This window comes from Accipiter gentilis, chromosome 17 (genome assembly GCF_929443795.1).
Source record: "Accipiter gentilis chromosome 17, bAccGen1.1, whole genome shotgun sequence".
Lineage (NCBI taxonomy): Eukaryota > Metazoa > Chordata > Aves > Accipitriformes > Accipitridae > Astur > Astur gentilis.
The window spans coordinates 9,699,430-9,949,633 of record NC_064896.1 but is presented as its reverse complement, the minus strand read 5'-3'; the positions used below and the strand labels follow the sequence as shown (position 1 = coordinate 9,949,633).

The window sequence follows — 250,204 nt, the reverse complement described above, 5'->3', positions numbered from 1 at the left end:
AACATTTGTTGGGGACTTATGCAAACACCCACAGGAACAAATGGGACACTTTCTGTAGAGGGCAGTGTGCTTCAGATCAGACTGAAACTAGCATCCGTTGTAGAAAGTGACACTGCTTCTAAATACAGCCTCAGAGATCTAATTTATATCTCATCTCTCCCCCACGACAGCAAAATCTGAAGTCCAAACATCCCACCATCTACTCAGGTGAGGGCTTCACGTTACTAAATATGGCATATCATGTATAGGGAGATACGATTGTTGTTCATTCCTACAGTGTCTCTACAAGGAGCCTGACTCAGTGGACATGACCAGTCTTTGAATTATGTCTTTTTTGTGTGTGTGTTTGGGTTGTTGGTATTTTTTTAATAGAAAAAAGGAATCAGCAGTTGTCTGTATTTTTAAACTGTGGAACACAGACCTCCTTCCACTTCCAAGTTCTGATTACAAAGCCTTTCCCTTCTGCGATTTCAGAGCATCTTTCTTGTCTCTGCAAGTTTCTATTTTCAGTTCATAATTGATCAAATCCAACTGGTAGCAGAATTTGTTTCAGTCAACAAGAATCTTTCCTCTCTCTAGCTTTGGTGGAGCTTGGGCCAGGCACCTGGCAAGGTGTTGCCTAGTTTCCTTGCTTATTTCAAAAAAGAAATACATGATGAGCAAGATCCTTTCCTGGATCAGATAACCCTCCAGGACTGATGATTTTGCTCTGCCCACCCAGAATCTTCTGCAATGTTTCAAATGGCTTGGTTCAAAGAGGCCTGAGTACTCTGTTTAGTAGAATTTAATCCAATCTTAATGCCATTATTTTAGGGATTAAAACCAAAGCAGTCCCACTCACTGGTTGGGTCCACTCACTGTTTGGGCCATCTGAAGCAATGTGATGTTTTTGGAGATGATATAGAGGAAGGTTTTGTTGATTGACTGAGCATTGATTAATTAATTCAGGATTTTGGTTTTTTAATTTATTACTGCAGGAGATCTCACCAGTTCAGTGTCCGTCTTAAAAAAACTTTGAAACCAGGACTGGAAAGTCCTCCTTTTTCCTCTGTGTGGTCTCTCAGTTGGACTTCTGCTTCCAGGTCTTAGGTATCTCTGCAAGTCCCAGGCCATTAGGATGATGGTACATGCTTGCAGATTTTCACAGTTGTGATGTCTCTTGTAGCTATGTCTCTCTTGGTGCAATCTGCAGTAAGGATTAGCCCACAGACTTTTCCCACTCTCTAGGAGACTGTGTTAAATTATAGTGTTGAATAGTTTTAGCATCCTTTCTTTGACATGACTTTCATTTATCTCATGGTTTCTTTGTGCTGCAGAAGATTCAGATTTTCCCCATAGTCTTTTTATAGCCAATCACTCATGGTATAACAATTCATTGTTGGGTGTAAACTCTAGCCTTGCATCTCCACATAGATTTATCTGATACATTAAGAGCTTCTCTCAAAGGCTGCTTTCCAAGTCATGCTATTGTTGGGGCTTGTGATCTAGCACTATTTTCTCTACAGCCTCACCAGGAAGCTAGAAGATGATTGTCCATGAGTCACAATAATTTTACCTGTAAATTCTGCTAAACCCCCAGGCAGCTCAGAAGGCTGGCCACTGTTTCTCAAGCCTGATACTACTATATCAACAGCCTAAACTTTAACTGGGAGAGAGTGTTTTTAAAATAGAAAGGGGGACCATACACTTCATTCCATCACACAGTTGGAGCTGTGTTAGTTGTAGCTCATATCAATAGTCTAAGGAATAAGAAATTTACAGTTTTTCTTCACTTTTCAAGACTATCCTGCAGAAGGCATCCTTTCCAGCTTGGGAGTAAAGCAAACATTTTGTGTGTAGCCTACACCCGCTCCAGATTTACAAATGAGCCTAACTTAAGCACAGGGTAGTCCCACTGGCTTCTGTGGCTACTTGCACATATAACAGTTTTCAAAATTGTCCTCTGAGCTAACAAAGCTCAGTTCTGATTCCCCCCCACAGCGATAATTATGGGGAATTCCCCTCTCTGCCCTTAGCCAATTCGCTTTGCTGTTTCTAAATTCTTTCACTAACACAAGTAAGCTGCATGGCAATGAGTCTGCCCTTCCCAGAAACATCCCTGTAAAGAGAATGGGTTTAAAGACAGACTCTGAAAGCCTTTTCCATTCTCTGTCCCAGGTAATTCCAAAATACTCCCAGATCTACAGAGATTTATTCCACTTCAAAAAAAAAAAAAAAAAAAAAAAGAAAAGAAAAGAAAAAAAAGAAAGGAGAGGGGGGAAGAATGGAAACTCTCAGAGAATGGAAGCCAAATTAATTTCAGAAGAAATTGGTTCATCCTTTACTGGCATCTGCAGAGTTGCGCCAGCTTGCTGCGGAAATGGATTTGGCCTTGTATTTCTGAGAATCCAGCCTTGTTTCAATTCTTCTGAACACTTCCTTCTTTCCTTCTGACTGCACTTCAGTTTTCATCCAAGTATCAGATAGGCCCACAAGGCAGCTGACTTGCACCGAATCTAACATAAACTTCTGCTGACAGGTTCTGCTACCTACATGATGCATGGCCCACCAGTGAACAGAAAGGATAAGGTCTCAGCTTCTCTTCTTGCTATAGCAACAAAGCACCTTGTGATGATAATTTTTTTCCCATTTCATAAGTTGGTTGCCATGGCAAGTTACTTGTGTTGCATTGTCAGATACTAAAAGGAAACAATTTGCGTTCTCTAGAAATCTCAAAATTTAAAAAGTCGATTGCAAATTGGTTTGCTTTCTGCCATAACACTATTCATCTTCTAAGCTCAGGGAGAGATGAACAAGAAAAACATCCCAGTATGGGAAAAGTACTTGCAGTGTCTCGAGTCTGGTGTATCTGCAGGGGGAATAAATTCAAAAATCATGAAGAATATGGTGCTGTGGGGAAGCAAAACTCATGGGGATCTCTGCTTGTCTTAGTACACTCTCAGAGACAATGTTAAAGAGAGCACAGTGATATAATCTTCCTTCCAAACACTTCAAGAAAGTTTCAGTTACACAGAAAAAGTATGCATCTGGAAAAATGGACTAGCTGAGTGCAGGGAGAGCTCAAAAGCCATGGAAAGAACCAGGAAGCAATCTGCATAATTAAAAGTAAGTCAGGTGAAATTGTAGATATGGCAAAGCAACAGGAGGCTCAGAACAACAAAAGTAACTGACATCACTAATCTACCTTCTGTGTCTGCTGAGAATTGATATACCCTTCAGTATATAAAAAATATGTGATTTATGTCTGGATGTATTCAAGTATGTATCCTTGTGAAACTAAAAAATTAGTTACTTACTTTGCTGATGATTTTGATGATCACAAGAACTTTTCATGTTCTTTTGTTTTTTTTTAGGGGGAAAGAAAGAACAGTTCAACTTGGCCATTGCCTGGGTTTTTCTACTAGAAATAACTCTAAAAAAGATTAACATTTCAAAAATGTCAGGGATAGCCTTGATCTATAGCTGATGAGCAAGTTCAGTTGCTAACTAAGCTCTTGGCAGAAGTTTGTATGTCACACAGTGGAGAGCTAAGCTCATGCCTTGTCTAGGACTCCCCTCTTGCAGAGGTTAAAGAGGGAATGACAATATCAAGGAGTTATTTTTTGGGTCACAGCACGCGCAAAAATCAGTGTTGTACGTTCCCAGACTGAATTTAGAGTGCTGTTACAAAAAGTCATGACAGTACAAGCATGTCCATGAGTTATGGCCTCCCACCTGCAAGCTACATACAGTTTGGTGAAGACAATCAGGAAAAACTGAAGGCATGGGAGTGATGGAACAGCCTTTCAACCCCACTGCAGGTTTTGTTTTGGCAGTATTAGTGTGGCAGTAAGGATCTTCGGAGATTCTCTCCATTTCCTTTTTATTGCTCCGCATGCCCGTGGGCCCAGTATTTGACTAGCTTTCTTCTCCCATCATGCAAGGCTTGCAAGAGCTAGTAGCAGTGCAGGATTTCTAGAGAGCTGTGCATTTCTCTTTGCCTGCCTTGAGGTTTGCCATAGAGCACAGGAGCTGCACTGATGCCTGGTGTGTAGCTGGAGGAGTTTGTTGCCAGTCCAGCTGGAGACACCATGGGATGAGTTAGCAGAGTAGTTAGTTAGCAGACTACCTTCTTGAGGTGGCATTTGCACTGTACTTGCTGTGGCACTGCACGTCCCATGTTTAAAAGAGAGGGTTCTGTCTTGCAGTGGTGCCAGACAGGCCAGACATTTTCATAGAATTAAATTCAAAATTAGAGAAAGGAAGGAAGAATCTGTCCAGGCAGAATGACTTTTTACAAACAGAACGGGCTATAACCTCAGCAAGTGTAAATCTGCCCAGCTTTGCCAAAAGCAATGGAGCTATGCTGCTTTGAAACAACTGAGGATCTTGTCCCAATATTTTGCTTTTTTTCCCCAAAAATAGAAAGGGGGAGAAGACATCTTTAAGCTATATCACTCTCTGTGTCCTTGCAAGTTTGTGTCATCACCCCTATGTGATAGTGTGGTTATGAGTCACCAATAGGTGATTATGCCTCTGTCTTCCGGCAGTCTGCAAACAAGTAGTCCTCAGGTATCTTATATCCTGATGTGATCTGGCACTGAAGAATGAGCAAGAAAGAGGCAGTTTCGGTCCCATCTTCTGGGGTTTCTTGGTTCCTGCAGGTCACTGAGAAGCCCGAGAAGCATGAAACTGAGGTTCACCCATAGCTGTGTCTATTACACTACCTATTTGGTTCTTGCTCCCTGGTAAGTTCTTCTGGGCCACCTACATACTGAAAAATATGAGCCTGCTTTCAAGGTGCTTCAAAAAGCAAGATTTCTGCATGCTCCAGTACCCTGCCTGCTCACCAGAAACAGCTAAAACAAGACAAGACAGGTAGCACAGAGAAGCAGTGTGCCATGTGTACGTGTGTCTGCCTGTGAAGAAACCCATCACCTTTGTGTGTGCTGCTGCTCCTGCTGTTGGCTTGGTCAGGAGAGATGCCGTGTTTCTGCGAGCTGTGGTCCTCGCTTCTGTGGAAAACTGAGAGGTTGTTCAGAACCAGGAGGGCTTGTTAGAAGCAAGCAAAGAGTTTCAAGGTAGGTTAAAGCTTCAGCCTTTTTGTTTGGACCTGTCTGTTTGCGTGCCAGCTTTTAGAAAGTGCTCTGGCGGGTTTGTTTGTGCTGGTGCAACACGCCTGAGACCTGAAAAAACCTGCACGACTCTCTCAATGGGTATCCTTAGAATTCGTTTAATCTACTCTGGCTACAAGCTCTGCAGGGCACGAGCTTTCTTTTTATTATGTGTCAAGCGTAGTATCTAGAACAATGGTTTCTAGATCCATTTTCAGATTACTTTTCTAATGGAAATAATAAATTGTGGCAGTGTGCTTGAAACATACGTCATAGCGAACAGTGCTTTTCCAGTACCAGGAATGCATACTTTATTCAGCATCATATTCTGCATCAAAGCTTGATCGCTTCTGCATGCTCCTGCGTAACAAGGTGATTATGCAATCCACTATCCACTTTCCAAAGTAATAGGGGAATCACGGTACCCAATAGTAGAAAACGTCTGGTAACACAGGCATATGAGAAGTGCTGCGTTGACAGACCTGAATTCATGGAACGAAGCTTGAGCCCATCAAGGTTTACTAGCTCCGATTTAGCGGTGCTCCTTGTGGGACCCAAATAGGATCAGACAGAGCCTCTCGCCACACTTGGACCTTTGCCTGTAATTGGAGCGATTCTGTTCATGCAGTGTGTATCTCTGCTGCTAAGCCTAACTGGACTGCAGCTTTCTTACACGGAGTCAGTTCAGGTGTCCTGTCTTTTGTGGCCTAAATCGCTCCTGAATAATCTGGAGTCGTCTACTCTTCTAGGCAGTTCCAGGGGCTAGATAAAAGCACCCTGTGAGCGGGGTTTAGCTGACGGGTTATCAGCCAGGGGCCCTGACTGCTAACAACCGCTACGTTTCAGCGAGCAGCCTCTGGTCTTCGTCCCCCAAAGTGCGCTGTTCGCCGGGCCTCCGCGGGGAGCCGGGAGAGGCGGCTCAGCCCAGAGGCCTTGCCTGTAGGGCGACGGCAGGGCGAGGGCTCTCCCTGCCGCGCTACCTGCAGGGCCGTGCCCTTCCGACGGCAGCAGCCCTGTTCCCGCCGAGCGGCGGCTCGCAGGCCCCGGGACGACCGGGGGGGTCGAGGTGGTCTCCCACCCCGCCCGCGGGCTAGCGGGAAAGCCGCGGCGCCTCTCGGTCCGCCCCGCGGGTAGAGCACCCCTGCAGCCGCGGGGAAGGGCGGGCTGAGGGGAGCGGGTGGGCGGCGGTTGGCGCCTGCAGCGCCGCGGCCGCCAGGCCTTCCCCTCACCGCGGGTGCGGGGATCTCCTGAGGAGGGGCCGTCGCGGGGCGGGAAGCAGGGAGACGGCCCCGAGGGGGAACGACGAGACCACCGCGGCTCCCGGGGGAAGGGGCGCGGAGGCGGCGGCAGAGGGCGGGGGAGGGGGGGGGAGGTCGCACGCCGGGGCGAGGCGGCCGCCCGCCGCCCTCCCCCCTCGCAGCCGCCCGCCGCCGCCGCTCCAGGGACCGCCCCGCGGCCAGGCCGCGGCGGGCGGGCGGTGTCGCCTGATTGACAGACGCGGCGGCCCACCCGGAGGGCGGTAGCGGCGGGGGCCGCCTATCAGGGGCGGCGGGCGGCCGTTGAGCGGCGGGTGGGCGGGGCGCGGGGCCTGGGCGTGTGCCGCGGCCGCCGGCGGGGCGCGCTCCCGCTCCGCTCCGCTCCGCTCCCCCCGCACGCACATTGTCCGGGCGGCGGCGGCAGAGCGCCCTGGCGCCCGGTGCCAATGCGGGGCGGGCGCGGCACACCGGGGGCGCCTCCACCACCGCGGTGGAAACTTCACCTCGCCGCCGGGCCGAGGCGCGGCTGAAGCCCCCGGCGGGGCCGGGCCGGGCGGGGAGGAGCGGAGCGGAGCGGCGGCGGCGGCGGGGAGAAGGAGGAGGAGGAGGCGGAGGAGGAGGAGGGGGGTGCTCGCCCGCCTGGGGGGCGCCTCGTGTTGTTTGATTTTCCTCCGCTGGAAGAAAAAAACCCCAACAAAACAAAACAGATAATATTATTATCCCGCTTTAAACTTCCGCGCCCCGCTCTCCAGGACGCGCATCCCGCCCGGCGGGGTGGACGAGCCGGTGAGTGACCGCCGGGGACGGGGCTGGGGCTGCGGGGAGTGGGACGCGCCGTCGGGGGTGGGGGCGGGGGCTCGGGGCAGCACCCACCGGCTTGGAGGTGACGGGCCGGCAGCGCCGCCGCCACCTGTTAGCGGGGCGGCTGCACCCCCCTGGGAAGTTTGCACCCCTACTGCGCTGGGGGGGCGGTGGGGAGGACGGCACCCCCGGCCCGGTGGGCGGCGGCGGCGGCGGGGCCCGGGGGTGTTTGGGGGCGGTGGCGCAGACCCACCTGCTCGCCTAGCCGCGCCATGACTCTGCTGCCTGGGCGCTGCCTGCCGACCCCAGCCCCGGGCAGGCCGCCGAGGAGGGGAGGGGTGGTGGGGTACCACTGAGAGCCACAGCCCCTGCACCCCCTTTGCCCTCCGTCCCCTCTGCACCCCCTTTGCCCTCCGTCCCCTGTCCTCTCCTCCTCCTGCACCCCCTTTGCGCTCCTCCTGCCCCTTCCCCCCCCCAAGGCTGCAGCCCCCTTTCCTTCACCCCCCCGCCCTCCCACTCCTCCCCAAGTCCCCAAGCTGCAACCCTCTCCACCGCCTTTCCCTCCTCTTCCTTGCACCCCCACTTTGCAGCCCCCTGCACCCACCTTCCCTCATCCCCTTGCATCCCCCACGCCACCGCCGTGATGCTCCCAAGGGGGAGCACCGGACCCCCTACCCTTTGCCAAAGCAGGTGCCCACTGGGCTCCGGCCGCCCCTCATCAGAGCAGCACCCCCCCAGAGGAGACCAGCTCCCCGGCAGTGCCAGGCGTCGGTAGGCCAGGGGCGAGGCGTGGAGGGGGCACGCAGGTGGCAGAGGCGCAGGTACGTGCATCAGCGAGCAAGTGAGCGCGGTCCCCCTGTTCCTGCCTGCGCGCGGCTCTGCGGAGCTGGCGGCACCTCCCTTCCTCCCAGGGACGCTCGCCGCCGGGGCTCTGCGGCGTGCGGAGGCTGCTTGCGCCCTGCCCGCTCCGCAAGGGCGTCACGGGGTCCGGGGCTGCAACCCCTGCGCCTCGAGTGGGAGCAGGTGCATCTGGTGGCTTGCTCGGCCCATATGGGTCCTGGCTGGGGATGCGTTTTAATTGCCTCGAGCAGTGGAGCGTGCCTGGAGACAAAAGAGCCGATGAGAAATCGGAGAGGACTGGCAAACTCTGGAGCAGCTGGAGAAATGCTTAGGACAGCTGGAAGCAGGAGGATGGTGCAAGAGGAATGGCTTGACCCAAGTCAAGCCATTGACTGTTTCGGTGACCTAAGTCATGTCTCTTTAGCCTGCGCTGTGCGGAGTTGCTGCTGGCTAGGTCTTGGAGATGCAGAAGGGGTACAAACTCCTGGTGAGGTTCTGTCGTGACATACCCCAGTCTGGTTGGCACGGGTAGGTTGTGCAGGTTGGAGCAGGAACTGGTTTCGAATGGATAAAAGCACATGAGGTTTTGTGCGGGTTCAGCTAAAGAGTTGCTGCAGGGTTGTATGGCGGATGTTGGTTTCTCCTGGTCAGAATTGCTAATGTGTTTATCCTTGCAGAGCTCCAAAGTATTTTGATTTTGCAGCTGGTGATTTGCGTGATTTTTCCCAAGTGTTTGTAACACAGTCGTGACTTTGAATCCATGTGTGTCCCCCCTCTGTGTATCTGGTCCTTCCCTTCTCCTCGTCAAACGTTTTCCCAATGTGATTAATAACGTGCCAACTGCTTCATTTCGGCACCAGGGAGGCCGATGCTGATTGATTTCCCTGATCAGTCTCCTCGGTGGGTCTGGAGGCTGATGGATGTTATCACTGCATAAAAGTCTGCTTTGGGGTGGGAGCTGTCAGCATGTCTTTTTTTTTGTCTTGGTGAGCCTCTTATTTCTTTAATTAAAAAGGGATGAAGTATGTATGGTAATACCCTCCATGTTTACATAAAAATGATCCTGTAATTAGCAATAATTATTTCAGTTTGGGATATCGCTGTTACATTTAAACAGGACTTATGACCTGAGGGACATTTTTATGGCCCCAAGGAGTTACCCTTGGTGTGGTTCTCTCTTGTGGTGAGTTTGGTTCTTGGCTGCTGTCAGTGGTGAAGGTAGAGCAGCGGTGGGAGTAACCTCAGGTTTCTCTGATGTGGGCCTAGAGAGCGATGGCCGCAGTTTCCTCATCGAGTCCAGCACTGCTTCAGGGGGCTCCCCGGCAGACCTGCTGCCACATGCACGGAGTGGCTTTCACCCTGTTGTCTGAGGACTCTCAGGGGGACTCCTTTGTTATTGTGTTGGGCCAGAGAGGGAAAAAACAGGCTGAAAAATTGACCCTTTTTTTTTTTTTATTTCCCTAGCTCTCCTAGGGAGGTTTGGAAAAGGCTGCTGGTACTTGGGAAGCTTTTCCCTGCGAGAGTAGAGGTCTTGAGGCATCCTTGTCCACATGGCCATCTTTCACCTAACTTCCCTTCCCTTTGAGAAGAGCAAAGCTCAGCTCCCAAATGTGAACATTTGCTTCCAGGCTGGAGATGACACCCACTGCCGCCCTTCTGCTGCTGGTGCACCCCAAATTTACCTTCTTGCTAAGGTGCCCTTGGAGCTCCCCAGGTTTTCTTGGGGTAAAAAAATTGAATATGGGGGAAATAGTCAACAAAATAAAACCTAAGACAAAAAGTATCGCCTGTAGAGAGGGATTCCTTGTGGGAGGGTGATGAAGGGAAGAGGTAGAAATGTCTCTCGTCTCCTGTCTTTCAGGTTGTGTTATGCTGTTATACTTTTTGTTGGTCTAGGAAAAGCAAAATGATTGTGCTCCGAGCACTCTATCTATTGTAATTTATTATCAGCTTTCTATTTTAACATTTTTGAAGTGTAAACTTACAACCAGAGCTTATTAAGCGGCAGATAAAAATGTTGAACGTATTTGAATTTTACCTGTATTAATCTAATAATATATTTATGGAATTATATTTGATCAGCTCTATAGCTGGTTGAAGACCACAGAAGAGTATTAATCAAATAAATTATTTTACAAATACGCATGAGATTAAACAAATGATCTATTTGCCAGCTGCTGTTCAACTGCTCAGCCATGGCACGTTCCTCTTTATCTTTCCCTTCCAGTTTTCATTCCACTTTTTCATGGTTTGTCTTTTCCTGAACCGTCCTCAGTATCTGTTTCATTTCACTTTTCCTTTCCCTGTATTATTCTTTATCTCTGTTGTGTCATGGTTTTCCTTTCATTCTTTCTTCTGCCTCTTTCTTCAACCTCTCTTCCCATGCTTTTTGAGTCTAAATCAGCCAATTTCCCTCTTTTTCTCCACCTTCCTGCTGGAGATTTTTATTGAACACTTCGTAGCCAGCTCAACTAAACCTGGTATGCATTTAAACCCATAAAAACATAAAACTAAACCCAAACTGGGTGTGAGCATGAAGATGTTTGCTTGGTGGTAATGCTTCTCTGCCTCTCCCTGGCTTTTCTGGCTGTTGCAGGGAGTGTGTTCCTGCAATTCTAGAGGTTTTTCCCAGCTCTTGTTTTTGCTTGTGCTCTTTTTATGCCTTTTTTAAAAGTGAATTTGACTTTGTATCCTGAGAAAACAACTAGGATCAAATGGCAGACCTTGTGTTGTTCATTGGTTGTGTATCTGTACGCAACCTGCTTCCATCTGCTGCCTGACCAAGCCCAGCCTCCCCACCGGGCAGTCCTGCTTTCCTCTTGGCATCATCCTTTCTCCCCTCTGGGGTTACATCCAGGAGGTGTCTTTCAGTAGGGCAGAAGGAATGAGTGCTCTGAAGGTTTTCTGGCTTACCTGTTACTTTCAGAGTCTATATGAGTGTCAGGTTGATGAGGGTAAGTAGCAAGATGCAAACAGGTTATTGTGCATGACAGAGCAGTCACAGTATTCAACCTAGATCTAGCATTCAAAGATTGAAGTCTCTTAAAAATGAAAGTCTTGTTGTGGAGAAGACTTGGGGTTTTTTCCTCTGGATGAAATCTATGGGGGGGATATTCTCAAAAACAATTAAAGGAATAGAAAATTTTGTATTTTAGGGGAGGAAATTTGCTATGCCTTGGCAGTAAAGCTCAGTCCAGAGGAGCGTGATGGGAGTGCTCGGAGTGCGTGATTCGCCTCCTCTGATGGTTGCAGTGGTGTTGCTGCAGTGAATGAGCTAAGCCGTGTATGTCATAGCTGTCTGCTTTAAGTACTGGGAGTTACGTGATAATGCGCTCTCGTACCCATAAGGAAAGGTCTCTGCTGTACTGAAGTTAACAGTTACACTGCTCCTCTATGTCTTGTGAAATGTTTTGGATAACACTCGGGTGCACTGACACAGCGAGCAATCTAGGCAGCATGTCGTTGTGAAGCAAAATTGATTGGGGAGGATGGGGCCAAGAGGAATATTCTTTTGCAGTTAATTATTTACTGCAGGGAGAGAGGGAAGCTGATGATGTTTGGCTTATAATTATAGATATCCAGAGGAAAATGCTTCAAGGTGATCCGTTTTATTCTGTGGATTGCCACCTATTTCTTGGTCTCTATAACGTGAGACCAGCACTGTTTAATGACTGGTTCAGTAAAAGCAAAACTTCATTATCAACTTCTTACTGCTGGAATATGGTTTTACAGCTTGCTGTGTGTGACGCAAAATGGCCTGAATGCCTACAGAGGGAATAGCCTTTCTGTGCTTGCTGTCTTAATGCGTGACCTGCCCATGGTGCCCATCTGATGGCAGCGTGGGCTCTTGGAACAGCTCACCTCTGCTGAAAGGTGACTTTGTGGTTAAAGAGCAGGACCATGGACCCAGGAGTCCTGACCCCCTCTCTGGTCTTGGCTGAGCTTGTTGCCTTCTCTCACTGGGCTGCTCTTCTTCAGGCGTGATACCAACCCAGCAGATATCCAGCCTATCTACTAAAAGGGTAGGATTGTCCTGGGTGAGGGGCACACTGATAACACAGAGGCAGCGGCAGCCCAGATTCTTGCATAATACAGTGCTGTGGGCCAAGCTATAAGTGGATTTTTTCCTTTTGCATAGCTAAACCCATTACAGTTCAGACTGCTCATATGTAAGTTAAATTCAAGAGCTGGTGGAGCCGAGTTTAGATGCGCGTGTGTGGGAGCACTAACTTGACGAATACAAAAAAAAGAGACATTGCTGCAGTGTCTTTGGGAAGATGCCTGTACATCTACTGCTTGTTTAGCATACTTGAGAGAACAGCAGACGTGAGGGAGAAGCTGTGGCCTGTGAAATGAAGAGGATGTTATCCTCTTACTGGGAGAAGGAGAGGAGCAAGATTCAAAAAGCCAGGGAGTAGGAGCAAAATGAGGGATGCAGGTGTGCGCAGTGGGGTCTGCTCTGGGCTGCCCTGTTCTCACTGGATAAGGCTCTGCTTTTTTCTACTTTTTCAGTAGAAAAAGGCATTGTGGAGGCTGCTGTTGTGCGAGGTGGAGCATCGGCTATCCTGCCAGTCCAGGCTAAATTGGAGCATGGCTGGCTGGCAGCAGGAGCACACGGGATTGTCTCCCCTGAGAAAAGCAGACAGGTGAAAATCTCCAAAGGAGAGTCTGGCTAGCAAGTGCTTGTGCCCCAGGCAAGTTGGGATCTTGTTTAGAGGCTTGCTGAGAAGTGAGCTCCGTTCATCAGCGGTTTGTTGGGGTAACAGGCTGCTGTCATGTAGGCTTGTTCCAGTATCAGTGTTGAGTCTGGTCTGATGCTCCGTGCTGTCTTCAGCAGTTCTGTGGCTTGCATCCAGCTCTGCTCAGCCTGCTCCAAACTATATGTATAGAATAAGCTTGAATGTATGAAACTGGAGTCTGCAAAAGATGCATTTCATCCCTTCTCCTACCCCAGCTAGCCACTGCAGCAGCCAGAGCGGTTCTCCTGGTGTGGCACTAGCTCTTGTATTTCTGTAGTGACCGTAGCATCCCTGCTTCTTCCCTGCAGCTAGATTTGCTGGAGCAAGAATGAGATGTCAGGGAGCGTAGTGTTACACGAGGGACTGGAATTCATCCTCCAGAAGGAGAAGGCTAGGCTTGAGAAACCAGGCTTTGGTTGGTGTGATAAAATAGATAAAATGGTAGTTGAGTACGATAAGTAAATAAAACATGACTGTTTCTTGGAGGTAAATAAGGGACAGACCCCAGCCTGTATGTGTGCTAATCCTGTAACTGGCTTTTCCATTGTCTTCCCTTGGATCTGTGTCTGTTGATGCTCGTTTTGGGTCCTGCCGTGTTAGGCTTCTGCTGTGAACAGCATGACTTTCTCCTTTGTAGCATGCAGACCCAGCAAACGCTGGTGAAAGCAGGAGGTACCTCCTGCCTGTGTGCATGTATGTGCATGCATACCCCTTGCCTCCCCAGCTTGTGTGTGTAGGCTGAATATATATAACCTTATAATACAACCTTGGCCATGCAAGGTTTCTCCCATTCGTGTTTGCCCTGGCCTTTTCCTGATTTGCATGATATTGTACGAGGCCAGCCAGCTTTTTCTGGAGGGCTCGTCCCACTTTCCATGCAGGCAGCCTTGGGCTGGGCAAGTGGTCTGCTCCCTGACCTGCTGTGACAGGCGTGTGCTGGCTTCTTGCTCTGGTAATGTGGGAGGGAGCATGAGGGTAAGTGCTGGGGGGCTAGGCAGTGGGAGGACATTGCTGTGCCTCCAGGTTGGTGGTGTGACCTCCCATCTGGCAGTCAGCGTAGCTGCTGATGGTTGAGGAACTATATGCAAATCCCTGCTCCGCTTTCTGCCTCGTTGTTCTGCTGGGGGATGCGGTGGTTGTCACTTGTACTTGAGTCTGTGAGGGTCAGATCTGCTCTCTCCGCTCCTAGGAGTATGTATATACCTCCCCCATCCTGGTGTACTCAGTCACAGCTGACAACTCTGTGCCTGTTCTTGTGGCCCCCATGAATTTCCAAACATCAAGGTATTCATTCTCAAAACACACACACGCTGGAAAGAAATGACCACCACAACCATGGTCAAGGTGGGAGACAGAGTCATGAGAGAGTCAGACCTAGATCTGGAAAAGTGCTTCTGCTCCTGCTCTTCCACAGAAGCAAGGAGGCTGCGTGCTGGTGTGGCTCATAGTCATAGGGGCATGTGCAGGGTCTCTGCTGTGTCTGTGGCAGAGCAGGGAGCTGAATGGATGAGGGTGGAAATCTCTTGGCTGATCCCTGTGCAAGATCCATCTGGTACAGTTGGTACAATCGTGCCACGCTTCCTTGTGCAGAAGGGATGAAAGCCACAGTATTCATCCCAGAAAGCCACCGCAGAGGCAGCATCAGGACATATTTCTGAGAGTGGCTGGCAAAGTCGACACAGACATGTTGTCCAGTGCTAGATCATTTCTGTGTTCCCATCCCTGCAATACACCCAGTGTCAAAGGATCAGTGGCTAAAGATGTCAGGCACCTAATGGGAGATGTTTTCAAGTGTGAAAAGCATTGTCTTCTGAAAATACCGTCCCTTTACATATCTCAGTTGGTCATTCAGAGACCAAAGTCATTCCACAAACTCTGGTAACATTGACCAAGACTCAAGGAAAGTAAGAAGATGGGGCTGTAGACTTTGCAGAGAGGTAGGCCTGCGTAGAGCGCAGCTTGGATCCGATGTGCAGACAATGATCTGCGTGGGGCTGTCAAGCAGATGCAGTGATAGAGGCAATCAGTTGGCGTTGGAGTGGATGGTCCACCAGCTGGCTGCCTTGTAAATGTTGCTGTTTCCCTGCTGAGCATGCTGACTTGTGATAGGTGGCTGAGGGTGGAGGGTGCTTTGGAGCACACAAGTTTTTTAAACCACTGACAGTCGTTATTTAGAGCTGCAGCAAAGCGTTTTATGTGGGCATACCACTGCAGCTTAACTTTGGCCTCTAAGAGATTGGTTTGCTACCACTCCCACCACAAACCACAGGATCTTGGACACTCCACCTAGGATCAGTCCTGTCATAAGCCCACCTCAGTCCTCCTGCCATGGGGCTATAGACCATGTCAGCAGCCCTTCAGTGTGGGTCTAACAAGGCAATGCCTCAGTGGGGTGAGAGCAGTTCTCTCCCTATTTTGTGGCAGGCACAAGGAGGATACAAATAGGAGGAAAATGGCCTTTCTTGACTGATTGCAGCAGCTACTGTCATGGTTTTCTTGAGATTGTTTCCTATCTGCCATCCCAGGCAAGAATTTGGGCAGTTGTCCTGCAAGGAGGAAAGCTAGGACTTTCGGACCCTAAATAACACTTGCTTAATAATTAGTCATCTGATCCCCACAACTACTGCACCTGATTATCAGGGGCCAGACCAGATGTCCTCTGCTCCACATTTCTTCCATGATGAGCCCATTAATCTGTATGAGTAAGAGAGAATACTTCCTCTACATCAGTTTATACCTTTGTTGTTCCTCTTCTTCTGCAGGATATCTCCCAAGCAGCCACCCTATTCCAACCTATGAAGTGTCCAGGCCTGGCTGGTTCCTCATACCTGCTAGAAAGTCAAAAACTGCACTCTAAGTGCCAAGTTCTGGCTGTGGGAAGTGAGTTAATGCATGAGTTTCTCTTTCATCTTCCTCCTTCCCAGAATTTTGCTGGTTAGATATGATCACTCTTACTGCTTCTGGGTAATATGTCCCTACCCCAAGTGTCTACCAGTGCCCATAGTCAGGGCAGACACTGACTGGGCAGGGAAAGGAGAGGCTTTATTACGACCTTCTGTTTTACAGCTGGGGAACTGAGGAATGGAAATCCACGTTAAAAGGAAGAACCTGGAGAAGGGTTGAGAACAGAAATTGTTGTCCTAGTCTCACGCTTTGACTGCAGGATCAACTTCCCCCTTCCTTTGGTAACTGATGAGCATCAAAAGATTCAGCACCCAACTGTTGATGTGTTGCTAATCTGATTTTCTGATGAGTGAAATGCTTCCTCATTACAGTGAACCCCGAGAAGGTGGGATTTTGTTTCCTTTTATAATTTCAAACAAGGTTGTCTTGTCTGTTGTTTTAATATTTTAGGTATCCAGTCTTAAAAGTGATGTGAGTGGAGGGCTGGAATAGCAGTCCTTTCTATGCAAGTCTTCCAGGCTGTAAGTGGGGCTTGTGTCTGCAGAAATGGATAGATATCCTATGGTAAAACTGACTGTCTTGGCTTGCTGTGGGTTGGAAAAACAGTAAGAAAATTTGGGCAACTGAAAAGAGATGTTGCAGCCCCCTGGATGGAGATTGATTTAAAAACCAGAGGGCTTTAGGATCTTGATTTGTGTTGGTGGCAGATGATTGCAAAACAAGCCATTCCCTTTTGGTCACCTGCACCAAGGTGCTTTTGGTGGAAAGATCTAAAACACAAGATACAGTTAATTGGCCATGTCTTTGAGGATAAAAAAACTTCGGGGGGGGGGGGGGGGGGGCTGCAGGGGAAGGTAGAGGTAGATTTCTTCAAGAAGTAAAAAAAACCCTTTACTTTTTCTCAAGGCAGTTTCCCAGGCACCTAATCTAATTTTTCCAAAACAATTCTCTGGCAGCCAGGGCTCACATATTTTTAAAAAACAATGTAGGAAGGAATGCATTGTGACAGTTTAATTTGTTGCTGAAATACGGTCACCTCTGGGGTAATTCAGAGCAACTGTGGAATGGATGATAAACCCTTTCAGGATGGGAGGTGAGCGAAGGGAGGCTGCTCAGAAGAAACCACTGATGGAAGATGCCCATGCAGAAGTATAATTCCTGGAATTTAGGTTCATAATTTTCCTCCTTTGACTGTCATGGAACTGTCACATCTACTGGACAGGGCAGTTGTTGCCAAGTCTTTGCACTGGCCTTGATGTGGCAGCAAGGGAGGTTTTGGTGGTGATTCTCCCGTGCAGGTGGTAGGGAAGACCCTCTGGTACTGGCCAGCTTTAGAGATGAAGTGGATGCAGAAGAAAAGGTGGAGGATTGCAGCACATAGGGTATAGGTCCCTGTACCTTCTAGTCCCTGGCTGGGGACTTCTAAAGGCCCAGGGCAGCTAGATGGATATTGTAATCACCAATCCATGGGTGCAAATTGAGCTGCGTGAAGCTGGCCTGCAATCTCTACCATTTTAAAGAGAAAACAAGGCAATTGCAGAATGCTCTTGAGAAGACACAGGAAAGCCTGCCTGAGTTTGAGGAAGCCGTACAATTTGAAAAGAACGAGGTATGGAGTTGCTTCTGTAGCCCTGTTTAGGGTCCTCAAGAAGAGTGTTGTCTGAAGTGTGCTCCTTGTGAAGAGGTGAGAAGCTGAGTGCCTAGCAAAGGGCTGGGCTTTTTCAGAGCATGCTACTAAGTATATGGTTTTTGGCAAGCCTTGCAAATGCATTGCAACAGTGTTACCAGGTCTTGTTCAAATTCTGCTGAAGTTGGTTGAACTATGTTGACTGCAGTGACCATGGGCTGGCAGGCAGTACAGCATCTCTCAGGTCAGTTCAGGTTTTCATCTCCTTTGTTTCAAAGTCTGCATCTAGAATGAGTTTATTTAATTCACAGCTTAGAGCAACTTCAGAATACATCTCGGGGAAGGAGAAAAAGGAAAAAAAAAAACCAACAAACCCACCACCAACAAAACAGATCAAAATAATTAAACAGCTCATGCTGTGCAACTGGGATGTGACTGGCAGCTGATGCATGGAGTTGGACAACCATCAGTCACGCTGTCTCAGCATGGCTTGCCCTGCGTGGGCAATGGGAGCAAGTACCTGTTGGGACTAGGACACAAAGAGATAACATTTAAAATCTGAGGCAGGAGCCTGCAAATGCAGTGACAATTGTCTGCTGGGGTGGAAGAAAAAGCTCTGCCACCAGTAAGTCACCCTTTCAGGGAGCTAATTTGAACGTCTTGCTTTCTTCTGAACCCTTCAGTTCAGTCCCACTGTGGGTAAATGTTGTGCGGTTGCTTCCATGCTTTCTTTTTTCCCCTATTCGATTTGTAACAACTTACTCCTCATTCATCCTGTTGTCAGAGAAGTTATTCTGCCTGCAATCCTGTCTGAGTTTAATTTTCTTATTTTCTGTAGCACAGGGGCTGATGGCTTCACAAATCTCAGAATAACTCCTCAATCTCTCCCCTGGCCAGCCTAGCAGCATGACAGCTCCATTTAATGTGTGTTGTCTGCTTTGGCTTCCTGCCCCTAGACTCATTATTTTGCATTTGTCTGCCTCAAGCTCCAGTGTTGCCTGCCCCAAAGGATTGTATATCAGAAGTCATGAAAAAGAGAAGAATCCTCAAGGTTGGTCTGTAAATCCCAAGTCTCTCTGCTAGAAGAAATGTGCAGTCTGGGTGCTCTATCCTTCCCTCTCCCATGTCCTTGCCACAGCCCTACCACATGCGTGTATCCCTCCCTGCCTGTCCTAGTACATCTTGATGGGTATGAAGTGAGCCTTGCAGGCTCTCCAGGCAATGCCGTTCTCATGGCACAAAGCATTTGGTGCCTGGGACGTTTCCTGTTCTTCTCCTGCTGACACAGAAGCAGGTTGAGACCTGCAGCTCTGCTTTCTCTTCAGCCAGCCCCCAAAATGACTTGGATCCACTTGGACTATTGTTACAGGGAAAATACTGTGAAGTTTTCCCCATGGCAGATCCTTCAGGGCATGGGCCTCGCATCTACCACTTGAAGTGTAGCATTACGTTTGGGCTTGGGGACTGGAAGTGCTTTCATGTTAGGTGCAGTGTGAGATAGTCCCTCTCTGAAAAGCTTACGAGCTAAATGCAAGATGAGGAACGTCAGGGTGCAGTTCACCTGTCCAGATGTTGACATTAACTTTCCAGCTGCTTAGTCTCAGCCCCCTTATATAGGCAGTGGAAGAAACAAGCACTTTCATCCCAATGCAGATAGATATCTGAAGCAGGTCTAACAGATTGTGCCTGTCTCTTCTCATTGACGATAAAGATGAATCCCACCTTAACTGGCTACATTGAGCAGGCTGGGGTAACACAAAAAGAGAGCAAGACAGTGTTGAATGTAGTCTGTCCTTGTCTTAGCTGTGTGCTGTCTCATCTGGTAAACCTATGCCTCTTCCTTTGCCCGAGAAGCTACCCTTCATTTTGGTTCCTTGCTGGCCAAGAGCTGGAGGGAAGTCATCCGACAGTGACTGGAAGACAGATTTAAACACCTCTCAGAGGTGCTCCTAGCAAAGGTGCTAGGGCAGAGCTCCAAGCCTGTCTGAGCTCTGGACCAAGGGGAATTTTAACCAAGAGAAGGCAGAAGGCATAGGTAGGAATGGAGCAGTTTGGTCCCTGTTTCAGCCTTCCATACTGAGGCCAAGCAGCTGCTAGCATAGGTCAGAGTTACTTGAATACTTCTTGGGAGCTCGTGACCTCGTGTGTGTGCCTGAACAGCAGTCCTGTTATGTTGCAGTGGGGAAAGACATGAGACCTCTAAATTTGGAGCTGAGACAAGGGCATGGGAACTTCAGATTGTGGATTAACAGATGATAGCAGCAGGAGCCCTGCAGTGCCTCTACAAGGGCTGCACATCTGGGTGTTTGAGGCTTGGTGGGTAAAACCCTTTCCGTTAGGGGGAAAAGAGCTTTTTCCTAACACTGAAGCACTATTAAATGAGGCTTTGGGGGCAATGGAGCCAGTTTCTGTAGTTTTGTATCCCACTTGAGCTAAACCTTCACAGTTGCTCTGAAGACCCTGGTGTGGTCCGCAGGGAGCAGGTTGGAGGAGACCCAGAGCTGTTCTTGAAAGAAGTGGAAAAACAAAGCTGAGCTGACTGGAAGGAATAAAGCCTGGTAGCTGAGGGAGGATTTTCTTGACTGGCTGACTTTTCCCTTTGATTGGGAGCACTTGTTCCATCATGCCTTTTGCTGGGGAAGAATTAGCCCGGTGGCAGAAATGTGATGTACCGGGCGTTTCAGGAGTGAAAAACCTGTCCGCAGCAAGAGCCTGCAGAGCTTGAACTCAGCCTTTTAGTCCCTGTGCCGGCAGCTGATTGCAAGCCTGCTCGGCAGGGGAGGGTGCTGTGCCAGGCTCTTTACCCTCTGTCTCATGCCTGTGTAGTCAGCATTAAATCCTAGGACCCCAAAGAAAACCAGAGTCAGTTTTGTACCCTACTTGTTTGTTACTGAAACTCATGCTATAATTCCCATCAGTTCAGACATCCCTAAATTGGTAGTTAGCTCTGGCGAGCCTCTGGAAGTCTACTCTGTGCACTACAGTCACTTCAAACTTTGCAATAGCAGGGAATTTATTAGGGGAAAAATTTCTGGCTGACCCTAGGTGGGAAGCACACATACCATGCTACAGAAAAAGGCAAAAAAACCCCTCATATTCCATTACATAGTGTATTTGCCTCACTTCACAATACATCTGATCTCTCCCTGCTCTCTTTCCCGGCTACATGTGTCTACCACAAGCTTTTCTGTTTTCCAACTCTTGCTTCTCGGGGACAGAGAGGGCAAGGCAGAGCATATGAAAACCTTCAGGAGGCTTTTAATTCAGGAAGGAAAGTGTATCAGGGCCTTGTAGTTAAGACCCGCAGCATACATTTTGTTGTCCGACCCCTCTGAACTTTGGTACAATAAATAGCATCCATGTTTGAAGAGCGAACCAGCAGAGAGGCAACTGGCACAGCATCAGGTCCTTGCAGCTTCTCAGTGTTTCTGCTGCATGTAGCCTCTTGCCTGGTCAACAAGTGCATCATCAGTAGCATGAAACAGCGAGTGTGCGCCTGCCCCTTTTGCCTGCTCACCTGAAGTAATTCCTTCTGTTACTCCTTCCATGTGGCAAAAACAAGTCAGAAAGGGAGAGACGTTAATGCAGGGTTTTGGTTTGCAAAATGATACCTGCAGTGCCTTGCTGTGCTCTGTTATTCATGTGCGAAACCCTGAGCCCATCTGTAGGAGCGGTAACATGCTAGTACTAGCTTTTTTGTTGCAGTCAACCTGCTGGTTGGACGTACTCCGGCAAAACAGTGCTTTTTACTTGTTAATTTTTGCCACCGACAGTACAGTCATTGCCTTGTTGACAGGAGATTGTTCATAGGTTTCTGGGACGTGTAGCGGCATTGCTTGGCTATCTGCTCTCCTGGTTGAACAGGCATGTGTATGGGTCTTTGAAAGCTGGTGGGAGAAACCAGGATCCATCAGTCTTTCATGAAGGTTTTGTAACTATATGACCTTCCTAACTAATTTCTCTAATTCCCTAATGACATACGTGCAACTAAATGTAGGCAGACAAGGCTATATCAAGCCTTAGGCATGGGAAGTCATGTAATATGATAAAGTTGCACATTGTGTCCAGGGCAGAGCTAACCTTGTTGCACCAAGAACTTCCTTAAGGTTTTACCTTTAGCGGGGGAAGACAACTCCCATTGCAGGGAACCCTGGTTCTCTCCCATGCTCCACCAAAGGCTGCTTTGGTTTCTGATTCAGCTCTGCAAATACCATCTAGTGGCTTCAAACTGGATATGAATTTGGCTGGTATTATTTCCCCTGTGAAGACTAGAGCGAAGGAGAAAAAAAATTAAAGTAACGTGTCTTAGCCTGAGTCAGCATCGCAGAGTTGCGAGCTTGTCTCTGTAGAGCCTAGTGAAAGGTCCTTGCCTTATCTGGCTTGGTATTTTGCTGGTTGCACAACTCGCACATCCCATAGATGCAAATATTTTTCCTGGGGTTGGCCCCGGTTGCCCAAGGAGGCTGTTTGTTCAGATTCTCATGCTTTGCAATTAATATAAGCTTGCAATTAATATAAGCTTCTTGACTCTGAGAGAAAGAAGGGGAAGTAGTGCTAGGTGGTTTTTTTCCCTCTCCCTGTTGTTCCTCACCAGCCGGCTACTTTGAAAGGAGCATGTTGTGGTTTTTCCTTAAGAAACAACATGTCGCTGCAAATTCAGCTTCAGAGGTGTTGTGGGAGCTTTTGTCCACTGGTGTTGTGGCTGCTGCAGGCAAGGCTCAGACAATACGTAGCGCTGCGGGTACCCAACCTGCGAGCTGGGTCTGGTGTCGAAGTGGAATTCAGCCCAGCTGAGTGGCATGGTCCTTCTTCCCTGGTGCATTCCCACACTCGCTTGGCGGCAGCTGGGAGATGCTAGACCTGCCTCGCTCCTTTGTATCATCACCTAGATCATGCAAGACCAGCAAAGTTCACACCATGGGATGTTGTCAAAGGAATCCGAACCTGGTGCATTGCAAATAAATATCTCCACCTTGTTTAGCTAAGGCAATGTTATCTCAAGAGGTATGTAGTGCATGAAGCGTGCTCGTCACAACCGTTGCAGGCACCAACACAGCTAACAGGGATATTCATGCACATTCTCTCCTGAGCTACTGGATGAAATTGGATCCTTTAGAGGGTAAATCCCCTCCATTTTAGTACACATTCAAAAAAAGGTATCTAGTTTAGACCCGGAGAGCACACTTCATCTTTAGGTACAGCAGCAAAACTTTGAGTGAACCTCATGAAGTCTGTGGTTCACTATTTCCCAGAGTACTCTCTGAACTTGCTTTTTTGTGTATGTGCTTCAAGAGCAGCAGTTCCTTTGGTGCTGTAGAATAAAAGAAGCGTTTGCTTAAAGTGGCTTGGAGGAGTTCTCACCCTATAAAACTCAGCCTGGGCCATCAGCTGTGCATTTCACAGTGATCTCGGCCGATCACATCCATGTCTTCTTCAGACCTTGCAGCCATGTGGAACTCTTTTTAGCGGGGGGGAAAAAGGCCAACTACGTGGATTTTTGTATCTGATTAGGGTTTTGACTGTTAGCTTAAGTCCGATTTCCTGTTTGAGTGGACATAGTATGCCCTGAGTTTTTGATAAAAATACATGGAAGTAATGGCAAATGAAGCCTGTGGAATGGCAGCCACTGCTTGGAACAGCTTCTTTATGGTAGAACTCCATTTGGGTAAGAAATACTAACTGCAAATACGCTTTTCTTCAGTGCAGGTTTTACACCCTCTCTGACCTATCTTAGGTGTGCAGGTGAAAGGCAAAAATTGATATGAGATGATAAAATATTTGTGATTAGTAGGGATATGAATCTACATCCTAGACCCTAATCAGCCTCTGATGGAGGGAATTATTTTAGAATGAGACAACCTTTACCCCAGTTTTTTTAAGGATGGACTGTGAGGATAAGTTGACAAACTCCAGTGTTCAGAGCTCAATGCTTTCCTTGCTGTTGGAGTATGAATTTTCTTCTTGTGTTAATATACTCACTCTCTACAAACACCGCAGCATCTCTTTTTGCCTAAGCAGTGTTTCAGGTTAAAGTTGGCTGGTTTGACATGTGAGCTGGTGGTTTTCCATGGGCTTTTTCTGTTTTTAAGAAAGCTTTTTGCAAATATTTGATTCCTTTTTTAAAATTTCATTTTCTTTTTTCAGTTGAAGTTTCTGTGTGGGAACAATGAGAGCTGTGTGTAGGAACTGTACCCACTACACCATGCCATGGCGTTGAAGATTCATTGTAGGGACATACATGGTCCTCAGGGAGCTGCTTTCTGAAAATAAGAGGATTTTAACAGGGAAATCAAGCAGCAGATTATTTCCAGTTAGGTGTGAATGACATCCAAGAGTGAGAAACTGCTGTACGTGCCCTAGGAGCCCTGAGAAACAGCACTGGTGAGCTCTGCTGCTGTCAGGTGAAGCAGGGAGGCTTTATCATCAGCAGCACATCACCCCTTTCCAAAATCTCACCAGCTTGTCTCTCTGCCAGGCTCCTGTGAAAGCACGTGATTGTGAGATCTCACAATACTGGCAAGACTAAAAATTCAGAGTTCAAGCTTGGTCTCTGAATTTATTGTTCTAAGGAAGGAGAATTTTGTCCTACTGAGGATTTGAGGACAAATGGGCCCATAAAGTAGAGCCCCTGACTGGGGATACTTGGTGGTTCTCTGCTCCATTTAAGGAAAAAAACCTCAAACCACCAAAACTCTGAAAGAGCTGTTTGTTCAAAAGTGAAGACTTTCTGTAGTTGTTCCTAGTGACTGTTTCCTCAGGGGGATCATTTCCATATCTTATGAGTAATTTCTGAGTCCAACTTGAAGCTCACAAGACAGATCATGTCGTGACAAGAGCTAGGAAGTTTGCATCATCTGCTTAGACTGGATCATCTTTAACAGTGCCAGTTCACAACACCTGTCCATCTTCTTGCTTGCTTTTTCCTAACCACTGGGGGGAAGAAAAAACCTCCTAACAGCCTTGTGACATTTAGCATTACTCAGACACTCTTGAATGGTCATCAAAAGCACCATGGACAAATTTTGTGAGTGTGGGTGAGCAGAATTGGAGAGGAACCCTGGACCGCACATAGGACCAGGCTCCTACCACTTGAACAGTGACTTCATGGCTGTTAAAATTCATATTTATAGCAGCAGACTAAAAAAAGGCTGAAGGTATGAAGGGATGCAGCCACTAGTCTGAGCAAGCATGTAGACTGAGGTCTTGGTGCACATCCCATCTTTATGTCCCACCAGCCCTGCCTGGAGCCCCTGTAGTGGTATTTGCCATAGCCCAAGAGATAGTTGAGGTTTTTGGTGCCCTGAGGTCCAGTGTTCAACCTCCTTTCGAGAAACCACAGCTTAAGTATCAAAGGTTCAGTTCTTGTATCTTTGCTGGTGTTTGCAAGGGCAGATGCTGAACATAGTGGTAACCAATAGAATAAAAGGTAAGGACTGATTTGCTGAGGGCTGATGGCAAAGGGTGATAGCATGAAATGCTCCCAGCAGTCGGTGATTTGCAGAGTAATGTATGTCATGTAACAGATCTTCCCAACCCTCCCAATCTAATAGCATATAGAAAATACAATAAATTTTACTTATAATAATGAAGTTGTATTATTATACGCTGAGGGATTGAAGGCAGTTGCTTGGATTTTCCCCAGTGGGCTGATGGGAGGTTCAGGTTTTGTTTTGTTTTATTTATTATATTTTAAACCAAAGCCAAAGAACCATGAGTCAGCTTGGTCTTTGCTGCAGCAGTTCCTCCGCTGTGGTCCCCAGGCATTGTCTAACAGATGCCTCCGCCTCTGCTAGGATGGATGAACCCAGAGACTGCTGTATAACACGTGCAGGCCTATTTTGTCACCTCCCCTTGCAGAAACTCCTTAGGGAGGCTCTGCGTGTCCTTAGGAGCCAGTGGTAAGGGAAAGGAGGGGATGCTTTGTGCCTCTTAGCAGAGGGTCCTGGGAAGACACTTGGCTGCTGATCCCAGGAGCAAGTTCTCTGTGCCAGTGCCCACCAGCACCATGTGCAATTCCTCACAGCAGCCAGATCTCCCGGGAGGAGGAAACAACTCTGTTACCTCCTTCCTCCTTCTGCTTTATGATTGCTGAATTTACAGCTGCTCTGTAGGCACTCTCTGTGCCTCCCTGGCTGAATGAAGGCGTATTTTTAACCCTTCATGTGCCAGGAAATGTCAGTCTACCTTGCTACCCTCTCAAGATGTTGAGAGGGATAAGTGCTCCAAGTGGGCTACGGTTGAAAATTAAAATAGACCAGGTGATGTCCCCAATCAATGTTGACTGTCTTGGCTTTAGTGGCTTCACTGCAGGGATGCTACTTTTTACCCCTTCCTTAAGGTGATCCTTCAAGGTCACATCTTAGTTTTGGGACTCACGCATTTGGTTCTGACTCCTCATCTCATGCTGTCCTCTCCCTTCCTTTGGGAAACTAAAAAAATCTTACACCTTGTCCATACTACACACATACAGTGGCTTAGGGCTGTCAGGAGAAGCCAGCTTTGAAGTTCTAGGTTTGCCTTTTGTGGTTATGTTTTTTTCCAGGCCAAATACAGAACTATTTGCATGAGCCTTATAAAGTCCAAGAATAAATCCAATGAACGCTGCTGTGTTTCTTTTTAAAACATCTCTGCAATGTGTGCTTCCTTAGCATTGCAGAGTTGTGCTTGGTCAGCAGGCTCAGAAAGTCTGAGAGGCTAGTGGGAGATGGCTGGATGCTGGGAAAGAAAACGGGAAGCCATATATACAAGCCTGGTAAAAGAAGGGATGTTTATAGCTTGGGAACTTCATTGCTGCAAGGTGTTAGGGAGGTCAGTGACTTCAGAAAATAAAGATTTGAGTGTTGTATGCACAGCAGGGACAACCGAAGTTAAAAAGAAAGAAATTCTCCAAAGTGGAAGCTTTGGTGTAGGAGCCCCCTTTCTTGTTTGCAGATCATCTGGCAGGATGAGACCCTGCCCTGGGACCAAAGTTGGTTTGCACTGGAAAGAGTAAAAGAAGGTTTTGGGCTACGTGAAAATCCCTTACAACATCTTTGATGCCTGGCTGTCGCTTACACTATGCTAATGAAGTTACGTTACAGTAATTAGAGTACACTGCAGTTCAAAGTTCAAAAGTCCCTTTTTTTCTTTCTTCTTAACGTGCGTGACCTTTTCTTGCTGCTGCTTGGGGTTTGCCTGGGGAGTTTGCTGTGCAGGGCTTGAACTGTGATGGGGGTGCATTGCCATGCCTGACAAAGGGATTCTTCATCTAGAAGGGCACCTGCAGGCTCATGTTGCCTCCTTTTAGTTTCCCCAAGCTGTTACTCTTCCAGGTCATGCTGCAGACATTTTGGACTGTACTTTGCATGGTCTCTTTCTTTGTGTACTCTCAGGAGAAACCAGGTGCTGAAGAACAGGGTGAAATCCTGTCTGTGGGTGTTGTAAGCACCAGCTGTGTTCGGTGACCGGGTACTTGTCAGGGTAGTACCAGCTGTGGGTAGGTGCTGGTCTCTGGCTGACTTATCCTGCCAAAGACATTCTCTCTCTAAAGATTTGAAGGTTTTTTTCTTTCTGTTTGCAGTTGGGAGCTCACTTCCACAGTCCCTTGCATCTTTTTGTCCATTCACTTCATGAATACTTTGACTGTCTTTTCCACAGTAAATTGTCATCCCTGAAGCTCAGGGCATGGCGTGCTTCCTATCCATACCTCTTTCAAACAAGCAGATCTGGTTAGTGTGACTGGAGGGAGCACTTGCCAGTGCTGTCATGCTGGTTCAAGTGAGGATCAGAGCTGCAGCAGGAACACCTAAGTTGAGTCAAAGAGGTACAGCAGGGTCACCGGAGCTTGATGACCAGGTCAAGTGCAGTGCCAAGGCCAGATCTGCATCTACTCATTGCCTCTACTAAGGATGTTCTGAGGGACTGGGGATCGGTTGAGGGATTTCAAGAAGACGTAGGTACACTTAACCTTTAGGCATTATCAGAGGGACCTCAACTTCTCTGCTGCTCTTGGAGGCTTTGCTTATTTGTTAATCAGCTTGTCAGGCTTCAGTGTTGAGGTGGAGCCACATCTCACATGTGCTTGGTGTCTTGCTTTTCTGTGGTTTCTTTTCAGCCCTAGTGTGCCTGTGGATGCTGGCTGGAAGCCCACCCAAATCCTGCATGTCGTCATTGCTGTGGGCTCCCAAGGAAGCTCTGGAAGGAACCCCATCCCCCACTCCTGTTGATTGCACAGGTCTGCCAGCAGATGCTGGAGGCTGCGATGGAGGTGATGGAGTAGGCGTTGTGCTCCTGTCCCCTGCATAATTAACTGCAGCCATTGATGAGAAGCACAGTCTTGCGGCAAAAGCTCAAACGTGGGGGAGCAGAAATCCCCAGCTTTACCATAGGTTTCCTGTGTGACCGTCAGCTAGTCGCTTAATCACTGTGGGTTCCTCGTTGCAGGGTGGAGTTACTATTTCCTTGATCTGCTACGCTGTGTGTCCCCAGGGAGTGGGATATATGAACCCGTGTGGAGGCTACTCGGAGTTGAAGGAGCATGTCTTCTGTGTCCATGCTGTGATGCTTACAAGACAGGCAGGGTGAGTCCCTGTGCAGTGTCCCTTTGTCAATCCACAGCCAAAAGAGGGAGATTCCTCCCTTTTCAGTATGGAGAGCTGTAATTCGTACATCATCAGTCTTATTTGCAGCAGGTCTGTGCTGTGACAGTGAGGCATTTAAATAACCCACCCACAGCAACATTTCTTGGATATTTTTTTTTTTTTACACTCTAGACTGCTGCAGAGCAGGGGGACACAACAAGCTGAGATTGTCTACAACTGAGATTTACCACGAGCAGCAAACTGAGGTTTGGGTAATCCAGGACCCAAACTTAACAAAGTCTGCTGATCCAAATGTAAATCTTGCACCTTAATCTTTGGAGCTCTCTGTTTCTGTCAGTGTTGCATGATGGTTGCTCAGTATTGCACACACAATGCATTGGTGGCATTGGTGTGCCTGGCTTCAGACCCGGTCGTGGCAAACTCATTCACCTTGGCTGTTGAAGGGCTGGGTTTGGAGGTTTTCTCCAGACCTCTCTGCCAGCTGTGCTTGGTGTCCCCATCCCTCTAGGCTGCAGCTGGCTTGCGCTGCAGCTGCTGGGTCCGTAAATCAGTAGCATGTCCCTGAATATCTGTTGCATAATGGCTGTTGCATGTTCATCTTGCGACAGCATTGTGTCACCCTGCTAATAACATGTCCTGGTAGGAAGGAGAGCAGGGATGGGGTCCCAGCAGCAGGTACCTGCTTGCTTCCTTTTACCTCCTCTTCCTGCTGTCCCCTGGTTGTTGGCTCCCTAAGATGCCCCATCACTTGCTTTTCTAATACGTTTTCCCCAGTGCCTTCTCCCAGATTTGCTAAAGCAAGCCCTGCAGGTTTGCTTTTTGCTGTGGTGCCGCCTTCTCCTTCATCACTGCTCTGCTAATAAATAAGGGTGTGTGCTTGCAAAGGCGCTGCAAGGGCTAAATGAATGCAGAAGGATGATCGTTACATTTGATCATGTAAATTAAATGGCTTACTAATAAAGGAGACACTCTGGAAGTATCTGATTTTGGCTGTTTGGAGTTACTCAAGCTGTTCCTTTGAGCTCTGCCTTTGAATGAAGTGTATGAGCAGCTTTTTATCTGTGTCCCATTGGGAATGGAAAGGCAAGAAGGAAACTCAGTCTTCTTCCCTCATCCCGAGATAGACTGTTCCTCACCCGCAACTAGCCTGTGGAGATGACACTATTGCACCTGTGCTGCTCTGCCCTCTGCCTTGAAAAATGAGGGGAGAAAGAGATGTTGTACCACCTTTCCCTGGAAAAATTAAAACTTTGGAGGGTAGGATTAGTGGCCTGTGATATACCACATCTGAGAGGATGGATGGGGCTTGTCTCTGCTTTTCCCCTTCCAGTACAAGATTGTAGGTGCTGCCCCGGTAAGCTGGGGGAGCCAAGTTGGGTACTAACCAAAGGGTACCCCAAGATATGCCTGTCTGAGTCCAACCCAGCTGGAGCTGGCTGTCCCTGCAGAGGAGGGTCCCTTTCACTCCTCCTCTATGTTCCAAGTTCCCTTAGAAGGAGAAGAGCCATCCCCAGACTAGAGGACCCTATTTCTCTGTGGGGCTGGTTAGCCATCCAGAGGGCAAGTGCTGTGTGGGCAGGAGCATATGAGGCTCCTGCTGTCTCAAGATATGCATTTGTCTGCTTTGCTGCAGCTGGCCAACAGCTTCCACCTCTTTCCACCTGATCTTAATGCAGCTGGCTCGCTGTCTGGACCTTTCTGCTGCAGGAGCAGTAGTGTGATAGGACATGTGCTACATGCAGTTTCATTCCTGGAGTCCAGAGCTCACCGATACTCTTGTAATACTATTTTGCTCCAAAACCTGGCCTTTTAAAAAGTCTTTTATCCATTAAATGTTGAAAGAAAAAATGTAAAAAAAAAAAAAAAAAAGCATTATCAAAACAATTCTTGAAACAGCCCAGCTGCAAATACCCTGTTTCCTTATCCATTTATTTGCTGTAAAAATACATGTGTTAGGATTTAAAGCGAGCAGGAAGCTGAAAGCCAGACCTATTTCCATTGCAGATTCTTCTCAGTGAAAAGGGCTTGGATGTGTTTCCTGAAACCAGCTTCCTAATTTTTTCCTGTCAGTGGTTGTTTGGGAGGAACAGGGAAGGATGGGGAGGGAGGAGAGAACAGAAATCTCATAGGGGGAGTGCGCTGCTTGACTATGGGGTAGGTTTTTTTGGCCCGGTATGCATCAGTGGTGCTCAGGTTGGGACTGGCCCTTTTCTTAAGTGATTTACAAGGCTGCCTTATACCAGTAGCTTCCCCCTTTCTTGTAGCTGGGCTTCGAGTGGGGAGAATAACAGTGGTGCTCAGCCTGGCCCTCTGCTCTCAGCCCTACCTGCATCTCCTATTGTTTATCTGTGCATCAGGGCATCTGCCTCTCTGCCGGCCGCCTGCACCTGTGACCCAGTTGTGACTTCATTAGGATAATTGGAGAGCATGGCACCTCCTACAGCGCCCTGGGCTTTCCTGCTTGAGGTACCCTGCCTCCCCAACCACCTCTGCCCAGGGAGGCTGGGCTGGGGGGGAGCTGCCAGCTCTGACAGCCCAACACAAAGACCCAGCAGGGGACCAACGTTTGTCTTGCCTGAAGACCCCAGACGTTGCCTGAATTTAGTTCCCAGCTTTACCACCCATTGATGATTTTGGGCCAGTCCCTTGGCTTGTTTGCATCCCCTTGCCTGTCCATACAAGTAGGAGGATGGTGTTTCTGTTCATGTATGGCCACCACCCCCAGCTCTAGCACTGCGTGCTCCACCTCTTGCAGCTTGGTGGCGAGATCTGAATTTGTCCCTTCTTACGCTGTTGCAGAAGAGAGCCAGGCAGCTGTGACCTGCTGTAGTGTGATGGCAGGACCACTGGGTCCCAGGAGAGGCTGTACCTTTCCCTGGCAGCTTGCCTGCGGCTGCTCCTTTTGTCACCAAGAGCACCAGGCAGAAGACATCAGGTACCTTATGAAACCAGCCTGGAGACAGCATCTCTTGTAATCCCCCCCCATTACCGGGCAGCATTTGCCCCAAAGCCTGATGTTCTCTGTCCCTGTTAATAGCTGTTATTACAGAGATCCACTTACACTGGCGCTACATACTTGTCTGGTCCAAGCTTCTACTTCATTGCGCCTTATATCCTGTGGGAAAATCAATACAATTTGGTAGTGAGTCCAGCAAGTCAAGAGATTGCTCAGAGCCTGGGTTTGTGGTTACCTACCACCCATTTTAGCAGTTATAGTTATCATCTATGATGTGGGTCTTGTTTTAAACTTTCCTGTGTACCTGTCCATCTCGTTGTACGCTCAAGGTACATCACGCTGCCTGTCAGCCATCCTGTTTATGTTTACAGATGGGATTTTAATGCAAAGGAAGGTTAAAAGCTGCCTCTTCTCTTGAGCTCCGCCTTGGCCTCTCTGTTGCACAGAGTGGGTTCTTCAGCTGTTTTTCTGAAAAAGGCTGGGAAGCCTGGGAGAAGTCTTTTTTTCCAGGGCAGGGTGGAGAGCTGCCAGCCCAGGCGGGGAAGCATCTGCCTCTGAACCACCTGCTCAGCCCTGGGAGGCTGGAGAGGAGATGAAAGTGGAGAAGCCCTGGCAGTTTGCAGTCTTCTGCATCTCGGCAGTGAGAGCTTTTCCTCCCCCACACTGCTTTCCTACATGTGTTGGCAGAGTCAACACTAGGTCCTAAGTCCTGACTGCAGGATAAGAACTCAGGTTTTATTTAATTGTCCCCTGTTATCCCAGCCTGCTTCGTGGTGTGTTCATGCCTTCATGCATCCACCTTTACCAGGCTTTCAGACAAAACTCCAGTTTCCTCTTTCCTTATGCAGGCTACTCTTGCTCATCTAGAGTCTCAAACAGTACTTAAGTGTTAGATCACAAATCACGGGCATAATTTAAAAACTGTCTTTGATTTCTTCAAACCCTGGCCCTGCCAGATGCAGACAACTGGTGTTTTTAGCTAGTGAGTTGGGTGCTAGCCCAGGTGGCCTCTCCCATCTTCTTGTGATTTTTTTAAGGGTGTCTGTTCAGCAGTGGGGTGGGACATATCATTTGCTTGCCTGTTTCCTTCAGACCTTTCCATGAATGGGCAGCAAGTAACCTGCAGAGCAGCATGCTTTCTCTCTGTGGAAGTTAGCTTGGAAGATTGGTTCTTTTGCAGAGACTATGGTGGGACAGGTTCCTTGTGTTCAGGGAGAAGGGTGGAGCGGTGATGGTGGGAGGTCAAGATACCACCGTGGTTCGCAAGCACGTCCCAGCACTTGCCAGAGTTTCCTGATGGCGTGCTGCTCTCCATGCCATGTTCATGACACTGGAGACGTGGGCACGAGCAGCCCTGGTTTATAAGCTCCTGAGATTAGTGGCCTGCTAATCTTTCTTTGGAGTATTGTAATTTTGGTGGCCTGTACTGACTGGCAGGTCAACTCTTTTCATCCAGAGAGAAAGCTCATGGGTAGCTGGTTTGTTCTTTGGGTTTGTTGTGTTACTGACTCGTGTAGGTTGTTTGCTGTTTTGGGTGGCTTAGGCATAGCTGCCTACCAGTTGTTTTTCTTAGAGTAAGATGGCAATGAAGAACTTTATTAAGAATATTTATTATTTGAGTGGGAAAGCAAGAACAACATAGCTGGACCCGCTTACAGCTAACAGCCAGTGATTGTGCAGCTTTGTCTCTTACTCAACTATCAGACAGCTGAAGCAGGAACCAGGGAACAGAAAACAGGCAGCAGCTTTGGTGAGGACAGTACTATCTTGTTTTCCTTTGTCCCTCCATCTCTTCTGGAGAGGGAAAACGAGCAGGGACTTCACAAGCCCTTTGTGGTCAGGTAGTCTCTGGCAGAGGGGTTGTGTTGCCAGAGGTGCTTCAACTGGAAACTGCAAGGGCTGGGCCTGGTGCAAGGACCCGTCCATGCCTGTTCAAGACCTTGTGCAAATCCATGGCTTGCACCTTGCTGCTGGGACGTGTTTATGGCTGCTGTGGAGAGGCAATCCTTCTCTTCCAGACCTGCCTGTGCCTTGAACCTGCCTGCAGCTTTCTGCTATTCTTCCTCCCAGGTTTCTCCTTGAATGTATGCCTGTGTTTTGAGCCTCCTACATGATGTCATTCCTTACCCCTTTTCTTTTTTTGCTCTGGAGCAATATTTTTGTTCTCAGTCTCTTGGGACAGGCTGCCTCTTCTTTCAGATCTTGAAGAGCATACAGAGGATAGAAGAAGCCATTCTGTTCTTAGGCTTTTTTTCTTTTTTTCCTCATAGAAGGCATTTATTATCTCCAAGTAGTTTCTCCAAAGCAGGGCCACCATTTGCAACTTTTACTGTATCTTTGGCATCCCTCTCTCTTTTTTCATCTGTGGGCTGAGGTTGGAGGTACGCAGCCAGCAAGCCAACAATAAGCACATTGAGATGTGCAGCCCATTTTTTAATTTAAAAAGCAACGAGTAAATTAAAATGAAGCATTGGGTAGGCTGTGATTTGTAAAAGAGCATCAGCTTGCCAGCCTTGTTTCCCTAATCTCTTTCAGGCTGGGCAGACTGTGGAGAACATCAGCATTTTGACCCTTGAGTGAAAACAGAAGGTGGCATTTCACACCACTGGAGAGGTTCCTTCAGTCCCTCCAGAGGCTGTATTTTGTGACATTGGTGAGAGTCTTGTGTATGAGCAAACGGAGGAGCCTGGACAGTCACCGGGGTGAGCCAGCAAGGTTTGCCTTGTCAATGTTTTAAAGTCACAGAGAAGGATTCCTGACTTGCGGGTGTGGTGGACTGCCAGTAAAAGGCAGAGATGAGCGTTGTTCTCCTGGAGGACTGTAGACCACTTCTGCCTGCAGGGCACCTCTGCCAAAGGGAAATAAAATCAAACACTGTGGCGTTTTTGGTCTAAGGGCTCCTTGCTTCCTGTGGACAGGGCTTCTGGAGGCAAGGGCGCCCAATCTGAGATGTGTCCAAAGAGATTTACAGAGGTGAAGCTGACTTCTGATGCTTTTAAATGCAGAGGCTCCCAGTGGACAGCTAAAATGGTAAATGCTCAGTAATGAACAGTTGTAAAACTTCTGTCATGGCTGGCCTCAGTATGGCACTGCTGTGCAAAAATCTGTCTCTTGGGTTGTTTAGTTGGTTGTCCATCCTGGGAGAGAAACAAGGTGATGGGAGGAAAGGGAGGACACAGAGAAAGCTCCTTCAGTGATCCTGTTGGAAGGGTGTCAGAGCCTCCCGCATAGTCAATGCATTGGAAACCCACTGCAAATCCCTTTCACTTGATGCCTGAGCTTTTATTGAAACTGTGGTGGTGTGATGGGACGTACTGATGGGGCCAAGCCCCTTGAATTCCTCACCTCTGCTTCTGCTGAGTGAGTTTCTGGAGGTTTCACAGTCAGGTCCCCAAAAGCACCTCTCCCCCTGCAGATGAAGCTCTGTGCTGGAGAAGAGGGACTGTGAAGAACATCAGGTTGTTCTTAGCCCTGCGAAAGCTTGCGCCAAGCATCTTGGTCCTCGCTTCTGCAGGCAACACCTCTATGCTGCCCAGCATGTGCAGGCAGGGGAGAAGGTAAGATGTGCCTTCTGCCCTCACCTACACCTGCATCCCCTCCCTGCAAGACAAAGGTAGGATGCTGGTGCCCACCAGGGCTGGGCGCTTGCTCTCCCAGCGTCCTGCGCAAGGCTGGCAGATGTTTCTCGTTTGCTGGAACTGCATGGCTCTGGCTACCGGGCTGGAAGCAGCTGCTGCTGCCAGGCGGAAGCACTCGGCGAGGCTTTCCTAGACAGCTTTGAATGGGAGCCAGGAGCCCTCTCGCTACAGGAGAAAATCCACGAGGTCAGGAAATACAGCAGCAGCAGCTCCGGCTCCACACTGGGGCTGTTGGCTTGGCATGCGGATCCCAGCCCTCCTCTTCCCGGGCGGTGCTCCTCAACAGCTCTCCTCATCGCTGTGTTGCTCAGCTATTTGTTTGACAGCCCTGTGTGGCTTTTGCAGGGTGCAACAGTTGAGTACTGCAGAGGTGATAAATTTGGATAGGCAGGAAAAAGACCAGACGGTGACCTGGGTCAGACTTTCAGATCTTGAAGAGCTTTCAGAGAATGGAAGAAGCGCTGTTTCTGCTCAGCGTGGGACTGGGAGGCTGTGCTTTTGTGTTTCCCTCTGTTGTTTTGTGGTCAGCTCTGTCTGGGCTCTGTGTTAGCTACTGAGAAATAGAAACTCTTGTTTACCATCCTCTGGAAACCCTCACATAAAGACAAGCTTTCACAACAACCAACAGGCTGTAAACCTCTGTCCGGTGTGTCCCCAGACTGAGCGTGAAAACTTTGGATGTCTGTTACCGTGTCTCTGGCAGGAGCCCCACTCTTTCTCCCCTGCCTCTGTTTTTTAGGAGGGCCAGAAACATTGTCTTTGGGGTGGCTGTTACCAGACCATGCAGTGGTGGTGATGTTCATGTGGTATTGAGGAACAGCCACCCCTGCGCTGAAACCTGTGCATGCATCAGTGAGCAGCCTTGCTCTTCCCACATTCAGGAGCAAAGAGTGTGATGGGGAGCTATGAGATGGTGTTGGTAAGGTCAACTTAGGGATAAGACCAGCTGCCCAACTCTGTAACAAAGCTTGGCCCTATGGAAATCCCTGCTTTCCCTGCAGCCTTTGGCCAGGCTCCCTCTCCTGTGGCATTTGCACGTGCTCTGATGAGTGGTTGGGTCTGCATGCTCCCTGTGAAGAGCTTGCATTGTGGATCCTTTGGGAAAGGAAGCGAGCTTGTCTGAACATTGATTTTAGCACACGTTAATTCAGGCAGCTCTCACGCCCAGAGCTGTCCATCATTCCCCACACTCTCGCTCTACATTAGGACACGTTTTGCAGTAATGGTATGAAACAGTTGTGTGGGCTGGACTCACCATCCTCTGCAAGCTGCAGAATCTCTCCTGCCATTGCCAGGGTGAGGATGGCATGTAGAGTGGTGAAGGGTTAGCCGAGGCACCAGCACCTTCTAGATACGGTGTAAGCGAACAAACACCAACGTTGCAGAGTTCTTGTATCTACATTGTCCATGTGCTGACTGTGAGTCATGGGGAACAATAGCTTTTTCACCCCCCTTGTTTCCCCTGCCTCTTGGGTGGGTGCAGAGCAAGCAGATGTGGGTCTGTGTTTCTCTGGAGGAGCCAGAGCTCAAAGCTCTGGGCTGGGGTGCTGATGTGCAGGCCTTGCTGGTGTGTGGTTGCCCCTCCACTGTGCAGCAGGGCTCAGCTGGGGTCTGGAGCAGGTAAAGACCCTTAAGCTGCTGTGGGTGACTGCCTTGGCCCCCATCTCCTGCTGCAGTGTGAACAAGGAGGCTGGTATGGCTGTGTGGGCTGGGGGTTTTCTGAAGGGATAGGCCAAGCAGTGCCTTCCACTGGGGTGGTCTCGAGGGAGGACCCCTTCCTCGAGGACTCACCTCTTCTTCTCCCCATATTGAGTCTAGGCTTTTCTCACTGCCTTAGCAAGTCCCATAGACCTGGGCAGTTGTGCAGTTCCCCTTGAGCATCATCATGGCAGCTGCTCCATCATCAGCATCAGATGCAGAGCAAGGTCCATCGTAGCCACTGCAGGCCTTTATTTGCGGCTGCCATGTGTTTTGCTAGGGGTTGCAGATCTCCCTGTTCTGTATGGAAGATGGCAGCTGGTTGAAGAGTTTCTTCAGACCCTCAAGACCCCTCTATGTTCAGCTGTGAAGCTGTTCTGCTGCAAGAGCAATCCCTTCCTGGCCAGCAGTGTTGGTGGAGACGGTCAGTCAGTGTTTGCTTCTCAGTCCCCACTTCAGCCTGTCACTGTCCCTCATGGTAATTGTCTTTTCCCATCTGAGAGAGATCCTGGGGTGGGGATCTCTCTTGTCCCTAAGAAGTAGTGTATGTGAGAATTTCATAGACGTGAAGGCGTGCATTAGTGGAGCAAAGCAGCGTGTGCATGGTCAATTAGTGTGCTCACTTAGATTGTCTCTGGTAGCCTTGCTTTCAATCTGCATCTCTTCCTTGGCCGCCAGAACAGAGGCATATCGGACTTTTCTGGGAAGCCGTGGCACTTTTGGGTATGGACCTAGGGTATCACATTATTTGCACTGCATTTTCCCCACCATCACCACTTTTCCACTGTGTTTAACAACCTTCAGCTTTTCCAGCAGCATAGAACGGCACAGCAACCAGAGGTCCTGCTTGGCATCGTGTTTGTGCTATGGTTGCTCTTTGCACCCCCTCCCTTGCCCAGGATCCTGGATGCTGAGAAGGGCATGAGCTTTGTTTTCCTTCCTGCTACTGAGACAGTAGCTCAGAAAAGGGCTTTGGCAAGAGGTGGTTGTGTCTGACTGCTCCCAGCTCGAGTGGGTGATTGAACAGTCTGAGTGGTTTAAGGTTGCAGTCAGGTGGGGATTGAAGGCAGAAAGTTCTGGCCTCCTTTCCATTAGATCTTTGCTGTGTTAGCAAATGCACCAGATGCAGACTGGAACTAGAGTGGCCTTTGCCGGCACAGTTTGTACCAGCTTCCAGGGTTTTGGGAGCAGGGCTGGCGAGCCTGGGGAGGAGGGTGGAGTGATGTAACTGTCCGGGAAGGTGTGTGTCATCGCCATGCGATGGTGTTGCAGGCTGCATTGAATGGCGACCGGGCAGGGGAACCATGAGCTCGTCTTCCCGCTACCTGCTGCGTTTCAAGTGGCTTCCCCAGAGCTCACAGATGACGGCTGCAGACGAGTTTCTGACCCTGGGGTGACTTTCAGTGGGCAGGGTTTGCAGTCCAATGAGGGTGGATTTCTATTTAAACATTCAGGGTTTTGTAATCTTCCTGAGTTGAAGTTCCTCTTTCTTGGTGGAGTTGGAGCAGAAATTTAAAGGAGGAGGTTGGGGGGTGAGTTTTTTCCTGCTGAAGGGCCATGGCAACTACACAGTGCTGCAGAAGTGTGGTTTGCTTGTCCTGACCCTAATCATCATTCCCAGTTAGCACCTGTCATGGTAGCATCTCTTGCTCCCCTGTGGGGCATGCCAGCTTCATCTTGTGGGAGCAGGGGTGCCCTTTCTGCAGTCCTCCTCCCTCTTGTGATGGCCAGCACAGCAGGAGGCATCGTTAGCTGGAGGACTGGCAGAGGGTGTGGATGTGCCACCATCTCAAACCTGCCCTGTGGTTTGAGGTTTAACGCAGCCTTGAGGGTGAAGACATGGACTTAACAGCGTAATTGGGGGGGCTAGGACTTCTTCCCCACTCCTGTGGGCGCTGACATCCAAACCATGTTGGCCAAGGCTTTTAAATTTATCTAATGATTTTGGATTGCCAGCTTGAGATAAGACAAATTGGAGACAGTGCTGAGCACTTCTGGAAAACCAGACATCTTAACTTGGTTACTTTAGGGTTTACTTTTGATTTACAGAGCCTGTACCTCTGTTTTCTTATCGGTAACACTCCCTTATCTCTTGAGGTTTGCTCGGGGAATGTGTGAAGTTTGCATCCAGACCATCAGGCTGAAGGATTGCAGCATATCACTGGATAAACATAGTTTTGTATTCAGTTTTGTGGAATATTTTGCCCATTTTAAAGTAACCTTCATTACTAGTGGAGAGTATTAGGTTAAGTAGCTCTGGATGCTGCAGTTCTGTGCTGTACTTTTAGACCAAGTTTCATGGTTTTAGGTGAGGCTCTCTCACGTTTGACACCCCAGAGCATCAGACCATAAAAGCAAAAGGAAGACAGTGGATCCTGGAGGCACAGTACAGGGTGACAGACTGAAATAAGTATAATTTTCTCTGGTCAGATTCCCAGGGTAGTCAGTGTGCTGGGTGGGAAGAAGGTAAGAAAGCCCTTGACCCTTGGGGTACCCAGGCCATCCCACCATCTCCCCATTTCTAGGCCAGGCTTGCCAGGGTGGTACATCTGCGAGCTTGAAATGAGAGACCAGGGTGGTCCTGGAGCAGAGTAACCTGTGGTGGCAGTTTCCTAAAGCTACGTTAAAAACATGTTGCATCCCTGATGATGGCTTGCTGGTTTTCACCCCAAGGAGTGAGGGGTGGCTCTTTGCCACGCAGAATAGCAGTGAAGTGGGTTTACCTTGTCCCATCCTCAATCCCTACTGAAATCAAGCAACTTAAAAGACAGTTAAAACCTTGAGGGGTGCGTCCCTTCACCTCTGCCTTGCAGAATTAGGTGTCTCTGTGTTACAGTATGCTGGATCCCAGACTTTGGTGTCTCTACCTAGCAGCATTTGGGTGCTCCTGGGATGTGCAGGAGACATTGGGGATGCTCAGTACCCAAGGAATGAAGCTGTGCTTTGCAGATTTCTGCCTTTCCTGGCAGAAGAGTGGGGCTGACCGCTCAGCCTTGCTGCAGAGCAGGCAGTGACAGGGAGGGACCCCCTCTCCTAATGTGGTGGCTGTGTTTCTCCTTGCAGGTGGTGGTGCTCCTGGAAGTCCTGCTCTGGGGTTGGCTGGAAGATGACCGAATATAAGCTGGTGGTGGTGGGAGCTGGTGGTGTCGGGAAGAGTGCTTTGACAATACAGCTCATTCAGAACCATTTTGTTGATGAGTATGACCCCACGATAGAGGTAAGTGGCTCTGGGCTTGGGGTCCATCTGTCATTTTTCCTCTTGCTCTTCTCCACCTTGCCTCCAACCTAGAGCATGCTTGGCTTGGTCTCAGGTCTGAACTTGAGCAGGGATGTTCCTCTGCTTTGCAGAGCTATTCTGAGTTGCTACGCACGTGTTCAGAGGTTGCAGTGACCGACTTTTGCCTCCTGAAGAAGGTCGGTGGTGTCTGCTGAAGACAGATGGTGAGGGAGGCAGCAAAAGTGGGCAGAGGGGGAGGCAGCAGAAGCAGGCAGACCGGGGCCGGTGCTGAGAGGCAGCACAAAAGTCCTTTTTTTTTGATAAGACAACAGTGTAAGGAGGGGTAAAAGGTTTGGGATTGAAGAGCCATTTTGTGCCTGTGCTTTCATTTCTTCTCCTGTGAAATCAGAGTAAATATATTGACTTCTCATGCAGGATGTTTTGAGATTTACTGATGAAATGGGTTTTGTCAGAGCTTGGTTGTATTATGTATGTCCTGCAGTTTGAGCGAGATGTACCGAACAGCTGAACCATTGTGGTTCTCAGAGTGCTGTCTCTGCTCTATTGTGAGGAGTTAAAGGTTGATGCATGGGTCTCATAATCGGCGTGGATGGTAGCACTGGCCTGTCTAGCTCAGCACCCTGCCGGTGCAGATGGGGGGATCCAGTCTTCAATATCCATTACACGATTTATTTATTTTTTTTTACTTTTAAAAAAAATATTTCATTCTCCGACTGCTTTCACTGTTGCTAGCGAGATTCTAATTACCCCCTGCATGCCTTACACCTTCGTTCGGGGGAGATGTGGGCAGCAGCCGCTGCTCTGCAGAAGGAGTAAGTCCACCCTAGGAAGGCAAATTACAGCTCTGTCATGCCTCTTGGACAATAGCCTCCCTGTCTGCAGTCCTAAAGGACTCTCTACCAGATGTGTATAAATGCAGCTGTGGTTGCTGCAGTTATTATTATCATAATGGATAAAAGGCTCCAGCTGGGATCAGAAATCTATTCTGGTAGGTGTTGTATGTGTAGTCCCCACCCTGAAGAGCCTACAACTTAAATAAACAAGCAAGACAAGCCTTGGTAGAAAGGCAGAAATAGTCTTACAATCCTACAGATGGGAAGGAGAGAAAGCACTTATAAGCACGTGCTATTACGTCATTTGGCCAAGGTCATCTAGAAAGTCCATGGCAGAGACTGGAATTTAATTTAAGGGCTCCTGAGTCTTGGTGCTGCACCTTGCTTATGGATGCAGTTGCCTTCTTCCCCAGCTCCTCTCCCCTCACGTGCTTATCACCAGTAGCATTGTTTGCTTTTGTTAGAAACCCATTTCAGGTTGGTTTTAGCAAAAGAGCTGCTGATGGAGAGCAACCTCCCTGGGGAGGCATCTGCATGGATGGGTCCTCTTTTGGACCTTACAGTGGGCAGGGGCAGCTCTGACCCAGTGATGTGTTGGGTTATGGCATCCTTTTTTTTTTTTTTTGTCTTCAGCTGCCTGCCCCTTGTATGTACGCTGCAGGGAATTTTCTCCATGTAAACAGACAGTGGGGAATGTAAACCTTGCATGGCATTTGCCAGCATACCCTCCTTGCCCTGCCCACTCCTGACATGCCCTGGGAGATGCCTGCTCTTGTCCCCTGTTCCCCCAGCCCCACTCTGCTCTTCTCCTCCTCTTTTCTTCCTAAAGCAGCCACGAGCTGCTCTTCACCCCTCTCACCCATGGTGGTTTTCTACCTGCAGGTCCCACCAGCCCTGATGCCTTTGCAGCTCCCTCGGTCATACCCCACATCCCGCCCCCGGCCATCTTCTCACTCATTCCAGGGTGACTCCTTTTAATTATGCTTCGTTTTATGGGGAATTAGGACGCACAGAGAGTTACCTGCCAGCCATCTGAATGTGACCAACAAACCACCCTCCTGTGACTAAGCTGCTTTGGATCATGCCCAGGAGCTGACTCTGACTGTTCAGCCGGCTAACAAACAGCACAGCAATGCTGAAATAGCAGGATAAAAGGGGGGAAAAAAGAGTATACGTGCATAGAGCAAAGGCGTTACCCATCACTTTAATGAATCGAGTGCAGGCTGTGCTGCAAAGGGGGGTGCGAGTGGGTCGGAGTGCACTGAGAAGGTGCTCCCCAGGACAGGAGAGGTGGAGAGTGAGTTTGTCCCCTGTCTGGGGCAGAGACCCTGACTGAGTGCCTGCTCCCCTCCTGCCCTCCCAATTCACTAGTGCAAATGTCTGGCTTTGTAACTCAACTCTGGCTGACCCGCTACAGCACGTGCTCGCACGGCTGCTCTTGGGCTGCCAAGGAGTCTTAAGACCTTCAGTTTGGGAACAAGAGGGCTGAGGCACCAAGTAAATGCACACTGCTGGCAATATCCATGGTGAATGAGCGGGGATGGAGTAAAGAGTCAGACTGTGTTGAGAAATTCTTTGGTTCATCTTCCATCTTTTAGCAGTCAGCTAGTAACAGGCTTCCCAAGCCTCTGGTCGCATCCTGACCCTAGAGTTTAACAAATGGACCTCTTGGCCTGGTCCTCCAGCACACCCAGGGTGCTCCCAGCATCCATCTGGGATCCTAAGTCTGAACCCCACGCGGATGTTGTTTCTGCCACCTGGCACTTCACAGCTGGGTCCGGCCACTTTCCCTTGTGCAGGAAGGTGGGGTAGGACACAAGGGTGCTGCAGAGGAGCGTTGAGGCTGCAGGGTGCCAGTGGCTGGACATGTGGGCTGGTGGCAGCTACCCCTGCAGCAGCAGCAAGGTCACCAGACAGCATGGCAGGGATGGCTGAGCCGCCATTCCGAGCATCTCAGGGGGGTTCAGACGAAGCTGGACAGAAAGCAAGGGTGGGGAGAGCTTGTCCCCTTCCTTTGGGGAGCAGTATGCAAAGCATCCTCTGCAAGACTCTTAATACCTTTGCTTCATTAGCGAGCTGGCTGGCCTTACGGGCAGCCTGTTGATGACCTGAGCCAAGGTGCGGGATCACTTCTCCGTAAGCGTACTGTCTGCTTGTGAGACCTCCTGTAACTGGGGACTTGGCAATTAATTGTGAACATGTGTGCCAAGAGGCTGGTCCTCTGGACGCAAGCCAGGGCCCAGGGGTGGGAGAATGCTCTGCTGTGCAGAGCAGGCACTGGGGTCCTCTTTGCCGGTCCTTGCCAGGCACTGGGACCCTGGAGGTGGAACCAGTGCTCTTCTACCTTGCACCAAGGAGGCTCCAGATACATTATTGATTAGAAATGGGAGCGCATCCCTGCAGGGCAGTCTGCCAGTTACCTTCAGAGCGGTTGGCTGGAAGCCAGCCCATCACTCCACGCTTATTCCCGGTGGGTCAGCAGTCCCCTTTTTGGGAAGGCACGGCGGAGAAGGTCGTGGCAGAGCAGATCTCATCTCTGATCTCATGGCCCTCTCCACAAGGTGAGGAAAGACTTTAATTAGCCCCAGTAGATGATGTCGTTGTAGTAATGAACCAAAGGGTGGAGGCCACGTTGGCCCCATTCCCTTTCCATGCCGCTGCTGGTCCTGTTGGTGACCTTTGCTGCGTTGGCTGTTTGTCTGCAGACCTGCAAAGCTCATCTGATAACATTGTTGTGGTCGCTGGAAGAGCAGCAGACGTTTGAATTAATTCTAAACTGCAGCTGTAGCTTCTGCGAATGGCTGCAAAGCGCTGTCGTGGTCATGTTGCTGACTCGCACCTTTTTCATGCCTTTGGTTTTGGCTTCCTTCTCTCGCTGAGAGTCAAGGATGCTGTGCTGTACCCAGGGGATGGCTATCGGAGAGGGATGAGGCTGTTCCTTCATGCAGGGGCTGCCCCAGCAGCATCCCTGCTGATGAGACTGGGCATGGGGGAGAGGCATAGTGGGGAGGAGCGGTGCTTTGAGGAGCCTGCCTTGAAAAATGAAACCTTTTGAGGGATGCCCTGGGTGATTTCCAGGCCCTCCTACATCTGTGATAAGTTGCGATTGCTTCTGCTGCAGGGAAAACCCCCAACTTCAAAGGACCTGCCTAGATAGTCCTTACCTCTCCTGGAGCACTCTGGGCACAGACTGGTTGTGGGAAACACCCTCCTCACAGCATGATTATTTTATTTTTTTCTCGTGTTTGAAGAAGAGGTTTACTATCAAGTCCAGTTTGCAGCCTTACTGGTGACATTATGCTTCTGGTGCCTGATCTGAGGTGCTGCATTTCCAGGTGATCTTAAACACCTTCCAGCCCTGCAGATTGCAGATGGTGGCTGGAAACCCTGGCCGGCCGGAGCCGCTTTTCCTGGGTGTCCCCTTCCAGCACTAGGGCAGGGTGGCAGCAGGAGGGATTAGCCAGGACTAAATAAAGCTTAGGAAAATAGTTGTCGAGGACTATGTGGTGTGGTAGAGACAAAGCTGCCCCTGGTCTGCCAGAGGCAGGGCTGGGAATGGGGAGACCAAGCCAGGGGCTGTCTTCTCTGGCTCTGCCAGAGAAGAGGAAACCTGCTCAGCTGCTCCCTTTTTCCTTTTATTTTTTTTTCTCCTTCTTTTTCTCCTTTTTCCTTTCCCTCCCATTTTTGAAACAGATTGAGTCAGCTATTTAATGGGAGCTAAACCCAGGCAGAGCGTGACCTGGCATCTTCCCAGGGATGCACTCGCTGCATCCCTTCGCTTGGCAGGACCCAAGCCCTCCTTTAACGCATCCTCTTCTCTTTCTTTCCCTCTCCTGGCCTGCAGGATTCCTACAGAAAGCAAGTTGTCATTGATGGAGAGACCTGCTTGTTAGACATCTTGGATACCGCAGGGCAAGAGGAATACAGTGCCATGAGAGACCAGTATATGAGAACAGGGGAAGGATTCCTCTGCGTCTTCGCCATCAACAACACCAAGTCCTTTGAAGATATTCACCAGTACAGGTCGGTATCCTGGAAGGGCCCCTTCCCTCTTGCCCTGTGCAAAGCGGAGGCCTTGCCACTGCACCCTCCTGCCCTCTCTTTAAGATCAGGCCCCACGGTGGAAGCACTGGCTGCCAGCAAAGACAATTAGCTCAAGTGGCCGTTCCCCAGGGAAGAGACGGAGCAGACAGCTAATGTCAGTGACTCCAATAAAACCCATCCAAAGGGATTGCTTGTGGCCTTTGGGGACTTGGTAATGTAATGTTTAAGTGTTTATGGTGACTAAAGAGAGAGCTGATCCTCTATGACCCCCTCCCTTCCCTCCCTAATTAATGGAATTGCTTTGTTAGTGGAATCGATCTCAGTGACTTCTGCTGGGCCTGGGAGCTGGGAGAGGAGGCTGGGAAGGGCAGGGAGGGCTGCTTCCCCCGCTGGCAGCCATTGTGGCAAGGCTGCGGTCTGTCGGCCGCACACACATGGGGAGAGGCAGTCCTTGCCCGTTGGAGCTTGGTTTCAACCAGGGCAAAGATGGAGCGGGAGGAGAGTCAGAGCCCCGATGAGGTGACTTGCCCAAGAGGATGGACTGTGGGGGCAGTGGCAGAGCAGGGACCCCAACCCAACGTGGTCCTGCTTTGGCTGTACCCAGGTTACCCATCCCGCTTCTCCCTCCCTGCTGCCATCACCCGTGCAGAGCTGGAGAGCCAAGATGATATAAATGCAGCGGGAGTCTTCCCTGGTTACCCTGATGCTAGCGTAGGGAGGGATCTCTGCTTTATGCCTTTCTTTGAGGCTTAGCTGTGATGGGAGGCACTTGCAGAGGATGCAGGAGATGGCTCTGCCTGTCCCCGCTCTGTCCACTGCCCACCAAGGGACCGTGTTCCCCAGTCCCTCATCATAAATCTGGGTCCCAGATAATCCTGTAGCTCCGAGCACAGGCACAGCCCTTACTTGCTCCGCAGTCAGAGGCGCTGGTCTGAGCTGTCGAGATGTCTGAGTCTTTGGCTAGCAGGCGTGTTCAATGTAATAACTATATGGTTGGACTAATTTGGCTTGTTTTAGCTGAACCAGAGACAAAGGATGGGATTTTCCTAAAGCACCTGAGGGATTCGGCAGCATTCATCCTTGTGCCAGGGCTGGTGCCTGTGAATCACTCGCAGGATGGCTCGTTTTCAAGCCCCGGTTTTAATCATGATGTAAATCACCAGCTTTCATCTTGTTTTGCCTGTGCTCTTTGCGTTTGCACTTTTAAAAGAATATTCCCCAGAGAAATGCTGGTTCTCCCTGGTTAGTAACCATTAAGAGGTATCTTTTTCCAGCTAAGTGTAGCCTGTTCACTAAATTTAGTACTTAGGTTTGCTGATCAGGATGTTACTTGGAACATTTAGGGGGCTTTATGATATATCATACATATAGTGAGACTTCATTTCTATGTTCTACTACATTAAAAAATGGTGATTGATTTTTTTTTGTGTGTGTGATACATATCCAGCTTCTTTTGGATGTAAGTTTGAATTCAATTAAAGTGCAGAAATCAGCATTTTAAATAATGCTTTTACTAGTTAAATAAAACCATGTTAAATGTTCTGGATGCATGAGCAAGAAAAAAAAAAAGCTGTTTTGCATCTGAAGTTAAATGATTTATTAAGGAAAGGAAGTTATTATCTATCAGGAGGGAATTGAATGGATTGTTTGTGGTCGTAATGGCCTTTAAGATTTTTAGAAGTGGTAGATCTCATCCTCGCCCACCTAGTTTTAAATCTGAGGTTGGAATGAAGAAGTAAGCATTACAGCTTTTTTGCTTCCCAGTTGGTTTCTCAACTTTGAGTGACCTGAACTAAACTGAAAGGAAGTAACTGCCTGTGCATCTGCAGAAAAGGTTACAGCTGCCAAAAGCTGGTTTATCAGCTCAGTAAATTCTGGTTGCAGGTGATTTTTTTCTTTGTCCTCATTCAGGGGGATTACTTGATCTAAGATGTTGGAAATAACACAGGTAACTGCTTGATTATTCATTTTTATTTAGCTTAAACTATCTTAAGCTCATGTCTTAATATAGATTTTCATAATTTCAAGTTGTAGTTTGTAAACAGTTGCATTTAAAGAGCAGAAATATGTTTAGTTTTCATTTCCAAACGTGCCCTAGCTATTTTGCCATGTGCCATGATCATTGACATTCTCCTGAAAGCCCAACACAAGGCACTTGGCAGGAATGAAGTGCAGCTGTTAATTCTTGACGAAGAAGCTGGTGGGGAGTGCCCTGGAGCTGCCCCTGATGCCTTTTCTCCCTTCACATTGGCACCTCTTACTTTTGCAGGGAGCAGATCAAGAGGGTGAAAGACTCAGATGATGTTCCTATGGTGCTGGTGGGAAATAAGTGTGACCTGCCAGCCCGGACAGTGGAGACCCGGCAAGCACAGGACCTGGCCCGGAGTTACGGGATCCCCTACATAGAAACGTCTGCCAAAACCAGACAGGTAGGAGGAGGGTTTTAAACAAAATCTTCTTTTTCTTCTCTTTTCTCCAGTGTTGTCCTGGAGAGGCAGGAATGGGCAGACACCACCTTGCAGATAGATGAGTGCAAGGGCTGGGGTTAGTTGCTTCCTCAAGGCTAAATGCTCCATCAAGACATTCCCTCCTCTGTCCGGGCTTGAGTGTCCAATCTGGAGAAGTATGTAATTCATGCTCTGGCATCAGTGAAGGGCAGATGCCTTCTCAGGGCTTTCTCCAAGGCTCTGGAATAACCCCCCTAGTCACTGCAGGTCAGGTAGGCTCAGGGGACTTGGCTAATCTCATCCATGGTCTATTTTGGTAGACCTACAGACAGAATATACTGGTGCTGGAAGGACCACGTGGGGCTCCCAGAGCACAAAGGTGGAAATGGAGCAGCTGATACCTTCAGTGGTCTAGTGGTGGCTTTTCTCTCGGGTGGTAGACCTCATTCAGGCTGCTGAAAGCTGATGAATCTCAAGACCCTAAGAGCTCTTTGGCCTTGTGGTTGCTCATTCAATCTTGGTCTCTGTTTGGAGGCCGCACTAAGATCCCTGTTAGTCTTCCCAGCCTGGTTTTGTGCCTTTAACTCTGCAATCTGCACTGCTGGGAGACAAAGCTAACTAGGAATAGAGCCCTCTCTTCTCTTGACTGTTCCCTTTCGAAGTGGGCAGCTGCTTCAAGCGATGCTTTTCTTCCAGGGCGTTGAAGATGCATTCTACACCTTGGTGCGGGAGATCCGTCAGCACAAGCTGCGCAAGCTGAATCCCCCAGATGAGAGCGGCCCTGGCTGCATGAACTGTAAATGTGTGATATCGTGATTATGGTGAGTTTTGGAAGCAGGAGATGGGGTGCAGTGGGGAAGCAGGGCAGAAGGTAACTGCAGATGCACTTGTCTGCAAACAAATTCAGCAGAAACAATTTCAGCAACGGGTATTTTTTAATGAAACACGTTTTTGACTGAAATAACATTTTTCTTTCAAAATATAGGTAAGTCAAAATACCCACTTTCCTGAGGAAGTGGGTAGGAGGAAAGGGTTATTTGTTTTTCCCCCTCATTTTGTGGAACAAAATTCTACAGAACTGAATTTAAAAAAATATGTGTTTTTGTCATGCTTTCCCTGAGAAAGCTCCTTCTCATGCTGCCCTTCTGAAAGAGGAGTTAAGCTGGTATTGAAGGTGTGCGGCTTACTGTGTGTTCACCAAACTGGCCCTAGAAGAGTTCAGATGAAGAACTGGGTGAGCGCATTGCCTCCTCATGTACTCCTGTAAATTGCCTCATCCTAAACCTTCAGAGCCCACCTGTCTCACTGTGGAAGTCCTGCGTTCCTCAGAAGAGTTTTCCCCATCAGATATAGCCCCTGGGATATTTGGAACTGATGCAATGTTGAGAATTAGCCATAAGGGGGCTGTTTTGCTTTTATAAATTGTGCGTGCTGGAGCCAGAAACAGTGTTTTTCACATTGTCCGTGTTCACTTGCCTGTTTTTCTTCTTTCTTTTTCCATCCGTGTTCACTTGCCTGGTTTTCTTCTTTCTCTTTCTTTGTTGTTTTTTTTTAAATGATGAGTTTATTTAAATCATTGCAATCCTGCTGGATAGCAGGGAGGGAGAACTCCTGTCGCTGTCCCTCTGTGAGCTGGGTGGCCTTAAGCCAAACGTCTGGGAACATCTGGCTGTGTAACCAACTCCTTCCGTGGCCGAAGTGGAGAGAGGGGCAACTGGGGATGAGTGCACTGGGGACTGGGGTGCGGGAGAAAAGCCTGCACAAACATTGCCCTTAATGTTTTTTGGGGAGTCTCCCAAGCACCTGGACTGGCCCTCACCCCTTTACACAACTGCTGGAGTCCTAAAGAGAAGCGCATGGTGCTAAGAGGGTCTCACTGAAGGTGGAGGTGGGCAGCTGGTTTTCCTCTGTCACTTTTTGAGCCAAAGGCCATGAGTGCAGAAGAGCTCTTCCCCAGGAAAAAAAAACAACAAACCAACAAAACGAAACGCTGGCAGCATTTGCTTCCTATGAGCAAAAAACCACCAGAGCACCCCACCCCTCTGCTCCCAGCCGAGGCATGCGAGGTCTCCTGGGGGCCAAGCTGAATGCTGTGCCCAGCACACTTATCACTGCTAAGGGAGGTTTTCCAGATGTTCAGGTCCTCCAGATGTTCAGGAACATTTCCTCCGGATGGGGATGTGAGCTTGGGGCTCATTTCCTGCTCTAGCTCACAGCTGATGGCATGGGTTCGGCAGATGCTGCTGCTCCCCAACACCGACTGCCAGGAGCCCGGTCGCCATCGCAGCCTGGTAGCCAGCACTGGCACGGGCGGTGCCTTCAAAAAGAGGGGCAAGAAGGGGTGGGAAGGAGTCTCTTGGAAAGACTCCCCTCTGTTAAGAGAGCATGCCCTGTGAGTTGCCCACATCTTTTTCTGCTCAGGCAGAAACTGGAAACCAGACATCCCAGCTTATTCTAGCTGCAGTGGCCAAGAGCAGAGAGGGAGGAACATCAGGGCACAAAAGGAGAAGCAAGGCAAGGACACGCTGGGTTTGGGGCATAAGGGTGGGTGTCTGGTCAGGGAGGCAGGGAGATTTGGCTACATTTGCCCTGGACTCACTTTGTGGTTCCTGTCATCCCTGGAGGAGGCAGAAAGATCTCACCAAACAGTGCCCCTTCCCCAAACAGGGTTTGGGCAGAGGCAGAAGGTCTGGTGTGATGCCCGAGGCTCACCCATCACTCTACAGACCATTTGCTTGTTCCCTTTAGCAAATATGCAGATGCTTTGCTGAGCCAGGTCCAGTCCTCAAAGACCTGTGTAGCCCTTTGCCTTCCTTCTGTGGGCACTAGCAGGGTCATCCTGAAATGTGAGGGGTGGGTAATGGAAACAGTCCCTACTGGTTCTGACAGTGAATAGGTGCTAATGAGTGTCCTCTTCTGGTTTCAGCTGACTGGACCGTGTCTTGGAGAGGTTCCCACTGTGCAGAGTGCAAGGAAAGAGGTGAAGCGAAGGAAGAAGCAAGCGGATTCAGGGGAGGAGTATGGGGGGAGGGGGAGAGGAAGAGGAGGAAGAGGACAGGGGGAGCATGAGCCCCTCCAAGGACTATCTCGCACTTCACCCAAGCCTGCAGCAAACGACTTTTTTTTCTTTTTTTTTTTTTTTTTCTTTCCCCATCCCCTCCTGCTTTGGCCTCCTCCCACCCTGGCAACTGTACAAAGCCACAGATTGAATCACACTAAATTATTATTTGATGGTCTCGACAAACCGTCTTGATGGCTGTGTCCTCCTTCCAGAAAGTGCTGCTGCTGGTGCTCCGGGAGGATCGCTGGTGGGACAGCAGGGAGGGAAGGGCACTGAGATTTGCTCTCCATGGACTGAGGTCATGCTGTAGACCATGAAGGCAATTGGGGTGAGATATCCTTCAGGGAAAGAGCTGTCTTTGTCTCCAGCAAGCCGTCATCATGTCCCTGTCCCCCCCAGCCCACCTGAAACTCTTTGCTGGCCTCAAGTTTTGGTGGGGTAGAAGAGCGCAACCAGTCTAAGCCTGTCCTTAGTGCTCCCCTGGGTGCTTTGCCTTCAACCTAGTCCTTGTGGGATTTTTTATGGCCTCAGATGTGATGCCTGGAAGGGAAGAAGCACTGGGGAGGAGATCTGAGAGCTGGGTTCACCTCAGCTGGTGCCAGTTTGTTTCTTCCTCAATTTTTTTCCAGGCAGCTCTTTCTGGCACAGCACCTCCCACAGGTTTATGTGTTCCAGAGGTAGCATTAGGCCTTTCTGCTCCCCTCCAGCACCTAGCTAATGCATACCTTGGGCTGCTCTAGTCTGTCAGCAGTGTAAAATGGTATGCAAATCCCTGTCTGTCCTGTGCACAGCTTAATTGCTGGTGAGCATGTAGCAGAAGCACTGCAGACAGCTGTCTGGCTGCTCAGCAACTAAGACTAAAGGATTCAGAATTCCAGTCCTTGGGTTTAGAGTGGGTAAGAGTGTTTTGGATAAGGGCTAATCTGTTGGGAAGCCCGTCTTTGCTCAGCCCTGCTCCTGTGGGATTTTTGCCTGGTGTCTGACTGGCTTCTCCCACATGGCCTTTCACTTGTAGAGCCAAGATGAGGCATTGCACTCAGTGCAGTGGGCGGCTCAGTGCTCGCTGCCTTTCTCCCAAGCTATTGCACAGGCTAATTTAGCTGGCATCCAGAATGAAGAGCATCAAAGGGGGAAGGTGATCCAGCCAAGTGCGGCAGGAAGCTGTTCTGCACGGGCTAGCCCAGGCCTGAAGAGGTGTCGGGTTCGGCAGCCGAGGCCGGCAGGGGTTGGGAGCAGTGAGGGCAGCACATGAGTCATATGCCTCACACGGCAAAACCAGAACAGAAAGCCTGGTTACCCCCAGCACAAAACCACAGCCCACCCAGGGGCTCTCAGTATCCGTGCGGGCAGCCTCCCGTCCTCCCCTCATCCTCCGTCATGCCAGGCAGCAGCAGAATTAAAGCAGCAGAATTAAACGCCAATGCTGGTTGGAGTTGCTGCCTTTGATTTTGGCCTGGGCAAGAGAGGACTTGTGCTAACGGCTTGTATTTTGTACCTGCCTGCTCTGAACTGCTGTGGGGCACAGCCACCACCCCGGCTGCAGCTGCCTGGCACCCCATTCCTGCAGGAGTAGGGCTGATCCCAGCTTGAGTGGGAGAAGTTACCCAAGGGAAGAGCTGCCCTGCCTTTAGCTGGGCGTGCTGTTTGCAGCAGTGCCTGTCCCCATGCTTGAGGAGTGCTGAAGATGCTGAGTCGGGTGTTACATGGTGGGGCTGGACCAAAGGCTCCCAGAAAACTTCCCAGCCTAAGTTGTTTCAAGTGTGAAGCCTGGAAGTATGTGTTTTGTTCTGAAGTTGGCAGCTTCTTTGCAACTGCAGGCAGGGCAGAGGGCAGGGCTACTTTGTCCTTCTAGAAGATGACTAAAAGCCTTAACAGTTAGTGGGTGGGTTGACATGGTGTTACTGCACTAGGGACCTGGTGCTCTTTTTCTGCAATAGAGCTTATCACATCCTTCACCAGGCCCTTGGGGATGGGATAGCTCTATCTGGAAGCCTTAAGATGAGAAGTAATGCTGTGTTTGAGGCTCTCTCAAGGACTGGACTCTGGATGGCTCTAACCACTGAGAGTATCATCTCATTTCTGGTTGGGAGCCAGAAGCCACAGTCAAGGACCAGGAGCCATGGTCAAGCAAGGTGAGAAGCTCCAGGGAGTACCAGGGGTGAGATGTCTTCACAGGGCAGGCACCAGCTGCAGCTGCAAGAGGCTGGCAGGTCTTGGTGAGGGTGTGTGAGAGCAGCGCTGGCCAGAATACAAAGTCCTTCAGCAGTTTGGTCAGGAGCAGGAAGCCAAAGTATGATCATCTCCCTTTCAGAGAGGTTTCTGCACCCCTGAGGGTGAGGTTTTCCAGCTTGCACAGGAAAGCTCTGGGTCCGGTCAAGTCACAAGTGTTATTGTAGCTTGTTCGAGTGTCTTCTAGTTCCTTGGGCCACTCATGGCCGTTGCACCGAGGGGTGCTGAAGGTGAGCTGTTTCATCAGTGGTTCAGCAGTCGGCGTCTGTGTTTAGCAGCACACCATCAGGCACCAGACAGGCTTTTCTTCCCGGTGGAAGAGTCTAGTTGAAACTTCACAGCTTTGATCTGTTGTACACTTCAGGTGGTTCCAGTTACTGACAGTCTCTTTTCTGGAGTGGCTGGTTATAGTCCTATTTTATGTATGGCTAAAGCAGACATAGATGTGCTAGGAGTCACTAGGATTCTGCAAATGGACCCAAAAGTTTTTCAGGAGCCAGGGTACACCTTCATCTTGGTGTAGGTGGTAGGACAGTGCTATGACAGGACAGCGCTTCAGGAATCCAGTAGGCAGGTAGGAGCTGGAACTGGAGACTGCAAGCATCTTAGGAGGACCTGGCTGATAAGTGGTGGTCTGAGTCTGGCAGGGTGCAGACCAATCTCATTCCCTTTGTGCACTGCACCCACCAGAAGTGAGGCAGCCATGACCCTTTGTCAAACAGTGCTGGTCAGTAACATGGCCACCTCAGGAGCTGGAAGCACCGTTTTTTTGCTGTAATTAGAAGATCACAAGGAACTCCGACTAAGGTCCATGTTCAAGTCCATACTGAAAGTTGGAGGTAGGTTGGGAGCAAAAGGAGCTAAAAGCTTGACGCCACAGCTCTTCCACTGAAATTTTGCATTATTCGTGTATTTAATGTAGTACTGCATCTTTGTTGCAGGAGGTTGGCTTCAGGAGAATCATGACAGATCTTCAATGTGCAGTAAGATATGTCAGCCCTGATCCGATCTGATCTTTGGGGTAGGCAAAAACCAGATTGTATCGCTTGTCTCAGGTGGAACTGTTACTTTGGATTTGGAGTTTTCACTTGCTGACTTGGTGCTGGTGATTTGGGTACAGGATAGCAGCTTGCTGGTCATGACAGACAGGTGGTCAGTATATGAGTTCATGATGTGTTCTCTGCTTGCTAGCTGAACTTCTTGAGTCTGAAAGTAACATCAGGGTTACAGTTTCCTTAGAGCGAAAGTAGGTCTGGAGAAGGAATTGCTGGGTTTGGAGTTGATTTAGTTGATTTTCTACACAGTTCTTTAAGGCGCATTTCTTTTAGAAGTACCTGGACTGGAAGATGTGGTTTTCAGATACTGCAGTCGTTTTCCTTATGACAAGGAGTTTATTGCCCATCTCTGTTCTGCTTCTGTGGCACAAGCTTAGGTGAGCAGAATGTGCAGTTACTCTGAAGAGCTGCCCCAGTTGCATAGCTGGAAGCTGCAGAAGTCCACAGAGGTAAGCTTTTTGCTATATTTGGGCACATCAGCTCATGTTTGGCTGCTGTGATCTCTTCAGCTGGTCATGGCAAGGCTGGACTAAACCTGGTGCTCTGCAGTGGATCTCGGGCAAGCATGAACACCACCTCTGAGAAGGCTTCAGGCAGCATCGTACTGATTATCTGTTGAGGCTGCATCTCCTGTGATGCAGGAGTGCCACCTTTGAACCTGTACTTAAATGACGGAATAGCTGAGGAGGTCTAGTCTGGTTTGGTCTGGTCAGGTCCAGATGTCTCAGGACTGATGTATAAGCTTTACTCTCCCACATCTTTCAAGCACCCCACACCCTGTACCAGAGGGGTTGGGGCTCTGGAGACATCACAGCTGAGTCAACTGACAAAATTGCTTACAAGTCCTTAAAGATGCTGATTAAGTGCTGGAATACATCTCATGCCTTTTGGTTTGTGAGGGCTTCCAGAGAAGCATTTTCCTAAGCCAGCAGAGGTGGTGACTCCAAAACAGATGAGCGCATGGTGCTTGCTGTAGGCTTTGGCAAGTATCTGGGTCGAGTTTGCAGGAGCTGGCAGCAATGACTCATTGCCAGAGAGAGGCCTGAGAGGCAAGGGGGGAGGGGGCAGCTGAATGAAAGGCTGAGTTTTATGGAGCAGTCCTGGCTAAACGGTGGCCTCATTCTCCTCACTTGCAGCGTGGTTGGATAAGGAGGAGCAGACGAGGTTTCCCTTCTGGGCTACAATCTAGTCCACTGTTGCAGACCTTTCCAGCCCAAGTGGTACTTTCGTATCACTTCTCCTTGGCTCCACCAGGAGCCATAAAGGTAAGCAAAGCCCCCCAAGAACCAGCTTCCCCAAGCAACTGCCTGCCTGAGTGAGCTGCAGGCGTAGACACCCCAGGAGCGGGGCTCTAGCATGGGGCCGGGCAGAGTGGCCTCCAGGGCACCAGGGTGGCCCAGGTTCTTAATGGGGTGGTTGGAAGCAGGGGCTCATGGTAATCACACCCCCTCTATCTGCAGGTACCTCTAGGGACCTCAGGCCAGTTTTGGAGCAAGGATGGCCTTTCTTACAGTTAACCTTTCTCTGCGTCTTAGGAAGAGCCCGATTACTGTGTGGAAGGATAGGGCTAAATAAGCCAGGCTTTAGTGACTCCAATCCTCGGACTCGTGCCTTTGTGTGTGCCTTCAAAGCCATCTCCATCCCCATCTTGGGCTCTTTTGTAACTGCTGCCAGTGAGTAGGGGTGCTCGTGGGGTGGGACCAGCTGCTGTGCCTCTGAGTGCGATGTTGGCTGAGTTGTTTAAGCACTGGTTTGCTTATCTCCTGTGCTGTCATGGTGCCCACGTCTGCTAGGTGGGTGTGATTGCCTCGCTACCAGGAGGATGCTGGTATATGCCCTGCGGGCTTCCTTTGGCACTGAAGTTGTAGGATTTGTGAGATAGTTTAGGAAGGGGTCAGACCTGCCTCTTTCAGCTGCCAGGCCGTTATTTTCTCTGCATGCTGGTTTATACCAGATAATGTGCTGTAGGAAGGGGGTGGCATTGCTCAGACGATGGTGTGACAGCAAACATCCTGGCCACCAGCAACTGGTGGGAACTGGGACAGGCAGATGGGGCTGGCCCCATGCGCACCTTCGTTCCCCCTAGGGCAGGTGAGCCTTGCTCTCTCTGCGGGTTGAGTACAGGGTCTGTGGTTTAGCAGAGTCAAGGTACCGGCCCTGGCCAAGGCTGCTGGGGCTGGGGACTGCACGCCCTGCACTCTGCGTGCCCTCACTCTGTTCCCCAACTCCCAGCCACTGCTGCCACAGCCCCTTTGCAGCGCGTGAGGAGCACACGAGCAGCACGGCAGCAAGCGAGCAGCACGCGGGCAGCACAGCAGCACACAACTACCACAGCAGCACGTGAGCACCAGGCGAGCAGCACGGCAGGCCGGAGAGGAGGAAGACTCCCAGGCCCAGCCGAACTCCAGCACTGCCTCTGCCAACCAGGCCAGGGCGCAAAGCTGCCAGACGCAGCACACCCATCTGTCTCCCCCCACTGCATCCTGGGACCAGAGCCTAAAACAGCCCAAAGCCTTGCTACCTCCCTCAGCTTGGCTCTGCTCCCGGCTCCACTTAGCATCAATTATTCAGTGCTGACTCGCTGACGTATTGCGGAGGCAGGCAGCAGGGTTGCTGAGCTCTTAGCGGTCGTAGGTGGTGGGCAGGGAGGATGAGGAGCGCAGCCGTGGCTCGACAAGAGAGCTGGCGAGCGACGGGGTGAGACGTGGCCGCCTGCCTGTCCCAGGTCCTGGTGCTGCTGGTTTGGCTGTCCATGAGCCAGGAAGGACAGGAGCCAGGGCACCAGAGCTCAGCGCAGCTGGCAGGTCTGCATTGGAGTGGTTTCTGGGCAGGGACCAGCCCTGGGAGCAGGAGAGCTGGTGTTAAGAGTTGTCTGAACGCTGTGACGAGAGCAGTGGCTCCACCAGGGGAAGGGGGGATTTAATGGGAATACTGGCAAATGCCAAGTGTGGAGGGAGAGGCAGCAGGAGGACTGGTCCCTGGCTGACAAGGCCATTAGGATTTAAGCGGCAGCCTTGATACCATCTACAGAGTTGATTCACCACTGGTCTCGGCGCTGTACAGCAAATGAGTATTGGTAAGCTTGGGCTTGGGACTACACAGCTGTCCTGCTCTTGGTCCCCTGAGAGCGGCACCCAGGCCATGGAGGGCATAGGAGGGGGTAGAGGGTGCTGCTCGACTGGTGCAGGGGCTGTCTGCACTCCCGTCCCCTTGGGGACACCAGCACCTCCCGTGCTGGGACCTTCCCGCAGCTGGAGAGCGTGCTGGTGAGCTGCTGCTCCTGGCACCAACTGGAGGCCAGGCATTTAGCCTAGGCTGGAGACCAGGTATGGCTTGTGTCCACCCCAAGACCCACCGTGAGGTCTTTCGCTTCTCTGGTAAGGGATGGAGGTCCTAGGCTTACCTGGTGGGCAGGTCCCAGGGGTGGACTTCCCCTGGGGAGGACTCTCTGCAGTGGGTGCATGGCACATCCTCTGTAAGCCGAGCCCCAAAAACCTAGCTGGGACCCTGGCTCGGCACCCATTCAAGGCTTGGTACCATTATGGCTCCTGCATTAACCAGAAGGATGCTGTCAGGGGATGCGGTGGAGCCCTGCCTGTCCCTACCACAACCAGGCACATGCATGGGGTGCAGGGACCAAGGATGCCAATAAGCAATGTCTTACTCCATTACGTTCAATGACCAAGTGAACTGAGGCTGTTTCAGAGAGGAACAGGACTGCCTGCCGCATCCTGCAAACCTAGCACAACTCACTTTCCCTGGGGGAATCCCTGCCCTTCTGGACACTTCTGCTCCCTCCTCGGCAGCATGGAGCTGAAGCTGTCCCAGCAGTTGGGTAAATGCCATATCCTAAACCCTGTGGTGCCTGTCATGTAGGGAACTGTCACAGCCATTCAAACCCGGTCCCAGCTGTCTGCTTCCTCTGTGCCACCTGAAAGCCAACAGGTTCACTGGGGCTGTCGGCTGGGAGGTGACACAAAGCAGCTTGTGCAACTGGGCTGCTTGCAGGCACCTGGAAACATGGGAGGGATGAGGTTTGCTTCATTCCAGCCCATGGATGTTCCACTTGTGCTCACGGTGGAGCATCCCTGGAGGAGCATCCAGCATGAAGTGACACAGGAGATGTGCCGAGAGCTGCATCCTCACTGCACTGCTGCTCCACTGTGGTGCTTACTGGTGCTGGCTTTTTTTTTCTGCAGGGTTGCAGACAAGATTTTAACCAGTTCATATAAATGAGCTAACTTAAGGACACTGGAGAACAAGGTAGGGGCTTTTTTGTTCCTGTTTGACCTCTTTTAGGTGAGGCAGAGCACTGCTAGAAGCAGGAATACCAACCTACAGCACCCACTGGGTGATGCACAGGGATGCCACATTTCCTGCACTGCCCTTAAATCCTCAGGTGGCGTTCAGCTAATCCTGGCCCCTCCATTTTGCTGTCAGGCTTTGTGCCCTCTGTGCTGCTCTGGTAGAGACACCCTGCATTTACTGTAACCATGTTGCTTAAGCACTAAATGACAGCTTTCTCTTGGGGGAAACCAGAATCCTGCCCAAATTTAACACCCCAAAGCCAATGGTACCATGGTCATCTAAGCACAGGAAGCACTGGCTGCAAAATTTGGGGTGTGCCAGAGGTGCTGCTCACACACAGCTTCTTAAAATCCGTTTTTCAGCTGTGAGCAGCACCACCTTATGCTGGTGTTAAGCATGACTCAGTCCTGACTCACACAGCATCACAGTAAGTCGCACCCATCAGCCGTGTGAGGAGCTGTGTCCACCCGCTCCCTGTCCCATCCTGTTCAACCCTCCCAGTGCTGCCCACAGGCAAGGAAAACAAACTCCAAACCCGAAATCTTGGCCAAAAAAGAAAGCAAGCTGTAGCAGGGCTGTTGGCCACCAGCCACGTGTTGGAAGGGATGCGCGGGGGCTGGGGGCAGGATACTATCCTTGGTTCAGTGAGCCGGGAGAGGATGGCAGTGCGTAGAAAGGAGCAGTTTTGTTTCCCCTGAGGATCCCTGGATTTAACTGTGGTAGAAAAGCAGGAAGGAAGGCAGAGATGGAGAGAAAGGTGCAGCTGAAGCACACTTGGTGAACCAAGCTAAAGGCCAGCAGGAGAAGGCAAGCAGTCTTGCTGCAGCATCTGTCACTGTAAGAAACCTTGGTGGAGTCTGATTTTATGCTAAACGTCTTTAACCATTATCATTACAACTATGTAAAACACAGCATCAAATACTCTGGAGTGTCTTTGACTCAGTGTAAAAAGGAATGATTGACACCCCCCCCCCCCTTCCTTACAAAAAAAACAAAAGAAAAAATAAGCACAGACATAAAAATGTTTTTATAAAGTAATAATTATAATACATTAGAAAGAGTCACGGAGGAAGCGTTCCACGCTGTAAACAAGATATAGCAATTAAAAAAGAAAAGCAGATAGTAGCCGAGCTCTCAAAGTGCACGGCCAAGAGATCCCGACCTCAACCACCCTCCCACACTGGAGCTGGTCCCCGGCCCAGTCCCTGTGGCTCCTGCTGCCTGCTCCCACGCAGCCACTCAAAATGCTCAATTGCAACCCCCCCCCCCCCCCCCCCCCCCAAAAAAAAACACCCAAAACCCAAACCTGCAATGTTGGTCTTTAAAACTACGTGGAGGGCAGCAAGGCAAAAGGTGTCCCAGGGCTGCGAGGGCAGGGATGGGGCAGTGGGGGGGGGGCTGCTTTCCTGAGTTTGCTTGTGGTAAGAGTGGCTTTTGCTAAGGGTCTGAGGCCATTGTAGGAGGCTGGGGCAGGGGTGCAAGTGGCAGTTATTTGTCCTGCTGAGCTGCCACTCTTGCCCTTCTCCTTCCCTTCCTGTCCCCAGCAAAAGAGCTGAGGCTGGGCCATGTCCTGCCCACCCCGGGCTGCCACAGACCGCCATGGCTGCACCTTCATCTGCAGCAAGAGGCAGACAAGGTGAGAGCATCAGTCATCTCCATAGTAGATGTGTTGATGTGCTGAAGCGAGAGCAGTGCTCCAAGGAAAGCGGTGCACATTGCTGGCTCCAGGCCCTCTTCCCAAACCTGCCAGCTTTCAGGGGCTGCAGGTTGCAGAAGAGCTTCATAGGTGGCACAGGGAGCAGCTTGGAGACCTTCCCAGTGAGAAGCACGCTGGAGGGAATGGGGAGCCTGTGTCTACCTGGTCCAAAGGTCACTGAAACCACCTGGTGGCTTCCCCCAGGCTTGGAGGTGACCAAGGACTTTGCTGCTCAGTCCTGTTAGGGCTTGGAGGGGAGGAACACCCCCAAATTCTTGAACACCATGCACCATATACCATGCACCAGGTACTGTGCATTGGACAGCTCTCCCAAGATTGGAGCAAACCACCTTTTAAAATGTGAATACTGCAGAACATCCCCAACACGCTGGGTGAGGAGCCCGGCTGCACCTGCAACATGATGTGCAGAGGCTGTGTGCCCAAAATGAGGAGAAAATGTAAAAATGAGGGGAAAAAGGTCTCTGCTATTGCATGTGTGAGCCAAATGCTCAGACACATTAGCAGGAGTCCTATGTGTGCTTCAAGGAGAGGACAGACCCCCAAGCTACAGAAACCAAGCCAAGAGGTGACCACCAGCCCTCAGATGCTTCTCGGTGAGCTCCAGGGGCCAGTGGCCTGCTAGCAAAAGGCAATCAATAGCTGTCCTGAAATACTGCCCAGGTATTTTAACACACAAATAGGTTTAATTACTGTATGGTTATTGGAAAAGGTACTCTAAATTAAAACCAATTCAAGCACTGTTGTCCTAGAAAGGACCCATGGCGTCTCAAAACACAAATACTGAACATTCATACAGCAGTTCTCAAAGAGCAACTCTTGACTCCTCACAACACCCCTGCGAGGTAGCTAATAGGGTTATCCCTGCTTTGCAGAGGGAGAGAGGATGGGCAAGGTTGGAGACTCGACAGAAGATTGGGTCTCCGACAGAGGAGGGGCTGCAACAGAAGCTGAGGGTGCTGTGGTCTGGCTGGCTACATCCAAAGAAAGATGGGGTGCTCCCTTCGATGCCCTCCCTGCTGCTAACACAAACCACCAGGTGAACAGAAAACAAACAAACAAACAAACAACCTGATAAACCCCACAAAGTAATTTAGTGGAAGTTTCTACTGTGCTTCAGATCAGGTTATGTTACTGAAGCAGCCTGTGAGATAAACAGTTTTCAAAGTCTCCTTAGAAAAGCTTTTGCCCAGGGTCTCCATTGAAGGGATGGGAATCCTACCTGCAGTCCCCTCTAAAGTGGCATCTGCAGCCACCCCTTCTGAAGAGCAGAGTCAAATACAGCACATCTGGCCTAGGTTAGCTCCTGCTGCATCCATTGATCTTCCTTCCCAATGAAGTCTCTTCACCTATAGGGGTGAAGTAGATACGGGAAACAGGTGTTTGGACCAGCTCTTTCAGTGGGGCGAGCTGTCCCTGGGTCCCTGCTCACCTTCAGCCAATGGTTTGGATTGTGCAGCAGCAACACCCTGGGATGGGGAGGAGATGGACAGGCCACCAGTACATGAAGGGCATGTGGGCACCCACTGCGTTATCTCTTCAGCAGTGGGCTGTGCTGACAGTGATGCTCTCCAGCATCATCTTCCAAACCTCTGTGCCCAGGTTTCTTTCCTTGGTAGTTGATTTCTGGGTGGGCTAAACCAGAAGGGTTCTAGGCACTGTGCTCCCCTTCCTCAACTCCTGTGCTAGTTCAACCCTGACAGATAACTTGCTCAAAGTAAAAGTGGGCTTCAGCTTGGGCACCATGATTAGACACCATCGCACCTCCAGCAACTTGCTAGCGAAGGCAGGAGTTTTCCCAAGGCAGCAGCCCCTTTTCCTGTTCAATGGAAAGGCAGCGAGCCCGCTCGCTGCCCTCAGCCTGTGAGGGAAAGGCCACTCAGCCCAAGAGACGGGGCTCAACCTTCATCACTGTCCTTATCACCTTGAGCACCTGGGAAAGAACCACCCTGCTGGCTGTCCTTTACCAGGGTCACACCAAGGAGAACCCCTCCACCCTGGCCAGGGACTCACCAGCTGTTAAACCTCCCCCCAGGACCCCATCCACCACCATGGCAGGAGCCAGGCACCACGCTGTGGAATTGCATAGAGTAGGCAGGAGGCTGTCTGTGCCCTGCCGGGATGCCATGGCCCTACCTGAAAATGCTGCTGCCTACAACCGCGAGCCTGGGAAAAGAAATAAAGATCTACTGCTACAAAGGCCTTTGAAAGCAACGCTGTTGGCTGCGCTGATTGGGCATTCTAAAGAAAGCATTTCAGACTCCTGTGCCTCACACCCGCTTCCACAGCCATGGGTACTATGGCAGGCAGGCGCAGAAGAAAACACACAACACATTCACCAGCCCTGCCTCTGCCCCCCACCCCGACAAGCGACGAGGCTCAGGGAGCTTCGAGGAACAAAAAAGTGAAAGCGTTTTCCAATTTGTCCATAGGAAAGATGCAAACCCAATTTGCTGGTGTCTCCTGGCGCCGGCGGCCACCACTCCATCACCTCACCACGCACTCGTACCAAAGCACAGCTCCAGGTGATGGCTTCTGTGCTGTCACCCCCACACAGCCCTGCTGAAGGGGGGGGGGGTGGGTGTGTGTGTCCCAAAAACGGGGCAAGGGTGCTGCTCCAGCACCTGCTTCCTCTCCCTCACCTCCCCCTGTCCCCACTAAAACGTCACCGATTTGGGCAGTTTTGCCAGGGCAGGAGAGCCTGAAAGGAAACTGTTCTCCGAGTGGGATTTGGCAACCTGCGGCAGTAATTTTGGTTTGGGGCTCAGGGGAGGTCGTGGGGCTTTCAGTGTGTTTAATGGTTTCTGGAGGCTTTTTTGGGCATCTACCTCCTCCGGGTCCAGCGCAAGAGGCGGTGGCATGGAGGTGGCAGGCAGGGGTCGTCCAGTCTCCGGCAGAGGCAATGCCACCTGCTTTCTGTTCGAGAAGTCCTGCTCTGTTGCATGGGCCAGGTGGAGGGGAGTGGTGGTTTTTATAACAGTGTAGGGACTGTTCCGCTCCACCGTGGGGGATGGCACCTGCTGGAAGGGGCAGCCCTTGCCCAGCCCTGCTGCCTCTGACTCACTGCCGGATAAGACGGGCACGCTGCCACCTGCCAGCCCGTGTGCGGGCAAGACGCCCAAGCCCTCTGGCCAGTGCACAGTGCCGGTGGCGTTCCCTGGGCCGTTCTGCTGCAGGCTGGTGAGCTCCCCTGTGGATGCAGCTTTGGATGCCAAACGCTTCAAGTCCGTTTGGTCCGGCAGCGCTGCTCTGCAGCGCTTCTCGGCCGTCTCCTCCCTGCGCTTGCTCTCTGGGGAGCCATCGTGCTGCGATGTGCTGGAGAGCTGCTGCCAGCCACCCAGCTGAGGATAAGGGGGTGCTTCGAGCGCTTTCTCTTTGCAGAGGCAAGATGTTTGTTCTCCTGCCGACAGAGCAGCAGAATTTGACTGCCATACTGAGTGGTCCGTAGCAGAAAGCTCCGTGGTGCTTGAGTTGGGAGGACTCAGCCTGTTTTGGAGAGAGGAGTCCAAGGATTCATGGTTGGCCAGGGTGGGGAGGGAGACCGACTCGTGGTCCACCGTGGTACAGCTGGGGGCGAGAAGAGGCTGCTCCGGATGCAGGGCTGTGGGCTGGAGGTGATGACGGGCCTGAGTCTCACTTGCCTTCAGAAGAGACGGCGGCTGCCCGTTCCCAGTGGGCTCCACCTGACTCTCTTCTCCCGGTGGCCGCCCACCAGGAGGATGCAGGTGGACATCTGTCGCTTCAGCTGCTTCACTGCGCTGGAGGGTGGGAGTCCTCGCCTCTGCCACCATCGTTCCTCCTGGCACCCCAGGACCTCTGTGGGGATGGGGCTCCCTGTCCAGGGGGTGCTCGCCCACCTGGCCATTCTGGCCATTGGCTGCCACATTGCCCTTCACGGCTACCAGGTTGAGGGAGACCTCCAGGCCCAGGGGCTTCCGTGGGAATTCCTCAGGCTTTGCTGCATTGGAAGCAGAGAAAACAAACCCCAAAATGTGCATCAGTTAATTTTTGCATCTGGCATGCCCCAGCTGTGGGGCAGGCAGATGCTGCACCCAGTGGGTGCCAGACTTTCTGGGCTGCCCTAGCTCCCAGCCATGCCAGAGGGATGCTCTGGTCCCCAGTGCACACAGGCACCACTGGCCGTTCCCACTGGGCTGCCTGCCTTCCCCTTTACCCACCTGGCGGGGGGAGGTCAAATTTCATCTTGCGCAGTTCGGTCATTGACACCTGCAGTTGCTCAATGACGGCATCGTCCTCATACTGCAGGGAAGTGGCAATTTTCTCCTGCAGAAATTCCCGTAAATCTTCCAGCGCCATCTTCAGCAAGCGCTCTGGGGGATGGTAGAAAGGAGTAATGGCAGTGGAACGGCCAAACTGCAGGGTAGCATGAGTGTGGATTGCATTGCTTTGGTTTTATCTGGGATTCTGCTGCTGTTCCCATGCTGCAGTGGGACAGCTTGAACGTTTTTTGCCTTTCTCCCACCTTCCCGCTGTTGCTCAGGGTTGTCCATACATTTACATATCCGTGCCACCTCTGGGCAGTAGCTCAGCAATGGCAGGACAACGGTGGGGCTGGGACCTATGCTGACCAGGATGCACATTTTGGGCCATTTCTGGAAGTTCTCACCAATACCTCTAGGAGGAGGAAAAGCTCCATGAGACTGACCCCAAGCATCAGACTGAACAGCCACTGCCAGCAGCTGCTGTCGCTACCGCCAGCCAGGGATGCCAACCAGGGATGCACCAGGCAGCAGGCAGGAATGCAGGCAGAGATGCTGACCCACACCAGGGATGCAGGCAGGAATAGGATGCAGGCAAGGATGGGAGGTAGGCAGGAACAGGATGAAGGCAGGGCTGCTGATCTGCATCACACATTTCTCAGGGAGGAGAGATGATTTCACAGCCAGGCTGAAACTTGGGCCTGCTTGCCAATTTCCCAGTCTTTGCAAACAAACAGGATACTTGATATATTTGAATAGCCTGTTCTTCATTCAGCTGAAGGAAGAGCAGGGTGGCTGTTTGCAGAAGGTGACACACGCAGTCCCATAAATCCCACCGGCCCAAAGGTTCCCAGCTTGCACTATCAGCATCACTCTTGTCTCACATTAAAGACCTAACAGGGTGACAACACAAGGCTGCTAGCTTATGGGGGTGGAGGGGTTCAAAGTCCCAAAAATATCAAGGTAGAAACATCACTGCCTTAACGTTACGTAAGAAAACCAGGTTTTGGTCATTTTAGAACTATATTAATTGATTTACTTCTCCCTCTACAGCCTTTTCAGCTGACTGCCACATACAGCTTTGCAGACAGATTGATTGCTGCCTGTATTGCCCCTAAAAGTGTGGTGATAAAAGATATCGGGCGCAGCACATGGAAAGAGGCAGCTGGGATCATTTCAGGTGGGGTTTGTTGTGTGCTGAGCACAGCATTTCAACCCTTGCGGCATCTCATTTCCTCCCTGGAGCATCAGCACAGGACTGTGCCTTTTGGGGCCAGTGCAGGGCACCGAGCAGGCTGGTAGCAGCCAGCAAGGCTTTCCGGGGCAGCAGCACAGGGGTGGCCCAGCATGGTGCCACTTCTGCCATAGGAGACACGCTTTGCCGGGACCTTACTTTTGTGCAGTTTGAGGATGGTGTAAGCCATGGCTGTCAGCACCCGCTCTCCTTCCAGGATGTAGATATCCCACAGCCGCAAGGTGAGGGTGAAGGGGGTCTGTTTCAAACACAAAAACAAAACCCCAGCTCGTTAGCACCACGCTCATTAGCACTGATTGATGGGATGATGATACAGAGGTTGGTGGCATCACTACATCCCCTCGCACCAAAACACATAACAGGGCAAGGTATTGGATGTCCAGGATTCATCTGTAACACAAAAACCTATTTTATTGTCTATGGTTTTGCCTTAAAGCTAACACCCTTGGGTGGCCAGGAAAGCACTTAAAACCCAGCGTGAATGCAGAAAAAGGAGAAACTTTCCACACAGGCATGCTAACACATGGATTCCCCCATCCTGGAGGGAGCATCATCATCTTTCAGCCTTGCAGGCACACAAAACCACTCCTGCATCCATCCAATTTGCCCAGACAGATGAAGGGCTATTTATGGAACAGGTCCGAAGGCCCAATGGTGCTTCACTAAGCATTGGAAAATCACTCCTTTGGTGTCTATAGAAGTGCTCTTCCTTATATACAGGCTTATTTCTGCTCGCTAGAAAAACCTCTACAAGAGGTTTTCATTTGCACCCGGACCCAATCTGACAACTAGGAGTGAACTGATATCCAAAATGATGGAGCAGCCCATCACTCTTAGTCCATCATCTCAGCGCAGTCTGCAGCAGACACACAGCCCACGGCCAAATAGCCAAAAACTCCCCCACCAGCACACACAGAAGGGAGAGGCATCAATAACACAGAAGAATGGAAGCTTGCAACAGCGAGGACCTGCAGGAGGAAAAGACTTCCTCTGAAGCCTGAGGTGCCCTTGCAGAACCACTTCACTGCTCTGCAGACAGGAGAGGAAAGACCCGTCACATCAGGAGATGCTGGGGCTGAGTAAGGCAGATGGATCTGCTCCCCATATAACACCCAGCGCAACTATGAAAAAGCAACGATAGTAGTGATAGTAGTAGTAGTAGGTGACTCTTCTGAGAGGTACGGAGGCACCCATCTGCCGACCTGACGCACTCTCTAGAGGTGTGTTGTGTACCAGGGGCTCGTGTCAGGAATGTCACTGAGAGACTACCAAGTCTTGTATGATCCACCGACTATTATCTGCTGCTGCTGTTCCACGTGGGCACCAGTGATACAGCCAGCAGTGGTCTGAGGAGTATCGAGAAGGATTACAGAGCCCTGGGAGTGGTGGTAAGGGACTCTGGAACACAGGTAGTTTTTTCATCAATCCTCCCAGTCAAAGGGAAGGGGTTTGAAAGGGCCAGTCAAATCTGGTGAACCAACAAATGGTTACAGGACTGGTGCCACAGCCAGAAATTCGGCTACTTGGACCACGGGACTCACTTTGAGAAACCTGGTCTACCAGGGGCTGATGGGGTCCATCTGTCAGAGAAGGGGAAGAGCATCTTTCTTCGGTCATAGGCTTGCAATGCTGGTGAAGAGGGCTTTAAACTACAGTTGCCAGGGGAGGAGAACCTCAACCCATCCCAATTCCACCAGATTGATGCCAGTGCCAGCAACAGATGCCCAGAGCCTGGAGAGGGATCACAGGTCAGCAGGAGAGCACCTGAAGAGCAGCACAAAGAAATTCCAGCCAGTAAGTCAGCTTCATTGGGGGCCCAACGTAACTGCCTCTATGCAAACACATGTAGCATGGGGAATAAACAAGAGGAGTTAGAGGTGTGCACATGCCTGCAGGGCTATGATCTTACTGGCATCATGGAGACGTGGTGGGATGGCTCCTATGACTGGAGTGTTGGAATGGAAGGATACAGGGTCATTAGGAAGGACAGGCAGGGGAGATGAGGAGGGGGTGTCACCCTCTATGTCAATGACCAGCAGGAGTGCATGGAGCTCTGCCTGGGGATGGATGAGGAGCCAACGGAGAGCTTATGGGTCACGATTAAAGGGAGGCCAGGGACAGGTGACATGGTGGGGGTCTGCTACAGGCCACCCCACAAGAAAGACTGAGCAGATGAGGCCCACTATAGGAGGACAGGAGCAGCCTCACGTTCACAAGCCCTCGTCCTCATGGGGGTCTTCAACCACCCTGATACCTGTTGGAGGGACAAGACAGCACGGCACAAGCAATCCAGGAGGTTCCCAGAATGCGTTGATGACAACTTCCTTCTCCAAGTAATGGAGGAGCCAATGAGGAGAGGTGCTGTGCTGGACCTTGTTCTCACCAGCAAGGAGGGGCTGGTGGGAAATGTGAAGCTCAAGGGCAGCCTTGGCTGCAGCAACCATGAAATGGTGGAATTCAAGATCCTTAGGGCAGCCAGAAGGGTGCACACCAAGCTCTCTACCCTGGACTTCAGGAGAGCAGACTTTGGCCTCTTCTGGGATCTGCTTGATAGAGTACCATGGGATACAGCCCTGGAGGGAAGAGGGGCCCAAGAAAGCTGGATAATATTCAAGGATCAGCTTCTCCAAGCTCAGGAACAATGCATCCCAACAAAGAAGTCAGGCAAAAACACCAGGAGGCCTGCGTGGATGAACAAGGATCTCTTGGACAAACTCAAACACAGTAAGGAAGCCTACAGAGGGTGGAAGCAAGGAGAGGTAGCCTGGGAGGAATACAGAGAAATTGTCTGAGCAGCCAGGGATCAGGTTAGGAAAGCTAAAGCCCTGATAGAATTAAATCTGGCCAGGGACATCAAGGGCAACAAGAAAAGCTTCTATAGGTATGTTGGTGATAAAAGGAAAACTAGGGAAAATGTGGGCCCTGTCCAGAAAGGAACGAGAGACCTGGTTACCTGGGACATGGAGAAGGCTGAGGTACTTAACTTTTTTGCCTCAGTTTTCACTGGCAAGTGCTCCAGCCACACTGCCCAAGTTGCAGAAGGCAAACAGGGACTGGGAGAATGAAGAACCACCCACTGTAGGAGAAGATCAGGTTCAAGAGCATCTAAGGAGTCTGAAGGTGCACAAGTCCATGAGACCTGATGAGATGCATCTGCAGGCCCTGAGGGAACTGGCAGATGAAGTGACTAAGCCACTATCCATCATATTTGAGAAGTTGTGGCAGCCCAGGGAAGTTCCCACTGACTGGAAAATGGGAAACAACCCCCATTTTTAAAAAGGGAAAAAAGGAAGACCTGGGGAACTACAGGCCAGTCAGTCCAGTCAGGCTCACGTCTGTGTCCGGCAAGATCACAGAGCAGATCCTCCTGGAAAATATGCTAAGGCACAGGGAAAATAAGGAGGTGATTGGTGACAGCCAGCAAGGCTCCACTAAGGGCAAATCATGCCTGACAAATTTAGTGGCCTTCTACCATAGGGTAAGAGCGTTGGTGGATAAGGGAAGAACAATGGATGTCATCTACCTGGACTTGTGCAAAGCATTTGACACTGTCCTGCATGACATCCTTGTCTCTAAATTGGAGACATGAATTTGACAGATGGACTGCTCGGTGGATAAGCAATTGGCTGGATGGTTGCACTCAAAGAGTTGCAGTCAGCACTCAAAGAGTTGCAGTCAAGGGCTTGATGTCCAAGTGGAGGGCAGTGATAAGTGGTGTTCCTCAGGGGTCAGTATTGGGAGCGGCACTGTTTAATATCTTTGTCAGTGACACGGACAGTGGAATTGAGTGCACCCTCAGCAAGTTTGCCGACAACACCAAGCTGTGTGATGTGGTCGACACACTGGAGGGAAGGGATGCCATCCAGAGGGAACCTTGACAGGCTTGAGTGGTGGGCCCATGCAAACCTCATGAGGTTCAACAAGGCCAAGTGCAAGGTCCTGTACATGGGTTGGGGCAATCCCAAACACGGATACAGGCTGGGTGACAAGTAGGTTGAGAGCAGCCCTGAGGAGAAGGACTTGGGGGTGTTGGTTGATGAGAAGCTCAACATGACCCGGCAATATGTGCTTGCAGCCCAGAAAGCCAACTGTATCCTGGGTTGCATCAAAAGCAGCACGGCCAGCAGGTCGAGGGAGGTGATCCTCCCCCTCTACTCTGCTCTGGTGAGACCCCACCTGCAGAACTGCATCCAGCTCTGGGGCCCCCAGCACAGGAAATACATGGACCTGCTGCAGCGGGTCCAGAGGAGGGCCACGAAGATGATTAGGGGGCTGGAGCACCTCTCCTGTGAAGACAGGCTGAGAGAGTTGGGGTTGTTTAGCCCAGAGAAGAGAAGGCTCCAGGGAGACCTTACAGCAGCCTTCCAGTACCTAAAGGGGGCCTACAGGAAAGACGGCAAGGGACTCTATCAGGGAGTGTAGTGATAGGACAAGGGGTAATGGTTTTAAACTGAAAGAGGGTAGATTTAAATTAGATATTAGGAAAAAAATCTTCACCGTGAGGGTGGTGAAGCACTGGAACAGGTTGCCCAGAGAGGTTGTGGATGCCCCATCCCTGGAAGTGTTCAAGGCCAGGCTGGATGGGGCTTTGAGCAACCTGGTCTGGTGGAAGGTGTCCCTGCCCATGGCAGGGGGGTTGGAACTAGATGATCTTTAAGGTCCCTTCCAACCCAAACCATTCTATGATTCTATGATCTCCCAGCAAAGATTTGAGGCATCTCACCAACACAGAAATTAATACTAGTCCTACAGTGACATTTAAGTTCAAATTTAGGATACTGCGCTTACTCTCCTGAGTTTAGCATGACTGGCCATTGCAGCTCTTTTACCATGTTACTGCAGTTAACGGGATTTTGCATTTTATACAGCTTTTAGTGACAGACTGCAAAGCAGTGAGCTCCCTCTCAAGGGGAAGACACTGTTTTGTAGGAGACAGGACAGCAGCAAATTGAGACTGGGGACACAGAGGTGTCCTAAACATCAGCAAGTCTGGATCTTGCATTCAAGTGTGCAAGCACAATGCTGCCCCTAAAAATAAAGCAGTCTTGGCTCGGGACAGGCAAATTAGCGCTGGACAAATCAGAGTAATTTTCTCATGCTTTCATGTGTCTCCAGTGCCCAGCCTGTTCCTTTGCTTGCAGCTGCTGCAGTGCTATTTGTTGAGGTTTGTGCCTCCAGCTCTTCTCCCTATGTTGTTCCCAGAGCCAAAGTGAGGTTAATTGCCTTTGCAGCAGTGCCAGTGGGCAAGAGGAAGATCTCTCCTGACTTTGAAGCTTATACTGCTGCTGCCAAGCCATCTCCCAGTGACTGTTCGTGATGAGGCAGTGGGAACTGGCTTGTCATCAGTGACACAGTTATTTTTAGCTTCTCCCTTATTAATTTTTTTGCCTTATGAGAGTGTGCATAATATCCCACCTTATAAAATATTATCACCTTCTTCAAATTATGATACATTTTCAAAAAAAACAGGTGGATTAACCGTGCATGCAAGTGGCAGAGCAGCAAACAGCCTGCAGAGCATCCTCACCCGGTCAATGAAACATTGCAGGAACCACTTGGTCGTGTAAATCCCTGTAGTCATCTGCTCTTTGTCCTAGGAGGAGACAGCAAAGAAAGGTGTTTCACCAGGATGGCTGCTGGAGGTTCAAGCAACTCGTAGGGCTTTTGGGGAGGGTGGTTGGTTGGTTCGTTTATTAATGTGGGGTCTGGGTGCAGGATCTGGCTGTGGTTTGTCTCTGAACAAAGCCACTGCTTTAAATACCAACATTGAAGCCTTGCTTTGGCCCTTTGCCCAACACATTCATTGAACCTGATCCTTGACGTGGCCAGACTTCAGCCACAACTTTGGAGAGGGATTTCTAGGACAAGCTTTTCTGGACGGGTATCTACTCCAGGGATTTACAAAAACCTTCCAGGAAACCAATCCATGCACTCCTTGCAGACTACCACTTTTGTTTCCATAGCAATTCTCATGCGAGTCTCTCAGAGCACCACAAAAATGATTAACCCCAAGTATCCCCACAGGTAAATCCAGAGCTGGACAGTCAAGCCAGCTTTGCTAGCACTACCTCACTTGCATGGCATGGCTGCTACAGAAGCAGAACGGCCTGACAGGCTAAGGAAAACTCTTAAAAACCTCACAAACGTCACCCCGGTCTATCACTCTTCTATCCCTGTCTGGCACCTGGCGCAACACTCACACACAGCTTTGCTTTTTCTGGCATGGCGGATAGCCTGGCATAGCTGGTACTGGGATGCACAGTGCCTTAAGTCGACATGACCGCTGCTGCAAAGCCAGCAAAGCAGCAGAAATGGGAAGAGAAAGAAGCCCGTGGAATTAATGGCCGGCTCTGGTCTTTGCTTTTGGCTGGTGCTGAGCACCTACAAGCCTGGGGAGCCTTTGGGAGCCAGGAAGCACAATCAGCTTTCAGAGTTATTCCCATCCTTCCCACCCAGGTTTTCCCCCCTCCCCATGGCTATAATTAAGTGAAAACCTGTCCTGGCTGTTTCACTTTTATGGCCAGGGCTGGCTCATTTGCAGCATGAAGCAAGAGCTGTTGCAGATGATGGCAATATAAGCAGCTTTTCCTGGAGCTGGGCCACTGAGCCCCTTAGGAGCATAAGAAACATTCAGGAGTCTGGCCACTGAATACCAACTGTCTACAACAAATGCAAGGGGGAAAAAGGGGGAAAAAAAAAGAACCAGGTGTTGCAAAATAGTCGCCTAGACATTAGACTGCAGTTGATGTGTCCTGCAGATGCTCCTCCAGCCACAAAATGTCCTTGTACCATCTGCTAGAGAGAAAAACAACTGGATGTGCCCAAGTAACCAAACACACAGCAAATCTTACACGCCTCCTGTCTTTAAACAACAGCAAAGCCATTAAATGCAAGCAGTTGGGGCTAAGAATTATTGAATTAAGACTCCAGATAGTCCAGCATCACCCTTTGGGCTTTGCAGCTGGTGTAAGAACACAGCCCAGCCTCACTGCTGTATGCAACAGCTCCTTCTGCTGCAGGCTCCCTGAGCCTTCCTGCCTGGCTTTAGATTTTAGCAGTCCCTACACTAATGATGACCAGCAAGCAAATGTTAACCATACACCTCAGCAAGATTGCAAGATTCAGGCACCCCATTTAATAAACGCTTGCCTCTTTGCGGCTAAGGCAGCCCTACACGGTTAGAAATATGTTCAGTTGTGCATCTATTTGGCAGAATATTACATTAATTGTTTTAGCATTAAAACATGATACTAGTATGGAGAGACTGATAGCAAAGAGATACCATGTGCTTCTTCAGTTTGGGAAACAGTTTGCTTAAAATCTGCTCGTGGTGAGCTTGAAATCTCTGCAGCTTCGGGAACCCAGGAATGAAAAAACCTTCATGAGAAAAGATGAGAGAAATAAAAAGTAATCAGAAAAGCTCTGCAGCAGTAACAGAGGCAGCCTCATTTTCTAGAAACTCATCCCCTGCATTGCCTGTTGAAGTCAGCTGGACCACAGCATGCCCAGCTACCTCCCTCGGCATCCCTCCCAGAGCCCATCCTTCACCCTGTCTGCATGGGTGGCAGCACCCTCAGCACCAATCCCAGCTGGTCCTTCTCAGCCCAGCCCCGCAGAGCAGACCCACTCACCTCCCCACCGCCTGCCTGCCTGAGACTTGGCTTGGCCAAGACCTCTCTGAACACACCTCGGTGCTTACCAAGGTTCAGAGAAAAGCTGAAGATGTTTGAACACCACAACCTTGTGCAGCGCCCCGTAATCTAACAGGACGCATGTATAAGACTGACTGGAGTTATCATGCCATGATGCTTAGCCCTCTGCTCGTGAAATAACCCTCTGTGCATAGATTACTGTTAACCACAAGTAAGACGGAAGGATCTTTAATGTGTTTGAAGTAAAATAATCCAGCACATTTGGTGGAATTACATCTCCACAAAAAACACAAGGCCATGTAGCTCATGGCATGCTAAAAACAGACCATTACATGATGCTCTTGGATGTACTTCTGTGAGATTGTTTAAAAACTCGTAACCTTGAGTTAATTGATTGCCGAGGGCAAGGCACTCCAGAGGGAAGATAGCACCTCCGTGGAAGTGTTAATTACTAAGCACTAAAGCTCAGCGCCGATAAACCACATTTTTCTCTGATGAGCTTGTCTTCCTCCAAGAGTGAAGTTCAGCTCTGTAGTCAGGTTGCATCGGCACATAATTAAGCCTTACCCACTTTAAACAAGTACCTGAGGAGAAACGGGGCTCTACTGACCAACCTAAACAGCCTTCCCTCCCATCACAAGAGCCCCCATCTGCATCCCATCCCAGCCTTACCATGCATGGCGTGCCGCTGGTTGGTCAGCAGCTGTGCCAGTGCCCAAAATGCATCCTCTTCGTTTAAGTACATCAGGAGGATGGCTGCGATCTGGCTCATCCCTTGGCAGTAGCTCACCTCCTGCAAGACCCAAGAAGGGCACACATGCTGCCATGCCGTCAGACCCCACCATGATGCTAAAGCTGCAGAAGCAGGTCAGGCTGCCTGTGCCTCCCTCTCCTCTTTCAAGGTTTGCCCCATTTTAAGGTCTTTATCCTTTATGCCCAAATTCATAGCACCCATATGTCTACAGCATCTACCATGTCAATGACTCACAGAGTGGTCTGGGTTGGAAGGGACCTTAAAGATCATCTAGTTCCAACCACCCTGCCATGGGCAGGGACACCTTCCACTAGACCAGGTTGCTCAAAGCCCCATCCAACCTGGCCTTGAACACTGCCAGGGATGGGGCATCCACAACCTCTCTGGGCAACCTGTTCCCATGCATCACCACCCTCACTGTAAAAAAAGTCTTCCTCATGTCCAATCTAAACCTACCCTCTTTCAATTTAAAACTGTTGTCCCTTGTCCTGTCACTACAGGCCCTGGCAAAAAGTCTTTCCACCTTTCTTATAAGCCGCCTTTATATATGGAGAGGCCACAATAAGATCTCCTCGGAGCCTTCCTTCTCTTCTCCAAGCTGAACAACCCCAACTCTCAGCCTTTCTTCATGGGAGAGGTGTTCCGGCCCTCTGAACATTTTCATGGCCTCCTCTGGACCCGCTTGAGCAGGTCCTCCAGCGGGAGGTGAGGGACTTGCAGGCAATGCCCACCACGAGCCCTGCTCAAGCCTGGAGGGTGAGGGACAGAAACCCCAATATAAGAGGTGCCTGCAGCTACTTCAAGGAACGGGATGACAAACAGCATGTGGCTATGATGCTGTTTTCGATTCCTTCACCCACATGAGCACTGAAGTAATTAAAGAACAAATAAATCTGGTAAAGCATTTATCTGTTATGAGGGAAGACAGGGTCTTTGTTTCCTTGACTCCCCCCCGGGCATCTTCTGTGCCTTCTGGGGTAATTGTCCCCTCCTGGAGATGGAGGCAGTAGGTTCAGTTGTTAATTTAGGCTTACTCTGCCTGTGGCCTTCAGCTAAAAATGACTGGTTCGCTGTAATAAATCAGTGTTTTCAACAAGGATGCCATTCAGTGTATGACAAAGTCAGAAACATGATGGGCCTTCAGCCAGGAGGCTAGTCTTGTTGGAAAGCCAAAGGGCAATCCCTTGTTCTTTGCTGACACTTGCCCAAACTGCATCTGCCAGATGTCATTTACCAGGTGACAAAATGAACAAGGGCATGAAACAACTGTGCAAAGACTTGTGCTGCCTGCGAGTCTTGCAGCTGTCTGTACAAACAAGTATTAGGACTTAAAATTGGAATTACCACTGGCTAAATGTGGGGCTGTGTGTGTATATATATATACACACACACACATCCCAATCTACATGTATACACATATATAGATACATATAAAGCTTTTTTAAAATCTTGCACAACACTATTCATTTTAACTGGACTAACTTACTACTTACGGTGTTATAAACCGAGTATGCTGATAGGACATGGAAGAGTGCCTGTTGCCTGGGGAGAAAGAAGGATATTAAAACACCTGAGCACGAGATCTCCAGCTTCGTATGCACACCAACGCATATACACAGAGAGCAAAGGCTCTGAAAACACCCAGCCAACTGGTATTTAAGCATTTTGCAAGAGCAGGGCTCACAGAACCAGAAAGCACCTTGATGGACATGTGTGATGGGACCTCCTCCTTCAGGGTGGAGTCACTAGTGGCCCCACGGAGCAGGGCTGAACCAGCCTGCTCCTTCAGCATGTCTCCTGGAGGGACAAGCACGTGCCTACACATGCTCTGTTCAACACACCTGCTCTTTGGGTTTGGAGTCGTGTTGAGTTTTTAATAGACTTGCAACCACCCAGGCATCCAGTGTTATACACCCCGGGGAAAGCACTGCCAGCATTTTATGAGTAGGTTCCTTTCTCCCTTCCCTCCTTGCTAAAGGAGTCATCACCATACAGATACACAGTGCAGGCTTCCTTGCAGACTTTACGTCTGTGTAGGGCAGCCAGGTGTGACTCATCCAAGTGACACAGCCACTTTGTCAAACCTCTCCGACACCATCTGTTGTGGAGGCCATGTCCACACCATCCCAGCCAGCTCCCAACAGACACACTCCATCATCCCACCCATCCCAAACCAAGCCCTCTACAACTGCAACCCTAGCACTTTGGGGGACAAGGCACCACAACAGGCTGATGGTTGGCTCAAGAACTGGGGCTGAACGTGGTCCAGTGTGGACCTCTCCAAAGAGAGAATCAGCAGCTCAACATCTGTGGGTTGTACCATGCGCTGTTGGTTTGTGGAGCAGGCAGAGGTGGCTTTGCTCTCCTGTAAGCTGCTCTGAGCCAGGGGCGTGGTGGCCAGTCCAAGCCAGTGGGCTGCTGGCCACCCCATACAGCTCATCCCACGCACACCCACCGGTGCCGATGACTGTACAGCTGCGCAAAGCCTCCCGTACTCACTTCACTCCGTAGCGATCCCGAAACATGATGTGGTTTCGGAAGGTGCGGTTAACGTCCAAATCTATCTGCTTGATTTCTGATGAAAAGCTCTTTGCTTGTTCTTTCATTTGCTGGAAGGGAGAGGGGCAGAGAAGGGGAAGGAGTCAGACACCATCTCAGCCCACACTTCCCTCCACACAGCGAGATGGCATGCTTCCTACCACAGGAGTGGCAGGTCATGAGCTGCACAGAGCTATCGCAGAATCACTCAGGGACACTGCCATCTTGCAGTGAGCAACCATCTGCAGCCCGCAAGTGAATCCCAGGCCCCTCGGTTGTGCTGCTGGCCCAGGGAGAAGGGAATGAGCCCATGCTCATACACTACAGCAGAGGCAGCTGCCAACCCAGCCTTTGCCCACCTTCCAATGCAGATACCCAGTTTTCAGAATCTAGAAGTTTTACAATTAAATTCCACTCTGATTTCTTTGTGGTACCCAGTCTGGCTGTCATACAGCATCGAGACCTCTGTTGGCGTTTAAGGAATGACACACTCCTATAACCAACACACAGATGTACACATCAAGTCCCTGAGTGCTTCAGAGGCTCAGTCATAATCAAGTTCAAACTGTAACAAGATGGACTCTATGAAGTGATCTCCAACTACTACTTCCCCTCTAGAAGAGAATAATCTTAGGTTTAAGGAGTTTCCTCTAGAAAAGCAATTCTGGGGTATTCCCTTGGATTGGTGCAAATTTTAAGGAGCTGGCAGAGTCCAGAACAGAAGCTAAATTCAAAGCAGAGAATCCCCATGTTCCCCCCATGCTGGCTAATCATTTAAAGCAGCATCACACAGATAAAGGACTGAGGTCCACTGCAAAAAAAGGAAATTCAAACCAAAGCTAAGCCCACCTCAACCAACTGTGCCCTCAGAGTCCCAAGCTGAAGATGCTCCATGGACGAATCCCACAGCAGTCCCATTCAGAACCCACTACTCAGCCCTGTGCATGCAGACAAGGACCATTATGCTATAGCCAAGCATCTCATCTCACAGCCTTTAGATATTGCCCGTGATCATGCCCTCCTTCTTTAATATCTCCAGGGTTAATTGCATTAATAAAATATATTTTGTGGCTGTCTTCAGGCAGCCTGAGATCCACCAGCAGGTTAGGGGCAGCAGACATGGGCAGCAAGCCCAGCTTGCCTGGAGCCCAGGGTCAGGACCCCTCCTTGCTCACATAAGAGACAGAAAATAGCACATCTGCACAGATACTTAATCATCTGCTCCAGCAGCTGCCTTCCTACGAATGCTTGTCAGCCTGATACAAGGTGCCTCCAGGCTGCTGTTGACCTCTCAAGGTGGCCACATCAGCTCTGGGGAACACCAAAAGGTCATTAACAGCATCCAGATGTGTCCAGCACAGCCAGCACTGACGGCAGTCACAGCATCTCGGGAATATTAACTCCAACCTTGAAAGCAGCTGTATGGAGGAGCAACAGCGCAGGGGCTACTTTGAATTATTGCCTGCACAAGACAAAGGAGGGTAAAAGTGATGATGGAATGAAGATCTGATGAACAACATCATTTCCCTGCTGTAAATACTGTGCTTTCTGCATCCTACAGCTCCTTGCCCTCTATAAAGCAGACAGACTACCTGAAACAAGATGACTATTCATATGCACCAGGTCACTTCAGTTCAAATTTCCCTGCTAAAGGCCCTCTTCGTTTTCCTGGCAAAACAGAAATCTCCCCAAAACTGTAAAAACTCCTGCTTTGGGTTTTTTTTAAATCACTGCACGTGAATAGCAGGTAGGCTGCACAGCACTTTGTCACCTCCACACACACAAGGAGGCTTTATTAATTCTGCAGACAGTAAACAAGAAGCCCAGGATGGGTTGTTCTCCTTGTTTAAGTCACCTGGGGGGGTCCACAGATGCTCTCCTGAGGTCATGAGCGCCATGAGCCCTGCAAGCCAGCAGCAGAGCAGAGGCTGGGAAGCTGGAAGTCCCATCCCAGAGACCTTTTACAACAAAGCAGCAGGTAAAAGCCAGGATGCCTCTCTTCCACCCCACAGCCAGCACATTTCTCCTGCCACCTTCTCAGCTCTCCTCAAGCCCCCTTGGTTGTGGCTATAAAACCTCAGGGACGCACAGGATCACAACCACATTGAAACCAAGTGCGGCCTCTGGTCTCCTGCAGCATCGGCCTTGAGCTGCCACGGCCTTGAGGAAGACTTGGAGACTTGCACGGAGAGGACTTGGACAACAGTTGGGATAAGATAAAGAAAGCACTGTGGAAGCAACTAGACCAGGCTTTTTAATTGCATCGCTCCGGAGGTAACACAGACATGGGGAGCAAGGTATCCCATGTGGCTGGAAAAGTAGCTCGTCCGCCAGCCCAAGCGCAGGGGGCAACACCTCTACAGAGGGAGCAGTGGGTATAAAAGATAAAATCACCTGGCATGTGCCAGGTGGCACGCTCAAAACTCAAGGCACATGCAAAAGCCAGGCTTTTGTGCCACGGTTCATGCCCCAAGGAGAAATGGGGTGGCCTTGGGACCAGCCCCTCCAGGACGCAGGGCTGGGGCTGAGGCTTAGTCCCGTCTTGAAAGCAAAACCCCTCATCCAGGGCCTGCACTGAGCCTCTTCTGGAGGAAATTAGGGGAGAGCTAATTACTGGCGGCAGGTGGCACCAAAAAAGAGGTAGATTAAGATGAGCTTGTAGGGGGGTTGCATCCAGCAAAGCCTATTAGCCCTGAAGCTCCTGTTTATTGCAGACCCCTCTGGAGTACAGATAAACTCCTTGTGACTTTCATTTGTTTGGATTGCTTCCCTGCCTGTGCAACACAGCTTCAAGGGAGGGGGGACGATAAGAATTTGCGTGCTGGGAGAGCTTTGTTATCTCTGCTTATTGCCGTGAACCCAGCCCGCCTTCCCCAAGCCCCTGCACATGGCTCCATCCCAAGCGGCATCTCGCTATTAACATCTACGCTTTACTAACTATAATGAGCGTTAGCATCATCCTGCTTAATAGGCAGGGATTTTTAGAAACACCTGCTGGAAGCAACACTCGACCTCCTGCCTCTGAAACATAGCTGTCTCCACAATGCCCTGATCCTCGCTTGGGTATGTGATGCAAGCTAGATCATAACACAAGTTTGGAAAAGAAGTTAATTATCAACCAAGGGCTTCCACATGCTACATATGGAAAGAGGCAGTGTAAAGGAGCCAAGATACCTGAAATAAAAAATAACAAAATACAGCAAGCCCAGTCACTTGGGCTCTTGTGAAACATGAAACAGAAATTGCTTATTTTATTATACCAAGGAATCTAAGCCTGCAGCATGCAGTGCTCTCGTAGGAAGCAATGCAAGGCAGACATTTCTCCTATCTGCAGAGAAGATGAGTGTTTTTAATAGAAAAATGATTTTTATTTGATTTTTAATAGAAACTTTCAAGACAGTTATAAAAAGATTGAAGATGGAAGATAAAACAAGCCACTTTAATCCAAGCTCTTCCAACACTGCCAGTCAACTTCCAGCTGCACATCTAAGTGTAAGCCAGGACCCTGTGCTCAGAAATCCACACACCCCCCCCCACCCCAAGCTTGCAAGACCTGTCCTCACCTCACCCCTAATTGGGTTTCTCAACTAATGACCCACTGTCAGCTGGTTTAAGGCTTCTGTCCTTGCTGTGCATTTCAAAACGCCCCCAGTGAAATTTTCAAGCACACGGAGACGTTTGGGGTACTCCCATCCAGCACCTACCCGCTTCAGGGTATTCGTGGCTGCTCCACATCACTCCAGGGAGTTCAGGGAACTGCAAGCAGTACCTTTGCTAAGCTTCCCCCTCCTCTTCCCTGCATCTTTGCCTAAGGATGCAGTAACACTGACAGTATCTTTGCTTGCAGCTTCCAGCAGAATAAATGGAAGCAGCATATCAGGGAAAGCAGCTGGCGAATGTACTAAAAGGCCCCAGCCTAATGTATACACATGGATAAAGAGTCTATACCCTTTGCATTTTCAGCCCTCGCTAATTTTAAGCCCTTCCTTCTCAGAGGTCACAGCAGTTCACAGACAAGATCGGGTCTCACCACCAGTGCATGTTGTAGGGTGCTCAACACGCTGCTACCCTGCGAGGAAGGATGCCAGGGCTGGGTTCCCACCCCTGCCCCTTAAAGCATCCCCATAGGAACCCCCATTTCCCTCCTGCCCATGTGGGTGGAGATGGAGACACCTGCATCCGCCACGGGTCCGACCAGCTGGTGAAGCCCCACCAAACCAGCCTCCCCATCACCTTGCTCCCATTGTCTTTGCCAGGAAGAGCCTGTACCTCATATTTTCCTTCGTTCTCCTTCTTCATCTTCTCGACATCCAGCAGAAGAGACCAGACCTGGCCTCGCACCTGAAGTGGGATCCCTTTGTACACTCGCCGGCACATCTGTGGGGAAGGAAACACATTGAAGGTTAGCGGGTCCTGCTGGTGGCAGAACAGATTTGCTCCATAGTTTGCTGCTGCGGACCACCAGCCATCTGAGCAGACACACCAACTGATCACTTCCTCTGCCTGCGCTGGCGCAGTGAGGGCATCTCCAATCTGATGGGTGAGCTGAGCACCTGCATCCATCAAAGACACCTACTCAGTCAAAATCAAGCCACATCTCATGCTTTGAACTTTACTGGAAGAGCTGGACAGGGACCTTTATACGTGGAGACATCTCAGGTGCTTCACAGCAGTCCCATTCCATGCACACCAGCCTGCCCATGGACTCCTCTCCAAGGACCAGACATAACACCCTTGGCTTGGAAGCCTTTGATCTAACCTGGCATGGCTGTTCTCACCTGGATCCTCAGGGACTGGGAGAAAAATACATTTCCCCTTGGAGAGGAGAGCCCTTACCATGAGAGCCACAGGCACGTATCCACAGCAACTCTCGTGGCTCGACAAGCAGCAAAGGAAGCTGTGGGCTACACCAATGGCTGTCCCCTGAACATGCAGGGTACTCCTCAAGCAAGGAGGTGGATTGGGGAGAAACGTGCATGTGTCCCTGCCTCCACGTGTTCACTTCATCTCACAGATGCCTCTTCCCTTTTTCTTCACATACAGCCCTCTCTTTCTCTAAAGAGACCATTAAATTTCAATGGAAAACAGAAAAAAGAGCTTTTGTTCCATCCCCAACTTCTCCCATTAAAAGAAAAAGCTTCAGAAAAAAAGAAAAAAAGCCTCATTTCTGAATGTTTTCCACTCTTTCATTCACCCTGCCCATGAAACTCCTTGCAGATGCACTGCAAAGCCAACAGTGGCACTCCCCCGGGTTCCTGAGGACCCTGGGGTATGCTGAAGGACCTGCTGCACATGCCCAAGCTCCAGCCACGGAGAGGATTTACGTTGCGACACGGTGATCCCTCCGGACCAGGCAATTCCTTGGGAGGGGACAGAGGTGCTGGATTCCCAGTCATGGGAATGAGCTTAGGGCTGAGCAGGGCAGTGCCCAACCAGGCAATCAACTGGAGCTACTGGCATTGCCTGGTACAAATGCATCCAACAGCCTTCAAAATCTGTCTTCTTGCTCCATAGGGCGTTCTGCTTCCCGCAATTCACAGGGAAGCATCAAGATCCTAGCAGAAGGTTTCCTGGACATGATCCTACCAAGTTGCCTTTGCATCTCTTACACCAAGCTGAACATCTGCTCCTGTTACCTCTCCTTTCTGACCCATCTTGTGTCATCAGCTTTTTCACTTCTAGCTTGACTTTTTAATGCCAGCATATGCACAAGCTTATAAAGACCATAACCACGGCACTGCACGGTCAACACACCTGGGCTCGCAGCCTCCGAGAGCACAGACCCATGCTCCTTGTTTCATTACTGTTTGCATGGCAGCACTGCACCTACTGAGTGCAAAACACAGCCACAATGGCTCTTGTCCCAAAGAGCTAATATGAGACAAGACAGGAGGTGAGGTTCAAGTAGACAGGCTAGGGGACAGCAAAGAAGTAATACCACTATCCCAGTCAAAATTAGTGTATAAAATAGCTATGTAATAAATGCCAAGAGCACCATGTAGTACTAGGAGAGCTAGAAGTGTGTTAGAACACTTTTTCATGCCATTATGGTAAATATTTCAGTATTTCTGCTGACACAGAAAGTGTCAGTGTAATGTATCCTGATCCTGTAAGCAGAATGGACATTCAACATTTAAAATCCAGTTCTCAGTACTTGCAAAATGCTTGCTCTGCCCCAGGTGTTGCCTAGCACCAGCTTTGAAGGGCTAATGCATAGCCAGGACCATACCCTACAGAAATCCTTTGCAAGATCCTGTCCTTCCCTCTGTATGCACCAAATAAGAGCTGCCCCCTATAAAGCATCTCACCACCAAGACGTGACCACAGAAGCCACCATCCTAGTCAACACATTCCGCATTTTAAGCTAGACATCACTAATTCACCATCTGCACACCCAGGGGAGCCACTCTGCTCATCCAAGCTCACCTGAGGAGGCATTTCTGGAGGGCAGCAAACCTTCGTGCCGTGTGGACAGCTTCACACCCACGGCTGAAAGACCAAGGAGACGAACAAGAGATTCCCATTCCCTAAGAGTCACTAAATCAAGATGAAAGAAGTACAATGCCTCATGAGACACAAAGCGACAGGGTTAGATGAACCACATCCCCACAGTGGTACTGGTAAGGTGCCCACAGAAGCCTGGCTCCCACAAGTGCTCGTGACTTCACGAAGCAAAAGCTGAGATAGGATCAAGAAACTGGAGGATGTACCAATTCAGATAAAATCACCAATTCAGAAAAAATTATGTATTTCCAATGGATTAGGAGAGAACGACTGACAGCTGCCAAGGTAGAAGATGATGCTGAGCTCTGTGGGAAGAAAGTGATTTTGTTTTGAATTCCCAGAGCTGGTATTGTTGTCCTTTAATGAATGCAACCCTCACTGGCATATAGTTAATGTCTCTAATGATTTTCTCTGCATGAAAGTGTGACAGAACAGGGGAGTTACAAAACACAGAGATGGAACTGAACTGAAATGCCTCCCTGTTATTTATCCAAGGGCTTTCCTCCTCCCACCGCCTCCAGACGTGAAAGTGATAAAATCTCAGAGCTGAGTCACACAGAGTTAAAATGAGCAATTTTCCTTCATTGTGAAACTTGAAGGAAAACAGGGAAGTTACCATTAAAAGCAGCATTTATGCTGGGAAGACAGCAGGTGATGGCAACTCCTGCTCCATGTGAGAAGAAAAAAGCAACCCTCAAGGTCACCATCTTCTGTCTCTTATAAACCGCTCAGCCCTTACTGATGGGAAGAGAGCACCTAGACCATGCCCCATGCAGACTGACTGACAGACCAATGCAGGGCAGGAAGAATGGACATCATCCCGTTTCACAAATGGAGATGCTGGTGGTCGAAGGAATGGCTCAAGATGCTGTGTAGAAAGGCTGTGCCAGAGCCAAGGACTGAACCCATGGTGTTTAAAAACTTGCTCTGGGTTTTGCCATAGGATCATCTTCCCTCTTGAGACTTTAACATACAAAGCTTGTGGCACAGAGGCCATCGTCACCCCATCCCCATCTCTCCCCTCCCCATGTGGTTTGTTTCCAGTAGGTGGGATGGGGAAGACTATAAAATTACAGACCTGAGCTCCATCTTCCTGCATCAGAGATCTCCTCTGAAAAGTACCCAAGTGCTTCAGGCCTTTAATTAGAGGGGTGGAGTCACTGCCTTAAAACACGCGAAATCTTTTTGCAGTAGTTAAGAAACTGAAATTCAAAGTGTTTGGGAGGGGTGGGTTGGCTTTTTAAAGCAGAATATACACATTTCAGCTCACTTTCACATTTTGGAGCATGTCATTATTAGTTTCTCAGCCATGTGCATGGTCCACCAGGAAGAGACTGTGGAATTAATGCCCAAGTTTTGGGTATGCATGGCAATTTCAGTGTCAAGCCTCTCCGTATACCCACCATACATCTACAAAACCCTGAAGTGCGGAGCAGCCCCCCTTCCTCAGTTCCTTTAGGCCTCAAAGACTGATCCTTCTGGAGAGGAAGGACTCCTTTACTTCCTCCACCAGTGATGCACCAGGGGAGCTGAACTGTGAAAATCTTCACTTGGAGTGGTGGGTGAAGCCTCTACCGCCACCACCACGACCAGCACCACCCTACAGAAGAGGACTTGTTTTTTGCACTGTGTAGCTGCCTGATTGATGAGATGGCCATGCAAGACACGTGACAGCCTGGACTTGGTTGTGCATGGTTTTCTTTTTGAATAGATAATGGTTGCTCCCAACTCAGCTGTTGTCCCTGCAGCTGGAGCCTTGGCTATGCTGGATGGGGTGCCAGCAGGTCTGCAGGGGCTTCAGCAGTAAAGCAGGACCAAATTTAAATCCTAAAGACGATGTGTTGGGGGAGGGGGCGACATTTACATTTATTACCAGGGCTACTTTTGCTGCCTTTCCAAAATGGCAAAAACCCAGCAACAGAAGTCACCCTGCAGCTCCCAGGCGCAACCCTCTTTCTTTCCTGTGGCATTTGCGGGCAGACCTGACTTTAGCCGACCCTGCCATGACAAACATCTGCTGGCTCTCCCCAGTGTGAGCAGATTATTTGCTCTTGGGGGTCTGTGTCAGTCCATACAGATCCCTGATTCATCCTAAACCGCTTTGCTGGCATGTACTGGATTAAGCGCCCTGCACTCCCGTGACCTTAGCAGAGACAAGGCTACCCCTGTGCACAAAGACGGGCTTTGCCTAAAAAACAGACAACTCTGGTGAAAGACATCCCTCTCTAAAGGTCCCATCCCACATGGCCAGCAGCAAGAAGCAGCTTGCAAATGATGCAGGGGTCATATCCTCTTCCTAAGACTGATACTTCTGGCTGAAATCCACTTATTTCAGGGCTACGATAAATAAATTATCCCACTATTGAAGCACACGCAGCACAGCCTCTTTTTTCTCTGCAAAACTGTGCTGCCTTAACTGTGTAGATTCTTACATGGCACCAACCATTTCCTAACCTTCCCAAGCAGAGGCAGGCTGGGGTTTAAACTTGGGTTTAAAACAGCAGTGAAGAGGACACAGACCACCTGAGCCTCCCTGTGCTGAACCCTGAATTACACAATTTAGCACTTCTTGGCAGGTTTGTGTACCTGAACTCTGCAAAGCAGTGTGGTCCTTGCATGGACTCCTTTATTTTTGTACCCTTTTGGTTGTGGAAGTACAGCCAGGAAAAGGCATCACTGCATCAGCCTAACCCCATCCACGTGAGGAACTGTGCTGGTGTCACTTTTTGTTGATGTTGCTACTGAAATTAAATCAGATTGCTAAGAAATGCATCTAGAACAGAGATGGAGACAGATCTGATGCAGTGATGAGCACAAGGAACCCCAGGGCATCACTTTAATTGAGATAATCCTATTTGTTGCTCATCCTGAAACAGGTTATGCCAGGAATGATTTGAGGCATAGCTGGGCCATCCTGAGCTACGGACTGTAAAAAGCCCTCCTCTTTAGGGGTTTTTTTCAGCCTTTTCTCCTATAATCTGTGACAGCCACAACAGCCAGACTGCAACCAGCAGCACTCAGGGATGCACACTGGCAGCAGGTGGGGGAACAGAAAGCAAAACCTGCTGCTCTCTGGGGATGGCTCATGGCAGGGGTCTGAAAAAGCGGCTCTCTTGCCCACTGACAGGTGATTGCTTTGGGGCCAGTGCCGTGGATGGGTACACAACCTCCCTCCTCCTGCTGATGTTTCACAACCCAGAACCTGGGACAACAACCTACGCCCCAATCAGGTACTAAGATGCTGCAAAACACAACAGCCTGCTTGATAAGCCAAGAGTCCCTCTTCAAGCACTTGATGTGGTCAGCTGTATGCCAGCTCCGTCATATGAACTGGGATTCGAAAGGTTGGCCCTGAAGTCCAGAAAGTCCCAGCCTGGAAAATAAGACGGGTTTCTACATCACTCCAGCAGCACCAAAGTCAGGGCAGCTTCCCTGTGAAACTGTCTGGGGTTCCTGCAACAAGATCTTTTTCCCTCTTATGAAGCGCAGTCTATCAAAATGAACATCAAAGAGAAGGTTTCTGTCTTCAGCAAGAGGTTTTTTTCAAAGCTTACAACCTAGTCTTTATTAAAATAATACAGAGCTGCTGTCTTGTGACACTCAGGCTTCCATCACCTCACTGAAGTGGCAAAAACAAACCTGAAGGAAACGTGCAATGCAGATGTGACAGCCCGAGTGCTCAGAGAGGGAACAAAACCAACCCACTCTGCTTTAGAAAGATCAGATCAAGGACTTGTCACATTTACATTAGCTAGAAAAAACCCCATAACCATCTGAACAGCATGACTGTGACCCAGCAAAAGGTCCCTGAAACGCTATGTCTGAGCTGCACTGACCTGTGGCAGCAGGAATCTCCAAGCAGCTTCCATGCTCCTGACACAAGAGCGTGGGGGTGCACATCCAGGTGAAGGATACAACCTAATTTTTATTTTTTTTTTTAAAGCACTTTTTTTGTGCTTGTCAGGATCTTTGCACTTAACGCTGCATGGCTGCCCTGCTGCACAGACCTTCCTGCCTGCACTTGCACTGGCGCAAGGCAGCAGGGTGTTAGGCTGGACGGGACTGAAACCAAAGCTCCTTTCTGCTGCCTGGGGTCACCAGACTCCTCCTTCCCTGCCTGGGGCCAAGCATTGCTTCTCCATTTGCTGGGAGGGGGGGGTGGCCATTTTCAGTCCCCCAGCACAGGGACAATGCCACATCTGTGCCCAAGAATCATCAACCATTTACGGGCTGTTATAAATAACATCATTTATTCCATTACAAGAGCTCTGTGATTTTCTGACCCAAAGACCCTCAAAACCCGCTTGCCAGTCTAGCCCCTCGCCATCCAGCAGACCTGAGCGACATCAGCTGCAGCATGCTTAACACACCCGCTAATTATCGGGGTAAATCCAAAAGACAGATGGGGATCACTACCACTCCACACATCCCTCACCCCGGATCCTGTCTGTCACCACCGGCTGACCCAGGGAAGTCAAGGCATGCTAAAAACACTCATCATTACCCATCCCAACCAGCCCCCAGGACCTGAAGGGATTCCCTGCACTCTGCTGGAATTTGGTGTTTTACCCACAAGGCCACTAACCAATTAGTGCTAACTTCTAATTGGAAAAACCAAAGCCATGGGAGAGGATCCGTTTTTGCCCATGGAGCAGCACCAATAAACAAAATAATTAGAACCACCCTGAAGTGAACAGAACAATTATAAAATCCCAAGTCCATCTCCATCCCATTCCTGCTGTAATGAAGATAAAATTTTGTTGTTTTTTTTTTAAAAAAAGGATGAGACTACAACTAGTCTTTGGCTGGGTAAACCTGACATCACTCTGGATGGCCAGGTGAGGGAGATGCTCTGCTTGATGCCCACCCTGCAGCTATGCCAATAACCTCCACGCAACCTTTCAACCGAGCTCAAGTTTCTCCCAAGGATTCTCAGAAGGAGCTAGAAGCAATACAGCCAAACACCCTGCTCCTCCAGCCGAACAAGGAGGCTGCAGAGGCCATGGCAATGAGGTGATGCTGGGCTTCAGCCCTCTCCTGTGCAGAGTGCTGTAAGCAGAGCAGCTCAGGTGTAATACTCCTCTCCTTACCCAGCAAGGGTCCTGTCATTAGGTTCAAGGGTTTTTTGTTTCAAGAGGTTTGTAATAGGAACATATTACAAATATTATTTATTAAAACCAACTCAATTTTGAAGTGACGTTTGGTGCAGAGCTTATTTTGAACACCAAAGCCAACACACAAGGCTGATGTCTCCATCCTTGATTTCCACAGACGGGTGCACACAATCTAACACCTCGGGGGCTTCTCAGAGGCACAGCTAGGACCAAAACACAAAATCTAGGTGGTGTCCTAGACAAATAGTTCTCCCACCAGGAAGAATTATGAGGAACATCAGCTGGACCATTATCAGTCACATCTCCCACACCATTCCCAGGTGGTGGAGACATAGCAGCGACCTGCAGCGTGAAACGCTCCCTGCTCTCAGGGCAGGGACCCGGCTGGGCACATGAACATCTCTGCTGTGTTCCTGCTTGCACAGGGAAGCAGAAGTGCAAACACGCCAGCAGCATTTAGGAAACAATTTTTAATATTATGCTAGTCAGAACAGGATTTTTCCCTTTACTGGTAACCCAGCATCTTCAAGGAAAGATTTAAAGTGTTAAAGACTAACAGGTAGAATTAGGCAGTATTTTCCAGTGATCTCTGGTTTCTCTATCAACTTTTCAAAAGCCTGACACATTAGAAGGATGCACCATTCCCATCCCTCCGGACACGTGCTCTTTCTTTTCCTCCTTACCTTGTCACTGTTTCTGTATTTGCCCCATTTCTTCAGCATCTTTAGCCACTTGTCCACGCGTTCAATTTCCTGCTGTTTTTGCTGGTGCAAGGGGGAAGAAGACAAGACAAATGTAAGAAAAAAGCCCCACGAGATACCTTCTGAAAACACAGAACTTCATTCTCTTTAGGTTTAAACTTCTACGCAAAGACCTTGCATTGCGGGTGGGAATAATCCACAGGTGCTTGCAAGAACTGGTGATTTCAAACCGTGGTAATTAAAGCAGCATTGGTAAAAACGAAGACACACAGCCTTAACATAGAGAAAGCATTTCCAAGATGAGTATTCCTTGACAACAAAAATCTTTGCAGGTTCAGCTAGCCTCAGATCGCATCATCATATCAGACTGGCATAAACAAGATGCTGTTTAGTCCCAGTTAGCAGGATCCTAACAGAGGACGTGCTCCCAGCTCAGGGGAGATGACGGTTACCTGCAACCTCTACCACATTCCGCCACATGAGCAAACCCATTTTCAAGCCGCAGCTGCTGAACACTGTGCCAAAGCAGAGAGGAAAAAGCCCAGAATTGCTTTAAAAGGTGCGATTTCAGTGCAGCGTGGAGGATGGGAGATGCCTGACCCAGCAAAATAAAAGCTCCAAGAGCATCGTGCAGCGCTCCCACCTCTGTGTGAACAGCAGTGACCAGTGCACCCTGGTTGCCTGCTTCGCTCTCGCTTGCACATTCGTTTCCTCAAAAACCATCCCCTCCCAGCCAGTGCGATAAGGATCCGATACCCACAATGGCAGAGCTGGTAGCTCTCACCTTCTCCTCCAAGGCGGTGCGGGTCGGCAGCTCCTGCTCACTGGAAAAGCAAGGGGGTCACCAGTTACTCTATGGGCAAGAAAGGGTGTGGAGGAGTGTGGCCCGCTGCAGCTCGGGGACCGCCTCAGGCACCTGAGGAGATATGGCCTGGGGATTCGTGACTTTCCTACAGCTGTCCCTGACTGAGGAAGAGGCACAAGAAGCACCAGCCAAAACCCCACCACCCTATGGGAGCTGCTGAGGGATAATCAAGCACTGGACATCGCTGGAAATCCTGGGCATAAAGCTCCCCTTCAATAAGCACATGATCAGCAATTAAAAGGGTGGGGGAGGGTGGGATGGATTTCTGGACAGCCATTGCTTCAACCCCCCCTCCTGCACACAAAAGACCTACTACTATAACTTTTTGTTCGGATTTGGAATAAAAATAGTTCTTTTAAGCATTCTCCCCAGGCACAGGGTGTGCATTTAATTCATCTGCATCTCGCTTAGGATGGGGATTTCCTAAGGGAACAGAGAACTCGGGTATCTTGTCTCACCTCTTCCTACACCTCCCTGAATCATCAGGGGCAACCACAAGACCTTCTCCCTCTGCAACACACCGCAGGCCTCCACAGAGGCAGGGGAGCACCAGCCTGCACCTTCTGATGCCAAGCTTGTGACGGGAAACCATTTCTGAGCCTTGCCTTGCAGCAGATTCAAAGCATCAGTGTTTGAACATGTGTGGTTGAGGGAGGAGGCACATCTAGTCTTTCCTCCTACATTTGGGATCGATCAAGCCAAGGCACAGAGCAGCTTATAGGGAAGATGCTGGGTCTGCCACGCTCGGTGCAGATGGATGGTCTGCACAGACGCGCGGGTCAGAGAGGACAGGAGAGGGCAGGAGGACTTACTGCAGGAATCCAAACCGGTCTGTAACCTTATACAGCGTGAAATCGGCATCTTCCCACGGGTCAATCTGAGCTCCTTCCTGCCTGCCCTGAAAGCAGAAAGGACACCCGTGAGCAGGCCCCAGCATCGGGAATGCCCCAGTGCCTGCATCCCTCCCTCCCCACATGCTAAAAGGCAAAAACCTGCTCTAAAGAGACAAATACAATGCAGGCAAGAGAAAAATGCACAAGTTCAGCCTATCCAGCATCCCCGGTGTGCCTCTGCTACAGGCTGGGAACAGCTGTCCATCAGAGAAACCAGTGCTGTCAGGCATAAGCCACCGTGATGTTAAGGGAGCACTGAAGCACTAGAAGCCCAGGACTTTTTGGTATCTGTGCTGAGTGTACATGGGATCTGCAAGAAACTCTGGGGACGTGGTGAGAGGGGATGTGCAGGCAGAAGCAGGCAGGGAGAGCTGGCATGAAGCCTGATGGTATGAGGGTTACTAGGGTGATGCCGGCAGGGAGGCAAAAGTCCTTATTTGAAGCATTCCTGATCGATTAAATAGCTTCAGCCCCAGCCAGCATGTTGGGCAAAAACATCAAGGTTCGTACCTTCTCATACTTGGCAACGATCTCTGCTTTTTCCTGGGCTATTAAAGACTCTATATCTTTCTTCATGTCAGAAGCTGTAAAGCAAGAAGAAAAAAAAAAAAAAGAAAGGGGGAGGGAAGGGGGGGGGGGGGGGAGATAAGTAAATGTGTACACAGTATGGGAAATACTTTAGGAAAGTGCTAATAGAAAAAACCTTTGCTGACAACTTTAGCTTCCAGCCATATCCCATAGCTAAAATTAGGCTGAGGTTGAAAAGCCCCTGCACAAAGCATGCGTGGAGCTTGCCTGCACGCAGCAGGACTACCAGCTCCCCCGTCCCCTGCATAGGGACACAAATGAATTTGAGCAAGGGGGAGTCTCGTCTGCTGGAAGACAAGATGCCGTGCCTTTGTTCTTAGGCACAGACATGCCTGTATGAAAGACATTGTGCTTTTAAATTGAGACACGCCACAGAGCTCCTGCACTGCACAGGTCGTGTGCCAGCTGGGCGATGCACAGCATAGCATTTGTGTGGATGACAGCAAACCACCATGATCTTGCCCTCAGCTATGGATGTGAAGCCATGAGATGCTCTACAGGGGCATCCAAAGGCAGATTTAACATCAAAGGAGAAACTAAAAGGAGAAGTTTTTGGCTGCTGAAGTGCGCAGGCAACAGGTAAATTTGCCTCTAGATGATTACCTTCTATACACAGCCCCAAAAGAAAAACAACACAGCAGCACGATGACCGCAGAGTCCCCATCTACTCTGAGATGGATCAGTCTTGGTCTAAACAAGACCTGGTCTAGCTCCCTGAGGTCTGTACCCACTGCTCTGCTTTGTCCTATACACATACATATGAGCAAGATAACTTCCCACATCAAACGCAACTTGAGTGTTGTCTTGTACCAGCCCAAAGGAGCATCCTTGCTGTCAAGCCATAACTAGTTCCTGGTATCTTCCCCTTGCTCCCCTTCCCCAGTGCTGAGGTGCCCTTTTTTTTTTTTTTTAAAGCTTTTTAAAATAGTTTTAAGTTTTTCCCACACTTCTGCTATGAATTATAAACCCTACTCAGTGCAGAAAGGATAAGCACTGGGAAGTAATGCTGTGTTTATCACCTACATGGCTCCATCCTTCAGAGTCCTGCTGACTTGCCCCAGGTCCCAGACAGATACTATGCATTTCAAGAACAGCAAGGTAAAATAATTTTAGTCCACAGTTGCAAGTGGCTTAGTGTTTAGAAAAGTTTTTGAACACTTAAGAGTATAAAGCCTCTTAGAATAGCTTGTTATAGGGGCAGACTGCATTTTGCCTGCTCTAAGGAGGTTTTGCCTATTTCATCTGCTGTAAAAAGATTCAGCAGGGTTGGGAAAAAACTGCTAAGAGCCACCACAGCCTTAAAGTATTTTCTCCACTGTCACATCATGAACGATCCAGTGATTTACCCAGAACATCTGAAAGCTAAACAACTTCACTAATACAGTCCAGAGGTTTCTTGTAGGGCTTGAAAGGAGCTCCCTGGAGCATCTGGGATCCCCCTAGCAGAACAGACTTGAAAGCCTCCCACAAGAAATTACAAAATTTTGAAAAGACTTTTGAAAATAAAAAAGAGCAGGTTGACTGCTGCTTAGGATGACATGTTGCATCTAAAGCGGGAAAGCAAATCCTGCATTGCTGTGCTATAGTCCTTTCCCAAAGTGCTGGTGACCACCTCCTTGCAGAGAAGAGGAACATTGCTACCCACAGATAAAACACTGTGCAACAGCTGCTCAAGAACAAGTTTACTCCAAGCTGCCGTTGCAGTCTCTAATGGACACCAGGGGCCATCCTGACCTCCCTTCAGGAGGAACTTGAAGGGTTCTTGTTGGACATGTTACCCCAGCTTCTGGCTGAAGCTGCATCTCGGCGGCAGTGCTTGGCACTGGATGAGCCCGAGAAGCCAAAGGTGTTGCACTTGGAATGATCTGAAGAACGTGATTTTTCCTTGAGGGATAAAAATATGAGCAATAATAAAAAAAAACAACTGGGGGAGATATGATGAGCAAAAGCAGCAGTGCTCTCCAAGGCTCAGCTCACTTCTCTGCACCTTCGGACATCCATAAGCGATTATTTGTCTCATCTTACCAACTCCTTAATGCAACCTGCTCGCTGCCACTGTGTCTTTCAGGCACGGATTGAGACAGCTGGGAGATACATCTTTCCCTAACTGTTCATTTTGAAAGCAGCCATCGCTCCCAGTTGCCAGCAGTGTGATAGAAATATTAAACCACACACAATAATCAGGGCTACCAGGGCAGCTCTTTCACGAGATGTTATCAGCCAACAGCATGGGCATTTCACTGCTTTACACTCACCTATACAGACACCTGAAAAAAAAGCAAATTCTTAAAATTCATGGCAGGAACAGGTGTACCTTTCCCTGTTATTGACTCCACAATCAAAACAGAACAAGGATAGAAATATTAAAGTTTATTTTGTTCTCTTATTTTTCCAAGCTGCAGCTCTCACTTCAAATGTTCCCATGAATTTTGCTCAATACGTGTTAATCACAGCTTCGTTTTTCAAAGTAGCAAAGTCTGAGTAACTGTCTTACGGTGTCATCTAATATATCTGCTTCTTCTTCTTCTCACATCTTTCTTCCGTGAAGTTTAACTCCGGGAAATTCACTCCCCCACTTCTGACATTGTTTTTTGGTTGTTATGGGGCCAAAGAATTCAAATGAGGTCCTTAATGTGCTGCTAAAAATACAAATATTCTGCAGGCTGGAGGTAAAAACTAAACTTTATGTCAAAATAAATGGGCAATTTTTCAAGCCATTTACAAAGTGGAAGTTATTCTGAACGTCTCTGACCACACTCTGTAATAAAATAACCAAAGGAAGAGCGGCTCAGTAACATGGGAGGGTTTACACAGCAGAAAACAGCAGCAAGACCACATGTATTTTGGCATCTGCCTCTGTAAAAGCCTCTCTGCAGCCAGAAAGGCCAGACTGGTGCAAAGGAGCCAGTTTTGCATCTCATGCCTGGAATGTGCACATTTGTCTTCTCTTTCTACTAGAACAGCGCAGAAGTCCAAATTTAGGAAAAAACTTGAAAGCAGAGAAAATGGTTGATGGCAGTGGGAGGGAGGGAGAAGGCAAGTGGCTGCACTGGCCTCGGTGTCTGACCACAATACTGCAGCTTTTTGGCGTACAAAGGCAATGCTGTGCTTGACTAGGTGATATTCAAAGTACTCTGGAGAGGAAACAGAATACAGCTTAGCTCTCTAGCAGCCTATGTCAAATATAGCTATTGAAGTTGGATATATTTATTATTTAATTCTGCGTGAACTTGACACCATGAAGTCATAGCATTTGCTTGAGGGAAATGACACCTTGAGTATAAGAAAACCACTGAGACAATTTATTTTCTGCAGAGTTTGAGGAAACACATCATTCTGCCCTGATATAAATAGGCTACCTATAAATAGGCACAGACTGTACCTGCCACACTTCTTCATATACCTATATAAGACTGAAAACTTTCTTTTTTTTTAAATACACCACCAAATGACTTTCCCAAGCCTGCCACCCAGTTTTCTCCTGTGACTACTCTATTTTCCCAGCAAACAGAGGTTTTTTTCCCCATGAAAAGTACACAAGGTGAAGCAGCTATGAACACGAATGGTAAGAAACCATAAACAATGCAAGAATGGTATTAGATAAATTTACTAGGATATCAGCAACAGAAAGCCCCAAGCCACCCACACTTAAATTCAGCTGGGAAACAAAGTTACCAACTAGTTCCTTTTAAAAAGAATGAGTTGAAAAACCCCACCATTGAGTTGAAAAACCCCACCATCTGTCATCTTACACTAAAACTTTCAGCTTCCAGTTTACAATTTAAGTAAAAATGATTCCCAGCAACAGTAAGCCTAAAGATGCTTAATGAAAATGCATGTTACTGCCTACCCACTTTGAACACTAGCAAACCTGAAATAAAATATCCAAATTTTGGATGAGAACAACTTTACTGAAATTAATTTGCCAGCTGAGATCTCAAGTACTGGCAACGGAAAGAAGGTGTGTGCATCAAAAATCCAAAGACTCAGTGCAAAAACTGTTATCCATAAATCAGATTTATGGTTGCAACCCTCCCCCTAAGCCCCCGTATTTTCCCAGTAAGATCTGCCGAGCTCCCACTGCCCCGCGCGAGGTGGTACCCACCGGGACCAGTCCGGCTGGGAGCGTGGAGAACCTCTGGCCACCAGTCACCCCACCTGCGCATTGCAACCCTGCTCGCCGCCCCAAAGAGGAACCCAGCATCACCCATGACCTGGGGGCAGGACACACACGCATCCTCTGTCACCCCCATCCACGACAATGTCTCTTGCCTATAAACCCATCGGCCATCACCCTGCCTGGTTCGTTCCCCCTGTGCCGGTACCTGCAGAAGACACAGATGCCACCACCTCTTTCCACTGAGGTTGTTTGCCAAGGCCACATCTGCAGCCCTCTCCTCACCGCCAGGTCCTTGTCTCCCTTCCCGCTGCTCCATTTATATGAAACAAGGACAAACTTCCATTAAACTCCACCAGGACGCGAGACCTGTACGCAGAATTTAATCCATCAAAAATGCAAATGGATGTGGTCTAAGGACTGGAGCTGAGACATCGAAGGCTCCAGCTGATGGGCCCTGTGGGTGGTTGCACATCAGCACGCCTTGAGATGCCCTCTTGGAAATTCACTGCAAATGTGATTCCAGATCCAACTGCTCTGAGCCCACCTTGCAAAATGGTTTTGCTGTTGGGACCTTGGCCAGAAAGCAGTTTCCCAGCCTTTGAATGGAATAGCTGTGGTGATGCTACCAAGCAACCCACCTGAGCCAAAGCTCCTGAATTTTCAGTCTCTTCAAGCCCTTTCTGCCTCCTTACAAGGAAAGTACAGAAGTTTTACATGCTTTTATACTGGTTTTACACAGGTTTTATACTGTCAGGCTGCACTACCACCAGACTGTATTGCTTGACTTCACCATTTTGCTGCAAGGTGAGCTGTAGATCCAGTGTCACCGGGCAGAAGGACTTTTGAAAATGAAAATATCAGTAAGATCTCCTCCTTTTAGGAGTACAGCATAGCACCTTGTTCTCAACCTTGGGCTGGATTTGGGGATATTCTGGAACCCAATTTTTAAATATTTTATACTGTAGAAAAGTACCTACTCAAGCCACTTGAGATGACAGACCACGTTTTGGTTATTTCTCCGTTCCCACTGCATCCACCAGCTGGAGCATGTTAAAGGCAAGCATGATGCAGGCATACAGCCAAATATAGTTGAGTTACAAAATCTTAAGTTACCTACCCCAAGCAGAGTCATCGCAACCACGTGCACCCCTGCTCAGCATGCTCCATCTTCAGGGCAAAACTTCTAAAATTTGCATTTTTGCTTCAGTAACCTTTCACAGAACCATACGTTTCTCCTGTCCAGCTGCACCCCAGCCCGCAGAAACATGTATAATTTTTTTTCTGCATGCTATTGCAAGCAGAAGGTCATTGAAAAAGGAGAAATGAGTTTAGGTGAAGATGTGTTGGAGTCCTGAGTGTGCCCAGTTAACGACTAATAGAGACTGCAGTTAGGAGAAGGGAAAAGAAGAAAAAAAAAAAAAAAAAAAAAGACAAAAAAAGGTTTTGACTGACACACTGTACTTAAACACCACACTGGCCTATATCAGACTGAAACTACTGCTGTGGAATAAAGTAAAAAAGGTACACACTTACTACAACCACATCCACCACTGCTGAAACTCAACAAGTTGCCGTTCCTGTTTCACGTTCTATTTTAAAAGCACATTTTAACAAAGCATTTTATGTCTTTAGCTGTCTATGGCATAAGCCTGCAATTTTTCCTTTGGGGAACAGGCTTAAAGGAAATGCTTATTCATCTATGCAAGTGGAAATGCTTATACAACATGTGCTAAGAGGTGAGACCCTCACACAAGGCACACGTGCAGTCTGCATCACTTCCCAGCAAAGCATTGCTCTCACTTGTAAAGCTGCTGGTAGTTGTAACAGCGGCTCATGCACTTGCACGCCCTGGAATAAACCCGGCCACGAGAAGCGGTGCAACAGTCTGCTTGCAAAGCGGCTGAAGCAAGCTGCGAAAAGCCGAATAAACCCTATCAGGGTTTTATTCAGTGCATGGAACAGGCGCCTCGAGATGCTTCAAACCGTGCAGGCTATCGGCTCACAGCAAAGGCCCTGTCCTGGTTGCCTGGTATAATTCGGGGGGCACAGTCGGCTGCAGTGAGCTGAGGGGAGCTGTCGTCAGAAGCTCTTCTCCCACGCGCTTAAAGCCTTTCAAAAGCAAAGCCGCGGGGTTACACCACTGTACGGACCTACCAAGCACAGCCAAAACAAGCACGGCCCTGGGTCTGCTTCGATGGCACTGCCACAGCCCCAGGAGACCCCAAAGCCTCCTAAGGCGTCCGTGAGGAGCTGCGCGCTGCTGCAGGCCGGCGACGAGCCGCAGGAGGAAGGGAAGCGAGGGCCACGCGCCGCCAGCTGCGGGCAGAGCTTCTGCTTCAGGACAGCCGGCTCCCCACACCAAAGTCGAGCTGCTCCCGAGGTCTCGGTGCAAGGCCGGCCAGCGTCCCCACCTCTGGCACCGCAGCCGCCGCAGTAGTTTTTACTAGGAACCCAAATTTCAATCCCCAAATGGGCAACACGCTCAAGGCGCTTGCATCGAGGACTTCTGCTGATCCCCATCCGCAGCTCTTTCCTCGTTAGCCAACCCAGACTCAAACACCCTGGCCAGGCACCAGCTTCACAAAAACACGTCACCGGGCTGCACATCACCGATCTTAGCCCAAATCCGGCACTCGCTTACAACCCTGATACCGGAAAGGAAATCAAACTTGCACTCGCAAAGTGAATTATGACTTCAGGAATAAAATTACTATCAAGCAGGATGAACCAAGATACAGGAGATCCTGTTTGCATGTTTATTTCCTTGACTACAACAAAAACTCAAGAGCGCACAAGCAAGCCTTTTCTTTTTTTTTCAGGAGCGTGAGGACCCGTAAGCCAGCTGAATTGCAAGGAGGTTTGTGTTTTAAGTATCTCAGTGTCTTTGAAAATGACTGCCCATAGATCACTTTATATGAGCCACAGATGTGTTACGAAAATTCAGACGCGCTCCTGTCCCACTAAACTTGCATCGTATCTGAAAATGCGCTGGATAAAAACACGCCACCCCCCTTAGTAGAGGCACTGGGAACACTCAAGTGAGAACCTCCACTGCAACTTGCTTTGACGCCACCAGCAACAACCTAACAAGCCAGAGCATCCAGCATCATCACAGGTGAGATCCTGCTGATTTATTAGCACGTATACCCACAGCACATGACGGCTCTTGGGGCGATTCCCACCTGCTCCAGAGCTGGTCTGTGAGGTCGGTGAAGGGAGCGTGGAAATTCAACCTGGCTCCAAACAACATGTCCTTACCTGAGCCTGGTATCAGGTGCCGAGATGCATCAGTTCAGCTGGAGTTGTCCTCTCTCCTGCGGGCATCTACCTGGCAGGAGTTCGTTGTCTCCGCTGTGGGGTGGCAAGGACCCCCAGCTGCTGCAGCCCACCAGTCAAATACCCTTTCACTTCACCCGCACTGCCCCAGCTCAGTGCGGCAGCTCTCTCCTCCGCTCCTCCAGCACCTGAGAGCTCACTGCGAGGGGCTGGGAGAAAAGGCAAGGTGGGAGGTAATCTCCACGTGGGGTCTCTCTTCCCCTGGGCTCACTGTGAAGGAAATAAGAAGTTGGTAAGTTTTGCAGTTCCGGCATGATGGTGGCACCATCCTTTACCAGCGCAGGGCGTCTTTGCATGCAGAGGCAAGGCAGGTCCCATTGGAGCGGGCAGCAAGCCCTCAGACTGGTGGGGAAGGAACAGACTGTAACCGGAGGGCACCCAACAGCAGAAAGTAAACTACGCTTGTCTGTGCTGCAAGAAAACCCTCGGGGTGGGTTGTGCTCCGACTTTGTTGATTCGGTGGGTTTTTCAGAATGAGTTTCCTCCCCACCCAGCTCACAGTATAAGCCCAGCCCAGCACGGACTTGCGCTAACACAGAGGACTTGTTATAGGGATTTTGTTTGGGACTGGGCAGGAGTTTTACAACTATCCGACCATACATGCCAGCCTGCATGCCTTCAGCTGCACAACTTCATCTTGTCGCGGGGGTTTCTCCAGGGGTGCTCAGCTCAGACATAACCCAGCACCTGATTTGCGGCAGGGGCTGTGTTTTAGCCCATTTTCTGGCCTGGTTGAGTGCCAGGGGATGGAGGGGCTTCCCATGTAGATCTCAGAGTCCATCGCACCTTTGTACCAGCAGACACACATGCTACCGGCAACTCAGCAGGCAGAACATGCCCCCTGCCCAAGCCAAAGGCACAGCGCGACACCCAACTTCAGCCGATCTAAGATCATGTTGCCACCAAGAAGGGATGCAATGGGGGATCCAGGCCACTCCTCCAGGAACAAGCTGGGGGGAAAGGGAGATGCAGCATATGGGACTTCGGTCAGGTTAAGACCAGTAGCACACCATCACCAGCTCGCACAGCCGAAGAGCTGGCACTGGTGGTACCACCTAAGTCACCTCCTGGCACCTGCAGTTCTGACCCGATACATCCAAACAGCTAATGCCGTTCGAAGGACACCAGAGCTCAACATACAGCTATCATTTTTTTTAAAACAAGTTTTTCATTCTCACCTTAAGCAACCCAGAAAAGCAACGCACTGGTTTCACAAGTGTGAAATCAAGACATCACCCCAAAGCACGATGCTTTTGTTGGAAACCAGCAAGCACCGGGAGGGGGAAGTGTGCACCAGTGCCCGGGAGAGGAAGCACAGCTTGCTTTCGTCATGAACAGCCACTTTAATAACACCACTTCTCCTCCAATCCCCCTCACAAGCACCTGTGAATGGACTTTTCCCCACGTTCCTGGGCTGTCCTGTGCCCAATTTCCCTGCTGTCACACCGCCCCCCCCCCCCCAAGCACCCAGACACAATGACTCAAAGACCCCAAAGTGCAGAAGACTTCACACCCTTTCTGAGGTGGCCACCTCTATCATCAACCAACCTCTAACACAGATTACATTATATATACATTATCACTGAGTAGATTAAAATGTGGCTTACACGTATTATAATGCAGATTACACACATTTCCCTCTGTTTTCCCAATTTGCCCCAAGCTTTTAAAGTACAATAGCAAGCTGTGGTCACAACGATGATAATACTTTGCCACTAGACTATGGCAACACCATGAAACCTAAATACATTGGCCAAGTCTTTTAGTTATAGCAATAACTAAAAAAACCATGTAATGCTGCATTTACATGCTATCCACCCCCCTCAATACTACCAGCATGCACACCAGCGCTGCCAGTAAATAAAACCTCAACCCTCTCGCTACCATACTTCCTGTGCTCCCAGCACTTACCTCTCACTCTCATTTTCACACACATTTTTTTGCACTGTGCCTTGGGCTCTCCTGCCCAAGGATGGAGACAGGAGGAGAGAAGCAAGAGGGCTGATAAAGACATTTGCTCTCCTCAGTAAGCTCAGCCTTGGTGCTTCTGCAAAGCTCAGCTGTTGCAATGTCAGAAGACACAGCTTTAGACATAAGCTAAACCCTCTGAGAAGAACAGCGAGTCTACCAGCAATTCTTCATCAGCTTCTATTTTTAGACCTCACGGGAAATAAAAGAGCATCCAAACATTTTTTTTTAAACTCTTTTTGACAGAAACTCATCTTCTCCAGACAACAATAGCATAAAAAAAAACAACAACCCCAAACAAAAACTGGCACAAAAAACCCCAAGGTGCACAAATCGTTTTGGGTTTTTTTTCTAAAGCACCATTATTTAAATGATTTCTCATTTAAAAAAGAGAAGCAGCAAACTGAAGAATGCAAAAGTCCACGTGCTGCTTTGGGAATTCAAGATTAATTTTCTCTCTGCATTCCTCCTTCCTCCATTCCAGTGTCTATAAAAAGGCCAGAAAAGCTGGGGGGGGGGGGAGAAGAGGGGCAAATCCCCTTCCCCTTTTTTCAGGTGATGCACTGACCTGGAAAGGAACTATATAAACATGGAGCTTAGGAACCAGCTTCTTCTGTTTGCTTAAGACTGGAAGAGCAGTTTACGTTTCCTTAACCATAAACTAAAGGAAGCTACAACGATGGTCATTAACCACTTGGACATGCATTCCTCTCAAAATATTATTATTTTATTCTTTTTGGTCCATGTAGCAACACCACAGGACACGCTACTCCTCCCTTTTACAATCCCCATGGTCATTCTTGCCTCCAGCTACACATGGCAATTTTGGGCAAACTAAAAGCTCTTATTGCATCTCCTTTTGCTGTTTAAAACTTTTCCTGCTTTTCGGCTCAGCGGCCACAGCCAGCTAGAGGCCACCCACACCTAACGCGTGCCCGAAGCAGCGGGGTGAAGACACGCGTCCTGGCTGATACCTAAGATGTCACCCTGGGCACTGCAGAGCTAGCAATGGTCGCTAGCCAAAACCAAAGGAACAGGGATGCAAAAAGAAGCTATCGTGCTGCCAGCAGTCCTTGCTCTCCTTGGCACAGAGGGGCGGCATCTTTTTAGAAACACAAATAAGGAAATAACAAATGTACTATCACATAAAGTCACTGGGACAGCCGATGAAATAAGCGGGTAGGAAGTTAAAAATCCACTAACAACAAGATGCAGCTTGTCCGTGAAAAACTCGCCCAAAATAATCATCAAGGCGAATGATTTATAAGGTACAGACATATAAGTTCAGTTAAAGTGAGACCTACGCTGACCATGTGGAGTCTTGCACCACTTGCCAGAGCCCCTGGCTGCACCCCATTTTTAGGAGGGGAGGCAGCTTGAGCCATTAGCCTGACCCTGACCGAGACTAATGGCCATCCCCTAGGAAAATATGTATTTTAAATGAGGTTCTCCGAGTACCATGCTCATTCCTTCAACTGCTGCAATAAGTTTAATCAGCTCAAACCGCCTCCAAACACAGAACCCCATGCAGTAAATTATTTGTATTTGGCAGCCTCTGCAGAGGACACTCCCTGACTGCTTTGCTGGCAGTACCTTGGACTTGCATTACCTTCAAACAGCATCTCTGGACTCTAATGGGCGAGCTGTTGTTAACTTCTTTTCTTCTACCAAAGCCCCACACAGGCATGTTTGATAACAGAAAACTTCAGGGGAACAAGAAGTATTTGATCCGACACTGGGAAGTGCTGAGAAAATGTCTCCCAAAGCTCTTTTACAGCCCTGAACCATACGCAAGACAGCGTTAGGATACACAAATTTTTTAAGGAATATGAAAGCAATCTTTTTTTAATTACAACATAACCTTTCCCTTCCTTTTTGCTTGTTGATAACTCCTAAAATTACCCCAACTGAACAGCCGCAGGAATTTTTGCTATTTTTTGTGTGCAAAAGCAACTTTTTATATAAACAAGAAAATTTAATGGTTGTGTACCCTTTGAGGAAATTGTTCACACAAGAAGTCCCCCCCTCTTCCCTTCATGGAAAATATGTTTATAAAATCCAACTGGAGGTGAAGACTTAAGGCAGATGTAATATTTCAGCTTACGAAACAGCAATGGTCATGTAGGACACGGCTCGCCTGGCAGCCCCCTCCCTGGAAGTGTTCAAGGCCAGGCTAGATGGGGTTCGAGCAGCTTGGTCTAGTGGAAGGTGTCCCTGCCCATGGCAGGGGGGTTGGAACAAGATGATCTTTAAGGTCTCTTCCCACCCACACCATTCTATGATTCAATGACACCCTGTTAAAAGCAGCTCGCCCGCTTATGAGTCAATGTAAAAATAACTCAAGGATTCTGGGGTTTTGGGTTTTTTTAATAGTTGAAATCAACATCTGTGTCATTTGGTCAGGGCTCCAAAATACATCCTACAATTCACAATGTATTTGGCTGTTACCACTTTCATGGTCAACGTAAAACTAAACCTGACACTAAAAATGGATCCATTGAGACATGCAACTTACCCAGCAGGGAAAATGAAATGGCACTGATATTTTGGAGTAAGCTGTATTACTGCAATAACAGTTTCCATACTTTAGATATAAGTGCAATGAAAAGATGCTCAGGGGAGCAGTGGAAACACAGCCGGGCAGGTTGGTGCTGGATGCTGGTAAGAGCTAAGTGTGGGAGAGGATGAGACTCTCCCGGCCACTGGCAAAGCCCTAGTGCTGGTAGCGGGCAGCTGGTGAGGTGCCATGCTGGGCAGTGACCAACGGCAATCAGTAGCAGCTCTGGGCCATCAACAGCAGCCAAACCAGTGGTCCCAAAACTGCGGTCTGAGCCCACGCCGCCAGCCACAACCCTGTGCAAGTGCAGAGCCCATCTCCCCATCACTGCAGCGGGAGTCCCCAGTCCCGGAACAAAGCCACGCTGGTCCCCAGTGCAGTGGGTGTTAACAGCTGGCACTGTTGCATATCTGCTTGGGGGATAAAATGAGTTTCCCCCCCCTCCTTCACCAGCCCTACGTTCACCCAAAGCCCCCAACAACACTTTTTTCCTTGCAAGCCCACCCTCAGCACTTGGGGTATTCCCTAATTAGCTAAACGCCAGCCTCCAAAGAGCTCGGCAAGGACTGCTCATGTCACCACGCTGCCATCTCAGGGGCTTTATCAAAATGGCAGCACTTTCCCCTGACCCACAGCAGTGAGGGTGAGCCCCTGGCACGCACCCCTCCATCTGGGAGATGGCAGAGCACTGCCACACTTCATGGCATGTACCACCACGTAATGACATATGCCCCCAGCATCCCTAGGCCACCTCAAACGTGAGTCAATCAGAAATTCAGGTTTGCTGACTCAGCATCTCCCCCACCTCTGGTTTGGAAATCTCCTGTGATGATCACAGCATCAGGAAGAGGCACAGATTCAGCTTGGTTTCTGGGGGGAGAACGCTATGCTCGAGTACATCATTTGGGTCATCCCTCATTTTACCCCACGAGGGACTCAAAGGTGGAGGTGTGGCACAATGAACCCCATGTGTGGAGTCCAGCTCCACGTGGTACATGGAGAGCCCCGAGCAGGTCTTGCTGTTGACCTGCACCCACAGGTGCCAACATGGAGCCCAGTGCCCTTGGGGATGTAAAACTGAGTCAGCCAGGTGACGTGGGCAGACATCAAACAGGACGTCATCTTTCCATTTCTAGTTTTTTCGGAGGCATTCAGGCAGCACCTTCAATCAAATATGCTTGAGAAAGCAACACAAGGCACTTCAGAAAAACCAATGCTCAAAACTGAAGTACATCTATTACCTACAATTACTGTTTTCCATGTCCCCAGCATTTCTGATGTGAATAATGGACAGCAACGGAAGTGGGATAGAAGCAAGTCAAAGGGGACCACAGCAGGCTCAAGTCCACTAATGAAAACATTTGAGAAAGGTTCTTCCAGTGAAGGCTGGAGCTTGCATGGGGAAAGTGACAGTATGCATGGAAGAAATAAAAAAATTACAAACCCCCATATCAGATGAGATAAAAAGCAGAGGGAGAAGTTTAAGTAGATTACATCACTGCTACAGGTTCTCAAGACAAGCATTTGGTACGACAGAGACCCATGCAAGGCTGCCCATAAAAGCAGCAGCAGCAGGTGCTGTTATCCCCAGGAAACAAACACAACTCGAGTATCACCTGTGTTTCAAGATGCAGTCTTACTTAGCTGAAGACATGCTCATCTTAAAAAAAAAAAAAAATTCATCTTGAAAGACGCATTTGTCTTAAAAATGCTTTAACATTCACCCAACAAAGCAACAACTAGACAGTTCACTTAAAACACCTTCACTTAAAACAGTTCATTTATAAACACAAAATTTCAGTTAACTGCTACAAAAGACATTTGCAAGCAGGGTGACTATTTCCTCCGCAGCCTGGGAAGTGGGAATCTTCCTGTTCCAAGATCAAAACCTGGGAGGGCTGAATGCATCCTACCAAAGTGCAGCTGGGCTTGGCCCTGTGCAAGAAGGCTTGGAAAAGGGAAGTTGTCAATAAATAAGCATCTGAGGGCAGTGGAGGGTGTTTTGATACGAAAGGCATGAAGAAATCCTTTTTTTTTTCCCTAAAGAGTGGGGCCAACATAAAGCATAAGATGCATGCTCAAGTTAGAACATGCCTGCAGGCCTTTGGATAAGACTTCAAAATAGAATAGCAATTGCACAGGAGTCTTCTGCATTCTGTTTTTTACAAAACGTCAAGTCCTTCAGCAGGAAGGCTCCTTTCCAGAGAGCAGAGATGAGAGCTGGTTCACTCTTTATCATCATCTTTATAATAGAGAGGAGCCTTTAATTTAAAGCACAGTTGCTTCAGTGTTGTCCTGGCTGAGTACAAACCAAGGAGTTCGTCTTCCCAGTTCCCATTTCCCCTCTAAGCCTGGACCTGGATTCCTGTCTCGGCTCACTGGTCCACTGGTCGCAGACCCTCCTTTAGCACCTGCTTCAGACAGATGCACAGCTGCAGCAAAACAAAAGCGGTGCCTTTCCCACCTGCTCCGAGCAGCCTATCCTCTCCTTATGGATATCTCCCCACCAGACCCTCTCCTAGGACCCACTACAGGAGGGCAAGCACTAAATCTCTTTTGCAGCAGTAATTCCTGCACTGTGCTAAACCTATTACGTGTTTCTCCCACTTCCTTCCATTGACAGAAAACAAAAGCTTGTACTGTTGCTCACCATTATCAGAAAATATTTGCTTTCCCAGATTGTTTCTCCCCTCCTCGTTTCGGAAGGGTTTTCAGTAGAATAACAGGCTCGCTCCCAACAAAAAGCAGCAAGGGGTGATTTGGGACAGAGACCCTTCTGAGCTCCCCTGGCAAATCCAGCCCAAACACAGGCACAGCCCGGTCCTGCCTTTCCCATCCCTGGGGTCCCCCCCTTGCTGGGGACCACACGCTCCAGCACCTCCTCCGTCAGGAGATGATGCTCCAGCTGCCTGGCCTGCAGAGATGGGACCAACTCTGCAGCGCGGACCTGGCTTCAAGTCGCTGTCCCTGTTTTCTAGCTGCAGATCATCTCCAGAAGATACTCTGCCCGCTCTGAGTATCTGCTCTATCATACTCTGAGTATCTGCTGTTTCTCTCTTCTCACCATGCACTGCACTTCCTTCCTGCCAGATCCCTTATCACCACATTTCACCCCAAAACCACCCAGATGAAACTTCCACTCTTGCTGCTGCTCTTTTATTCAGCAACCAAAGGAATCACTCTTGCGCCAGGCACTAAGCCCATGGTGGTCCTGCCAACAAGCGACACTGAAATAAACGCAGGTGTCATGTGGAAACGCGGTGCTAAGCTTACAGGTCCCAAAAAAGCACTGAATGCATGTACATGCTTGGTCACTTCTTATTTTTATTTTAATTTTTTTAAGCAACCAGAGTATCAAGTGTCAGGTCCTAAAACCAAGAAGGGCAACAAAAGTCCAAGTATTATTCAGGATACGAAATACTCAACTACTGCAACCCAAGCTGACACTTTGCAAACTCCTAACTAAAATCTGCCCATGATGGCTGTTGCCTAGCCTAAACACCTTTTAGACCCATATGGTGGCTCCCTGCAATGAAAGCATTACCCAGACAGCTACTCCATACCCCGAAACCAATGCAAGGGAAAACGTGGAGTCGCAGACAACATGCTCCTGCAGGAGCTCAGCGCCAGCCCTGCATTATCTACTGGTGAAAGCTCACAGGAGGTCTCATCCAGAAGAGGAAAGCTCAGGTCTTAACTCTGGCAATCACTTTGGCATGAGGCTCTACCTAAGACTGAACAGATTTTGAAAATATGAGCTTCAAAATAAGTAAATTCTTGGTCCAAGAACACCGGAAAAAAACAAAGACTACTTTGCCAAGTTTCTGGTGTTAAATGATCCATAACCTCTTCCAAGCAAAATCCTCTTTACCATGGCAAGTCCTGCCCAGCCCCGGAGCAGCACAGGGCTTGCAAGCCTCCCCATACCCCTGTAGCCCTGCTCCTCACCGCTGGCAGCTGCAGGATGTGGGCTCAGTGCTTCGGGGAGCAGTGACTTTTTTTTTTTTTTACTGACCCAAGGCTGGACCAGTGACCGCGTGTGGTGTCAACACCTTCATTAGGCTGGGCTGTCATTTCTGATGGTGCTTGTGGTCATTAAAAAGGCACCACAGCATGAAAGGGCTTGCTGGCAAGCAAAATACTCTCGGCTTAGGGAATGTTTCCTTCATTTCATTTATTGGCAATTAGCAGAAACTCCTCATCACCGATTTGGGTATTGAGAAAAAAATATCTATATAAAGAAGTAAACAACCACTTAAACACCTCCCTTGTCCCTTCCCCAGGCTCAGCCCAAGCTAGAAACCTTCCCAGCCCCACCACCAGCATCACCGTCCCCGATGCCCACTGCAATGCAGCGGCATGCCGCCAATGCAGCACGGACCACCTCTTGCCTGTCCTTCTTCCTGCCCATGTTCACACGGCATGCGTTTATTATTTACATGCAGCTTAATTGCTTTCCTCACCCGATGTCATCAGAGGCAAGTGCAGAGAAACACCTAACTGTGCAGTTCACTTTGGAAAGCCCGACCATCTCTGCTGGTAACTACCAAGAGACAGATAGCATCAGCAACCCAACCTGAAAGCCCTTCTTCTCCTCCTGCTTTTTATAGCACCGCTCTTTGAGAAGCTTTTTCATGGCCACTTTGATGTTTGCAAAAGCCCAGGACCAGCTCACCTGATCCCAAAGATCTGTGCTGGCTTTTCAGTCCGTAGACATCAGGCAAGTCCAGCAGCCTATGGACTGATGAAGATGACCTTCAGGTTGTACACTGGAATTTGTTGGCTTTCTTACCATCTCAGAGACATTCACAGGTAAGTCCCAAGTGTCTCCAGACAGCCACAGCCCAAACCACTACACAAAGACCTGAAATTTAACTTGCCATTACTTATGCCTGCCCTCCCATGAGATTCCTGCACTACAGCATCTCCATCAGTATGTCATTCCTCTGTCCAAGCTTTCCTCTTCCAACCTTTTAAACTTGTCCAAATTCAGTTTTTTGATCCCATTCTCAAGTGCTTTTAAGAACTAGCAATCTTACAGCTGCTGCAGCCAGGGGAAAAACTGAAGTGCAAGCCACTCCTCTGACCTGGGAAAGGTCCCTCATAAGATGCACCCAACTCTAACATCACACGCTCTTAGGCACCAAAATCCACCACAAAACAGATTTCAATATTTCTCCTGCCTGTGGGCTGCTCCTCCCTCTTCTCCTCCCCCCAGCAACATGCCTTTGGCTGAAAAAGTTTCTGGAACTACAAAAACTTTAAAGAAAGCATTAGAGAAATGTATTATTAAGAGAAGGTCATAAAAGAACAACAACTTGAGAATAGCTGCAGCTAAAAATACCTGATCCCCACACCCCTTCTTTAGAGAAAGCATTATCAGATATCACTTCCCAATGTTAAAAACATGTATGTTTGTTTTTTAATTAAGGTGGTATTTTGAACACTGGATTTTCTTGCCCAGGAACACAAGAGACCTTGGGAAAAGACCTCGACTGCTGCCTCAAAGATCTCTTTTCTGTGCCATCTGATGGTAAGATACTGTCTGAATCTGGTACCTGCAAAACTATTTTCTTCTAGCACCACCTAACTTCGCAAAATAACTTTCTAAAGAGACCAAAATATTTTGGCCAGCCATACAGAGTTGCAGAGCGTTTGTGCAATATGGATTTATTTTTATTTTTTAATACTTCAGAGTATCGAGGTGGAGAATGTGGGAAGGAGATAACGTCAACAAGCGGAGCAGCAGCGCAGAGGAAGCATTGACACAGGGCTGGAAACCACCTCTCGCCTGACCCAAATCCTAGGCAGGACTGGAAAAATCTGCGTTATGGACAGACCAATTTGGTTACTCAGCATGCTGCCCAAAATCCTCCCAGCCCTAAAGGGTGTAATCGACGTCTAGTGGACAGCAAAATAGCCATGATGTACAGCAATCTGATGGCTTTCTTACAAAAGTAGGATGAGCAGACTAAATGGAGTCAATTAAATGCCCCCCAGCAAACAGTTCTGTACCACTTCATTTCTTAAATAAGCTCTGCTTTATTGACCACGTAGAAAAATACCCAGGAATTACTGCAGGCGGGTAAGGGAACACCTGTGCTAACATTTTAGCAAACCAAACACGTACAAGGGGAAGGTTAGCATACCACAGCATGCTTTTTCCTCCAAAGATGTAAATTAAATCCAGGAATAATTTCTCCAGAAGGTCCCAAAACCTTGCCCAGGTCACACTCTTTACTTTCTAACCCTTAACAAATATATACCTTTCCCCCATTCAGAAATGCTCAAAACAATACTTTTTTTCTGGAGAAATCACACACACAAATATAACTTTGTCAGTCCATTAATTTGGTGGCCAACTCTTGCCCTGCTGTCCCTCCCAGGTGCCCCCTTCCCTCCACCATAAAACAAGCAGCACATCTCCTAAGGGCCCATTTCCCCTGCTCCCTCATACCTTTAGTCCACCTGCTCCCCTGTCAAAGTCATCTGAAACTGGCCTGATGCAAAATTTAGCAGCATTGAAGATACTGAGTGTGCAAGCCTCCTGCTTCCCTGAGAAGTCAGGGTGAATACCCACCAAAAAGCACTTTGAGGACTAACCTGAAAGCGATGAGCAGGAAGACAACCACAGCTATGTTATACTGTTAAAAAGTTGGCTAAAGGAGACACACCAGTCTGCCACGGGACCTCCCCGGAGGAGGATTGGGGTTATTTTGAAGGACAGCCACTGAGCAGGACCACGGAGATGCATTAAGAAAGAGGCAAGGCTCAGCTTCACAGCCACCACCTCCCTCCATCCGCTCAGCCCGGAGGAACTTGGAAGACGTGCCCACATGATGTCATTACTGGGTTGGTGTCTAAATAAAGGAAGCTTTTTATAGAATTTCCCACTGACAAACTTAATCCAGTAAACCCCGATAGCCAAGACTTCGTCAAGCAGAAGGGAAGGAAAAGGGAAAACAATAACTGTACCATCACTGGGGCCAGGGCAGGTGGGTAGCATCTCAGGAAAGAAACCAAAACAAACCCAAATTTACTCCCTAATACCTGCATGTTGGATAAAAAGCACAGGTAAGAGAGCAAGTACCTTAAGGGAGATGTGTTTTTACACCATCTGTCACAAGGAAGCGAAGTCTATTTCTGCGCCAGGGTAGAGGAGAGAAGGATGAAGACGAGGAGGGAGGATAGGAAGAGAAAAACTTTGCTTAAAGAGAGTAAGTAAAACATACTTCCATGTCAGAGGGGTTTTCCAGCTTCATATTATTCATGTGGCAACTACTGTGCTTCCTAAAAGCAAACGGGGTGTTTCTGCATATTCAGAAGACTCTTGGCTGAAAACATCTTAAGCTCAAATCATCAGCAAGCAGCATTTGGCTGGAAGTGCTCAAGAAAAAATACTAACGAAAGCAAAACCATCCGGCAGTTAGTCGAGTTCATGTATGCCTGCATGTCATCCTCTTCTTTGTAACCCTTCGTCACTTCCACAGCGCTAAAGAGCGGTTCCCCTTCCTCCCTCTGCTCCTCACTGCATCTTCAGCTGGGCATCCACTTGGAGAGCAGTTGCAATAGCCTAGTGACTCATGCTGCAGTAATGTGGGTGGGAACTGCTCCCATGCCCAGCTTCTAAGGACAGAGCCTTTTATGGTATTTTTAGAGTGGAAGCTGTTGTGGTTTCCAGCACTCGGCCTTTTGTCTTGCAGGAGCCTCAGAGAAAAGAGCTCATGCTCCCCCAGGGCTCCAGCATGCAACAGCGAGGAGCCCACGCAGGTGATGAGCAAGCCAATGCCAGGCTCCGTGGACTTCCTTGTGCAGCCACTTCAGAGATGCTCCAGGATGTCAGCCGCTCCACATGGCAGTGCCGTAGCTCATCTGCAGGCTCTCCCACCTGCGCCGTGGGTTGTCGGGTGGTTCCACCACCCCACAGCCTCCACACCAGATGTAAGGGCAGGGTGCGGGTGTGAGCTGTGCTGCGGACACCGCAAGTACTGCAGCCCAACTTTGAGTCATCCCCTACGTCTTACCACCCTGTGGCAATACAGTGACAACCTCTTCATCATCTCCAGTGATGAGCCACCAGACATAGTGTTTCTACCCTTCACAGGCTGCCACAGTCCCATCTGTCTTCCCTCGGGGTGAGTCATTAACTTAGGACTCCATCTCTCCACCAAGTAGAAAAATTAATTCTGCAGGGTTTCTACACCATAGAAATTTAGCTAAAACAGGGCAAGAAGTTTTTAGGGAAAAGCAGGCAGGGGTGTTGCACTGAAACCAGGTTAAAAGCATCAGGGAGAAGTGCAGCAGCAGCAAAGACACTCTGCAGGCTTGTGGACCACAGCACGTGCAACTCAAACTTGGCAAGGTAACGAAGCAGACTCAGCTGTGCTCTTTAAAAGCTGAGGGTCACATGTGAGATTAAAAAGAGTATCCCAGAACATTACCCCAGAGGGCTTGAAACAGGACCCTGGCTGCAAAAGTGCAGCAGATTGCTCTCCAATCTCCTTTGCACCTGAAACATTATCTGCTCTAGAAGAGAAGGGCATGAAAATTTCTGCATCCCCAATCACAACTCCAACCAGCTGCTGATTTTAGTCCTTTTAAAGCTGTTAAATTCAAGAGGAAATTAAATTATACTCTGCACATGCCTAAAAAGTCTAGGAGAAAAGCTATCAGGATGAAGGAAAAAGTAGTAATCAGTTTTCCTGATGTAAAGCCACTGGCATTAAATATATTTTCTTATTCCTTCTGAAATCCCAGTGAGCTCTGCAAGGAGCCAGGACAGATGAATGACAGACCATCCCTACAGACAGATTTCACAGAGTGGGAAGACACAGTGAAAAGCTGCTCTGGAGCAACTTCTCAGGTACAAGAGACACAGCAGAGGGGAAGTTTGGGGGAGGTCCATGTCAGCAAGCACTACACAGTCCATAACATAGCTTGGAGGTGAGCCAACAGCAGCAGAACACTGCAACCAAAAACCCTCCAGCCCTAATGCAAATTAAAAGGGGATTCAATGCATTGCCCTTGGCACAGCAAGCCCCAACACCTGCTAAGCAAGATGCCCCACACCAGGGGCACAGCTAGAGCTCCCCAGACAGACCAAGATGGAGTATTTTGCTTTCCAAGCAGATGAAATACATTTCCAAGTTTAGGGAGTCTTTTTGCTATTAGATAATGGATCGAGATTAGAGAATTAAAGCTTAAAAAAAAAAAACCCAAAAAACACGTGAAAGGCTCCATCCTGTTCAAAGGAATACAATGAATTTCCTGTAGTCTTGCCCTAAAGGCCACAACATCACACCCGATTACTATCCCATCTTACTCCTAACTCCTGCAGAGCCAGCTTGGTCATTGGAAAGCAAAATGAGCTCTGCCTTGCCTCATTTCTCATTAAACTACTAACCACACACAGCAGTGGCTGTGTAAGAGGTAGGGCAAGTTACTCAATTTTCATTATCCTTTACTTGGACGAGCATTAACAAATTTGATTAAAAAAAAAATCATGAAGAAAACCAAACTGAACACAATAACCAGCCCAAAGCTCCTACGGACAGAAAAGGGACATATCCAAGCCTGAGCTCAGGTTCATGAGCCAGAGAGACCCATGCCAGAGAGACCTCTCTGTAGGAAGCCTTTAGGTTTCAAAAACTGCCATTCATGTCCTGGGGAAAGCCAGGGAAAGGAGGAAATGCCACTTTGCCCCAATATGCTCAACTCCACCACTGCTGCAGGCTGCCCTGAGCATGGTGTGCTGGCAGACCCCCGGGGACCTTGCCCCACAAGACCATCCACCCACCCTCGCCTCCAGCTGTGCAGAACACCTGCATTTAACATCACTTTGATACTTTCGCCCACAAACAAGAAAGCTTTTCCAGCCAGCAGGTTCTCTGCAAACCTAAAAGCATCAGATGCCGATTCCTACAGAGCAACAACCTCCCCTAATGCAGAAGTCCACTGGTGCCAGCGCAGCCCGGGCTTGGATGCATCTGCCCTTGGATGTAGCCAGGCTTTGTGGCTGTCAGTGTCTCTAAAGGAGCAAATCCAGGCAGTCCCTCCAAGCACTTGCAGCCCTCTCCTCCTCCAGCAAGTGCTCCGGTGACCACCCTTCTGAACCCCACCAGAGCTGGGGTGCAGCTCCCCGGGAGCAGACCAGCCTGTGGCTTGCTGGGACAGCTGTGGGAAGAGATGGATGCCTTCCTCCCGCCCTTCACCTGGAAAGGGCTCCCTGGAAAAGCAGGCTGGGGTGTGCAAGGCAGACATGCGTATCCAGAGGAAGAGGCATGAGATTACAGCGTTGGTTAGCTGGAGGACACAACCCTGGCTCCACTGAAATGAATGGAAATGTTGCTAATGAATTTAAAATGAAACTCAGATTTCCACTAGTCTTCACACAAGGCCCATCTGAACTAGAAAGGAATGTTTGCCAGAAAGGCTGAGTTTTTCTGAGCTCCAGTTCCCCATGAGTTTTCTCTGCTTATCATCTTCTTTCCCCCTCCCAAATTTGTAGGTTTAAGCCCACAGGAGCTTCTGCTCTGGACACATCTCAAAGTAGTTCGCATCATCAGGGTTGAGCTTGATGTAATGACTACAGGAACCCTTGCAAGTGAAAAAAGAAAAAAGAAAAAAAAAGATAACCCGAGCAATTACATCCTTCACAGGATCTGCAGATGGTGTATTCCTGCCAGCAGGACCAAAATTGTTTAAAAGACAGGTAAGAGCCTTCCAGAAGGAGATGCAGACAGCAGCAACAGACCCTAATGCCCAACTTTCAAACCCCTTTAAGATGAAAATGAAGTTCTTCATTGGCATCCCAGCCAGGAGAAAAGAAGGGGACAGCAGACTGTGACACAGGTGGCGCTTAAAACAGACTGCCCATCATTTTACAGGGGGGGGGGGGGGGAAGCAGAAAGAGAAGCATCCCACTGTATGCAGGCTTAACAACCTATTACCTTCACCAGTCCTTGGCAGGGTCACAGCCTTCAGCTACAGATCTGCTTGGCTGGAGCCTGTCTGCAAATTATATAGTAACTGGAGGCTTTAAAAGCCTTGCAAGAAAATGCAGTAAAATAAATAAGAATCAGCTGGGCAGGTTCTGTCTGACAAGTCATTTTTTCCCCATCCAATTCAACGCCACACGGAGAGACGTGGCATGAATCAACCCATTTTGGCAGCGCACATCTAGCCAGGAAGGGCAGGACACGTCACTGCGCCAGTACATGGGGAACACCCTCCAAAGGGCTCTGTTTACCCAGCAGGAGCCAATGCAATCCCTACACAAAGCCTGTAAGTACGTTTAAGGCTCAAAAGTCATCTGAAACAGGTCCATTCTCCCCTCCCACTCCATAAATACAATCCAAATTGGGTCATCTCCTAACAATAAAAGAATGACACTCATTTAAGCCTCTGTTGCAGTGCTGACATAATCTAGATCCTTTCATTCTCCTTGCACTGCAAGTGCTAAAGATGCTTTTGTACATCCTCTGAAGTACTCCATTTAAAAAACGATGGTAACTAGGGCATTGCATTCAGCTGCTCATGAAAAAAAGCCATTCCCCTTTCCTCTCAATAGGCTTGTAGGAGGCTTGGACAGAAAAACATTGCCTAATTCAAACTCCACCAGGATGGGTGGAGTTGGGCACTAGGGATGGGGGCGAGCACAACTACTGGGTACCTCTTGGATCTGCGGTGTGAAAACCTCCAGCTATATGATGCCATATGGAGATGGAGAGCCCTTACCTGTATCCAGCAGCTAAGCAGCACCCAAAAGTCACATTGTAAGTCACCAAGTGTGACAGCACAACCGCAGCATTTAATAGGTAAAACAATGTATTTTCCTTAAAAACTACTGAGTGCTCCTAAATCTCTCCAGTTCTTTTTAGGTGGTGACAGGATTATTCAGTTCCAGCATTTTAGCTTGACAAGGACTGGAAGAACCAAGCAGCAAGCTTTTCTGTTATCTTTGCATGTCAGTAAAAAATTAAGGGGCTTGGTTGGTTTTTTTCCCCCCACTCATTCCTAACACCTCAGACCTGTGACACTTTCCTGCATGGCAGCTTTTGAAGTTTGTCTGCTGGCGCTGGAGTTGTCCTCCTTTCTGAAACAGAAACATTCAGAGGTGTAGGCACAGAGATCAGATGGAAAGAACAGGGCAGCTCCCACTAAAAAAGCCATTAACTGGGGAAAAAACCACAGTTGTAAAAAAGGGACATTTGTCTAAAATGGAAGGCCCATTATTTGTTTTTGTAAAAAAGAAAAACATTCATAGCTCTGTATTAAAAAAAAAATTAAAAAAAAAAAATAATTGCACACACCAGCAGCAGAAAGTCTATCAACTTTAACATGACCTAACTGTTCCACTATCCCTTATATATGATTTTAGCAGACTTTTTTCCAAATCCCACTACGTACTGTTATGAAGCCACATTCCAAGATTTAAGGTTTCAAAAATAGAAGCCTTTAGTCATAACGTCTGCAAAAATACCCCATTAAAAAAAAAAATAATTGAAAAATGGAAAACTTCAAGTCCTATCCTGTTACGGAGGCTGTTCCCCAAATGATGCACAGAAAGACATTTTGCACCTGTCCGTAGGAAGCAGCGTCGGATTCACGATAGCACTGCCACAGAGGACTTTATAACAAAATTCATGCCTGTTTGAGAGAGATGCAGGCTTGGGAGGAGACAGGCAGTTTTAAAGATTTAAAGAACATATTCTTAAATGGGGAAACCGAGGCACGCAACGATTAGCCGATTCTTCATGCAGCAGAAAATGTATTTCTTCCAGCTAACACAGTGTCATCTTTGCTAATACAGGCTGCTGTGGCAAGAGATGTGAGGGGTGAACTGAGGACAAGCTCAGCTGTTAATTTTGAATTCCCTGACTCTGCTCCTGCCACCATCCACTGTGTTATTTTTCAGGAGGAAAACGGGAGAAAGCTTATAAAGGAAAACAACACAACAACAATTTACAGAAATGCTCACAAACAGGTCAGCCTAGCTTGCATTGAACATGGGGCCGTAAAATGAGGTACCAGCATGTGTCCCAGCCATCTTGTGAGACATGCAACGACTGAAGGTGTTCAGAAGCTGAACTATTATGCCCTTACTTCTAAATATAGGGGAATAATATTAAAAAGAGTCTGAAACTTATGTAAGTAGCAAAGAAAAAAAGCTAAAATAACAAGGGGCTTGCATGAGACACCCCCATTGCCACTGCAACATGCATGCAACAAATAAGTAGGTTTTTTACAGTCAGTATTTAGCATTGTTTTGTTGCTATTTTTCTTGAGACTGTAAGAGCACTCTCCTTCATATGAACCTTACAGGAGGAAAAAAAGATAAAACCAGAAAAAGCTGCCACCCCTGGCATTGCTCTGGCAGACCTCTGCTCATTTTGGCTTTTGAAGGCAGAAATTCATTACAGGAATTAACGAAGAGAATTAATGCAGAGGAGCGTGTCGGGGAGTAGCAGGCTCCTGAGGCTGTTCCCTGTCACCTCGCCTGGGACTAGTACAGCAGCTCTTGGCTGTGCTCATCCACCTCCACCGTGGGCCAGGCAACTGGGAAGAGTTTGCTCACAGTAGAGTTTATGAATGTTTCAGCAACTGCCGCCTCCTTCAAGCAGCTGCCCAAAAGCTTACCCAAACTTGGGTGCCCTGCCACATCATGCAGCTGCCCTAACTAATGAGCTCCTCTGTAAACCCAAGCCCTTACAGACACTCCCTGGCACACAGGTAGGTAACATGCTTGGCACAACCACAGATGCTCACTGCTCCCAACCTGCCGCAAGGCTTCTCCATTCCCTCCGCCACGCACCTCATGGGACACCAGCCCCTTGACTTTGGATGGGCAAAGGCTGGCACTTCGCAGGCTCTGCCTCGGCAGGTAGGCAGAAGGTCAGGAGAAAGCTCTCCAACAGCAGTGGATTCTGCTTTGCAAAGCTAGACTGTGCCGAGTTCCACGTTGCGGTGGAAAGGACACGTGGGCACACCAAGCGCCACGGAAGTTTGGCTCCCAGGACCGCTAATGCCAACCACACTGTGACAAGTCACCTTGTTTAATGCATAACATCTGTCATCTTTGGTCCATGCTCTCCTCCTCCCTTCAGGGGAAGGACATGTCCATGGCATGCCTCAACCTGAATAGCAGAATTTTGGTGGCATGTTGCCACAAGATTCTTCAGGAACACAAAAGACTAAAAGAAAGCTACTTGCATTTGGAGCAAGAGACAGAAAAGTCTGCAGTGCTCTGTTGTGGCACAGGAAAAACAGCAACCAAATGCTTTTTGGAGAGCTGATGACAGCAGCCTGGTTTTGCTGCTGCTATTCCTGAAGTAACATTGGTCACGTTCTGGTCCCAGGCGAAGAACAAATCCTGCACGCACAGCGAGTACAAGCCTCACAGGAAACCATGACAGGTACCATGGGACCACCCAAAGAGCGAGGGGAGAGGCAAAGTCCCACCGAGCCATCGGCACTCAGCCAGGCAGGCAGCTAGCTCCTCTGCTCAGACCCATCATCAATTAAATTAAATCTTACTGTTTGGAAGCCCTTGCCATGGGCAAAGGCCCTTCTCAATCTGATCTTGCACCAGCCACCAGAAGATAGGGAAGGGGGAGAGTTTTAAGAAAATCCCATTGGAAAGAGAAACCAAGACACAGAGGAAAAGTTTCACCAGAACCAGTCACCACCCACTTTCTACACTATTGTTGTCGATGGATCTCCGATCCTCTCAACATGGACCAGCACAGAGAAAGGCTTAACTTCTAGCCTGCTCCCTTCATCAGTCACCTCGAGCAAGGGCCCTCACTGTTCATGGTAACTGGCACAGCTCCCCTCCAGCCTCCAAAGTACATACCAAGTAATACCATATCTATATGCACAAAGCAGAAATCCATAGACATGCAGAGAAAACTCTTTGGTGAGGGAAGACCAGAAGAACCCACAGCTGACACAGACCTGTCCTCCCCAAGCACCACAGTAAACAAGCTGCTGGAAAGCGTACTATCTATTGTGGAGCATGACAATCAATTCACTGGATGCGTTATTATTTCCATCAAGCCATCTCAAGCAGTAGTGCTCTTGCATAGGAACCTGTGAGTTGGGCTTTGGATGTGCTGGATTTTTATGTGTATGGACATCAACTTTGGCAATTTTGAGGAAACGGGGCTGGTTATTTTCTTATCACAGCATTTGGAAAACTGAAACAAGTTCATTTGCAGCTTTCAGTACTTTTAACTGCATGATTCAATGGAGAGAGCAGCCAGCTTCTGTCTTCCTCTAGATGAACCACTGGGATCATGCTGTTAGCAAGCATCGCTCTCACTTCATTTTTAGCTGGAAAGACAGACAGTGCAAAGGGGTGTCCAGCTACAGAATAGAAAGACTGATAAATTGCCTAATGTTTCAGGCAAGAGAATAAATGCAAGATGCATTTGTTGCATTTATAAATGCAACAAAAATGCCTGCTGAGTAATAGATGTGGGGTCATGTGGGCATGTTTCCAAATTCCTTCTCTTCAGTATGTTCGACTCCTCCAGCAAGAAAGTCAATGCAATGAAGCACAGAATGCTTTTTCAGCTAAGTCTGTAACTACCCTATTTTCTCTCCAATTACAAGGTCAGTTCTAATCCTCTTCAAACCATCCACAAAGCGTTTGCCAAAATGCAGACTCCAGAGCAGCACAGTCAAGGCAAATGGTATATCGTCATGAAATATCAAGCCATGGGCATCACAAAAAAAGGCATCTATGTACTGAGGCAAGAAACAAAACAACCTGCAGGAGCCACTGGTGTCATGCAAACCATGTTAGGAACAAAGAACAACTGTTCACAGTGAAAGACCATGAGAGAGCAGATTAAAAAAAGTCAAACAGAAGGAGGAGATACTTCTTCCAAGTGACCCACAACTAGGCTGTAGAAAGCGTCTGCAAGGTAACATGCAAACTGCAGGAGAATAAGACCATCCGCAGCTGTTAAACCCAGTGACTCGTTCTCCTTCCCTGAGCACGCACTCTGATCGTCACTGTGGGGGGGATACTGGCCAAGTTCGACCTTGGCTGGAGCCAGCGTGGCAGGTCTTCCACTGTTGAGCTACCACACATTGGCATTACAGCAAAGCTGGGAAAGGTTTGGGGTCCAGCATTTAAGCCCTCTGTCCTGGCATCTTAAAAGACCATCTCTACAATATGAGCAGACCAAGGAGGGATCACAGAGATAATTCTAACTGTCCTTGCAGAGAACCACCACCAGCTGCTCTTTCTTGGGCAGAGGATTCAGAGGGGAACGTTTTCTCTGGTGCAGAGCTCCAAGCAGCAAGACACAGCATGTCCTGTCTTCTCCACAGTGTGTCACTCTGAAACAGAAACTGCAAGTGTTCAAATGGACAAGAACAAGTGCAGCAACCCTTCATCAACCCAAAGGTAGCTCGGACTCCAGGACTGAGATCCCCAATGAGCCGCACAGAATTTACCCAGCATCCACAACCACCAGCCCATTACAAAAGGCATCCAATCTCACAACTAGTGGGCCACAAGCTTTACAGAGGAAACTTGGGGACAAGAGGCACCTCCATCTGCCTGGACATCCCTGCCATGTCCACCAGTGCAATCTTAGATGCTGTACCACGCAGGTCGTCCTTACAAAACTCTTATGCCACCAGACAGGATGACCTTCCAGGAAGACACGCCACGATCACCTCTCTACACCACATCTTTTCCACAGCAAACACTTACCAAAACCATTAATTGGTGGATGACGCCAGAAAGCTGTAAAAACTGGTACACACACACACACACAAGGAATAGGAAGATGGAGCCATGTCATACTGCTGACTAGAGGAGAGTTTAAGCCGCTTTATTCCTGCACTTGTCCTCTGGTAGTTGAAGGACCAGGGCAATGTTTCCAAGCTGTTCCTCTGTTTGACCAAGTGTCCAAGTTGAACCCTGGGACAAGCAAACCTGCCAGGGCAGCTTCAGGTGTGTTTTTCCTCCAGAACGAAAACATCTCTCATTAACAGCAGAAACATTCATGGCAGGGAGGAAGCTGATCAGCTCCACTTTAGGGTTGCTCTGTCAAAGGATGCATGAACACAGCAAGGTCCAGGAAACAGGTTAACAGCTCATGCAGAGGACATCCCCATCTCCCTTCAACCAGGAACAGATGCAACACCAGTAACAGGGAGCAGAGAGATCAAGGATCCTTCTCTCTGGCAAAAAAACATCCAGAACAAACTAGCAGCAACAAAAATCAGGCGGAGGTCTCTTCTTCTGAAGGTTTTCAGCCACTTCTGCCTTGAGAGAGGAAATCACAAGGACTTCACGCAGATCATTCCACTTGTCCTCCAAGCCAAGGCACCTTGTCAGCCTTCTGCCTCAATGTCAGAAATTGTGTGTGCGCATAAGAGGAAGCGTTTGCTCGCTGCTTTAGCTACTTTCCAACCAGGCTGACCAAATCTTCCTGTTTCTTTGTGCTCCTCCTTGTACTTCTCCCTCTTGGCATCTGCTTCAAGAGTTCATGCATGCTATGAGCAACCAGGCACTCTCACACCAGGTTACTCACTTCTGAATACAAGGAGCCAAGACTTTTAAGGTATTAAAATGATAGGTTACTCAAATTTTATGAGGATGGCCTCACCAGCTGCTGGTTAAACAAAGACTGAGCTCTAAAGACATTACAGACAGTAATAATGAGAGTGATGATCACAGTTAAAAACTCTGGGCCAGGCATCTCTCTCTCCACAGAGAGGTGAAGATAAGCGATGTGACACTAACCACCCCCAGGGCTGGCAGGGACTGTTCAGCAAAGGCGTGTGAAGCCCTTTGCAATTGGAAAGGTGCATGCAGAAATATGTTATGCTTCAGGGCAGACAAATCCCTTCACGGAGAAGGTTAAAACCAGGACATCCCATCAACAGAGTCTGTGCATTCATGGTCCCCCAGCTGTGAGAAAATGAGAGCTGACAGCAGTGCCAATACAAGCAGTCTGTCCTCTCTCCTGTTCACTAGATTTACATGCCGACAATGCAGCCTGTGGGCATATTGTACCTGCTCTTTACATTCAGCATCCAGCTAAAACAACCCTTCTTCTCGTTTCTTCTCCCACCTCACACCAGCCAGGCTTCTGGCAACTAGAAGAGTAACCAGCACAAATAGCCCTCCTGCTCCCAAGTTGGCAGGGATGCATCCTTAACGCAACATTACAAATTCTATAGTAATAAAAACACTAACCTAAGCATTTCTGCCTTGTGTCAGACTTTCAAATAAACCAACCCAACTCAGCATGAAGCTAAGTATTCTGCAGATCGGGGTTCCTACCATACTGCCATGGGGAGATGCTCGTGCAAAGCAGCCAAGCAAGTCCCTTGGTGCTGCCACACACCACTGGTGCACTCTGCTTTACTGCACAAGCGGAAAATGGGAGGCAAATGCTGGGACCAGGTTCCCTTTCTCCCCACTGTACTTCGCGTCGAAGCCACAGTGGAGAACAGAACCCCAGCTGCTCTGGAGAGGTGCATCTCATCTAAACGGAGCAAGACCTGAGACATGGCTTTCCTGCATCCTAGCTCAGCATCTTCTGCCGCTCTTCATCACCCAGCCTGCTTTTGCCTAGGACTGCACCATAGAAAACTCTGCATTACCATCACTGGACTATGAAATGCCTGCCACCTCCAAACTGCAGGTTTCTGGCCAAAGTAGTAAGCCTTTGGAGGTCTCTGATAGACTTGTTTTTTCCTCCCTCACCTATATCTGTTCATCTGAATAGCAGATGCTTCCTTTGTTAGTTTTGGTTTCTGTTTTGTTCAGAGGTTTGCTTGCTTTTCTTATTTGAGTTGCTCTTAACAAAAAGTCCAGCTCCAGGCTGTGGCATAACCCATGCATTAGGCAGGCTGGCAGACTGCTCTTTTTGATCTGCTAATAACGGCTGGGTTTTTTTCTGTTCAATTCCAGGGTAAGCGAATAGCTCAGCCTCCAGGGAAAAGATACAGCAACTTCATATATCTCAAACCAAGCACAGTACTTCAGTGCAGAGCTTGCAAAACACGCACTGAGTTGGTGCCCTCCAGCATCTGCTCTGTAAACAGAGCACACTGGGGACAAGCTTACCAAACTGAGAAGGATGACTGCTCCTCGCCTCTTTGTTGCAGAGGGTGTCCCAAAAATCCTCTCCAGAACTCAAGAGCATCCAATAAGCTTCCGTCTCCCTGCTACTTTCATAAATTGGAATTCTAGATTTGGAAGGAAAATAACGTGCAACTGAAATTAATCAAAAGACTTGCCTTCGGTAGGGTCATGCTTCCCCCCAAAAAGGAGGTGATTTCCCAATTTGCAGACCAATACAGCTTATAAAGTACTCAATAAGCATGAATGCTGTGACCTTCCAAGTTTAGTCCAATATCTAGGGCAATCCTTCATTAGATATATTAATAGTTAAGTATAATATGAATAGTCATGTCTACAAGCACAGTTTTACACAGGTAAAAATTCACACCATATGCATTTTGCAGGGTGTTCCCATCATATCGATACATAAATCATATTTTCATATGTGCAACTGCAACTATTAAGAAAGCATTAGGCATCTAGCTCCTAAATTATTAACAAGTCTGTTTTCTTACACCTCTTCCTTGCACCTTTTGCAATCTTATTGGGGATAGCAGGGGATTATTTTATCATGGATAAAAACGTGATGAGGGAGCAAGTACGGCAGAACAGAACTGCCTTGTACCTCTGCAGCATGCCCACTTGGAGGGACAGAACCAAAGCAATCCTTGGTAGTATAGGTATAGGAGCCATTTTAGCTATACTAGTATACCACTATCATTACCTCAACAGCATAATTAAAGCGTTATGTCAAGGCTATAACAATAGGCTCTTTAAAAGGTGTGCCAGCTGCAAACTCTATCTGTATTATTTTGCTTGACAAAGGATGCCAAGCCTGATACTGTGCTCGAGCAATGGAAAAAACAGACTTTCAGGCAGATCCCCAGGACAACCACTCACAAGCAGACACAGCAGCTGGTTTTTCCACAGATGCTGTGAGCTGGGTATGCTTGCAGGCTTTTCCATACCAGATATATGAAGTCCCTTAACTCAAAGAAAGTTTAATCCAAAGGTTTTCCATCAGGAAAGCAGGAGTCTCTTTCACAACAGGCCTGCCAAACCTCTAAGGCTAGAAAGTTCAAGCAATCTGTATAGTCCATTTTTTTTTTCATTTTTCTTTTTTAATTTTTCTTCCCAATTAACATACCAATAGCTTTGGCATCAGAATACTTACAGAAACGGTCTCTCTCAATGCTAACACTAAACATTCATCCAAAAGAGCTTCTTAACTGAGGTAGAAGACCAGCTAATTTAAACACAACCCAGCCTACCTAGAGGGTTTTTAATACACCAGGCAAAAAGAGTCAAAGAGAGAAACTGCTGCAGCACAGAGATGACTACCACTTGTCTCATCTTAGAGGCCTTAAGGACATCTCCAATTTTGGTGGCAGAAAGAGAAGGAAGTGGCTTTTTCATTCAGAAATAATATTCAGACAACTGTCTGAATTCAGGATTCAGGCAACTACAAGCCCTTCTGAAAATTACATTTTTTTAATTGAGCTCTAATTCTAACCAGGATTTTCAAGGAGGAGCATAATCAACTTCTTACCTTATACCTTTGAAATTTTTAGGTAATCATCACTACACCCACCTAAGGGATGCTTCAGAGACACGGTTAGGTCCTTCATTAAATTATTCCTTCATTTAACCTACACACAAAGCTTTCTGAAGGCTGAACACCAGAATTTTAGGCTGGTATCAGAAAACAGCCAAAGAAACAGCTGCTTAGAGCAGTCTCAAGTGAAATGAGGTTAAAGAAGGAAAGAAATTACCTCTTTTCCTACAGAAATAAAGGTCATTACCATGCTTGGAGTGTTACTCCAGGTCAATATAAGCAAGCACTGCATAATTTTGAAGAAAAATAATTAATATCCCTCCACACCTATCACCAAGCTTCTCAGAGGGGCTGACACAGCGAGGCATGAATTGAAAAGAGGTCAAGGGCTGAAACAGGAGGACACAACCTCCTCTTCTTGAAGACCCATCAACAGCAGCAAGCATGCTTACTCCAGCTGCCCTGCCACAAAAACCTAACCAAGGAAAAGCATCTCCCCAGAAACAACAGAAAGGTTTTAACCGTGACTAGAAGTACTCAAGTTTGCAGTTCTAAACACATGAACTCAGAAGAGATGCTCTGAGAAGTGTTCCTCTCATGCGGTTTCTCTAATAGCATCATCATTACAGTATAAAGGGGAGAAACTAATTCATTCAACATGCATTCAGCCTCTAGTTGCTTAATACAAACATTTCTTTATGACTGTTTAAGTAGTCAGATGGCATGGAGGCTGTTTTGACTAGAAGACACGCCACTGGTTTCTCACATGTGGATTTTATTGCAAAATTCTGGTGTAATACTGGGAAAAAAAGCTAATTCAAAGGACAAATGAGAACAGTGACTTGAGAAAAGGTTATTAATCACTACATGTGTCCCATTCACCCCCTCCACCCATTTTTAATTACTTTTTTTTTCCCTATCTTAAGGGGCATGATAGCTGAGGAGCATGTTGTTCATTAGAGTGCATTCAACTCAGCTGGGCAGCTGCAGCAAGTACTGGGATTGCACTGTTCAAACAGTTAACACTCAGGAAACTTACCTCTTGAGCATCAGATCACAAGGTGCAAACACTGCAAGGTCGTGGTAATTCACTGGTGGTTGAGAACATCTCAGTGACTTGCAGTGGGTGGCTCGCATCCCATCCCTGAGGAGTTTGCTCATCGCAGTCCTCCCACTGCCACATCAGCAGACTCCAGGTACTCAACGGGCGAGGACATCTTGTCCCCCTCGACAAGACCAATGTTCATTAGCAGAGAGGAGAAGAAGTCAGACACATCCTAGGAGACACCATTGCTATGCCACAAAGATCATCTACCTGGGCTGATATAACCCAAAGCCTTTCACTGATATCCAGTGCTCAAAGGGGAGGAGGAAATCCCAAAAATGCAAATAAAGCCCACTTCTCACTTAAAAGATGCTTAGTTCCAAAACAAATCTGAGTAAAGAAATTCATTATTGCAGCTCATTGTAAATTAGGGAAGCAAACCTAAGTCTTTGCACAGCCAGAAGATCACTCTCTGAACAAACCAAGAGAGGTTTGCAGGTGTATGCCATGCTGACCATAGGGTCCAGCCTCTTGAGTTCAACGTAGGTAGAGATAAACATCTTCGGTGCAAAGCTATGTCAAGCCTGTTAAACACATATGCATACACATCCTAATAATAACCAGTTATTTCTGGAGGGAATTTGGGAGGGGGAAATAGGCATTGGGCTGGAAGAGTAAAACAGATTTAACATGTGGGATGCTATGTAGAAACCAGAAGTAGCAGGGTTTGTTATGTCGTTAGAAATGTTTCAACAAAAGTCAACTCCATCAAGCTTGCGAAGTCCTGCTTAAAGCTGAACTTGGCTCAATCTTAACTGAAACCTGGCCAAAAACCAAGCAAAAAGCCTGCAAGAATCACGCTTTCAGAAACTCAAATGTGAGCGCTACAAAAGCAGTTTTCCTGCCTGGAGCTCTGAACACAAGACCTTGTGTAACAGGAAAAAAATATTTTCTGCAAAGTGACCCAAAGGACTCCAGAAGCATTTAGGAGACTGCTTTAGTCGAAGTCAAAAGCGGGGGGGGGGGGGGGGGGGATAAAAGCCCATAAAATTGGAAGACAATGTGAACAATGCTGAGCTATTCATTCAAAAATGAAAGCTGCTGCTGAGAGAGAAGGGGAAATGCCCACCACAATGGCTTTGGAAAACACTGCCCAAAACCCTCAGGAAAGAAAGAAAAAGAAAAACATACTTTCAGAAATCAAGGATGAGAAAAGTAACACAGAGGAATTACAGCAGTTGCACGCTAGGAAATAAAGACCAAAAAGAAAATTGCCGCAGTCAAGCCGCTTATCGCAGCTCCCACAAGCCTGGTTTTCACCCAGTTTAATCCAGGAGTGCGTTTAGCAGAAACCCGGCGTGGGGGTTTCAGCAGCTCCCAGCACTCACGCCCAGGGGGACAGAGCCCCCGCTCCTTCCAGCCCTGCCGCCATGCCACAAGGCTGCCTCTGCTTTGCACTGAAAACGGGGAACGGAGGGTTGGTCATCGGCCCTGTGAGCCCCTCTCCATCCTCCCACACCTCAGAAACGAGCTACACCTCCCGACATAAAGGGTGGGTGCCCTCCCAAGACGGGATGACGCACATGTGGAATAAGCACGGGGCTGTGGATGGGAACCGCAGCAAGCATCTCACTTGCCCTCCCACTACTTAAAGAAAATTTGTGTCCTCTGCTCCACCTCCTTCCTCCACGGATCCCTCCTTTTAAAAATCCTCATTGCAGGAGAGAGAGAGAGCAGGGGCATCTTTCAAGCCACCACTGATCTTGCAGCGATAAATCTTGGTGTATTTAAATGCAACCTGGTAAATCACTGGCAGGCTGTGCTTCTCCTTGGTGTGGTCCTCACAGTGCAACAAGGAGGTATGGAAACCATCAGCAGGGGCTGATGGCAGCACTATCGGCATTATTGCGTGCCATGCACGTACCAGACCCTGTCCTTCTAAAGCAGCCTTCAGACAGTCCCATTTCCACTCAAAGCATGGCGAAAGAGGCCCCCAAAACAGCTACCCTCGCAAAAACTTTTTTTAAAAAATGGGTGTTTCAGGAACAAGTTGATGCACCTGGAAGAACCAGCCACTTCCTTGTGCTGGCATCTTTCCAGCCTACCAAAGCCTACCACGGGCACTGCCACAGGAATTTTGCAGGGTTAGAGAACAAAGAAGGGGACAGCAAGCTGCAATTCTAAAAATCCACCAGAAACCTTTGCCTTCAGGTTGCCATTTCCACCTTCTTCCTCAGTCTCGTCTTCCTGCACCCCGGCAGCCCAGTATGGGACCCTCCAGCATCCTCTCAAGGGTGCTTAGAGAGTAAAGTCCACATCTGCAAACCGGCCAGCTGTGACTTAACTCTGCTTCTCCTCTATGGGCTAAAAAGCCAGGAGCAATGCAAGACCAAAGATCCCATATGGCCAGAAAACTGGAGTTCACGTGGACTGCACCATCCATACCGTCCTGGATCCCAACAAGGGATCCAAGCAAGAGGTCATAACTTCAGTTTGATAAATCACCAGCACACCAAACCCAAGTATTCCAACAATGCTATTGCTCTCCTTCCTTTGCCTTCAGTTACAATATCTCAAAGACTTAAAAATACTTCTTATTATTTAACAATCCAGCAATTCTTCTGAGAGCTACTTAGGGCGGAAAAAAAAAACCCAACAACAATCCCTTATCAGATGAGACCAGCAGGACTCCAAAGCAGAACACTGGTGTTTGTCTAGAAAAAGCAGCACCATTCAGACAGTCTCAAGCAAGGAGCAAAACATAGCCAAAACAAGTCTTAATGAAAGCTGTATCTTTTGTCTGAGGAAAACAAACAAGTGAACTACATAGAAACTCAGCCAAAAAGAAAAAGCAACACAATCCCCGGTGAACTGATAAAATATTAGATAGCCCGTTGCATTTCTAGCTTAGAGAGAAAAAACAGAATATCCTTAGAGTTTTGTTTCTTTCTAATTCTGGGATATGTTTTTTGGCAGCAAGCCTGGGTTTCACCTGAGGGTAATGCAAAAAGGAACATAAAAAACCCCAACGTGAATGACAACTGAAGAGCAGCCATCTGTGTGGGTGTTTCTCTTTCCAAACCAGACTCGGAGTGAAAAGGGTTTTCCAATGAGTCAGCCAAAGAAAGGGAAACTTCATCAAGAGTCGCAGTGGGATCTGCCTGGAGAGTATGCTTCACGCAAGTATTAGGGCTAAAACCATTCCCCCTGCCCACCACCAGCAGCCCTCCCAGATGTCCATCTGTCCATTGTTCCTTACCTTCCCTTTTAAAAACTGCAGTGAAAGCTGCTGGGAAGCATGCAATGCGTGGCAAGTAATTACAGAGCAAAGCAGAGCAGAACAACCTCAAGGGATAAGTAGCAATTTAGACAGGCACCAAATGCTAACCCTCCACGAGAGCTACACGAGATCTCTGCACGTGAAAGCAAACTGAAAGACACTCAAATTGGCACTGTCACTCTTAGAGGGCTGGGTGAGCACGAACTAAAATGCCCAAGGAACAGATCTGCATGCCACAACCACTCACCTAGGCCAAATAAAATAAAAATGGTGATCTGAACTTTGCAGAAGTCAGGTCCATCCTTCACTGCAGGTAACCCAGAGATAGCCTTCCCACTGCTGCAACCACGTATGCAGACCTTGGTTTCAGCATTCAGCCAGAGATGTGGCTGCTCCTCACCTACCAGACTACCTGGGGCTGGAGGCTGCCAGCCAAGCGAAGCTCTCAGCCTGCTCAAAACCCAGCACATTTGCAAGACACAAAGTCAGGCTAGAGCAGATGGAGTCCTGAATTAGGCTGCTCAGCTTCGATCCAGCTCCTTCCAGAGCAGCTCCTCTACCACCACTGCAGACAGGGTATTGCTTTGGACTTAAGCAGCTTAGATGCACCTTTGGTCCAACCCAGGACAGCTATTTTCACGGCATCTTTGCCAGCAGATTGCAATATGTGCCCACATACTTTAAGCATAGTTCAACAGTATCAGCAAAAATTCACTGATAGGAGAAATATTTTCCTACAAGAGTACTCAAGGCGGACACCACCTCCTCCTCCTCCAAGTACTCACACACACACTGCAGCAAAACCCTCCTTGCTTTTTTCACCCAAGGATCAGAGGAAAAGCTGACACAGGGATGCCCCAAAATTTCTGCTCATTTTGTAACAAGCTGCTGTAAAAGGAAAATGAGCCAAATATTCACATGCTTAAGGACATATAAAGTAGAGACTGGCTTTCCTAATGTCTCAGGGTTCTTCTTGCCTCTGAGGGCAAGAGACAGAGCAGAAGAGAAATACCTTTTGGGGAGAAAGAACTAATAAGGTAGGAGTTCCCCTGAAATAATTAGCAATATAAATTTAAAAAAATTAAAAACAAAACAAAAAAACCCAAAAACCCAACCACCCACAAACTTTCCCAAAGGAAAAAGCTTCAAACTTATGAAACCTCTGTATCCACAGGTCATCGGGGGTATGCCAAGCATGGGACCGACTGCTGCAGCAACACTGGGACACATGTAAGATGTTCTGCATCCCACAGGGACAGGGGATTTGCAAATAGGTTTGAAACGAGCACGTCCCCAGGGAACCAGGGAAAACTGAGTAGCTAAAACAATCCGAATTTGCCAGCTGTTACAGACAGTTTTTCCAGAGGAAGATAACAACAAGTCTTAGGAAAACATAAGCCCACCCCCGACCCCGGGAAAGAAGACGGCACTTAATTTTTCCCAGTCTTCTCAGGAAGCTCAGCAGGAAATGGCAGAGACTTCCTCCACTGCATAAATTCTTCTATCAGGTTAAATTAGATTAATTCCTCCTGGGAAGATTACTGCTTTAGACAGTTGATGGGTGCTCTTACCTTGATTCTCATGGTGCTTCTACCCTAGTGACTGAAACAGCACTTAAAAGTTTCATCCCCAATTCTTTCACAAGGATCTGGCTTCATTACCTGCAGGCAACGTATACACACTCGGACCAAACACAGACTACACCTAAAATTCTAGTGCTACTTCCCCTCTTTATTCTGGTTTCCAAACATTCAGAAGAAAATTGAAATGCAACAATTCTCCTTATTTTCTTAATGGAACCATGACAAAGCTGCTGTGCAGTTGTCTGCTATGAGAGAGGCGGGGGGAAAAGAAGGATAAAGCAAACTGCAGGAGTTAACCTGCAGCAGCAAACAAATCATTTATGTGCCCACAGGTAGAGCCGAGCCTCATTTGTCAGAGGAGTAAGTATCAAAGGATTTGCACACAGTCATCCACTCCCTGGTGTCATCCTCAGACAGCTGGTGTTTGCATCGTTAACAACTAACAGTAACAAAGATGCCTCTGTAAAAGCAATGGTGGAAACGTCAGGGGATATGCAAGAACAAGAAGAAAAGATCTCTGCACCTCTGAAGGGTAGTTGTTCACATGAGAAGCCAATTTGAGACCCAGAAGGGTTAGGAGCACTCGGTGAAAGCAATGAGGCATATGAAGACAGTTTGTGCCTGGAGCAGCAGCTGGGGAAGAGACAGCTGCAGCACTGCCCCAGGACATCCCACGCGCTACCCTATTCCTTTCGGGGTATCTGACAAGGGTACTCAAACACGGGGATGGTAATGCCTGTATTATCACAAAGCTTGTCCCTCGGCAAGCCCAGTGGCCCCGAGCGTGGGTGCGACAGGACAATGCACTGTGTGGACGTACTCTTCCCATGGATGCTGCCGTTAAGGTGAGTTTGCTAACTCACTGCTCAGGGTCAGGCCAAAAGGTTGGTGACATCGACCACCAGACCCTGAACAGCAGTTCCCGTCCATCCACTGTTGGTTAACCTCCGGGGCAACTGTCACGAGGAAAAACAAGTGAAACGCAGACCGAATTAGCCACTGCAGCAAACGCAATGCTCTTCTCAACTCGTATTACCCATCCTTATGCTCTCACAACAGTGTCTCAAGCTGTTTTTTCAAGTCAGCATTTAACTTTTTTGCTAGCTAATACGACATTTCCTCTCCCTTCCCCCAGCCTGACTATTTGGTGAAACCGCTTCTTCTGCAAATTGTGCTGCAAATGCTGAACTTTTGCCAGTTAGACAGGGAAAGCCTTGACTAAAAATAAACCACATTTCAGAAAATAGATCCCTTCCCAGTACGATGGAGTAGTGGATAATGCATGCAAGCAGACCTGCCAGGAGAACACAACCTCCAGATTTGCATGAGAATCTCATCAAGCCAGTTGCAACCACTATGACTTGTCCCATCTTAAAAAAAAAGGCGGGGGGGGAGGGGGGGGGGGGGAGGGAGCAGGATAGGGTTGAGGGTGCTGGGGTAAATCAAGTTTCCACCTGTTTTGGCAGGAAGAGAAGTGCCACCACCACCATTTGCCTGCATCCCCTGTGAACTGAACTGCTCATAACCTGTACAGGAGGAAGAGGATGACACACCGCTCCCTGCACGGCCACTACCGGAGGCAAAACCCTCTTACAGGAAATTCACTGCAATTCAAGCATGTAAGAGAACAACTTGGGCTTTTGCCACCTGAGTCACCAGGAGTCTGGGGCTCTGACTCAGTGCTGGCTCCCTCCAACTCAGACACACCTGTGACAGCTTGCTAGCAAATGGAGGTACTCCTACCTTTGCTGTTCCTCTTCTCATTACGGTTCTCCCCTTAAAAAGGGCCTTTTACACTAGAAAATTAATTTATAGAAAAGGAAAGTACAGTGAGAAGGCTAGCATGGGAAGCACAGGCAGTGCTCTACTAACCAACTCTGCTTTCAGCTCCGAAGCAGAGAGCACGTCTGCTTGCATGGTGCGTTAAACCCTGGGAAATACAGGGGAATTAGGTGGAAACAGCTCCGCCCTGACGCCTACTCTCCAGAACATTCACCGCACCACCCAGACAGACCTGGATGAACCAGGTTTTCAAGAAAGGTCGCTTTCCATAATGAATCCATTTCACTTTTTTAGGGATCAAGAAAGCTTCATGCAGCAAGTTACAGTTAGGTTTATTCCTACAATCAAATGGGCCATTCAGGCAGGCCAAAGGCAAGGCAATGCCGTTTTGGCATGAGATCCATCAGGAACAGACATTTGCAGGAGCCTTTTTTGCTCTGTAAGCTCTTAGGGCAAGCTGAAGGCTCGAGCTCCGGGTGCCAGCCCAATCCCTCCTTGTCCATCGACGCTTCTGAGCATCCATCTACCCACTTCTCAGACCTCCCCTGAGCAACCACAAACGGCAAAATATTCCACTCCAATTCCAGGGGTTGGACGCACACCTCTGGTCAGCTGGGAACATAATTCCAGTTAATAAAAAAGCAGCCTGCAACCCAGCCCTGTATTTTCCCCTCCTCCAAGTAATGCAGGAATTGAAATCAAGGTGCAAGCAGACCTGCTGGTAGCACAGCGAGGGGCATCACTGAAACCATGTTTTGCATCTCAGTGACTACAACCGAGTCAAGCAATCCACTTACAGTGCCAGTTGCAGAGAGTGCAGATGAGATTTTTTCAGTTGAGCACTGATGCCTTAAAGCAATAAATACATCAAGTAACTCAGGCAAAAGGATGCATGGGGCAGCACAGCAGAGGCACTACTCCACTGTTTCTGATAGCCATCAGTGGCAGAGCAGAGCAGTAATTATCCAGGAAGGAATAAGCTGCTACAGGCTGTTCTTGCCGTACATTAGGAAAACAACAGCAGATTTGTTTGTGGTTGGACACCAACACAAAAACAGCTTCCTCCCACCCCCACTCAGGATGGCGAGCAGATGCACACTACATGGGAGCTACAGAAGACCAGCAAAGCAGGAGGGTGCAGTAGTGATGCATGCAGCCATGAGCTCAACTGGGATTCCCCAGCTGGTGCTACGGGAAGGAAAACGCTGTGCCTGCGTTAGCAAGGAGCATGGCCTCCCAGGAGTTGCTCTGCAGCAATGCTGTGTTTTCCAGGGTTGTTAGCAAGGCTAAGTGCAAGCCTCACCTTCTGCCTGGGTGTTTTCACAACACGTGTGGATGGAAAAAACCCTATTTGTTGCAGAGCATTCTGTCCCACAGTATCTGTCAATCCACACCCATAAGGCAAACTTTGCACACATTTCACTCTTGGACACATACAGACCCTCTTGCCCTCACCAGCAGCATGGCAAACATACCTGTTCAGAGCATCAGCTTCTCTTAAGGCACCGACAAGGAGCCAGAACACAATCCCCATTGGCATACAGGAACTGGCAAATCCTGTAAGTGTTCAGAGAGAATAGTGATTAGTGACATTAATAAGAACTGGCTGGCAAAAGGGAAGGACACCAAGGCAACCTCGCAAGAGATCGAAGGTGTTGGATCCCTGCCCTGAACACACTCCTGCCTAGCCCTGGCACAACAGTGGAGGTACCTGGCATGAGGCTGTCAGGGAACTTCTCCAAAATCACAGAAGGAAGCCAAGATAAAAGGCAAGACGATGAGTCCCAAACCAAGGCTGTTTGTCCAGCAAAGCCTCCTCAAGAGTCAGTGCATGGAAATTAATGTCTAAGTAGAGGGGCAGAAAAGAGGCTGACAAATGGGACAGAAGTGGTCACCTGCGCAACCCCCTACTCCTCTCCCTGAGATGCTGCTGAAGATCTCCTGCTCCACAGCACTTGTGCAATTTCTTCTAGTTTGCAGAGCAGATGAATCCCATCCGATGTCAGAGCCAGGCTGCTTCCACTTTTTCATTATTATTATTATTACTACTATTATTATTATTATTGATTCATCATTATGGTTTCATAACATAAATGATTTTATATTTCCCACTGATTGCTTTATAAAAAGTTTTTGTACATTAGTCACACAGAAGACATCTAGCAGCACTGAGCAAAAGCTGTGACATAAGTCACCTCTGTGGGCTGCAGAAACACCTTGCTGCAGGCATGCGAAGTGCCCACTGCATGCCAAAGAAGATGCATCAGAAAAAAAGATGTTTTACTGGAAACAATTCTAAGCAGCGTAAGGAGATGTTTTTCTGATGATACAACTGAAGCAAAGGTCACCGCATGAATACGGTTTTACTTTTCCCATTCCGTTCATGCAACAGTTCGGGGACAGCAACAAAGACAGTGGATGAACAACCATCCTCAAGCACATTGTAACAGAGAGAGGATTTGGAAGCGGGGGGAGGTAAGGAAACAGGGTGGGATGACTTCTCCAGTCAAAGCAGCAAACTGGCAAGGGGAAGGTACAGGATCAGCCTGACAACATCTCACATATTTCCTGCCAACTGGACCTCATTATGAGCTGCAAGAAAACTTACTCATGAAGTGCACTGGTTTACCTTGGACTAAGAAAAAGAGACTTGCTTGTTTTCCCTAGTCTCTGCGGGTGACTCACAGACGTCAGCCATTGCCAGCTGGTATTTAAAGAACTGAGAAAAACCATAATCCATTCGGCTCCCCATTTTCCCCTTTCTCCTTTCCCATTATGGAAGGGCTGAAGGCATTTCTAAGGACAAAAACAATGCTGAAGACCACAGCACAGACCTTGGACTCCAGCCTCAAGCACAAATTTTCCACCACCATTTATAATTGGTCTCCCTGTTGCTTTACATTACCACTCTAGCCAAAACACAAGAGTTATTTACTTGTGTTATGTACCTCCAGGAGGGTATTCTGTTTTAATTTTGAAGTCAGTAACTGGACACCATTCTGCAGTGGAACATAAAGTCCCTACAAAGACAGAAATAATATGACAAATCCAACCTGGACAATAATCTTCAGTGGCAGCTTATTTATAAAGTACAGAAAGACAACTTTCCTCCCCCAGCAGGGAAATTCATACCTTAGCTTCACATGGCTTACATCTAAAGGGGCTGCATTAGCTTTGTAGGACTTAATCTGCCTTGGCATCAACCCACTCCCGCACCAAGGCTCAGCACGTGGGGGAGAGCAGCATGGCTGCCGTGCAGACAACCTTTTCCCCCTTCCCCCTCCAGCTCCTTTTTCCTCTAACAGCTTTCTCAGCGCGACGGCTACTATTAGACAACATTGCAGAAACACCACTGGCAAAGTTCAAACTCCTTGCCTCCTGGTACTGCTGAGCAAGGCAAACAGAGATGCTTGTAGCTTCTCTAAGTGCTGCTGGCTGCTGGATTTAATCAAACCCATATGAAGGTGGCCTGGCCTGCCTTCCCAAAGCAACCGCAGCTCTCAGACAAAGCATTTTGTCCCACAGCAGCCAGATATACTGAAAGCACAGCCGAGTGCCAGGGAATCAGTCCCCCCTGTTCCCGAACTCCCTTCTCACCGTGCCCAGCGGCATCGCTCGCCCCAGGGCTGCTCGTCCCCAGAGACACCACCATGCTCCAGGCATTGCAGAGCATGGATGACACACTCATGCCAGCAAAGCTCCTCTGCTGCCTTCCTGCAGCTCCAACTCGTCCACCAAAATACACATTTCTCAGTGTCACCACCCCAGCAACCTCTTTCTGTCCTTGACCTCAACATTGCGACGTGTTGCTTGTTGGCAGACTGAACTAGTGCTGCAGAGACACAATAACATTTTATTTCATCTAATGCAGCACATAAGGATTCACCAGAATTTAAAAAATAGTTATGAAGCATAGGGGCAGAGGACTGATCGATACCCGGTGACCTACAGAGGGAGAAGGAAGCATCACCAGATCAGGAGTGAAAGGTGCAAGCAAAACAAAGGGGCAGAGAAATAGGAGGGCTCTGCAGAGCAGGAGCGACCAGAGAAGTCCCCCAGGCCATAAGCAGTAAAAGAAAAGGAAGGCACATGATGACCTCGGGGGACCTGCCGGACACCAAGCCTGACCACGCAGCTTTGCTAAGCAGATACACCCACCATAAAAGAAACTCTACTCTGAAGCCTAAATAGGAAGGTGGGGTGTTTTCCTGCCAGCTTTGAGAAATAATAAAGCTTTCTTTAAGGAGCTTATGCTTATTTTCTCCCCCCGTCCTGTAACGATCTTGCAACACCAGCAATTTCAAGCTCAAGCAAACAGTTCTGACCTCCCATAACCAACAGTAAGGCTGAGTGTCTGTGCTGCTTTTAACAGGAAGATGCACAACCCCCTTTGACACAAGCACATATGATGAACTCCTCAGATAATGGCTAGTACGTTGAGAGCGCTACCAAAACCACGCCAGCTCCCCACTCAACAAACCTTGAGAAATCATCGTCAAGGCAGTAATGTACTTGCAACAAGCACCTAACAGAACATCTTTTCAGGCTGAGATGGGACAGATAAAATGTTTATAACAAGTCAGGCAGGAAGATAAACCTATCCCTAGCCTTATGGCTAGAGGAGAACAGGACAGCAGGATTTGTCCTGCTCCCTCTCAGAGAGGCATTAACACATCAGGCCTTGGTCTGCAGCATATTAATCAGAGAAAACATAGAATCACAGAGTGGTTTGGGTTGGAAGGGACCTTAAAGATCATCTAGTTTCAGTGCCCCTGACATGGGCAAGGACACCTTCCACTAGACCAGGTTGCTCAAAGCCCCATCCAACCTGGCCTTGAACTCTTCCAGGGATGGGGCATCCACAACCTCTCTGGGCAACCTGTTCCCATGCATCACCACACTCATTGTAGAAAATTTCTCCCTTATTGTCAATCTAATATTATCCTTGATATGTTTAGCAGAAGATTTTATTTAAAAACTGTGCTCAAAGTCCTCCTGGAGGGATACCACCCATGGGTTAACTGGGAAGCTGCATGTTTTCAGCACGAACATGAAGCCATCAGCCAGTGCACCTCAAAGGACTCTACCAACATGGTAGCCTCCCAGAAACGTTAACACACTTTGCAATCCTTACCTCTCCTTTGCAGGGACGGAAACCAGGGTAGAAGCAAGATGTGCTCTACCAGGGCCTACAGGGCAAGCCATGCCCACTCCCACGTGCTCATCAGCTTAACTGATCCAAAACTATCCTTCGCTGCCAAAATAGACAGTCCTGCCTTTTCCCTTCTCCACCCCCTTCTACACATCCCAGTCATCTCTACACTTGTGGTAGCAACCATCATTTGCTTGATCCAACTGGAAGCCGTCCCAGAAAGAAGAAAATAAAGTGGAAGCATTTCTGGCAGGAGAACAGCCTGAGATCAGCTAAAGCTGATGGGAAGCACGACCTCAGAAAGACAGCACAGTGGTACATCTGGAAACCGAGACGGAGGCTTTCAAGCTACAATACTTCAACTCATCATAGCTTTGTTTTTGCACAGGGGTAAGTCACTTAAAAAACACTTTAACAGCTCCATTCACTGCTAAATGTGCCCAGCCACTCACTTTTCTAAAGACCCATACAAAATAGCCTGGTGAAGTGCTGCCTGAGGTCTCCAAACTAGGCTGATGCACTCAAACAGCAATACACCACAGCTATGCAAGCCTCAGCTTACCGAGGAACAGTGGTAAAACAAAACTTCTCCAAGAGGTTTGGGGATTTTTTATTTTTTTTTTGGTGTGTTTTGCCATAGCTGAAGGGTATTCTCAAATGGAGGGAGAAGAGGAGAAGGACAAACATATGCAAAGGATCTAGCAAAAGCTCTTAAGCAAAGCAGACAGCAGGATACTGAAAATAAATATGCAAAGCCCTTTGCAACACTAAAGTTCAAATCCATCTGGATATTTCTGAGGCTGTCACGGCAGCCCATAGGAGAGGTATTCCAATTCTTTACAGAGAAACCCTGGAAAATAAGGATGGAAAAACAGAAGCACAGGCTCAGACTTGAAGACAGCCCTTCACCCTGACACGCGACCTCCTTCAACACCACCAGGAGCACGGAGGGAGAACAGGACACAGCTCTGCATGGTTCCCACAGGCTGGCTTGTCCCCAGCACAGGGTGCCCTGAGCACCCCCCACCTCCATCCCGCTTCTCCTCCAGCACAGGGGTGGATGGAGGCGTCCCGACAGATCCAGGTGCAGCTCAGGGTACCGGAGGGGCTGCCAGCACAAGCCTTCAAAGCCCCGCCAGCCATCTCACCTCCAAAACCAGCAAGAGCATGATCCCCACCCAAAAAAAAGTACACACCACAAAGCTGTACCAAGTGGAGGGAGCTGATGCACTGGCATCCCCAGAGGTACCATCCAAACATCCCGGCAGTGGTCCGACGGAGCTCCCCCACCCCTAGCTCCTTACAGAGGTGAAGGAGGCAGAGCTAATCCTCTCACGTTATTTCTAAGTTTATGCAGCATTAGTCACACAGGCTCCTGCGGAAGCTGTCCTGGGGCCCCCAGGCAAGCCTCGCCTGCGATGGCTGCCATGCTTGCACCGCAACCACCAACTCTGCCAGCTCTCGACACAAACAGATGAGCACAGTTAAAACCCTCACATTCAAGCCTCCTTTAAACACCCTTCACAGAAATACCCAGAGCTGCTCCTCCATTAAATGCAGCTTTTTTTTTCCCACACCAGAAAAAGCACAAAGCAACTCAATTTGAGTTTCCATGGCATTAAAATCAATTCACCAGCTACGCATCTCCAACTTCCCCATTCTCAGTCTTCCCAATAACTGTTACCACGTGAAGCACATGCACACCCTAGAAATAGCCAAAACCATCCATAAGAAAATTATGGACTTTATTACAAAGCTCAAGCTTTCACCTCTGCAGAAATTAATCTTATCTTAGTTTTAAAGAAAAAAACAAACCACAAACAAACCACAACAGATTAATTCAGGCCAATTTTTACAGAGCAGAGTTTTCGAAGTCAGCTGCAGCTAGCTGTAACCACAGAGCTGATGCTAGGCAAGACACAAGAGCCATCACGCGTGCCACATTTATGCCAGGGACCTTTTGGTTACCTGCATGCCACCTCCCGGCAGCACGGACTTGGGGCAGAGCACAGCTCCTCGGCTTGCAGGAAAAAGCAGCTCATGCACTCACTAAGATGCAAGGAACCACTGATAGCAGATGGAAGCAATGCCCACGCCTGGCTCAAAAGACGGACTGCCAAAGGAATCAAGCCAGCCCCTTCGGCTGCACCTCCCCAGAGGTCTCCTGGCCCGTGCCACAGCTCTGCTTTCCCTGCCGGCTTTGCAGCACCAGAAAGAATCATTCTGCAACACAGTCTGGTGCACAGCCTCTTTTGCTCATTTCTTAACATAATTTCTTGAAATAAAACAAGAATAGCTAAATTCATGCTCTATCAGCTCAAGCTGATAGACACTGGCTAACCCAATCTTTTCATTTCAACGCCTGCCACTTCTAGCAGTCGGAGAATATGGACTAGCAGCACTGGTTGAGCCACAAACTAAAGACTCTCGGGACAGACCTCTCTGGGGACAGACCTCTCTGTCCATCCAGCTGCTCCCATACCAGATACAGCACCCTGCAGGAGATAATCCCCCAAGGACCAAACTGCTTTGACATGCCACAGGGAGAGGTCAGCGGAGATCCAGGCAGCATCCATGCCCGAGGCAGGAAAGCAGTAGGGGAAGAGATCCCTGTAAAACCCCAACAGATGACCTGGAAAACCATTTCCTGAGACACACAGGGGGCTGACAACAGCCCACCACTGCCAAAGAGGGGCAGAGACCCCCCCGTCTCACACCTGTTCCCTCCAGTCTGCGCTGGAGGGAAAAGCTCTGGCTGCCACCGGACCGAGCGCTGGCGCATGAGAGGGCAGAAGCTCCCTGCACTCGCACCGCTCTCCAAAAGGCCAGAATAAGCAAGGGGAATTACAGACTGAGCCCGAAAGCAACGCGCACACTTGCTGAGCCCAGTCCACCCCTTGTCTCGACACATGCACCGTGCAATTTTTTCCAGGGAAACCTGATTACGGCACCCCACTTTAAGAGGCAGCTAGTCACATTTTAAACATGTCAGCTGGAAACAAGTTCAAGCCCTTCAGTGGTTAAGGTCTTCTGAAGCTTTTTGCTTTTCTCAGCTATAACATTTGTTATATATCCCTCCTTCCCACTCCCAATTCAACTCCAAATTCCATTTGCTGTATCTCATGGCATCTTCTCTCGTAGTATGGGAGACCCTGAGCAGCCTCCAGCTAGATCTCTTCACCGCACAGAGGTACCAAAGCACAGCCTTCAGGTCACCCCACAAACACCCAAAGTTGAGCAGACGCAGCATCAGAAGGTCTCCAGCCTCAAAAACTGAGAGGACCCAGAGGAGCTGACTGCCTGATACTGCAACATGAATTAACACCAAGTCCAGTTGCTTGTAGCTTTTCAACAGGCGTCTTGTTAGAGCCCAGCACTGAGAAAACATTGCTCACCAAATGTCGTGCTGTTCAAGGTATCTCTAGCACTGCTGAGCATCCTCAGTTCATGATCTGCAGAGCCCACTGTGGGATATACACCATAAGCTCAAGACTGTTAGAAGGACAATGTTAGCAGGCTCTGTTTGCTCAGCCTCTAGACACCTAGAGCAAACAGGCTCGGAGTCTACAGGAGGCCAAGCGATGGTCCTACGGGCCCTTTCTCCGAGGGAGTGGTGTGATAGGTGTCAGTCCGCAGCAGCTCTGGCTGTTCCTCCACAGCTATGCTGGCACAGATGCCTGGTCAGCTATGCAGCAAACCAAATGGGGATGCAGATGTGGCTCAAATATACTTGGGTAAAGAACAAATTCAGTGCTGGGTCACTCAAAACGTTGTCCCAAGGTGGCAAGAAGGTGGCTCAACCGTGCACCTGGGCCAGAAGAGCCATCAAGCAAATCAATGCGTTGCAGATCAGATACAGGTTTCCCTGTGAAACTCATGCAGCAAGTCAGGGAGCAAAGAAAATAGCGATGCTTTGAAACAGTTTGAGCAACTTTATCTGGTTAGCGTTGTAATCAGCAGCAATAGCACACTCAACACTTCTGACCCACTTAACTGCCACGCAGAGGAAACGAACGTATTACATCCTCCCTGGTAAGTCCCCCTCATTCAGACAACGATGCTTCATGACCAGTTTTGACTCATGGAACTGGGGGAGGAGGGAAGAGAGAAACAGTAAGAACAAGACACCACAGACACAGCATTTTTTGAGAAACTGAATTTCTAAGCATTCAGGTCATTTTCTTACCTGCTCCCTCCTTGTCTACTCTGTATTGAAACGTTTGACAAGACACACAATTCACTATCGGTGCAACTTTGCTCTGCTCAAGCCCAAAACAGTTGTCAGAGCTACGAAAGCAGGAAAGCAGACACTCAAAAATTTTATCTTGGGAAGAGAAAAACACGCTACTTGACTAAAACTAAACTAAAACTTGACTTGTCAGCTACAATGCAAATGCAGGAAACTTAAAAAAAAAAAAAGCAATTGCACTAGAATTGCACTAGCTCAGACCCATACCTGCATCCCCCCAACATCGTGCCACTGTGGCGGTGAGTGGCAGACGTAGCTCTCGCACACTTGGTCGAGGCAACAGCCAGACAGGTTTCCACAGTACACCCTCCACACACCTGGCAGGCTGCAGCTTTAGCAGCTGGGGAAAGGCATGCAAAGCATGACCCTCACTGATGAGGGAACAGAACTGAAGGGAAGGGGAAGCAGGAGATTTAAAAACTCAAGCCAAGCAGCAAGTCTCAATGAGATACCACAAGTGAGCTGGCCCAAAGCGCGTACATCAAGAAGCCAGGCACGTCTGCACAGCTACTGCAAAGAAAAGAAAGAAATGCATGAGCAGGTTGTAGACTTTGGAGGGCTGTCCCAGCTGCTGCTAGGTCACTGGCAAGGCATGCACCCCACTTTGCTGAACAAGTGAATCTCCCCCACACCTCTCACAGCAGAGGAAGCATTGGCAAGCTGCTGAATACACCAACAAACAAGCATTTCTGAGCAAGTTGGCTTTAAATCTGCTGTCAGGATGCCAGCAGGGCCCCAAGGCCTAAGAAGATCAGATCTGTACTGACGGACACTTGGGCAAAGCTGGCATGATGGGGACACATGGGGGGCTCAGCATCCCCAGCACCTTCTTTGGCTTCACCAACCTTTTTCCCCCCCACCACTGGACTAATGACAAGCAGTTTCCCACAAGGAAAGTCCTGTGCTGAGTTCCAAAAGTTGGGGGCAAGTGCCTCATTTGCTTGATTTTTGGGGTACCTCAGCACTGGGGCTCACTGGTGCTGTGAGCTCCCACCGTGCCAGGTGCACAGGAAGCTCCTCTGCATAAAGCTGAACGGTGCTGGCTCCAGTGTTTGATTTCCAGGATCCAAGCCACAAGGAGAGCTAAAAATATCCCAATTAACCATTCCTTTGTAACGCAAGACTCACTGATGGTGCCATGAGGGTAATATACAACTGCAAACAGGAAGATGTGGTCTGCAAAAAAAAAAAAAAGAAATCGAACTGGGAAAACAGCTGGCCAGGACAGTAATCTCTGAATTCAAGCATGGACCACACTGCCCAAAAATGTGGAGGAGCCTGTGCTACTTGCAATTGTGGTGGCTAGCTCCGATGTGCTTCCAAGCTTTCTGGTGTGATATACACAGGGTATCATTTTTGCTCTGCATTGATTATACACAGCAAGCTTGTTTTGGCTACATCCCATGCAAGCTGCCTCCTGAATTGGCTGGTTGCTTAGCTCTGTGTCGTCCTGCATGTCAGGAGTTAAGCAGGAAACTCTTATTCCTGGTAAAACCCATTCCAAAGAGACAGCTAGTCTCCAGAGCTAAGGATTTCTTCACATGGAGATTTAGCAGCAATTTTTTTTATCACTGCTTGGTCTTTACGCTGACATCTAGACTTTAAACATCATCTGTGGGTAATACAGGAGTACATTACTCACAGTGGCACACCCGGGAGAACCAGCAAATCCTCTCCATTTGAGCCCCAGTGTCAGCTTTACCCTGGAATTACATTTATCTCTCTAGCACTAGGCTCCCATTAATGGAATTACCAGGCAGGCTGCTTCAGTCTTAACACTTGAGAGAGGCGGGCTGGGATGGCACTGCTCCAGCCTCAACCCGCAGAGCCTGCACTGTTTCTCCATCCTCCAACGAGCTGCCGCCCTAATGAGCCCGACCCCATGACGAGAGCCAGGGAAACAAAAGAAACAAACCCGAACTGTCCAGGGCCATCAATATCTTTCTAAGAACACCCAGGCCTCTTGCCAGCTCTCTTCCAACCCCAATTTAACTCTCCTGGAGCGCACAGGGGGATGGCACACGTGCGAACAACCTGGCAGGATGCTGAGCTGGGAAGCACAGCTGGTGCTCAAGCAGACACTTAGGAAGGCAAATCTGCACCGGTCCCTCTCCAAATACCTGATGCTGAGGGTGTCAAAGCAAACCCACAGCTAAGGAAAGCACCCATCAACCTCGAAAAACAGAGCAAGCACTCAAGCCTGCATAGTTGTTTCAGAAATACCCACTGCTACGTAAAAGGGGGAGGCGTGTTGTAGCAAACCAGCCAAGACTTCCAACCTCAGCATGGGAGATTATCTTGCATGTGCTAGAAAAACTGCCTTCCATCACACAGCAGCTATTGCACCACCATGCTAAGCAACTGGCAGCATGGCACAAACCAGTGCCTTAAACCACCCCTGCACTACCCAGTAAAATGGACAACTGGGAGTGCCACAGGCTGCTGAAAGCTAAAGGGGATGCAGCAAGCAACCCTACCACAAAGCTGCACCAACAGCACTGCAACTTCAGCATCTCTGGGGGCTGTTCTTTGCACAGAGCAGCTGTAGGTTTGTTTAGGTGGGTTGTTTTCCCGTCACCTGCAAAGGGACTTCTCTGTCCTTGGGAGGGAGGGAGCGCAAGGGGAAGACAGAGATTCACTAGCGCTTGAACAATGTTTGCCCCATGTACGGAGCCCCAGGTGCACAGCACTGCCAAAGTAAAAGATAGCAGGGGGAAAGCTTCTTTGCAGAGCATAGACATGCCCTTAAAGCAGCTTGAGCTGTGGGAGCTGAACTACTCTCTCCTGTGATTAAAATGCAGGAGAGAAAAGCACAGGAATTACTCCAGCGTGGCTGTGAAGGACTAACAGGCTTTGAGTTTCAAAATCGATCTCAACACACACTCTTCGGTGCGTTTTTACTCTAAAAAAAAACCAAAACAAAAAAAAACCAAAAATACTTTTTGCTGTGAGAAAGGATCCTGCACAACCCTGTTATTAAACCACACAAGGAGCAAACGAGGGAGGCTGGGGCTGATGAAGCAAGGGTGAAGGCAGTCCTCTCTTCCCCCGTCTCTGCATTTGCTCTGCCAGTTGCTCTCAGCAACATAACGATTCAGGGAGGCAGACTGCCCCGTGACAGGAAAAACACACGTAACACCCAGGCGGTGAAATCTCACATCTGAGAGTATCTATGCAAAATGCAGCCTGAAACATTTTTTCCAGCTCCACAGAGTGGACTTCTGCAGAACCAAGCTGGTGAAATGCTATCGTTTGTGTCGAAGGCGAGATTCACCAGCAGGAGATACTCTCAAGCATCTCCCTATTTTCTACATATCAGAAAAAAGAAAAAAAAAGCAGCCCGTGGACAAGATTATGGGGTCCTGCAGCTCAGGGTGATGTAAAACAGACAGGATGCCATCAGAAAAAGAAATGACACACGTGCAACGCTCTTCAGCCTGGCACCCAGGGGAATAGCTTAGGTAACAAAACTACTTTCTTTTTAAAATAACAACAAAGGTAAGGAGCCGTCAGAATTATGAGTCATGCTCCAAGATAAGAAATCATACTGCTGGATGGGTGGGGCTGCTGCTTGTTTGGTTGCTGTTGGGCTTTTTTTAAAAGATAAACATGTCTTTCAGAACATGTTTGTTGGCCAATCTTCCCTCTACTAAAAAAAAAAACAAACAAGAAGGAAGCTCACAACCATGAAAATGACAAATGAAAGGCAGGACAGTTTCTGAAGAGCTAAGATCGTGTGTCACAGGCCCTTTAAAGTAAGATGCAACATATTAGTATGTTGAAAAGGACAGAAGAGAAGTAAACTTAAAATTCCAAGTACTTTCATAAAATATCATTCAGAGAAGCTATTAAGCAAACTCTGTAAGAGGCAGAGCCCATTCACAGACAGGAACCTGTCAAGGAAAAGAAATAAATAATTTTTTAAAATCTCTTTGTTCAATTGTAAAGCTGTTGATATATAGGAGTATTTCATCAGAAATTCAGAGTCTGGAGGACACTAGCTCAGCAAACGCATCCAGGAGAAAAAGTAACTTGTACATCAGCAGAAGAACTAAGACAAATCCCTTAGGAAGGGTGTAAAATTGAGCAGAGAGTAGTTTTGAATCCAACAGAACAATGGCTTGAACACAGCCAAGGTAGAAGTACAAAAGTATTGCAGGAAAGACAACAGTGTAAAGCACGCAGGAGCTTGATGGAGCAAAAGCCACAGCAGGTCCCGTTGCTCTCTCCAACCTCCCCGCTGCTCAGTGAAATTGGAATAACTTGGGGACAGGGAGCCCTGCCAGCTCAGCCCAGGACTTTGCCGCTCTCCAAACATCAAGGTGTTAAGCAGCCACCACCGAGGTTATACAACAAAAGCAATTTTGTAATCCCCTTGGTTTAGAAAGCATTTGCATTGGCCTTCGCCGCCGTTCTGTTTTCCATTTTCTTATTCAAGAACATAACAGGGAAGAAAAGTGACCAAGCACGAGGCAAGGCATTTACTAGAATGACAGATTTTTAACTAAACCCTGGATATCGCCACTGCTGAAGACTGCTTTAAATTAAAGTGTAAAGCCCACAAATAGCCTCCTCTTAGCACGGCGCTGGCAAAGAAAGGTCCCAATGTTCTCACCCACTTTACTACGCACTCCCTGAGCAAGTGCATCCCCTTTTCCCTCCAAAAACGGGGCACCAAATTCCAGCCGGTCAATGCAGCTCCCCAGAAGGCCCCAGCACATGCCCTCATCCGCTATTTCGACAGACAGCCAAAGATCCCTGCTCCAGACCCAGCATCTCCTTCCTCATCCAGCAGAGAGATATTGCCTTTAACCCTACTTCAGCTGGAGCACAAGAGCAAACGGAACCATTTCTTGAGGGAAAAGACCTCATGACTCACCACAGTGCCAGATTTCACTTTTTTGGGTGCTGTTTTTAAAGGAGGCATCGCAAGGCAAGGTGGGGGGAACCAACTGCAAGCGGCAGGTTAACTAATTCAGGCACTTGAGCTGCCGCATCTCCAGCTGCCCCTGCCACCTGCAGGGACCAAACCCGGCCACCCCACCAGCGTTACGTCCCAGGCAGCAGGTATTTTGGGGGCTGCCCATTGGGCACCCAGGCCATACCTGTGCCACCCCATGCGTCCCCAGAGAGCAGCAGGGCTGGGGAGGGCAGGCGAAAGCTCACCACCCTGTCCCCTGCAAGGAGCATGCCCAGCTGCTGGGAAGGAGAAGCCTCCCCTAACAGCAACCGAGGCGATCACAGGCAGCTCCTGCGCTGCTTCATCCGGTGGGGGGGGGAGAACCCAGTATTTGGGTTTTGGTTTGTTCTCTTTTGACCTCAATGCGGCCCCACCACGACTCAAAGAACTGCCCCAGACCCCTGGCAGGGTCTCTGCTGGGTGCAGAGCCCCATGCTCTGACCTCCACACAGCCCCCACTTTGGCACACAGCCCTTTGCAGCCCCCTCCCCAAGCACACAGCCCTTTGCAGCCCCCTCCCCAAGCACACAGCCCTTTGCAGCCCCCTCCCCAAGCACACAGCCCTTTGCAGCCCCCCCCCCAAGCACACAGCCCTTTGCAGCCCCCCCCCAAGCACACAGCCCTTTGCAGCCCCCCCCCCAAAGCACACAGCCCTTTGCAGCCCCCCCCCCAAAGCACACAGCCCTTTGCAGCCTCCTCCCCAAGCACACAGCCCTTTGCAGCCCCCCCCAAAGCACAAAGCCCTTTGCAGCCCCCCCCCCCCCCCCAAGCACACAGCCCTTTACGGTCCTTCACCCCGCAAAAGGCTTTCCCGTGCACGCCAAGCCCTCTGCAGCCTTCCCGAGGCCCCGTTCGTCCGGCCCCCCGGACACCCCCCGCACCTCAGGCTTTCCCACCCGGGGGTGCCCCAGACACACAGGTCTCTGCAGACCCCTAGACGCTCCCGGGCACACAGATCTTTGCAAACCCCCGCGCCGTGCCCGTGGGCACACAGCCTTTTGCAAACCCCCCTCCGGTGCCCCCGGGCACACAGCTTTCTGCACACCACACCGCCCGATGCCCCCACGCCTACAGCCCTCTGCAACACCCCCCCCCCCCCGCCCCCCGATGCCCCCAGACACATGCCCTTTGCAACCCGTCCCCCGCCCGGTGCTTCCCCACGTACGCTCCGCTCGGGCTACGCACACCGCCGCGGCCCCGGGCGGACCCCGCCGCACACCTCAATCCTTCTCCTCGCCTCTCCCGTCCCGTCCCGTCCCCCCGCCCGCTCCGTGTCCCCTCCGCTTCTCACCGCGGGGCGCCGCGCGGGCGGGGGCGAGCTGGCGGCCCCGCCGCGCATCCTCCCCGGCGCGCGCCCGGCCCGCCGCCGCCGCCGCCAAGCCCCGGCCGGCGCGCTCCCGCGCAGGCGCAGTAGAACCCGCCAACGGGACGTGGAGCGGCCTGCGCCGCACGGCGTCTCGCGAGAAGTGAGTAGAACGGCGCCGGCGAGGACCTTGCCCAGGGAGGGGAATTAGCTCAAATGGTAGAGCGCTCGCTTAGCATGCGAGAGGTAGCGGGATCGATGCCCGCATTCTCCACACCTTTTTTTTTTCGGCTGCCACGCCGCAGCCTTCTGTGTGTACCATTCACCGATACGTTTGGCTTTTTTCTTAAAAATCCCTTAAATTCTTAAATTTGCTTCCTTAAAATTTCTGAAGATACATTCGTTTAACCCGTAGTTAAGGCAAGCAGAGCACTGCCAGCTGTATGTGCAGCACTGCAAGAGGGCCTTTTGATCTCTCATTTAATATTGGACAAGGCCAGCAACGGGGAGCAGCACCCGCTCCCCCCAGTGCTCCCCAGGGCACACTCTGGCCACAGCCTCACCGGCTCATCCCGTGCGAGAGCAGGAGAGCCCCAGAGATCCCTTCTCCTGGGAGCCTCCGACAGAGCCAAAACATGCATTTGCCTTAAGTAAATCCGAGAAGGAGTCAAAATGCCTCAAGGAGGCATTGATCTATGTGCCATTTAGTCAAAAATCTGGCAAGATTTTTCCCAGTTAATTTATCCAGTTCAAGCAAATATTCAAATTCTTCACATTCTGCTATTATTCTACTGCAACAAGCCACAAGGAGTAATCAAATGCTTTAAAAAAAAAGAGAGCGAATTTTAAAAACTGGCAGTGTATCATGAAAAAAACCCCAAGGAATAGGGCTTAAGGAATTTTCCCATAGGAATACGCTCGGTTGGCATTTCCATCCCAACCACAAGCTGAACTGGAAACCAAAGATGGAGAACAATTCTGTGCACTTTCTCCCATTCCATGTGTGAAGAAATGACCTTTGTGACAAATTTCAAGGGCAAAGAGTGGAATTCAGCTTTCAGGCCGCTCACAGCCCCCAGCCTACACCTGAGCAAACTGCAAAACATCCCATCCCCAAACTTCCCAGTGGGCCTGGGTTAGGCTCACCCCTCTGCAGAGCATATGCCTAAGCCCTGGGGTGGTTGATGAGGGAAAGAGTAAGAAACCTTAATATTACTGGGTCTCCTTCTAAAAAGAATAAACCTGGGGAAACTCTTTTTGTCTGAATAAATGTCACGTGCAGAGTTCTTTGCAGAGCGGCACTACTTAGCTATGGTCTTTTGGTGCATATATAGCCATGCCATACCCCAGGCTCAAGTCACATTTATTTTACTCTTTAACTCCTGCAGGTCTTTGAAAGTCCTTCTAACCCCACTGCCCTTCTTTATAGGCAGCATAGATGTTTAAATAACACAATTCCCAATTAATTCCCAATAGCCCAAAGAACAACTGGATTGAAGAGAGGATGCGGTGGCTTTTCAAAGTGATTATTTGGCACAAATACCTGTGCATTCTCATGGGTAGTCTCACGGAGTCTAGAGAGAGATGTCTCCACCAGCAGTGGACATCCACCAGTCCTTTCCAAGAAAATGGCAATGGCAACATGAAGTCTGAAAAACAGATGAGTGTATGGTTGTTGGGGTTTTTTTTTAGCTTGAAGATTTCATTCTTGCCTTTTAAAGCTGATTTACACTCAGGCTTCTGAGTCCCAGACAAACTCATTAAATAATCAGCTGTTGCTACAATGGTCTTCAAAGCTTCAGCAAACGATTCGAGTCTTCCTGTGCAGGAGGATTGAACAGGGAAGTGAAATCCTTGGCAGTCTCCTGTTTCATCAGCTGCTATGCAGCCGGCACGAAGAGACTGTGTGTGAAATACACTTGTGTCGAAGGTCCAGCCAGTCCTCTCCTTTTCCCCTCTAGCTTTGGCCTCACCTCAACCCCTGCAATATCTTGGTGACGGAAAACTAAAGGAGGACCATAAATCTGGTCAAACTGATGCTGGATCGCCCTCTGCAGACTGGCAGGCAACAATTGCCAGGGGTTGAGGCAGAAGATGCAGAAGAAAAGCTGGGCTGGGTGAAAAATTCCCCTGACCATGCTTTTTCTGCAGGTCAATGCAGTGCAGTGGTTGATGAACGTGTCTGGAAAGCCCCATTTTCTTGGGGTCCCATTTTCACTGGACCCATGGTGAAAGACTGTATACACAGGGATAAAATATTACACGTATACTCACAGCACTATTTCATTATAATGATTCCCACCGCCCAAAAAAATAAAACCAGCATGAAACGAAGAGACCAGCTTTTCTTTTACAAGAACAAGATGACCACATCAGAACAGCTAAAAATTCCTTCTTAATGGCTTTCTTGTGGGAATCTATAATGAGCTGCCACAGTATGGAGCATCCACATGTGTGCGTGCACACATGAAAGCTGGGGTGAGTATTTGCCTCTATTTGCAGGGAGCCCAAAGCTTGCTCTGCCACCTTGCAGCTCCCAAACACATGCTACCAGGATCTGTTTATTGTCCTTGTCCTTCCTTTTTTACTTTTTCTCCCAAGGCATCAGCTAAGCCACAGAGTCGGGTTCTCCACTCCAGCTCCGCAGATGCTTTTTCTCCCCAGTGCTTTATCAGCCCACTGGCTCTTCAGGAATGACCCAAGTTTTGCATTTCCTCCCCCTACAAAGCCTTACTTCAAGTTGCACACAAGCTCAAGGAACAAATGGCTTCCAGCAATGGATCAAGTAGGAGTTAAAACAAGGCTCTCAGTGCAACAACTGGAGCTGGGCACATGCTTACGACTTACTGTTTTGATTGCCGTGGCTGAATTTATGTAACGAATTTGCTGGTGGGCATCGCATGGTCAAGTTAGCAAAAGATCTGTCACTACCCTGAAAATTTCATTGTCTTTAATTGCAATTAAGTATGTGCACAGAGGCATCACGAGAGCAGAGAGGACAGAACGGGAAACTGCTAGAGGGGGAAAAGGCAAAACTTTCAGCTTATGCTAATGAGCTTAATTTAAATATCCTTTTGTAAGTATGCTCTGGGGTTATGTGCGTAAATTTAGTTTTAAAATAAAGTCAACTTAAATGCAGAGACACATCTCAACTTCCCCAGGTCCCAGGATGCAAGACCTACCACCTTTGCTGGGTCCATGCCAGCTGTGCCCACAAGTGGCAGGGCAAGGCAGGCAACACCGTGATCTCCTTTTCCTGGTACAAGGGCCAAAGGAGGGGGGACACCCTAAAATAAGGGGAGATAAATTTGAGTGACCTCAAAAAGGACATGGGAAAATGGTGATAAAGAAGAAGGGAACAAACGGCAGATGTCATGGTCAGACTCCTCAGGCAGTCAGACCTGAGTCCGTGCAAACACCCAAGTATCCTCCATGCCAGGAGTCTTCCACTGTTTCCATGGAAAGACATACACATGCATTTCTCACTGGTGTTTGACATTGGCTTTCTCAGCCCCATTTTGCATCGTTTCCTCTGGACTTGTGTGTATCTCAGTGAATAGGACAGCCTGGTCCTGCTTGCTGGGGAAAGGGCAATATATTTTTCCCCAAGATGCCTTTTGCTGTCCCCACAGTGAGGGCAGCCAAAGGGATGACAGGGAGATAGAAGCTGATAGCATCTTGGCATGGCTACCTAGCTTGTAAAGCTAGTTTTTCACCAGCACAGACCAGCATGTAGCAGGTACTTTGCCCAGAGCAGAAGGTCTATAGAAGGTCCACGTGAGATAAGCCGCTCTGAAACCTCTAACAAACACTAGACTTTGTCCTTTAGAGACTCCTGATGTGGGTGGCGGAGGAGAGAGTGAGGTGCCAGCAGTGGCTGGATTGGAAATGACACCTTTGCTGTAGGGGTGAATGACAGGCATCTGATTTCAAATTACCTGGTGGACCAGGAGATGATGCTCTTGCCAGCATTCACTCACGTCCTAACACTAGTGGTCTTCCTGAAAGGATCACGCTAAGCAAGAAGGGCAGAGGCATCCTTCACCGGCCGCAGCACCCCACCCATCCTCCTGCCAGGGACTGTCCTGGCAAACACCAAAGCCAGAAGTTTGTGCCATCCTCAAGCTCATGGCTGGGGTTCAGCAGGTTTCGTGTCAGACCCAGGGGCATGAAGACTGTTCTAGCAACCCCTTTGCATGGACAACCCTGGGAGAAAATGGGAAAGAGGTGCATCCTCTGGCATTCAACTCTCTTCTAAGCACTAAGGAAGGTGGGTTTTAGCTCTTTGAGCTCTTCTGGTGGTCGGTTCCCATCTCCTCTAGAAGGACAATAAAGGCAACCAGGGGGAAAACCTCTAATGCTCCCCCTGGGGTGCAACAAAGGCTGTGCTTCCCAGCCTGTGCTGCCATCTCCTCTGCTGGTATCGGCAGCCACAGGAGGGAAAAATGGAGCTTGCCTTCTGCCTCCGGTTCATTTGCAGTGTATTGAAACATTAATTAATCTTCACGCCATTGAGGATGGGGGGAGAAAGCGGGTTACTTCAACCTGCAATTAGCATGCGATGCAGCTTGAGCAATGGCAGGGTAATCCTTGGGGAGGGGAAAAGCCAGCGGGAGTTTGGGAGGAGGAGGTGTAGGACTGGGGGCCCTGCTTGCTGCCCAGAGGCAGTTTTAGGGAGGCACGACCAGGGCTGTTCTGGGGGGCCCTTCCAGGCTGTGTGAGCATCCAGCTCGCGCAGGAGTGGGGGGCTGCCCGTGCTGTAGCCCCTGCCAGGGGAGGTTAACCCCCAGGTGAGGTGACAGGGAGGCAGTTATGTGCTCAGCAACCCTCCCCATCCAGGCAGGACAGGGCTTGCCTGAGAAATGGAGAAACTATTTGCAAACTCCAGCATCTCTATCCAGACTTTAACACTATGGTGGCCTCATTTTTGGATGGATCCTTCAATGGCAACTACTCCCTTGCTCTGGGCTAAACCCTGGCTAGTGGCTGTATGATCAGGGGTAAGAAGGTAAAGCCGCCTGTGTCATCATCAGGTTTTGTGGGATGTTTGCATCGTCACTAAGCCAGCTACCAACACGTACAGAGTGCGGCTCCGCCAGCCTCTGAAGAGCTGCCCTGGGAGGAAAAAAGCCATCACAACCCAAAACTGCTTTTCTCCCTCTAGCAGGCACCATGTGTACAACAGCAGAGGTTGCATGGTAACGGCAGCAGGAAAGCGTCAGCTCTGCCCTCCTCGCTCCCGCAGAGCGCCGAGAAGAGCGAGGTACGTATCAGCAGCAAAACCGGGCTCCTAAACTCCCTGAACTTTCCCTTTTGCTTACCGGGGAAGAGCGCGTAGCGATTTTAAAGCTGTGCATCGCAGAGGCTGCTTTGTAGGGAACGGCTGGTTGTGGTTGTGCTTAACTGGACTGTTGTGTGGGCCAGGGGGGATCAGGTTTGTAGGAAGAAGAAACCAGGGGAGACACTAAGATTTGGGGGGGGGAGGAAGGGAGGACACTCAGTATGTTGCCTAGAAAGCTCTCGGCACTTCAAAACCTGTATTCACTCGGTCTTGTGAAAGTCTGAAAGAGCTTTTACAGGGGCTAAAAGTACTGGGAAACAATAGAGAGACAGGGAGTAGCTGGCAGCCGGAGGAGGAAGCGAGCTGAGCGATGACGAATGCCTTCCAGCCCCGGCCAGGCGCTGGCACCGTTGCTCCCGCCACTCCATGGGACAGATGTGCCAGCAAGGCGCTGGTCACTGGGCTCGGGTAGGCGCAGTGGCATGGGGAAAGCCCAGGGAGGGTGGCAGTCATCGCGGCAGCAAAACTCCAATGCGCCCATCCTCCATTACTCTCGTGGCTTCATCTCAAACAGCTTAGAGGAGAGGCCTTTGTGCCGGTGAGGTGCGGCTCCTCTCGCTCGTCAATGTGTTGTGCTAATGAGGGAGACAGAATACGAGAGAAGATGAGTCACGGATAGGACTGATGAAAGTGGTGGAGAGGGGGGACATCCCAGGCCCTCCAAGCTGGCCCCCATACGCAGCCGCCTGGCAAGCTGGAAGTCAGGGAGACCACTGAGGAATGGAAATTTTTGTTGTCGTTCCCAGTTCAAACAGTTCCCGGTTCTGACCTCCCCAGGGAAGTACAAGGAGGGGGTCCTGTCCCCCCTGGCCAAGACCCTCCCATGTTGCCTCTCCCCTGGGTGACCTGCCTGCATCTCCATCATGCTCTAGGTCCCAGCATGGGGCAGAGGTTGCCCTCCCAGCCTGGGTGGCACACTTTCCCGTTTAATATTTGATCCTCCCATCCGTTGCGCATCCCCTCGCTGCAGGGACTTCCCCCTCTCCTGTCTTGTTTCCTGCGTATCCCAGTGCTCCTGCTCTGTGGGGAGGGGGGGGAGATAGTGGTGGATGGTAAAAAGGGGCAACAGGGGAGTGGGGGAAAAGGGAAAGGGAGGAAAAAGAGGAGGAGAAGAGGGAAGTGGGGGAGAAGATGAAAAGGGAAGAATGAAGAAGGAGAGGGAAGAAATAGGGAAAGAGGAGGGAAAGGGGAAAAAAGGAGGGCAGAAGGGTGGAAAAGGAACAAAAGAGGGAAGGGGAAGAAGGGAGGAGGAAAGGCAGAGAAAAGAGGGATGTGGGGAAAGCACAGGAAAAAGAGGGAAGGAAGGGAGAAAGAGGGAAAAGGGGGGAGGAAAGGAAGAAGGAAGAATGAGGGAAGGGGAGGAGTAAGAAAACAGAGGGAAAAGAAAGGAAAAGCAGGGAGGAAAAAGAGGGAAGAGGGGAGAGCACAGGAAAAAGAGAAGAAAGGGGAAGGTGAGAGGGAAAAGAGAGGAAAAAGATGGAAGTGAGGAAAACACGGGAAAAAAGGGAAGGAAGAGGATATGGAGGAAACAGAAAAAGAAGAGGGGAGGGGGAAGAAGGGAGGAAAAAGAGAGGGAAAAGAGGAGGAGAAGGGAGGGAAAAAGGGGGGAAGAGGGAAGCAGGGAGAAGTCAGGCAAAAAGGGAGAAAGGGAAAGGTAAGAAGGGGGAGAGAGAAGGAAAAGGGGGAGAAGTGGCAGAAAAAGGGGGGGGAAGGGAGGGGAAAGAGGAAGAAAAGGGGAGAGAAAGAGGAAAAAGGGGAAGAAAGGGGAAAAAAGGGGGGGGAGGAAGAAGGAAGAAGGGGACAGATCCGGCCCCAGCCCCGGCCCCGGCCCCGGCCCCGGCCCCGGCCCCGGCCCCGCCCCTCTCCGCTCGGCTCCGCGCCGCCGTGCCCGCGGGGCGGCGCGGAGCCGAGCGGAGAGGGGCGGGGCCGGGGCGGGGCGGGGCCGAGCGGGGCGGGGCGGGGCCGAGCGGCGGCGGCTGCGCGGGCAGGCGGAGCGGCGGTGGGAGCTGCGGGGCCGGGGAGCGGGGAAGGGGAAAAACTCGGGTGAGTTCTGGCGTTAGGCGGTGATCGCGGTGCAGGTAACGGGGGGTGGGAGAGGGAGAGGAGGAAGAAGAAGAAGCAGCAGCAGCAGCAGCAGCAGCAGCAGCAGCAGCAGCCGCCGCCGCCGCCGCCGCCTTGTCGGTAGGGAACAGCGGCGGTGGCTGGTGTGGGGCCGAGCCGGTGCCCGGAGATAGGGAGACCCCTCGGCATGCAGGAAGGTGCAGAGCTTGGGGGGCGGGGGGGCGGTGTTGGAGGGGCTGGGAACCCTTTTTTGATCCGAGAGAGGTAAAACAGGGGAAAAAAATACAACGAGCAAAGTCGGGAGGCGTTTGCTACATTACGTAATTGGTTTCCTTTGCGCTGTTCTCGCACTTATTTGCACTGGTTTGGGTCGGCACTGGTTTTTTAACACCGCGTGATTCGAGCCCCTTTACACGTGGGGCTGTGCTGCGAAGCAACTGAGGACGGGCCCCAACCGCACGTAGGGCAGCTCTGCTAACACTGTTCTCGATGTCCTGGTTTCCTTCGTGTGTTTTAAGTGTGCGGGCTCAGCACCTCTATCCTCTCGTGACATTGCCTCTCCCCGTGTGGGTGAGGGATTTATTGTGGGCAAAACCTGATGTGGACTCTGATACTGAGCTCGCCTCTGTGAAAAGCCTACTTTGGGATAGCCTTTGATTTTATGGTAGCAGCAGGAGGTGAGCGAGATGGAGGAAGACAGTGATAAACCGTAGTCGGTAACGCCTGGTAGTTTGGTTTTTTACTGTTCACATTCCAATGTGATAGCTCAGGAGATTTTTTTTTTTTTTTTTTTTTTTTTTTAGAAATATCCTGTAGTCTGAGTCATGTTAGCAAAGCCAAGATGGCAAAACTGCATTTTTGTCACCTACTGGAGTGCTTCCCTTAATACTATCCCTTGTAGACTCAGAGTAGAGTTCAGCTTTTGGCCTTGGCATATTTTTGTGCATGTTTAGCTGGAGCAGCTCTGCAAGGCATTGTGTTTACATCAGTTCAGAAATGCAGTTTGACTGCACAGCAAAAAAAAATTCCTGCTTACCAGCTTCTCTGTTCTTGGACTTGCCCAACCAGAGTGACCATTCAAAGCTTGGGTATCAAATCGTGGAGAGATGCTTGTCCCATCTGCCTGGATTCCATCTCTCACATACAAATGTGTGACTGGCAGGATTTTTAATCTGAGCCTAGGCAGTTCTCATGCTGATCTTCCTCATTCACCTTTACTCTCTCAAAAATACCTTAATTTTAAGTATAGCTCGAGGTCCTACAATCAATCAGGTGTGGTACATTGGTAATAGCAGCTGCATGGCTCAGTAGTGCAATAGTGAGAGAGTAGCACCAGTGCCTCTAAAAAGCTCATTCTGGTTAAGCTCCCTTGGAGAGGGAAGGGGAGTGTCTTACTCTCATGCAAGCAGCCTTCAGATAACAAGCTGTTGCCATATCTTTCTGGGATCTGTGTGCTTTTTGCCTCTCGGAGTCCCAGACAAAACCACTCCAACGCTGCTGGCTCATACTGGTGCTTGCAGCAGGCTGGTGTTGGAAAAACACAATCTGTTTTCTTTGCACAGTGTAACTCGTAGCTGATTGCTGGGGGGGGGGGGGGGGGTTTGAAGAAGATTGTTGCTTCTCAGTCAATGAAAAAAAAAAGTTTGATTTTTTTTTTTTTTATTTTTTTTTTTTTAATTTTCAGATCTTATCTCACCTGTCAAAATGGAGCTTGACATCCAGTGTGAGGAATTGAGCCCATCCAGATGGGCTGAACTTCTCTCCACAATGAAATCCTGCAAAACCATCAGGTAGTAACTAGTTGCGTATCATCTCTTCTAAGTAAGAACTGTTGCGTTTCTCTCCTGTGTTTTTCAGCTGCAGAACTGTTGACCTGTGACTTAGACATTGCACAGTTACAGGAATGATTCTACCTATTTTTATCCAGAAGGTTAATTTAAAGGGGGGAGAAAACCCCAACCCTCTTGCAAAGTTTTTTCAGCTACAGGTAAGCATCCTTTGGTATGAAGTAATGCTGTCCTTGTTCTGTGGTGTGCCATAGAACTCAGGTAGGTAATGTGGTTATCTAAACATTTGACCACTATTTTGGTAATTCTGTCTTTATCTTTCTCCCTCAAGAGAGGGAAGACATCTCTCTGAGCTCATTAGATTGCACACTCTCTGGGCTGCAGGTCAGATGCTGTCAAGTAACTGTTACTTAATAGTCACACACAAGCCACATATCATCAGCTTTTAATTCTTCACTTGGCCTTCGAAAGTACCTGCCTTGTGTGTTGAGGGAACCATTTCCTAGAGTGTAAGCTATATAGGACAAGGTTCAGAAGAGTTGTTCCTGCACTCTTCCCTCTCTTCTGGTTGGGAATTCACAGCCCACAGGCTGGCATTGTCTTGCTTGGGCTGGAGAGGATAAGCCACTTAAGCCAGCGATGGCTTGGAGGATATCAGGCAGGTTGAAAGTGACTTGCTTTTGTTTTGCAAAGGAGCTTTTTGCAGGCAAGCTTCATGGGCCTGACTGACTTCCCAAGGTCTGCCTTGGATGGCAGAAGGCAGTGGGACAGTTGTCTCCTGGGTAGAGGCTGGGCTGCTCAAGATATAGCGGATGAGAGCAGCTGCGGCAGGGATTGTTAATCAGTGTTGAACGTGATTGCATTGGGAGCTAAGTCTTCTTGCCAGAGGGAGGGAATAAGCCTACTAGAGCCTTGGTTTTCATAGGGCTGTCTAAGGAGAAGTGACCAGGCAACTTTTGGCAGTCCTGGCTGTGCCTGGGGCTGTAGGGTTCTTCATGACACCTCCCTTTTGCCCCATGTCTTTTCTGCCTCCCTGTACACCTCCCTGCCTGTCCTGGGCTCCAATCCTTTCCTTGGCTCTCCTTCCAATTCAATTCCCCCTCCATCAATTTAGCAACAACTAGAAAAATGCTGATGTCCAGGGGGAGAAGCCACTGCCATGCTGCAAACTCGTGATTTGTGTACCGAGAGTGGTGCCAGAGACATGCAGACTGGCATGACTCACCTACACGAGACCAAACTGCCGATGGATGTCTCTGGGGCTGGCTGAAGACCCAGCTTGGCTGGTCTCAGTGCAGAACCAGTCTGACAGCCTGTAAGCTGGCCTCTGGTTAGAAGTGGCTTCAGACGCCAGGCAGTTGTTTGCTATCAATGTTTAAATGAAGGTGCATCCTCCTGCTGAAGCCCTGCTGGGTTGGGGGCATGACTTGAGTCACGCGCTCTCTTCTGCACAGCTCGGAGGTGGTGCATGGCTGGGGGAACTGCCGTCCAGCGCCTCCTGTGCTGCAGCCCTGCAGAGAGAGCACATCTTGGTTTGGGCCACGCACATACTTAGAGAAGCATCCCAGGCACCGCAGAGGAGTATATGGTCCACTTTGCTTCCATGGGGAATGCTCCAGCCAGGGAGAACAGAGCAACCCTGAGGACTAAAGTGCTCCCTCTCTCCTTCTTTTTCAGGCTGGATGACTGCAATCTCTCCAGCAGTAACTGTGAGGATCTCTCCTCCATCATCAATACAAATCCATCCCTCACAGAGCTGAACCTGAACAACAACGAACTGGGAGATGCGGGCATTGAACACCTGTGTAAAGGGTTGCTGATGCCAAGCTGTAGCCTACAGAAGTTATGGTAAAGCCCCATTGATTGCCTTGCTCTAACATGCTTGCAGTCTGCTGCAGGTGAAGTCATGAGGCAAACTAGTATGTGATGGTAGTAAGAGCCGTGCCAATGCACCTCAGCAATTACCTAGGTCAGATGGTTGGAAAACCCAAGTAGTTTTTATCTAAGTGGTATATTTATTGGAAGACTCCAGATCATCAGTCTGTCTTCCTTTGTCTTCCAGCACCGAGGGAGGGACAGGTAGTGTTTTCCCAGCCAAGTGAAGGCTTTCTGGGGACTTTCTTTAGAAGAGGTAGCAGATCTTCCCCCAGCCTAGGCAGCTGGATTATCTGTTTAGGCCAGTTTAAACAAAAGGATGACCACAGAGGGCCCCACTGCCATCAGCACATACCTGACATTTTGACAAATGCATTTTTCAGAGGGCTCTTCTGCCAGGTGTAAGCACAGCGTTTAGCATCTGGTCCAGTTTGCTTGCTTCTTTCTCTAGGAACCAAGCAAAAGGGAGTTCTTGTGAGCCTTGATGTTTCAAGAGCTGTCAGTCTTTCTGCACTCTACCAAACTGGCTCTGCCTCAAGCCTTGTCTTCTCAGCTGGGCAGGGCCAGCTTGGCTCAAGACAGCATGCTTTGCAGAAGCACCAGCGCTAGTATTAGTGGACTTCCCTCAGTGACCATGGAGCAGGAGCTTTAGTCAAAGCCAGTGGCTGCTGCCCCTGCTCCTCAGTGACCCTCAAAATGATGCTACCTTATCTGTCCAGCACCTTTTCTGCAGGATACTGGAGTCCTCCAGCTCCTGAGGTGGGTCTGGGATCTTCATGACACTACCTTGTGAAAATTATTTGCCTTGTATATCAGATATGCCTGCTTCAAAGTCCCTGTGCCCCCTGCAATGAGGACTTGCTGACAAATAGAGGGAAAGTTGATGGTGAAGCTATTCAAACTGCAACTTTCTGTTGGGCCTTCAAGAAATAACTGTGATACTCTGTACTGGAAGACTAACACAAGTAATTTTTCAGAGAATTTGTCTTGCGCTTCAAACTTCTCCACATGCTTAAGTAACAGCCTGGATTAGGCTGTTTTAGTTGTATAGAAACATAATTGCCCATTTTGGCATTCTGGTGAGGTGCCTTAGGGAATAAAAGAGCAACCAAACCCAAGTCAAACTTAGTACCGCCATGCACAACACCTCTCCGTTGCCGGGAAGTCTTGTCCGATAACTCTAAACACCCCATAGCAATACCAGCATGGTTCCTACACAACCAGCGTGAGTGCTGAAGGATCAGCTTCATAGATCCTTCTTGTAGTATACCATTAGATTTCTAAATGATATCCAGGGATTTAAGCCAAGTTGAATGAGATTTTTATTTTTAGCTACTCTCGATCACATTTCCAGAGGGGGCAAGAAATTGTAAGATGCCATTGCTTTATCTCTGGGATAAGCCTCATGATGATTAAAACGCTTCTATAAAGCAGATGCAGTTCTACTTAATGTAGGGTGGATCCATCTTCTTCTAGAGGTGGTATATGAGCAATTACACGGAAGGAAGCATGGGAGCTATTGTTCATGCTACAGGTATAATACTAGCTGATAAAATATTTTGGCACACTGGTAAAATAGTACTAACCTGGACATACTGTGTTCTAGAGGGTTACGCACTGTCAGTGCCATGGCATCCTTTCCAAGCTCAAACCGCAGTAGATGTGTGTCTCTAAGAAGAGCCTCTGTAATTCTGGGGGTGCACTTCCCTCACCCCAGTTGCCTCTCTCCTTCAGGCTGCAAAACTGCAATCTGACAAGTGCCAGCTGTGAGACTCTCAGCTCCGTCCTCAGTGCACAGCCGTCCTTGACAGAGCTGCACGTAGGTGACAACAAACTGGGAACTGCTGGAGTGAAGGTGCTGTGTCAAGGGATGATGAACCCCAACTGTAAGCTGCAGAAGCTGCAGTAAGTAGTCACTGGGCTCTTTTGGTCATCAGACAGGTCATGCTTGTCTTTCTCTTGAGAAAAGCGGGAGTTTTGTTGCCAGATAGGAATTTCTTCTTGTTTTATCTGAAATTGTGTCATGCTTATTCATGCTGATAGGTCTTGTGGGTTTGTAAGAGCTGGGTGTCTATTCCCAGAGGCTTTTTTTAGCCCTCGTGACAGTGGTGGCTGTTAATGCAGGACCTCTGAGACACCCAGGAAAAGTCTGATTCTCCTGCACATAGTCCTTGTTTTACAGCTGAGTGGGACCCAGGTCTATTTGCAGCCCCCAGCTCCTCCCAGGAAGGCTTGGTGGTGAGGCTGTGTGATGTGTTGCAATGCAAAACAGAGTTGTATGTTCAAGGCAGCCTGGCATTGGTTTAACGGAGGACTAGTGTAAAAATGGGGTGGGTAACTAGTCTTGCTAGGGTCCTCTGGGGTCTAGTTTAAGAATCAAATGCTTCCTGAAATGAGCAGGGAGACGCTGTTAAAAACTCTTATGGTTATCTCTGTTTTCATGTGTTGCGTGGTCTCAACTCATGTTGGCATGTTTTCTGCCCTGGCTAACACACACTTTGCCCGGCTGATGTCTTGCGGATAGTGGGATGTGGTGAAGACGGTTGTTTTACCCCTGGACTTCTTCTCTTCTCGCAGGCTGGAGTATTGTGAACTCACAGCTGATATTGTGGAAGCTCTCAATGCTGCTCTGCAAAGCAAGCCCACCCTGAAGGAGCTCAGCCTGAGTAACAACACGCTGGGAGATACAGCTGTAAAGCAGCTGTGTCAGGGACTGGTGGAGGCAAGCTGCAACCTGGAGTTACTACAGTAAGGAAGAGCTGGTCATCTCTAACTGCAACTAGTCTTGCTGCTAGTCATACCATCCATAAGACAGGAAAAATTGTCAGGAATGCCTGAAATTCAGGCCAGATTTTTTGCTGGCTCAGATTGCTGTAGCTGGAAACTGCAAGCAAATGTCTGGGCCTTTCAGTTTTGGGGTTTTTTGACCGTTTTTTTAGCATGTGAGTCTGAGCTCACTCTTCTGCCTGTTGGTACAGTGTGAATGTGTACCCCACATAAGGGGTGCAATTACAAGGGGTGACTGCTCGCCAGTATCTCGGAGCAGAGGAGCAATCACCCTCAGTGGCTCCAGTTCTTACCCTTGAATTACCAGCCAAATGAGTATATTTATTCAGATCCCTTTTATGCTTCAAAACAGAGATGCTGGATTTGGCCTCCTATCTGGTGTAAAGCCTGTGAAGGGGTTTAGGGGAGAAGCCCAATTCATTTTATCTTGCCCCTGTAATTCAGCGGGGTTTGGTTGCCAGGGACTCGCTGTGTGATACACCCAAAAGTTCCTCTTAGAACAGACAGTCGATATAAAGGGGAGTTTGGTAAAAATGATCCTTGTGTTAATGGATGTGAATGGGTAGGTCAGAGTAAAAATGCCCTGCAGCCTTGCGGAGCGCAGGAGCAGTGTGTTGCCTCACCCAGAGCCTGTCTAGGATTCCTGTATCATCTCTGAGCCTTGCAGGGTCTAGCAATGCCCAGCTGAGCTGCACTGGTTTGCAGCAAGGAACCAGCCCGTAGACCCTCCTCAGCCTGAACTGGGAGCGTTGGGGTGTATTTAACACAGCGGGTCTGGAGGAGCAACTCCAACTGTGCTTTTTTTCTGCAGCCTGGAGAACTGCGGCATAACCAGCGATAGCTGTCGGGAGATCAGTGCTGTTCTCAGTAACAAGTCATCGCTGATAGATCTCTCTGTGGGGGATAACAAGATTGGGGACTCTGGTCTGGTTCTGCTGTGCCAAGGACTGATGCATCCTAACTGCAAAATCCAGAAGCTATGGTAAGGGTAGGCAGAGGTTACTTAAATCCCTCTTGCAGCCTCTGAGCTATCTACATTGTGCTGCTGGTTTGCTCCTAAGCAGAAAGTTTCTCAGTTACACCCCCTAGTGAAACAGGAATGTCTCTACTGCAAATTAGCTACTTCTGAAAACTGTGTAGAGGACACTGTGAATGAGCAGGACCACGCTGAAATTGCTTGGGTCAAATTCTGGGGAAAGGGTGAATGAAATTTGTGATGGTGTTGTCTTGGCTTCCTGTTGAGTTATCTGTCTACTAGAATTGCATGGTCCTATTTCATTTTTTTGTGCTACAAACAGAGCTTTTGGTGCAACGGATGGAAAGTAAGGAGAAAGCTGTGTGGTATGATGCCTGAATAGGTTTTGTAAATGTTGTGGTTTAACCCCAGCCAGCAACTAAGCACCACGCAGCCGCTCACTCACTCCCCCCATCCAGTGGGATGGGGGAGAAAATTGGGAGAAAAAAAAAAAGTAAAACTCCTGGGTTGAGATAAGAATGGTTTAATAGAAAAGAAAAGAAGAAACTAATAATGATAATGATAACACTAATAAAATGACAACAGTAGTAATAAAAGGATTGGAATGTACAAATGATGCGCAGGGCAATTGCTTACCACCCACCGACCGACACCCAGCTAGTCCCCAAGAGGCGACTCCCCCCCCCCACTCCCCCCAGTTCCTATACTAGATGGGACGTCCCATGGTATGGAATACACCGTTGGCCAGTTTGGATCAGGTGCCCTGGCTGTGTCCTGTGCCAACTTCTTGTGCCCTGGCTGGGCATGAGAAGCTGAAAAATCCTTGACTATAGTCTAAACAATACTGAGCAACAACTGAAAACATCAGCGTTATCAACATTCTTCACATGCTGAACTCAAAACATAGCACTGTACCAGCTGCTAGGAAGACAGTTAACTCTATCCCAGCTGAAACCAGGACAGTAAAGGTTAGAAGAAAATGAGATGATGTAACCAGAAATTCAGAATACTAAAATAGGACTCTATTTTCTAATCTAAGTCATTCTTGGGCGAAAATAATGGTTTTTTCTTCCCTGCAGGTTATGGGACTGTGATCTCACAAGTGATAGCTGTAAAGATCTCTCCAGACTCATCAGTACAAAAGAGACCCTCACAGAGATCAGTCTGATAGACAATAACCTGAGAGATTCGGGGATGGAAATGCTGTGTCAGGCGCTCAAGCATCCCAAGTGTAAACTCCAGGAGCTATGGTGAGCTGCTGTCAAGTTTCACATACCCACTGCCTTCTTTGGAGACCTCACTGAAGAAAGATATGGATGCAATAATGCCCACCAGACAGATCCTCAGTTGCGATGGTTCCACAGACAACTCATGCCAGTTATTACCTAAAGGATTTAGACTTACGGAGCTAAAGGGATTTGCATTTCTAAACTTGTAGACACTTTGAAGTTCTGCCCCATAGTCATCCTATTATAAGCAATAGGAGACCAAGCATCACTTGCAGAGCTTCTGTCTAATATATTTTATCGTGCAATAAATGGCAGCTAAGAGACTTTTGAAGTTTGAAAAGCCTCATGTAATAGCAAAATGAGTGCTGTGATCAGATATCTCTGGTTCTTCACTGGATCCAAGCTCTCTCATTGATGAGCCAAAAGAAGGCTCTGATGACATAAACTGTTCTCAGCATCCTCTCTGCTGACAGTGTTACATTTTAGGCTAGGATGATCTGGTATGACGTAGCCAGGAGAGGAAAATTGTTCTTCCACATAGAACTTGAACAAGCAGCACTTGAATTTTCCTACATTGCAAGTTCAGCTCCAGCCCTCAGCTGCATTCTTCCCCTGCACTGGTGGCCTGGGAGTTGATGAGGTGCCTCAGGAGTGCACAGTGGAGCTGAGAGTGACTCTGAGAGCAGCACACTTCATCTCTGATGATTCTTATGGTTTATGGGCATGTGCCTTTCCTAGGTGCTCGCTCTGAGACAGACATCCCTAATATGAAGAGTGGGAGAGGTGCTGCTTAGAAAGGATTGAGCAGACAGGGTGTTGAGAGGAGTACAGTGATTGTGGGAAGGCTTTGCTTCCTCTATTCCCACTGTCTGGGCTCCTGTGAAGCAAATGTGAAGAAGTGAACAGTGCCTGTTACTCTTTAGATTCCCCCTATCTAGATCTCATGTCACTTTTGCCTTGCAGGATTAGGGAGTGTGGGCTCACAACCGCTTGCTGCAAGGCCGTCAGCTCTGCTTTCAGCGTGAACAAGAGCTTGAAAGTACTGCACATGGGCGAGAACAAGTTGGGAGATGCAGGTGTTGAACTTATGTGTGAAGGGCTGCTGCACCCCAACTGCAACATCCAGTCCCTATGGTAAGGTGCACACTCAGAAGTCATCATCTTTCTTGCTGTGTTACCCTTCCAAGAATGGCATGCAGAGAGAGGAAGATAGCAATAGATCATAGCATGGTATTTTTTTGCTCACATGAAACAATTTACGCCACACACTTATGTTTAACTAGTCCACTAGCAAGTAAATGGGAGCTACAAGCGCTTCCATGTATCTTGTCACTCATGGTCTCTTGCAAGTGCAGGCTGTCACCCATGCGAAAATGCATTCATAGCCATCCACAGGTGCTCTTCCAGGTGCAGAACTGAAAGTGCACGTACCTTCAGGATCTAAAGCAAAGTGTGGGAAGGCTGGAGGGATCTTGCTGTGTTCTGTGAGCTGCTTGCTGTAGAGCTTCCTGTGCCCTTCTCTGAACTTGCCCACAGGGCTTCTCTCAGGTGGGACACTGAGATGGAGAAACTGCTGGTCCAGGTCTGGCGTGTTAATTCTCGTGCCTGCCAGCTGCAGTGCAAGGTCTGCCTGAATTCACCAGTTGGGTCCTGCTTCCCATAGTCTCTATGGGTGCCAGCACAAGCGCTGGTCCAGCAGTAGGAGCAGGAGGCCAGCTGGAGCATCACCTCCAGCCCTGTAGTGGGACTCGCCTTCCCCATCTGCCTGTTGCCTTCCCAGGCAGGCACCGAGCTCAGGACTGGCGTGGCTGTGGCCTGCGTGATGCTTGGGGCACCATGCTTGTCTCCTCCGTGCCATTTGACAGAAGCCAGAGCTGCGCTCCAATGCCTGAGACTCGCAGTGAGTGAGTTGAGCAGATGAGTCATGGGAGACATCAGTAAGACTTGAGGTCTCTGCCCAGAAAGATGTGTTTGCTGACCAGTTAAAGCTACTTGGCTCTCAGCTGAGAGGCCTCTGTTGCTCTTTCTAGAGAGATGCTTGCAAGTCTCAACTTTAGAGATGATTTATGATCAGTTTAAATCAAAGAGAAGATTATGCATGATGTTGAAGTTGGGAATATCTTCTTAGGGTTCCTTCTCCCCCTGCAGCCACACGCCATTAAGCTTTAGGGAGGACTTTTAGGTGTTCAGCAGTCACCACGAGAACAGCTGTCTTTGTGGGAAGACCACGGACCAACCCCTGCTGATGTCTTGGAGATGCCAGCCTAATGGGGATCTCTGGTCCATGCAAGGGATGTCTGTGCCTGTTGCCCGAGAGTGGGCTGGGGGGCTGGTTTCTGGAGCCAGTGCTTACCGCACTGGCCTCTCCCTCCTCTACCATGCAGGCTGGGTAATTGCGATCTCACGGCAGCCTGCTGTGCAACCCTCACCACTATCATGACTAACAAGCAGTGCCTTACTGAGCTGGACCTGAGCTACAACCCTCTGGGAGATGAAGGCATCAGGAAGATCTGTGAAGGTTTGAGGAATCCCGGCTGTGGCGTGCAGCAGTTAATGTGAGAGCTGTTTGTGGTCCTGCTTGTGTTGTCCCTGGGAGGTCCTGGGGGGCTGCGGGGAGGGGGCTGTGAGCACCAGCTCTCTGGGAATTGCACCTGAGGGCAAGTGGTGACCCGGGGTGGGGGTTAAATGCCATCTGCATGTTGCAAAACACCCCCTTGTCCCTTCCAAGTGACGTGACCTCGGTGCCTGGATCTGTTTTGGTCCATAGCGCCCAAGAGCAAGGGGAAGGTGCTGCTGGGGAGGGAGTAATAGGGCCCGATGTTGTAAAGCATGTTTCTGGCTGTTGGGCCAGACTCTCAAACCTAGACGGGGCCCTTCCTGTTATACGATCTTCCCATACCAGCCATTTGTGCATCTTTCTCTTTTCCTTAATGGGAGGATGCTTACTAAACCAGCGTGTCTTTTTGTTTGGGTGTAGTTTGTACGACATTTACTGGAGTCCTGAAGTGGATGATGAACTGAGAGCCCTGGAAGAGTCCAACCCTGAAGTGAAGATCATTTCATGAGTGGTGACTGCCTACAGAGCAATGTCAAAGCAATGTCCTTTTCTTAATCTGAACTTTTTCATACATAAAGCTGATTAACTTAATAGAGAATTTGCTTGTACCAAAAATGTTTGTTGATTCCTTGAGTAGGTGTCCAGGGAGCTGATCAACCTTCTGTGCATCTCTGGATGTACTAACTCCAAGGCTCATGAAAGCGTGGTACATTTTCACTGCAGCATTACTATCCGTGAAATAAACAATTACTGGGAATAAACAATTACTGGGCATCTTCTAGAAGTGGGTCTCTACCCTTTAGGAGCTCTTTAATCCTATAATCTTTTCTAATGCATTAGTCAGGCTTTAAAGGGAGCTCCTTTCCAAAGGCAGGAGAAGAACTACCTACTGTATTATTACTGGGTGGTGCTTTTGCAGGGTCTCTGGGGAAGGCTCTCTAAAAAAACAAATGATTTTAATCTAAAATGGAGCTCTCCCCTGCCTTTCCCTAGAAAGTTCTTGGAAAAGCAGTGGTGGCCAAGGCACTAGAGAAGAAAGAAATGAGCAGCTTATCAGCTGCATAACTTCAAAATCGGTGTCCCTTGAAAAGTGATTTTCCTACAAACAAAAGATGCTGTGTGCATTTCTGCCAGTATGGGAAATGATTAAATGGTTTGATATGTTTGCTCCAGCAAGAGTGGTTCTACAGGAACTTTTATTAAAGTCTGTTTGCAAATAATTAAATGCTTCATTTTTCTACTTAGAAAAATAAGATATATCTGTATATTTCTACTTTAAAACCAATCCATCACTTCTGAACTACAATACTACTAAAACCTTGTTTCACATGTTTGCTTTTGGTAAGTTCCTAGCTGAACCATGTCAGGAGAAGATCTTGGTCAAGGCCTTAGGTGGACAGCAGCCTAGGAGACATTCCCCTGGTTTCAGGAGACACTGACTGGTTTTTCTTGCCCAGTCAGAGTTTTAATAAACCTTGTTCTAAGGAAAAATGCAGCTGTTGCACACCTAAAACACAAAAGAATGAACGTAGTTTAAAAATGTAGGCGACAAACCTGGCATTGCCCTGCGGCGGCCTTGCAAGAGGAATGCCGAACACATCCTGTTCCCCAACATCTCTCTTCCTAGAGTGGTCACTTAGTGTTCTGTTCACTTGCAAATCCTGCCTGGGCACCCAAGTTAAAGGTGTCCTCCAGGCTTTGGCTTGTGGTGCTCACATGCTCATCCCATAGAGGCTGTAACTGGCTTTTCTTTGACTTAAGGAAAGCTTTGATCTAAGCATAGTTTCTACAGTAGCCTTCACAAATCTCAAATGGTGCCTGACAAGTAGCTTACATGTGTCTTGAAGCAGGTGTGAAGGATAGGATTTGTTTTTTCCTCAATAGACATCTCTTGAGGATGCCCAAAATGCTAAAAAGCCATGGCTTTCTGCTTTGAGAGCTATTTGGTCTTCTCCATCGAGGGCAGAAGCAGTTCTTGTGTTTTAAAACCTACACATCCCGAGGGGCTCTTAAGTAGGCTTTTCACATTCATGGTCTCTCCTGGACTTGGCACGCATGGGCTCGTTTCAAGCTGGGGGAGAAGATAGGGCTGAAGAGGGGCCAGAGCACGTGTAGGGGGAGCCACAAAAATCAGGCACTGGGCTGGGTGTAAGGACAGCACTCAAAAAATTTCAGCAAATATCAGAAGTGGACTTCTGAGAGTACCTGGTGTGGTAGATAATAGAAGAGGTGTTCCAAGAGGGAAGTGGAGGTGCTCCTAGGCTGCTCCTGAAGCAGGTTGTGGTCAGGCAGGTTGGAGGTGAGATAGTTTGCAGGCAAATCCTCCCTTGCCCCTATCTAGCCACAGGATGGGCTGATGACTGCATCAACCAAAGTCAAACCTGGGCCAAACTAACCTGCAGCCAGCACCCGCGCATTGGCAGGACATGTTTCCCGCAGCATCCCCTGTGCTGGCTACCCAGGGGGTGGCACTCTCCCCTCGCACTGCAGCGCAGCCAGCCTCCAGCCCTGCCATGCCTGGAAAATGCCTCTTCTTCCTCCGCTGCAGGCAGAGGAGCACTAAGAGGGGTCTGCCACCGTGGCCCCACTGCAGGCGTTCAGCCTCTGATGGCACCTTCCTACCTGGGGATAAACCGCACATCTGCCTTGGTTCCTGGAGTGGTTTTGCATTCCCTGCAAAAATGCAGACAGGATTTGGAAAGATCTCTGCAGCACACGCCACTTGTCCAGTCACCAGCTTCAGCAAGAAAAACCACAGAGCCGTATTTTGCCATCTCGAGTTCAGAGCATCTCAGGTCAGGCCAGCCCAGCAGAGCTCTGCAGGTCCACCCAGGATGAGGAGGAACCTGTGCACCCAGATCACATTGCTGTGCTTTAGGACAATGTGAAGTCTTGTGTTTGGCTCTAAAACACAGATATAAATCCTGGGATCCAGGAGCAAGCCCCTGTAGCAAGAGACACTTGTGCTCATAAACAAGACTGAAGCAGGGATTTGTATTCCTAGAAACTCATCTGGTTTTATTTGTCTATTAGTTGGCCAACTCACTTCCCTGACAAAGCTTGTCATAACTGTAAACTTGGGAGAGTTGAAAGACAGAGAAATTTGCTCCTGCATTTTATGTGTATGGGTCTTCACCATTTTAAGCTAAAATGAGTAGGCAGTAATTAAGTCACAAACCTTTCATGTGGACTAGATAGTAGGCTGGCAGTCAAAAACCTTGCTCATACCAGGTTCACAGCTGGAGCGCTCAGCAGCTCCTGGAATGTTGCAGTCACATTCTGGTTGTCAGTCAGGGCAAATGGTCTGACCCACTGTACCAGTGGCTCGCAAATACTGACTTTCTACTAGCAAGGATTGAATTTCACCTAGTATAATGAAGCTTAAAGATAAAATTATGCAGCCAAAATAGAAGGTTAAGAAATCCAGGTATGACTTTCAGTTTTAAGCAAATACTAGAAGCTTAAAAGGCATGCCCCCTTGAGATCAAATAGCAGAGAACCTAAATCCAGAGAGAGCAGGTTTGTATTTTAGATCCCAGTAGCAGCAGCAGTGTGTTAGCATGTGTTAAAGCTTCAGGTTTCTGCTAGTAGTTTAGGATTCTGCAATAAACTTAATTTTTCACTCATCACAGCATATGATCTTGAGCAGTGAGGTCACAGTGTTCCAGTTAACGTTGCCAGAAGCAGTTAAGCAAACATTACCGGCCTCACAAACAGGTTATACCCCAACTAAACCTGCTACTTGCTTTGGAAGAGCATCATGTCATGGCTGCCCTGACACCCCTGACTGCTCTCTCACTGCTTGGGCTTTTCGGGAAGGAGCTCCAGCACAGCAAGGCCCCAGGCACCAGCTCCAAATAATACAGATGCTAACAGCAATTTCAGTGCTCCAGCTGGATCTGAAAGGGGAAATCAAGCCAACTGTGTTTGAAGGGTTAACCACAGCTCCCCCCTTTCTTTGAAAACAGTGCTTGCCATCTGAGTCACTCCCAATTCTCCACTAAAATAGTGTGAAAGGGAGTTACTTCTTGCCTGAATTCCCCTTTTGCATGGAAAATTATGATTTTTCGTTATAATTTCCAACCTAATGCTTCCTTTCTGTGTGCTTAGTTCCTCAGTCACCCCTTCCTCCCCAGCACCTCCTTTTCATTTCATCTCTTTTACCAATGGGGAAAACACACACTGAGAAAAAAAAACCAAACCCAAACTAAGAGGGAAGTCCCTCTCCCTATAAGGCAAGAAGAGTTCTGACCTACTTTACCCATTCCCCTGCTCACAGCTACACACAAACCACTGACACCTTGCATTTCTCCTCTTGGGGCACAGCATCACAGTCCCCTCCGTCCTCACTTCTCCTACTTGTCTGGCACCCACACCATAAATGTGAGCCAGTCAAATCACTCCCAGGTTGGCAAGGACTTACGAATTGACAGCTTTATGAATATGTGAGGTTGCTCTTGCCTTTCTCAGCTAAAGCCAGCTGCATCCACTAAGGGAGGAAATTCCTAGCAGGAGGAAGAAACGCACTGGGTCAGATGCCTGCATGGATGATAAGCCTTTCCAAGCCAGAGGGCTGGGCTGGTTTTGGCTGGGATAGAGTTAATTTTCTTCATAGTAGCTGGTATGGGGCTACGTTTTGGATTTGTGCTGAAGAGTGTCAATAGTCATACAGAAATGTTTTCGTTACTGCTGAGCATTGCTTGCACAGAGTCAAGGCCTTTTCTGGTTCTTACCCCACCCCACCAGCGAGCAGGCTGGGGTGCACAAGAAGTTGGGAGGGGACACAGCTAGGACAGCTGACCCCAACTGACCCAAGGGATATCCCAGACCATATGTCATCATGCTCAGCATATAGAGCTAGGGGAAGAAGAAGAAGGGCGGGACGTTTGGAGTGATGGCATTTGTCTTCCCAAGTCACCCTTAGGCATGATGGAGCCCTGCTTTCCCGGAGATGGCTGAACACCTGCCTGCCCATGGGAAGTGGTGAATGAATTCCTTGTTTTGCTTTGCTTGTGTGCACGGCTTTTGCTTTACTTATTAAACTGTCTTTATCCTAACCCATGAGTTTTCTCACTTTTACTCTTCTGATTCTCACCCCCATCCCACTGGGTGGGGAGTGAGCAAGGGGCTGTCTGGGGCTTGGTTCCCAGCTGGGGTTAAATCACGACAAGGGCAAATCGGTGACACATGGGATTTGGGACCATGTACCTGGGGGAGATGGAAATTTTAACCAGCCAATGTTGTATCACGGCCTATCTCATTTGAAATTAAAGGCAGGTATGCAGTGGGAGAAGTGAATTGTTGGCAGTTCCTCAAGCCCTTGAAGATGTTCCAGAGCAGACACTCAAAATTCTAAGATGGGCTGCCTATCAGCCTGGCACACGGCAGCCCATAATATCCACAGAGGCAGATAAAGCACCAGCACAGCTGTTGTTTGCACATGCATCCTACAAGAAACTCATGCAAATCCTCCATTGCTGTTTGCTGCTTCCTACTTCACTGGCAATGATTACCTCCCAAGAACCACAAGGTGTCATCAGGACGGTGCACAGACCCAAAGTATCCTGCAAAGCCAGCACTTCCCACTCTAACTTACTTCTTTACACTGTATGTATTGTTTTTGCCTTGTTTCACACTTCACTTACTTAGATGTACCCTAATTATGCTTTGCAGATAATTAAAGTACCTCTGCTTCTGGGTACAGAAATACTCCCCAGGCCATATTGTAATTGTCTAGGAAACATTACCTGCCTGTCATGACTTCTAGGTGTAGCTTGGCTGATTGAGCTCCTTGTAGCTGGGTTAGATCCATCAGCTCGTCTCTAATGTGCAGTAACCACAAATCAAGTAGTGAGGCTGCACTTGGAGATAATTAGAATATAAAGCACCAAAGAGTTTTCTCCATGGCACCTCCCACAATGAGGGAAAAAAATACTGTTTTGTTCATCCCTGACTGCAGTGGGGAGCTGCTGCTTTCTTCACAGCAGTCTCCCAGGGGATCCATTCCCCCTTCCGTGCCACAGTGTGCAAAGCAAATCTAAATTAGAAGTGCTATGTGGCATGCAGCCATGCCTCCTAACTACAGCAGGATCAAAGATAGCTATAATGCCAACAAGGTGGGTTAGAGTCAGCTAATTAATGGTCTGGGGAAGAAATCTGTCCGGATTTGGATGGCTTGATAGAGAGCAAGCAGAGGTCCCAAGGCTGGAGAGACAGAATGGGACCGATCCAAGGCTTCTCAGGGAAAATCATTGAAGCCCAGGTGGGGTAAGTAGTGAAAACCAGATGAGGGAGGAAGGAAAGCTCTGGAGGATGGTGTTCTACCTCCTTTCTCACCTCCCTCCCCAGTTCTTGGCCCTGTAATCTCCATGTAACTTAGCACCATCTTCTGAAAGAGAGGACCACTCCTGCTTTTCAAATGGCTCATTGCCTCTAAGTGTTTAAAGCATCTTTAGGCTCCTGGATTTCATGCCTGGCAGCCCTGGAAGGGTATGGGATGGCATTGGCACAGCTGACACTATGGACCTAGCTCCAGTAGTGTGTGCAGAGACTTCCCATTCACTACTGGCATCCAGCTGCAACAGCCCCAGCTCCAACACCCACAGGACATACTTGTCAAAAAAAAAAAGAGATCCTATTGCTTTGGAGAAAGAAAGGAGAGTTAAAACAACTGCACAGCAAAAGCAGATGAAAAGCATGCACTTTTAGCCCACTCATTTATCCTGTGCTTTTTATGGGCTTGCAAAGCTGGGAGGACTTCACATATCAATATGAATTGGTTTCACCAAGAGCAGCAAGGGGTTATAAATGCTCTCCTACAAGCATCTAGAAGCTCAGCCTTTCTCACTTGTGTCCTGCTGTCCAGAGCTTCATGTGGAGCAGCATTCACTGTGACCCTGACAGCTGGATTTTCCAAGTGGGCACCCAAAACAGCAGCCCTCCATGGTTTTGCTGGAGTTAATTAAGCAGCAGCCTCTCCACCACATTGTTCCCCACATACACCCTGTTCTGAGCTGGCTTCATCAATATTGGCTCCTGTCTTGCTGGCCAGGGTGGTAACTTGTTTTTCTAGAACAGCAAACCAATCTTTTATCATGTCACTGACGGCGTGGCATGCATATGCTCTCGGACAGCTCCCAAGGACTTGCTTTTATGCCATTTCTGAAGGTATGATTTTTAAGTTGCCCAGTGTTGAGTTAGGCACTTGGGAGGACCTGGAAGGGGATCCTCTTGGTTTTGCAGGGAAATACAGCGATGTCCCCAGCCTGTGAGACCCTGGCAGGGCTATTGATGCTCTAGCAAGGCAGCCAAGCTCCTTCTGGAGTTGCCTCTTGTGGGGCTGCAGCGCTCTTGGAGAGGGGCTTCCAAAAAGAGGAGAAGGGTAAGATGTTTTCTGTTACTGGCAGCATTGCAAATGTACGTGTGCAGGAGTGGCTGGTCTGCTGTAGGCTGTCATTCACAGGATGGGGAATGAGTGACAGCCTGGTTTAGGTGACGTGGTCATGGGGAGGACAGGGAGATGCACGTGCGGTTTCAAGCCTGTCCTGCCCCTGTGGCATGACAGCAGAGAAGTTGCTCACATTAGTGTGGTCCTGCTCGCTTAGTGATGCTGGGGCAGCTGCTGTCTTTATGCCAGACCTATTGCAAGGGGAAGCTGACTTTAATCAAGGTCCATGAGTGCTGGACTAGGCATGATGGTTACGGAGGAGTTCAACTGCACTGTGTGCTCTTATTTAAATATCTGCTATGTAATTCAGAATTTCTTAAAAGTAACTTCTGTCAGGTGAATGCCAGCCAGTTAATGAGTTTGAAAATGTGAGTGTCCACTGCCCACACAGAGAACTCAGTGATAGTTAACAACCTTAGGAGGCTTTTCTAGGACAAGCCAGTCAGTGCAGGGGTCTCCTCTCCCTCCCTTGCTCGCTCATGCCCTTACAAGAGAGCAGGCAAGACTCCTCTGCCTTCAGGATGTTATCGCAGGAGGATGTCAGGGTCTACTTGGTAACACCAAGGTGTCCTTGGCTCACAGATTCTCCAAAATCACCCTGTCCTGATAAAAGCCCACTCTGCACTGGCAGAAATGTGCTGTTCCCCTCACTGATGTGATGGTACCCTCGGCTCAATTACTGTTTCCCTTCCCCAAGACAGACATCCAATACTTCAAGCTCCCTGCTATTGTGTAAGCTGAGAGCATGCCCAAGGATCACAGATATGTGAGTCTTTGGGCAGCCGTCTGTACCGGTGGCTTTGTACCTGCTGGGTGAGCACAGAGTCATGATGGGCACTTGTATCTATGGGCAAAATCTGGTTATGTTCTTTGCCTGGAGGTCTTGGAGATCTGCTAGTGGAAGAAGGCTTAGATTCATAAGTGCAAGTGTGAGGACTGGTCAGCACAGGAGGAGGTGGTGTTGTAAGGCCCCCTGCTAGGGAGAAACTTCACTAGTCTAAAGACAATATTTCATTGCAGGTTAGTAGTGAGTTAAATTTCTTGGGCAGTTTCAAAAGCTCCTCTTAGTCCCATTTTTTTCCAGGAAGCAAATTATTGGGAAGCATTTATTTAGACTGAGATTTAGGTCTCACTCACAGAAGGATATTTCCGCTGGTCACCTTCTGTTCTTTGCTATTGCTTCATCTCCAGCAGTGATTGCTGGTAGTATGTTTCACAGTGCCCCAGCAGTTGCATAGGGTTCTGCATCAAAGGTACAGATAATAAACCACAACACCTCGTATGAATATCAACTTGTTCTGAGGTGAAGAAATCACGAATATTCAGGGCTTCTGTGCAGGAAATTTGACTAAACTGATTTCTGCTTTAAAGCTTGTTTTGGGATGCATAAACCAGAAGCAATTTCTTGGAACAGCTCTTATCTGAAGCTGGGCACTGTTTATTGGCTGCTCTTGTTTGCTAGAGGTGGGTAAAATGTTTGCTCCCTGGCAAGATTAGTGTTTAAATCTCACCTTAAGCAATCAAAAAAGACAGACAGTAAGTGCTATTCGCTACCAGATCTTTATTGTGAATGGATGTAAAGGCATGGATGGGAAGGGCTGCTCGAACATGAGCTCCCTATCTTTTCTCCTTTCCAGTTGGATTCAGTCCTCTCCTGAAGAGGGTGATAAAGCTCTTAAGGGATCCTTAACCCGATGGCACTGGGTGAATCCCTTCCTTCAGTCCTCATTTTGATTACTCAGGCTAAGCAAGGATGAAAGGCTATACCAGCCATAGCCCAACAGACCACCATTCATCTTGGAGCAAAACAACACAGACAGAAGCCCAAACTAAGCTGCTGTTTCTTCCTAGGACTGTCAGGTTCCTTCCAGGGGCGGATGACAAACTCTCCAGATCACTTTCTCCAAATTTCCAGAGACTTTCCCATGTCTCCCATCACAGAGACCCATCAGGCTCTCACACCTGCCCAACAGATCAACAAGTGAGCATCCTGGTCCTGCTTCTCCCTGTGTCTCTCATCCTTTTCCCAGTATCTCCTTTGGCTGCCTTAGACCTCTCAGACTTGCTCTACAAACCACAGCTCCTCAACTGTCTTGCTGCCTGAACAGGTCTGCAAATGAGTGGCACATCTGAAAGGTAGGCACCAAAATCTCCTTATCTGATGAAGCTGCCTGATAAGCCAACAGCTTCCTAACTACTGGCCAGCATGTTTCTCATCAGCTAGTCAAGCTAGTGACCTCCCAGATGCCAATGCCATCACACCAAGCCAGCTGGTCAGATGCTGATCCCATCAGCTGACTGGCTGAGCTAGGACTACCTAGCCTGGGAAAGGGTGGCTGAGGGACAGGAGAGAGGTCTGATGGCAAGAGTCTCTGGAGAGGGTGAACAGAGAACGACTCTCTGCTGTTCTCTCTCCAGTTCAGGATCTAGGCAATGAGAAAGTAAATCATCAGGTGAGAAGTCAGCTAAGTAAAGGAGATGATAGTTCTTGTGTTGGGTGGGCGAACTTCTTGGTAGAGGATACTGTGGAAGGTAGCATCTGACACAGCTTAAAAAGTCAATTGGATGAATAAATGGAAATAAAAAAAATCCACTGAGGCTTATCAGAAGCAAGTAAGGCCCTTAGCTGCATACTGCAGGAGGCTGAAGGAACATTTTGGGGGAAAATATCATTGGGTGCTTACCCTGGTCTTATACTGTCCCCAAGCATCTGCTGCCAGGCATTGTCAGAAGGCGATAAACAGAAGGTCAAGTAACCTGGAGGCAGCCAGCAGTTGTGAAGCAGTGCTATATGGAGGGCAAGGAAGCAGGCCGAAAAAAAAATTGTGGGAAAATCACAGGTGTATCACATTTCTAGTGGCTTTTCACCTGGGAAGACCATAAGCTGCCTTGTGAATAGCTCTGGACAAAAGCAGGGCAATCCAGCAGATGCCTGTTTGTGTGGCAATGGTGAGGACAGATCTGTGACAATGTGGTACTGACCCTGTGAGCACAAGCACAGGTAAATGACATTACCGACAAGTCCCTATGAGATCCACAAGATTAATTTTGTACGTATGGGTCTGAGCTGCAGTTCATCCATGTGTACAGACCTTTTCCTGCTTGGCTCATACAATGTGGAGAAGGAATAGTAGCAATGCTGAGCCCTTCTTTCTCTCTCTTGGAGGAACAAGACATGGTACAGAAGAGCTCTGTCATGCTCAACTTGCACAGCTCGCAGATGCCCTTTTCCAATACCTGGAAGTAAGGGATCTTGGCATTAGCTATCCTCTTGTGCCTGGTGGCCCTGCCCATCTTAATTTGCCAGACATGTCAGCTCCAGGAACACAACAGAACTGGAATAAGTAAGTATGGGGCAACAGTGCTCAGCACCCACCGGGAGCCTGTGTTTCTGCCACCCTTTCCTCTCAACGAGCATCTTCCACCCTGGGCCAAACACAGGAACTGAGCAATGTCCTCAGCTTTTATGCTTCCATTTACCACCATTTCTGTGATAGTCACTCTGTGGCAAGCTGCATGTCCAAGATCTCCATTACCTGATTCAAGACAGGTAAGGGTCCAGGTTCCTCTTGCTAAAATTAAGTTGGCTCTGTGTGCAAGAAGACAAGAGGTGGGAAACAGGGGCAGGTCACCTGTCCTGGTTGTTAGCTGCAAGGGGAAGAAACAAGGCACACATTACAGGATCCCACAAGCACATCCTGCCCATACAGTTGTTGTAGCCTTGCTACAGGCCAGCTGCTTCTTCACCAGGCCAGACACATAAGCATGGCTTCTTCTGCTCACTCCAGCCCAAATGTTATCTCATGCCCCAGGTAATGCCAGGCTCACTCACTCTTCCTCACTGTCCGCAGTTCTTCCCAGCCTCCTGTCACCCAGACTCAGCAACCCCACTCTGCTTGGATGGCTTTTACAAAGTAAAATAAAATAAATTCTCTCTCCCACCTGCTTGTCCCTCCTCTTTCCTTCTTAGCTGTGCAAGGTCACAAGCCGTGACCATGGCTCACCCCTCTTCTCTTGTCCAGAAGCATCAGGCCCAAGTGCCATCTGAGCACAACCTGCTAGACTGCTCCGAGATACACTTTTATTGTAAGTAGGTCACAAGACTGTCCCAGAAAGTCTAAACTCTACAGTATTCACACCAGGTGGTCAGTGCCTGCACCTGCACGATGCCAATGTTAACACCGGACCCTTCAGCAGGTCCCACTAACAAGACCTTGCTGATGACAACACTATCCCTGCAGGAAGATTGAGCAAGGCCATGGGATCCACTGTCCTCCTACCCACACCCTAGGTGGTGGAGGAAGAAACACTTGCCACTGAACTGGGATCTTTCCCAGCTGGACTAACCCTTCCCTCCAGGACAGGGCTATGCTCAAACTAAAGCAAATGTAAGTGTAAGACCGTGTGACAGCAATGGCACTGCACTAATTTTTGGGGTACCTTATCTAAATGTTCTGCTTTCCAGAGACAGGATCCTCAGGAGTTTTTAAACTTTAGGCTTTCTAAAGGCTTTCACAAACTACCAAATAAAAATCCCACTCCAAGACTCCAAATGTCACCATCTCCAAGCTGGATGGCATTTACTCAGCTTTTCTTTATTTCGACAGAGAAGAGATGCCACAGCAAAGGCTGGGTTAGGATAAAGGCAGAGAATGGCATTTGGGGGAAGAAAACACCACCTCTTCTGCATGATGTCACTAAGCAGTGCAATACAGACATCAAGGCAAGAACACTGATGCTAGGGCAAAGTCAAGAACCATCCTCATTTTCAGAAACCTCACAGGGTCAAGCCATGGACTGACTGACAGTTCGGTAGAAAACAAGACCCAAAAGCCTGTGGCAAGAAAACATACAAAGAGAAAGACTCTCCAGCTCACAGGAATGGAGGGAGAAGGAAAATAGAATAGATTAGAATACATTCTATATAAAATAAAATATTACTCCTCCACTTACATTGATGTAATATAAACTATTGCTCCTCCACTTTAACAGAAACCCTTCACATGTGGTAACAGGGCCATGTGTGCACCAGGGCCACACGTCCACTTGTCCCTGCTTCCCTGGCAGGACTAGACAGTCACAGAGACACACAACAGTGAAAGGGGGAGCAAAGCACCGATGCATCAGGTGAGCAGCCAGCCCCACTCCCGTGATTTTACAGGTATTGCAGCCCACCCACAGCACCTGTGCGCTCAGTTCCCATCCTCCATTGCCCCTCAGCCTCCCAGAGGGTACTAGAAGTAGCCTGGATGGCAAATTCAGATTTTGACCTCTAGTAAACAGGGCTGCTGGGATGCTTCAGCTCTTCAGGCCATAAGCAAAACACAGCAGACCGGTATCACACTGCACGACGGGGACCTTTGCTCCTGTTTCCAGGTGCATCAAGGAGAGCTGCAGAGCTTACGATGTCTGCTGCCAAGGGAAGTGAAAACGCTGGCAGAGCAATTCTGGGGAAAACTGTTGCAAAAAATTTCGCTTGATCAAAAGTTTGACTTCTACTTGCTTCTCCTTTATCCATCTCTTAAATTTTTACTGACAGAGGAGCAATTGCAAACCCTCCCCATCCCCTCTCTCTCCCCCATGACTGAAGAGATGCAGTTTCTTCTCCACCTCCAGCCTGTGTCTCTGTTACCGGACACGGTTTCCAGTAAAATGAATTCCTCAAGTTCCTGGTGACCTTCCTGCAGCTGGCCAGGGCTCGCTGCGAGAGGAGGAAGCCCAGGCACGCAGCTCTGCTGTGCAGCACCGCGCCAGGAGGAGAGCCGGCTCAGGAGCAGGAGAGAGGAGCCAGCACAGAAATACCACCGGCAGCTGCTGAGTACAAAATGGCTATTAGAGGGTTGCAGCTGCTCCTCTCTAATTAAGAGAAGAGCCAATGCCAGAAAGAAAAGCACGGCAAGACGGGAAAAAAGGCTGAGAGAGAGCCTGTCCTGCATGGCCGGGGGTGAGGAAAGCAGCTGCTTTGGTGTGCTTGCTCTCCCTGTTGCGGCACAGCTGTTGGGCTCTGCTGTGCATTTCACTCACTGCCCAGCCTGAGGTTACACGCGGCTCTCGGCCGAGGCCAGGCTCTTTCCAGCTCTTTCTTCCCCATGGTCTGAACCAGGACTAGATGCTTGTGCTGTGCCAGAGAGCTGACCTGCCAGGGGAGAGGAGCACACCGGGCGCTGGCAGAACCACACAAGCCCTCACAGGTCCCCTGGTTCTACTGCAAAGGCAGCAGGTCTAAACACACCTTCTTCTCTTCCTACCACTGTAGGAACAGGAGGGAAGTTCAACACTACCAGACTATAAAAGACCCACCTCTCTCTTTTCCTCTTGTCCTCTTTTTCCTGAGGTGGAGGTGTTACAAACTGAGCTGGACAAGCTGTGCACCTGCCTCACCTCCTCCTCCAGCAGGACCAAGGACCTCAGCAGCATGAGCAGCAATTTGGGGCTCCTGCCCCACTCCCGGGACACACTGAAGTTCTCCCTCCTCTACTGCAGAGAGCAATGTGAGCTGCTTTTGACTGGTCTGGAGGGCTGGGAGCTGCCTAGCCACGGGTGTGCCGAGTCTGCCGTCCAGGTCCCACTGCTGAGGCAGGTCCCATCCCACATCTCCAGGCTCCAGTGCGTGGTCCAGGAGTAGCAAAGCCAGGTGGTGAAGAACTGCAGCAGGCCACCCTTTGGGGACCGCTTTGCTCCTGCAGATGCCGAGGTGGAGAAAAGCACCTTGAAGCTGGAGGTGAGATGGGATGCTAGCTCAGTAGACATAAAGAAGGGTGCCTTGACCAGAGAAGAAATGTGTAATGGCTTCTGGGGATGTCTCTTCCTCTTACCCCTCTGAGGAACACAGCAGGGGTTAGTCACCAGGTCAGGGTACAGCCAGTCAGGAGGTTGGTCCTTTGGCAACACAAATAAGACCAAGATTGCCAATTACCAGCATCAGCATCCCGAAGGGTTGGAAAGCCTAGAACCCCTAAAACACTTTCACATTCAAAGGGGTGCCCTACTAATTTCTTGGGCATTTTAATTTCTTGGAGTCTGCGGTATTGATGTAGGGAAGGATTTGATTTCCCTGAAATCTGTGTTTCCCGGTGCTCTGTGTTCTCCTGTCCTTTACCACAGGCATTCCCTGTGGAAATGTGCTTGGATGCACAGCCCTGCAGCAGGAGGTGGCATAGAAACTGAGGCCTGGGGTGAATGCATGGCACTGCAGTGAGTGAGCTGAGGGATGTCATATAGTGCAGGGAGAGCAGACTAGTGCAGGGAGAGCAGACTAGCTCTAATGGAGATAACAGAGTGAGCAGAAGCAGCCTACAATTACTGTTAGCCTCTTTTCCCTAACTCTTTGTTACTCTTGCTTGGCTGCTTCTGACTTGCCTCATTTAGAGCTAGTTTGGGTCTAGCTGCAGATGTAACACTGCAGCTGGACCTGTGAATGCCCAGGGATTTTAAATGTACACCATGCCTTGGCAATAGATAGCTGTGAGACATCCTCTAGACTGGGATAGATTTGAAACATGGGCTGAGGGGACAGCAGTGAAGACATAACTGGTGAAATCCACAGCAACAAGTCATTTTCCAACCAGCTATTCCCTGCGAATGATCTGCAGACACCAGGAGCCAGCAGTGAGAAAGAGCATGAAGCTGAAGTCTTTGTACTTTGAAGCCCTTGCCACATTATACCGTGGTGTCCAGGAGCTCAGCTGGAGACAGAGGGAAGCGGATCACCCAGAAAACTGGAGTTGCACTAGCAGCAGAAGAAAGACAAACCAGTACTGCAGAGTTGGTACAAATTCACAGGTCTCGAGGTGTAACCAACCAGGGATAGATGGTTTTCCCAGAGGCACGTAATCCTTTAATGGTCTCTGGCAGGTTTTGCTCCTTCCATGGGCAGCCAGCAATTGCTATTCCAAAACACATCAGTGGACTAGACGGCTTGTAGGTCTGAACCTGAACGATGATTCCCATGTGTTGTTACCAATCTCATATTCCTTGACAACTGTCTGGCTGCACATTACTTCAAAGCTCCTTTGATTTGGCCATTAAGTTTTCCTGTGGTAGCAAGCAGCAAAGCCAGGGAGCTTAGACCAGACGTGGGAAATGGCCACATGCTGGAGAAACAGCTGTGGAGGGGAGGGGACACAAAGAGGGGACTGAAGCCATGTGTGAGCACATGCAGCGACAGCCCCGAGCTGCCATGAAGCAAGTGTGGGCAGCTGGCAGAGGACATGCCCTTGTGCAAGGGGATTCCAGCACCCACCCGCTCCTCTGGCCAGCCCAGTCAGGGAGCAAACCTTGCACGGAGGAAGGGCAGGACTCGGCAAGATCGGAGGGGCCATGGCCTTCACACAGCCTGTTCAAGCTGGTCTGAGAAAGGGGACAGGGCGAGGTAATGCCGCTTGATGTTCCAGTAGGCAGATGTCCAAGAGCAGTAGGGCGTCAGCAGAAGAGTTTTTTCGGGTGATACCACTGAAAGAAAGCATCTGCATTTTATTCCTTGGCATGGGCCGCCTTTGCTATCATGACAGCCCAGTCCTGACTCCCACAAAAGCCCATGAGTGAGAATAGAAACACATGAAAACAGGCCCTAAAGGCAGGTAGCTCCCCTTGAATGAGGATCAGCTGTGGTCCATGTGGATGCCCTTATGGCACAGCTCCATCCTGCACCTCACCCCCATGGATGTGCACTTTCCCTCTCTCTCACAGGCCCAATGGTTCGACAAATACTCCAGAAACACTGTGCTGGGAAAGTCAAGGTCACCCTGAGTGAGCTAAAGGCCTCCCAAAGCTTGGTTTTATGTGAAGAGCTGCAGAAGACTACAAAGGTGATGACTCTATCGCATGGCCTTGCCCTGTGTGCCCACACAGTGGCCAGGGACCTGCATGTCAGTACAGCCATCCCTTCATTTTATTAATGAAAAATCCCCATTCTGCATCCTTGGGGACCATCTGTGTGATATCTGTGGCAGCAGATCCCTTCTGCTCCCAGCACACTTGTCAGGTAGGATCTGCAGGAAGGCAGGGCTTTACAGGGGTGGAGTTTGAAATTGCATCTTAAAGGTGAGATCTCCAGGGAAGGATGAAGGCATATTGATGACTAAGCTTATGTTGCAGCACCTTCTCCCTTCACCACCCACAGAGACAAGTGTTCAGTGTGCATTACTCTGGTGGACATTTGGTCTGTTTAAAGAGACTGATTGCCCAAAATAAGGAATTAATAGCAATTTTAAAATGTTAGAGGTGTATTTTAACTGGTTGCTAATGACAGTAGTGTATTTTATAACAGAGAACAAGTGGCATCTCAAGTCCAGCAACCTGAACAATTAACTGTTTGTAAGAAACATCTATTCATTCCTTATATATGGGCAGCGGACGTAAAATGCGAGCTACATGAATTTGATTCCAGATCTAGCTCTCATAGTACCCTAACATGGCAAAGTCTACTATCTGTGGGGCTTCCTGTGGCCCTCTGGAAAAAAATACCATGGTGCCATAAGAATTAGTACTTTAGTACCGTACAATTAGCACAGATGCACGTGGATGTAGTCTGTATTGTACTACCTCATGCAGTTATGTTTGATTGGACTCAAAACTCAGAAGACACCGTTACATCCAGGTTATCCAGACACAGGGGCTCTTCTGTTCCTCCCTAGGAGAAAGGGAAACTGCCACGCTGTACAAATAAAGAGCGGATGCTGGCAATTGTTAAAAAGTTAAAAAGCTAAAATTCAGTCTCAAGAAAAACCACTGAAGAACAGGATATGGCCAGCATGCTGTGGTGGCCCTGCAGTCTCAGCAACTTGCTGAGACCCCAAGAGCACACTCATGAGCTGCAGGAAGGTTGACATGTGGCCTTGGTGGCTGCAGAAGTTGTTGCACTGGATGTCTGCTCACCACCTGCCCGTATGCCTTTCACAGGACATTGTGGGAGAAGTGCTTGTGTCACTGAAGTGCCTTCCCATCTGTCAGAAGATGGAGGTTGGGCTGCTCAAGGCAAGAACTACATCCCCTCAAAGCACTGCAGATAAGAGTAAGGTTTTATATCTGCTATTGTTGCTGCTCCAGTCTTCATTCTGCTGCCTGCTACCTTTATCTTACCCAGCCAGGGGGATGGGGAGGTGTTGGAGAGAAAGGTCTTGTGCATGCCCATTGCACCCCAATAAGCACTGCTGAATCGGAACACAAGCCTGCCTAGCCTAGTGACTGTCTCTGACAGAGGACAAAGTAGCATGGAAAGAAGACAGGCGTTAAGTGATACTCCCCCTCTGTACTCACCCTGCCTCTTCCAATTCATGGCTTACAGATTTCTTGAGCTGGGGTTGGCTTCTGTGTATTTAGAAATCCCCAATGGATTTCTCTTCCCTGCCCTCCTTCGGTCTCCTCTTGAGCCCATGCTAACATTTAGCATCCATAATGACCTGTGGCAGGGACTTCCACACCAAACTACACTTGTGTGCAGAACCACTTTCCCTTGGTAGCATTGACCTTGCTGCTCACAAGAAAGCTGCTGCACTGCTGTGAGCTGGTGCACAGCCCCCAGCATATCTCAGCAAGGTGGCCATCTGACGTTAGATCCTGTGAGTTTTGACATGGGACCTGCTTTTGTTGGCTTATCACACTAATGAAATGCCCAGGCAATGCCTTCCACTCCTCTTCCCTCTATCACAGGACTTGAATCCCGTTTCTCTGCTCTGCAGAGACCCAAAGACCAAACTTCATCACAGTCCTGCTGCCCTCAGTATAGAGCCAGTTTTTTTTCTCCTCAGGATGCCCTGGGCTGGGGGCAGTGCAGAGCTGCTACAGTGCTCCTTGGGGAGGTAACCAGGGCATCACTATCATCCTTCAGTCTCCACTGATAAGATGGCCCTCTGAGGCTTGAGAGCAGCCTTAGAGATGCTCTGCATTGCAGATAAGCTGTAGACAGCTCCCTACCCTGAGAAGGCGGAGGCAGAGCCACCTTTTTCTCCAGTAACCCAATATTTGATGCACAATGCAGCAACATTTCAAATTTTGGGCCCTTGTCTTATGTGGGTTTCTCCCCTGCACCATCCAGCTAGTTGGAGGAATGGAGGGTGGGGAAGATCTGGCCATTTTCCTTCTGTAGTGCTCAGCACGTAAACAGGGAGAAGGTAGGCAGCCCTTTCGCTTGCCTCACTTTATGTCGTGCTCTCCCTCTTAGTTGTATGTCCAAAGTTTCCCCTTGGGACTGGGAGAAGCACAGCAGACTTTGAATTCTTGAGCTGGTCTTTCCTGGGCTGAACTCTTCCCACAGCCTTAGATGCTCAAAAGATCTTCTCGTCTATACCTCTGAAGCCACTGTTTTCCATTTCACTAATTAAATACAGGCAAAGCAATTGCAAAGGCTCCTCCCTGTTGTTTCTTTCTGAGCTTTGTTGCGGGTGTTGGATTTAGCACAAGCACTTACAGGGCTGATAGGAGTAAATCCTTTTCTCCATCACCCTCTTTCTACTAACTTCAGAGCTTGTTCCACGACTACAGAGACTACTCTGAGGTAGTCCTTCTTAAATCATGATCTACTGTTATAGGATAGTGAGGTCCTACTAGCTATGTACTTACCAAGATGTGATTGTCTTGGCCAAGTGGGCTGGTTTCCAGCGGTACTGAAGCCAGCACAAGCTTTGTTACTGGCTTTGAGAAATATGGGATCAAGCCTGAACAGTTGCAATATTCAGCTCTGATCGAGGCATGGCCCTTTTCCAGCATGACTACCTTATGTAGTATTACATCTATATTTGAAATGCCCAGCTCTGGGACAGAGATAGATACCCCAGTGTTTCATTTCTCCTTTCTCTTCCCCATCCTAGATGTACATATGAGGATAGATGTTTCCTGTAGATGCCTCAGAAAAAAGCACCAGAAGTCCAGGCCACAGGCCTACACCCTGGTCATCATCTTCAACAAGACTTTCCTCTTCCACATGCCTGAGCCTCCAGCATGGGACTGCACAGCCCTGGTCTCCATTTATGAAGTGGACTTAGACCCCAGGCATCTCATGGGACAGGCCACCCTGGGGAGAAGAGTGAGCGAAGGAGCTGAGCACTGGGACCTCATAATAAAGTCCATCCAGCAGCCCATAGCTAAACAGCATCCTCTGCTCATTTAGAAGGGAGGTCTGCAGCAGTTGCACATGGTGAATCTGGCTAGGTTTTCTTTCACAAAGACAAGCCAAGGTAGCTCTCACAGTGGGTATATCTAAAAAAAGATAGGTCAGAGTCTGAAATCATTGCTCCCTGAGACATGACCAGAGGTAACAATCTTTTGGCTTTCTCCCACTCCTTGCTGCTGCTTCTGGTGGGGAAAGGATTTTTCATCTTTGCTGATCCCATGGCATCTTTACAATAGCAGTAGGGTTTCAGCAGCACCTTGAGCTGGAGAAGGTTTGTACCCACAGAAGGAAAGAGAGCCTGCCCTGAAGTGCTCACTATGAATAGACAAGAGGAAAAAGGGATGGGAGGGAGGAATTGTCGATGATCCTATTTATAAGATAGAAAAGCACTAAAAGATTTGTCTAAGCTCAAATGAGAAATGTGGCTGGGAGCTTGAATTTGTATTGAGATCCTCTCTAGCACCTCAGAAAGCTGTCATCATTTTTTTCCTAGTAGCCTCCCAGGCTTGGCTTATTAGGACTTCCAAGTTTGTTACAGAAAGAGTGAAAACAGAGGCCCTGGGGCTATTGGGGTGACACTGTCTTGGTGTAAGCACCCCTGTGCTTGCACAGGGCAGATTGCTAATGGGAAAGTACCACCCATCTCTGCCCTGAGACACTGGCCAGAGGCTTTCTTTAGCAGTACAGCCATCCCAAAACTGAACATGGACGCCTCTCCTGACACTGTGGGCATGAGGATCATGTGCCGCTTGGGAAGAGACATCTCCTTCCAGGGCAGGATGCTGCTCCCTGCACCTGCCTGGGAGGATGACTGCTGCACTGGAAGGGCAAAGTACCCGGCAGCACTGCCAAGGTGACCACAGCTGCAGGGCTCTACCCTGGCTCCACATCCAAACACAGGGAACACCAAAGTGAGACACATCAGCCATCTGCCCATCTCGCATCATCCTTCTGCCACTGGAACCTCTGATGGAGGCTGGAGAAGGGCCAGAGATGGAGCTTCCTCCCCATCCTCCTCCTCCCCACTCCAGCTGGATCTAATGACGCATGTGTTTCCTGCACCCTGAGGCGGGGAGTTTAATATACCTGCCAACATTTTTACTGCCATTAGTTCTAATGAATCTGGATATTCTTGCTGTCCATATCCCTTCAGTCTTTTGCTAAATCCATTTAGTCTTTTCGCATCTTAAAATTTCCTTTCACCTGCCTCCCTGTCCTCGTCTGATAAGAGAGACCCATTTGTCATTTCCTATTCCCCCAGCATGTCTTCTGATTGATTTCCCAGGCTCTCAAAGTGGCAAATTCCCTCACAAAAGAGCCATCCTCTGCCTCGCCTGCAGGCAGGTGTGGGTTGGAACTCCAGTTTTACTTTGTTTTATAATTTTTCTTGGTGGCACTACTTAAAAATCCCGCCCCCCTGTGCCAGTCACAAGACATGTAAGGTCTCACCTTCTGAGAAGTCTGTTAAATGCATGGATGGGTTTTGCATAGAGTATGACCAAAAAAAAAAAAAAAAAAGTGATTTAGGTCACAAAGGCTTATGTTGGTGTGGGAAGCAAGTGAAAGGAGGCCAGTAGAAAAGGAGAGGGAGGAGGAAGTGCTGGAGCTGAAATGCGTGCTCCTGCAGCCATCCCCACCTTTGCACTCCTCTCCTGTTTGCTTGCCCTACAGACTGTCTTGGGTTGCAACACGGATCTGACTCATGCTCCTGTGAAGCCAGGAAGGGTGAAGCTTGGAGGTGGAAGGCTGGTGGAAGGCTGCGATGCACTGCAGGCTGGTGATGATGTTTGAGTTGGGATGAGGTGTCCCAGAGAGGCCGGTATTCCACTATCTGAGGTGCAAAGCCCAGGCAGGGCAGAGGAAGGGATGACAACTCAGGGCTGCTTGCAGGAGGTGGGCAGCATGGAGGCTCCTGGGTGGTGGAAGCTCTCCAGGTAAACAGCATCTCAGTGCTGCAAGGAGATAACAGAAAGGAGTTGCTGATTTTGTCATCCTCTGTCCTCCCCTCCCTGCAGGGGCCAAGCACGGTTTGGTTGCCTTTTTGGTCTCCTTCCTTTCATCCATGACCATCTTCAGCCCTTCCAGACTTTGATCTCCAAAGCTGTCCAGACACAGCAGCGGCAGCTTCCCTTTCCGGACATGGGATGCCTGTTGCCCTGACTGCTGTTGCATCTGGGGCAGAGGCTTTCTTTGGCCTCTTTGGGAATGTGCTGCTCACTCATGTCTTCTACAGCGGACCATTTTCTTTTCCCAAACACTGTATATTGAATTTCACCTGAAGTCAATCCTGCCCTTTGCTGTGCTTGCCTTTGCATGAGAGTGCATGGGCAACAGGTCTGACTCCAGATGCAGCTAAGCAATGCTAAGTTGAGGAAGAAGGAGGTGGCTTATAAATAAATACATAGTATTTATATAAAAATATATATTATAATATATATTTAAATAAATAAATAAGTACAAAATATTTAAATAAATATGTACAGGAGTACAGACAGGTGGCAAAATAGCTCTGCAAATCCTACCAGAAAAATACCACTAGAGCAAAGTGCTATCACACCACAGACACATAACCTTCATTTCCTTCTTATGCAGATTTCCCCATCTCAAGGCAAATGTGTGGAGGAGGCCAGCCTCTGGCTTACAGGTGAACATGCTGCTCAGGAGACAGTTATTCCACCCTCATTATAATGAGTCAGTGTGTTTATACAGTTAAACTATTAAGATAATTTTACTCGTCAAATTCTCAAAGCCTCTTTAATTAGTGTTCAGCAACTTTAGGTTTGGAGTTATTAACATGAATTGGAGATTTATTTCCCTACAATTGCTTGTCCTGGTTGTTGGCCGTGTTTGACTGGTTTGGGTGTGCCTGGGATAGCTCTGAAAATTAACTGCAGGCTCAAGTCCTTACACAGCTTCACCTGCCTACTGGTAGTAACTACAGGCAATGGCATTCTTGGGATTGTAAAGCAGAATGCCCTACTGAAGTAGCAGAAAAAGTTTTGGTGACCCACCAGAGTCCCAGGAAACACACAGTGACTGGTAACAGCCCAAAGGCGGCACCGATAATTCCTTGTTTTTTCCAGGGTTTGTGCCTCTTCTTCCAAGCTCCTTTCCTGGCTTTGTAGTGCCAGGCTCTCATGCAGGTACCAACAGATTTGCATCAAATCAATGTGAAGCTGCTTTGCTGGAGCCAGGCAGGTTTAGTGCAGCAAATGATCTGGCCCAGAGGGCCCGGTGCAAGTTCACTCTGGGACCAGCAGCAGCCCCCAGCATCACTGGGGTTTCTCCCCACAGGCATTGTGCACTGCAACAAAGACAAGCTCTCCTTTACACGTGGCTGGGATGGAGGGGCTGAAGAAGGGTGATTTGTCTCCTTGAGCCCAGAGAAGTCTGCACTTGAGGATGGCCATGTCAGGCATGTGGTGGCGGGCACAGAGCTGCAGCTCACTTGCATTCCCCAATGGGGAATCGGGATGTGGTCCTCCCTGCCGTGGGTAGCTCCTGTAGTGCCTGTGGGACAGCAATCTCATGTGCTTTGCTCTTCTGTTATAAACAGGCCTGGAGGCACCTTCTTTAATTAATGTTTGGGTAGCCCTAGCAAAACACCATGTAAATGGACTTGAAGCAACACACATGTCCAATTCAAGCACACCCGGACACCAAAGTACTTGGGTCCCATTTGGTCTACACTCAGAGCCAGAGATATTAGACCTCCCCAGACTATGGCAGATCTCAGATTCAGCTCTGGAGACAAATTTTGGGGCCCAATCAGTTCAGCATTTAGTTTCAAGTCCCCTAAGACACAGTTTCCAGTGCTATGCTGTCATTCAGGTGGTGGGTAGGACTCTGAAGGCAGTGAGGCTGTGCCAGACTGCTTTGAGAGCTCTGGCATCCAAGTCTTGGTCCCAGCCAGGAGAGTCGGCAACCAAAGCTTGGCTGGTGGGAGCAAAAATTCAGATGATCATGAATTTGCCCCCATTGAACAGCACCTTCCTTCAGGCACAAATCGTTTCAGAGGTGCTGGCAGCCAGCCCTGGGCACATGTGTGCAGGGCTGAGCAGCCTCTGATCCGCTCAGCTTGTTAATCTGCCCACACGTGCCATGTGCCTCCTCTCCAGGAGCTCCCAGCTGCTGTGGTGCCTGGCAAACCTCCCATGCTCACCCTTCCCTCCCTCCCTCCTCTCTAAGCATCCGCTTTCTACAGCACGGGAGGGAGCGGAATGCCTGCCTCTCCCCCTCCCCGCTGGCCCAATCTTCATGCAGTGCAAGTCCTGCTCCCTAGACATGTCTCCCCAGTTGAAAGCAAGAGACAAAAGGGAGCTGCCCCGAGCATGCGCCGTCCATCAAGCCTGGGCATCTCCCCTGCCATTCCCATGCTCCCCGTGCTGCTGGACCTTTGCCAGCCCTCTCATGCTGTTCCACCGAGACCCCAAAGTCATTCCTGAACATGCTCCTCGCACCCCACATTGGCTCTTTGGGTGAGCAAAAGCCACCCAAAAGCTTACCCAAACATGAGCCTTTCCTCCCCACCTTGCAGCAGCCAGCCTGGCAGCAGTGGTCCCCGCCTGTGCCTCCTCCCCCAGCTGGCCCTGCCGGGGTCCCCTCCTCCTGGCCTGTGCAGCTGCATCCTTGGGGACAGTGGCAGTTGCTCAGGGCGGGGATCTTGCAAAGTGCCAATTTGTGACGGGCTGTCATGGGAAGGAGCCAAAGATGCTGTGACTCACCCTGCTTGCCTGCTGCCAGATCCCCAGCTACCCCCCCTGGCAGGGGTGGGCATTTTCAGGAGCAGTTCAAACCTGCCAAGGGCTGAGCCAGATCTGGATGGTGCCTTTCCCTCGCTGTTGACTGGGAAAATCAAGTCTAGGATGATGCTAATCCTAGTGATTGAGCATCATCATGATGATGCTCTGGTGCAGCCGTGTTTGCTGGTGAGGTGAAAGAGCCCACCTGCCTGTCCCCCTCCTTCCACCCCTTCCACCCCTCCCTGCATGCTAGTGGCTGCTGCTAGTAAAACCAGTAGCCACAGCTTCTCTGGAAAAAACAAGCATGTGATTGTTCCTAACCTGGCACGGCCAAAGCAGTCCTGATAAGAACAATCCCTCATCGGGAGTGTTCATGATGACCTTGGACAGAAGCTGCTGCCCCTGCCGACCCTCCCCAGCAGCACTAATGGGGATTTCTGATTGCTTCAGAAATCCCAAGGATCTTGCCCAAATGTTGCCTCCAGCATGCAGGACCTGTTGCTGGCCAACACCTCCCACCCAAACTGGAGTCCCAGAGCAAGATTAAACCATCACATCCATTAGGAGGTCAAAAGCAGGGAATCAGAAATCGCCCCTGGCCGTGCCTGCCCACATCCAGCTGCCTACCCCCCGACATTGCTCACACACTCCACACTGGGATATGATCCCTCTGGGAGCTCCTCCATGTATTTTAGGATTTTTCTGTGCTTGCAAGGACAGAAGCAGTGTGCGCCTGGGCCAGCTCCATAACTGCTTCCTCGCCAGATGTCACACCACTGCTCTGTGGTCCTTGTCCCGCTCCATCAGGCAGTGGCAGTCCGTGGCCCCTGTCCAGGCAAGCAAAGCAGGAGGTTGCACCAACAGCCAGCAGTGAGAAATTGTGCTTCCTTCCCCCTGTATTTACCCCACATAAACAAAATGCAAGTATGTGTTTAAAAAAATGAACTGCAGGGAGCTGGCAAGGGACCAGGGGTCATGTCTGTGTCACTGTGTCAGCTCTCGCAGGGCCCATGGCAGCATCACCAAGAGGACAGCCATCCGAAGGAGGATCAGTCAGTCCCCTGCGAGAGCAGAACAGCAGCATTAGCCTGACCCTTGAGCCTCCAAGGTCTGCTTGGCTCTAGATAAGCATCTGCTTCCCCCACAGTACTTATCTCCTTTTCCAAGGCTCTCATCACTGAATCTAAGTAGCTTCATGACTGATTTAACTTTTCCAACAAACTAACTGGAAGGCAAATGTTATCTCATGCAATTGATAAGGGCACATTGACCAAAACGACATGGAAAGCCTGTTACAAAAGAAGTAAGAGAATTTAAACCTGCAGAGCCCTGGTTTTGCCCATAGTCACAGACAGAGGCTTTATTCCATGCAGGAGTGCAGCTGAACCCAGTACAAGCCATTTCTCACCTAGAAGCCTGTTAGGAGACCATCTTGTCTAACCACCCCGTGGCTGTGGCAGAAGTGAGATGAAGGTTGCCATCTGGTAGTAGCATCATGTTTGCAATCCTGGATTAAAATGAGGGTTTTTTTTTAATAAAAACCAGGAGGTTGGGAGAGTGGAGGGGGAGTAAAAGGCAATTGCATCCTTTGGAGAAATAGAAGTCTGAGTTTCTTATGCCTCTGGGATTCGCACAGGGGCCAAAGGCAATGTATTTGATCCACCTTGCTTTGTCTGTAGCCCCGTCTCCCTGCATACCTATCAGCATGGAAGCTGATGAGAAGCGAGGCTTAGCTTTTTGCTGCTGAGAATTTGTTGGTGCCTCACAAGCATCCCCCTGCGAGCTGAGCCCAGCTTTCAGTCCCAGTAGGCACAAGGATCTGGCGCTCCCTCCCAGCAGCCTCCCTTTGCGGCTGACGCAGGGGAAGCCCAGCACCCGGTGACGGCTGGCAGCTCTCCAGCCACCTCTGCTCCCTGCTTTCTAGCTGCAGGGAGCACGGTGGAGGTGGGACAACAAATACAACATATCCTCTGGCCAGAGGGGAAGAATTTCTGACCCGAATGCATGCACTATCCAACTTCTGGGTTGAGCAATATCTATCTCATTGTGGTTGCGATGGGGATAATGACGTGGCAGGAAAAACTACGCTGGAAACAAGGTGCGTGGCAGGGGGGGCAATGAAGCGGGGAGAGGAAGAAGCAGTGTAAGCAAAAGAAGGAAGTGTTACAGCAAGCCAAATGAGACTCCAGGGAGAGGTTTCCTTCAGGTACCAGTGATCCAGCCAAGCACAGACTTCAGTTTGTTCTTTGAAGAGAAGTAAAGACACTGGTTCACTCAGCCCATGGCCCGAAGAGCCTTGGGAACGAGCCCTTCTGTTGCCCTCTCCTGGAGCCAGTCCTGGTCCTACAGGGATGGTTTTGCCATCCAAACACAGCTGGTCAAGAGCAAGAAAAACAATTAAACCTGCTGCATGTTTTTTGGTGCCCCAGCAGTTGAAGACCCAATCTGACATCTTAAAGGCACCTAATTTGCTCCAAAGCCTGACAACACCCTGGAGAACTGAAGCCTCACCGGAGTAGCAAGTTTGGGCATCTGAACCCCACAACTCTTGTTTTTTAAGCATCTGGCACAGACACAAAAGACATCTGTGATCCAGGCAGCCTATTTTTGTAATGTCTTTTTAACAGCAGGGAGACTTTCTAGTCCATAAAGAGAGGCGTAGAGAGGCACCATGGAGCTGGCTGGGGCTCCAGCCCTGACACACTGGGAAGAAAACCCAACATCTGGCTTCAAAGCAGAGCATTGGTTTGGGGACAGCCCCTTGGGATCTCCAGACAAGTACAGCACTATGAGCCAAAACCAGCAGCTCTGCCCTCACCACAGCAACCCCATGGGCAGAGCAGGTACAGAGAGGAAAAGTGCCAAATTTAGCCAGTTTTGTGAACTGAATGACAACTGAGTTTCTCACCCGTGGGACAGGTTTGGGTTACATGGGCAATGCTCCGTGGGGTAGCTTGCACCCTTTCTGCACACAGTGTACACTGCTGGGCACAGGACTCCCACTGGATTCACTCTCCCCCACCCTCACTCCAGCAGTTCAGCAACCCTAATGCATGTTGAGTTTCTCTTATTCTCACTCAAAAAAAGACTGCAAATGGTCCTCGGAGCCTTATCTCCAAGGGCAGCAATCTAACACTTTTTTTTTTTTTAGTTAAGCAAGACTGACAGCTGGAAAAATACATTTAAGTGAGCATTAAGAGGTATTGATAAGAAGAGTCCTGGAATGAATTCAGCTGGTGCAGACTGCAGCGTGCCCTGTGTGTACACAGGGTTCATGCTATATGAACAGCTGTGGATGGGAAGCAAAACCCCTCTAGCCCCAGAGTGTGAAATACTTTGAGAGAGTGGCTAGTCCAAAAACCCAGTCTCTGCATCTCATCGACCAACTAGCCAGTGGGACATATTGCAGAGCATTCACCATGAGTTTTTTATCTAGAATAAAACTTAGCTTGTAAATTAAAAAAAAAAAATAAAATCCCACAGTGGTTCTGTGTTTGTATCGCTGTTTAGCAGCATGGCAAACATCGAGACCTGGGTGGCAGAAAGCCTTCAAGGAGACAGACCAACATTATTTCTTCTGGATTTCACCTTCCAACAAATCCTCCCTAAGAAACTCCCTCTGGGAAAGGATGATTTCGGTCTCTAACTCCATTCTGACCTTCCCAGCATCCATTTGGACAATGTTGCTCCAAGATTAGTCCTAAATTCACCCTCTAATTTTACACGGGCTGCCAAGAAAACCAATTAGGTGATGGCTTTGGCTCTCTTCTGGTCAGGGCCAGACTTCTTTTCAGAAGTGTTAAATCTCTCTGAGATTTAGCTCCCTTTATAATATTTTATCAAATCGAGCCATCTTTCTTATCATAACAATTCCCAGTTTTTAAAACCAAAGAGAAAGGCTTCACCTGTTCCTCCTAACCAGGAATGAAATGGGAAAACATGCTCACCAGAAGACATCATCAAACCAGAGAAAAATTGTTTTCCTAAAGCATTTGGATAATGGAGAAATGTTTCAAAAGCCCTTCCATGCCTGAGGAGTTTCTAAAACACAAACCAAAATAAAATCCAGCTGACTAGACGCCAAATTCAGGCTATCTAGTAGTCTGCCCAAATCACCACCGATTGTAAATTACCCTTTAATAAAGTACATTTTACTCTGTAGAAACACTTGGTGCTCACCATTACACAGATGAGAGTCTCTGCTCAAGAACTGAGTGTTTGAGACCTGCTCCGGACCCAGCTCCGAGATCCAGCTCAGCCTAGAGCTGATCTGCCCATTACTCAAGAGGCTTGGTGACCGGGACACTGGTTAAACTAGTTTGCAGAGGAAATTCAAGTCCCAGTGGCATCCCAGGCAGCCTCATGCTCCTAGCTATATAAAGACCTTTACTTACGTTTTTAGAAATAACTACACTGCTGGTGCCCTGGACTGTTTGTTGCCTAATTCATATAATAGTTTTGCTTTGTTTACTTAAGATTAGGCTCTTTCATCCCAGCCTCCAGGTTGTTTTAAGGGAAAATGGTACTTCTTTTTTTTTTTTTTTTTTTAAGGCTTTCTGCACGGGGACTCAGACATGCTAGGGGCTGACATTTTGGAGATGGTCCCTCTCGCCATCCCAGACTCTTCCAGAGCCCTATGATGTACTGATCTGTCCCTAATGCAGCCATTTTCCTAAGTGATGCAAAAGGCTGTGGGATTTTGACAAAAGATCTTCAGCATGCAGTCTGCAAACTTGCTATTCTCACTCATGGGAAGTGAACAAATACCTTCCCTAAGAGAAAAAAAAAGACTTATAGTTTTAGGTCAAAATCATACTAAACAGGTCCCTTCTGGAGAACGTCCTTGACATCTGCTTTTAAATGTGTGTTAATGAACAAGCCAATGCCTCCAAACAGAGTCATGGCTCCCAGAAGAACATCTTAATCATTAACCATAAAATATGCAATTTCCCTGCAGTTTAGAAAGCAGGGGTTTAGATGGAGATAACGTTAAAGGCCATCAGGATATGTGCACAGTCCCAGCGTGCCTGGGAGAGTGGTGAGCAGGGACCACTCACAGCCCAATGGAGTATTGCTTTCATTGCCTGAAGGTATTTTTCTCCCCCCCAGCCACTGATCTGCAGTGAGAACAGGACTGGACTCTGGCTGTATCCATCCCAGGAAGACTTTGATTTGGTCCCTTTACTACCCAAAAAAAGGTTTCTCACCCGGATTCCTCTTACTGTCCCATTTTAACCAGAGATTGCTGACCAGGTCTCAAGTTCAGGTGGTTTTCAGATCTGCCGTCACCACAATTTTACATGCAGGAGGGAGGGTTCAGGTCAACACCAAAATGAGCAACTGGGCTGACAAAAACTCATGAAGTTTTTAATCAAGGCATCCCCAAGCTAATTTGTTTCTATTTTTTATGTATTCGAATGTTCAGATGGCCTTGTGCATATGCTGGCTAGCTACATTTTGTTAAACAAATGAAACCAAGATGTGACCCTGGAAGGCAGAGCTTGCTTTGATTTTCTTAAGGCTGAGGACAAGGAAGACAGTGAGAGCTGGAAGCACAGAAGTCATGCTCATGGTTTGCCTTGCAAGGACACTGCCCTGGGGCCCGATCACCTCCCACTGTCAGCCCAGCATCTTTCTCAGTTGCCCCACAAACAGCCTACCCTTCGGTTGGTCTCTCTCGCTGCACACACAGAATATTTGCTTTCCAATACTGAAGCCAAAATCAGTTGCCAAAAAGGACATCCAGGACCTGAATGGCCTGGGAAGAGAGGGTGTTTTTTTTTAATGTGTGTGCACATGTGTATACAGGACACATTAAGCCAGCTCTGCAAACAAACTGGTGCCATCAACTGAAAGTTCCCAGAGTTTCCAGCAGCAGGAGGGGAAAGCTGATACCGAACAAATCCAAAGTCTGCAGCCATTGCCAGTCACATGGGATCTGAATGAAGACCAGATTTGGGTTACTGGGCCAAAAATGTTCTCTGTCTTTTCTCATCTGTTTGCAGAGCTTGTGCAGTCCTTTCCCTACAGCCTTAAAGCAGAATCCAGATAACTTTCTCCTAGAAATAGGAGGCAGGGCTGAACAGCATCTCAGTAATTAGTCAGTGCCTGCAGTCTTCATAGAAACCATGATGTAATAAGAATATGGATCCATTAATCAAAAGGGCAGTGATTAGTATATAGTCTTCTGCTCTGTATTGGTGGGAGGGAAAGGTTAAACTAAGAAATCTGTAATTTAGCTAGGGCTTGAGGAGAAAGCACTATAAAAATAACCTCTCGTCTTCTGAGTGACATCCTCATCTTCTGTGGTGGGCTTAGAAATCCTACACAAAGGGCAGCTGGCCTTTACGTGAACTGCCTGCTCCTGTGGCTCGACCCTTCTTTCTTCAGGGACAATGCAGGGAAAACCACTGAATTCACTCCCAGTGACCCAAAAGCAGCCAGAACTGTAGGCAGAGCTTAAGCCCGAAGATTCCCCTGGGGAAGGAGCAGAGTCAGGATAGGCAAAGCTATGTTGCAATTTCTGGGACAAAGAGAGTGTAAATAAGCTATTGACCCACTGAACTCCAGCTATGACAAGGGGATAAACCAAGTAGGAAGACTGAGCTCCACTAGATCCTGAGTCCTGCTCCCTCAGGTCAGGTTTTGGTGAGCACCAGTTACAGCTATTAAAATAGCTTCTTTAAGCATCATCATCCACTGCTGGTTCATCTGGAAGCATACCAAGTTCCACAGGATCATCTCTAGGCTCCATTGACTCACTGGAGTTAGGATTTTAAAGACCACACACTTCCTGCATTCCCTGCCCAGTGCCTCTGCAACGTTCCACGTGTATCTTGAGCCCAACATATCAACACATTATACTTCTCAAGAGGTCAGAAAGCTTGTACTTGCAGAGCATTCAGTTTTGCTGGAGACTATATGGTGATGCAATACTAGCAGCTTTTCAAAATAAAGCTAGCTTGATGTGTGCATGTTGCCGGGTTTACGCTGTTCTACCACTGAAAGAATCCATGATGCACAAGTACACTGGGGCGGAGGTTACTCCTGGAGCAAAATACTCAGTGAGAACAGAAAGTAAATACCTTCAGATTTGGTTGAATCCATGCCAAGATTTCTGGTGCATTGCACTGTTCAGAAATGACTTAGACTTGACATGAGAAGAGCATAAGGTCCTCAAGGCAGGGTGAATCTGCTTCTTGTGCTGAAGGCAGAGGTGCTAAAAATGTGTGTGCTGCCCAATACAAACCCATACTGGAAGTGGAGATGAGTCCAACTGAAAAAGCTGTATCCAGAGACTTCAACTAATTAGCTGAACTCTGAAAGCTCAAGTCTCTCCCACACGTGAAGATAAAATATTACCAGGATGTCTGAGATCTGAGATGTAAAGTCTTTGAAACTCTTAAACATTTCAGTGGGAGACTACATTTTTGTTAGGTCCTCTGGATTCTGTATTGCCACATCTAGCAGCAAGTGAAAGGAGCAGCCTAGTTTGGCTGTCTGAAGACAGTGAGGATGCTGGCGTCCCCTTCCTCAGGGCATTCTTGCCTGGAGGATCTTTGCTTGAGACCCCCATCCCAGCATCGCAGGTTCACGTCAAACCACTCTCTCCTGTTGCCAGCTCTTGCACAGTGCAAAGCTCAAAGGCTTGGATGCTGCAAGCCATGAAGCGGCCAGGCAAAGGCAGAAGCAGCAGGAGCTGGAGGCGGGGGAGCCCCTTCCCTGGAGGGTGCGCACTGCGGCGGTGCCACCTCACTCCAGCGCCGACCATCAGCCCATGGTGGCCCAGAGGGGCCACGGCAGAGCAAGGCCCCGAGGACGCCCAGTGAGAACCAAGTGACTTGTGCAACGGGGCATTTGTACAACTGCTATTTACAGCCTCTCCAGCTTTGTCCTTCTTTTCTGTCCCTTGCTCTTTTTGGGTCATCTTTACTTTCTTGGGAAGCGAGAATGTAAATTGGGACACAAATGGTGGTTTCATATATAATGCAGTTGGAGCATGCAGCCATGGAAACTGCTGCTTAGGTATGACTTGATATTTCTTATTTTGTCTTCTTTTGATTAAATTGAACAGTAGAAAGGACCATAACCATGAGATGCACCTGCTCCTTGGGAAACATCGTTACCTGCCAGTTACTCAGTACTTTTATAGGTGTACAAATACCTATTTATATAAATATTTTATAAAAGCCTGCACATTTATAAATAAACCTAGCAAAAAATACGTAAAAAATCAAAACTAGTTGGGAGAGGTCAGAAAGACAAACTAAGTATGTTATGGAAAACTTTCATTTTACTTTAGGTCGTTCACACTTTCGAACTGGAATGAAAAAACTTCAAAATTAATCTCAAAAACCTGAAGTTTGAGTCTTGAGTCTTCATCCAAACCATAATTCACTGTAGATGAATGGTTTATTTTACTCCTGAGAGAAACCAGTACTTTTCCAAACAACTCTACTGAAGGATTTATGAATTTTTTCTTTACAGCTGTAGCCTTCTAATTAGATTTTCATTCGAAGGTGAATTTTTAAGCCCTTCAGACCTGAGACATTACACACAATCCTCTATAATCTCTTCCTGAGGAAATTATTGTATTATTTAATAGTCTTTGTGTTAGGTAATTACAGCAGGCTTCCTTCCTCCTTTCCATTCCTTGTTCTCTTTATTTATATTTGCAATAGGCTCACAGGGCCACAGTCTCTGCTGACTTCCAGCATATGATGATTCAGTGAGATGCAGCAAGAAGAGAGAAGGACATGGGCTCAGTGGGATTATTCAGCATGGAACATTTAAGTTTTTAACACAGAAGCTGCAATGCCCTTTCCTTCAGTATATGCAGTCAAGACAAATAAAATACAGCATGGTAGCTTCCTCACAGGCTGTAGGAGGAAGTGCAATGGTGGGGAAAAAAACCCACGTGCAGAGGAAACGCTGACAGTTTCCAGATGGCAGACACCGGAGCAGAGGTGAGCAAATGTTTGAGATGATAGCAGGCAGTGCTCTTTCTCTACCCAACCAGAGGGTAAGTGTCCTGCCAGGTGGGAGGATCCCTGTCTTCAAGGCAGGACACAGGCAACTGGTAATATTTTGACCCTGTTCAAGGCTGTGCCTTTTGGCTCTGCCATTTTCCCAACCTGGTAGGAACTGGGAGCTTCTCATGGATGATGACCTCACAGGATGCCAAAGCTCCTGAGCTCTGCAGTGTGCCATTTAACTTCTGCCACGGGACCACATTAGACAGCAGTTGCCAGCCCTGACTTTATAGCACCTCAAAAGTAATGGGCTTTGAAAATTAGGAGGAATGGCTGATTCCCAAGTCTTATTTTATTTTGATAAGAAGGGAACAATGAATAAAAGTAACATTCCCTAGGGCTGGCAGCAGAGGCAGCATTTGCAAGGTTTTCTGAGAAGGTATTCAGTCCAGCACACAGGGCTGGAACTCAACTGCTGTGTGCTGTTCCCGGCTCTGCCAGAGACCGCCTGTGACCTGTAACAAATCCCATCACCTCCGCTTACCCTCGTGCCTTTTCTAGCACCATTCCTCAGACAAGCACCTCAGTGCTACGCCACTCCAAGACTCAAACTGACTCCTGGTCAGGATGCTTTCTCCTAAGGCAGGGTTCAATGCATTCATGAAAGGCAGATAGGACTGCATAGAGACTTTACTGGCTTATTAAATAGGGATGACACTGGTAAATACAAATCACATACATATACACACACACAGCTTTGCACATTATAATACAATTGCACTGAATGCTGAGTCAGCAGGAGCTCTGCATACTTTGAAAATTAAAGCCATAAAAAGTTAATTTCATGTTAGGAGAAAACAAGTAGCCTGTTTGCTGGTGATCAGCTTTGTTGCCTGGGTACCAAGTACAGTAGCTCCTTTTTGCTCCCTGCCAGGGCCCTGGAAGTGCATGCTGTATTTTATTTCAGTCCAGAACCATTACGGCTATTTATTCATCTCCAGTGAAATGTTCCATTTGCTGCTTCACGTGGACCAAAACTGGCATCAGAGACAATCCTGCCTGCACACTGAGGCAGCTTGCCCAAGGCTGCGCCAAGGATCTTTGAAGGGAGGATTTGAATTCTTAAAAACCTTATTGTCTTTGTAAGGCACAACAAACAGTGCTTCTTCCACCTACCTGCTTTTCTGTAAGCCACCGAAACAATGCAGGGCTGTGGTGTACTGCCTGGCAGCTCCATGCACCGGTTGTATCTCACTGGGATAGCTGAATTGTAGCGGAGAAAGAGCAGCAGGATCTGTTGACTTCTGGCTGCTGGATTTGTGATTTTACTAACCCTGAAAAGTTGCTATGACTTGCTGAAGATGAGGTCTGCAGAAAAGATGAGCTGGTATCTTGAGACATCTGCAGATTCAGTCACTGTGGTTTAACACAGCACCCCTCATCAGCTCAGAAACCCACAGCATTGCAGTTGCAAAGCAGAATACATATGAGCTCAGAGGTGCTGGCACTTGGGCTAAGGACAGTCAGTTTTCATTCTGGGAATTAATTTATTTGCTTTCTCCTTCTCTATTTGCAAGTCAGAGGATGCATTCTTTAGTTCCCAGTTCTACAGACTCTCGCAGAACTAAGCTAGGTTCCTTCCTTCCCATCATGTCTAGTAAGTGAACTGCAGGACAACTTAGGTCCCTGGACAACACAGCTGCAAGCCCCAGTACCCTTGAGGGGTTTACACAGCCATAATCAGCTAGGATAAATAATCACATCCATCTGAAGGAGTGAAACCCAGCTCATTCCATTTAAGCTATAGGGTGACCTCAGCCAAGTTAAAAGGGAGGAAAAAAGCAGAAATTCTTGCTATTAGAAGATTTGGAGACACACAAAGGGAGGAAGCTGATCTGTAATGTTTTCAGGTAACTGCTTTTCAGAACACTATCACACCTCAAAGCTGCTTCAAAGAGGAATGCCAAACAGCCATGGCGAATTTTTCCTGTTAGTATCTTCAGTGCTGGGGAACAGGGATTTTCCAAGGTAGTTTCTGACCCTTAAGCAAAGAAGCCTAGCAGTGGAAAACCAACACAGTTGTCAAAAAGTAACTGGTCAAAATATATCAAAAATATCTCAGCTTCTTCCCACTGTGGCAAATAACTCTGTACGTTTGGTGGAAAGACCGAGTCACATTACACAGAGAGCAAAGGCTGCTCTTGCTTTTCACCATTGCTGCTCCTTGCTGAGTGTGTTCCCTGAGGGTAAGGCTGAAAAAGAAACTTTCTCCCTAATCAAGAGAACAGCAACTCCAAAAATGTAATGGCCTCATTCTATTTAGTACCATCACCACCATGAAAGATGTTTAATTCATTAATAGATTGTGTCCAGTCCAGACCAGAAATACCTGGGGTTTTTTTCAGTTAAAGAGAAGGCAGTGCATTTGATATAGCCCCAAGACTGCAGAGGCCAAATTGTGCAGGGTTAGTTCATCAGTGAGTTCCTCCCCCTCCCCCCCCCCCCCCAAGTCTAAGCATTCAGATTTTTGTCTCACATAAATTGTTGTAGAAGTGATGGGGATACACCCTAGACTATGCCAATTACATACTGAATCACCCCAAAGTGGCAGCTGAGACTAGCTGTCTGGCTAGACAAGCAGTAAGTTTCCTTTAAAAAGGTTGTTTTGCTGTGGGTTTGGTTTTTTAACTCTTTTACCAAAAGTCGTATTTTCCCCAGTTAATAGCAGGTCCTTTCACCAGTGACTTTGACACTAGGACAAGAACTCACAAAGTGGAAATAAAACCCAGCAATTTCAAGAAAGAGCTCAAGCACAAGTTGTATTTACAAATCAACTGAAAGGAAGATTAGTCAGTAGTTTTAAAACTGCCTTTATGAAAAACAAATCAGATTGACCATAACTATTTTGAAGTTACAGAACTAAGAAATGTTTAACTACATTTATACTAAGTCTTATGAATATGGCTTCACAAGACAATACTCCATTACACAAGTACCAATACATTTAAATAGCTGCTTGGTCAGCTTACAAGTCAGCTTTAACATTCAGTGACTGAGGAAGAGAAGACTGTGCTCCAGTTCCTGTTTGTCTACTTCAAGTTCTCAAAGAAAACAAAATCATACCAGGAAGAGACTAAGTATTGCTCACTGCTCATTAGTTTTGACTTCCCTGCTCCCCACCAAGCCTACCACACAATACGTGGGGGAATCCCACCCTCTTTAAAACAAATTTACATTACAAAAGGCACAAGATGGAGCATGCTTTGCTCTCTTTCAGGGCATTTCCTTCCCGTCACCCTCAGAAATCACAGTAGTAATGCTGGAGTACAGCTGCAGTTCTGGGACTTGCCTGAAGCAGTTTTGCCAGGGAACTTTATAGCTTAGTTTCCTCTCAATTTGTTTAACGAGAACCATCTCAGGTCTAAGAAAGGGCTTCACCTCCGATGCAACCTTCTATTAGCTAGCACTACCATGACTGAGTCTCCTTCCCTTTTTGGCTGAGAAGCATGAAATGCAATGGATGAGTTGGACAACAGTCTCCACAGGCTTCAACTTACTCTTCCAATACAAAACAAGGCTTCCTACAGAATCAAGACACCTATTATGCATGTCCTTTCCAACTAGCTGCAAAGCATCATTCTGAACTGTTTTGTTTCCACCCCTTTCATGACCATGGCCATTCCCACCAGGTTTACAGTGTGTAATAGTACCTGTTCAATGAAGCTTTCAGTAGCCTAGAGAAATTACCTGGCTATTCATACTATAGATGCTTCATCTGGTGTGCCAGTAAAACTCATATATGCTGGTAACTTTTCCCTTTGTTTTTAGGGTAGTTAACAGGACAGATAAAGTGAAGTACTTACACCTAAACCTTTTCCCACCTCTAAAACTACAGATCTTATAAACTCATCTTGACTACTTTGCATCACTTGCTTTAACAACCGTTCTTCCCCACACTTTCTATTGTTATACAATAAATGCTAAAGAGACATTTAAGTAGAAGGTATACCCCACAGCATTGATCCTAAAGCTTACATTAGTCTGCCTTTGAAGGTAAGCACAAAAAGTACTTCCAGCATAGTTTAAGGCCAGAAACAGCATCTATTTTATCCTGCAGATATAATGAAGACTTAAAAAACATCATAGTTGATATTCTAAGTGCTTTATATTTATTATGAAGTATAACTGAGTGTATGAAAAATGATTCTCTATACTAGAGAATAAAATGACAGCTTTTACAAGTTATGCTATACAGTACATGAAATGCTGCATTTTTCAGCTGCTTGAAACAGTATTTGCTATACAAGTGAAAAAGGGTAGACTTAGAAGTTTATTATTTATAATACAGTGTTAGAAAGCACAAACAAATAACATTCAAAACAAACAAGCTCCCAAAAATCTAAAGAAATCTTTAGATGACATGTACACAGATTATAGTCAAGTTTCAATATGCACATTATTGTTCCCCCCACAAGACACTCCACTTCACTGGATTGCTGGAACATGATGAAAATTGAAGGTGCAAGAAAAGCACCTCCCAAGCCACATAAGCATTGGATGGGCAGAACAGCAATTTCCTGAAGTGTTCTCCGCAGTCTTTGGCTCTACTATTTCTTACAGCCATATACTGTGGCAACACTAGAAGAGAGATGGGCTCCAATTACAAGTATTGTCAATGCCAATCCAGTTATCTGGGGAGTTGCTAGAGCAATTCAAGGCACTCTTTCCAGTGCTGCCAGCCCACAGAACCCCCTGTGCAGGACACAGCATTTTAAGAGACAACCAGGCTGGGCTAAAGCATGTTCTTGAAGGGCATGGAATGAACAGTTCGGGACAAACTCCTTCAGAATGTCCAGTTCAAAGTTCATTCGTACTTCACAGGCACACCAGCTTAAGAGAAACATTCACGTATGTGTAGATAACACTTTAAAGCGTACTGCTTCAATGTGTTTAGTTGCTTTATGGTTAAAGTGGTGTAACATATCAGCAGCTTTGAAGATAGTGTTCATGGGGCATGTTGAACCAAATCTCACCGTAAGATTTTAAGCCTACTTCACAGTTTAACAGTTGTCTCCTTTGCTTTTCCTTCTCATTAAGAGGCAGCATCTACAATGAATCATCTTTTACAACTGTTCCACTTACAACATAAACCATAATGCCAACACCCCTCTAGAAAATGTACTCATAGTAACACTGTTTGCTCTGATACATGTGGTATTGACAGTTAATTGTAAGCTTCTCCCATAATATAAAATACCTTCTAGATCAAAGAGATTTAAAGATATTGCACTGTTGTGTTTTACTTTTGCCTCCCAATCTCATTCCAAGTATTTACGAAACTGTAAACAAGTCATTTTTATACAGTCATCAGTACTGTACACCTGCGTTCCAAGGAACTGGAATTCAGTGACACCTTCGTTAGAGATACAGTAGCCTAAGCACAGTGTAAGTTCTGTCCAGCTGCCCTCTTCATACAGTAACCAACAGGCCAGTCCTCCCACATTCACACCTTCAGCTTCTTCTTCTGATCAAAGTATGCATCAAATCTGGATAACGCATATTCCTGGAGAAATAAGGGACATTCAGTACTCAATACAATAAACACAGCTAAGTTCTCTTATTTGGTATGGGGAAGCATAATGAAGGTATTAACTGTGCTACCTTCCTAATCCATCATCTCAATGCATTAAATTAGTTCTATTTGGGAAGGATAATCTCTCCAGAGGTGTTCTGGCCTCTTAAAATTTCCTCTAATCTTCCTTCCTAACACTATTAGCTGCTACCAGCATGTCAGAAAAAACAGGAACTAAAAAAGTCAGCATTTCACTAAAAAGGATGGCTTTTGCAACACTTCCTGCAGGACACTCAGTGTACCTGAAAGTTATATCACTTTACAGCACACTAAACATGTACCAAGAGTTAGACTGATCTGTTTAAGTACAACAAGCTACCTGACATCGATATTATTGCACACTGAATATCAACACAGGCACTTTGACTATTTCCAAATTCCCGCTTACTGCATGCTAGCTTCCCTCTTGCACAGGATCTCTTACTGCACAAGAACACTTCACTGCAAGGCATCATCCCACTTTACAATCTGTGTTGTTCTTTACATTCTTAAGGAAAGAGCACAAAGTAGCAACAAATTGATTTTAAGTTCTACTCCACTTAGAAGATATTAGTTGCTGTAAGGGGCCACTTCCTTTACTTTCTGATAATGTACCACAGGTTACTTCATAGAATATACATTTTTAGTTACATGAAACTACGATTCAACAACTTACCAGGTAACCAAACTCAATGGATGAGATCTTTGCTTGTATAATAGACCACAGACCCCAGAAGAAGTGCGATGCAAGGGCAAACCTGAAATTACAAGGCTATGTTTAATTGAAATACCCAGATAAGTCACACCTTATTTCAATATTCTGTTAGAATAGTATTCCCTAGGTTGCAGATGTCCACACCTTTTCTTCAAGTATGACATTATAAAAATAATTCCATTAGCTTCCCCATGGAGTAGTATTTTGTTTACTCCACTAATAGTGTATACCACATATCTAAAGTTTACAATGGACAGGTTTTTCTTTTCCATATATAAATAGCTTATAATCTCTCTTAGAAGAAGTTTCTCCACCCAGTGAGGTATACAAGTACAGGTATCACAGTGGAAGTTTCAAGGTACAGCTGTGAAAGACAAGTTACCTGTTAACTTCTATCAACACTTCTTCTTCTAGTTTGGACTTCTCTTCATTGCTTAGACTTTCAAAGCCATCATGGAATGCAGACAGATATCTGGAGATAAAATGAAGCTGGAAGGCAAGTAAACAACAGAGTTACAGCTCTTCATCTCAAGACATATTTGCTTCTTTCAGAACTAGGTGGGCCTTTTAATAAGTTGTCATTTATTTTTTCCAAACATCAACAGTGCTGGAGTTAGCTTTAAGATTAATGGTGGTTCTACTAATTGCTTGGAAGTCTGATTTAAGAAAAAACACAATATTAGGACAACAGACAACATTTTGCTACTGTCAACTAATTTCACAGCTGCAGTCCACAACTACTGAACTTTTTGTAGTAGGTAGCTACATGGCACAGAGTAAATATTCTATCCTGAATAGCTGTTATGTAGTTTCTATGATTTTAAAGCAAAGATAGTCAGGATTTGTCCTGATTTCAGCTGGGACAGAGTTAATCTTCTTTCTAGTAACTGGTATAGTGTTATGTTTTAGATTCAGTACCAGAATAATGTTGGTAACACACTGATGTTTTCAGTTGTTGTTTAGTAGTGTTTATACTAAGTCGAGGATTTTTCAGCTTCTCATGCCTGGCCAGCAAGAAGGCTGGAGGGGCACAAGAAGTTGGGAGGGGACACAGCCAGGACAGCTGACCCAAACTGGCCAAAGGGTTATTCCATACCACATGATATCATACCCAGTAGATAAACTGGAGGGGGAGTTGGCTGGGGGCAGATTGCTGCTCAGGAACTAACTGGGCATCGGTCAGTAAGTGGTGAGCAATTGCATTGTGCATCACTTGTTTTGTATATTCCAATCCTTTTAATATTGTTATTATTATAATTATTAGTTTCTTCCTTTCTGTTCTATTAAACCTTTCTTATCTCAACCAATGAGTTTTACCTTTTTTTTCCCTGATTCTCTCCCCCATCCCACTGGGTAAGGGGAGAGTGAGTGAGCAGCTGTATGGTGCTTAGCTGCCGTCTGGGGTTAAACTGTGACAGGATTACAAGAAGTGTTATATTTAAGGAAGTCAGGGAGGAAAGGTCTTGGTACAGAATCATAGAATGGTTTGGGTTGGAAGGGACCTTAAAGATCATCTAGTTCTAACCTCCCTGCCATGGGCACTTCCACTAGACCAGGTTGCTCAAAGCCCCATCCAGCCTGGCCTTGAACACTTGCAGGGATGGGGCATCCATAACCTCTCTCGGCAACCTGTTCCAGTGCCTCACTACCCTCACAGTGAAGAACTTCCTTATATCTAATCAAAATCTATCCTCTTTCAGTTTAAAGCCATTACCCCTTGTCCTATCACTACATGCCCTTGTATTCAAAACAGAATTGGAAGAGAGAGCTAAGATTTGAAAGACTGTGGACAATGGCATTTTATTATGTCTTATGTGCTTACCTGTTGCTTCTTTGAAGGATATTTAAGAACACTAGCTTTGAAGAATGGGTATTTCTCATACGTGTAATCATACATCCATTCACAAAAGTGATTTCCAATGTCAAATCCTCTGAAAAAGAGATAAAAGACAGAGTACCTCAATATTTGCATACTAGCAATCTGTTTTTGCTTAAGCAAACCTAAAATCAAGTTTAAAAGCACAAGGCTACTTAGAACTTACTGCAGTTTTGTTAAAGGAGGTAGAGAACTGATGACTAGAATACAACTTTTTTGGAAGTTATTAAAATCAATGAGTAAAAATGGGCAGTTAAAAATGAAAGCTACTAGCTACATGAATATACTAGACTTTGCTACCAAGTTTTATGCCAATGGAGACAGTTAAAATACTTGAATATGCACTACATCTTGGCACAAAGTCAGATGCACCTCTAACATTAGCACTGTTGCAGACGAAGAGGTGATATTTGAAGTATTTAACGTATCCCACTTTTACATTATTGGAATTCAGGGTTCCATTATGTTCCAGCTATGCTAACATTAAACTATCCCAATGACTCCACATGCTTAGATCACCCTTAAACACAGTTACTAGATGAATGAGGTAAGAACAGAAAGCATTATGTGTAACCATGCAGTGAAAAAACCTAGGATTACTCTCATCTGAACAGATAAGATAGCCATTTGAAAGGACTGAAGGAAAAAAAAAGCAAAAGCAAACCTGCCCCACATACATATGTACACACACAATCTACCAGTCTCCTCATCTCCCCATTTGCTTGCATTCTTTGACATGCAAGCAAGAAGCCACTGTGCATAAACAAGTCCTCTAGTCTGGACAACCAAGGAGCTCCAACAACTTTGACTCTGCTGTATGCCTATACTCAACACCATCAGGACCAGAGCTGTTTTTTCCTAGTTATGTTTGCTGTCCACCACTAATAGAGCAGAACACAATTCACTAAAATAGACAGATAATCAGCAGTGCAGTACTTGCTCTCACTGTAGCACGTAGAAAGTAATACACCTTCCTGCTGAATAAAGTGATTTACCGGTAATTATAGCTGCTGTATTCAAAGTCAATGAGCATCAGCTTTTGGTTTTCTGAATTCTCTCTGCCTTCCAGAAGTAAGACATTACCTGAAAATTTTAAGATAATACAGCACATTCAATAAAGTCCCAGGAAAATTACAGAAAAGTAATAGTGTATCTTAAGAAACATTGTACAGATAATCCCAGTTACCCTTACATCTGCGCAGAACAATGATAGGAAAAGCCAGTTTGCACTGGCTGTATACCAGCTCATTGAAAGTTGAGATATATACTATAAACCTTGTAAAGCTGAAAGCAAGAAAGTTTTCTTCTGTACAGGCAGAGGTAGATTTGTTCTCCCAAGGGTCCTGCTTCTCCAGTGTTTAGCTTGCAGCTAACTCAGGTGACACTGTCAGCCTTCGCAGCCCTTTCCAAACTGCTTTCTGCAGCTTAAAATCTAAATTATGCAGCTTCTCTCATACTGGCATAGTACTATCATTGATCACACAGCACTTGGGACAGGAATTGCTTTTCAGCAGCCTGAAAGCCAGAGGCTGATCACTTTACTATTCTAATATGCAACACAACCAGTACCCATAGAAAAGCTCAGCCTTTTCCTTTTTAACAAGGAGACTGCTTTATCTTTCAATTCACTTTGTCACTACAATTAATCTGAAAGACATCAAGTCTGCCTCTGTCAAGTGCCAACTAGTAAATAAATCCAGAGTAATTTCAATGTCTGCAATAATTTGTCCCCTCTCCACAGGTACATCTGTTCTCCATGCCACACCCTTGCACCAACTGAACAAGCAGTTTTTCTCAGACCCCCACCCACTCCCCGCCTTGGAAATTTAGGTTCCAAAGTTCGCCCCAGTCTTATCGTGCTCTGATTCCTCCAGTACTGCAAGGAGACCTCAGACTCCACCACTATTGAGCTAGCTCTTCAGACCTCAGATCAGTGGCTTTCTCCCCCTTCTGCTACGTAACCTTATGTGCCTATTCTCCAGGGCAATCCTCTTCCAGGCCAGCTACTCAGCCTTAGCTAACAAGGCCGGGACTCCCGAGAACAAAACAGCCCTGCATATAGTCCTAGTATAGCATCCTTCCAGCTCAGCCCAGCTTACCCACTGTACAGGTGACACAGAGCACAAACACAGCATACCCAACACCTTCAGCCATGCCTCCTTTTCATCTCTTTAGAGAACTGGCTCAGAAAAATTGTTACTCCCACCATGACTCCTAGAGAGAGCACACTAAAAAAAGATGGATAAGGTTTTCCTAATGTTTCTTACCAGAGCAAGCTGAGAACTGCTGAGTCAAACTACCCTAGTCTCCATTTTTACCACTCACTACTTTTTCTGTATCTTTCTTTTAAAAGGACTAAAGTATATCCTACCCTGATGATGTATATTGCAGACAGCTAAGAAAGGTACGGTCTTACCAGAAAACACCCAAGGCTCTCATGATCAACTGACCTGTACTAACAGAGCATGTGTACATGCTTGGCTTAATCCAGTTACGATACCAGACATTCTCTTAATCAGCATGAAGGGCTGCTGAAGCCAATGCACTTTGCCTTGCAACTGTTGCACACTGGGAGTGCACAGGCTGCTGTTTCAGGTCAGCTGCCAGGGAAATACCTGGATAACGTGACTACCTCTCAGAAAGCAAAAAAGTGACCAGAAAAGTCTTAATACTGCATCATTGAACAAGGTCATGAAATATTAGCAGCTTACCTTCTTGACAGTCATTATGGCAAAACACAACTGGTGATGAAGTAGCTTCAAGCATAGCTCTGGGAAATAGCAATACAGGATTGTGTAAGTAGCAAATCACCAAGTTCAGTTCCACTTCCAAGTAAAGAATGGATTTTGTTATAAGAATTTGAAGCGCTATTCATTTCTAGCAAGACCCTATTTTCTTAATTAGGAGCCCAAAATCAGGACAATGAAGTTGGACTTCACTGATCAGCAAGTCAGATCAGCAATTGATCGTATCAATTCGTAGTCATATGAGACTCAGGCTGGTGACAGAACCAAAAACAATCCCCAACTTGTAAAGTAAAATGAATGTAAGATATTATACTGTATAGAGTGTTTGAACAAGTATATAAATTCATACTGAAACTGTGCAAATTGGAAGATAGTGGTAGACAAAATAAGCCTACCTTAGATTTTTCATTTCCTGGGGGAGATTGTAACTGAGGAGTTTGTTCAGTTTTCTAGTTCTGGACTCTCTGGTAAATTTAATCTTCAGCACTTGATTTAGATATCTGTTAAATAGAGACAACAGTACAGCATTTGTGACAATAAGTACATTAGTCTTCCCATACTAAGATACCATTTAAACTAAAAATCAAGAAAGTTTTAAAAAGTTACTAAAAATGTTACTATTCTTCAAGGTAATTTAAGTTCCTCAAGTAACTATGAAACAGTTTCTGGGTACAGGGAGAGCTTGTGCTCTCTGGCATTCAGGAAGAATGATATACTTATCAAAATTACAAAAGGCCACATTTTTCCCTGTACTTCTTCTATGTATTGTGTAACTTACTTTTCCATTGTTCCAAAAAGCCACTTAGGTTCTTTATTAAATGGCATTTTCATGCCATGAAATCTAGCCATCTTCTCAGCTATTTCAGCAGATATGTCAGGTAAGCTTAGTTCTTCAGTACTTAGCTTCCTGCTCTGTAATAAAATACAGTATTCTTAAAATACAGTTAATTAATTACAAAAGCATGATTAATTACAAACACTAGCATTTGTCTCTATATACTATACTATAAAATACTAGCACAGTACTCAAGCAATACACTTTTTTCATCTCAAATGAACTTACAAAATTGCTGTCTTTGAAAAAGCCAGGTTAGCCAGTCTAGCTTACTTATGACTTAAGTCAATTTTCTTCTAGATCAAGACCTGGGGAATATCACATCTCACACTAAGAATATCTTCAAAGCAGATTGGGTATAAATACTTAAGAACATCAAAAGCATCTGCTCTTGTTGCTGTTAAAGGAAAGTGTTACTCCATAGCTTCCAATGCTATGTTTGGTATCTAACAGGCTTTTTATCTTCATTTATTAGTCTCTGCTGAAGAGTTTTTAGATATCTCTCCCTGGCAAGAGCTATATTTGGGCTCTCCAACACCCACTATAACTGCATCAAATTACAGCTAGCAATTACTACAGGCTGCCAAGTATTCCATTCCCACATCCCTACTTTTCCAGGCAGTCCAGAGACCTTCTTGTCACGATCAATTAAAACAGCTACCAGCAGCCCACTAACTAATCATGAACAGGACTTACAGGAATGAATTCCTCCAGTCGCCCTTGTGGAAAGATTCCATACAGCTTTGGGCCAAGAGCTCGCTCTGCAAGAATGGCAAACATAACACTTTCCAGAACCATGGCTTCTGCCCCCTACAAAAAAAACAAACAAACAAACAAAAAACAAAAAACCCCCAAAAACACCAAACAACTTAAAGTGTTAGTTGGTGCTTGCACAGAAATGAATTTAGGTGTGCACAATTGCTAAACTGCTGCAAAGGGAGAAATTTTAGTGTTAGCTTTAAAAAGAAGACAACATTTTACTAACCAAAGTTTCTTGACTAATAACAGCTCGTACTTAGCATGGAAGCAATACAAATATTTTGCTTTGAAGTTTAAAGCTGGGGAGGAAAATATGTATTACTTAACAGGTACTGTTGGTGGGCCAGGTCAAAGCAAAACTACACAAAAACCAAAACACCCTCTCCTCCCTAACCTGTGGGAACTCTGCAAATTCATTTCCTGAAGGAGTTTATCCTACTGAAGCATAGCACAGGAACTATAAATATTATCCTTGGCTATTTTAACACAGTTTGGAACACTGCCTCACAAAAGGACATTTTAACTATGCAAGTGAATGAAGTGAATGATTGAACTAACCAATTTTTCATTTAGAAGAATGACTTAGTATTTGTTTCCATTAAGCACATTTTAGATCTTCCCTTTTTTTTTTTTAAGGAGACAGAATAATTTAAACTCCTGCTAAGAAGCATGTGTGTGTGAATGAACATTCTTTCTTTTCTACCTCCCAACATACCTCAAGTTTCGATAACTTTTCTTCAAGGTTTTCCTTACATCAATAAACTCAGTCCACAACAATCACAAGCAGACAGCTTTTTAATATGACTGCTTAAAAATTAATAGAAATATAAAATACATCTCAAATACAGTTAAAATCACTAAGTATAGCTTTCTTGATGGGTAAGATTAGCTGCAAGTAAACAGAGAAGCCACAGTATAAATCACTACTTCTGGCAATTATGTTAACCACAATCCAGCTGTACTCAAATCCTAGAGGTCTGCTAAGCCTCTGACTACTTTTGAGCAGCTCGTCTCAGTCTGACCCATGACACTTAAAAGCATAAGAATTAAGAGCACAAAATTAAGAAAGCTCTCAGATATTTCAGACTACAGAGCCTTGTGCATTACTGTAGTCACTGCAGTCTCAGACAGTAAATAACTCACGCTATACAATTTCCATTCTTGAGTATGCTTAATGCAGTTCCATTGATAAGTTTTTATTACTGGCCCACACATTATTTCAGCAGCTTCAAGAAATTCTGGCATTTCATATTGAAGTATAGGAAAGACTCATGTAACTATGTCCTGAAGCATTAAGTTCAATAAAAAGTAAAATAGTCATCAAGAATACCAATTGAGAGTTGAAGATGATTTGCATATGAATGTATAGCATCCATGTCCTCCACTGTTTTTCCATTTCAACTCCTCGAAGCAGAACTAAGGCACCAAAAATACATACTTTTAATCATTGCAACTTGCCCTCGCCACCACAGATCTGAACGTTTCAGTTCAGTTCTGAAGCCTAATGCCAAGCACCAAAAAGCTATTAGATACAGGCTACAGAACGTCTACTCCATTAACAGCTGATACGGAATTTGTCTGTGCCTTGTGCAACACCAGGGTGTTTTAAAAGTCTGATTACAGCAATCCTGTCCACTGTTCCCATTGAGATGTCAGTTCCTTGTTTTCACATCTTACTGAAAAAACAACTCATGATACTTGGATAACAGCAAGTGCTAAAGAAGTGTTCTTCATTAAGATGTCCCTTAATGCGTCAGAAGTAACAACCAGAAATAGTGAAATTTCCAATTATTCAACAGTGCACTTCTGCGTTACGTCTGCCACATGTCTGCCTAGCCCTAGTCCTTTAAGACATGCTTAAAAATTTAGAACCTTCAGATAACCCACAACTACACAACTGCAAGTTTGTAAACTTCTGTGACAGCACTGTTAACGAGGATGGCTGCATTTCTCCATGAAAGATCTGCTTCAAGATTAAAGTTACAGGCAAATATTATCTAAAAGCAGCAGCATAAGAATATTCATGTTTGCATGCTCTGGTTCCTGACTCTTAAAAGACAAAAAAGTTTAGAGCACCAAAAGAACTTCCTCTACTGTAACAGAATGGTCACTTGAGAACAAGTCCAATGAAAGCTCTGGAAGAATACCATCTGTGGATCTCAGGCACAAAGGCTTCTCCTTCATAATACCTGATGGACCTTTTAGCAAGTCTCCACTCAACATACTACTGTCAAGTATAGGTGTGGAAATAAACTACTAAAGGACATTAGAAAATTTTATAGCTTGCTTCATATAGACACAGAACAAATCTAAGTAACTCTTCAGTTAAATGTTCACCTGATGACTTTTTTAAAGCATCAAGAATTTACTGAAGTAAATTACATATCTCAATGCCTTCAAATACTTTGCAATATACTTATACTGCCAAACAGCCACCTGTTGTTTTAAGCTCTGAAGCTCTCAATTTTCATCAAACAGATGTAACCATGAGCACTTGTATTTAAAACAAGCTTCTGGAGAAGATTTGACCACTCACACTTTTAAACAAATACTTAGAGCTGAATGTTGCATTTCAAAACTAAGAGATATAAACACTGTTTACAAAACTTTTCCAGCATGCAACTCCCATTCAGGCAAGGAGAGATCAAAAGCCTTTCTATATCAGCTGGAACTGAGGCTTCTTCTACTTTATTCTTGCTTCAACAAAAAGCTCACTATAAAATACATGAAACTAGTATTTTGAGGAAAGTTTCCACTAACTATAGCAAAACCAAGGTAAAACATAGATAATCCCAGTTAAAAGACCTTATGAACTGACTATCCCATCTCTAGTCACAATCAAACACCAGGCAGCTCAGAACAGCTACAATGCTTTTGCTAGTGATCCAGAACATTTCTGGATTACCCAGAGGTTTTTCTTCTCTCCAAAGGATGCTATTAACTCCTTTGTTCAAGCGTACCTACAATTTTTACGTAGACTCAAGAAAATTAACAAATCCATCCTGACAGGAATTCTCAAGTACACCAATCCAACAGTGAAGTTCCAGCACTATGAGATTAATAGCAGAAAACAATAACCTACCAGCACAGAATCACTATTTTCAGGCAACAAAGACAGTTCTGAAGATCAAAACCTTGCTTCCTGAACTGCAAAACTTGTATGAGCTGTTGGCACCAGGGTGGGGCTTGTTTGGATTTTTGTTTTCTTTTATAACTTTAGGATTATTTTTTTTTTACTGGATTGGGGCAGGGCAGAAATCAAGCCACCTCCATTTTTAGTCTCTGAAGAAAACTGAGGAATCAAACCAGTACATTTTTCAGTTCAGTCTCAGTTCAACTGATTGAAGCTGTTCCAGTGAACTTAACTCAAAGTTCAACAAAACTTCAAAGGCAGTTATTCAACAACAAAAATTTTAAAACCAGTTTCAACTCACTAGAAAAAAAAAAATCAAATGCTTGAACTGTTTCAGATGGCATTCCCAGAAGGCGGAAAATAAAAGGGAAGAAAAGCAGCACTTATCAAACAAGATGTACTTTTTCCTAGTAACTGCCAAAACCATTAGAGAGCTGAAGAACGATAGTACATAACAAGCAAAGCATCTGGTTAACATGCTGCAATGTTATCCCTTATTGGAAAAAAATACTGCCAGGGTAGAAATCTAGATTACCAAATTCTGTTCAGATGACTATGAAAAATTACACTCAGCTAAACATTATGCTGCATGAGCAGAAATGGTTCCAAATGCAAGAACTTTAAAGTATGCAGAACACAGTGATCCAAGCACAATGCTATCAGAGACACTTCATGTTCAAGAGGAAGTTCTCTCCAGCTCCATATACTTTCCTCAGAAGAGTCCATCAATGTATTATAAAATAGGGATTAGGTAGAGTACTGATCTTCCTCTACTAAAGAAAGAGCAGCCTAGTGTTAGAAATAGTGGTACTGATACCAATGTTAGAAATGGTAAGAAACCATTTAGGGTTGTTTCTTGTTAATAAAGAATGCTTCAATCTTTCCAAACTATGTACAGACACTCACATTATAGTGTTACTCCTATGAGCAAATATGATTTCTTTTCTTCATTACTGTTTACAGTTTCTGGAAACACAGCCCAGACACCAGTTGGAATAACTACTAGATTAGAACAAGGAGGATCACTACATTTCTTTATCATCTATAAAATTCTGTGAAATAAGCAAACTTAATTACTCACTTGCAAGTCATTTTCCTTCTGAGACTGTACAGACTCTCCTTTATTACAGGACCTCTATGAATGAGAAAAAGCAAACACAATGAGAAGATGAAATTTAACATGATTAACCTGCAACCACCAGAACAAAGGGAGTAGAAGTGCCAGCTACGATTAACTAGATGTCTCAACACTGTCTTGATCTGTGACAGCTACAGCACTAGCATCCATCTGACCTCTGGCCACCACATTACTTCAAGAATTCCAAAATCTTTCAAAAGGATGTGCCACTGAGACCAAGCTGCTCCTGTAAATAGCCTGAGAGCTGATTTTCAGGTATGTTTTTATTGTTTTCCAGTACTTCAAAACAAGATTTCAGTGTATCACAAGCTTAGAGGAACATTTTTAATTAAGAGAAAATTAAGTCCCTCTACATGACATCTGGGATGGCATTCTTCTTACAGCTAAAGCACTTAAGAGACATTACAGAGATTACGTAAAAGCCTTAGAAGGACTATTAGAATAGGCATGTTACAAAGCTTGCAAAGCAATTGCTTTTTTCTATTACCTTATTTTCCAAATTTCTTGTGACTAGAATTTCCTTATTTACAGTATGCTGTCTAGGCTATACATACAATGTACCACTGGCTGTGCAAATCCAAGATTTTTCTTCAAATGAACTGCCCATGTAAGCTAAAGATGTCTCAGTAAGAACTGCAGTATACTAGCAAAACTTTAACGAATTCCATGCATAATGTATTGTGCTAGGATTGTTAACAGTCATTATAAGGCAGTTTCAGAGTATCAAACCATACCCTCAGCAACTGAACCCTCAATGGCACATGCTTTTAATAGAGCTGCACATTTAAAATTCAAGATGTAATAAAAACCTTGTCCTTTAAAGGGCTTGAAGGTAAGGAGAAGAGAAAGCAAATATTTGCTTAGAATTAGCGAGAGTTTGTGGCTGCTATTTATGTTGCAATTCCACTGCTGACTGTTTAAACCAGACTAGCTTTAGAGGCCCATAAAGGTAGCCTGCATCTCCACCTTCTGAACAAAAACATTTGATTCATAGGACCGTATGCATACCTTTCTGTTCCAAAGCTCTAACATGTCCAAAACAAGGGTGGAAATATGAACTTAATGGAATACAGTTAAGCAACACCAGCTGCCTTAAGCACAATACAACAAGCTAATGATTTACACAAGCTATGCCGTTACAGTATTTCAGAAGCTACAGAAGAAGTATAGTTAACATGAATCGATGGTCTTTCAGCAAGTACTTCCCATTCCACTAGGATAAGTTTAAAACAAAACAATATGAAAACTACTATTAGTTTATATTCCTTTCAAGGAAATGAATAAAGTCAAAACATATTCACTAAAGCTAAATGCGCAACTACTCAATAGTATTAAAGTCATTTACAGAGGGTTTCTCTGAACAAGCATGTCCTACATCAATACCACTCTTGCATCTTACAGATTTTTCTTGAACAGTCAGAAAGTTACTCACCATCCAGGAGTCTTTCCTGATTAATGGTGCTCTCAGAATGGTTCAGTTCATCAGAAGGTAAGCAGATTAGGCTTTTCCCTAGAACCTGAACTGGCATCCACTTTCCAGAAGTCATACTGCATAAAGAGCTAGCCAGTTCTAAGAGTCCACCTCAAATTAGTGTTGGAGATAGCCTAATGGCATCTACTGTGCCATTAGAAAGAGACAGTTAGGGATGTGTATTGCAGAGTCATCAGAAAAGGAGACTTCTGCGGCATCCCTTCCTCTTTTCTGTTCCCTCAGCATGGAGCATTAGCGTCCAGAGGAGAATGAATACAAAGTAATTTGTAAATAACTTGCAAACATGAATGGGAGCTTGGAGAGGATCAGTCTTCACAAGTGGCCATGTACTCAGCCTAGAATTAGAAAAGTCTCCAGTACACATGGTCAAGGAGAATGAAGTAAGCAGGATGCAGTTTTATGCAACGGAAGTTTAAGAGTTTAAGTCTAAGAGTTTAACAGATGTTAAGGTGGTAGGATTTTGATTTCTTTCTGCACAATTGCCTACTAGAACAGTGGTTCAAAGTAAAACATCTCATATCATGAAGTATTTGATCTACATGTTTAGCTCGTGTTCTTGGCTAAACCAATCAAAACTTCAGTTTTTCCATAAACTCTAATAGCCCACTCCAACTTATGTCCAATTCTGAGAGCTATTTTATTTACTTCAACAGCAATGAGGAGATTTTAATTACCCAAATAAGAGAATGACTAACTGCTGGAGGTTTTTAATCACTCTATATGAAAATATTAGCATGTGTTCTACATCTTTATGATTTCTTTAAATATTTGTTCAGTGCTTCTTTTATTGTGGGAAGTTTTATTCTCAAAGCAGATTAGGAATGCTCACTACAATTTTAGTAAGGGAGGTCAGCTATATGCATAGAGACAACAGAAGTTGTTACAGAGTCTACTTTGTAATCATGTAAATTGATTTTAAGGCAGGAAGCTTTAGGTACAAGATGAAAATCTTACAATGGGAGACATTGCACATTATCCAATCTGTGATCAAAAGATAACCAGTGTTTATTTATCGGGTAGTTTGGCACCAAAAATTGAGTTCTTAATTTTCTCTCCAATGCCTGAAATTTATTTCTCTTGTAACTGGAAGATGAGCTCCGTATCAAAAAATCCCAAATTATGCTTGACAGAAAAATTCTGTCTAGAAAAGGAACTTGCAACATTTTTTTCCCCCCAAATAAGCTTTAGCTCTGCTCACAAATTAAAATCTTGCATTATAACTCCATTTTTCTGAGTTTACTCAGCTTTAGTAGTTTTCAAGACTTCAAGGTACTGCAATACTTTGATTTAGACAAATCCCTAGGAATTCAAATCCCAAGGAATTACAACATTACAAGGAACCGCCTGAGAGGTTAGAGGCAACCTATGCAGGGGAAACTTTTCTTAATTCTAGAAGCTGTTGGAAGACATCGATTTGAACTTCAGCATATGGGAACACAAACAGGTTTAGATTCAGCAATAACTGTTTCTGCTTCTAAGAATCTGCCATTGATCACTGATCCCTGCCAGACCTGAAGGAACTAACTTGCTGAAGTCGTAGAATCTAGCATGTGAAGAATAATTTCCAGTTCAAGCCCTACAAAAGCCACAAAGACATCTCTAATCCTCTTCATTTCAAGTTACCATTCTCTTATGAGGGAGCAGAGGAAAGGAAGGGGCAGTACTTTGATATTTTGTTATTGCTGTAAACATTCAGATGCACAGACAGTAGCTGGTGCTCCTTAAGCCTTATTTTTAAACAATGAAATCCATTACTAAAGAAAATGAAAGCTGTAGAGAATGCTCCAACTTCAGAGATCTCATACTATACCGTGAATCGTGTCTGTCACCTGGAAACCAGAGTGCTCTAGGCACGATCGCATGGGCAAGCCTGCAGCAGAGAACACATGCATATACAACTAAAGTGGTACATTACCCCCAGAATACCCTTAACTCCACCCAACACAAATATATCCCCATAAGAGGTGCTTGGTTTCTTTCAAGCCGTCTGCCAGTGCCAGGGATTTGTAGTTACTCCATGCTACAAACAGACATGGACACCAACAACCACAGAAGACGTTGATAATTACAGTTACACAGCAGTCTGCATTTTATTTAGTTACAAAAAATAAAAGGCAGCAAGGCAGGTATGGAAAAAGATTTACCACAGAACTGTGGCAACCATTTATACTTATTTTGCGTCTGCTCACATAGAAATCGAGAGACTAGAGAGGAACATTAGGTATACGGGTTTGTTTTTCCTCATCTACATACAGATTTTGTTTTGGCTGTTGCAAAGTAACAGAGGCCCAGTGAATCAGAGTTCAAGGTTCTTTTGACACGTGTAAAAGAATGGGAATCAATCCCCAAGTTACCTTTTGACAGGTGAACTTCAAAGAAATTCACCTTAATTTGAGCTTCTTTTTTGTTAATGCTATCTTATTTTGAAATCCTATCAGCATTTCTAAGATGTGGGAAGTTTTGGTTGTTCTGAATTTAAGTAAAAACAGTACAGTTATCTGCATATGAAATCCAATCTTAGAGTCTGGACATTAAATGGCACATTGTTGGAGAACCTTTTGTTTCAGTTAACACTGATATAGCCAACAGGTAAACGTATTTTGTCATGAGGATGTTTTACTTTCAATGCTCCCCTTTACATTTAGCAACTAAGCTGGAGCAAGTGTAAGTGAAGCAGAGTAAGGCATTTCCCTTTTTTCAATGTAGAACATATCTGCATTGTGCCTCAAACATTTGAGTTTTAATGTGGTTAGTACTTTAACCTGTCACAAGCACAAATACTCGTCTTAAAAAAAAGTTCTGCTCAAGGATATACTCAAGAGAAGTCCTTGATTTTTAAACATCCATGCCAGTGCGACCATTCATAATAATGGCCGAGCCAGCTCAGTTCATCTCCCCCAACTCCCCCCAAAACAGTCATGCACACAAAAAATTGGCTTAAACATATCAGCTATGACAGAGGAAGGCACAAAGCCTTCCCTGTGTGGCAGCTTTAGCCAACTGGCATGGTTTATATTGGATGAGTTTCATGTACTGACATTTGTGTCTTCCAAGATTGATAATAAGCAAACTGGGGCTATTTTCAAACTGCAAAAAAGGTTCCTTTAAAAGGTGGCTCAAAGAATTATGGTGCCAGTATCATTCATTCTTAAGTTAGTATCATGTGTCTATTTTTCACTTCTATTCAAAATTTTAACTTAACCTTGTATACATAAAACAATTTGGTGCAGATTGCTATAGATCTCTAGTATTTACAGTAAAGGAATAAGAAGAGCTGATATCACTGTTTTGTGCTCCAATTTCAACAGAAAGTAAAATGGACAAGAGTTAAAACATGCTACAAAGGCTCAAACAAACAAGTGGTAACTACTAATACCCAGTGGCAGTTAAAATCAAGTCATTAAGAATTAAGTCATGATTTTAGCATAAGGTCTCAAAACTCAACTTACTTAAGCAGTGTTCCTTAATTTCTATAGGGCTTTAAACTTAAGCAACATTACTAAAAAATATCAAATTACTCCCTCTTAACAGGCTTGTCAGAAGATTCTGCTTATGCCACCCAGAAATTCATAAAAATCCTAAGTGAGGTTTTCAAAATACCCCAATAAAACAGTTTGCTTATATTTTAACTTGCATTTAAGGTAGAGGGGCTGGAAGAGACAAATGTTTGTCGACAAAAATTGTGAACCTCAATGCAATCTGAAAGTTTTACCTTGGGACTTTCTCTGCTTACTTAACCTTTAGTGAACTGCACCAACAAAAGCAGTCATTTCACTGCCACTACGGAAATAAAGGAAGTTAGACATCTCAAAAGATCCTTCAACACCAAGAGTAGAAAGGTTAGAAAGTTATGAACACACCTTCAATTTTCAAAGCGAATTATTTCTGATTTTAGAGTCCAAAATTTTACTTTGATTTCTTCAGTAGATAGGGGCACAGAAAAGGCAAGTTAAAAAAAAGTCCTGAGGGAAGAGGAGGGCAACCAAATTCTGGAGTCTACTTTATTTTTCCTTTGAAATATAAGGGAAAGGCCACATTTCTTCACAGCTCTTGGGCAACAGAAGCTCTACCACTACAGCAGTTTTACAGCCCATGTTCCTACTCAAGCCTTCTACATATTAAGTCAGCATTACATTAAAGCCATTAATAATTCTGAAAAAAATTCTTAGCATCAACCCTAGGAGTCATTTTGAAAACAGTTTCTCACCAGTTTTTTCACTTTGCTTTTGGTTTCCCTTAAACTAAAGGAAAAACTATTTAAGCTTGAATTGATGAGTTTCTACACACTTTTCTTGTTTAACAGTTTAACTTTCCCAACACACATACAGTGGTGTAGCCAAGCATTTCATGCTATTTCAAACCACTGGAATCTTTTACATATTTCTGGTAAAGCTTACTACCATGGGAAAGTTAATACCTAACAAAGTATAATAAAAAGAACACTTTAAAGCCAGTTAAGTGACAGTATCCAATGAGATTCTTAATGGTAAGTTTGGTCAAGGCAGCAGAAGCAGGAAGAATGGGCTGAAATTTCAGGAACAGTCAATCTGCAGATATCAGATCAGTTGTTCAAAGCAAGTGACTGAGTACTGGAAAATATCAAAATAATGGATAATAAAACCGTAGTCAAATAGAAACAATTGCCAACACCCAAATGCAATTTTATGAAGCTACAATTTTTCATAAGGTTAAACACTTATGATTATTTATTTACAATATAATCAAGTATCTAGCAGAGATGGGTAAGAGAAGATCTGCTGTACAGTCCTATGGTAATAGCCTGTAAGCTTTAGAAGAGATCACCTTTACAAAATATTCTTGATTTTAAACCTCACAATTTTAAACAGATTTGCCAACCACTTCTCTTAAGGTTTAACAAATTTCAGTGCTATTTACATTTTACTAATCAAATAAAAGAGAAGTAACATTAGAAGAGTTCGACAAACATCTGGCTAAGCTTCTATGCCAGCTACAAGGCATATCACACATTTAGGAAAGCATGTTTCGGAATGAGATGGCTTTTTTTTTTTCCATTTTGTGCTTCATTTTTATTCTAACACTATAGATCAAGTTTTCCAGCAACACAATTACCCATGAGATCTAATGAAATGCTTGAGCACTGTACAAGTTTGACAAAACCTTCAGCTTTAATCTCCGAGATTCGTAAGTAATACCAAGGTTAAAATTAAGCAGTTTAGTCTCTTGCAATCTTGCTAGTTATGCCAAAGTCCTACATACTGTACAGAAGCAAACTTTAGTAACTTTCCTGAAACACCACGGTCCAAACTTAATACCATAAACAAAACATTACTGATCAAATGGACAGCAAGTGAGCCTTCAGCTGATATACGCCAGTCAGGATCTGTATAGAAAGGAGTGCAAGTTCTAGACAATAACAAACTATAAAGAAAACTGCTTTAAGCTAACAATCTAGCCTGCTAGACTAAAACACATTCCCAAAAGGGTAAAGCAGCACACACTTGCAGTGTGTCACAAATGAAGATCTCCAAACATACTACAATGAAGCTACAGAAACCCTCCCACTCCCAAAGCACTCTACATACTCACCATCTGCAGGATTGCACCATATAAGCGCAGGAGAACTTTCCGTGGTTCATCTGCAAGTGTCTCAATGGTATCAGGTAGTGAGCACTGAAACAGCATGTTGCTGAGGCCACCTCTATCAAGAGAAAGGTAAGTTTATCAGCTAACTTGGATGAGCATACATGTTTTGTTTTCTACAAATTAGAGGCACACTAATCATCCTTAGTATGATTAACTGATCTATGCTAACATGAGCAAATTTTCCAACACTACTACTAACCCATAACATGTAAGGCTTAAAAAAAATTTGGCACTTTCGTACTTCTTAATATATAGTTCACCATCAAGATCTATTGATCCAAATTACAGCTCAAGGTATGAACAAACTGATGTAAATGCAACAGGCAACCAAGACAAGACATAGACTTCTGTTAACTATTTTCAGGACTTCTAGAAGGTGATGCTGGAGACTTGCCAGATATACTTGGTTGCAGAAACAAGCAAGAAGACAGCAGAATAAGCTTAAAAACATGCAGTGAGTCTAAACCCCTTAGTTTGAATTAAGAGCTTGTATTGCTGGGATGGAAGCTACAAAGATTTAACCTGAATACCTATGCTACAGCATCACTGATGAAAGTCTTACTTATGCTATCATTCTTAGGGACTGGTTTTCAATTTTGAAATTTGCAATTAAAGCCCTTCTTTGTTTTAAAAAAACTGCTCGTGTATTTGTCAAAACTAAAGTCACCCTCAGAATCTTATCAGGTAAGACACAAACTAGGGAGTCCATGCTTCAACCATTCAGGGGTTATACAAGCATGCTGGCTTTTCATATAACTACAGTTTTACAAGAGTGTTCTTACAGGAAAAAGCGACAGCATTTGTTTCCTACAGGTTTATCAAGCTAGGTAGTTACTAGATTAGAGAAGCTGTTTCTTGATTTCTAGTAGCCCACTAAGAACACCAGTCTACTCGACCCACATTTTCTTTGCTACATTTCTGCACCCTCTTCATTATCAATATGTTCATTAAGAGGTTTTCAAATTTCCCTTCTGCAATAGATTTCCCTATTACTTCTTCCTCTACTGTAAAAGGAAAGAGTACTGAAACTTCTGGTGTACTTGCAAAAGAGAAATGCAAATCAGCTCTACTGAAAAAGCTTGTCTGTCTCGCCACTAAAGAAAGAACTTTTAAAAACAGATACAATCCAAATATGGTAGCTAACAGTAAAGGGATGAGGCAGCACAGATTTAAAAAATAAGTTATTTTACTTGTAGCATGCTACATAACTTACTGCAGTAACTCTAGAATTTAGGTAGTAGTAGCTCTGTCACGTTGTGATTTCCTTCACAAAATAATGCAGTTTTTTTGTAACACCCAAAACATAAGTATTTAACATTACCTTGCAGTGAGCTTTGATTCCAGGAACCCATGGCAGATCCAAAATGCAGTGGCTAAAATGCAGCTCTTCGTTCTAACCTTACACACCTCTCAATGCTTTTCCAAATATTTTTCTGGGTTCTCTTACAACTCAGTGGGGATGTAATAAAGACTTTCTGGACTATCAAGAAGTAGATGACCTGTATGTATTTACTGGAAGATGATACAGAGAAGAAGGGCTGGACTACGTATCCAAAGTCAACGATTGAGAAGGAAAAAAGGAATCTCAAGAATATAGGCTAAAACAGCAGTTGCACAATACACTCAAGAAAGAAGACAGAAGAGAACCAGGTGGCTTGGCAGGCATCCAAAAAAGGATGTTTAGAGACAAGAGATATGAACTAACTTTGAACCATGAAGGTGAGCAGGTAGAAAAACCAGACAGATGGAAAGGGTATCAAATGAAGAGCAAAGCCAGACTATTCAGATGCAATCAGAACATCGGTTAGTTATACCAACTACATTCCTGGCTTCATTTGAACTGTACTAGACAGGTTTTTTTGAAAAACACTTGCCACCTTTTCTAAGACTCTGATGTAGACTTTGGTGAAAATATCAATACTAAAATACAAGACCTAAACACATTGAAACCCACTTTACAAAAAATACCAGACTAGAGCTCAAAATCCCGTACAAACAGTTATTTAAACACATGCTCAGCCTGCATATGGTGCATGAAACCCCAGAGACTCTTCTTTTTTTATGCCACTCCAGCCAAACAGCAGTATCTTACTGAGGCTGAACTCCATTAAACAGAAGTTTCACTATAGTTTGTGCACTTAAGACTTCAAAAGTTACCTCTAATCAAGGAAATCCACACAGGAGTCTAATAAAAGGTATTGTTCTCCTGAAAGGTCAGTAGACTCAGCAGCTTGTTTAAGGGTCAAGAGGGCATATCTCAACTCTTATACAGATAAAGCTACCAGTTAGTCTACTGCTACAAATGACTTAAAGGTAAGCCCTTCCAAAAGGGTCACCTATTTTCAAAGCTTCCCATAGATTTCCCCAAATCACAGCCACAGCAGTTAGATGTGCTTATATACTTGCATTCTGATTAGATGCAAATCTATTTCTTTGCTCTCAAACAGTAAGGACCAGACCCCTTCATCTGATGATACCAACTACCTAACAGCTGTTCATGAACACAATTTGCACTAATGCAGTCAAAATGGCAATCCTGACAAACACACTCGAGAACGCACACCGCATGCTTGACTTTCGCAAGACTAGAATCAGCAAACCAATATGATGCTGCATTTACATTCTCCATAGTCAAGAAAGGTGAGAAGACTTTTGCCAAAATAAATGCAACTGCCAACTAGCATGGTTTTACATTTTTTTTTTTTTTTTTTTTTTTTTTTTTTAAAGTTTCAGCCCATCCTCTCTTCCTCACAATCTGGAAACACCAAGCCATTTTGAAGTGGTATCTCAGAGGGGAAATTTCCAAGAAATGCAAAAGTATCTGTGCTAAAACCTAAGGCTTTGGAAAATAAGTACCAAAGTCAGCAGTACACACTAATAAGGATGAAAACAGAATTAAGCAAGTCAGATTACAGACAATTTATCAGAGTAGTCTACTGTCTAGGAACAGTATCAGTCTTCTAAAAAATCTCACCCTTCATAAACTTATTATGATCATGTCATAATGACAAGAAATCTAAAAATACAAATACTATCTGCACTGGCTTTCAGTGAGTTGCTCGTTTTCTATAAGGCTTTTAAAATACATTTAGAAATGAGCATGATGGGGTTTGATCATACTTTTATATATCAGAGCTTTGTCAACAGTTTATGCTCTCTTAGCTAACTGGGGGTAGATCTGCATATATTTTGTGTTATCAACGAAAGTATAAACTCTAGGAAAGCAAGCTCAGGGCTCAAGGGGAGAAGCTGGCAACCATATCCTTTGAAACTGTATGTGACTCCACATTTGATCAGGTAGAATGATCAAGCACTAAAACACTAAATCTGTAAAAATGAAACTCTGAGCTAAGACACTGGCTTGACTAGCATGCAGGACTGATACAAAAGATAGACTACTTAATTCCGCAAAGAAGGCCAGGACCTCAAACGCATTACATACGGCTTCTAGAACATCCCTAAATTACATATTTCTGCTGCCAACGTGCTGAGTCACAAGTACTTGTTACTATATATGCCAAAATATGATTCACATCATTGATACACCGCATCTACCTGCTAACTTCTGAACTTCGGAAGCGTCAGGGCCACGCCAAAAAAGCGACTTTTTTTTTTCTTTTTTCTTTTTTTTTTTTTCCTTTTCTTTTCTCCGGAGGGAGCTCCGCACTCGGTGCAACCGCTTCTACCGGCTCCATCACTTCTACCGTCAAGGTCGGGCGCCCCTCCCCGGCTCAGGGCCCAGGCGCTGCCGCCGCGCTGCAGCACCAGTCACCTCGCACCACCACCCTCTCCTGGGGGTTAGCACAAGGAACCCAGGGCCCTCCGCACCCCCCACCCCACCCCCGGGAGAGACTCCCGGCGCCGGGGGGCCCCGCCGACAGCCGCAACTCCCCCGCCGCCGGCCGGTGCGCGGAGCGGGGGCACCCGCGGCGGCCCTGAGCGAAGGCGGGAGGCGGATGCGCAGTAGCTCCCCACCCGACAGCGAGCCTGCTCCCCACCACCCAGAAAAGCAAATACAGGAAGGGTTTTTTTCTTACAAAAATTAAAAAAAAAAAAAGGGAAGTAAAAGAGGGAGACGCTCATCTCCCGCACCTCCTGCGTGAGGAAGCGGCTGGGACTCCCAGCGACCCACCGGCCCCGCCTCCCCCCCAGCGCTGACCTGATGGGGTTGATGCGCAGCTGCTCCTCCCGCAGCCCCCGCCAGGCCCCCGGCAGGAACTCCTTACACCACAGATACGCCCTGCGCCGCGTTCGGGGGTCGAGCGGCGGCTCCTCCTCAGGCGGCGGCGGCGGCGGCAGCAGCAGCGCGGAGGGCGGGGTCGTGGCGCCCCCGCCTCTGCCCGCCGCGACGGGGTCTTTCCCCTCGGGGTCGGCGTGAGCCAGCGGCGAGGGGGGCTGCCCGGCGGCAGGGAGGACGCCGCCGCCCCCGCCGGGGCTGCAGCCGAGGAGGAGCCCCAGCGGGGAAGGGTCGGTCTCGCCGTTACAGAACTTGGTCTTCATCGCGTGAGGCGGGAGGGCGGCGGCGGCGGGGCGGGGGCGCGGCGGCCGTTGGGGCGAAGAGCGGGCGGGCGGGCGGGCGCGACAGCTCGCGCGCTCTGGCGCCCTCACCTCGCGAGCGTCCTTCCGCAGGTAGCGCGAGCGGCAAGTGAGCCGCGCGCTCGCTCCCGGCCCCCCCTTTTATAGGCAGCTCGGCACGCGGGCCCGCTCGCCTCACGCTTTTTTTCCTCCGTCCTGATTGGCTGCCGGCTTTCGGCTCCGGCCTGGAGCCGGGGAGGGGAGAAAGAAGTTGCCAGCGGGCGCGAGGAGGGCGCGCGCCTTCTCCCGGCGCCCGGCGATTGGTGCGCGAGGGAGCACGAGGCGCTCGCTCGCGCCGCCGCGGCCGCCCCCTGTGCGCGAGGGGCGGGCAGGGAGCACGCCGATTGGCCGTCCCCCGGTTGTCGCCGTGACCGGCGCGCGCAGCTCGGGGCGGGGGCGCCGCGGCAGGTGACCCCTCCCCCCTGCTCCTCACAGCGGTGGCGGCGCGGCCGCCGGAGCTGGCCCCCCTGTCCCCGGCCCGGGCCGTCAGAGCCCCTCGGGCCCCGCTTCCCCTTCCCGCCGGGCTCAGCCCTGGCCCCGCCGCCTCCGGGCGCCCCCTCGGTGCCCGCCGCTCCCCCTCGGCCCGGCGGCCGCCGCTTAAAGCCTGAAGAGGATTTAACGGGGGAGGGTCGGGCCACAGCGAGGGCTCGACCGGGGTGGGGGCGCTGAGCCGGAGGTGAGCGCTGAGGACGGACGGACGGACGAACGAACGAACGGACGGAAGGAAGGAGGGAGGGAGGGAGGAAGCTGGCCGGAGCAGGGCGTGCTGTGCGCTGCAGCTGCCTTCCTTGTGGCTTCGGTTACGCGGTGTCCAATTAGGCTGGTGCTCCCTCAGGGCCGGCCGCCCCAAGGCTCCGTAACGCGTCATTCACTCCAGGACTTGCCACGAAAACCGGTGGGAAATCTCTGTGCTGTACAGAGTGGGTTACAGCAATCAACAATGGGTTTATTTAAACTCTCTTTCTTACAGAAAGTTACCGAGGTACTAGTTATCATGTGTGAGGGCTGATTCATGCCTAAGTGGTAAACTGATCTCTCTTGGCTCAGGAGAAAATCATGCCTGAACAGAAAGGTAAGCTACAAGAAGAAATATAATTCCCACATGCAGTGCTTCAAAGTTGAACTTCTTTGTTAGTTTTGGCGGTGGAAAGACGTTCTCCTGTTACGGGGAACGTCAGCACCTGCCTTCCAGTCCTTCACAGCACATGAGGAGTGTCGGCGCAGTGATGTCACAGCCAGCTGGAAGGAGCCGCAGCTGGAAGGAGCTGCAGCTTTCCTGGCCCTCCTGCAGCCAGAGGGGATGAGTATGTTGCCTAATAGGTTATATCGCTTCGTCATATATGAGCAGTAAAGGAATAAATCACCTTTAAGCTTCGAACTACCTCTGCACTTCTCTGATTTTTTTTCCCTCCTTTGGCTGTTCTCCCTTGATGGTCTTTTACTGTATATAGAAGCTTGTGGGGTCTTCTAATAGTACTTGCCATTATTGTGGCAATTGTTGTTAAAGCTGGGGATCGCTGGGTTGCGAGGGACTTCCTGATACGCTCCTTTCCTCATCCCTTCCCAAACTATTTCACCGCATGGGCTGCTCCCTCATTTTGTCTGTATGCTTCGTTTTGGCACTCCAGTGCTGGAAAACCCCCAAATAGCCCAGGGATTTTCTGAGAAGTGGCAGGAAAGCTCCAGAACTGGCTTCAGAACTGCTTTGTGCTGGCACAACCAAAACTGTCATGGCTGAGGCATACTGAACCCTAGTTTAGAGGAAGAGTGATGTATGGGTTAGGGATGCCAAACTGGAACAGAAGAGACACAGATTCTCTTTTCCTCGCCTTTGTGCCTCTGCTTTTCCTTTATGAAATAAAATCCCTTAATCCAAGCACAGATTAGGATGCTGGAGAGGGGACACGCAGTGGCTGCTGGAGATGGCTGCGGAGAAGCCCTTTGTTTTGCAGGTCCCTGCTGAAGTACCTGACAACATCACTGATGGTGAAGAACTAAACTCCAAAAAACAGTTTTACAGATGGAAAGCTCATTCTGTGACAAATGCTGATGATATCTCTACATGTGGGAAGAAGTGGTGAAAATACCAGAAAAATTTGCCTTTCAGACTGGCCCTTCTGCTTTCGGGTGCTCGAGTTTCACACTATTTTGTCATAGCGTGACATTTTTTTGTTGCTAATTAGTTATTTGACCAATTTTTTTCTAGATTACTATTAATGGGGAAAGAAAAGGCAGAAAAGGCAGAGAAATAAAAGGTTTGTTTTTCCTGGGTAGAGAGAATTCTATCCACTTCTACTAGACAAGAAAACTCCAACCTGTTGATGCTGACCATTTCACTGACATTTGTTCATACCAAGTCAGAAGCTTTGCTTCAAAACTTCACGTAATCTCTTCCAAAACCTCAGAGAATTTAGAAGGAACTGGGAAGATTATGTCTCTATTTCTTTTATATCCTTTTGATTACAACACACCCTTTCTTAGTGTCAGTCTAGCTTGGTTTTCAATCCTGTAATGACTTCCATTTTGATAAGTATCCCGGATCCATATAAAGCCCACACACATATTTCCTTTAGCTGTTTGTTCTGCTCATTACATCATTTATTAACATGTCATTAGTAGTTAGTAACCCATTGTAATTTATTGTTGAATTTACAAAAAGGGTGTAACTCACTTGAAAACTCTTCAGAGTGTTTTACAACAAACATGGTCTATCTTCTGGGGAGCCACAAGCATGTACATACAGTGCAATAAAGGCAAGAACAAAGCAGTAGAGGAACCTCAAGGTAGAAATAAAAGTAAGTAATCCTAAGGGCTTCAGGTTTAGTCGATATGAAGGCATGTTGATATGTTACTGGCCAAAATTATTTTACTTTCATTATTCCCAGAAAGTAAATGTTGGTTAGGGAATTCATTATTGGTTAAGATGACTTTAATCTGTAAATTGTGGGTAATAGTTCTTTCAGCCATGTTATCCCGCCATTGTGCATTTCAGATGTGGTTGATTTGAATGGGCAGGAAGCTGTGTGGCAGCAGTGGCATGAGCTTGGTCTTACTGAAAGCCTAGGCGCAATGCCAAAGTTGAATGGTCAGAAGGCTTGACGCAAACCCCAGTAGAGTATGTGGAAAGACAGGTACTGGTTTCACTGAACATAAAAATAAATCATTTTCTGCTCTGACCCAAGAACTTCCCTGGTTTGGCTCAAAGCATCGAGGAGGAGCAATGTATGAGAAATTTATACTGCTCTTCTTCATGCAGTATATTTTAAATGGATCAACAGAGAGAGAGGTTCTCATTCTAGAGCTACTGAGATGGTTCTTTTCATAAGTTTTAGGTCCACATTCAAATAAAACAATCAAAAAAAAGAAAACAAACCTATTTCTTCTACTTGTGTATGTGACTTTTTTTCTGCTCCTAAGGAGGAATCTATGACACTGAGATAATGCATATAGTCACATTCAACAAATCTAAGCTGCCTGCTAACATCAGAATATATTGAAAACTAAAAGGCATCAGAAAAAAACTCAAAGAAGGGAATTAATTACTGAATTATTGGCTCAAACTCTCCAAGACTGAACAGTTAAAATACTGGACTCAGACCTGAGAAACCTGATTATGTTCTCAGCAGCAACTGACCCCTGTTTTCATTTCTTGTCCACTAGAAATACCTTGTTGTTAGGTAACAATGCGATACCCTACCGAACGGATTAGTCAATCAACAGCCATCTTCTTACGTAACAGAAAAAGGCAAATGTGTCTTCATGTTCCTGATGTCAGATTTTACACCATAGCAACCAAGCTGCATTAGCACACTTTTTTTGTAGATAGCAGGCATGGATTCTGTATCTATGTTCAATTTCTGAGCCCATCTAACAGGTTAATCCACTGTAGCATCTAATAGGTGAGACTCATTAAGAGAATAATTTTTCAGCTGCCTGTATCCCCTGGATAACCCAGCCTTAAAGCTTGTGAAGGAAGTAACAGTGAGGTAAGTAGGGTTAGGGCACAGGCAGAACACATAGCAGCTATTATGCCATAAACAAGGTACAGTCTGGACTCGGATCCCCTCTTCTGGGGTGAGCTGAGACTTGAGAGTTTGTACAACCTCTGCTATCAGTATGGAGGGAGACAAAACTACTTGTCACAGAAATCTCCTTCCCCTCAGACAGGAAAAAACAAGTCCTTTTCTCTGTAATTTACTTTTCCCTCAACCCCATACCATGACTGTAATCTATTACTTCAATGGCTGAACAGAATTTAATGGTCAGCGAGTCTACTACTTCCTTTGAAGTAATGGAGATCCTTCTTCACCAAGTCTTGATGGAAATTTCTACTTTTCACTGGTTCTGAATGCAGTCTTAATCATATGTTCAGTTAGGAGAGGGCATATGTCTCTATGACATAATAAGATGAACCATTTGTTAATTTATTAATTTGTGTGATTTACTAAAGCTTATGAGAATATTTTTTCCCAGTTTTCTGTAATACTTGTATATTTGCAGCAAAGGGAATTGCAGTTGGATTGATACGTGATTTTATTCACCCCAGTTGCACTAGTGCAGTAGAAATTGCTTCGTGCTCACAAAAGAGCTAAGTTTAGAATTGTGACTCATAAAGCACTCCATTTTCTTTCACGAGTCTTTCTTGCTATTTTACCAAGCAGCAGCTGATTTTACTGGCAAGATCAAATGCCAGCTAAGGCTGCATCGCCACATGGCACAGAGAGAATGACACTTTTGTAGAAGGATGCAGATACTTATTTCAGCTGAAAAGCTTGCAGACTTCTTCATAGCAGTTGTTGATAAACATTCTTTTATGGACCAGTAGCAGGTTGCTGCTGAGTTTGTGAATCCCATTTCTGAAGCTCAGCTGAGGCTGGAGACTTCAACATGGGAACTGTGCAGTTGTTGCAAGCGTGGGTCCCTCAGCCTCTTGGCTCACCTCCTCAGCATACTGCTCACAGGGGAACATGTTGCGATAGCAAAATACTGTCAGCCTAGTTCTGCGTTCAAGTTGCACTTGGAACAAGGAGCGTGCTTTCATTTTTCGACTCCTTGGTTCTGTGTCTGGTAAGACCCTTGATGAATTTTAAAGAAATATTAAGGCTGCTGTTTCTGATTCCTTGCATCAACAGCCAAAAAAATGCTGCTCCAAAAGCCAGGGATTACGAAGGTTCAAAGTTGTGTTAGTCACCTTAGGCAAGATGCAGCTGCAAGAAAGAGGCTGGACAGCTGCCCCCCCTTCCTCTTCCTCAGTGATAGGAAGGGTAGTGGGATCATGGCAGGCAGTGTTTTCCTTGATCCATGTCTCCAGCAACAATACTGCATGGACAAATAGACAATAAGCGGTCTAGGGAGAATAGTGGAGCAGAGTGTTTCACCCACAGCACCCTTTGCTCACCCCTTATCAAGAGAATTTGCAATGTCTTCCATGCTTTGACCCTAAGAGAGAGAGAACTTCAGGACAAAATTTGAGATGATCATAGGTTGTTTTATTTTCCTTCTGTGTTTGTTTAGTTTCCAGCACAAAATACCAGCAAAAAAACAAGGTGCAGCTTTGGCCCCTGAAGTATACCTGCCAGAGTCCACAGGGATAACAAGGGGTAAAGATGAGGGATTTACCCTTGGCACTGCCGGCGTATTTATATGTCTCCTGTGAATGCAAGGGAAGCGTTAACGCCAGAAAGCAGCCCTCCTGAAAGGATAATATGCTCATTCATTTGCTATGTTGGTCTAAGATAACCACAAAGACCTAGAGCTTGTACAGTGCCAGGTACTCCAAGCAGTATGCTAAGATAACATTACCTGGCGCAAGTCCCAGAGAATGACTTTTCTTGGAGTCAGACTGACCAAGCCTTTATTATATTACAAATTAATTTCTTACTCTGTACCAATTTAGTCTTGCTGAAGAAACCCAGGTGGGGAACTTTCTCAGGACCTCAGAGAGATTTAAAAATCCAGTAGGAATTAGCTAAACATTCTCTTATTTCTTTTAAAAACTCCAGCTTTGAAACTCCTGGTTGTGTGCAGTACTGTGGCACAGTAACAGCTTCAGTCTTAGCTGCAACCCACAGAACAATACACCATGAGGTGAATATCACTTTCAATGCAGTCCCAGTTTAGTAATCTCTCCCATGAGATCAGGCACTTCAACATCTGTTTTACTTTTGGATGAGCGTCAAACTCTCCTACAAACCTATCCCAGCTCCCCCCAATCCCCAGCAGAGTTCAAGAGTGCAGCCACACAGCCTTTGTCAAATGAGATTCTTGAAGCAACCTCCCCTCCCAGCCCCAGGACTGCGCAGAAATCCCCTCGCAAGGGAGTCCTCCCAAGCTATGCTCAAGGAAGAAGACAGTTGCTATAGTAACCAGTTCTCTACCTGCACTGAATTGGCTCTCTCTTCCCTCTTAATCTCCTCTGGTTTTATTAGTTCTGGGCAAGAAGCAGCTCGTCAGGTCAGGGCTGTGCTCAGTTCTGCAGGCTGGAGGAGTGCATGGAAGGCACTGGGGGGCCCTCACCCATCAGGTGGTCCTTCCTTGCTCCCTTCACCTGCCGGAGGATGTCCCATGTGAGGGTTGCCACCGCTGTCATTTTGTGACAGAGCCACCCAAGCCACAGAGGAACAGGCTCTTTGCTTCCCCTTCTTGCCCCCTTGTCTGAGAGCAGGTCCACTTGCACATCCTTTGCAGCCTCACTGGGATAGATTTCAGCCTACTAGTGGAAAAAGAAACTGGATACAGTCTCTTTTCTGCAATAGCACATTTTTGCAACTCTTCTTGGGCTTAAAAGTGACCACAGTAATCACTGAAAACACTCAGAAAGTTCTAAACTATGCTAAATTGCATCTTTTCCAACATGCCTACTGTGGCCAGGCCTTGGACTAACAGTTTTCTGCATTCTGAATTCCACTGTGGAAGTATATAGCTGGGAGCGAAAGAAACCTGCTCTAAGGAAGTACATGCCAGAGCCACCTCAAGCTGTTTTAAGTGTGCAGCACTGGCAAAATGCCTGCACAAGCTGGGGCACGTTCCCCTGACAGCAAGTGGACTAGCGTGAGGTGCATATGATGTGGTGACTAGGGAGGGGGGAAAAAAGCCATAGAATGAATTACCATGGATGTAGTAATGGTCACTAATAAAAGGCTGCAGAGAATTGTGTAAGACAAAGCTGGTAATGCTCTATAATGAGGCATCAGGCACTGTTGCTGTTTGTGTTAAATGCTCAGAGCCTGTGTGCTGTAAAGAACCTGAGAACGTTCACTGGACACTTGCATGGACAGAGCAGGAGCAAAGCCAATTAGAAGACTTCCTATGTTATGTTCATGTAGCTGCCATTAACATGATAGTAAATGCTCTGTATTTAAATATAACACAATAAAAAGATCCAAGAGCACACCCACATCAATATGTTGCTTGAACAACAGCCAGCAGTAAAATAAAAAAAGTGCATACATTTCTAAAATATTTCAAAATCTATTATTGACCCAAATAATGAGGTAGATCACAGACTAATCTTAAAATTACTTGGACTTCTAAAATTTCTTTTTTTTTTCCTCCCTTTTTGCTCGTTATGCAACAATTTGCTATGCTAAGCATGCATAACAAAGGACTAATACCAAGTCGAAATAACTGATTTGTGATGGAACTTGCAACTTCAGTACTGCTGGTTGTTCAAGCATGCTGCAGTTTTTTTCCTATGTTAGGATGTAAAAGGGTGGATTCCAGATACAGATTCCAGCCACTGTAGTTTTGACTCAGGCACTGGTTGTACTTAAGTAATTGACATAGTTTTAATGGCATCCTGGCAGAGTTGTATCATTTAAGCCAAAACATGGTTTCTAGCTGGTTATTTCCTTGTGGGCCATTAAACTGGTATCATGGGCACAGTCAGTGTAAGGAGGTGGCAGAGAGAAGTTTCCCAATCTTTGGGGACCCCAGCCTGCAGCAGTGGCAGCGATGGGACTGATGCCAGAGCCTCAGGCAAGATACATGTTCTAGGCAATAACTTCAGCTACCCACCCCACTCAGACACATTTGTTCCTTCCCAGTGTTCCCCTAGCAGCCTGAGGTTAAAGAAAGGTCATTAAGTTAGAAGATGTTTCCAAATATTCAGCAGGATGCTTATTCATGGGGAACTGCCTGCCAAAGAAGTGGTTCCTGGACTTGGAGCATACACGTGCTGAAGAGCAGACAGGGTAAATACAGGAGGATCAGCAGAGCAAAGAAGTTAAAGCATTTCAGGGAGCTGGCTGTGTTCTTCTTCCTCACACGCACACACACACACACACACATTGATTTTCAAGTGTTCCAGCCTGAAACCTAGAAAACTATAGGTCTTGTCTGTTTTACACAGACACTGAGGATTTCTTGGCCTGTCCGAAGAGTTTTAACTCACCATTTCCATTTATAGAAGGAAACACATTACTGTCAATTTCCTGTGCTGATTTATTTTATTAAAAAAAAAAAAAAATAAAAATTCAATCTCTTCCGAAAGATCTAATAGCATTTGCAAAGTCAGTCCTTTGCCCTAGTATCTTTGACTAACAATATCTGGTTATTGTACAGGTCTTTAGACTTTCAGTAATCTTTTTATTGCCATATTGGCATAAAATAAGTGGAGTGGATTTTTCTGTGAAACATTCCACATCATCCAGACGAATGGCCTTCATTGAGAAACAATTGCTGATAATGCCTGGGAGGTAAGGGTAACTTTATATACAGCCAAAGTGATTTTGTGATATACCTAAACTTCAAAACTGCAGCCTGTTTTTTGACCCCAGAATTAAGCTGGCTGTTAATTGTTACCAGAATAGTGTTGCATACTATAGAGTTTTTTACTGTGGCATTTTGTAATTAACTAATTTGATCCTACTTTGTTTCCATTTTGACACAGAGGAATAACACAATTACTTGTGACAACTAGAAAATGGTCAGCAAGCAATTAATCCAGATTGAAACTCTCTGAAAACTGAATGAAACCCATTGTTTCTTTAACTGGAGCATGTTGTACTCCATTACAGGTATTTAATAGATTTATGAATTAAATACAAAAGACTATCATGAATTTCTGCTTTCCATTCTGATGGTAACTTGTGCCAACTGAATTTACAAATCCAGCTTGTTATGTATTAACCAGTCATCTGGGAAACTGATTGAGTAACACAGCAGTTGTTGCAATACCAAGACTCCCATATAAATCATGCCTGAGTCCTAAGTAAATATTGGTTCAAATATTGATTCACGTGAAAGGTATGACTGCAGTTTAAGAGGTTACAGGTGCCAGCTGAACTACTCTAGAGAGGACCACTCCCTTCATGTTCATTTGAGATTCACATCAAAGTGCTCACCATGAATCACCATTGGATTCATGGCAACAGAGCATTTCCCTTCACTTTTGATATTGACACTATATCAGAACCTATATTTGATGCTCTAAAATCAAAGGTATCATATTGTGTATAAGTACCGAGTTATTCAGTTATTTACACTCCAGATAGATGTAACATCTGGGAAGAGGGGAATGAGACACAAGAAGTTATTTTTTATGCGGCACTGAAAGCAGGAGGAGAGGGGGACATGCAAGTTTTTTCCTGACATATAGATACTGTAGCAACTGCTACCCCAAAAAACCAGGAGGAGGAATTTGAGGTGAAGGAAACATCTGATGACAAAATGAAAAGCTATCGTCTTCCACGCTTTGGAAAATAGAAGGAGTCTCTCATCAGTTGCAGAAAGCTCAAGGGAAAAGGAGTGCCCCAACCCCGTCTGTTTTTATGCTAACAAAAGGTATTGTGAGCCACATCTACACTAGCAATCTGCTCTTCTATTGCAATATAGATCTCTCCTTCACTTAGCCTTGAATCCCAATTGTTCTTCTGAGTAGGACAAACACAGATCCTTCTGGATACATTTCACAGTTACAGATCTAAACAAGAATGAGTTTCCCCGAAGTCTCCTGCGCACTTCTGTTTTAGCAAGTCCTAAGCCAGCAACTAGACAAAAGAGCACATGTGCTCCGTTCCAACCAGTCTGAATAAGTGGACGGTGAATAACACCAGCCAGTTGCTCTAAATCTCCAAGTCTTGAGGGTATTCACTTTTAAGAGTGGCTCTGTAATTGCTCTATTCACTAAGCAAAGTGTTAAGAAAAAAGTTTACAACACAGAAATGAAGTTCCTGGTTTCAGCAATTTAAGATAAGTATGTTTACATCAAAAGAGCTCAACCTTTTAAATGTAGGAAGCCTGGCATACCTTTATCTCTTGGCTTAGCTCATTGCTTTTCTTTTTTAAAGGCACAGAAAATAAATATATGCATTATCTTAGCTTTCAGAGTAACACTGTTTTCTTAATAATATTTGTGAGAGGAGGGGTTGGAATCAAAGATTAGAGCACCACACCACGAGACATGACATAAATCATAAAAGTTTGGAAGTAAATAACCAATACCTAACTAGCGACTGAAATCAGAGTAATTAGAATCTTAGAATATCCTGAGCTGGGAAGGACACACAACGATCATTGAGTCCAACTTCTGACTGCACACAGGGCAACCTAAAAGTTAAACCATGTGTCTAAGAGCATTGTCCAAATGCTTCTTGAACACCAACAGGCTTGGTGCCATGACCATTTCCCCAGTGGGCTTGTGCCAGTGCTTGACCCCTACCTCAGCACAGAACTTTTTCCTAATATCCAATTAGGCCCACAAAATATTCTCCAAGGGACACCTTTATTATGACATGCTTTCCACAATGCCATAGCACATACAGAAAATCATTGTTCTTTGAACTGCTCTCTGCACAGCCTCTCCTTGCCATGGATGCATCCCATGCGCATGCAAGGGCATACTTTTAGCCTGCAGTATCTGCTGTGGTCGAGCCTCCCTGTGCTCCATGGAATCAAGGACAGTGCGAATTCCGTTATCTCTCTGTTCCTTCTAATTGCCCATAGCTGTGAGAGAAAATCCCCGCTTGTATCATTCCTCAGCACATTGTGCAATTTTAAACCCTTTCCTTACACGTGTAGTTAGCTAGCATATTCCTCTGAATTGTGCAAGAAATTCTTTTGTCTAGTGATTGACAAACTAGATAGTGTTAAGGACCTTTTTGCTATTGCAATCTAGCTGCTGCAGCTGAAACAAACTTCTGTTGGTTCCCAACTGCTCTCTAGCCATATCTTTTTACCCTACAGAAGCCGTCTTATCTACCACAGGAATTCAGTTTGCCAGTCCTCTTCAAAATGAGCCTCCTTTTTGGGACAGGATTTGGCCAGATGGAGGTTTGCCTCAGCTTCTCTGGAGGCTCTGACATGGGCCTGGCAAATCTACCTGCCCTGAAAGAGCATAGGACCTCCAGCAGCATATGGGTCCTCTCTGATGTGACTTCCAGTGGGACACCGGGGATCTCAGCTATGCACCTCACTTACCAAAGCATGGCATGCCTCACAGCCAGTCATCAGCTAATGAACACAGTGATTCATTGCTGCATCGGGGCAGGAGGATGAGAGCGGCCATGGTACTCATTCTTCTGCATATTACTGCAGGATCTGCACCCCAGCTGCCTGGGAAAGCTTGTGCTGCCATTTGGAGAAATGCCAGCAGCAAATTCAGCAGCAGTGAACATCAGCTTGGGGAAACAGAGCTGTGCGTACCCAGCAGAACGATGGCTACATCAGACACGCACAGAACCAACTAACTTAGGAACTGGCTTCAAGAAATGCTGCTCTGGACCCGATGTGCACCTTTTCTGCTCAGAAAAAAGATCTCCTCAGGCACTCTGCAGTTCTCAGTGCAACACCGGAGCAGAGAAAGTATTGTAAGCAAGGTGTGGTCAATTATCGTGTAATTCCCTCTTGTGCTGGGTTCAGGGAAAGGGGGAAATTTTGTATTGCTGTCGCAGCCATTACTATATTCAGAGGATTTTCTCCCAGCTTCTAAACAATAACATAAAAGAGTTAAGACCTGTGCTTTCTGGGCCTGCTTGAGATGGAAAAGTATCAAAATACATCTCTATCTCAACAATTGGCTCTGCTATAAGAAATAATTCTAGCTCATCAACCATATAAACCAAAAATTATTGTGATTACAGGCCTCCACGTTAACGGAAAAAAAATCCAACTTAATTCTGACTCCAGGCACAATATCTGTAAGATAACTGTCACTCCTGAGGTCTTCAGGAGACTGTCTTACAGAGCATTCAAACGAGAATAAGCTCTTCCAAGCACAAGTAGTTAATTTGTTTTCTTACTCCTGTATCGTAGGTTTTGACATACATTGTTTTGCAAGGCTCTTTGAAACCAGCGGTTCTGCCAAGCAAGGAGCTAGTGGACAAGAAGTCTTTTCCTTGGGGAATGGATGAAAAGACCTGCATAAGCCTTTGTAAGAGGTTTCCTTCTTTCACTTATGGCTGCCAAGGCTATGGCTGCCAAGGCTATTGCTAAAAAAGGTTTTTATTCAAGGATGGATAACTTGCTTAGCAGACTGACTGAGTGTGCGGGACCTTGGTAAGATGCTCCCCATACAGACGTTTTGAAGCCTGTGGCTATCCCCTTATCTTGTGACTTACCATTCCCCTCCTGGAGGTCTGCTGTCGAGGACCCAGCAGACAAAACCACAGCCACATAGCGTGTCAACAGCACAGCAGAGCCAGGCTGTTCCTTCCCTGTCAGTACCCTGTTTGACTGGGGACTTTGTGTATTTGTCCTTAGAGGACACTGGTGCCCCTGTACCTGCCTGGTAGTTGGTGTTCCCTGGCACAGCCCCAGTGGTCCCGTCACCCTGAGGAGGTGGGAGGCAGAGGCTCAGCCCTGATGTCCCCAGTCTGGGTCTGGCCAGTCTGGCACTTGTGCATGACTGGTCTGTCAGCGCAGTCCGAGGGACGCTGCCAATGCTGCCTCTTACTGCCTTTCAGAATCCTTCCTCGTGGCTGCATGGCTAACTGCCACAGAAAGACGCTACTGAGTTAAAGTACAAACCAGATTTGTAGCCAAAAAAACAACTCCTGCTCCCTTCCAGCCCTGAATTAGAATGACTTCAAAACAAATAGAGTGACCTCAAAAAACAAAAATAGAAGTGCTATTCAGTCATCACCTGCCTTCCTGGAAAATCCTATTTCCATCATTTGCACCTACTGGCAACCCTACAGGGGCTTTCTGTCAGTGTCCTAAGGCTATGCCGTCCAGCAAGCTAGCCCTGAAATGGATGACTTGCTGTCTGCAGTGTTTTGTCCCCCATATTGAAGTCTACAGGGGTCTGTTACACTCATTTTCCCCTATTAAAAAACCATCCATCTCTGTGTAAGCTTGGTAGAGTCACAATCTTGACAGGACTTTCTTGTTCTTAATAGATGGTTTGTTTACAGTCTTGCTGTGCTCCACATCTTCCTTTCCCAGTGCAGAATAACTCGGGTCCCAGGATCTCCTCCAAGATTTTATTACACCAAGGATGGGATTTCACCACAGACATCTGCATCTCAGCTCAGCCCAAACTCTTCTGTACAGTCAGCAGCACCAAGGGCAAGGTTCATGTACTCCCGAAAATTCTTCAAACAAGTGCCATTTTCTTTCCTTTGGCTATTAAAGGAACCCAGATGGGGCAGCTTGGGTGTATCCATCTACTTTGCAGATGTCTGGAATGAAGATGAACACCATCCAAAGTGACTCTGAATTCTGTATGACCAGGATTTACCTCCAGATTATTTTCTCACTGTTCACACAAATAAAGGGAAAACTAAGCCATGCACCATCAGCATACGAGTAGCATGCTCTTTTTTCCAGTAGGAGGACCAGACTGCCTTTTGCTTTGTAACCTTTGCAGCAGGGTCTCTTTCCTTAAAAGCACGCCATAAACAAATGAGATCAGATCCACCTAAAATTCAGTATAGTTCTCAACACCTTGTGCAAGACAGTCTCTGTTACCTCCTTAAAGAGCATGTATACTACAGAAAGATGCAAAGTGCCTGCACAAGAATCAGTCCATGCATTTTCCCAGTTCTGGCCCTTACAGGGCCTTTTTGGTCAGACACACATCCTTTGTCTTCCTTGGTTTCAAACTTGGCAACTCATTTGTGATAGGGGCCTCTTTAAAAGACAGAAGACTGTCATGCATGCACAGAGGAAGAACAAGGTAGCAACTGCTAGAGGCAGATACAGGCAGCTGTAAAAAACCTACCATGTCTTAATAGCAAGAACAAGATAGGAGAGAAGGGAGGTGTTGCTGATTTGTGCTCGGAAGAGGGCAGGAGGCTGCTTCTTAGGCGGTGGCCAAGATTAGGTAGAGCAGGTTGTTTGGGGTGGGATGAAGTTCTCTGTGTCCCCTTGTCTCCTCAGGAAAGGTCTAGAGAAGTATCAGAGCATCAGCACAGAGATTCAGTACATGTGCTGCAAAAGCAGAAGGGATGATATTTTCTGGCTTAGCTGTTGCTTTTGGCTGACAACCAGTAAAAACAAAGCTTTACCGTTATTATTACCACATTTGAGAGATCAGTGTGAAGGACAACCCTGCCACCAGGCAGAGAGTAACACAGTAGAGAATCTAATAGTTCCCTCCTATCCTTTTCTTTTAGATAGATTGTGCTAAAATGGTAACACTTGCCTTATCTGCAAACTAACAATAGCTCTGCAGCAGCATAGGAAAGTTAAACAAGCCTTAAGTCAAGGGGATGTAGCCATTACCCCTATGCACTGACTAAAGCTATAGACCACATACTCTTCTGGGGAAAAAACTACAAAAAGAACAGGTTTTATGGTGTTACTGACCTAAAACTACAGTCCTGTGGTCCATTCATATTCCACCTACAAATATCAAACCCAGGTCCTGATCACAGGCTAGCAAAATCACAAATTTGGAGGTTTTTGCCTTTAAATCAGAATATAGCCCCCATCAATAGCAGATAATGTTCTAACAGTGGATTTTATCCATGTGACAACAAAAATAGGAAAGAAAACCCTGACATGAAGCCAGTCATCAATAGACAGGCACCACATGGTGACTGAACTAATGTGCCCCCAGGAACTATACTGCTGCAGAGGGGTTTGTTGCATATGGCAGAGAAGGCAAGAGGTAAACCAGGAAATTTCTGCTCTTTTCTCCATGTTCACAGTCAGGCAATTTGCAGATGATTGGTAAATTCTCTTAAAGCACTTTTAAAGGAAGACAGAAATGCAGTTTGGAGCATGTAGTTTCCTTGCTAGAGCTACGTTAACTCTAACTCTGCTGCACTGCATCATGCTAAGCAGAACAGGATCCCTCTGCTTCTAGAAAGTTTTTGTGCTACTAGTTACTGAAATCCCAGACAATGTACTCTGCACACAGTGCACAGTACTTCTATGATTCTCCTCCCATGCTATATCAATTTAATTAAAATATTACAGACTTCTGGGCAGGGCTTTATTGGTTCCAAGATGTATTTCTTTAAGGTTCTTAGCTTTCCTTTCAGTAAGGTGTGTTCCTCCACACACCCCCTTTGGCCTTGACAAGGCCTGTCCCTTAACAAACCATGCCACACTCTGTTTGTTTTAGTAATTCTTAGCCGAGGTCTTTATCTTAGAATCCTGTTTGTGCAGCTTTGGACAAGATTCAGTACTTGGTGGGGAAGGTGAGTGAGGTGGGAAGGATTTCTTAGTGCCTTTAGTATTTAATATGTTGTTTTACCTGTGACTATTAAGTAGATGATTTACAAGCTTGTTGACACTGAGATGGTATGAATCTCTGGCCCTTACAGTAGGTGTAAACACAACTTGGCACAGCAGCTAATGGGAGGGGTGAGTGCTATGGAGAACTACAATTTCTGGACTGTGCACAAAGTGCCCAGGAAACCTTAGGAGAAAACACTGTGGTGGATAGCACAGTGCAAGTCCTTCCACCTGCTTCTGGCAGGGCTGTTCACAACAGCAACATGCTAAAATCACATCCACCTTCTCTTGCAGTGGCAGCTACTCCACATAGCAAATTTGCTAATTAGAGCAGTGGATCTGAGAGTCCATGACTGAGTAAGAGCCACTTGACAAGGCCAGGCTGCTGCAGCCTGAGCAGTATTAGCTGCTGCTGCTGCTGTGTGGGCTTAAGCAGCACGGCAGAGGAATGCCTGGAATGTTTCAGCCAGCAGGTACTTCAGAGATCCCGCTCTAGGAAATGTCTGCTCTTCCCATAGAAATGGTCCCCCTGCCCATTGCCCCTCTGAGAGAGTAACAGTGGCCTCCCTCTTCTCCCCTCCAAGCTCCACATGAATCAAAATCTCTCCAGCTCCAGTCTTGACCCCAGCTCCCCTTTCTGAGGCAAAATCATCATGGGACATGGAAATTCCACAAATCAGCCTTTGCAAAGATGCTGTGGGTCTTGATATGGCCTTGGAAGGCAGGCTGCTTTTAGAAGATGGTCTCCTCCACAGCAGCGAGGCCAAACATCTGCAGCCCATCAATTCAACCCCTTCCAACAGCCAGAAAAAGAAGTTGCTGATCTACCTGTTTGAGGCAGGTGGAGCTACGGTAGCTGTAAAGGAGACCATCTCTGCTTTTGTAATAATCTTCCCTATGCTGTCCTCATCTTCCTCCACCTCTCCAACACTGAAACACCTTGGAGACATTAGGAGTAAAATTTTCTGACAAGTGCTTTTCTGATTTTCCATGTCTTTTAAACTTCCCACCTTTGCAAACCACCAGCCCTGCACTCACCATCAGTACCACCAAGAATAGCAAGAACTTGCACTCCAGTGTCTAGGGCTATTCTGGGAAAGGAGGTACAGTATGGAGCCCCTTTTAATATCATATCCTAAAGACACATATTTTTCTCAGAAAACACTTCCTTGCAAGATTCCTGAACTGTTCTAAGTGTGAGATACCTCTGTCCATTGGATTAATTCTTGTAACTTCTGGACAGATAAAATGACTGGCAAGAAACAGCTTTTGCTCATTTATAATTGGTTAAGAAACTTCACTTCTGGAAGGGAAGATTGTAAATCACTGTAGCTGGCACTAAAATTGACATGAAGTGTGGATGCATCAGTTTGGCGGGGGGGTGGGAGTGGGGGGAATAAAAGCAGGGCTAGTTGCCAACTCAGCAGTGTAAGCCTCTGGAAACACACCAGTCAATAACATCTCCTTTCTTGTCTCCAAGTTCACTTGTGTCACTTAAGACAAGACGCCATCAACCAAACCAAACACTTGCAAGTTCTGAAAGAGTTTTTACACCCACCATCCACCCTATTCATGAGGTTTGTATTAGGAACACACTACCAGGGACAAACGAAGCAGCTATTCCAAAACACTTTATAGTCACTGCATGCAAATAGAGGTCTCCTAAGTAAGCTGTAGGTAGATACCTTGTATGCAGGCAGGATAAGCAGAACTTCCTGAAAGAAGAATTAAAGCAAACTCCAGTGTTTCTTGTACAGTGGCAGACATAGCTAACCGACTTGCTGAATAGAAAGTATTAATTCAGCACATAAATATGAGAGGAAGGAAGAAATAAATTCACTTAACACAAGTCTTCTCTGTACTGGGAGTCTACTAAAAGCTAATCACCTCAGTGTTCAAAGGAGAGATTCCTCCAATGTTCAACCCGTTCATCTTCACCACCAATCTATGGCACTGGCAAAGCACAGCGCAATCCATCCCAGGTGGGTAGAGCACAGAAAGGCTATTTGGATAGGATGCCTCCATTTCAGTGTGATGAAACCTGTCCCAAGACAAGCTGCTACCGCTTGGGGCTCAGAAGGAGAGGGGATCTGACAAAGTAATTGGATCAAGGATCTTCAAGAGTGGCAGCTTTAGTTACACAGACAAAGCTCCTGTCCTCAGCCTGGGAGTCTGCGTACCAAACCTGCAGCCCCAGCAACAGTGAGAGGTGGGGTGCTACTTCCAGCTGGAACATCTAGGACTGCAGCATACCAGGCAAGCTGCCTGGGCCAGGTTTCTCAAATGCTGTGTACCCAGAGACAGACTTTAAAGAGCATGCCCTGCACAGAGAAGACTACAGTTGTACAGTAGCTGTTCCTCTGGGACCCAACATCATACAAAATTCCTGAACAAATGGGGAAATCCATCTGCCAAGGACACATCCAGAGAAACTCTGAACTACAGCAGCATCTCCAAATGAAAAGTGTTTGCTGCTATTAAACAAATGCATAAGGGGAGCACCCAGGACAAGTGATGCGCAGCTTTAGCACTTCATATTGTGGAAATGTCCACTTCTGTAAACAGGACTTCCCCTTCATGAATCAAGGAGAAGAACTGGGGGAGGAGGAAATAGTGAGATGAAAACCAAAAGCAGGCTGAAGGGCAGATGATCTGCCTGATGAGAGCTGTTTAGCTGTGATTACATACTGCTACTGCATACCCTTTGACTTTCCTATGCTGCCCGATAGTAATCCAATTGCTGCCCTATTTTCTTCTCTCCCAGTGTCCCATTCTTTACTCAGTTCTGTTGCTGTTTTTCTTCCACAGTTTCAGTTGAGATTAGTGAGGCAACTCCCCTCACCCAAAACACATACAGCTTGTTTATTGCTATCGGCTCACACCTTAGTCCTTACTGATCTCTCTGTGCCTTAGAGCGGCTCTTCCCCTTCCATATTTTATATCCTCTTTAGAGACCATTTAATTCCAGTCTTTCCTTCTCTAGCCCTCTTTCCCATGCTATTTCCCAAAGTATCCCAGAGCTCTTACATCCTGTACTAGAGAGCCAACTCACTCTCCTGGTACGTTCAGCATAAGAAAGGCAGAATCCTAAGCATCCCTTGCTGAGTCCTATGTACACCTCAGTCATGCACTTACTACTTGACCTGCAGTCAATGTTGTGGAGCACTAAGGGTCCTCTCAGGTCCTGGGTGTCTCTATAATACTGAAGAGAGTTTATTATTTAGCAGATAAGGCCAATGTTATTCTTTCATGCTTGCAACTTGTGCAAACCCCTTGACAACTCACAGCCAAGTTCTCTCAGGGCCTGTGGTGATCAGTAATACCTGGGTTCCAGCTCTTCAGTCCTCTTGGACCAGGTGCTCCCTCCATCAGTCATTCTCCTTCAGTAGACTAGGATGTAGTGGGCATAGAACAGCAAAAGGGCTGAGCTAGCAATCATTCAAATTAACAGGAGCCTTCCTGTTGACTTCCAAGGTCTGAAGTAACCCCCAAAAGCTCAGCAAAGAGGCTATAAGAAATGAGAGATAGTCCTCCATGATTTGGGGGAAAGAAGCTTTCTAATAAGGCAAAAGCAATCAGCATCAAAAGCACATTGTCTAGAGCGCCAGGTTTTTAAGTCTTCTTTTAAGTAGCCCCTCTTATACAAAGTAAGCAAAGATGAAAGCAGGAGCATCTGCCAAAGCTCTTAAGCCAGAGGGACTATCTGTTCTCAACGCTAAGACGCCTTCACTGAGGTCACTCTTATCCAACCAAGCCTCATGATCTTGCTTTTGAGAAGCACCTGGCCAAAGGCAGCCCAAAAGTTGCAGATCTTGGATAGAGTTTGTGCCAGCTGTCACATTGATCAGAGCAAGCTGAGAGGTGCTGCCGTTACCCACGTGGGACACATCCTGTAGGAGAGCCCTGCCCATCAGTAGTGTCTAGAATGAACACCAGCTTTCTTCTGACTGTACCAACCTACCCCCAAACTTTCAATGTAAGCACTAACTGGAAATACCACAGAAAATGGTGTTGGATATGGAGGATGGGCAGCATCCAGTCCAGGTGCTTCATGTTCCTTTTGTGCTCCTGCAGGTGAGACAGTCCGTCCTCAACTTTTCCCTGAAGTGAAGCTGAGTAATGGGGCCCTTCCTAGATTGCCAAAGGGAAAGCAGGGCCAGTCATCGATGTGCACTGGAATGAACTTGAGGAAAAAGGTAAGAAACAGCCACCTGAGCTCTTGCATGCCACTTCTAGGGCCCAAGACAGAATGAAATCAGCAAAATTAGGGCAGCTTCAAGGTTTTACTAACTCAACAGTGCAGTGTCATCCGCCCTATGGTCTTCCGTGAACCTGCTAAGTGAGTGGTAGAGTTGGCAGGACAGATTTCACTCAGTCCCTCAGTGGGTCTGATCCACCACTGACTGGAACTTCAAAGCAGAAAGAAATGTCACCTGCTCAGACTAGTTGCCTTGCTTGCATGGATGGTGACACAAGCTTCAGGGGAGGGGTGAATTTGGCACGCCTCAACTTGTACAGAGAGAGGAATTTCCTTTAAATCATTATTGCTCTACCAGCTGTAAAAACTCAGATTTTTATTTTTGTGCAACACTTCTCCAAACAAAGGCATTATACTGACATGTGTAATTAAAATCCACACTCTGGGGAACTGTAAAATTGACAATGCCTTCTGAAGAAGTAGCTCCTAGAAGAAAAGTCAGCAAGTCTAGAGAAAAGGCAAACTTTTTCACAAAATTAGGGGGGGAAACAGAATAATACCTTGCTCTTGGATTTCTGCTTTCTACTATGTGGTCCATGTGTTCATCTCCTTCACTGCATGAGAAAATGGTCACACAGCTGCCTGGAAATCTCAGTGCAAGGTCTCTCCTCTTCAGTACAGTTCACTCTCGTTAATCTTTCCAAGGTCTCCCCTTTCCACTGCCTGTTGCACTTCCAGCTCCTGGGCCATCACTGCCTGTTATTCTCTCCCATCAAGGTCATTTTTACCTCTGTTCTTGTCCCATTCTTTCTACTTCCCCCCGACTCCTGTTGCCATCTTCCATGCAAGTGCCACTCAGCCTCTCTGTTACCTTGCTTGTTAACTCACCCAGTCTTGATCCCTTTCCAGACCATCTGAAAGAGAGGAAATCAGTAGAAGTTGGAGAAACCAAAGCCTTCCAACCTGGCTACAGGACCAACATTTTTGCTGTCCCTCATAAGTGGGAGTCATCATAAAGAGACTTGTTGCCCTTCTGCTCTGGGTGAAAATGTTGTGTTCTCACACAGCGTCTCAGCTCATAACAAAAAGGCTTGTGCACGCTGAATATAATAGCGGATGAGAAACAGAGCAGAAAGGGTTGGGAGGCTGTGTTCAGCTGGAACCATGGCAAATAGTATTTCCAACCAAGAACAAGGGTAGTCCGTAGTGTCAGCTGCTGTGTTTCTCTCTCTGATTAACAGGTCAGGAAATCTCCATTTTCCACAGCTCTGTGTTCTGCAGCTGCAGCGGCAAGCATGCACTTCTGCAAATACCAAAACATACAAGTGAAGCTCTCTCACCGGCAGTGGTCTGGCCATTAATAATTCTCAGGTAGGTATTCAGCTCCATCCCTGCACGCTGAGTTTAGCAGCTTAAAGCACCATCACCACCCTTGCTACATAGTTTGCTCTCAGGGCACGGTGACACAGGGTGTCCTCTTACTGCCCCAGAAGCAGGACAAGAGCACAGGATTTACAGAGCCTGAGGGAATGATTTGCTGGAGCATACAATGTTGGCCTAGTGCCGCTACTGTGGGTGTCAGGGACGACTATGCGTGACTATCACAGTTTAAGCATTGCTGTTGTGCTTTCAGATACAGTCATACACAGGCAGTGCAGTGCCAGCAGGTAGAAAGACCATCTGAAGAGAATTTTAAAACTTAAGACATACAATTGAAGTAATGAAACATCCAAGCAAAGAGCTAGAAAGGCACTAAAATGAAGTCTGAAGAGACTTGCCAATGTCAACAGACAAAATCTGCTGCACGCCCAGCCTTAACAGGAAGCAGGAATTCCTTGCCTAGAGATGTCTTCTGAACAGAAAGTCCTGGAGGTGATAAGCTTTGTAAGAGCATCGGCCCTCGGATGGTACAAGTCCACAGGTCTATGGTGAGATGGCAAAATGGATTCCTCTGAAGTAACACATGCTGTTATCTCAGAGCACATTACAAAGCCGAGGTGGACATGGCATTTATATCAAAGTTCAAGTCATCCTTGTTTCAGTGGACATGTAATTCTGCGGCCCTTTAGTGATTCTTCAGCTGTGGAGGTCCAGAGTCTAAGGTCAGGCCCTCATAAATAGGAATTTACTCATGCTCAGCTGACTGATGCTGCCCTTTGAATGGACACATCAACAATATGAGTTAAACTGCCTCACCCACTTCCACTAACTCCCTCCCTTTTTGATACCATTTTTGTCAATACAAACTGGAAGCAGAGATACAACCCAGACCTGCTAGAGTGAACTTTGGCTGCAGTGTGAACTGTTTACCCTGACCACTGGGTAGTATCACCCACCTGGCTTCAAAATCAACATGAACTACATGATCTGATGGGCTTAGATAACATTCAGTAACAGCAAACTGAGCAACACTAGAGAAGTAAACTGTCATACTCCAACTACTGCCTTGTGAATTGCAACACCGTTCAGGTGTAATATACTCCTCTACCCAAAGAAAGAACACATGCAGCTTTATAACTGAAATCCCACTTCACTCATGTACAGGAAAGGGGACTACAACATGGGCCTAGATACTGTTAAATTGGAGCATTGGGGGCTGCTTGTAACACAAGCTGTTTGCAAGCACTTGATCACGCCTGCTTGTACTAACTTAAAAGAAGCTACAAGCTTAAAAGTTTATCCCCTTTCAGGCTATGTCTCTAGCACTGTAGTCTCCTAGGATGGCTGTTAGCACTGATACCTTGCAACTGTTCTCAATCTGTCCTTCAGAACTCTGCCTGATGCTCCCTGGAAAATTTCCCAGAGTGGTTCAGCTGGCAGTAGCATTAAAAATCACAGCATGTGTCTGTAGACTTCTTTGTATCAAACATTCAGAGATAGCACACAGCAGAGATGTAATTGTCGCAGCTATGCTCTTAAAAGACTGTTTCCATCTCAGAGTATGTCTTTACCAGAAAGGACCATCTCCAAGCAGACCACTGCAGATCCCACTCCAGTGAAAATAGTTTATTCCCCTAACAGCTGTATAATTTCAAGTCTTTACTGCAAAATCTGCTAAAGTTTTGCCCTTAATTTGAGGGTCATCCCCACACAAAACCTTTTAAATCTTTCGACTGGCACATCAAGATAGAGAGTAACACTATTATTAGTGCCAATCACTGCTGCGACAGCCTCCCTGCCACACTAGTTTCCCAGGACTGCTGTTGAACAGATACCTTGCGCTGTTCTCCTCACCTTGTCCTTGAGAATTCTGCCCATTATTCCTTGGAAGTTTTCCCAGAGCAGTCCAGCTTACAGCAGCACTTAGAATCACAGCACATGTCAGTAGGTGGTTTTGTATCAGATGTACTGAGATACAATGAAGCAGAGGCTTGATTATCACAAGGTTAGCTCTGTTATATCCCTTCCTCGTTATTTAAAAAAAAAAAAAAAAAAAAAAAAAAGAAAGGAAGGAATAAAGAAAAGTCAGTCATCAGCAAGAAACTGCAAACCCTCCCTTAAGCGGTAACCAGGCTACCATTTTTTGGAACTTTTCCTGATATAACAAAAGGCACCATGAAGACAGGAACTTTGGCAGCAGTGGTTTTGCACTCCACAATCCCTAATTTTCCTGTGGTTTTCTATGCAAGTGTCACTGGAAATATAATCAACTGCTAGGGAAACAGTCAACCTCCAAATAGATATCTAAGCAACAGCAAGCCTCTGGAAGTTACAATTGCTGGAACTGAAAGGAGATTTTCACCAAAGCAGCCCCAGATTCCCGAGTTAACCGATGTCCTGTTTTGCCCGATCACTCTCCCCATAGTGACTGCAGGAGCTGCGGCTGAGCCATTGCTCTGTGGCTCGGGTCAGCGATGAATGA

General features: G+C 47.4%; 4 protein-coding genes, 1 long non-coding RNA gene and 1 other non-coding gene across 16 annotated transcripts; 4 read left to right on the top strand and 2 right to left on the bottom strand.

Moving 5' to 3' along the window:
• Window positions 1-6,677: 6,677 nt before the first annotated feature.
• Window positions 6,678-51,813, top strand: HRAS (HRas proto-oncogene, GTPase). Its single transcript, XM_049820624.1, has 6 exons — window positions 6,678-7,135; window positions 39,196-39,349; window positions 44,048-44,226; window positions 46,517-46,676; window positions 47,391-47,515; window positions 49,621-51,813. The coding sequence occupies exons 2-5, from the start codon at window positions 39,239-39,241 to the stop codon at window positions 47,508-47,510; spliced, it is 570 nt and encodes a 189-aa protein (XP_049676581.1). The 5' UTR covers window positions 6,678-7,135; window positions 39,196-39,238; the 3' UTR covers window positions 47,511-47,515; window positions 49,621-51,813.
• A 6,527-nt stretch (window positions 51,814-58,340) lies between these two features.
• On the bottom strand, window positions 58,341-146,215 carry LOC126047233 (USP6 N-terminal-like protein). Of its 8 annotated transcripts, XM_049820588.1 has the most exons (17): window positions 146,120-146,215; window positions 131,943-132,024; window positions 123,817-124,003; window positions 97,524-97,811; window positions 90,068-90,141; window positions 89,477-89,562; window positions 88,584-88,623; window positions 87,782-87,862; window positions 79,750-79,857; window positions 75,442-75,551; window positions 74,436-74,484; window positions 72,861-72,981; window positions 71,819-71,913; window positions 70,064-70,129; window positions 64,675-64,774; window positions 63,240-63,392; window positions 58,341-63,019 (listed from the first exon to the last, which is right to left on the bottom strand). In XM_049820588.1, exons 5-17 carry the CDS (start codon window positions 90,131-90,133, stop codon window positions 61,719-61,721), a joined length of 2,376 nt encoding a protein of 791 aa, XP_049676545.1. In that variant the 5' UTR covers window positions 90,134-90,141; window positions 97,524-97,811; window positions 123,817-124,003; window positions 131,943-132,024; window positions 146,120-146,215; the 3' UTR covers window positions 58,341-61,718. The 8 variants fall into 8 exon arrangements, with proteins under 8 accessions (XP_049676545.1, XP_049676543.1, XP_049676550.1 ...); XM_049820586.1 differs by lacking the exon at window positions 123,817-124,003; XM_049820593.1 differs by lacking the exons at window positions 70,064-70,129; window positions 123,817-124,003.
• Window positions 146,216-146,332: 117 nt separating this feature from the next.
• Window positions 146,333-146,405, top strand: TRNAA-AGC (transfer RNA alanine (anticodon AGC)). The gene has a single exon. It is a non-coding gene; the product is annotated as a tRNA-Ala (tRNA).
• Window positions 146,406-151,298: 4,893 nt separating this feature from the next.
• Window positions 151,299-165,964, top strand: RNH1 (ribonuclease/angiogenin inhibitor 1). 3 transcript variants are annotated; one of them, XM_049820619.1, is made up of 10 exons: window positions 151,299-151,394; window positions 155,218-155,323; window positions 156,998-157,168; window positions 158,930-159,100; window positions 159,773-159,943; window positions 160,794-160,964; window positions 162,038-162,208; window positions 163,151-163,321; window positions 164,572-164,742; window positions 165,165-165,964. In XM_049820619.1, exons 2-10 carry the CDS (start codon window positions 155,238-155,240, stop codon window positions 165,250-165,252), a joined length of 1,371 nt encoding a protein of 456 aa, XP_049676576.1. In that variant the 5' UTR covers window positions 151,299-151,394; window positions 155,218-155,237; the 3' UTR covers window positions 165,253-165,964. The 3 variants fall into 3 exon arrangements, with proteins under 3 accessions (XP_049676576.1, XP_049676577.1, XP_049676578.1); XM_049820620.1 differs by lacking the exon at window positions 151,299-151,394 and adding an exon at window positions 153,468-153,515; XM_049820621.1 differs by lacking the exons at window positions 151,299-151,394; window positions 155,218-155,323 and adding an exon at window positions 155,348-155,520.
• A 34,904-nt stretch (window positions 165,965-200,868) lies between these two features.
• On the bottom strand, window positions 200,869-226,652 carry CHKA (choline kinase alpha). 2 transcript variants are annotated; one of them, XM_049820622.1, is made up of 12 exons: window positions 226,105-226,652; window positions 221,889-222,000; window positions 214,772-214,825; window positions 210,495-210,608; window positions 209,742-209,875; window positions 209,359-209,463; window positions 208,928-208,986; window positions 207,212-207,299; window positions 206,163-206,271; window positions 204,723-204,829; window positions 204,302-204,383; window positions 200,869-203,577 (listed from the first exon to the last, which is right to left on the bottom strand). In XM_049820622.1, exons 1-12 carry the CDS (start codon window positions 226,443-226,445, stop codon window positions 203,518-203,520), a joined length of 1,365 nt encoding a protein of 454 aa, XP_049676579.1. In that variant the 5' UTR covers window positions 226,446-226,652; the 3' UTR covers window positions 200,869-203,517. The 2 variants fall into 2 exon arrangements, with proteins under 2 accessions (XP_049676579.1, XP_049676580.1); XM_049820623.1 differs by lacking the exon at window positions 214,772-214,825.
• A 426-nt stretch (window positions 226,653-227,078) lies between these two features.
• Window positions 227,079-240,244, top strand: LOC126047242 (uncharacterized). Its single transcript, XR_007508538.1, has 7 exons — window positions 227,079-227,196; window positions 227,491-227,592; window positions 228,473-228,647; window positions 232,523-232,607; window positions 235,411-235,537; window positions 237,705-238,336; window positions 238,773-240,244. It is a non-coding gene; the product is annotated as an uncharacterized LOC126047242 (long non-coding RNA).
• Window positions 240,245-250,204: the final 9,960 nt, after the last annotated feature.

What these genes read in the sequence shown, in the direction of transcription:
- HRAS (XM_049820624.1), top strand. Translation starts at nt 39,239, where the DNA reads ATGACCGAATATAAGCTGGTGGTGGTGGGAGCTGGTGGTGTCGGGAAG. An exon ending in AGTATGACCCCACGATAGAG is followed by an intron (nt 39,350 to 44,047) that starts GTAAGTGGCTCT and finishes CCTGGCCTGCAG; the next exon opens with GATTCCTACAGAAAGCAAGT. An exon ending in CGTCTGCCAAAACCAGACAG is followed by an intron (nt 46,677 to 47,390) that starts GTAGGAGGAGGG and finishes CTTTTCTTCCAG; the next exon opens with GGCGTTGAAGATGCATTCTA.
- LOC126047233 (XM_049820588.1), bottom strand. Translation starts at nt 90,133, where the DNA reads ATGAAGAAAGATATAGAGTCTTTAATAGCCCAGGAAAAAGCAGAGATC. An exon ending in TCGTTGCCAAGTATGAGAAG is followed by an intron (nt 89,563 to 90,067) that starts GTACGAACCTTG and finishes TTCTGCTTTCAG; the next exon opens with GGCAGGCAGGAAGGAGCTCA. An exon ending in CCAGCGGCACGCCATGCATG is followed by an intron (nt 71,914 to 72,860) that starts GTAAGGCTGGGA and finishes TTTCTCATGAAG; the next exon opens with GTTTTTTCATTCCTGGGTTC.
- RNH1 (XM_049820619.1), top strand. Translation starts at nt 155,238, where the DNA reads ATGGAGCTTGACATCCAGTGTGAGGAATTGAGCCCATCCAGATGGGCT. An exon ending in TGCAACCTGGAGTTACTACA is followed by an intron (nt 159,944 to 160,793) that starts GTAAGGAAGAGC and finishes TTTTTTCTGCAG; the next exon opens with CCTGGAGAACTGCGGCATAA. An exon ending in TGTGGCGTGCAGCAGTTAAT is followed by an intron (nt 164,743 to 165,164) that starts GTGAGAGCTGTT and finishes GTTTGGGTGTAG; the next exon opens with TTTGTACGACATTTACTGGA.
- CHKA (XM_049820622.1), bottom strand. Translation starts at nt 226,445, where the DNA reads ATGAAGACCAAGTTCTGTAACGGCGAGACCGACCCTTCCCCGCTGGGG. An exon ending in CTGCGCATCAACCCCATCAG is followed by an intron (nt 222,001 to 226,104) that starts GTCAGCGCTGGG and finishes TTCTCTTGATAG; the next exon opens with AGGTGGCCTCAGCAACATGC. An exon ending in AGAAGGAAAATGACTTGCAA is followed by an intron (nt 210,609 to 214,771) that starts GTGAGTAATTAA and finishes TTTTTTTTGTAG; the next exon opens with GGGGCAGAAGCCATGGTTCT.